Source organism: Sorex araneus, chromosome 1 (assembly GCF_027595985.1).
Source record: "Sorex araneus isolate mSorAra2 chromosome 1, mSorAra2.pri, whole genome shotgun sequence".
Taxonomy (NCBI): Eukaryota; Metazoa; Chordata; class Mammalia; order Eulipotyphla; family Soricidae; genus Sorex; species Sorex araneus.
Window position 1 is genome coordinate 386142383 of NC_073302.1, and position 288358 is coordinate 386430740.

Consider the following 288358-nt stretch of genomic DNA (forward strand, 5'->3'; position numbering starts at 1 on the left):
TTTGGCCATTTGAATTTCTTCTTTGAGAAAGTTTCTGTTTTTTTTCCCCCATATTTTGATGAGGTTGGATATTTTTCTTGAAAAATTCTACCCCCCTTGTGTATCTTTGATATTAATTTCTTGTGAGATGGGTATTGGGTGAATAATTTTTCCTATTAAATGGACTGTCTTTGTTTCTTGGTCACTGTTTCCTTTGAAGTACAGAAGCTTCTCAGATTAATGTAGTCCCATCTATTTATCTTTGTCTCCACTTGCAAGCAAAGTAGTGTTTGATCTTTGAAGATGGTGTTTCCTCTTTGAAGTGGTGTTTCCTCTTTGAAGATGCCTTTAGCTTCAATGTCATTGAGCATTTTGCCTACATTTTCTTCCATGCACCTTATGGATTCAGGTCTGATGTTGAAGACTTTAATCTATTTTAATATGACTTTTGTGCATGGTATTATATAGAGGTCAGAGTTCTTTTTTTTTTTTTGCATGTAACTGTCCAGTTTTCCAGCTCCACTTGTTAAAGAGGCTCTACTTGCCCCATTTTATATTTCTTGCTCCCTTATAGAATTAAGTGGTAATAAATTAGAAGGTCTGTCAGGATATCCAACTCTATTCCATTGGTCTATAGGTCTGTCTTAATTCCAATATCATTTTGTTTTAAATTACTATGGCTTTGTAGTATAGTTTGAAGTTGGGGAAGGTGATGCCTCCCCATCTTCTTTTTCCCAAGGATTGCTTTAGCTTTTAATGGGGGTGGGAGTGGTTACTTTTCCACATGAATTTCAGGAGTATTTGATCTATTTCTTTGAAAAATGTCATGAGTATCCTTATAGGGACTACACTGAATCTATATAATGCTTTGGGGAATATTGCCATTTTGACAATGTTATTTCTTCCAATCCATGAGCAGGGAATGTGTCTTCATTTCTTCCTCATGTTCTCTTTTATTTCTTGAAGTAACGTTCTGTAGTTTTCTTTGTACACGTCCTTTACCTCTCTAGTTAAGATGATTCTGAGATACTTGATTTTCTGAGGCACAATTGTGAAAGGGATTGGATTTTTATTTTATTTTTAATTTTTTTAATTTAATTTTTTAAATAAATTTATTTATTGAATCACCATGAGAGCAGTTACAAAGCTTTCGGGTTTAAGTCTTGGTCATACAATGATGAAACACCAGTCCCTTCACCAGTGCACATTTTCCACCACCAAAAACCCCAGTATGCCCCCCATCCCACACCCTTCCCCTACCTGTGTGGCAGATGGTTTCCACATTACTCTCTATATATTTTGATTACACTCAACATTTTGACACCAGACCCACCATTGATAGTTGAGATTTTACCCCAATACTCAGGTCTGCCGAAAAGGCAATATTAGACAATTTGCTATCTATTGCCAATTATGAATAGTATACGATGTCGTGTGGGCACTACATTCAAAATTTTGGAATTCTGAAATGTTAATAATTAGATCTGGAGGGATTTCTGGCAAAAACCGCAGGGTTCCGAGATTTGTTTCTGAGTCTGGGATCATGGCCAATAAGCAGCCTAATCAAGAGCCAGAGAGGCCATTCATGAGTGGTGGAGACTTGGGATCTCTTTGGGGCGGGGAACAGGATTGGATTTTTAATATCACTTTCCTCTCTTTCATTATTTGCATATAGGAAATAATGAAAACTCATGGACTTTTGGGTATTGATTTTTTAATCTGCCACTCTACTATACAAATCTATTGTTTCTAGTAACTTTTTGGCAGAGACTTTAGGGTTCTCTAAGTATAGTATCATATCATCCGCAAATAGTGAGGGCTAAACTTCTTCTTTTCTGTTTTGGCTGCCCTTAATATCTTTTTCTTCTTTAACTTCTATGGCAAGTACTTCCAGTACTATATTGAATAGAAGTAGTGAGAGTGGGCAACCTTGTCTTGTCCTCAATCTTAGAGGGCAAGCTTTTAGTTTTTCCCCGTTGAGAACAAGGCTGCTGTGGGCTTGTGGTAGGTGGCTTTGACTATACTGAAGAAAGTTCCTCCAACTTCCATTTTGTTGAGAGTCTTTACCACTAAGACACTGTTTTTTTTTCATCCTTTTTTAATTTTATTTTTATAAAGTTGTTCACAATATTTGGTTACATTTAATATTCGAACATCAATCCCACCATCATTATACCTTCCCACTGCCATATTTCCATCCTGAGCCCCCAAACCCTGCCCCCAAGTCAGAACCGAAATAATTTTTGTTTTGCTTGTTATGAATAATCTACTAAAATGAAACAAAAATTATTTCTTAGAGGAAAATGTGTGAAGGTTGTTGTATTTCACCCAGGAGCCTTTAAGTCCTTCTATAAGAGATTAGTAATCTTATTGGGTTTAAAGTAGAAGGCAACCAATTTTAGGGGGAAATGTATTTATACACATATACATATATATATATATATATGCACACAATACAGTGTTTTTAAAATGACCCAAGAGTCATTATCTTTGTGCTATGCTTAAATAGCTGGAGAGACAATATAGCAAGTAGGGCATTTGTCTTGCCTTGCACGTGGCCCACCTGGGTTCTATTCCTGACACTCAATATGGTCCCCCAAGCACAGCCAAGAGTGATTTCTGAGGAAAAAACAGGAATAAGCCCTGTTCACTATCACATGTGGCCTCCAAACAAACATACAGACAAAAACATTAAAAACGGAGAACTGGTTATTAGTAGGAAATTTAGCAAAGAATGCAGTATTGGGGCAGGATAAAAGGGGTCAGGGTGCTTAAAAATCAAATAAAATTAAAAAAAAACAAAAAATACTTTAACTGTTTGGGGACCCACCCTGTGACTCACTAGTAAAGTTAAGGCCTTTTATACATGATACCTCAATTTAATCCTCAACAATTGCAAATGAAAGCCTTCTCAATTTGTAATTACTGCTATTTTTTCATCAATAGGCAAAAGCATTTTTCAGGTTATTACCAAAGAGCTTCCCATAAATTAAAAAAATATGCAAGGGCAGTGAGAGAAATAATTATTTCATGACATAAGGATTAAACACTTTGTTTTGTCATTTTAACATGAAATTTTGATTATTTTTTTGTTCAAGAATCTATTAAAGAGTATAACTTCTGGGTCTGGTAAGAACAGATTTTATGTTACAACTACCAAAGAATAAGAACTGCCTATTTCTGAAATTCTTCACATAAGTGGATCAAACACTCCTGGAATTCATATGGAGAAAAAGAAGATGGGAGGCATCACCTTCCCCAACCTTAAACTCTACTACAAAACGGTAATAATCAAAACAGCATAGCATTGGAACAAAGGCAGAGCCTTAGACCAATGGAACAAGGTTGAATATCCTTACATACACGCTCAAATATGTGATCATCTAATCTTTGATAAGGGAGCAAGAAATGTGAAGTGGAGCAAGGAAAGCCTCTTTAACAAATGGTGCTGGCAAAACTGGACAGCTACATGCAAAAAAAAAAAAATTGGCTCAGACCTCTACCTAACACTATGCACAAAAGTCGGTACTTTGAAGACAAGGTCGGCAAAACCCTCCACAACATTGAAGCTAAAGGTATCTTCAAAGATGACACGACACTGTCCAAGCAAGAGGAAACAGTGGTAAACAAATGGGACTATCTTAAACTAAGAAGCTTCTGTACCTCAAACGAAACAGTGACCAGAATACAAAGACAGTTTACAGAATGGGAAAGAATATTTACCCAATATCCATCTGATAAGGGGTTAATATCAAGAATATACAAAGCACTGGTTGGTCTCTACAAGAAGAAAACAGCCAATTCCATCAGAAAATGGGACGATGAAATGAACAGAAACTTTTTCTAAAAGAAAAAATCCAAATGGCCAAAAAGCACTTGAAAAAATGCTTTTCGTCACTAATCATCAGGGAGATGAAGATCAAAACAACTATGAGATACTACCTCATACCACAGAGACTGGCCCACATCCAAAAGAACAAAAGCAACCGGTGTTGGCATGGATGTGGGGAGAAAGGGACTCTCCTGCACTGCTGGTGGGAATGCCAACTCATTCAGCCCTTTTGGAAAGCAGTATGGACGTTTCTCAAAAAGTTAGAAGTTGATCTCCCATTTGACCCAGTAATGCCACTTCTGGGAATATATCACAGAGATGCAAAAAAGTACAGTAGAAATGACATCTGCACTTGTATGTTCATTGTAGCACTGTTTACAATAGCCAGAATCTGGATAAAAACAGAGTGCCTGAGAACAGATGACTGGTTAAAGAAACTTTAGTACATATATACAATGGAATACTATCAGTTGTTAGAAAAGATGAAGTCATGATATTTGCATATAAGTGGATCAACATGGAGAGTATCTTGCTAAGTGAAATGAGTCAGAAAGAGAGGGACAGACATAGAAATATTGCCCTCATTTGTGGAATATAAAGTAACAGAATGGGAGACTAACACCCAAGGATAGTAGAGATAAGGACCAGGAGGATTGTTCCATGGCTTGGAAGCCGACCTCACATGCTGGGGGAAAAAGCAGCTGAGATAGGTAAGGGACCATCAAGTAAATAATGCTTGGAGGGCCTGCTCAGGATGGGAGATGTGTGCTGAAAATAAACTATAGATCGAACATGATGCCCACTTAATACCTTTATCGCAAACCACAACACCCAAAAGGAGAGAGAGAGTAAAAGAGAATGTGCCTGCCACAGAAGCGGCGGGGGTAAGGATGGGATTGGGGTGGTGGGAAAGATACTGGGAATATTGCTGGTGGTGAATGGGCACTGGTGGAGGGATGGGTGCTCGATCGTTGTATGACTAAAATGTAAGCATGAAAGTTTGTAAGTCTATAACTGTACCTCATGGTGATTCATTAATAAAAATTAAAAAAGAAGTGCCTATTTCATACTATGACTAAGTAGATTAAGTAGAATTTTTTACATTAATAGTATAAGAATTGAGTAGAGCACATTTCACCAGAGCATAAAAATATAATTCTTTCATAATACATTTTTTCCGGGGCTCGAGCGATAGCACAGCAGGTAAGGCGTTTGCCTTGCATGCAGCCGAACTGGGTTCAATTCCCAGCATCCCCTACGGTCCCCTGAGAACCGCCAGGAGTAATTCCTGAGTGCATGAGCCAGGAGTAACCCCTGTGCATCGCTGGGTGTGACTCAAAAGGCAAAAAAAAAAAACCCTAAAAAATAATATAGTTTTTTCTTTTTGGGTCACACCCGGCGATGCAGAGGGGTTACTCCTAGCTCTGCACTCAGGAATTACCCCTAGCGGTGCTCAAGGGACCATATGGGATGCTGGGAATCAAACCCGGGTCGGTCGCATGCAAGGCAAGTGTCCTACCCGCTGTGCTGTTGCTCCAGCCCCTCATACTAATTTTATTAGTATTATTTTCTGGATAATATTATATTATGGACCATTAACAAATCTCTCGAAGCTGCCAACCTATTTTGTACGATATACAAATAAAATTTTACATGAATAACATTTTATGTGTTGAAAATTATCTTTTCATTGGACAATTTCTTTCATGATTTTTTTCTAATAGTAATGAGCTAACTAAACATTACAAAATATATCAAAGCAGCCTAAAATATTTTTAGCACCATTCAAAATTGTTTTTTGCTTACTTAAAAATTCCATTTGTCAATTTAATATAGTACTGGAGCGATAGCACAGTGGGTAGGGTGTTTGCCTTGCATGCAGCTGACCTGGGTTCCATTCCTCTGCCCCTCTCAGAGAGCCTGGCAAGCTACCGAGAGTATCTTGCCCACACAGCAGAGCCTGGCAAGCTACCCGTGGTGTATTCGATATTCAAAAAACAGCAACAAATCTCACAATGGAGACGTTACTGATGCCCCCTAGAGCAAATTATGAGCAATGGGATGATAGTGCTACTATACTCTCAAAAGTTTTTTAGGGTTGAAGAGACAGAACAGCTAGTAAGGTGCTTGTCTAGCAAAGGCCTACTCATATTTGATCCCCAGCACCACATATGATCCCTTGAGTGAGAACAGAGCCAGTGTAAGTCCTGATTACTTATGGGTGTGAACCAAAAAATCAAAACCCTCCAAAAATTATATCTTTTTTAAATAGAGTTTTTGGATCCTTGAGGTAGATGCTAAGGTGGAATTGCTGGGTCAGATGGAAGCTCAAATCTTGTTTTTTGAGAAACATCCATATTCTCCATAAAAGTTCAATCAGCCTACATTTCCACCAAGATGAGGTACCACCAACAGTTTACCCATATCCACACCAAATGCTGGTTATTTTTGTTATTTTTGATGTGTGCCAAACTCACCAGTGTAAGGTGGTATCTCATCGTTATTTTGATTTTAGTTTCCCAATAATATGTGATGCAGATGAAATGTTCACTATTTTAGGCAAAGAGAGGCAGAAAATGAGAAAATATTTAAAAATAATTATAAAATAATTCTTTTTATTATAAAGTCATTCTTTTTGGCTCTTTGGCAGTTTTAACATACTACTCATGTTTGAGTAATTTTTTACCTCATGGCCATTGCCAACACAGAAGTTTTCCCATTATCTTAATGGTAAAATTTAATCTGTTAAAAATAAATAATAGAAGCTTCAGGGAAAATACTCCCAACTTGTGTTTTATTTAAGTTTTTATTTATATATATTTTTATTAAAGTATAGTGATTTACAAAATTATTCAGAGTTGACTTTCAGATATACAATGTTCTAAAACCAATCTCATCACTAGTGTCAACTTCCCTCTGTCAATGTCTCCAAGTTTCCCTCCCAGCATCCAGTCAACCTCTTTAGCAATCACATTTTTAAGTTTGGTTGTTGTAGTTTGTATCTCACACTTTCAGTTTTGTTGGTTTTGTGGTTCCGACATATAGATAAACCATACTCTACATTGCCAATATGTATGATGTCCCTGCCTTTGACCTGTGACTCCCTGTTTGCCTGCCTTTTCTACTCAGCCACACTGTCCGTTCCTTTCCTTTCCTCAATTTCACAATTCTTTAATCTAGGGACCGGGGTAATTTAGGTTACCCTCCTTTGATACCTTTCATTCCCTTATGCTGTTATTCTATATACTAGATTGCAGGGTATCATTGGGTTGTCCTGTCCCCCTTGCCCCAAGGAGCTAAGGTTTATCGGGTCACACCCATCACAGTGCTCCCGAGTCACTCCTATTCCTTTGTTTATCTGTAACCACTTCTCTATGCTCTCTTCCCCAACCAGTTAATAAGCTTGTCTCCCTAATCAGACTCTGTTAATTTGTAAGGTCAGGTCTTTCTAGGACACTGAACTTGTATTGTAAGTTAATATTGCCTTTCTCCTCTCCTTGTGTCTTTTGAATAGTTTACTTTAAAGCAATGTCCTTTTCGTATGGACAAAGGAAGACAGCTGTTAATATGCCTTTGTAACTTGGGATTTAATCGGCTTTGAATATTATTCACTCGGGGCATCTGCTTTCTCGACTTAAGCCTCAGTTGCCCTTAGTTCCTAGCACCCCAAAAGCAGGATCCCAAAGAGGGACTGAAGGGACCCAGGGCAAGCTGTGAGCTAGCTACCCTGGCATCGATATGGGCCAAGCCAAAATGCCATGATTCGTAACTATAAGTTAAGAGCTTGATCATGGACAAATGCTGGCATGATCCAAAAGCAATGATGAGACTAGGACCCTGTTAGGGATAGGAAAGACAAATCTGGTCTGAGCACTGTAGTCTGAGATCAAGATGGCCCCAGGAGAGCAATTCGATAAGCTTAATGCATCTCTTACTGTGTCCATACAAAATGATTAATATTATGAATGCTTATATGTTAGTTGGACAAGGAGAGGAGAAACACACCCATGGGATTCCGCCCTTGGGTGGGTCGTCCTGCTGAAAGAGAATCTGTCCTAAAAGCAGCATCCCCTGAGGGAAAGAACTTTACCCCCATTGATTGTGACCACACCTATGTGTAAGCCCCAACCCCTCATGCTTGGGAATTTAACTAGGCTGTAAGAGTGGACTGGGAGTACCAGACCTGGGAGACCCAGATGCAGAGTGAGAAGGAGAATGAAGTAGCATGGGAGAGGAAGAAACAGGAGGAGAATCAGAGGAGAATGGAGATAGCAATGGAATAAACTGCAACTGAGACCAACAAACCTGGTCCTCGTTCCTTCCTTGGCCTCCCCATCGCCATCAACCTCTCTGGGGTGGGGGAAGCGGCTCGAGACCACCGAACATAGGCTCTACCTAGAGAGATAGAGCCCCGAGGTGCCCCCTTTTTATGTGTTTACACACCAAATAATTGAGTTTATCCGGCATTTGTTTTTCTTTTTCTGATATACTTCAGTTAATGTGATAATCTCCAATTCTACCCAAGTTGCAGAAAATTGCAGACTTCATTCCTACATGCAGTTGTCTGGTATTCCATTGTGCATATATATCACAACCTCATGATACATTCTTCCTTCATTGGACACTTAGGTTGATTAGCTTATGTCATAGCTATTGTCCTAAGTGCTACAATGAATAATGCTCTGAATATGTCTTTTTGAATGAATGATTTTGTATTCTGGGGGTAGACACCAAGAACTAGAATTTCAGGGTCATATGGCAGCTCTATTTTTATTTTTCTGAGAAATCTACATATTGTTGTTAACTTGTATTTTAAACAGAAGCATTACATTTAGCCTCATTTATTTGGTCAATTAATTTATGACCAAAGAGCCAATAATAGATGTGGTGAAAGGAATGTTTTATTAAGGGAATTGGGCAAACTGGACAATGAGTCATATGCAAAAGAATGAAGTATGAAATTAGACCACTATATTACAAAATACACAAAGACAAATTATATTACCCTTAGAAGAAGACATAGTTCCTGATGTCAATAATCACTCTTTGCAATGATTTTTTTACTCCAAAAGCAAAACCAAAAAGTTCATCAAAGGAAAGTCAATAAAAAAAAATGAAAAGGCAACCTACTGAAGGGGAGAAACTATTTGCAAAGCATATACTTGATAAGAGGCTAATATTCAAAAAAATATAAAGAGGTTATATAACTTAATACCCAAAACACTGAAAACCCAAACTACCTGATTTTTAAAATGAGCAGGGACTAGAAATGAGGGATAGGGGATTGGCAGTGAGTGTGGCCAGAAGACATAAACACCCTTGTACTGTCTCTCTAGCTGCATTTTATTTATTTTATGGACTACTTAAGAACAAGTGCCCAGTGATTCAAGGCTACGTAATAATCTTAATTAGGCAGTTTTCTTATGTAAGGACTGTTAAGGTTAGATATTAAACAGTAATGATCCTCCAGAAATTCACTTGCCTTCTCCAGTTATTTCGTTTGGTCAAAAATTATTTTAAACATCCTCAACCCACCCCCGGCACCATCGTGCCACACTCAACAGTGAAGAAACCCGGTGGGCACCACAACACTGGAGAATTCTCTGGCTCCATGCCGAGCGAATATCTCTGGGACCCCCAGATGGAGCAGGTGTAGTCTCCCCACCTTCTCCAGATGGAATCCCAGCGACCATGAGCTTCTACAAGCATGGCTCTAGTATGTGGCCACAGGACTATTTCTCTGAAGCACACAGACTTTATGCGGCTGCGAGACCTTTCCTGATATACAAAGTGAGCAATGGAAAATAAATGATCTAGCGTCTGCCCCTGCCCCAAACTAGAGAGTGGCGACACATAGGGCCTCGCAGGATGGGGGGTAGAACCGGCCCCTCTCCCCACTGGGACAAGGCCCTGAATTGCTGCCTATGAACGGCTCCTGCTCTTGAACGGCCATGATCCCAGAGGCACACAGACCAATCTCAGAACCCAGAGGCTTTTGGCAGAAATGCATCTGGACTGACCATTGAACTATAGCACCGTGCCACCCCAGGTGGGGAAAGATGCTTACTCCTTCTGCCTTTTCTCCCTGGCAGCGCGGTGGCCGCCACCTTTTCAGAGCCTATTGGAAAGCCAGGTATGAGACTGCAGTGACGTGACCCTTAGGTCCTCACGTGATGGGGGTGGAACTGGGCCCTCTCCCCTCCCCAACGAGGCCCGGAGTGGCCACTCATGAATGGCTCCCGGCTCCAGAATGGCTCCCGGCTCCTGAACGGCACACAAAACAACCTTGGAATCCAGCGGCTTTTGGCAGAAATATCTCCAGACTTATTACTAAAATATCAGAAATCCAAAATGCTCTTCATAACAGCAATAGAAAACAAATTACCTAATGATGCCTTTTCGGCAGGTCTGAATGTTGAGGAAAATTCCAAATAATAATGGTGGATCTTTTGTCAAAATATTGATGTGATCAAAGCGGAAAGAGAGTAAGGTGGAAATCATCTGCCACAAAGGCGGGGTAGGGGTGGAATGGGGGGGCATACTGGGGTTCTTGGTGGTGGAGGGTGTGCACTGGTGAGGGGATGGATGTCTGATCATTGTATGACCGAGACTTTGTAACTATTCTCTGAAAGGCTTTGTAACTGCTCTCACGGTGATTCAATTAAAAAAAAATTATTTTATATTGGTCAAAATGAGAGTAATTTTGTAAAATTTGTAAATTCTCTTGAGTTATTATGAGGCATCTATTTAGGTGTGTGTGTGTATGTGTGTGTGTATTTGTGTGTGTGTGTGTGTGTGTGCTTTCTTTAGGGATTAGATGAGAATAGATTAAGAGATTTTGTTCTGTGATAGTTTCCTGGGAGTTAACTTGGGAGAACAAAAAGCCATATTTGTGAACCTTTCTCACTCTGAATTAAACAATACCTACATGAGCATTTAAGAAATTCAGTTTGTTCTAGAAAAAAGCTCAATTATCAAAAACTAAGAGTTAGTTGAATTATATAGTGATTAAACAGTACCTGATCACAAAGGAACTAATTGGGCAATTAAGTTATGACTAGTAGTTTGGAAACCCAGTTGGAGAGTCCCTGGCTACTCTCCCTTCAACCCCCTTACGTCTCTATGTCAATGTTTCAGGGAGAGGTTTCTCCCCAAACCTGTACACCTTCAAAACCTAGTTTACTATCTGGTACATTGAGGAAGGGCTGGGGTGATAGCACAGCGGTAGGGCATTCGCCTTTCACGCAGCCGACCCGTGTTCGATTCCTCCGGCCCTCTCGGAGAGCCCGGCAAGCTTCTGAGAGTATGGCTCCCGCACGGCAGAGCCTGGCAAGCTACGTGTGGCGTACTGGATATGCCAAAAACAGTAACAATAAGTCTCACATTGAGAGAAGTTACTGGTGCCCGCTCGAACAAACCGATGAACAACGGGATGACAGTGACAGTGACATTGAGGAACAGGGAAAGGGATAGTCTCAATATTTCAGATAATAATATAGGTTTTGATAAAACACAATTGCTCAGCGGTAGAGCACTTGCCTTGCATATGTAAAACTCTGGGCTTCATATCCCGTTAAAAAAAAAGAAAAAACAAACTGTTTGGCACATTGAAATAAATAATAAACTGAACGCACACAGATACACCCCAGCACTACCACCATACACTCACTTATTCATTTATCTTCCCATTCATCCAGAAACATTAAAAAAAAGTATATATTTAATACACATACCAACACATGCTTATTTATTCACTCCTTCATCCATCTGCTTAGTCCCTCTTAATAAGTCAATAAATTATTATGAATGCACACGTGGCACCCGTCCTTCCACCCATCCATCCATTCATCCCTCTATCCATTCATTCAGGTTCTTCTCTACATATTCAAAGGAGCCAGAAAAAGTACTAAGGTGGGAATTGGGTAGACACACTTAATTTTTCTAGGAAACTGTTAATGGCCTTGGAAGTAAGTTATTATGTATTTTTAAAAGCATAAATAAAATATTTTCACACTTTCAGGTGTGTATTAATTACCAAAACAACATATCTTCATTTTTTTTTGAAACTAGGGGCTATCTCCTGCAGGGTAGGTGGGCAGTAGGGGCCACTTTTGGTAATTCTTGACTTAGTGATGTGACCCTGGGTTTAGTTCTGGACAGGACATTGGGGTTAAATCCTATTGTTCTTTGGGGGTCAGGAAGCATGAGGATCAAACTCAGGATATCAAACATGTTAGGCATGTGCTCCAGGCTCTCTTTCTAAGCCTTCATCTTAATTTTTAAAATATGTTCAAATGAGTATTTGTGTCTATCTGCCCCTACAGCATTTCCTTCTTTCTTATGTCTTTTGATTGATCTAAAGATCATAGTGTATTTGAGGTATGGATCAAATGTGATTCTTAGGTTGGAAAGACAGTACAGGGGTAGGGGTAGTCTTGCATTCAGAGGACCTCTGAGTAATTGATCTCAGTGCATTGATCTCTGGTACCATATAATTTATCAAGCACCACGAGGAATGATCCTTAAGCACAGTGCCAGGAGTAGCCCTGAGCTCAAATTGACATGGCCCCAACTTCCTCCTCCCCGAAATAAAAATAATTCTTCTTACATAGTAGTTCATTACTTTTATATGTTTTATAAAGTTGTGCATTTTTTTTAATAATTTATTTATTTTTAATTAGAGAATCACCGTGAGGGTACAGTTACAGATTTATACACTTTTGTGCTTATACTTCCCTCATACAAAGTTCGGAAACCCATTCCTTCACCAGTGCCCATTCTCCACCACCCGTAAACCCAGTGTCCCTCCCACCCTCCCCAATCCCATCTCCCCGCCAACCCACCCTGCCACTGTGGCAGGGCATTCCCTTCTGTTCTCTCTCTCTAATTAGCTGTTGTGGTTTGCAATAAAGGTGTTGAGTGGCCGCTGTGCTTAGTCTCTAGCCCTCATTCAGCCCGCAACTCCCTTCCCCCACATGGCCTTCGACTACAATGTAGTTGGTGATCGCTTCTCTGAGTTGCCCTTTCCCCGGAACGTGAGGCCAGCCTCGAAGCCATGGGGTCAACCTCCTGGTACTTATTTCTACAGTTCTTGGGTATTAGTCTCCCACTCTGATATTCTATATACCATAGATGAGTGCAGTCTTTCTATGTCTGTCTCTCTCTTTCTGACTCATTTCAAAAGTTGTGCATTTTTTTATGTAAATTGTGTTGCTGATTAATTCAATAAAGTTTGAACTCTAATCTCTAATTAGTGAAATGCAGGCCTCTGTCAAGACTGTTAATGAATATATATCTCTGTGCCTCATTTTAAATAGTTTTTTTTTTTTTTGGTGTATGTTGGGAGGGTGGGGGGAGTTGTATACCAGGCAATGTTCAGGATTTACTCCTGGTTCTGTAGTCAGGAATTAGTCCTGGCAACACAAGGGACCTAAGAGATGCCAAGAATCAAACCAAGCCCTGGTCAGTGAAATGCAAAACAAGTACCCTACCCTCTGTTCTATTTCTCCAGCCCTTTAAAAAAAAAAGTCATCTTGGTTACTGATTTCAACTACATTAGCCAAGAGGAATTCTTTATATAGTTTCTGCAATCATAATTTTAAAAAGCACTCGTTGATTTCTCTCTGGGAAACCATTTCTTTTGTAGAATTGGTATGGGCTTCAACAAATATTGCTAGTATCATATAAATTAATTTATTATGATCTAGACTTTCTTCTGATCTAGTTGCATAATTTAATATAATCTTGAGATTTACCATCTATTTGTTTGTTTCATCATGCAGTTTACGGGGATATACAGGGGCCAGAATAAGGAGTTGGTATTTAACAAAAGAGATGAATAGAATATTTTATTTTCTTCTCCGTAATTTTGATAGTGATTTGGTTTTCATGCCATATTGTTGAGATTATATGTAACCCCCTGGGTAGGCATATTAGTGGCACTTAATTGTATATCAACTCCCAAGTTCCCCAATACTATCCATTACCTCACAACAGGTGGGCTTCCATCTGAGAAAGAGCCACCATGTAACAGAACAGGGATTAATAGAGTATTTCAATTTCTTTTCATATATATTCGGGCAGTGATTTGATTTATATTATATCATTAAAATTATGTTAAACTCCCTAAGGTAGGCATTTTAAAGACATTTACTTGTGTCCCACCCCCAATTTCCTCAATATCACCACCACCATCTGTACCCTCAAAGTCTGTGAATTCTGGGTTTGAAGGGCCATTATTCAGGGCAACAGGCTTCCAAAGAAATGTGATTCTAGTTAGTGTTTTTATTACTCCCGTTTTGTCATTATCAACATTGTCTCTCAGTAACTACTGTTTATGTCATCACCATGTTACATGAACCCAGCAATCATTGCAAACTGGTAACTAAGAGCCCCCTTTTAGGTTTTCTATATGCCATTTATTCTAGAACTCTAATCATGTCATTGTATTTTGAAATCTGAAAGGATGCGTACCTCATAAATGCCACTTGTTACTTTTCCTTAGATTGTTTTCAAAATTACTATAACTTTAGTCTTAATTGGTGTATAAAAATATGCATCTTTCCACACATTACTACCTTATTTCATTGTCTTCCTGTTCTGTTCTAGTTTTTATAATTTTTCTATAAATTGCAACTAATATTTGTATTTAAGATTTTTAATAGTACAACAGAGGCACTGTTAATTGCTTGTTTTTTTTTCTAGTAGTTGTTAATGTTGTTGACCCCATCTTATTGTTGACCTCAGTTCTGTTGTTCAGGCCAAGATAGCTTTATTTTATTTTAAAGTTTTGCATCTTAAAAGAATTTTTGTGTTACATCATTAGTTATTATGTGACTATATTTTGTATGTTAAAATTCTGCAACTTAAAAATTGTTTCTTGTATAGTATCAATGAAATTTCTTCTATTTGGCTTTATTATTTATGTTCAAGTTTTATTGCTGGAATAATGTAATGTGTCAGAACATTATTTATATATATTTGATAGTTGTGGCAGTTTATACCACACCCACCCAATTCTAAATTCACTCCCCTCCCTACCCTTCCATCTTCCCAACCCCCACCCATTCCATAGTTTCTCACTCCCCCTCTGCCCCACCCCTCAATCCGTCTTCCTCACCTTTCCCCCATTCCTCCAACCTCCCTTTCCCCTTCCCCCTCTTCATAGCTCCACCCTTTTCATTCCCCCCACCCTTTCCCCTTGATGCTGGCAGACGCTGAAATGATCTGGACACAGTTTGCACTTAACCACTAAATCTTTATTAATTGAATTTTTATTATAACATTAGTACAATATTAGTAAATAGAGAGAAATACAGTAAAGAGAATAGGGGAAGGGTCGGGATGTGGGGAAGAAGAGCAAGGGCAAGGGTAAAAGGAGGGCAACTTGCAGGGATCAGCAAGGGTTCTTATTCACCATTTTCCTCTAATTTCCATGAGTATTTACCATCATCTTTGTCAATTTCAATCTAACAACTATTTCTCAAACGTTATCTATCCATCCTACAGCTCTCAAAGGGGCTTTTCTTACCATCTTAATCTTAATCCCAAGAGTTAGTACCCAGGACAAAGGTCCTAAATTTAAATTATTTTTCCAATCACCTTTGAGCTTTTTCCTACTTAGAGTGTTATCCATATCCCAGCTGTCCTAAAAAGGTTGACTTCCCTGCAGTTCCCTCGAGTTTATTTGAAATCCTTAAGGGTGGGTGAGGAATCACAAGTACACATGTTCACTAAGAGAGATATCTAATACATAGTATCATGCTAATTTTTAAACTAATCCCACCCACTTAAAATCTAATAGTCCCTCCCATCCTAAACTACTTATGATTATATATGACCCTTATTACTTAAACTGATTATAAGTGAAAAAAAAAACCCACAAGTTTTCCACAGACCAATTCAATAGCATTATACAATCTTAAACAACAAAGAACATTCAGTTCCCATTGGACTCTGAATCTTGGCAGGTGGTTCAGCAGGTGGTCCTTACTTCTACCCAGGTCTTTATAGTAGAGTGTTCTCTGTTGCCAATCATGGATTCTATCTGATGTTACTTGTCTGTGGTGGATGACAACTGGATCAATTCAGGAGTCCAAGGAGGTACCTGCAAACTCAAACAGAAATCCAAACTGCACAATAAATATGTGCTCTTTCTTATCACTGTGCTATCCCTCATGATCTAATCAGTCTCCATTTTCCAGTACCTTCCACAAATACTTTCTTGCTCAAACTAAACTGACCCTTATATACGTAATCTTCCTCCGTTTCAGTTTTCTAGCATGATGACCATAGCTAGTTCTCACCAGGTGTGTTTTAAAATGGGAGCTTATTTTTCTCCAATTTTTTTTTTACTAACTGAAAATTTGAGCCAAAACTCAATCAGTTTTGTCAATTTCTAAAATAAGATTATTAGTTTTGCTTAAAATTCTGATATTTTGTCTAATTTATAACATTTGTATTTTGTTTTGCTCCCTTTCTTCTAACTTCTTTAGAAATTAAACTTTATCATTTTTTTCTTTGATGTTAATTAAGGCATTTCTGGGAAATGCCGCCCCAATTAAAAGTATCCAATTAGCATAAATTTGGCCGACAAAGAATAAAATTGAAAGGAAACTTAGCAAAATAAGTCAAATGAGTTAAAGGAAACTTAATAAAATTTTATGCTATAGAATTATCCTAACTTCTACATTTATAGATAGCATATATAGCAATAGCGCATAGTACACACTGCCCAAGTCTTTTACAAGCATCACTGAACAGCCAAACTTATGTCAGGGAATTTCTCCAGGAGTTGTTAACTTGCATCATCATTCGTCTTCCTGACAGTGGATGTTGCTCACTAATTCTCCAGGCTTTTGCTTGCAGTGAAGGCAAATGTCCGTGTGCACATGCTCAGGCTGCAGATTAGGCCCATTTGTAGGCCCCCTGCAGCTTGATGATCAATTGACAACTGTAAATTTGACACAAAACAACTTGAATGCAAATGTATGGAGGATGAATTGATACTGAGGTAAACTTAAGTGACGCTTCAAAAAAGTCAGCACAAATGCACCATTTAAAAATAACTCTAAAACACATGAGTGACAAGCTTTCTAATTCCATTGGAAAAAAGGGGGCGGGGCCGGGAGTGCTGGTGGGGACTGGGAAGGGAGTTGGGGTTGGTGAAGGGGGTGGGGCAGGGAGGGAAGCTGGGATAGGTAAAGGGGGTGGGGTGGGGTGGGGAGGGGAGCTGGGGGTGGTAAAGGGGGTGGGGCTGGGTTTAGGAGAGGGAAGGGAAGGGGGGGAGGGGCCAGGACAGGGAAATTATTTCGAATTAAATAGCCAATTAAATATCTTCTTTGAATTTGCACATAATTTGTATGATTTTTAAAGGGCCAATTAATAAAACTGAAGGTATATATACTAAAGCAAAGACTGAAGATGAACAGAAAGAACTATTAAACAAAAACTCCAGTTATGAGGAGTCTCTCATTCACAGTGTTGTAAGTTCACAGTTAAGAATTATTTTCTCTATGTTACCAGTTTTAATTATTTTAACTAACAATAAGGATTGGATAGTACTTTGTAATTCAATGGAAATAATTTTGAAAGCACAGTCACCACTAAAAACACTGTAAAAGGACAGTACTAACCTACAGATAAAAATTTTAAGTATTTTAACATGCAATAATAAGTGGGGATGATAATGAATATGTGAAGATAGTAATGAGATGATGAAACTTCACCATTGTACTCCTCCTCATGATAGGCAATCTGAAATATACACCATGTTGCTTTCTACTGCTCAAACTCTATTTTGGCAATTGAAGACTATGCTGAAACATAGCCTCCATGCAGCCTGCCTCTTCCTTCTCCATGCACAGGCGCAAAACGGAGTCTCAGCCACCAGGCAGGCAGGCAAGATGACACAAATTGTGCAGCAGCATTAGTGGTAGTTGTAAAGAATTAAACAGAAAGAGAGAGGTTAGATAGGCAGTTCAAGGTAGTAGCAAGGGACCAGGCTAAAGAAAGTCAGGCAGTCCCAGGTGAGCACAAAGCCTTCAGCAGACAACTCTTGGGTTGTCCTGGCTTTGAGTCATTTGAATTGATTTCTGAGGCCTTTCATTCAGTGGCAGTTTATTATTGGCTCCATCCCCTAGAGAGTACCTCTTTCCATTATGTGGACTCCAATCCTTTAAAAAGTGGTGACATATCCAGTGCCCCATTTTTAAAAATTCAGACATAGGAGTGTGAGTCTGGGTGCTAAAATCATTTCCCCTCTCTAAGCATCCTAATGCTACAGTCTAGTGAGGGGATTGATGATGGAATGCCTAGATGCACATGGAGGCAGGCAAGGACAGATGCTCCCAGGACTTGATGTAATATTCTTTCATCCAATTAACAATAGTCGTAAGACTTCTTTCTGAAGCAGAACAAAGAGGTATCATTAGTTCAGTCTCTTTTAAGAACTGGGTATGGGATGAGTCCTTTTGATTTGCCAGTCATTAGCCCTCATGCATGAATGATAGGTGGTCACATTTCACAAACATCTATCGAACCTGGAGCTACCAATAGTCTCTGGTTACCAGGCTGAACACTGTGGAAGCCATTACTGGCATGATGATGGTAAGGTGTTGTGATAAAGCCATAGTTCTTGGGTACATGTGATTTGCACCAGGATATGAAGGCACACTCTTAACATGCAAGAGTCTGTCTGAGAGGGCACTTCCTTCTCAGGCCTGAGGTGTTTCTGTTGCAGGGGTTTTGCCTACTCCTGGGTCAGTTGCTGCTCCTTGAGAATTAACGGAACCATGAAAGTGGAGTTTGAAGACGGTGAAGTTTCAATAGGGTGCAGCATAAAGATCACGGAAGCCATTTCACACTGCACCAATAATTTTGGCTTCCTTCATAAGGCGTCGGTCCTCCAGTTATGTAAGAGTACCGAAACTGCAAGAAAAGTCATGTCCTCCTCCTCCTCATCTCTCTCTCCACAAATAAAACAGAATTTCCTGTATTTACATTAGCTTCTTCGTAAGTGCTCATTGAGGAATCTGGCAGCCTATAATTCAGATGTTATTCAGCAGGTAAAACCCATTCTTTCTGGGATTCTCTGCAAAGTAAACGTGAATTTTAGTTAGATTGGCAGTTAAAGTGGAAAACTGAGAGAGAATTTGTTGGTAAATATCCTATTCTCCCAGTAAATGGTGAATGACTTTTGGTTGTAAGATGCATGCCAGTCCACAGTGGTTCTGACCTTCTGCAGCCATTTCAGAGAGGACATGCCTCAGGTTGGCCTAAAGATACAGAAACCAGTTTAGCACAGTCACTGGCTGAGAAGCTGAACAGGAAACAGTTTTGTGGGTAGAGATCCTGAAGGACATGAAAAGTATTTACATAGTGCTGTAGGACGGTGGTGGCGGCGGCGGTGGTGGCGGCGGCGGCGGCTGTGGAGGTGGATACTGGGGCACCGGAGGCTGGCGGTACCAATGAGGATTCCAGGTGATCATCACGGGCACATAGAGTGATCGGCCATGCCCATCTCGTCCCACAGGATACCAGGCGAATCCTACTGGGTAGGTCGGGTATGTAGCATATGCAGGGTATGATTGATATCCAGGTATTTGAGGTACAAATTCAGCATATGTTGCCAGGTGAGCTTGGTCATCCAAATTTGGAATAGAGAGCCGTGGATACTGATTCTGGATTGTGAAATTGTTGGGAGCTCGGCAATCATAAGAAACCTGCAGTTTCCATCCTCTCTTTACCTGGAGAACTTGGGCTCCATTAGGTGCAATTGTTGGAGTAATCAGCCCATCTTTCACATTTCTGGCCACAAAATCTCGCAGCGCTGCCATTTCAGATTCAGACAGTGAGTACACGTGCCCGCTGGGAATACTGTGTGCTCCGGGTATCATTTCTATATTGGGATCAACCAGGCGGTGATCTGGGTAGACGTGTTCATCTACTGGCGTGTACACATTCTGGACATAGTAATATCTCACTGGCTGGTAAACTCTGTATCCGTCTACTGGGTAATAAAATGAAGGTTGCGCTGGTGGTGGGAGCGGTGGTGGTATCGGCGAATACATTCGGCAGTGGTATCGGCAATAATCAGAATCAAAGAAGATGGAGCGGGTGCTCCATGTGATGTTGGGATCATGTGTGCTCAGCCAGCGCACCCCCAGGACAACCGGGAAGAAGGGAGACTGGGTCACATCGAATGACAGCACCTCACGGTGGTCTCCCAGGTCAACTATCAGGTCATGTGTTTCGTGGACAACTGGGCCCGATGCTATGGGACGTCCATCAATTGCTTCTACAAGTATCGGCCAGTCCTTGACTCTCAGAGGAATTCCATTTTGGGCAACATATTCATGATCGATGAAGTTGCCAGAAGCACCAGAATCAATCATGGCTCGGACAAACAGGGTGTGTCTGCCCGGAAGATGAATCTGGAGCATGACTTGCAGATGCGGAGATGAGGCATCATCTTGTGGGGACCTTATTATTTCTGGCCCGGTCGCTGAAGGTCCCTCTACAGCGGGGCCGGGGAGTTTCCCGCCGGTGAAGCCTTTGAGGCCTTGGCAGGACAGTTGTCGGCGTAGTGACCTCCATTCCCACAGTAGAGGCACAGGTTCAGCTTTCTTCGTCTTTCTTTTTCTTCCTGGGTCAGTCGCATGCGGGCACCTCCCACGGGCTCAGTTGGATCGACCTGCTGGTGGCCTGAGACGTGGGGCAACACCAGTGCGCGAGGTGGGGAGCGTGGCTTACGAGCTGCAGCGGCTCTGGCCAGCCTTCTCTCAATGTGGATGCACTGGCCGATCAGCGCAGACAGCGACTTGGCGACTTCAAGGTGAGACAGCTCTGCCTGAATATGGTCGCTGAGGCCCTCATGGTACTGGTCAATCAGAGCGGGTTCGTTCCAATCCAGATCCTGTGCAATCATCTGAAAAGCGTTGGAATAATCGACGACCGAGCCCATGCCTTGGCGCAGACGTCTGATCTTGCGTTTAGCAGCCTCCCGTCTCTGAGGGTCTTCAAAGACATGCTTCATTTCTGTCATGAAGGCTGGGTAGTTGTGCATCAGGTAGTGGGACCGCTCCAGCTTCGCAGAGGCCCAGCGGGCAGCGCGGCCTGTCATCATGCTTGTCACGAAGCAGACACGGACCCGATCAATGGAGAAATCTCTGGTGCTCTTTTCCATGAACAGCTGGCACTGGGACATGAAAGGAACCAGCATGTCTGGGTTGCCATCAAACTTCTCCGGCAGGTCATCTGGGCACTCTTCCTCGAGGGGAATGGGTGGGGGAGCAGCAGCTGCAGCACCACAGAGCTCGATGTCATCTTCCTCTTCTTCCTCAGGGGGAGGCTCCACTTGCTCCCGAAGGGAGGTATTCTCCTCTGTGAGCTTCTGCACCTGGTTCTGCAGGTTGTTGTTCTCCTCAGACTGCTTCATGACCTTCTCTCTTAGGTTGTTGATCTCCTCGGAGAGATCGTCTCGTCTACGATCTAGGTTGGAATATTGGGCCCGTTGCCCACTTTGTGAGGAGGATGATGATGAGGAAGATGAGGACGAGGAACTGCAAGAAGAGGAGGGCTTGTTGGGATCGTTTGGGGGCGGTGGAGGAGGAGGAGGAGGGCAGTCGGGCCCCAGGTTGACGGCTGAGGTGGGAGGAGACCTCCCACGGGTGTGGTCGCTCCTGTGGAGGCCTGGATCCTGGCCTCCTCTTCCACCCCTCCTTCTTTTTGTTTTCAAAAGCTTTTTGTTTCTGTAAATGAGGATAAAACATGCTTAATGAGGATAAGTTCAACATGTACTTTCCAAGAAGCACAACACAAAAGATCTTAGCATCTAAAGAATTTACAAAATACTTTAAATACATGAGTATTTAAAATATCTACTTTAAATACATGAGTATTTAAAGTATCTACTATTGAAGTACTTTAAATACATGAGTTTTAAAGTACTTAAATCTAAAGGCATTGCTTACATTGATAATTAACAGAAATTCTGTAAAGAGAAAAAAAACTAATCAATTAGGACAATAGATAACAAAAAGCACCCTCTTTTTTAATGTCTAAATCACCTTTTCATTTTCATTAGTCACCTGTTCATTAAGGTTCAACATTACATCACTTTATGAACAGCATGGTTACTTTGCTATGAAAGAAAGCTGAAACCCTCCAAACAAGTAGTTTTGAGTCCAGAGAATAGGACAAGAAACTTTGAAGGTATAAGTAGATATTTAAATAAATCACACAACATGGCATCTTGTTATTATAAAGTTACATGAAAAACAGCAAATATTTCAGTCACTAAGGAACAAAAGAGGAAAAAAAAAGTGGAGATGGGAATTAAAATCACAATTCAGTCACGGGGTTGGGGGGAGAGGAGGAAAGGCAAGTATTCTCATCAATTGTCACCACCCAAATCCAGAAAGTAATTGGTTATCACAACAACTACTACAACCACAAAACCACAGTATTGTCTAAATGATTTCTCTGAAAATAATTTGTTTTTCCAAAGAGAATTCTTAAAGGGACAGAAATGGCACTGAGCAATAACATGTGTATCAGTGTCCCTCTACATTATACAGTCAAGTTTTAACTGGTCTTAAAGCAGGAGCTGGTTTACAAAACGGGACATTCAAAGAAGCCCAGTTATAGTATAACTCAAATTTATGAGGATTTAATTAATTCAAGTACAGTGCATGGTTGCAACAATAAATAATAATAAAGTTATTAAAAAGAAAACAGTAATTTTCTAGGCAAATGGGCTGATGTTAATATAAGGAGGGACTACAATTATAGAAACTTGCCTATTTCTCACAATATAAATATATTTGCTTTTAAAACTTTATTAGTAAAACAAATGCAGGCGGGGCTTCATTTGTGTCAGTTTACAATCTTAAACTTTAAACAAGACTTATTATTATGCCACACCTGAAAGTTTAAGATATTAGAACAGAACAGAGTTCAGAGTTGTACCTCTAGGGTGACTGAATAAAGTGGGGGCGTGGGGGTCGAGGGGTAGGGAGTGTGAGAGGAGGGGCAACTTAAATGTTCTTACTGTGATTACACTGACATTATATTAAATCATCAGAACCACAGAGCTCAATGTCATCCTCCTCTTCCTCAGGAATTTATGAATTATGATTGTTAATTTATGATTAATTGTGATTTTAAGTAATAACTTAGAGTAAGTTTAAAGTTATTGAAAGTAACTTTAGAGTTGTGTATTTTAAGTTTTCAACAACTTTTTCATGAGCATCAAACTCTTAAGTGGAAAACTTTGGAAAGGACTCAATTTTAAATACATACTATATAGAGCAGACTGCCTTTTCCTATGTGTTGACTTGGCAGTCCTTGCCACCTATTCTCTGATTTATCAAAGCAAAAATGAACTTGAAATTAATTATGTAAGATAAACCTACAAAATAGACTATGTGTTAGAGAAGTTATGTAAAAACATATTTAAACCAACAGGGTACAAGAGAAAAATGGGGGAGGGGTGTGGTAATCAAACAGGACCCTAAAATTATCAGCCCTGTACTTTAGAGAAATACCACTCCCCCTTATCATTTAGGTACCTCAATTGCTTCAACCCTGCCACCTCCTCATTCCCTGTTGGGATGATCTCTCCAGGGTGTGGCTTTACCATAAGCAGAATCCTTAAGGGACACAATTGCTGTTAATTTTAATAGTTTTAATTTATTATTTATTTTTAATAACTTGGGCTATAAAATAAGTAATTGACACTCAAAATAAAAGGTTCCTGTTTAGGGGGAAAAAACAAGAATGCAATGTATTAACTCATTTCATTTCCAGCTCCTTAAAGATATTATATAGGTGACACAATATAAAGGCACAAAATAATGTAATATTTATTTGTTAGATAATTGAGTTTTAATATTCTATTCAAAACAATAAGCACAGGTCAGGTGACTCAGGTGCCATTTCTGTCATACTTTCAAGAGTTCTGAAAAGGCATTCACAGCGCGGCCTGGCACAATGTGATCCAGGTCAGAAAGGTTAACACCTACGTGTCAATCACAGTCACTGGGGTGGGGCCTTTACTGAGGCCCATGTCTGATGGTTTTAGTATCTGTAAAATGCAATGATAGGACAGAAATTACAATACATTAGCAAATCAGCAAATAATCACTATATTGTTTAGGGAAGCAGAAATATCAATTAAGGGTTTAAAATTCAAATACATTAGGTAGACAGTAAGTAAAACAAAGTAAAGGACACTGGGGAGGTGAAGTTTACATTTAAATAGGGGAAACATACCCCTTCCCAAAGGCATTTATTTATTTTATTTATTTATTTATTTATTTATTTATTTATTTATTTATTTATTTAAAATCCAGCACTGTCAAATTCGTCAAATCCAGGCCCTATAGGCTTATAAAGTCACAGTTTGAAACCCATAAATTTTAGGTCTCAGGCTCCTACTTCTGAGGTTGTAACTTGGGGTAGGACTTTAAGTCCTAAAAGAGGTAAACTTCCCAGAATTATCTAATGGGGGGGGGGGAGGGTGTCTGTAACTTTGGGATGGCACTCTAAGTCTGAAAGATGTAACTGCCCAGATAAAGAAGTTTAACCATTAAGTGATAGATGTAGGCAGTGGCTTATCTGCTTAAACTCATCTAAAGTTTTAAAAAGTTTAAGCAGCAAATGAAGTTCCAAATAAAGTAGTACTAGGAGCTCTGTGACTTGACTTGAATTACAGAACCGTGTTTAGAATCCCATATAAAAGGCTGGATTGGGGAAAAAGGGTTGAGACCCCATTCCTGAAACTTGAAAAGCCAAGTCACTTGGGACTTGATGTCACCTTTACACACAGAAAAGATTTCAGTGCTAGTCTAAAGGATTTTGATTTATCTTCAACTCTTCGTAATGACTTCTATAAATTTTTATTCCCTAAACACACCAAAGTGCAACAGAAGTCAAAACCCACGTCATATTAAGCATCACATTAGAACATGACACTCAATTAAGCAAGAGTGTGTTTTTACATTTTAAATAAGATGCAATTTTATTAAAATACATGTAAACATTATTTTGAATCTCTAAAATATAGAAAATCTAAAGAGGAGGGGGGTCAGGGTAGCAAGGTGGTTAAAAAAAAACTGCATATTTCCCGAAAGCTGTAATTATGCATCTCATAGTTTGTATATTTGATTAGAGGGGTTAAGATTGGTGGGATGTGACAAATATTTGATACATATTTGTCCAAATATTTTGAGCCAAGCCCCTAAATATGCCTTTAAAGTTCTGGCTCATAATTTATAACATATGGAACCGGGTTTCAAAATTTCTGTATTTACTTGTACATGGTACTTATGGCTGGCATTAAGGCATAAATTTGTTTTCTATAAATTTTTAATAATGCCAGCTTAAAGTCTGTACTTTGTAATGTAATTACATTACACACATTTTAAATGGCAAATGTTTACCATTAAATAATCCACTTGACTCAAACTTAAATAATTAGTTTTTGTTTTTATTTTAATGAAGGTAATTATTTCGAGTGTTTTAAAATTAATTTATTTGTTGTATATTATAATTACAGCTTACATTATTGGAGTTTAAAAGGCATACTTTCTTCCTTTCTAAGATGCTGCTACATGAGAGCAGTAAGACAACAAATGCATTGCTAAATAAGATCAATAAAACAATAAATGCATTGGACAATGCAGGTCAGCAAAGCATCATAAAATACAACCAGGATTAAAAAGCCAGAAAACACCTGCAGACACCAAGAAAAACATGAAATAAACTAATTAGCTTGGGTCATTTAACACATATTTAATGAATGCCTACCATGTGCCATGCACAATTAATAAATATGTAAGCGAATTAGTCAAGGCTAATCCCCTAGAGTTTCTAGAAGAAAAAAAAAACCAGCTTCACAGACACGCATTTAAGCACTACGATTCTCACAGAGGGCCATCTACTACAACCTATTCACCACTTAAAACTTCCAACAAACACAATTTAATTTGTTCCATTTTTGCATCAAATTTCAGTAGGTTTCAACGCAAAGGTCCACAAGTGTCAACAAAATCCATAAAATGTGAATCCAAAATATTTTTTTATTTATAGTAAAAATATTTGGCTTGATTATCCTTTAAGGTACCAGCCATGTCAGTTTAGAAGCATCTTTCATAACCCACTATCATTAGTTTATATTAGTGGGATTTATATTATTCAGTATAATAAACACTTCTTTTGAAAGAGCTTTAATATGTCACATTTAATTAGTTGCTTCTAATTGTTCTTATTTGTTATTTTCATATTTATCAGACACTCGTGGATATAAAGCAAAATCAGCGCAGCACCGAAACCGCAGGAGGGCGGGGCTGTACATCCAGGCTTAGACAGCGAAGGCGGGCTGGTGGGGGGGGGCGGAGTGGGAGGGGCAGTGGGGGCTCACAGTGCGCAGGCGCACACAATTTCAGGGAGGCGGGGCTGTGAGCCCGCTCCGAGGAGGCGGGCTTGGGGAGGAGCCAAGCTGCAGAGAAGCGAGGCTGTGGGGTGGGGTCTTGGGGAGCCACCTCACGGGCAAGCTCTAGAGAAAGGGGGGGCTCTTGAGGGGTCCCCTCAGAGGAGGGTCTCAGGGAAAGGGAGGGGGGCCTTGAGGAGCCATCTCCAGAGCGGGGGCTGGGGACTGGAGAAAAGTCGGGGGGAGTCTGAAAGAGCCACCTCAGAGGCGGCGCGCTCCGTGAGAGGGCGGCTTTTGCAGGGTTACGTCAGAAGAAGGGGGGTCGGGGGGTGCCACGTCAGAAGAGGCGGGCTCAGGAGGAGGGGGGCTTCTGGGCCAGGCGCCTCAAAGGAGGCAGGATCTGACGGGAGGGGGGCCAGGAGAGGGGAGAAGGCGCGCTCTGGAGAGGCGCGCGGGGGAGGCGCGCTGCTGAGGAGGCGCGCTCGGAGTAGGCGCTGGGTGGCGCTACGGCGGCTCTCAGCAGATACTGCGGAGAAAGCCCGCTAGAATGGGCGGGGCAAAGTCTAAGACTGGCTGCAAGCCTCTCCCGGGATCCCCCGCCCCACCCCCCCACCCCAGCCACACACACGCCAACAGCCAGATTCATTTCATGCATGAGAGCCATCACCCCCCAAATCCAGTCACCTCCCCCTCCCGTACAAGGCAAACCGACAGCTTCCACAAACTGTTGCTGGATGCCAATTCGCGCCACCACTACAACTACACCGCCACTCAAGCGCAGCTAGGGAGGCAGCCTGCTCTGCCAAGACCCGAAAGATTGCTTTTTGCACTCAAATCAGCGCCCCTTCACTCCGCTGCAATAGCGGGAATGGTGCGGGCAGAATGTTAAGCACTCATTTTTGCCCGGGGCTCCATTTTGTCTAACAGCACCACCATGCAAAGAACCATCCTGCCAAAACAAACAAACAAAAAACCCCCAAAACAAGAATACCCACCCCCCACACAGTGGGAGCCATTCGAAAAGGTGAATCAGAGACAAAAGGTGGGGTCCACCCCTCCCCACTTGCAAGAAGGTAGGCTAGTCTAAGTCTGCGGCTCACGTCTCTGGGCTGGTTATGTTTGTAGCGTAAAAGCAGTGCAGCTCATGTACCTCTGCAGCTGTTTTTACATGATAGGGCATTTTTTGGCATAAATTGGTCTGCAGCTCATGTACCTCTGCAGTTGCCGTGCCTCTAAGCGCAATGAAGCGCTGTTGTAGTGCTAATCCTGGGTTCGTAGCGCTAATCTTTTGCAGCTCCAATTCTGTACTTTATTTCAAGTGCAAATCAGGCTGCTGCTCGTGGGTAGCTGCAATTCGCACAGGTTTGTGGCACCACCGACGCGCCCACCAGTTTGTAGCGCAATGAAGCGCCCATCGGTGTGTAGCGCCATCGAAACGCCTTCCCCTTTCGTAGCGCATCTGAAGCGCTTATTAGTTCGCAGCGCATTAAAGCGCCCCGTCAGGCGTGCAGCGCATTTGAAGCGCTTATCGTTTTTGATGGACGCGCCCGTTAGTTTGCAGCGCTTTGCACTTCATAGCGCATTTATCGAGTCAATTGGAAAATCGGTCTGTAGCTCATGTCCGTCTGCAGCTCATGTCTGTCCGCAGCTCATGTTCGTCTACAGCCAGCGTGGGGGACTTGGAACCTAGAAATCAAAGCCCTGAAGGCTGGGTTTCTCCACTCCGTTCTGGGGGGCACTGCCAGTGAAGGCGTGACAAGATTTTCGTGGAGACGTTCGTGGGTGCTACTCCATCTCCCCGAATCCCGTTAAGACGGGGGAATGAATGTATTCTTAAGAAGAAAAACATCCTCACCGCATACTCACCACGCGAGGACTCCTCTGCGAAGACAGGAAGGACGGGGGGTCCCACACCTGTGCCGGGCGTGGGCACCGCTGGGTGCTCCGCAGCACGGAGGGACTCCGGCCGCGAGCCCGCTCAGCGGAGCTTTCCGCGAGGTTCGGTGGACCCTCTCCGCCGTTCTCCGAGGGCTCTTCGGGTTTCTTCGACACACACCAACCGAAGTTGAAGCGCGTGTACCAGGAGCGCCGATCGGGAGCCTTATATAGGCTGAAGCGAGGAGGGGGCGCCAAATCCCAGCGTGCCTCGCGGGTTAGGGGGGCGGAGGGGGAGGTGGGGCGGGGGGGATGGGGAGGATGGGGGTGGGGGCGCCCGCCGCGCTGCACCAGCCCGCCGCTAGAGGGAGTATGGGATTAAGAAGGGGGTGCAGGATGCTGATGCTGAACTGGCCGAGCTGGAGGAAAGAAGAAAGGGAGGGGAGGGGAGAATCGAGGACGGACGGCCTAGCCAGGCCAAGAATGCAATTGCCCCGGTGGTGGGAGCTGGGAGATCCTTTTGCTTGGACGGGACAGGGTCGGGGGACACGCAGGATGAGCCCCGCGACCACTGGCACCTTCTTGCTGACAGGTTAGTGTCTCTGCGCGCGACGGGAGGTCCTGGTGCCAACAGGCCTCTGCCTTCCCATCCCCCTCGCCCGGGTTTGGGGTACCTCGACACATTTTCTGGGCGTCAGCCTCTCATTGCTGTCGACCCCACTGCTCCCCCGCCTCCAGTACGCCCCGCACCCTACTGCCTGGACCCTGTGCGTCTTTTCTCGGGCTTGACCCCTGGCCTTTTTTCCCTCTGCGCCCCCGCGGGCCCCTCCCTGTCCAGAGCAGGCAGAAATCTCATCTCCAGTTTTCGTTCGCCCCATTCTCTGCCCCCCCCCCCCAACACTTGGGTGCGGTGGTGGACCTTTGCAGTTGCCTTCTGCCAAAAAAAAAAAAAAAAAGACCAAACAAACAAAAGAGCCAAAAACACAAAACTGGGGTGTCGTTGACCATTTCGTGGGGGAGTGTTGCCCCTGAAAATGGGGTTTAAGGCCGACTAGAGCCACAGAGGCCGTGTTCTCCCTGCACAAACACGACCCTTTCCTTGAGAGCGATCGGGGAGAACAGTAAATTGTTCATGGAACACCCAATTCCACCCCCCTCCGAAGGGCCTCTCTGGGTAGCCGAAACCCTGTTTTTCTTACGTTTTATGGAGCTGAGACATGGAATCTTGAAACACTGGGAGCTAAGCCGGGCATTCGGGTTAGGGTTGACCCCGGCTGAGTGCCAGCGACGCTGCAAAAAGCACCGTTTGCCCCACCAAGAGCTGGATTTTTCAGATAGCAGAGACAATCAGAAACAGCTGCGGATGGCGGGCTTCTCCGGCTCCCAGTTAAGGCCTTTTTGGCAGTGATTATGGGGTTTGCGCAGAGACCTCGCTTTCCCCGCAAAACTGCATCTCCCACCCGCCCAGTCCCCAAATCTTGCAGAGTGAATGAGTGCTTTCAGTCCCGGTTAACCGCAAGTTTAATCCTTTCAAGTGTGTTGCCGAGATCCAGCCACAGATATTTGTGTATTTTTTTTGTGTGTGTGTCTTAAACATATATATTTTGCGTTAGAGAAAATTGCAGTGAAAATCTAGACCAAATACTGATGAGGAAGATGAGGAAGGATGCTCAAAAACAAGTAACAAAGAAAACCTTAGCACGAATTTCCGTATTAGCGCCCGAGTGCTAGGTTCTGAGAAAAACGAACAATCTGTTGATAACCGTAGTGAAATAAGTTTAAACGGCAAATCAAATTGCCTACAACTGAGTGTGATTCCTGAAACACGGATGAAACTCATTTGTGTCTGAAGACTAAAACTGAGCATATTTTAGTAACAGTGCTGTAGAGTGTTTTATACTTAATAATAAATAATAATTTGGCTCATTGTGGATGACAAGGAGGCAGGGATCCGACTTAAGTCTTTCTAGGAATAAACAAACTGCCACATTTACTGAGATTTTATTTTTTATCCAAAAAAAAGTTGGCGTCAGAAATATGAAATGCAGATTTCCAACAATGAAAGATACTTTGTTTTCTGGGAAGTTGGGTGAACACAATTATACTTTTTGAGATTATACTTTTTGAGATTATACTTTTTGAGATTATCTTTTAGTTAGATTTCTCATCCTTTTCTGAATAATTTCAGGGTTTCCCATGGTTCTTAACATCTGTTCTGGTAACCCGACAGACTCTGACCGACAGACTCAGATACTTAGCATCTTTTCTTATCCTGGAAATTTACTTTTTTGAGTTGTTAATTGATAGACATTCATTTTTTTTAAAGTTATATTAAAAACCAATGTAGTCGGTAAGGAAAATTCATTGTTAAAATGTGCTCTAAGACTTTTAAGGTTTGATCAAGTTTAAACCAACTTGATTTTTGACAAATTTCAAACTGTTAACTAGGATTCTTTGGGCAAATAAACAGTTTTATTATTGCATTTATCACAATAAAAGTAATTCTGAGTCACTACAAAATTCAGGATGGGGCTAAACTCCAGAAAACTGGGGGGAAAAATAAAGAAAATTACCATGTTCAGCAGTCTATTTGTCTTGAGGTAACTGGTAAACGTTGTGGAATCTACTTTTTCAGAACCTTTCTGTGCATGTAGCAAAGAAATTTATATACTTTTATAAACTTACATGTATATAATTTCTAAAAACTAAATATAGAAACAAATCAAGTTTCTTCTTTTTTTCTTTCCAAGAAACTCATATATGTTTTTTGAGTTTATATGCCACATCACATTAAATTTGCAATATTCTTGTCTCAAATAAAACAATATTGATTACTTTTTCTAATTAAAATTTTAAGTGAAAAGCCTTAAAACCTTAGTGCATAAATATTTAAAACTAGAGGATTGATAATATTTTCTGACTTACTGTTCTAAATGAAATTGTCAATTTTTTGGTGTATTTCCTTTTTGCTTATTATTTTTTTAATAGGGAAAAATTGTTCACTTTTCTTAGAACATAATTTTCTGTGAAAAGTATAGATTAGTACTTAAAACTTTCAAGGATCAAAATAACAAAAATTATATTAAATAAAGCAAAAGTATATTAATATGTTAATGATTAAACCAGAATTTTTATGTTATCTAAACAACAATGTAACATGGTAAACCAACCCTCAGAATTTGAGACAATAATTTTAAATACTTTTTGGCATTTAGTACCTTGAGTGAATTTTGTTTCTTCTCAGTTATTTGTTCCCATTGTTGATTTTTTTTCACCAATTTAGCAAAAGATTAGCTGTAAAGCAAAAGAAGTTACAAATGTACATTATTTATTTTATGATATAATAATTGGGTATTTGGACATGTTCATCATTTTAATGAGAATTTGCTTTGAATCAAAGAAAATGTTGATTTAGCATCTGTTTTTAACTTTTAGAGTGGTAGAAAAAAATACATTTCAAAGCAAAGTGAGATTTTTCACTTGCTAGATAATAATGACTTTCTGCTTAAACCATTTACCTATTTTATGACAGTTTGCCATGAAGATGATGACTTCATGTACTTAGATTAATTTTTAGGATACTGGGAAATTGTTTTTCAGAGCAGTAGAATTTTTGCCTGTCAAATAATAACTGGACTTTCTAGTTGGGCTTCTATTCATTTTTTAAAAACAATTTCCTGAGGATCTATGAACTTTCTGATTTTCCCACATGTGTTTGGCTTAATTTTTAATGTGGTAGGATAAATTTCTTGCAAAGTCAGATTTTCAGTTGTGAAATAATTGAACTTTCTAACTGGAGATTTTATCTCTTTAATGATAACATGTTGTGACTTTATGAGCCTGTTCTGCTGATATACCCGTGCATTTGACTTAACTTCTAGTTAAATTTCTAAAGAAAGTAAAATTTTCTATTGCCAAATATTAATTGGAGTTTGTATTTTATTATGTTATTCACTTAAAAAATAATAGTTTGACATGCATGTAAGTGCTGTTGATTAATATATTTAGTTTGACTACTAGTATGGTTAGAAATTATATTTCTAAGCATAATATAATGGCCACTTTTTTCATAGACATTGAAAATAGCAAGAGCCCGCACCAGAGAAAACTGGTGAAAGAGAACGTTAAAGAGATAAGATTAACATTTATCCAATTTCTAACACTGGCTTTTCCCTGGTGAAAATTCTGCCCTAATCAACATATAGAGAAGAAATTACAATTTGTTAAAAAAAATTCTCAGATAGATTGTCAGAGATTCTAATAAATGCCGCACTTGTGGATCACATTTTCTCCAAAATAACTAGTAATTTCTATGTTTTCTTTCCTTCCTTCCTTCCTTCCTTCCTTCCTTCCTTCCTTCCTTCCTTCCTTCCTTCCTTCCTTCCTTCCTTCCTTCCTTCCTTCCTCTCTTTCTCTTTTTCTTTCTTTCCTTTTTTAAAAAACTAATTGTGCTTACTTTCACTGACCTTTTCTTAGACCTCAGCCTTCATTTTATTCTGAATACTGAACTGAAAATTCTCTTACTCATTTCCTACTTTTAGTGTGAAAAAGAACTCTAGGTGACTAGATGATGTTTATTTATGTCTCTTTTAGACTCTTTGGCTGGAACTTTGATTTTAGTCCACAGTTTTATAGAAATACTCCCATGATAATTTCTACCTCCACCCCCCCCATCCTTTTCAACATCTCCATTATAGACAGATAATCGGACATGACTGACAGATGGGTGGACAAACATATACACTTGCTAAATATCCAGGCTTTTCTTAAATCTGAGTCTACAATCCAGTTTTGACTGCTGTTTCTCTGATTTCCAGAAAAATTAAGACCATACCAGCAATGAAATAGTAAGAAAAGAAAGAATGGGTGTATCTAAGAATCAACAAGTTTTTTCAAATCTTTTACTGATAGGATTTTCAGGTTGGTAGGATTAGAGAAATCTCAATACTGGTAAAGCTGTTTCACATGACTGTCTTCAAACACATTTCTCTCTGAGCAAAATTCCCAGTATATTACATTTACAGAGCAATATCCCTGTAATAAAGATAGTGCTGAATAAAAACACAGTATGCCTAGTGGGGCACTAGAATAAACATTTCTATTGATGCATCTTTGCTTGTCATCTTTGCTTCTAATCTTTGTTGTGTTTTTTTTCATGATTATAATTTAACTGGGTGTAGTTTGTTTGCATTTTCTTTTGAAAGATAAACAAATTCTACTTTCAGCGAAACATTTCTCAAGGCTGCAGGATGTTCTTATGTGTGAGATGATGTGGAGACTAACAGGGTTGTATTGTAAGCGTGAGGCAGGCTGAGCCAGCACTGGTCAGGTGTGGGGTTACTGCGTTTGGGTCCGGGTACAGTCCTTTGTGAGCGATCACAAGCTTTGTCTTGAATTGTTTCTTCTTCAACTTTTTAATGGTTAATTTAGATGGAGATTGTGGACATTTCTTTTTAAAATCCATGGATGACTTGAAGAGGAAAATGGTTACAAATTGATGATAGAATTTAAGCATTAATCTGGTTCAAAAGGCTGCAATGTTATGTTGAAGCCAAAAGATATTTTATAACAGTAAATGCATCATAATTCATTGGTGTGTACTGAAGGAGGTGACTATATGGTGGCAATGTTTTGAGGAAAAAGAAGACTAATATGAACCAGCAGCATGGCGAGGCTGCCAAAGAAATCAAATTTAGCTTCTGGTAACAGTGTAGTGTCCATATGTCACAAAAATTAATAGTACCCTGCTCTAATTAACCACATCTGTAGTATTGTGTCAATTTCTGGCTGTCACATTTAAAGGGGGATGTTGACAAATTAGACAACTTCCAGAACTGTCCATAGGGATAGCACGGAGTCTGGCAATCCTGTCATAGGAGGTATCCTCAGAGGGTCTAGAAATGTTTAGCTTAAAAACTAAAAGTAGACATGCACTTTTCTGTTTGCTTCAAAAGAAGGACCTGGCCTTAGGGGTGAAAAATAGAGGCAGATTTCGACTTGAAGACTTTCTAATAGTTCATTAAGAGAATTAAAACTCTAATATCTTTACTTAGTCTCTTTTTTCAAAATATCAGAAATACCTTCACCACCACCCCCCACAAATATTAATTTGAAGGCCATGATAACATTTTAGGGTAGGGCAGCAAAAATTTGTCATAGAAACATTTTGTTTTTCTTGATAAACATCATGAAGGGATAGTCCTGGGTGCTGAAGACTGTTTTCCCCCTGGAAAATAATTGCTACAGAACAATTTAAGGAAGTCCTTTCTCCACTCATTGCATTTCAAAGAGAGGAGACCTCAAGTTTTTCAAGTTTTATTTTTCCCCCTCTCAAAGTGTTCTGACCTTAACTTGCTTCCTATATTTGTTTCCTTTTCCTGGTAAGTTTCTTGTTCCCAGGGGGTAGCCTCCTAGGGCAGAGTGGCTGTGCTTGGAGGGGGTGTTCAGGGTGAAGTGCGAGCTAGGCCGAGCAAGCGCTGCAGTGCAGCTGGCCTAGGACAGTTCAGCTCCAGTCTGCTGAAGCCCAGCTGCCTTTTATCCAAGGGGAACTAGGAGGCACTTCTCCTTTTTGCACTCCCACCTCCCCCCCCTCAAAAAGCCTCCTGTTGCATACAGTTGCAATCCTGAGCTTTCCACCAGAAAGTAAAACCCCTCCGTCAGAAATAGCTTCTGACCCAGTACTTCTCTCCGTTTCAGCTTAGCCTATTTTCTGATTGCCTCAGGGGCAAATTTGTAAACACAATCTTGTCTCCGGGCAGACTTTTCTTTCCTCTCGGTCTGAACATTGATAGTTTCTTTGGCTCTCACCATGGCTCTAACTTTGAAAAAAAATGTCATTGCTCAGTATTAATTTGTGGAGTAGACACATAGGTGACACTGTTCCTAAGGAATGATAGATAAATCTATAATGCGACAGTATCCACAGAAATTGCTTGTATGATTTGGAGCCTTGCAAAACTAAGGCGATTCTGATGAGAGAAATGTGGAGAAACAAGAAACCTTTTTCAGTCATTTTTTTCTAATCAACTTTTTTCTATTTCTTTCATTCTTGCCTCTTTCCCCATACCCATAACTTTTTCCTCCATTCAAACTGTTAGGTAGAAATCCCCAACTGTATGTAGCATATTTTTAATGCTGAAAAAGCTTTCTGTTTTCTCTTTTATAAAAGTGCCGCATGCTTTTGTGGGATTGTAATATTGTACTGGGCAACTTGTGATGGCCCGCTTCCCGGTCATTGAAGATGCCACAGGCGTTCCTAGGCTGAGCTCACATTTCCGAGAGAAAAGGCTCAGAGATGAGTTTCTGGCTTATCACCGCTCACTCACCTGATCCGAAGGCGGCTACTTGCGATTCCTTGAATGCAATGTTTGCTCCTGCTTCTAGGCTGGAGAAATAAAGGATTCTCAGTGTTTAAATTTTAAAATTTAAAGTTATCTTGTAAAGTAATAGAAAGTCTCAAACAAGAGTTTCTGGCCTGATTATTAATGTTAAATTCTTGAATAAATTAGTGTTTTAGTGCTGTTTGCTTTCTAGGGTCACTTAGGCACACTTTTTGTAACTTCATCAAAGAATCTGTACGTATATTATGCAGTAGCTGTATAAGTGCATTTTATTATTCATCTTTTCTCACAGTCTGACTTTCTACTTAATTGCCTTGGATTAATCAGATTTTTCGAGTAGCTCTTCCGGCATTCTGTACCATGGAAATCACCACGGCATCTGTTGTGACATAAAAAGCAGACTTTGTTTTCTGATAGATAAAGCTGCTGATTTTTAAAATGTTTAGGAATTAGGCAGCTCTGGTGTAAATTCTTACCCATTCTTTAGCTTTTCACTTATCATCTGGGCACCACTTTGGTGGTTATGTAGATTTGAGTTTTACTGTGAATTTGAAAAAGGAGAGCACAGTTAATTTTCCTATAATTTGTTAATTGAATATTTTCATCCCTGTTTTTTTTAGCAATAAGTGTAGAAGTCAAGCTCATCTTTATCTTGGAATGCGAAAGAAAAGGAAAAAATTGGTCCCAAAGTTTTTATTTTTTCTCCCTAGCAAATTGGTGTTTCTTGCTTGCTGTGTGTAAAATGACATTGGTTTTTCTCTCCTATGAAATCGAAGTTAATCAATGTAGCACTTTTAACAGCTTTCATTTTCTGTACTTATAGAATTGATTCTAATCAAAGACCGATACTAGAAGCAGAACAGGTTGTTACATATCCTTATCAAAATTTGTCTGTTTAACTTCTAGGAATTGAACAGGTAGAAATACTAATGAAAATCCTCAAAGATAAAAGTCTCAAACTGTTTTGTATAGTATTAAGAGTAATAGTGAAAAACCAAAAAAAAGTGGTCATATTAACTAATGATTATTTTCTTCTATTTCTGGTTGGGATAAGAGTCCGTGAGCTTTGAGATTCCTTATTAGATGTTTGGGAATACCTGCATCCAGTCATTATGGACTTTTATATTAGTGGGAACTTTCATGCTATTATTTGAATCATCTATTAAATATTTATCAAAGATGATTCAAATAAATGTACATATAAATGTGTCCTTGGAACTATGATGAGTGCTGCAAATACTGTTAGAATTTTTAAGTAGTGGACTTGTTTGGGAAGATTAAAAAAAGCACTCCAAGGTAATACTTAGATCTGAAGGATGAATAAATGCTGAAAGGGTAAAGAAATAAGGTATATTGGAGGTAAACGGAGAGCTTTGTAGAAACCCTAGGGAAGGCAGAGCACGGCAAATAGAAGATGCTGGGGAAAAAATCCAGTGAGGTTGAGCTTAGACGAAGGGGAGGCATGATGAAAGAAAGATGTCAGGGTGCAAATTTTTCCAGACTGGTTAGATTGTCTTAAAGAGTGTAATTTTTACTTTAAAATATATGGGAAGCCTTTCAAAAGGGTTAAACAGGACACGATTGTGTTTGCATTTCAAAAAAAGCACTCTGGCTGCTTTGTGAAGGTAGGGTTGGAGGGTTATTAAATATATGGTCTCTGACAAATTGAGGTTTCTCTTAGTCAGGGCAGAGATGAGTGATCTGGACGAGGGTGGTGATAGGGGAATGCAGTTAAGAAGTAGATTTTGTGGAGTAAAAATCAACGGGAATGAGTAGTGGATTGAATTTGGAGTAGAGTATCAGGAGGCTACATCAAGGATGATTTCTAGTTGTAGCCTGAAGATGAGGAATGCTGAAGAGACCCGGATTTTAAGTGAAAGATTATATATTCTGCTGCTTTGGATAGTGTGAGCTCAAGGTGGTTTTAAATAAGTTTTGATTATACATTTACCAATTATAAAGCTGTGCAACTTTAATTTACAAATTAGTATCACATAAACAAGTTATAGATATATGGGATTTGAAAAAAAGTGTGATCCCATTACATAAAAGTAACATTTTTTTTTTTAATTCTTACAGGTATACAAATTGTTTGCATATGCTTAGAATGTGAAAAAATGAAAAAAGTGGATATTTTAGGCCAAGGTACTGCAAGAATTACCATAGGTACATGAAAGAACTTTTATATTTTATGCTTCCTGGTTAGGCTATTTTACTGTATTAAGATGAGAATGACTTCTGTAATAAATAAGTATAATGACAGTTTAAATTAAATGAGAGCATTTTTATTATTGAGGTTTTCAGTTGAAATGACCTTGTAAACATCATTATATATTTTTGTTTTGAACACATTTTTTTCCTGCAGTTTGAAAAAAGTAGTATCTGCAGGCTCTAAACCTTTGCTTTTTAATCCTTTCCCACTAGATTGCACTATTATACTAGATTTCAGATAGTTTATATATCATTTTGTACTGTACTTTGTATTAATTTCAAAACAGTCCAACAGATGAGAGCATTATATTATAGTGGTTGGTATAGGCGCTGTTGGTATTATCTATATCTTTGTTAAAGGTTTATTGGTACTCTTAATTCATCTAATATTCCTGAGAGATAAGGCAGATACCATTTTTAGAGAGTGGAAGCCCAAATTTATGTTCCCGGTGTATATGCCTTAATTGGACTATTTGCACAAAGGAATAAAAACATGAAAAACATTTCTTATTTGGTTGTATATTTAACTTATCTCCTAATTTTTATTTCATGTGTAATGCAAAATGGAATCTTGTGCCCATATTTTAGTTTTATTATTATCTTGGAATAAAAGCCTAAAAGTCTGAAAGTATGAATAGTAGAGTTTTCTTATTACATCTGCATTTTCTCCGAAGGGCACATCTACATCTTTTTATTCTGCGTGCAGTGCTGGGAAAAAAATTTTTCAAAAATTTCATATTTTAAGTCCTCCAGGAAGTATGTGCTGTTTAGAATAGTTGGAGCCCCTGGGCTCTGCTTAGAGGTAACGTCTACTCTGACTTAGGACAGTTATAATTTTTCACATGATGCTTAATTTTAAAGAAAGAAGAGTGCTGTAATGACAGTTGTAGTAACATTTTAAAATTTGAACATGTTTTAATTACATTTTAAAAACCTATAGTTTATTTATATTAAAGAATCAATATAATAGCATCTCATATTTTATCATGATCATCATAATGTGCTAGGCATTCTTACAGAGATTTTCAATGCATTAGCTCGTTTTATACTTGTAGTGTACTTATTCAATGCCAGTCTCCACTATTCTGATTCTATTAGATGAAGAATTGAGGCACAGAGACATTGAGTAACTTTCCCAATGCACAGAAACCACACTTTAAACCTGGACAGTCTGTCAATGATTCTGTTGTTAAATACCACCTTTCTGTACTCCACAATTCTAATTCATTCTAAATTCTACTGTTACTTAGTGTGTGCCAAAATTATAAAAATCTAATAATTAATTATATTAAATAATTACTATGTTCTGAATGGATAGATCTTTCAGTTTTAACAAAAATTGGAGTCTTTTTTATTTTATGTTCTTTTTTTTTTATTTGTCTTGCTTTCACACTTCTCTTTAATAAGACTTTTTCCTGGTACTATTCAGCTTGGGGTGAACAATCCTCCTTAGCAAAACATTTTCTCCCAAAATTGGTTCCAACTTGCTTTTCCACTTTTGTTTTTATTGAATTATGTGTGTGAAAGTATATGTGCATATAATACATGTGATTAATTTCCATTGCCATTGCCTCAATTTTTACAATCCAGCAGCCTGAAGAAAATTATTTTCTCTAAGATAAAATAAGTTGAATATGATATATCAGTAATAATATCTCAAATTGCATAAAACTGTAGCTTACAAATTGCTCTCCTATTCAACCGTTTAGGCATTATTAATAAATAGATGAGAAAGACTGCAGTTAGCAACTAAATCAATTCAAAATCCAGCTTTTCCAGTTACTAAACATATGACCTGGGGTAAGTTATATCATTCCCTAAGTAAAAAAGAACTAATCATACCTCCATGTGATATAAAATTCAGTTAGTTAATATACTCCGCATCCTCAATGTAGTACCTCACACATTGCATTCAGAATGTTAGCAACTGATAATGCCAGCTAACATGTTTTAGAAAAAAAATATGAAAATAGTGTTTTAATACAAGCATATTTTGTTGTATTTTGTATTTGGGCCACATCTGGTGGTCTTCAGGGCTTATTCCTGGCTCTATTCTCAGGTTTCACTCCTGGGGCCCAGAGGACAATACGGTATGCAAGGGATCAAGCCCAAGTCCTTCGCTGTATGCAAATCAAGTGCTCTATACTCTGTACTATCTCTAGCTCTGGAAGAGGTAATTTTTAAATTATTATGGGTAATTGTCTAAAAGAAGATAACAGAAAATTTTAAGGCACAGTTATGGGAGTGGCAAGTGAAGGGATAAGAAGTTGTAGGGGACACATACTATATATTCAATTTATGGAAACAAAGTTCATGTCTCCTTTTAATAAAATGTGAAAAAGACAGATGACTCTGGACAGAGAAGGACTTAACTTTTGAGTTCGAAGGTGAGTATTAATCAGATTACATTTCATTTGGCATTTCCTACTATTTGCATACTTAGATAGTAGGATGAAGTAACTTATTATTTATTATTTGTATCCCTTGACATTTGATTAGCTCATCAGCAATCAGTCACTATTCAGGACTCTTCAGTTGCCTTTATTAAATAGCGAACCAGCCCTCCCTCAGTCAGCAAATTATTCAAATTTGGAAAGAGTAATATCTCTTCAGAGAGTGTCTGCCCCAGGACAGATGAAATGTAGTCATGCTGCTACAAGACTCAGAATGAATCATGGAATCTTGAGACAAACTTTGTGTTATATGGTTTCTAGGGAATTCAAGCTGAGCCAGCTACTTTTGCATTAATTCAGGACTTAAGAATTTTGGAGTAAGGGGGCCAGAGCGATAGCACAGCTGGTAGGGCGTTTGCCTTGCATGAGGCTGACCTGGGTTCAAATCCCCAGCATCCCATATGGTCCCCTGAGCACTGCCTGGAGTAATTCCTGAGTGCAGAGCCAGCAGTAACTCCCTGAGCATTGCTGGGTGTGACTCATAAAGTCAAAAAATAAAGAAAGAGAATTTTGGAGCTGGAGTGTGGAAGCATTGAGGAATTGGTTAAATTGTATTTCAAAATCAGCTAGATAATTGGATGAATATTTTCTTAATTTAGGCTGTGTGCTTTCAGTATGTATGCTATTGTTTGCTTTTGTGTTTATGAATTTGAGCAAAAGTCATCCAGGTCCAGTTGCAGTATGGATTATCATGAAATCGGTGAGCACGATGGAGTTCTCTCCGGATTACTGAGGATGGTCCATTATCTTTGGAAGGAGTCTATACAGGATAACTTTTTCTTTAAACACTATATTTAATCTTGGGAAAGTTATGTATGGAGGAAGCATTTTAAATTTTCAATCATATTTTTAAAATTCTGTGGAAATATGTTCTCACGGGAAAATGCTTTGGCGCTTTTCTAGTAAAAATCAAACTTTAAAGTATTTGCTTTTGGGTGCCTGGGATATGACTCAGTGCAGGAGATCCAGGTTCTGTTCTAAAATTTAAAACAATGAAACACTAGCTTTATTTTGTGAGTGTAGAAAAGTACAGATTACAGTAATTTTCTATAGAAGTTATTGGAGTGAATTCATGATCTTAGACACACTAGGAGAAAGAAGTGGTTATTTCTGTTATCAAGATTTTCTGCTTTAAAATGTAGCACTTGAATGTTTAAGTGACTTTGGCTTATAGAGACATGAAAAGTTGTCTATTTAGATTTATTAGACTCCAATCTTGGTCAAAGTAGAACACTTGGATGAATTAATATGAACTTTTAAAAAAGTGTTCTCGAAGCTTCTATTTTTTAAACAATTGAGACACCAGTCACTACAAAAAGTGCTGTAAAAGCCATCGAGACTACTTTGATACTTATGGGACCTGGAAAATAAAATCCATGAGTTTTTGGTTTTCTTGGTAAGAATGTGCAGTGGCATATGTCTTAGAACTGACGATAAGACAAACATTCCATAAACCTAAGTACCCATAAAGTACAGTGAATATAGTTTTGTGTTTATAACTTTCAGTAATAATTTTATGTACAATTCCAGTGATAATCACTTGATTAGAATAAAGGGAAGAACATATGGGGTCCTTGAGCACTCAAATAATGCCTTCTTGCTCTAATTTATAGAGGTTTTTGTAACAAAAAATGGAGTAGTGGGATTCAAAGAATGCCTGATGCCTGCTGGATTTACTCCATTCTGCTTTAAGATCATGTCTGTGCAATATTTAATCCATTAATATATTTTTTGGTTTTTGTTGTTTATTTTTGGCTTGGGGACCACATTCAGTGTTCCATGGAAATTGTTTCCTGCTTTGTGATTGAGGGTTGCTGATGTCAGTGGTGGGACCACACCTGGAATTCGTAATTATTATTTCTTTTATTTAATTATTTATTCCTTTTTACTAATTATTATTATTATTATTATTGCTTTTTGGGTCACACTTGGCGATGCACAGGGGTTACTCCTGGCTCTGCACTCAGGAATCACCCCTAGCTGTGCTCAGGAGACCATATGGAATGCTGGGAATCGAACCCGGGTCGGCCATGTTCAAGGCAAATGCCCTACCCGCTGTGCTATCACTCCAGCCCCTCCTTTTTACAAATTATTAAAGGGTTATTTTTGCTACTAAATAATTGTTTGGAATAATTATTTTAGAATAATAATAATTTCTAATATTAACCAAGGCCAGATAGGTATAACAGGTAAGATTTGTGCTTTTCACAGAGCTATCTTGGGTTCAATCCCTGGAACTGCATATGGACCCAAGCACCACCAGGAGCGATCTCTGAGCACAGAGTCAAGAGTAAGCCCTGAGCAAAGCCAGTTATGACCTCCACCCCAAACAAGGAAACAAACAAAAAACCCGATATTATTACTAGACAAAAATACATGAAGGTACCTTGATTTGAATCGGGCAATAAGATGAATTTAAACATCAACGGTGCTTAAGTCCAATTAATATGCATTATCTTTTTGAAAGTTGCAGAGAAAAATTAGGTGACTTGTTTCTTGTCATTGTAGATTGGGTCTTCCCATTATCCAAACTGAGTCCAAATATTCTTGTACATTGGCCTCTTTAGTACTGCAGTTGGAGATGGGAGGTTTTCAGTTCTAAGATATGGCCTAGATTTTGCTAATATAGTACGAGCCAAAAACTCTCTTGGTTTCTGTATGCTTGTTCTTAGTCTTCTACAGTTCATTTTTAGTCATGAGAATGCCCTGATGAATGAGTATAACCCATCTGCTTTGACTCTCCATGGTGGAGTCTTGAATATGTTTTTAAACTGTTTTATTATATACTTTGGTACATGTAAATATACCAAAGTATATTGTTTTAGAGAGCTGCATAGGTGTTTTATATATAACCAGCATGTTGGGGCCCAGCAATTAGGAGAACCCTTAGTAAGTAAGGTATTTGTCACAATAAAATGTTAACATTTCCTTTAGTTTTAGGACCATACCCAAGGATGCTCAGGGCTTACTCCTGGCTCTGTGCTCAGGGATCACTCCTGGGAGAGCCCAGAGGACCATATAGAAAGCCCCAAATATTAACATTTCAGATCCTGTTTTAGTTTCAATTATTTAGGAAAGGACTCTGGATTTTTCATCTAGATATAAAGGAACATAATTTTGGTTTTTAAGTACATCAGCCACTTAATTAGGCAAATCATCCACAAGACTGTTTTAGTGAAATTACTAGACTTAAGTTTAAATATTTGTTTTAATTGCTTAATTATTACAGTGTCCATTCTGGATGCTCCACCAAGAGATGCCAGTTGTGGTTTTGGTGCATGGTCCCAGCAGTGCAGTGCTCGGGATGGTGCTTATTGTGGGGGAACAGTCAGAGCCGATATTGAAGTCCAGGTCCTCAGACATATTAGGCATGTGCTTTTACCACCTGAGCTAGCTCCCCTTTTCAACATCTTCTAAGTTTACATATTATAAAAGTTAGGCTATCAGGCATGCTGTCTACTTGGTAGGACTTTTGATTTCCACTTCCAAGTATCACTAAAAAGGCCAGCCAGTGGTTGTATTGTTATTTTTTGTAATAACTTGGGTTCTGAATTATGTTCTTCTTACATTTTAGAAGAGTAGTTGACTGTTTACCATAATTTAGTTGAAGTTAAGTATTTAATTAAAATGTATTCTGAGAAGAAAATACACATTTCATCTCTGGATTTACTAAAGTAAGGAGTTCTTCCAGCATTAAGTTTCTTGATACCCAAGTAATGTTTCTGCCTTCATTTTATTCATAACTGTTGCTTTCTTGTATATGTATGCTTGGTCATACCCAATTTAATTTTTCTTGTATTAAGACTCATTAGTTACTTTCCTTTTGTGTACTTGTAGTCTTTTTCTCTTTCCTAAATGTCTTTCCCTCAATTTATGAAGAAAATGTTTCCCAACATTAACAAAACAAATACTTCTCTGTTTCATGTTACTTTCCCTTCTCTAACATTATTGTATCTGAGTTTCCCTATCCTGGCCAATGTTCACGAAAGATTAATTGCACTCACTGTATTTATATCTTTTTTTTTTTTTGTAGTTTGGCCTCTTCTCTTTCCACTTTATTGGAACTCTACTTTCTAGGACTCATTCGTAAATTCTCATTTTTCTAGTCAAGCAATCTTTTATGAGCTCTCATCCTCTTGGACCTTTTTGTAATATGTGAGATTGCTGACCGTACTTCTCCACATCTCCATTGATGCATGTGATGCTTCAGGCTCAGTTGTCCAACCTTCGCCTTTTTTTGTGTGCTTGTTTTGGGGGGGACACACCCTGTAGTGCTCGGGTTACTTCTGGCTCTGTGCTCAGGGAGCACTCCTGGTGGGGCTCAGGAGACCATACGGAGTAATGGGGATTGAACCAGGGTCAGCTGTGTGCAGGGCAAGCATCCTAGTGGCTGTACTATCATTCCAGCCCACATCTCCTTTGCTTTGCTGAATCACTCTCTGCTTTTGCAATGGATGTATTAATGTATTCTTTTGTTATCACTGTCCCTTGCACTTTTGTGCATTCTTTCTTGGTACATTTCAGCTCCAAGAACTAAAACAACTTGGGCATACCGTAAGGGATTCTTGGCTTATACCAAGGGAATGTACCTGAGCTGGGTAGAGGAAGGAAGAAGGGAATGGAGAACTAACTTGCAATTAGGAAGATAGTATTCAGATATCAAATCTGAAAGTCAAGGACGAAAAATAAGGAGAGTTAATCCATAAGATTTGTAGTTTGTATGATGAGAAATAAGTTTGACAGATTGGCAAAGAAAGCAAATTTAAGCAGTTCACTTTGAACATAAAGACCTAGTGGGTGTTACCTAGAAGCTTGGTATTTTAAGGAATTGTCTAGGGCAATAATTTCTCTAAGTATGAATTTCAGGTCTGCATTTGAAGCCCCATTAGATTCTCTCATGAACCTGAGCTTTATTCCCATCTCCCATTTGAATGGGTTTTCCTTGAGCACTAACAGTCACCTAAAATTAATATATCCCAAATTAAAAATCATCTTTATTATGAGACATTTTGGGGTGGGAATGAGGTAAGTTCTTAATGTATGGCTTTTGGATAAAAATTTTAAGTCATCTTTGGTTTCTTTCAAACCATCTTTGTTTTTCTTTTTAGTCCACAATTAGAAAATTGAAGAGTATTAGTAGTATTATCTCCGTAATGTCTCATAACTGCTACATCTGCTCTTTCTACCACTGATTTATTGGCTGGCTGTTACCCTGCACTTTAGAAACATCCCCTTATTTAGCACCGTGTAACCCCATCTCTAGTAATTGCTGCCACTGTATTGTTTCTAAAATTCAGCTGTGAATTTAAATGATACTTTAAACTTACAACATCATTTCTAGACAGAGATAGTTGATTCCTCTCTGTGTTCTTGTAGCACTTATTAATATATATGTACATAATTATTTTCTATATATAAACTGCAATTCTGTACATAATTACCAGACCTTATAGCATGTAAGCTCCTTGTAAGGGGCAGGAATTACGTATTGTTTACCTTGAGCGCCATATATTCCTATATTTACATGTAACATATATTTATGGGATGAGATTAAATAGCTAGCCGAGCTAGAAGGAATCTGATTCCAGTTAATACTAGGTGATCTGTGATGGTCATTTTAATTTGACATTAATTTTATTCTTGTGCATTTTTTATTCTGCAAAGCTTTTTTATTAAGCTGTGCTGATGGCATAGATGGAACAGTTAACTGGAAGACCAAGCAGGCCAACAATTTTATTATCAGCAGAAAAATGGCTGCTGGGAAGAAAGATGGTGAGTTTAGGTTGTAAATCTAAACCCCTTTTGGGGAGTCAATTAAGTGTCTGCTTCCAATAATTCATTTGCTTTTTTAGTCATATGTGGACTTTTTTTTAACAATTTGGAAAAAATTATAGATTTTGTTTTCCTAATCTTCTAAAATGTCTTATGCACTTTATGTTTTTAATCCATTATCCCCCAAGTTTTTTCTCTTTGTTGTAGCATCCCCGTCCCTTTATTTTAACTAAAAATAATCCCTGTTTAACCTGTTGTTATCCCTTATCTAGACACTAGCTTGTCACTTATCAATTTTGTCCCAGTGTGGTTATTATTGCTATTTGTAATGTTGAAAATCTTTAAGAAGTTAATTTAACATAAGTAATGTTAAATCAGTGCATATAGCTTTAGCAAAAATCATCAAAAGATAGTTTTACTAATTGTGGATGGTTTAAAAACAATATTTTTATAAGACAAAAATAGATATGTTTTTTACTAAACAATTAAATGGCACTGCATTTTACTGGAATTATGAACCTTGAATGATTGATTATTCACTCTAAATTTTTATACCTCATCTATAAATATGCCCATTAGAAACAGTCCAGAACATTTGAATGTTTTCTTCATTGAAGAAAAAAAAGATTTTTTTTAGTAGTAGTTAAAATATTAGTAGTCAAAATCTACTGTTAGTAGTCAAAATATTCAAAGATTAGTTATCTTAAAAATGCCAATTATTATCATCTCAGCTTTCACTTGATTTTTTTTTGTCTTTTCAGTCCACCTTTCTGATCCTTATATCTTAGCCCCCAGAAATGCAAAACAAAAATTGGTTACATTTTTGTTTTAGCTGAAGAGTAGCCAATTTTTCATAACTTTGGTCTAGCTATAGTGTCTACAATATAGCAGTTGAAAAATATTTTTTAAATAGTTTTATACGATAAAATGCTCTACTGGCAGATAAAATATCCTGGATTTTTATAAGAGTGACACCTCATTTACTTATATGCCTTAAGTAAGAGTCACTAATATTTTTATCATTTGCTACCAAATTTTTCTTCAAGTATAAACTCCTACTTCAGAATCTATTTTACAGGAGGACAAAGACTCCCTATGTCTTCTATCCACCCTGTTTTTGAGATAAACCCATAAATATCTTTGCTTTTCATTAGTAAGAATAAGGGGAAAAACAGAATTTTATCACAGTAACTTTTCCATAACCTCCTTAGAGATTCTCTCTGGTTCCTGTAAGAGAACCGCTCCTGACTACTCTCATCTGTTTGGGTACAGATGTGGGTAATCAAACTCCTTAATCAAACTCAGAGTTTCACCTTCTTTAGCATATCCACTCTCCCTGTTTCTCAATCTTCACAGTGCCTGGGGTCTAGGAGGGCCACTCCTGACAATAACTTGCCAACCTGGCCAGTGGATTAGTGGTACACTGGAGGATGAGTTGTACCTCTGTTGCTTAGGTGATTATTCAGTGCCAGACTGAACTGCATTTTATCCTTAAATTGTTCTATTACCTCCAGGCCTACTGCTCTGATTTCTGATATTCCAAACAAGATCCTGCAAGACTCTTCTAAGCTTATACTATTACAGTTCTCTTTTCCCTATTCTTGGTTTTTTTTTCTCATTAAGATCCCTGGATCTTCTCTGGGGCATGTAACTTCAGTTCTTATTTGATTTCTCAAAAAGATACTTTTTAACCAGTTTTAAAACAGTCATTTTACTGTGATCTACAACACAGATATTTTGCACTCTCCAGGAGCTATATGTTTATATCATCTTATTTTAAATTTCGTGCTCCAATTTAACTTCAAACTGATTTTCTTCGTGGAACCTGAACAATAACTTAAAATAGAAATGATTAATATACCTCAAATCTTCTGAGTTAACTTGCTCATTTTATCACATTTTCTTATTTCATCAGCTTCTCGAATTTATCCATTGAACTTTTAACTCCTGTTTTTTCTAAAACAGTTTAAACTCTATCATAGTTTTGTATAAACAAAATATATAGGTGGTAAGTTTACTTGATTTATGGCTAATTGTTGCTGTAGCTTATGTAACTACAGGTTTTTAATTTTTTAAATGTTTATTAAAGTAACATTACATTATATAAATTTCAGACATGCATTATTATAAACCAACATCTATATGTACTGTATTGTTTGCCAAGAAGAGTCTGATATTCTTCTTCTTGATCATCAATTCCAATCCTTTCTTGATAATTTAAGAGAAGACAACTGACTACAAGGGTATTTCTATTTTATTTGTTTGGGTGTTTCTGTTGATGTTTTGTAGACAATACCTGGGATTTTGATTTTAGACCACACATGGGCATTAATTACTCCTAGCACTGTGCTTGGGGATCACTCCTGGCAGTGCTCAGGGGACCATGTGTGATACTGGGGACTGAATCAGGGTGTTTCATGTGTTTTGCATGTAAGTACCTCTTGTACTGCACTACTAAGGGAATTCCTATAGAGACACAAGTTTAGCGACTTATTTTATGTTTAACTTTTCTTTTAAAATTATATTTAAATTATATTTAATTAATTTTTAGAAATAAAATGGTTTTCTAAGTCTCTAGCAGCATGGTGGTGCCTTCTTTGTAGAGAAAATTTTTAGCAATTTGGGATATATCACATCAATATACTTGGTGTCTTTCTTGTCTTTCTTACCTTAATACACATTAAGGGTTAGAAAAATCATATAGGAGCATTCAAAATCAGGCCTCTTTCTGGGGTGGGTAGAAGAACATAAAATTTACTCAAATTATTTAAAAATAAAATAAGTCTTTGCAGTACTCATTTATATGCTTAACCATCTTCAGGATCTTAAGACAACTTACCTTTTAAAGCAGGTTAGCTTTAGGGTTTTATGAGGGCATGGGGTTGGGTGGACGAATGGGAAGGGAACTTGTCTGTTTAGATTTTGTCTACACATAGCAGTGCCCAGGAGCTTCTCCTGGCTCAGTACTGGGTATTACTGCTCACAGTGCTTAGGGGAGCTCTCTCTCTCTCTCTCTCTCTCTCTCTCTCTCTCTCTCTCTCTCTCTCTCTCTCTCTCTCTCTTTCTAGTTGTAGATTTATTTTATTTTATTTTATTTTTTTTTGCTTTTTGGGTCACACCCGGCGATGCACAGGGGTTACTCCTGGCTCTGCACTCAGGAATTACTCCTAGCGGTGCTCAGGGGACCATATGGGGTGCTGGGAATCGAACCTGGGTTGACCACGTGCAAGGCAGACGCCCTACCCGCTGTGCTATTGCTCCAGCCCCAGTAAACACTTTTTTTTTTTTTTTTTTGCTTTTTGGGTCACACCCAGCGATGCTCAGGGGTTACTCCTGGCTTTGCACTCAGGAACTACTCCTGGCGGTGCTTGGGGGACCATATGGGATGCCGGGGATCGAACCCGGGTCGGCCGCGTGCAAGGCAAACGCCCTACCCGCTGTGCTATCGCTCCAGCCCCTAGTTGTAGATTTATTGATGAAATTTTCTAGAGGAACAAAGAGGAGTCAAAATAATCTTGTCCTGATTTTCTAATTATTTTGAACTTAAATGTTAACTTTTTTCATAGATGCTCATGGGAAAGATGTTAATGTGTACTCTGAATTATTTGGTAGAAATCTCTTCTGCCATCTTAAGAGAAGGTCCTCCTCAACTTACTGACCCCAAAAATAATGCATGACTTGAAAGTAGATGACTCTCTAGATTATGCTCATTTTCTTCATTAGAGAGTAGCAGAAAGTGCCCTAGGGCTGAAAATGTGCATTCTTCTTTTCCCCCTGAAAGTTGGAGAAGTCAGGGGAAAGGATCACAAAGTTCCAGGACTTCAAAATGCCATCTTCCAGATATAAGAGTTTCTCCTTCTGCGGCTATGAGGGTAAAATGGTTCTTCTAAACATCAGGTTTATTTTTTCTTTTAAACATTGGCACTACAACGCGTGCTAATTAAATTACATTCAAGTGTGGGCTGCCAGTGGTCTGCACCAGCAGACTTATTAAGAGAAATCTGAGGAGTTTGTTTTTGAAATATTGATTGTTAACTTCTTCAAATTGTGTGATGTAATTGACATAACCTGAAGAAATGGTAGAATAAACTTATCTGGAGAAAAAAATTTTGGTGTTAATTAAAAAAGTTAAATGTATATAACCTAATTGGATTATTGGAATGAGTTGTAATGATAGAATGTACAACCACCAAACGTATCACCTTATGTTTTCAAATCTGTAAATACATAACTACTGACTGGGGTTCAAGTCTTGTTTATCAAGTCTGTACAAATCCTATAGGTCATGAACCTTTCACTTAATCTCTTTGTATTCAGTTTTATCATCTGTAAAGAAATGAGTTCTCCAAAAGAACAAATGTATTCCAACTCACACAGATGGTATCTATCAAGAATTCTGGGTTAATTAGAATGCTGAATGCATATCTAAATAGGAAGTAATGCTTTGATTTGTGTCTTGGAGGATACTTTGCATACCCAGATAGGACGACATCTAAAGCCCTTTTCAGCTGCAGTGTTCTGTGAGACTAAGTTTATTGATCACCAATTAACAATGGTTTGCAACCACTTTGCAACTGACATTTAAGGGGAAAAAATGATCATTATATGGAAAATCAGAGTATTTAAATCTAGTTTAGAAAAATGGTTTTGGCAAGGGGTTTTAGTGGTGAATTTTACTGTGGGAGGAGGTGATATTCCACAATAAAACCCTTTTGCTTTTTGTGGGGGTGAGGGGGAATGTGTCTTCTGCTCATTTAGAAAAGTGATCCATTTCTACTAAAGGAATAAAGTTTTAAAAGGCAATTCAATGCTTTCTCTGAGAGGAGTTCCATGACCTAGGCAGGAGCTACTGTGACTGAAAGAAAAACAGTAGCTGGCTGCTATTATAAATGAATGACTTTCAGTGCTTTGATTTTTGAATAAACATAAACACAAAGGTAAAGGATAGATTGCTGAGAAAAGCTTTGTAAAGTTGGATTTATAAAAGATAAATCTTAGTAAAAAATTAGTTTTGAAAACTGTTTAGAGGTTGATGTGTTTCAAAATATTTTAGGTAGCAATGACTAGTTTTAATAAATATCAATTTAACAAAAATACTATTTTAAAAGTAAATTAGGGAGAAGACCATAAGTTTGTTCAGACTCTGAAAGCCTTGAAAAGATTTCACTTGATGAAGAAATAGCAGATAGGTTCATCTATAATTAATTCTGATTAGTTGATTAATTGGTTATAGCTTCTTCTGTGTATATACTGGAGCTCTGAACCTCATAGTGAGCTTTTAAGACTACAAAATGAGACAAATTGTATTTTTTTGTCAGTGCTCAGAAATTTTAAATTATTTGGATTGATAATATAATAAAATAAGTTTAACAATTGTGGTTTTGATATAACTTTCTTTAAAAAAAATTCCAGGGGCTGGAGTGATATTACAACAGATAAGGTGCTTGTCTTGCATGTGACTGACCTGGATCTGATCTCTGACATCCCATGTGGTCCCCCATGCCTGCCAGGAGTGATCTCTGAGAGCAGAGCCAGGAGTAAGATCTAAATTCTGTGGGGTATGGTTTAAAAACCAAAAAAAAAAAAAAATTCCGGTTATTAACTGTATTAGAAAATTATGTCTCTTTTGTGAATAGAATTTTGAGGAATTAAAGTGTCCAGTTGCTTATGCAAAAGTTTATTTTATAAGCTATGTCATATACATGACTGCTCTTTATTTCCTGTGTATGTATCTTAAACACATCTGATAATTTTCTTCATCACATCATGTAAACCACATCATCTTTATTTGGTTTCTCCCAGATAATACCATTAAGACAGTAACACATACAGTTGTGCAGTATGCTCTTTTACGTAAATAATTTGTGTTCCATTGAAAGCACTTTTTAATGTTTCCTATGTTATAGCCTATATCTTAAAAAATTCTGAGTATGAGAGGCAAATTAACAAAATTGAAATGCTTTTAGAAATATATTTTTATTTCTTATTAATGTATTCCTTAGTATAGTGTGGTTATTGCTAAGGGTAGCAGATAACTTAATTAATCTTTGTTTTAAATATGAACTATTTTTATGACAGATCAAATATATAATAACTTATTTTATACAACACATTAAATTCATTTTGATTTGACAATCTTGTTGACTTAGTTGGTTGAATTAAGATTTTCTATGGTATTATTCTTGAACACAGTCAGTACATGAAGTTTATGCTGCTATTTCCTCAAATACTGACTTTATCTCAGTTTTAGTAAAAGTATCTATCTAATCAGTAGTGAACTGTTTACTAAGAACCAGAAAATATACCACCAAATAATTTTTGGATGCTGCGAATGCAGCTTCTGTTTTTCATGGTTACCTGTGTTAGATAGAACGAATTTGTATTTACTCTAATATACAGTCTTACACATTTTGTAGTCTGTATCCTGAACCTGCAGCAAATTAATAGCAGCAAATTAGAAGGGATAGTGAAGCTGCTATCAGAAACATACTGATAACAATAGATAATGACAGCTGACAGTTGGTCTACAAATGAGAAAACAGAAAATCTATAAAACACCCAACCTTTAAAAAGCACCAGTGGACCAGAACCCGCCTTCACTATGTATTGGTAACTAACAAGGCAACCAGTTCATAAAGGCTTCACATAATAAAATTGTATAATAATTAATGTGCTAGATGATGACCTTATACCATCATGAAAAAGAACAAGCTGGATTCTTTTAAAATTCCACTTTAGATCTGGGATATTTCTTTTTCATAGAGATTCCAGTATGCTGAGATTTTACTATAATCACCTAAATCTTAAAAAAAAGCATAAAATGATGATATTAATGGGATTTTTGAAGTGGATAAAGCATCTACAATAGACATTTGGCAGGTACCTCAATAAAGGTCATTTAGGTGTAAATACTGACAAAAAGTGTTTTCTCCTCACAGATTTCACAGGGGAGATGGCTTTAAGATTTAAATCTGGCCAGAATGTAAAGGGTCTTGTACTGAGCAGCTTTTTTATCTCTATAGCCGTGTGTTTGTTCTTAGTGACAGTACAAAAAGAACTAGTCAGTGTTCTTACAACTTTTTGTAGAAAAGGGACTACATACGTGCCTGTGCACGGGTACATGCCATTAAAAGTAATCATTGTTATAATTGTGAATTTAATATACTATGAATTCATTAGCATTACACCACCACAATCCTTTCGAAACTTAATGTTTACTAAATGCATCCCAATTTGCTTTTGTTTGAAATAATTATAAATAAGCACACAGATGCACGACCTCTTATTTTCATCAGGATGTTGCTTTCATTGGGAGAAAATTTCAGATGGACTATTAATAAAAGAAGACAGGATACTATTTAGCTATCATGAGACCCCAAATTTAAAGTAAGATAGTCATTAAAATAAAAGAGTCATCACCGTTTGTTACTTGGCTCCTGGCTCTTTGCTGTCACACAATATATAGTTAAAATGGTTTGTAGTTTCTGTACAGTATGATTAAAACATATTGAACACCATTTTATAAAAAAATATTTTGTTAATGTAGTGAAGAGACATTAAAACTAGTTTTAAAGAGGATTATATAATTAACTGGACGCTTCTCCCATATTTGTTTGCTCTACCCAGTTCAGATACATAATTCTCCTTAAAAAAAAATGACCTGCAGTCTTCACATTTTACCAATCTTTGAAAATCTAAAAACCTTTACTATTTGAAGGTGATGTTATTGACACCTTGTGGGTTGTACTTCTGGTTTAATTATTTCCCCCATTAATGATGATGGATTTGAAAAGATTTAACCACAAACTGGTTTCCAGTTCCACTTGTATCTAATGGCATGTGTTTACAGGGGTAATGGATTTGCAGTTGTAGACATTGTAAAGACATGCCATACAAAAGGAGGCCAGACTCTGTGACCTCAGCTTGATTAGCATAGCCCTGTACACGTGTATGTTTCAGATCATTAAATTTTAGAATTATGTATTCTTTGAGAGTTTAAATTTGATTTTCCAGACTTGGACTTAAGGAAAACAGCTTTACTGTTTGTGAGTGCTGCCTAGACATACATATGTGAGTGCAACATGTGTTAAATGTTAGTAACATCCTTTGTGGGTGTTAGTACAGATGCTATCAGCATTATTTATAAAGCTCACGCATAAAACAGGAGCTTATGATTTTTGAGTTTTGTGTCATACGTTGTTCTGGAAAGGAACGAGGCATAAACACTGCCCAAAGAGCCTCTGTTGATAGTATATTTGCTTTGTAAATTAAAAAAAAAAAGTGAAGGCAGGGGGCACTTATCTGAAATATATGGGTGCCCATAACTTAAGCTGGTGCTAGAGAAAGGAAGTATTATTTTCACAAACAAAATATTGTGGCTTAGTCATTTTCCATTTCTAGATGATGAACGTGTGCTACATCTGTATCATGTTTTTCAAAGTGCATGGCATACTATACTTAAAGTGAAGCAGGCTTTACTGTGGAGTTGCCAAGGTAACTGACCAGCAAGTATGCAGTTCAGCAGATTGCAGAAAGGCAATTGAGTACACATGAATAAAGAAATGTGCATGTCATCTTAAAACCCAGGAGGGCTGTGGAACATTGTGGTTTAGCTCTGTAGATTGTAGAGATTTTTTTTTATAAAAGTCGAAATAGAAATGTTTTGTACTAGTCCTTGAAGTGAGGTTATACAGAGTGGCAGGTACCCTTTTACGGTTTTACTTCTGGCCCTGACTGGGGCTACATAGAAAATAGAATCTTTTCAATGGTATTTTATCTAAACAGGCTTCCTCTATTCACTTTAAAAGAAGCTTTTACCACCTTATGGGAGTGAAAATTAAACTGCTATATAAATTAGAATTAATTCAAGTTGAATAATCGAAATTTGAATTTAGGGTATGTTTTTAGTCTACAAACAAGAGATCTGTGTTTCCCTCTATAATGCTTTGTATGAGAATGAATTCATCCATATAGTAGGCACTGATAAAATTATTATGATATGCCAGACTCTCTTCTAGGTGCTGAGAAAGTAACAAAGGTAAATAAAATTCACTGTCAGAGTTCAAGGTGTTTTAATGTTCAAAAGTGTGATTTACAGACTTTTAAAAAGATTCTTTTAGATCTATACTATTCCTGTACTTTGAGTGTCGGGTTGTGGTCAATCTGCAATTATCAACACCTTTTTACATAGAATTAAATAACTTCTCAGTAGGAATACCAAGCCCTATACTTAGACTTCTTTTCGTTCTAGTTTTTCTTCTTCCTACCTGAAATGTAGCCCCATATCTATCATAGCTACCTTAGTTCTCTTTCTTAAAAGGGTTCCACTTCCCCAGGATTGCATTTTGTACCATATTTTTATCACTGAAATACATAATATTTTCATCTCTGAATGTCAGAGATATTTAGTATTTTAATAATCATATTGAGTTCTGTTTTTTTTGTTTTTTTTTTAACATAAATCTTTTTCAGGTTTTTTCCACTCTTCTTTGCTTCTCACTGTCTTTACAGGTATTGCCAGGGCAGTGTAATCCTTTGAGATAATGCCCAGTTAGGTGGGCAGTGGTCTCCAAATTCAGGTGTTGAATTCATGGAAAGCAAAATCTAGGTTTTCTTTATTTTTGTTTCCCCCATAGCACTTAGCATACAGGGAAGGTTGTGAAATACAGCTGGTGGATCCAGTCATCTAGTATTCTATGATTCATTCATTCTCTTTGTTTAATGGAATATTTCCACAGTTTCCACGGGTGAGTATGCAAATTGTTCTTGTGTAGAAGTTGGGTGCCCTAATTGCCTTGGAAAGACTACTTAAGAATATTAGCACAAAATGAAACAGCAAGAAACAAGTCTCTGCAACCAAGTATAAACCTAACTTGCAGCTTAGATAGTGTTTAAATCTGTGCTTTTAGCAGTAAAGCTATGGATATATGAATCTACAAACCAATATTTTAGTGTAGAACTCTATTTGGGGAAGCCACCCACAGAAGAGTATGGACGAGATTTTACAAATAAACATTTTTTGGGACTTCTGATTTTATGCTGAAAAATATATCAGATGTCTTACTGTCCAATACTTTTATTCATTTGTGGCCTGAAATGAATAGTCTTGGGATACTTAAAGTTAATTACTCAATTTTAAAATCTCTCAGTGACTAAGAGAAAGAACCAAACTGATAAGCCTTATTTGTTTAAAAGTTGCAGCCACTAATCAGTCAGGAAGCTATAAATCCGAAGAGTTTGTAGAAGCAACCAGGTTAATAGCAGTAATATATTGGTAGAGATGAGTTCAGAAGAAAAACAGTGGGTAGAGCCAATCAAACAAATTAGACCATTTAAAACATGATCTTAAGTAACCAGCATATGATGAAATCTGTTCCTTTTCACTTGAATTACTTGTACTAAACTTTATTATGTAATTGTTACTACTTAGATAGGCTATATTAGAATATACTGTATATGAATTACTGTCACATAAGGGAAAATGTAACAAGTCATTTCTAGTAGATAAAGAAATTGTAATACTCATAAAATATGCAGTCCATTTAATAAGTTTATCTGAAAGTTATATGGACTTTATTAGTCATGTGTTTTGTCTAGCAAACAAAAACTTTAAAAATTTACTGCATATATTTGAAAGAAGGAAATAAGGGATCTGCAATTATGTAATTAATCAGTTCTCATGATATGTTTCTCTTAAAAGTTATAAAATATTTTATGGTCAGTTTAATATTTAGCAACAATTTAAAATATTGAACATGTCCATTTTTTCTTACATTGCACTAGAAAAATCTTGGAATATAGCAAGTTGAAAAATGTTGCATGTTTTGTTCTAAAATCACTTCCCTTTTAAACAAACTTATTAATAGTATCTTGCATGTTGCTTCAATTTTCCTAGAAATTTCTGAATAGTGATGTCCTCCTTAATAGTGAGTTGAATTATCAAGAACACATCTTATTATTTGTCTATAACATGTTTTTTCTTTGTGCTTTCAGTATACACTATATTCTCAAAGGTGCACTCTGATCGAAACGTATACCCATCTGCAGGTGTCCTATTTGTTCATGTTTTGGAAAGAGAGTATTTTAAGGGGGAATTTCCCCCTTACCCCAAACCTGGTATGTTCGTGGTGGGGAGAAAAGTACTTAATTAAAATTTTTTCCAATAACTATTTTATGTGATATGTATAAAACATGTTATTAACTTTATTTAAAATGGTATAGAAATGTGATCATTTGGTTGTTGTAAGATGCTTCTCATTTAAATATGATAAATTTAATTGCAGAAGGAAATAATTTGCTTTCAAATTTTAAATCAAGCCTATTTCTGGTTCCTTAGTCTTGGGTTTCTGACAAATTATTAATCTGTAGATAATAATTATTATAACCATGCGAATGTGAATTTTCATATTAAACTAGATTTTCATGTAGTATAGTGATTTTGAGGAAACTAAGCTGTAGATAAGAATGGAATGTGGCATTAAATATTCCTTTAAAAAAGTGTTTGAGATAATTTTACATTAGTTCTTAATCAAGATTAACTTTTCCTTCAAAGTAATTCTAATTATAAAATCTTATTTACACTGTTGTTTTAAATATATTGTATTGTCATATTTCTAAAATTTATTACGATTATAATAAACATTTTTATTAAATATATGATTAGTAACTTCTGAAAACATCCAAAGCATTGTGAACTATGCTTTTAATAGCATTTAAAAAAATGGTCTTTTCATCAGTTGTTTTAAAGTGTTCTCTTGCCAGGCATTCTCCTTGCCAAACTGTGTCTGTTTTCAACAGAAACTCCAGCATTTGAGAAGAAAGAACATAGGTTCTGGAGTCAATCAGGATTAGATTCTAGCTTTACCACTTAATATAAGCTTGGAAAACTTACTTAACATAGACAATTACATATTCCATTAATAGAATTTGACTAATAATAGCTCTGCTTTCATAGTATGTCTGAAAATCAGATGAAATGGTGATTTAAAAGTACATAATACAGGGATAGGAAGCTGCTAATAAATGATGCTATCAATATTATTAATAAATGTGATTGCTAACATTAGACTTGTAACATCATTTTAAAGTCATCCTGTAATGCTTTTAAAATTACATCGTTTCATTATAATTTTGAAATATCCCTAAGATTAGTTTAACAGTGTCCAGAATTTTATGAAAAGACTTCTCAAGAGAATACCTTAGAAAATTTTTCTGAAATGTAGAGTTGTCTCATAGCAGAGCATTTCCACTCCTCCCTCCATGACAAAAAAAGATATTATTTCTGTTTTTAAAAAGCTTACTTTCTTGTAATACTAAATATCTATACAAAGTAGAAGAATCTACATGACCAGACTGCTATTTTGGGGGCTGTGTAGTTTGCTACAAGTGTAAAATACTTAGTAATATTTTTATTTGAATTATTAAATCTTTATGTTTGAAAATAATTCCCATAATCTAAATCCTGTGCTTGCTTTCTAGGTGAGATTAGTAATGATCCCATAACATTTAATACAAATTTAATGGGTTATCCTGATCGACCTGGATGGCTTCGATATATCCAAAGGACACCTTATAGTGATGGTGTCTTATACGGATCTCCAACAGCTGAAAATGTGGGAAAACCAACAATCATTGAGGTAACTTTAGAACAAACAAAATTATACTTTTCATTAAAAAAATTTGAGTCTCAAATTTTGAAATTAAAATTACATGGCTCTGGTTTTCAATATTTTGTGCAAGAAAACATTTGAGGTAACGTTTTAAAATGCATTATTCCTTCCTATAAGCTGTTGTTTTTGTTTTTATGTTAGAGCAGCTTATAAATTAATGAAAATACCAAAAGACATTTTAAAATGATAGAGCCTGGCAAGCTACCGAGAGTATCGTACCTGCACGGCAGTCTGGCAAGCTACCCATGGCGTATTGGATATGCCAAAAACAATAACAAAAGTCTCAATGTGAGACGTTACTGGTGCCCACTCGAACAAATCGATGAGCAACAGGATGACAGTGACAGTGACAGTGACTATAATATAAATTTTATTTAAGAAAGAATTGAAAATGTCAGATATGAATTTGCTCCCAATATTAATGCTAAATTAATTTTAGTGAAAGTAAGCATTAAGAAGCATTTTTGAGTCACTATTGTGTTCTAAACATTATGATATAGAAAGATGTGATAGAAAGATGGCTAATAGGTAAGTTCTACTATTATACGTTCAGTAGTTAAAACATTGAAATGGAAACCAAATTTAATCAACACTGTAGTAAACTGTTATAGTAAGGTGTTATTTATTACAGAACATAACGGGATAAATAGGACTTCATAAACTAAAAGGAAACTTGTCTTTGATGGAGGAAACAGTACATAAAAACCTTTGTGGTGTAAATAAAACCACATGGTGTCAGAGAATTTAGAGCTCATAGAGAGTGAGATGGGAATAGCTGTGTTGATGTTGGTAGGGGGAGATCACACAATAAGCCTTGCTAATGTTTGACTTTTAAATTTGGCCACTCTGGTGTTATTAAAATTCTTTATATTTTTACCAGTTCCTCACAAAGTACCCAGAAGATATTAAAATATTTTATAACAAAAACAAAGATAACATTGAACTTTTAGAGAAATTAGAGCCTGGCAAGCTACCTGTGGCACATTCGATATGCCAAAAAAAAAAAGTAACAACAAGTCTCACATGGAGACATTACTGGTGCCCACTCGAGCAAATCATTGAACAACAGGACAGTGATAGTAATTTTTAAAGGTGAATCAATATTAATACTAAAGCATGTCACTATTTGCTCTATTCAAAAATATGAGACTTTGAAAATCCCGGGTTCAATTCCTTTGTCTCTCTCGGAGAGCCCTGCAAGCTACCGAGAGTATCCTGCCCGCAAGGCAGAGCCTGGCAAGCTACCCGTGGTGTATTCAATATGCCAAAAACAGTAACAAGTCTCACAATGGAGATGTTACTGGTGCCCGCTTGAGCAAATCGATGAACAACAGGAGGACAGTGCTACAGTGCTACTGAATGGCATTGCTAGGTGAGTCCAATTGTAGTTTCAGGCTCTCTCTAATCTTAGCTTCTAGTGTAGCTGTTCAATCCCATAAGAATTTACTGGTAGAGACCAGGCAATGGCATCAGAATTCAGGGACTTTTACAGATTTCAGGTGTCAGGTTTCCTCCCAAGCTCTCAATGGATAACATATTTTGGTTTAGTCTCCAAAGTTTTAATCAGCCCTTGACTAAGGATATTAATTTCCTTTTTGGCTAAAAAGGGATAACTTTTTTTATTGGAAGTTTTTAATAATATGACTTTTCAGTGATTTCTATTAGAAAATCTGTTATGGCATTTTGACACAAGTATATGTAGATATGGGAAATAAGGTTATTCTTATTTTCAAATATTTAGTAATTTTCTGAAAGAAAAACATATATATAACTAATTACACTTCTAGATGAATGCAGATAAATAGCATAATCATCTTTATAGGTATAGCAGAACTAATAAAATTTGACTCCTATTCTTGACATAAGAGAAAATAGGTCTTAATAGACTTGAAATCTATGTGATCTGCCTTAATCAAATATATAACTTATTAAACATAATAAATAGCAGCAAACATTCTTTTTTTATAAACAGAAAAAAAAGAGAAGATTATTTGCCAATGAATGATTTTATATGTGAACATACAAAAGTATTCACTAAAGCTCTAAGTCCCAAATGTCTTCATAAGAGTTATAGGAAATAAGATAAATATATAAAAGTTGATTATATTTCTATGAAGTAGCAACATTCTTAATGAAAAAATTTTAGAGGAATTCCAGTTGAATTCAGAAACAAAGAAGAAGAATACTCTCTATCATGGAATATATTGGAAACCTTGGCTATTATAAATAAAACAAAAGAATTAAATCTGTAAGACTTTGAAATAAATTGAAAATTTTATTTGTTCAAAATAGAATTAGAAAAATAAAAAATGACTCTAAGGTACTTGGAATAAATAGAATATAAGCAATATAGGATCTGTGTGAGGAAAATAGAAAAAGCATATTAAGAATACTTATATAAATAATAAGAACATTTGAGGATAGGTAGACACAATTATGTGGAGATCCATGGTTTCCTTGATTGACCTGAAATTTCACTGAAATTTTAATTAAAATTGCAATAATCAGTGTTGAAGCAATAGCACAGAGGGTAGGGCGTTTGCCTTGCACGCGGCCGACCTGGGTTCAATTCCCAGCATCCCATATGGTCCCCTAAGCACTGACGGGTAATTCCTGAGTGCAGAGCCAGGAGTAACCCCTGTGCGTGCCAGGTGTGACTCAAAAAGCCAAAAAAAAGTTGCAATAATCTTTTTCATGTAACTTGGCAAGCCAATTTTAGGTTATATGTTTGCTGCTATTATGTTTAAGCGAATTGTAAAATATATGAAGAAATTATATAATAATACTCCTTGGTATTTGTTGTTTTTTGCTTTGATTTTTTTTATCACACCCAGTGGTCCTGGGATGTCATTCCTGACTGCTCAGGAGTGATCCCTGGCAGTCCTCGGGGGACCAGATGCAGTGTGGGAGAGACTCCATGTGCACTATGCCACATACAAGGCAAGCATCTTAACCCTTGTGCCATCTCTCTGTCCCCTCAGGACACATTTAAAAAAGAAAAAACGAGAAGGTGAAGAATTCATTCCAGATTTGAAGATATATTTATCATATGATTGATACATATTTTTTAAAATTAATGTCTAGAGTAGGCAATCCAGAAACAAATTTATCTATATAGTTAGTAATTATATATGTTTAAAGAAATGGTGTAGAAGTGAATGTTTATTGAATGATGTTCAGAAATCTGGTTAATCATATGGCAAAGATAAAATTCGGTTCTTCACAGCAAAAAATCACAGAACATTATAGGACTTAGCCATAGGCCATCTAAGCACTAAATAAGTAAATAAAATTTGGTTATTTTCACTTAAAAGATTTATAAATTCTATTAAGTTGTGTTTACCAAATGAAATCATTTAAAGAAAAGGCAAACCACTAACTGGAGGAAGATATATTAAATATATACAATTTACTAATAACAGGTATTTAAAATCCCAAACAAATACAGCAGTTCAGTAAGAAAAAGTATTCTACTGAAGAGGAGATATAAATTCCAGTTAAAAGAAACTTGTCATTAATGAAGAATATTTAATGTAATGCCATAGTGAAAATTTTGTGGGTAGATACAGGAATTGGCATAGCACTTTGAAAGACGGTACTGAATATTTCACATAGTATCACTGTATTAGGTCCAACTATTTCACTTCTAGGCATATATCCAAAAATCTCACATGTAAATATTTACCTGGAGGCACTTACAATCATACTCATTGAGCAATATTTGTGTAAAAAAATACTGGAATCCCACAAAGCAGTGGATACCCAGAAATTCATCAAAAGGGGATATAGAAATAAATGGTAGAGTGTTCAGTGACTGTTTATAATAGCAATGAATTTATCTTATTAAATTTTTATTTAAAAATTTGACTGATTGTCTCTATAATTTATACTACCTTTAATGATGGGTTCTCATGCATATAATTCCAACACCACACCCATCACCAGTGTACCTCCTTCCCTCCCCAAGCACCTTAACACCCTTTCCCTTTCAAGCCTCCCCAACTCAGTTGTGTTCTCCCATTGAATTACCTTTGGGCCTTTGAACAACAGTGAATTAAAACTTACCCAACGATATGGATGAATGCTTTGAATGTAATGTTGTGTTTTTAAAAGTCCTAGAAGGCTTTCCTTACCATTTTAAACTTCAGTTTACTACTCTTTTTTTTTTTGCAGGGGGCGGAGGATTGAGGGGTGTTTTGGGCGACACTAGATGGTGTTCAGGGGCCATTCTCAGATCTGTGCTGAGGGGCTGAGGATGACCACTGGCAGTACTCGGGGGACTAAATATGGTGCCAGAAATCCAAACATGGCATGCATGTAAGACGTGCATGTAAGGCCTTATAACCCTGGTATCATTCTCTCTGGACTGTTATAAAGTGTTTTATCATAGCTCAAGTGTCATTTCCTATGCTACCTTTTTGGCCCAACAGTTTACTATTTTTTTATTAGGTGCTATCCCCAGCAGTGCTGGTGGAAATTGTTGGCCATGCCCATTGTGGCTCAGCCCAGCAGTATAGGCCAGATGGCTTAGAGCTTGTGCCCAGGGAACAAACGCAGTGCCTGGCATTTGCTGTACCTCTTGAGCTATCTCTCTGGCCACATAGTTTACCATTTTTATAATATTCAAGACCAGTATATTTTATGTATGTATACATTTATTATTAAACTATTTTTGAAATGAATGGTATGAAAAAGTTAAAAGTGGCAGCTTCTAAGTTGAGAGAAGCAAGGGGCTCAGATAAGAGAGGAACAGTAATAGTGAGCCAGGATTCCCAGTTCTCATGTACTTATACCTTACTACTAAAATAGAACTATTGTGTTAAATAATCTGTTTCTGAGATAATGGTGAGAACTTAGCATATCTTTCTTCTGGCATAGGTAATGATTTCCCTGTGAATAACTTATATTTTCATTTATACAGTAATGTATTTATTTTACTCTAAGTATACTGTTACTAATATTGCTAAAAGACAAAGAAAAGCAATAAAGGAGTTATGCATAGTGTAAACTAATGTTTAGCCATATAAATCCACTGGTTAATTTATTCAGTAGTTATTTATTAAGCTTCTGAATGAGAGTAGCTACTGTTCCTGAAATAAGCCATCAAGAAAGTATGTGTAAACATGCCTGCATACATCTCTGTTATGAAGGGCTTTTACATCATCATGAAAGGTAAAACCTGGCTGAAGTTATTACAGTATTTAAATATCCCGTTATAAGTTATAGAAGAGCTATATTTTGTTTTAACTTAAAATTAACATTGAATTGAATATATTTTAAGGTAAAATTCTCCCTTCTGATTATTCTTCAATCTCTTCTGTCACTTGTGATTTAAAAAAACTTTTTGAATCTGTGAATTTTATAATAAAATGTGTGCTAATTATGGTAATAAAAGCCATAAAAATGTTTGAAAAAAAATAACTTGAAACTATCTAGTCTTTACTACTAACTTTTTACCTTTTGCGTATTATAAGTATAGAGGATTGAAACCTTCCTATTAAATTATAATTAAGATTTTTATATATAGTAAACTTTTTAAACCATGAAGATTCCCAAATAAAACTGTTTTGCTTCTTCTCACTTGCTTTTGGTGAACAGTAGTACACAGATTATTTTAATGAATACATTTAATTTTTATGTTCAACTAAACAGTCTTTTGCAACAGATAGCAATATAAATTAAATCTAATGAAAATTTGATGGCATGAGGAAAATTTTTTTAACTTATGAAATAATATGCCTTTCAGAAAATTACATTTTAAACATTGTTAAAGGTTGCATTATATTTAGTCCAAAATTCTGATGTTTAACATTCTCTCAAGTATTTCACATGATTATAATTTAGTTAATTTAAACTCATAGGTGATGTGATAAAAAATCTGTGGTCTTTGATTTTAAGTGCACAGGAATTTCTTCTTGGTTTGAGTCAGTTTTATCCTACTCTTTGTCTCAGTGCCAGCTAGAACTACAATCACTTCCAGAAGGCTAGTGCTGGGACTCTAGGACTCTTACACAAACACTGGGGCTTTTTCTGAGGTACTTCAGAACTGTCTGAATGATTTAATATCTGCTATAAAGTTAATTATTCCTTAATTTTTGAATCCATATCCGGTTATTGGACTTTGCTTTGTTGTTTGCAGCGGTTGTTTCTGAGTTGACTTTGATGTAGGTTCATTGACTCTGCAAATGTTTACTAATATTTGACTTTGCAAAGCAATTGATTTGTGTTTTTGAGCATGTGCCATAAGCTTTATAGACTATGATCCTTGCTGTTTTACTCGTATAGTAAATGAGATATGATTTCCATAAAGTTATTTATGACATTTTTAATTGGCTGGTGTGCAGTTTAATACTAAATGCAAATAGCACAGTGATATGCTTGTTTTAAATTTTGCTTCCCAGTATAACCCTTAAATTCTATTTATTTAATAGTAAAAATTTATCATTAAAAAATTTTTATAACAGTATTGGTAAGTAATTCATAATATTAATCTACTTATTAATGATGCATCTTCATTGTTACTAGCACTTAATGGTCTTGTAGAAATGGGGTTCTCTGACTTTTGCTTTTTTGTTTTAGCATGTTAAATAGATATGACTATTTTTTCATTGCTAAAGCTCTAAATTCTTATTTTAAGTATATTTGTAAGTAATTAATATGGAAAAGTGACAATTTGGAAAATGTTTTCACTTTGAATTTGTTTTCCATATAGCATTTCACTTTCTTTATAATTTTCTTTTTCTGATAGATAACTGCCTACAACAGGCGTACCTTTGAGACTGCAAGGCATAATTTAATAATTAATATAATGTCAGCAGAAGGTAGGTATGAAAAACATTGCTGATCATCTGAACATTTCATTATTTATGAAAAGTGTTTCATTATATTTTATGACTAAAGTATAGTGAAGAATTTTTAAATACTATGTAATGAATATAACAATGAATTAGGATAATACAGAAATAAAGTTAAGTAATATTTAATTTGTTATAAAAGTAGCATGATATGTTAGAATGCTAAAAAACTGTGAGGTGGGGACTCAAATGAGATCACTATTTCCCCTAAACTTGGATTCCTCACCTGTAAATTGGAACTGAGAATACAGTTTCTTGGGCATAACAGTACTGCATGTAGCATACTTGCCTTGCATATAGGCAACCTGGATTCTATTCTCAGCACCTCCCAGAGCACTGCCAGGAGTTATCCCTGAGCACAGAGTTAAGAATAAACCCTGAGCCCCTCTTGGTGTGTTCCAACAAAAACAAAACAGAATATATATGATTTCATGATGCTCATTTAAGCTGAACGTGGATTCCCGCCCCCCTCTCTCTCTGTTTGCTTTTTTCCACTCTGGAGAAATCCATGTTCTCTCTTGAACTTGTATTCCTTTCTTTTTTTCTCCCCTTATGTCTTTATTTTTCTTTTTGGGTCACACCCAGCAATACTCAGGGGTTACTTCTGACTCTGCACTCAGGAATTACTTCTGGAGGTGTTTGGGGAACCATATGGGATGACAGGGATGAACCTGGGTCGGCCATGTGCAAGGCAAACGCCCTACCCACTATACTATTACTCCGGCCCATCCCTTCAAGTCTTTCGAAATAAATTTTGTGCATTAAAAACTCTCTTGCTTCACTGGGACAATAATATAATTTCTCCCATAAGTTTGGGTTAAGGATTTCATTAATCAAGTACTGAAATGTACTTAACCCAGGGTTAAGTGCCAAGTGCATGATCTAGTAATTATTAGTTTTATTATTTTGTTCTAAAACTTATCATAGCTAGAAGTACAGAATTGTGTGTGAAGTGATAGAGTTCACAGAAGACAGAAATAATTGATAATTTGGGTCACATTATTTCCTAAACAATCATGCATCAATAATTTCTGGAGTCTACAGGCAAGTTAGAGTTATATGCTCGAATTTTAAGTGATTCCCAAGGATTTTGAAGGGTAATACAGAAGATATTTCTGAACATTACACTCAGAAATATTTAACTCTACTTTGGTATTTGACTGGGGAAAATGTATTTTGGTATCTGACTGGGGAATTTTTTAGTTAAAATTTGTAAGTGAAGTCTAATCTTTTTTATAACATCAATTGATGGGTAGTTGATACAGCACTAACTTCTCCTGCAAACATTAAAGCAATTGTGCATCCTGGATGTTGGGGGCTATTACATCTCTTTTCTAGCACAGTTAAAAAACAGGTATGTATATAATGTTTTATCAAAACCTATTAATTTGAAATTAGTGGTAATTCAGTAAAGACAAGGTAAAAATGGTCTTCAAATAGACAAGAGAATGCAATTTTAGTAGAACTGTCAGTATAGTACATAATTGGGAAGATGGTTTGAATTTTTAACACCTTCATGTGAGTTTTTCTAGGTGTTATAGCAGTATCAATTGCAGGCAATAGTATGGTAACTTAAAATGCATGTGAGATCATCTGACACTTGGTCTCCCTTTGACTCCTTTAACTTAACATGATACTATTTCCTTTCGAGTTGTAGCAAAAGACAACATTTCATATTTTCTTGTAGTTGAATAGTATTTCAGTGTGTGTGCGTGTGTGTGTGTGTGTGTGTGTGTGTGTGTGTGTATCCAGCTCACCTGTTGTTGGGAATTTATGTGCTTTACAGATCTTGGCTATTATAAGAAACAAAGCAATGGATAGACATGTTCAATAATAAAATGTTTGAAAACTGATAATGAAACCAAGGTTATCAAGTATGAGTGTAGGGTATGAGTGGGGAGGGAGGGGACAGATTAGAAGGGACCTAAGGACAGTGGTGAAGGCTTTGCACGTTTTGTAGAAGTGGTAGCAATAGAACAATACCTTTGTATATAAAAATATAAACGTTCTATTGTAATCCATATTGTATAAAAAATAACTCAAATTTAAAGTTCATTATAAAAAGTAAGTTTAAGTGCTGATTCTATGGTCCTGGATATTGTTTCTCTAATTTTTATGATCCCAAGGGCTTTTGGTCAGGATTCATTTTTGCTTTGAGACCAGTTATAATTCTCTGTCTTTCCTATAGAATTGTAGTACCTTTAATGAGCAGAAAAATTACAAAGTGGGGGCTGGAATGATAGTAGAGCGGGTAGGGCATTTGCCCTGTAAGTGACCAACCCAGGTTCCTTCCCCAGCATCCCATGTGGACTCCATAGCACCGCCAGGAGTAATTCCTGAGAGCAGAGACTGAGCATCAATGGGTGTGACCCCAAAAAGTCAACAAAAAATTTACAAAGTTCTTATTTTTCTTCGAATCCATCAATAATAGTTATATAGTGACAATATAATGGGCTTAAACCAGTAATCTCACCATTATGCTCCCAGAGGAACGCAAATAAAACTCTGTCAAGGACAGGTGTTCTTATAAATGTAAAGGCAGCCTTGTCTATAGGGCTGAACATTCTAATTTTCAAGTCCTGTCTCAGTTTTATGATTCAGTGTACTTAAGACATCTGTATAGATGTTGCTGATGTGCAGGGATCTCTTTGAAGCAGGTGCTGATGGGAAGCTGGAGGGACTATTTAAAATCAGGACTCGAGAAAGAATGAGAGAAAGAGAGAGAGGATAGGCTTTGGGATTTCAGGAAAAGATGCTTTAATGAATTTTATGTAAGGTTACAGTGGTACAAAACTATTAAAACCATTGAATTCAATGGATATATTTGCCATTGCAGGTCTATATGCAGTGTGTATAGGAACTAGAATGTACATCTTTGAGTATGCCCTACACATATCATGTCTTCCAGATAATACTAGGAAAAGAAATAAGAGTTGAGTACCAGGATGGTCATCTTCAGTTTGTCTCCCTAACCAGCTGTCTTCTGCTCTTGGAGACCTTATGGGAAATTAATCGTGTAGGATCACACAGCATGGAGCTCATGCAGTGTACATAGAATGATTTTCTAAATTAAATTTAGTGCTTCAGAGGCTTGCCACCAGTCTGTTGGCCTACTGTTCCCTTGGCTTCTGTGATGTCCAAATATAGCAGGCATGGGATTTCCCCAAAGTTAGAAAGCTGCTGTGACTCATCTTGGGAGACCTGGCAGAGTAGTTGGCTGGGTAGAGAGCAGACAGCTGCAGGCCCAGAGCCTCCATTGGGTGTGGCAGCTTGGCAGCAGCAGATCTAAAAAAAAAAAAAGGAAAAAAAAGACCCTTGCAACAGGTCTCAAGGATCAGAAGAAGGCAAATGAGAGTTTTTCCAGAAGTAGCATGGATTCTTTAGAAAAGTGGGTATTGAATGGTGAATGCAGTTAATAGATTATAAATTTCTAGGACCCTAAAAATCTATATTTATTATTTAAAAATAGTATTTACTGCCAAGAAACTTAATTATATATTTATTATATTATTTATTGGGCTGGAACAGTAGCACAGCGGGTAGAGTGTTTGCCTTGCATGTAGCCGACCCGGATTTTATTCCTCTCTCCCTCTCGGGGAGAGCCTGGCAAGCTACTGAGAGTATCCCGCCCTCACAGTAGAGCCAGGCAAGCTGTGGCATAGTCAATATGCCAAAAACAGTAACAACAAGTCTCACAATGGAGACATTACTTGTGCCCACTCGAGCAAATGAATGACCAATGGGATGACAGTGCTACAGTGCTATATTATTTATTATATATTTCTTTATTATATAATTCTTTATGATTATTTTTTAGTTTAAGAGGGAAATGTGGCATGATTGAGTTACTGTTTATCTGTATAAGAACTCTACCTGTAAAATTAAAGATATCTATGTCTGGGGCTGGAGTGATAGCACAGCGTGTAGGGCATTTGCCTTGCATGCGGCTGACCTGGGTTCGATTCCCAGCATCCCATATGGTCCCCTGAGCATCGCCAGGAGTAATTCCTGAGTGAATGAGCCAGGAATAACCCCTGTGCATTGCCCGGTGTGACGCAAAAAGCAAAAAAAAAAATCTATGTCAAAAAGAATAAATATGTCATAGAAGTGTGCATATAAGGGCATTCATCAAGTAGATTTGCTCAAACTATAAACAGAATGAATAACAGTGTAGGAAACAAGTAAAGAAACTTCTGTGGGGGCCAGGGAAATATCTAAAAAGGCTGAAGCACATGCTTTGCATATGGAACTCCCAGATACAACCCCTGGTGCAACATGGCATCCTGAGTCTTGCCTAGAGTGTCTCCCCTCCCATGTCACTTTACACACACAAGAGACTTCTGTGACTAGGGTCTTGAAATACTCAAAAATTACTGACGAAAATTCTAAAGCCAGAGAATGTATCATCCCTGTCTTTACCTGTGTATCAAATGTCCTTTAATACGAAAGAAGAAGCTTCATTATAAATGAAATCTTTAATATTTCATCTATTTATAATGTAATTTTTATCTTTTATTTACCAAAGAAGAGTATATTTTATAAATGTTCAAGTTTACATTAATCAGATGATATCATTATTAATAGTAATAATCACTACTGGGACCTGAAATCTGCATATAGTCTAGAACTATTTCCTTTTCCTTATAAGGGAAGAATTGGGGTTATCCATATTATCAGATCATTGTAATAATAGCTAATTTTTCAGTATCTTATAAGTTATTCTATGCTACATCGTCCATTGAGCACTTTACATACACAGTTTCCCTTCGCTTAGATAACAATACTATAAGGTAAATTCAAGTTATGGCAAATTTCTGTACCTCTTTCATGGTCAGCCTGCTCATCTAAAAGTCATCTCTCTGTATGGGTGTGGAGAAAAGGCAGGGAAAAAAGTACAAGCACATACTTGCCATTGTGAGGATGAAATATTATAATTCACCTCAGCCTTTAACCTGCCTTGTAGTATTTTTTAAAAACTGCCTTAAATGATTAAACAAAAAGAAATGTTATATACACATGTGTAAATATTTTATATAGGGCTCTCACTTTAGGCAGCCATGTGGTACTAGGAATTGAATTCAGAACCTCACACACTCTAGGCATGTACTTTACCACTAGAGCTGTCTATCCAGCCCCAATAAAAACATTCTTATATTAATAAAATAGTCAGATTATTGGAAATAATACTTTGAAATTCAAAAGTAGCATTTTATAAAGTGAAGTAAATTTTTACTATGAAAATATGTAATTTTAATACATTATGAGTCTGATTTTGACATTGTGTTGCTTAAAATTAACCTGGGCGGTGGGGGTGGGGATGGTTGTGGGGGCACTACCTGGCTGTGCTCAGAGCTTACTCCTGGTGGGGCTTAGGGAGGCCCATATGGGGATCTAACTTGAGTTGGCCATGTCCAAGACAGGTGCCCTATCCACTGTGCTATCTCTCTGGCCCATCGAGTCTGAATTTGACACTGAATTGGTTTAAAATATTTTAAACCAGCCAGGAATGTAAATTTGTAGTAAAGGGCATGGCTCACATGCATGAAACACTGACTTTGATCCAGGATACTACAGGATTATGATATTTAAAGAAACTTTATTGAATCACGTTACCTTATTACAGTACATAAGTTTCAAGTGCAGTCACTGAAAGTTGTGTTCCTACCACATTAACTTAACTACTGAAAATCTGGTTTCATTCATCTCCATACATTTTTCCAGAGGAATTTAAAAATTTTACTTGTTATTTTGGGATGGTTTGGGCCAACTTCCAGAGGTCATAGGGCTGAGTCTCAGCTCTGTGTTTGGGGGATGCTCCTCATGATCCTCAAGGAGCCAGGTAGTACCAGGGACATACCTGGGGTCAGTTGCAGGCAAGGTAAACACTTTAACCCCTTTACTATTTCTCTGGACCCAGAGGGATATTTTAATGATATACTGGAGGGGGGAAAAGTTCATCTTTACTAATGTGAGACATGAAGTTCATGAGATACTTACATTTTATCTAGATAATTATAGAGTTATCCAAAGAATAAAATTGATTTGAGAATTATTTTAAAATATAACATTTACTTTAGTAAAAAAGTAATGTTTAGTATGTTCCAATAATTTTGAAAAAAATGTTTCTGAGCATGTAAAGAGCCAGAAATTCATCAGATCAGCTGCAATACCATCTCTGTTTGGAAAGGGTGTTGTTCTACAGCAGTTGCCGTGCTTGGTTCAATGGGAAATTGTACTCTCTAAGGTGGTCATGACAAATTTTAAGATATTTTGAAAAAATGGTCAGTTTTAGAACACTGCAAATATGAAATATTATTCCATGTAGAGATCTGGGTACTCTTTTACCCAGATACATTGTCAGGTAAGGAGGGCAGGCCACTGATGACTTCTTTTTACTCCTTTGCACAAATCATGTAAATTATCCTGCTGCCAGTTGGATTTGATTATATTGTAACCAAATTCCGTATCAGGTGTATATTATACCTTGAAAGCATTTATCATTAGTGTTAACATCCTTCCCAATATTCATATTGTGATAGAAATCAACAAATTGCACATTATTCTTCTGTTTTGCTTTTTAAAACACTGCTTTGTTAAAGACCACATATCTTTTGTTTTCACCAAAATTAGAGTTCCCTTTACCATATCAAGCAGAATTCTTCATTAAAAATATGAATGTAGAAGAAATGCTGGCCAGCGAGGTTCTTGGAGACTTCCTTGGGGCAGTGAAAAATGTGTGGCAGCCAGAGCGCCTGAATGCGATCAACATCACATCAGCCCTGGACAGGGGCGGCAGGGTCCCGCTTCCCATTAATGACATGAAGGAGGGGTAAGCAAACCATTATCTCACTGCCTTAAATATAGATTTTTAAACACGGTGATCTTATCAAACCCCATTAGAGATAGAAGATGACCTGCTGCATTTTTCTTTTTAATAAGAAATAGGTGTTGTAAAGATACAAAATTACTAGCAATTTTCTATATTGACAAAGAAGTTAAATTAATCGTTCTTTCTATCTGATGTTCCATGTTCTGTGAAATCTAATTGTAGATCAGGATCAGCATCATAAATTACAGCACTGTCTTTTGTTCCTTCCATATAAGAAGCTGATTATTTAGAGTCCTGAATTTCAAAGGAAATTGATGCCCTAGTTATCAGCTGCAGAAGGACATGCAGACTGCTGTAACTTTATTCTCGGAAACTATTTCTTTGCCTTTAACATTCTTTCCACCATGTGTCTTTGACTGATGGCTGGGTGGATTTGAAACCCATTCCTAGCGCCTGGCCTTGTCACTCACAAGTTGCATGCATGACACTGGGCAAAATGCTGTAGTCTTTGGTGCCTCAACTTCCTCATCTGCCCAGGATTTGTACTTCCTTTTTACTTGCAGTTTTTTGTAATGATTAAAGGAGATAGTGCATTTTAAACAATGCATTTGAAAGGGATTTATCTATTCTTGAATTTCACAAAGTACGACTTAGACCCTGTAACAGTTAAGAAACATCTCTTCTGCCTGAAGAAATTGAAAGGCTTGAATATCAATGTTGAGTCAAGCTTAATCTTTAATTTCTAATCTATAGGTTGAGGCAAATCTGCTTTCTACTGCTTCTACCCCGTCAATCTATAAACCTGTGAAATGTGGAATAAATCACATTTTCTGCAACATATCCCTTTCCAACTCCTTCTTTATCCATATTCCTGGCAACAGTTTTTCCAAAGATGACAATCTGGAATTAACTAGAATGTCTGGATTAATTTAAGGATTTAAGGGCTTTAAAGGAGAACTTCATCAGAAATAGGGGGAAAGATCATAAATGGACATAGATGAAGTGTGAGAGAGTAGGCAGCAGGAGGAAAAGGGATAAGCAGTGAGCTGTAAAGACTAACTTACAAATTTCTGAATTAAATTCTACCTTGTGTGGTTAGAGTAATGGATTTTGAAGTCATTCAAGCACATAGAGAAGTGCTTTGAGGAAAATTGTTGCTTTATCTCTTTTCTATCTGATGGTCAACTTTCTTTATGAAAATATAATTCTGAATTACACTTCACAGTTACAGCAGAGTTCAGTTTTCCATTGCATAATTAAAGTAGACTTGTGGAAAGAGATTAATAGGGGTATTTCCCCTGCAAGCATTCTTCAGACATGGAGTCTTTTAAATAATGCGTTCTACCATAACTGTTAAAACAGTGACCTCAAGCTATTAGGGGAAGCAGTTTGAACACCCAGTTTCCCATAGTTGTGTCTTCTCTGGTTTCACCCCTTCTCTAATGAAATTTCAGGCTGCATCCATAGAAGCACTTTCAGAGGTGGAACTAAGCAAAATTTAACTGAACAAATGCAGTAAAGCAAATTCTGACCTAAAATGTTTCCCAATGATGTCTAACCTGAGAGTTACTAACAGAGCTTAATGGAAAAATATAGCTGGATATCTGGCTTCCTGTCTTGTTAGAAATTCTGAATCTTTCAGCCTGAGACTGGTCCTCAGCCTGAGACTCTAAATAAGGAACAGATTTTGTTTTTTGTCCTACAAGTACTTGTTAGAGCATTCAGCCACTAGTTGAGTGACCCCCTGACACCTGCTAGAATGTGACAAGTACTGTCAGATATCTGAGAGGGTCAGTCCCATGACATTTCTTTGGACTCTGTTGTCTCAGATCCCTTCCCAACTTGAAATGCTTTCCATGAGTTTTAATTTAATGTTAAGCCTAACCTTTACAAAGTATTCATATGAGAAGTCTTTTAAAATAGCATTTCTATAAATTGTTCCCAGTGCTCATTCTTATTATCCCTGTGCACAAATGAAATAAGATCCTGATTTAATATAGAATGATTTTGTGTCTTTAGTTATTATAGTATGTCATGGTATTAAAAATAATTTTAGCTGTATTGCCTAATGAATGTGTTTTCTGGATACTTAGCGTGACTTTCAACCACTGTTTTAAAAGGAAAACTCCATAATTTTCTGATTCTTCATTGTAACCATCTCTACTAACTACAGATATTTTAATCTCTGATTTACAGGTATTATTCATGCAAATATGTTTGATAAATTTTATATTCTTACTACAATAAGCGACAAATGACTAATAGGCTTCTGAAGTAAATTTATGCCCTTCCCCAGCCTGAACCTACTCTTTGGCATCATAGCTCCTCATCCTATTTGATCTGATTTTTTTTCATCTTTGAATATCTGTGAAGCTCCCCTGCTTCTAAACCTAACAGAAAACAGTTTAAATGATTTACTTTCAAGTGTCTAAGCTCTTCCAAAGGACAGCTGAGCCTCTTGAAGATTCCCTTTCACTTGCAAGGCTCATAACTAGAGGACATCTCTGGATGTATTCCTGGTGCTGCTTGGGTCACTGAGCCAGAGCCTAAGGACTGGTGTTGTGTCCAGCCAGGGACAGTAAAAGGAGCAGATTCGTATTTCATTCCAGGCATGGCAGACCGGCCAACCCAGGATGAGTGATGCAGTGTAAATGGTGACTATGAAGGGAATGATGGGGTGTGAGGATTAAAGAATATGCTCACTTTTCAGAAGTGATTGTTATACTTACCATGATTTTTTCTGGTTATCAAAGTGTGTGGATCTAGCTTCACTCAGTAACAGAGAATCCTAGCTTATTCTCGAAATCAGCATTTATCAGCCCTTTTCCAGTTATGGCCCATTTTGGACCTTACTTTCTTTCTGTGGTTTTTTTTTTTGTTCTACTGGTTGGCCTCTTGAAATATCCTGAAAGTCTAGAGGGGCCTATGACTCCCTGTTGAGACATCCCATCCTAGAAAATCTCATAAGATACTATCTCCCTAATGCATTGCCCTTTTTTGCCCTACTAATGCCTCAGCTTATAAGAAAGAGAATGTTAAGTCAATGGCTATCAAATTTTTTTCTAAGCAAGTTTGTGGTTCTGGGCCAGTCTTGAGCATTCAACTGAAATTCTCTCATTTTTGGTGATTTTTTTTTCTTTTTGATTCACACACAGCTATGCTCAGGGGTTACTCCTGACTCAGGAATTACTTCTGGTGGTGCTTGGGGGACCATATGGGATGCTGGGAATCGAGTTGGCCTCATGCAAGGCAAATGCCTTATCCATAGTGCTGTCGCTCCAGCCCCTTGGGGATAAATTTGTTTGTCCTTTGTTCCTAAATTGTGCACTTCCTATAGTTCTTAGTGGAAATATCCTTTTTCATCATGGGTATTTGGTATGATGGTATGATGGCAATAAAAATAACAAAAATGATGGTATGGTAATAAGGTAATAAAAATTAGAAATCTTTATCTCTACTTTTATAAGCATAAAAGTAAATGATATTAGTGCAACTTTTGTCTAATACTTACTTTCCTAAGTTCTATGCATAACTCATTTTTTCATAGTTTAGCATTAATTATTTTTATGGGAAATAACATATTAGCCTGTGGAGCACAGTAATTTTAAAAATACAATCTATACTCATAATCACCAGGGGCTAGGCAAGCAATCAAATAATTATAAAACAGTATGTGCCGACAAGTAAGCTATTTATAGAGAAGGTTTCTTCTCTACTCCAGGTGTATGCTTGGAATGAGTTCGTAGAGGAGGTGAAGCCTGATTAGAATTTAAAATATGAGCACAAGTTAGCCTGATCAGAAAAAGAGAAATGGGGATTCACGCAGAGGGAATAGTTTGGGAAGAAATTCTGAGATATGAAAAGATCCTGGTGGATTTGGAAATCTATTTAGCTTAGAAATGTAGGAAAAGGATCCATAAAGAATAATCAAGCAAGGAAAAGACCAGACCATGTAAGATCTTGCACAATAAGAAGAAATATTCGGGGGCACTAGTGAACTTTGCAGAAAAAGTTTAACATTAAAATTTTCATTTTAGATAAATAATTCTTGTTGCATAATAAAGGAAGGACTGGTAAGAGGAAATGCTGAATGGAAGTAGAAAGTGAAGTTTTAAGGGATCCAGTAGCATCCATGTTGCCTTCCAGAGGAAAATGAACCACTTGAGAGAAACCAGATAGGTGTTATCAAAGAGATGGCTGTCAAAATGTCTGATTTTTTCTGATAAACCCAACTGGAGAAGACAGCCTGGCTCAGCTGAATTCGTCTTAAACTTCTGGCTTCCTGTGTTGAAGAACATGACCAAGACATGGGGTGGAAGTGTCTTTGCTCCACCTATCATATCTTTCAAAAGTATTGTTCTGATTCCTCTTTCTGAAAGCAGGAAAATTTTCTCTCACCACTTTCAAACTGAAAAAAAAAAATAAGAAGAAAAGAAAAAAATTCAGAGGGGTCTGAGATGTACCAATTTCCTCTTCAGATAATTCATTCCTCTTCAAGGAAAAGGAGTAAGCAAGTATTAATACTGAAGTCTAGTGCTGTTCTTCACTTAAAATTCTGTATCAGACACTTTATTTGATTTTGTGTTTTCTTTAATCTTGTTTTTTGCTTTCTGACATGCACAGAATAAAAAAGTAGAGTGAAAATGCAGGCAGGTAACATGGGGCATTTCTTTTAAAAGCCAAGAATTCCCAGCTAACATGCAACATGTGGGCACATTCATCCCTAACCATTCATTACTGTAACACTAAAGAATAAAATATTTAGCTACCTATTTATCTGACTGTTGCTGAACAAGGTGTAGTTTTGATTTAAGCATTTTACCTGTTTCTTGGTTCTCCACAGCTTATGTGTGAAGACCTTGGTAAATATAGTACATCTCAAGGGAGACTAAGCTGTTTAAACTGGAAGAAACAAGATACTTTATTGTGAACAGATTCTATCTGGTGTACATATTTTGAGGCCCCATGTTTTGTTAGCATTGCTGGAGGAACTTATACTTGATAGGCTCACATATCATCTGTTTTACACACATATAAATGTTAGAAAATGTGCAAAGTTTATAAAAGAAATCAGTCTCATTTTACTTCGTAACAGCTTTAAATTATTGTATATAAAAAATTAAAAGAACTCAAAATTATAAAAAATATAATTTTAACCTGTAAAACATAGAATTATTATTGCTATACATGATCTGGTTGGAGCAATAGCACAGCAGTAAGGCGTTTGCCTTGCACATGGCCAACCTGGGTTTGATTCCTCCGTCCCTCTTAGAGAGCCTGGCAAGCTACCGAGAGTATCTCCCCTGCAGGGCAGAACCTGGCAAGCTACCCTTGGTGTATTCCATATGACAAAAACAGTAACAACAAGTCTCAAGATGGAGACGTTACTGGTGCCCACTGGAGCAAATCTATGAGCAACAGGATGACAATGACAGTGACAGATACATGATCTCATACAAAATTATTTTTAAAAAGTGAATATGTAAGACCAGGCTGATAGCTCAAGTGGTACAATGCCTGGCATGTGCTAGTTCCTGGGTTTAATCCTCAACACTGGATACCCCCTGAGCACCACATTGTTGGGCTCAAGCATCTAACCACCAGACTTACTTCAGGCGAAGAATTGCCAGGTGGGGCTCCTCAGCACTGCTGAGTGTAGCACCTTAAAACACACACACACACACACACACACACACACATTGGAAACATTTAAATTTTTTTAAAAAATTTTTGATTAATTGAATTACCATGAGATACAGTTACAAGGCTGTTCATGATCAGGTTTCAGTATTATAATTTTCTACCCATTCCTCCACCAGTGTCCCATTTCCCACAACCAATGTCCCCCATTTCCCTCCTGTCACCCCACAGTCTGTCTCTGTGGCAGACATTTTCCGCTCACTCACTCGCTCTCTTTCTCTCCTCGCCCCCTTTCTCTTCTCTTTTGGGCATTATGATTTGCAACAGATATGGAGAAGATATTATGTTTGTCTCTTTTTTATCCAAAGTGATCATTTCCAACTGTCTTTGTCAGAGTGGTCCCTTCTCTATCCCAACTGCCTTTTCCCCAAGCACTTGAAGAGGCTTCCAACTGTGGACCAGTCTGCATGGCCAGTGTTTCTACTGTCCTTGGGTATTAGTCTCATGTTTTTATAGCATTCTGTTGTTTAGATGTACCTTTTTTTTTTTTAACTAGTCATCTGGTTAAACACTCAGGGTGTTTCCAGATTCTGGCTATTGTGAATAGTGCTGCAATAAACGTAGGAGTGCAAATGGCATTCTGCTGTCTGTTTTTGTGCCCTTTGGGCATATTCCCAGAAGTGGTATTTCTAGGTTGTATTAACTGGCCAGGCTCTGCCGTGAGGGTGTGATACTCTCGGTAGCATGCCAGGCTCTTCGAGAGGGGCGGAGGAATCGAACCCGGGTTGGCCACGTGCAAGGCAAATGCCCTACCCACTGTGCTATCACTCCAGCCCCTCTGGGTCATATGGAAGCTCAGTTTCTAGCTTTTTGAGGAATGCCCATATTGTTCTCCAAAAAGGCTGAACTGATCAGCATTCCCACCAACAATGAAGGAGAATCCCTTTATTCCCGCATCTACACCAGCACTGGTTGTTCTTGTTCTTTTTGATGTGTGCCAATTTCTGTGGTGTGAGATGATATCTCACTGTTGTTTTGATTTGCATCTCCCTGATGATTAGCAAGGTAGGACAATTTTTTATGTGTCTGGCCATTTGTATTTCTTCTTTGAGGGAGTTTCTCTTCCTTTCTTCTCCCCATATTTTGATGGTTGGATTTTTTTTCTTGTACAGTTCTCCCAGCGCCTTATATATCTTGGATATTAACCCCTTATCAGATGGGCATTGGGTGAATATTTTTTTCCTAGTATATGAGCTGTTTTTGTACCTTGGTCATGTTTATTTTGAAGTGCAAAAGCTTCTTTATTTAATGTAGTCCCATTTATTTATCTTTGCTTCCTCTTACTTGGTCAGTGGTATTTCACCTTTGAAGATGCCTTTAGTTTCAGTTTCATGGAAAGTTCATTTTCTTCCATGTACCTTACAGATTCAGATATGATACTGAGGTTTTTATTTTACTTTGATCTGACCTTTGTGCCTGGCGTTAGAAAAATGGTTTGGTTTTTTTTTAGCATCACTTGTTGAAGAGGCTTTCCTTGGCTCCACTTCGTATTTCTTGCTTCTTTATCAAATATATCAAATATATGTGAAATATATATCAAATATATATAAAATATAAAATAACTTCATATATCTGAGGGTCAGTGTCAGGATATTTGACTCTGTTCATCGATTGATGGGTTTGTTTTTATTCCAATACTATATCATTTTATTTATTACCGCTTGCAGTACAGTTTGAAGTTGTGGAAGGTGATGCCTCCCATCTTCTTTTTCCTAAGGATTGTTTTAGCTATTCGTGGGGGGTTGCTATTCCATATGAATTTCATGACTATTTGATCTATTTGAAAAGTGTCATGGGTATCCTTAAAAGGACTTCACTGAATCTGTATAATGCTTTGGGAAGTATTGCTATTTTGACAATATTAATCCTCCGAATCCACGAGCAGGGGATGTTTCCATTTCCTTGTGTCCTCTTTTATTTCTTGAAGTAGTTTTCTTTGAATAGGTCCTTCACCTTTTTAGTTAAGCTTATTCCAAGGTACTCGATTTTCTGAGGCATGATTGTGAATAGGATTGTATTTCTGATCTCTCTTCTCTTTCATTATTTGTATATAGGAAAGTCATGGACTTTTGGGTGTTGACTTTCTAAGCTGCCGGTTTATTACGCAAATCCATTGTTTCTAGATGCTTTTTTTAGTAGATTCTTTGGGATTTGTAAGTATAGTGTCATGTCATCTGTAAATCATGAAAACTTGACTTCTTCCTTTCCTATCTGAATGCCCTTGACATCTGTATTTTTGCCTAACTGCTGTAGCAAGTATTTCCAGTACTATATTGAATAGGATTGCTGAGAGTGGGCAAACTTGTCTTGTACCTGATTTTAGGGGGAAAGCCTTTAATTTTTCCCCATTGAGAACATGCTTTCTATGGGCTTAGGATAGATGGCTTTGACTATATTGAAGAAGGTTCCTTCAATTCCCATTTTGGTGGGAGTTTTTTATCGTGAATGGGTGCTGGATCATGTCAAAAGCTTTTTCTGCGTCTATTTATGTGATCATATGGTTTTATCTTTTTTTATTGATATGGTGTATTATGTTGATTGAGTTTTCAATGTTAAACATTCCTTGACTCTCTGGAATGAATCCTACTTGGTCATGTTGTATAATCTTTTTTAAAGAGTTAATGTATTTGTTGGTATTTTGTTGAGGATCTTTGCATCTGTGTTCATCAGGGATATTGGTGTAATTTTATTTTTTTGTGATGTGTCTGTCAGTTTTGTGTGTCAGGATCATATTTGCCTCATTGAAATTGTTTGGGAGTGTTTCTATTTCTTATTGTTTGCTGAAAACGCTTAAAAAGGATTGGCAGTAGTTTCTATTTAAATGTTTGAAATAATTTACTGGTGAATCTATCTGGGCCTGGGCTTTTGTTTTGGGGGACTCAGTTTTCTCAATGGTGATAAGTCTGTTCAGGTGTTCCAAAAGGTTTTGGGTCAGCCTTAGGAATCTATCCATTCTTTCGAAGTTTTTCGTGTTTTGTGATGTAATTTTCAAAGTAATCTCTGATGGATTTCTGTAGTTTAGATTGTGATGTTCCCTTTTAATTTCTATTTCGGTTTATTAGTGTTCTCTCTCCTATGTTTCTTTGTGAGTCTTGCTAGTGGTTTGTCGATCTTATTTTCTCAGAGATCCAGTTCATGATTTCATGGATCTTTTGGGTTATTTATTGGGATTCCAGATCATTGATTTCTGCTCTAAGTTTTATTATTTCCTTTCTTTGCCTGGTTTGGACTCTTTTTGTTGGTCATTTTTCAAAATCTTAAATTATATGTGTGAACTCTTTCTTCCTTCCTCATGAATACTGTAGAGATACAAACTTGCCTCTTAATACTGCTTTTTCTGTGTCCCACAAGTTCCTATAGCTCATGTCCTCATTCTCATTTGTTTCCACGAATCTTTAAATTTTCTCTTGGATTTCCTCTCTAACCTACTAGTCGTTTAGTAGAGAGCTATTTATTTTCCAGGTGTTTGATTTGGCTCTCCTTTCTTGTGTGTGATTCACTTCTATTTTCAGTGCCTCATGACCTGAAAAGATAGTTGATACGATTTCTAACCTCTTATTTTTATAGAGGTATGTTTTGTGAACTACATGTGGTCTGTCTTGGAGAATGTCCTAGGTGCACTAAAGAATGTGTATTTAGCTTTTGGGGGATGAAAGTCATATGTGTGTATTATATATATATATATATATATATATATATATATTAAGTACCATCTCTTCCATTTCTTCCCTCAAATAATTTCCTTGCTGAGATTTAGTTTGGTTGATCTATTGAGAGGTGACAAAGCAGTGTTGAAGTCTCTATTATTATGTTGCTATCAATGCCTTTCTCCAAATCTATTAGCAATTGTTTTTAAGTATTTTTCTGGTCCCTCATTAGGTGCATTTATTTATATTTTAGACTGTGAGTTCTTCCTGATGTACAGATCCTTGATCATTGAGAAATGACCTTCATTGTCTCTCTCTCTTTTTTTTTCTTTTTTTTGCTTTTTGAGTCACACCCAGCAATGCACAGGGGTTACTCCTGGCTCTGCACTCAGGAATTACTTCTGGCGGTGCTCAGGGGACCATATGGGATGCTGGGAATCGAACCTGGGTCGGCTGTGTGCAAGGCAAATGCCCTACCCGCTGTGCTATTGCTCCAGCCCCGACCTTCGTTGTCTCTTATGACCTTCTTCAGCTTGAAGTCTATGTGGTCTGATACTAGTATGGCCACCCCGCTTTTTTGAGGGGTTTGTTTGCTTGTAGAATTTTTTTCCAGCCTTTGAGTTTGTGTTTGTTCTGACTGTTCAGATGCATTTCTTGCTGACAGCATAGTGTTGGGTTCAATTTTCTAATCCATACTGCATGTCTGTGTCTCTTAATTGGTGTGTTTAGCCCACTGACATTGAAAGAGATTATTATTATGGGAATTTGTCTCATCTTTCTGTAGAAGTTGGATGCGTTTGGAGGGTGTTGTCTTTTTGCCGATTTAGTCCTTCTTGTTAACAATGATTTTGAGTCTTAACAAGTTCCTGAGTTGTTTATCTGTGACGCTGTTTATGATTCCTTCAAATATGAATGAAATCTTGCTGGGTAAAGTATTCTTGGTAAGGCATTCATTTAATTGAGTTTTTTTTTTCTAGTATATCCCACCACTGTCTTAGAGCCCAGAGGGTTTTGTCTGGTAAGTCTGCTGTAAATCTTATGGATGCTCCTTTGTAAGCAATTTCCTTCTTCTGTCTAGCTGCTTTCAGTATTCTATCTCTATCTCTGGTTTTTATCATTCTGATTTAGATGTGTCTTGGAGTATTTTTATTTGAATTTCTTTTAGCTGGTACTCTTCAGTTCTCCTGGATCTAGGTGCATATACTCATCAGCTTTGGGAACTTTTCAGCAATGATGGCCTTAACAGTTGCTTCTTCATCAGGGTTTTCCTCCTGCCCCTTTGGTACCCAAATGATTCTTATGTTATTCTTCTTAAATACATCCAATTGTTCTCTTGTAATCTGTTGGTTTATTTTGAGACTCTTTTCCATCTTTGCTGTTGTCTAAATATTCTCTGCACTTCATCATGGAGCTCACTGATTCTGTCCTCAGTCGCTGTTACTCTGTTGCTGATGCCTTCCGGTGAGTTTTTCATTTTACCTACCAGGTTTTTCCGATCTGCCATTTCTGTTTGATTTTCATTTTTCCTCATATCCTCTTACATTTTACTGGCAGTATGTTTCATTGTTTCTGTGAGATCCTTGTGCATCTTTAATAGCTCCATTCTAAATTCCTTGTGAGAGGGTTTATATAGCTCATCATTACTGGTTGGGTTATCTGGGCTAGCCTCTTTGCTCACAAACCTGGTGGGTTTCTGTGTTGCTTTAGCACTGTGACCTTTGCAGTTTGGATTCTTAGGCTTTTTTTTTTTTTTTGGAAGGGGGAGGCTGATTGGAGTAGGGGCTAATAGATTATTGATATAGTATGGTTGGCATGGTCAAGCTGTCTTCATGAGTTCCAGATAAGAGGCTAGTTAGTGGTTCTAATGGTATATGATGAGGGAGATTAACTGGGGTTAATTGCTCAGTCCCCTGGCCTCCTAACCTGAAATGTCCAGAAGTTACAGCCTTGCAGATTGCATCAGAGTCCAGTGCTGCTGCCTGCTTGGGGCCCATGCCTACGCACAGTCCTCAGCGCCAGGTTGAAAACGTCTGCAGAGAAAGTGCTGGTGAGAAAAGTGCTAACTTTACAGACAACCATTTCTGGTTTGATCCCCAGCACTGCATATGGTTTCCTACACACCACCAGTAGTAATACCTGAGCACACAACCAGGAATAAGACCTGATAATGCAACAACAACAAAAAAGTGAATACATTTAAAAAATATAACTACAAGGGAAATTCATTGTCTTCAACATAGCATTTAATCTTGATTTTCTTATTTTTTCAACTTTTTGGAGATATGATTGACAGAAGGTTATGTAAATTTAAGATGTATAACATAGTGATTTGTATATATATATATATATATAGATTAGTTTCCCAGACTTATTTCAATCTTCTGCTCCTATTCAAATCCTCCCTGGAAATGTACCTTCTTTAAGCAAACAACACTACCCCAAGTTGCACCCTAGCCTACTACTGCTCCCTTGATTATTCCAGCATCCCCAGGGGAACAGTGTTACCCCTTTTGGGAAACACTGGTATAGGTTGTAAAATGACCCCCCTAATGTTTATTTCATATCCATCGACTCATATTTATTTTTTTATTGTGACAACATTTAAGATCTACTCTCTCAACAGCTTTAAGAATAAACATTTGTTGGACTTGTTGGGGCCAGAGTAACAGTACAGCAACTAGGGCATTTGTCTTTCAGGCAGCTGAGGTGGGTTTGATCTTCAAAACCACATATAGTCCCCCAAGAACTGCTAAGAGTGATCCCTGAGTGCAGAGCAGGGAGTAAATACTGAGGACAGCTGTGTGTGGCCCCCAAATAATATAGACCTTTTGTGTGTTTTAACATGCTAGCATAAAGATGTTCATTTTCAATTTATTCAACAATTTGGCACCCTGTGAATAGTGAGAAAAACTGGGTTCGAGGAGAATCATTGAAGCACTCTGGCATCTCTCACTGTGGAAAATGTTGACTATAATTAGAGTTGTTACAAGTTGTAGGGGATGAAGTGGACAGGAATATAAAAGAGTATTCTCAGGAAAAAATGTCAAAGACTGGTGATGTATTATGGATATTCCGTATATTCTATATTTGAAAGACAAGAGTCAAAGACAGTGATGCCTAAGTTTCTGGCTTGAACATCAGGCCATGTCAATCATGGAAAGAGAAATTAGAAGGAGCAACAAGTGGAGGTGGAGTGAGGTGATGATGAGCTCAGTTTGGAACATATTAAGTTTGTGAAGTTTATGATTCATCCAAATAGAGATTAAAGTAATTTGGCAGTATATGTCAAGTATCAAGAAATGTTTCCACTTGTGGGCATCTTTTTTAAGATAGTGACATTAAGAATAATCAGAGAGATAGTCTTCGTGATGTTATTTGTAACAGAAAATTGAAAGCAACTTATATTTTCAACTCTGGGATAATTGCTGAATAAATCATTTGCACTTAAGTTATATTGCCATAAAACTATAATTACAAAGGCTATACAGTATGGAAAATTCTTATCACACATTCAGTGAAAAAGCAGGATACAAAATTATATTTTAGAGATGATTGCAATTAGGTTAAAATATATGGATTTGAGAAACGTTCTGCAAGGTGAACTGGAAAATGAAAAGTTATCTTGCTAATGTAAACTAATTGTTTTTATAGTGTAAGTTTTATATAACATTTTAATATTGATTTTATAATTTGAGTAAAATTAAGTATTCTGAGGTTCCAAGAACTCTTATGCTTATTTTTGTCCTCTTGAAGTGAATTAAAAATCTTACTAATTATCAATGGAAATCAACATCATCTACAGCAGAGGACTGTTAACAGTAACAAATTTACATGTATGTATATATGTATACGTATATATATATATATATATATATAGTTTGCAGTTATCAAGCACAAATTTGGGATAGAAATTAGATACATGTGTTGTTAAAAATAAAGACATTTTATTTTATTTGAAGGAGTGCCAGGGATCCAGGTCACATCCCATTCATAAGTACCACATATGAATGAAATCATGTAGTGTTTGTTTTTTCCTAACTTATTTAGACTACTAAATACTATATCCTCCAGGTCTGTGCATGTAGTTGTAAATGGCAAGATTTCATCTCTTTATTGCTGAGTAGTGTTCCATTGTATAACATACCACATATTTATCAAAAAATTCTTTGAAGGACAATTATATTGTATCCAAATCTTGCCTTCTGTAAATAAAATTGCAACAAAGACAGGAGTATACACATCAAATTATTTATTTTAAAATTTTATTATTGTTGGTGCCAGTAAATCTCAGGAGCCATTCCTGCTTCTATATTCTGGTGGCATTCCTCCTGCCAATGTTTGAGAATCATATAATACCAGGGATTGAACCTATACCTCTTAATACAAAGTCTGTGCTCAGTCCTTTGAGCCCTCTATTTGGCACCAAGTATGTGGTATTATTTCAGGTCAATAGCTAAAATGTGGGCTGGAGCGATAGCACAGTGGGTAGGGCATTTGCTTTGCATGCAGCCGACCTGGGTTTGATTCTTCTGCCCCTCTCAGAGAGCCTGGCAAGCTACCTGTGGCATATTTGATATACCAAAAACAGTAACAACAAATCTCACAATGGAGACATTACTGGTGCCCGCTCTGGCAAATCGATGAACAACAGGACGACAGTGCTATAGTGCCACCTAAACAGTACAATGGAATCATATATAATACGTTTTCAGTCTGGGGACAGGCCTCGCCAGCAGTATTGTCATACTTGACCTGGTGGTAGAAGTCTGATGATTCAGTGCCCAGGCCCAGTACTACAGTGCCGCTTGGGCCTGGCAATGCCGAGAGCCGTGAGAACTGCTTTGGTGTTTTGATGATAGAGACTAAGCACAGGGCCTTGTGCATATAAGATATGTGCCACACACCCCTTTGAACTATCTTGCAGGTTCTGTATTTTTATTCCCATAATGGTCTACCAGTTATGTTCCTGCCAGCAGTGTATAGGTTCTTTGGCTCCTCATCCTCACGAATGTTTATTGTACCTATCAGCCTTTCTCATAAGTATGAAAGTATTGTTTTGGCTTGAATTTTTATAAAATTTTTGTTGGGGAAAGAGGCTTACCAAGCACTCCTCAGGGAGCCTCAGGGGCCACTTGTACTGATGGTTGACCAACAGGGCTGTTCAGTGGTCTGGTGAAACAGTGCTGCTCAGGCCCTGTGGTACCAGATACCAACAGGGCTACTCTGGCCGTGGTAGGGGCCACCAGTGCAACATTTGGCAGTTACTTGGGGCCTCTAAGGTTGAAACTGGCAGTGTAGGGGAATATGTAGTGCCAGGGATCAAAATAGAATTGAGCATGTATAAAGTATATGCCTCTGGTCTCTTTAACATATAATGCGCATTTATTTTCTCCCATTTAATAGGATTTCTTTGCATTTTGATAACAGTTTCTTACACTGTGCAAAAGCTTTTTACTTTCATGCAGTCCCGTTTATTCATTTTTGCTACTATTTCCCTTGCCACTGGAATCAGGATCCCATCTCTTGGGGTCAATTCATGGAGCATATCAAATATGTTTTCTTACGTGCATTTAATGATTTCAGTTTTAGCATCTAATCTTTAATCTACCTTGATTATATGTGTGTGGGGTATATAGCTAATGCAGACCACTCACTGTTAGAGTGGTCTAGTTTCATTTTTTTGCATTTGACTGTTCAGTATTCAGAATACCGTTTACAGAAGAGATGTCCTTGTTTCATTGTGTGCTGTCAGATCCTTTGTAATAAATTTTCTGTCCATATATCATTGAGATTATTTCTGGGCTCTCAATTCTATTCCATTGATTTATTTTTTATTTCTTTCCATGCTTTTAAAAAATTATTACTACTATGATGTCTCCATTTTTCTTCTTTTTTTCAAAGATTGGCTTTGCTATTAAGGGACTCTTGTAATGCCAAATGAATTTTATAAATTTGTGTCTATTTTCTGTAAGAAGGCTGTTGGGATGTTGATGTGGGTTGCTGTGAATCTACAGATTCATTCCAGGAATACAACTGTTTAAGTGCTGTTCATTTTTTAATTTTGAAAGCATGGAATATCTATATATCTTCTCATGTATTTTGTTGTTTTTTACAAAATATTATTGTTTTCAGTGTATAGGTTTTTACCTTTTTAGTTAAATGTATTCTTAGGCATTTAATTCTTTCTGATGTGGTTGGAAATAGCATTATTTTCCTCACTTAACTTTCTGCTAGTTGACTCTTCATGCAATTTGTGCACAGAAATGCAGGAGCATTTTACTTACTAATTATATAACCTGAACTTCACTATATTACTTCAAATAATTTCTGACTTTATTTGAAACATCTGGGATGTTTCATATAAATTACTATGTTATTTGCAAATAGTAATGGTTTTATTTCTTTCTTTCTAATTTGGATACTTCTCATTTTCTTTTTTATCTAATTACTCTTGCTAAGACTTCCAATTCTGTATTAAATAGTAGTACAAAAGTGGGCATCCTTGTCTTATTTTCTATGTTTAATCTCACCACTGTGAATGTGGATTGACTGTGAGTTTGACATATGGCCATTATTATATTGAACTATATCTCTTCTATACTCATATTATTGAGGTTTTATTTTTTTAATAATTAAAGGATCTTGTCAAATGTTTTTCCTGAATCATACATATTTGTTTACTTGGTAATGATGGTATATTGAACCATTGTTACATCTCTGGAATGAGTCCCACTCATTGATCATGTTATATGATTCTTTAATTGTATTGTTGAATTCACTTTGCTACTACCATGTGGAGAATTTTTGCTTAGATTTCATAAGGTAATGGTTGTGTGTGTGTTTGTGTATGAGAGAAATAGAGATAAAAAGACATGCTTTCTGGTTTCAGAATTGGGGTAATGTTTGGGGCTGGAGCAATCCTACAGCGGGTGGAGTTTTTGAATTGCATGCAACCAACCAAGTTTGATCCCCAGTATCCCATATGGTCCCATGAACACTGTCAGAAGTAATTCCTGAGTGTATAACCAGGAGTAACTCCTGAGCATTGCCAGGTGTGGGCCAATACAAAAAATAATAATGATAACTAGAGTAATTTGGCATCATAAAACGTGAATGGATTTGGAAGGTTTTCTCCCTCAATTTCTTGGGAAGAGAACTGTATGTATATGTATATATGTATATATATATGTACACATATACATATATATTGATTTTTCTTTGAAGCTTTGTTTTAATTCATCTGTGAAGCTGTCAGGTGCTAGGATTTTGGGTTTAGGGAGGTTTTGACATTTGTTTTTAAATTTTAGGTTGTTACATTAGTGTTAAAGTTTATGGTATCAGTATACACAATTACTGTGCCCACCCCACCACTAATATGCCTATGAACTTCCACCAGTGTCCCTATGTAGCCTCCTGTGCAATTTTCTTAACCCATAGTTCTTCACACTTTTTTGACAGTTTGTAATATAAAGCAAAGAGTTTTAGGAAGACTTTTGTTTACTATTTCATTATTCAGATTTGTCAGTTTATCTTCTAAATTTATTCCTAATACAGTTTTAGAATATCTGTTTTGTTTCTAAAAAGAGAAAAGTACACTACTTTGAGATTTATTCGTTGTTATGTAATTGATAACATTCTCTTAACAATCTTTTAATTTCTATAAAATACGATATTCGCAAAATCTGTTTTAACATCTCTTTCACCTCTACTCTTCAGTTTTCTTTCTCTTCTTTGTTATTCTGATTCAGTGTTGAGTTAAAACATATCTAGGCTTCCCACTTGGTGCTGAGGAGGTCCAAAGTGCCCTTTCTTGAGAACCAAGGTCACTCTAAGATTCTCAGGCAGTCAGACCAGTAGTTTAATGAAAGAGCCTGAGAATATGGTAATGCCTGGGGGGACCATGTGGTATTAGGAATAACTTGGGCTGGTGCACGTGCACACTAACTGCAGTACTCGCTTCCTGACCCATTTTAAAGAACTAATTCTTGATTTCATTGATCTTTTTTAATTATGTTTTTCATTTCTCTTTTATTTCTGCTCTGACTTTCTTTAGTTTCTTCATTATACTGACTTTCTGTTTCCTTCTCTTTCTAATTATATTAGGTGTATGCTTAGATTTTTTTATTTATGGTTTTTCGTTTTTCCTGAGGCAGCTTCTGTTGCTGTAACTGCTCCTCTTAATACCACTCTTGCAGTGTCTCCAGTTCTCTTAAGCCGTGTGATTTTTCATTTGCTACAGGTACTTTTATAACAAAATTTTAATTGATTTATCATTGGTCTATAATAATACGTTTTAGAAGTACAGCTTCCATCTCCATCGGGATATATCCCACAATACGCCTGCCCTCATATTTCAAGTGCCAATCATTTATATCAGATTAAGCCCCTCTGTATCCATTCACTACCCACCGTCTTTCCCTCTGGTAATGACCAAATTGTTCTAGGTCTAAGAGTTGTTTTGTTAGCTTGCTTTATTTCTTTGTGTACTTAATATGACAGAAAATTTTCAACATTTGTCTTTCTCTTTCCCAGAATTATTTCCCTTTGCATAGCCTCTCAAGATCTTCTGTGCTGTAAGAACAACAACAAAAAAATCAAAAAGGAAGATTTCATCCTTTTTTTTAAGAGTTGAGAATTCTATTAAGTATATGTACAGAAATGTCTTTGGTTATTTGCCAGTGGGCATTTAAGGTTGTTTCCATGTCTGGCTATTGTGAATTTTGCTAAATAGAAATATGTATGCTTTTCAAATTAGTTTTTCCTTATTCTTTAAATAAATACCCAGAAATGGAGTTTTCAGATCATGTAATAGTTCTCTATTTTTGGTTTTCAGGAAGTCTCCATATCATTTCCCACAGAATTTGCACTAATTTGCATTCCAACTATCAATGTCTGAACTCAGAGAATCACACATGTGAAAATAAGTGGTCTCCCCATCCCTTCAAAATTGTTCTTTTGTCTGTAAATTTTGTGTATTCAAACTGTGCTCACAGTTGTGAGGTGATATTGTTATGGGTAAGACTTTTATTTTCCAAAAAACAATTTATATTGAAATCATTTTCTATGTCTTTTAGCCATCTGTATGTTTTCTTTGGAGAAGCTTCTATTTGGATCTGCCTGTTGTTTCCGCCCACCCCCATTGGTTTGCTTTTTAATTTTCCCCCTTATTTTCCTTCGTTGTTACAATGACTTAGATTACACACTTTATTGTAGTGCTGGTCGGAGATTGCAGACTTGTTATGACAGTGATTCCAAACAGCCATGTTGCCAGGGTCATTGTTGGCATCTATGTTGATGCTGAGTATATGCTCTACCACTGAGCTCTCTGTGGGCCTGCAATTTGGATATTTTACATTTGGGGGGTGGGGGTGAGATACAGTCAAGTGTATACAGAGTTTAATCTTAACTCTGTGTTCTGGAGTCCCCTGGCAGTGTTTGGGGAACCAATCATATGTGGTGCCCAGAATCAGACCGGGGTAGCTGTGTAAAAGGCAGTTACTGTAACCCTGCACTATCTCTCTGGCTCCCTATTTTGATTCCTTATATGTCTTTTTTGTTGTTTATGTTGTTTCAGAAGCTATAATCTTTTGTGCTCAGGGTCCAGGACTGTTCCAAATAATGTCCCAGAACCAGTAAGTGGCCACACCAGACAGTGCTCGAAACCAAAGCTGCTCCCAGCAGTGCATTAGGGGCCATGCAGTGCCAGGATCCAACTCAACGTGTAAATAATCCAAACCTCAACGACTTTGAGCCACTCTGCCAGTTTTTGCATCTTTTCTTGCCTTTGTTTGTTCTAGATTTTTCAAAATATACTGAGTAGCAGTGGTGATTGTAGACATCTTACTACATTACTACACAAGTGTGTAGTAAGCTGTGGCTTCGTCATATAAGGCCTTTCTTACTTCAAAGCTTGTTTTCTTTCTTTCTACCTGGCCCACTGGACCTATTATCACTGGGAATAGCTCCCAGAGTATGAAGTATATAACACAATGGATTTTAATCAATTCATAAAGTTTTATATTCATTACCATAGTGAATTTTATAACATTTTCATCATCTATTACCTCCCTTTTATATCCATTAACACAAACACTACTCTTAGCTCTGAGCAGATATTAATTACTTACTGTCCATATTTGCTTGTTCAGGACTTTTATATTAATGGGATCATATGATATGTAGTCTTTTGTGATTGGTCTCTTTCATTTGACATGATGTCTTTATGGATCATTCATGTTGTGGCATTTATAAGTACTTCATTCCCTTTTTATGACTATTTTTCTAAGTATGAATTTTCCAGCTGTCAACCATTTGTCATTTGATAAGAATTTGGATAATTTCCACTTTTTGACTGTTACATAATAAATAACTTGTTGCTATGAATATTGAAATATTTTTGTGTACTTTAATTTCTCTTAGGGCATATACCATGGAGTAGGATTGGTAGGTAGTTGAGATGATTTAACCTTTGAGAAATGGCCAAACTCTTTCCTTGATGATAGCAAATTATTTATTTATTATTTATTTATTTATTTATTTATTTCCATTTGCTCTTAATACACTTTTAGTTCTAAGTTCTTTATAGCAAATGATTTTTAATATCATTAATGCATGTAACAAACATTTGTGTACTTTTTGAGGGGAGAACTATTCCGATTCTTTGCCTTTTTGATGGTGAAGTTGGGGGACACTCCCAGGCTATCCTGGGTGGGAACTGCTTGGTAGGGATCTCTCCTGACAATGCTTAGCTAACCAGGCTTAGTGGTTCCAATTCTGGTCTTACGGTGATGGTGTATTTGGTGTTTGAGGACCTCAAGGGGTAACCTGGTCGTACTCATGGTGCCTTGTGTTGCTGCAGTTTAGACTAAAGTCCTGCTCATGCAAAGCTTGTGTCTCTGATAACTGGGCTATCTCCCCAATAGTTATTTAAAAGTTGAATTATTTGCTACTTAAAAATGGAATTATTTGTCTCTCTGTTACTGAGCTATAAAATTCTTTTATATATTGTGGACATATGTCTTTAGGAAGATATATAATTTGCAGATATTTTTTCCCGTTTTGTAAGCTTGCCAATTTATTTTGCTTGTTGTTGTTCATTGAAGCTAATGTTTTTTGTTTTTATTTTGTTTTGTTTTAGTAAAGTGCAACTTTTTTTTGTTCTTTTCCTTTTTCTTTTTCTTTTTTTTTTAATTAATAGTTTATTTTTAATTAGTGAGTCAACGTGAGGGTACAGTTACAGATTTATACATTTTTGTGCTCATGTTTCTCCCTTACAAAGTTTGATAACCCATCCCTTCACCAGTGCCCATTCTCCACCACCAGTAAACCCAACATCCCTCCCCCCCTCCCCAGTCCCGTCTCCCCCCACCCCACACTGCCACTATGGCAGGGTATTCCCTTTTGTTCTCTCTCTCTGATTAGGTGTTGTGGTTTGCAATAAAGGTGTTGAGTGGCCATTGTGTTCAGTCTCTAGTCTATATTCGGCCCGCATCATCTTTCCCCCACATGACCTCCAACCACATTTTACTTGGTGTTCCCTTCTCTGAGTTGCCCAGAATGAGAGAACAGCCTCCAAGCCATGGTGACAACCTCCTGGTACTTATTTCTACTATTCTTGGGTGTTAGTCTTATAGTCTATTATTCTATATTCCACAGATAAGTGCAATCTTTCTATGTCTGTCTCTCTCTTTCTGACTCATTTCACTTAGCATGATAGTAAAGTGCAACTTGAGTACTTCTCAGTTATTGCTAGAATTTTGGGTTTAATATATAAGAAGTCACAACGTAATCCAAGATCACAAAAGTTTATGCCTTCTCAGTTTAATAGTTTTTAATATTGTACTAAATCTTTTATCTATTTTTATTTTATTTTTGTATTATTAAATATTTGATCTATTTTTTATTTTTGTATTGTATGTGAGACAAATGTTATTTGTCTCATTTTGTTTGCCAAGAAATGGTTTTATCTTAATTTAGTTCCTTTGATGGAAGATTGAGAGACTTTAAGAGTTCAAACAGTGATAGTCTGTACAGTTGGGTGGCATAACTGTTGGATAGAATAATAAGGCCTTCCTAAAGTTCTTTATTTCCAGGAATGTAATTTCACAGTATCATTAAAATAAAATCAGGTGAAGTCATTAATAATAAAATTAGTTATTATTTTAGTGAGTATTATTTTCTAATTTACTATAAAAATAATTTAAAACGCAAGTACTTTTATTTACCAAATATATCACCAGAGTGTGATTAATGATTTAATGATTATTTTGAAATGGTGAAACAATTTCAGAAATTAGCATAAAATCAAGAGCATGCTTGTTCTCCAATGTACTTAGCAGATATTAGTTGAATAAAGAAAAGAGTGAAAGAAAGTCCCTACATGAATCACTTCTTATAAAGCTCAGGTCTGTACCTTAGGGATGATTCTAGATAATCCTTCAATTCAAAAGGGTAAATCCTGCTTTCAGGGTAGATTGTTTTTCAGTGTTTCCAATTTTCTTAAAGGATAACCTGAGAGTTTCACATTTCTACAGCGTTTATGTCATGGTTGGTGCAGATGTCCCGTTTTCTTCTTGTTTACGAGAAGTTGAAAACCCACAAAATCAATTGAGATGCAGTCAAGAAATGGAGCCTGTGATAACATGTGATAAAAAATTTCGTACTCAGTTTTATATCGACTGGTGCAAAATTTCATTGGTGAGTTTTTACTTTTCTTTGGTTTTTTTGCAGATATATGAAGAGTGATGTGACTTGAGTTCAGATAACATTTGACTAAAATTTCAATTACTTTTAGAAACAAATCCTAGGGTTATGTTTTATTAACAGCTATTTACTTCCCTTGATTTTAAACATTTGGCAAGCTCTGTGACAGTGTACCCGTTTATAAAAATCTATTTCTGTTTTGTACTCAATCTATCCTTTATTACTTGCTGGGGTTGGATTAGCATGTCAGGTGGTTCATATGATCCCCCTGGACATCCAGGTGGTTGCTAAATCAAGATATATTATGGCGTTAGTGCGATATGTACAAAAGGTCTCAACTGTACTGTCACAGCCCAGTGATGGAAGGAGAAACCAGATTACAAAAATGAATCTAAAAATAAAGCAACATGGTGTTGCAAATTCCCTGAAAACTCAAATTGTAGGGAAAGTTCAAGGGATTAAAAAACAATTCTAAATTGAAAAAGTTAGACTGCTGCCCATGGCCCCATAAAGTAGCCTGACACTCCATTTTAATTAGCACTACCTAAGAAAATATGGGTAAGATTTCATATGTGTATTATATATATGTGTATACTTAACATTTTACAAAACATTTTTAATATATGAATCTCTGGGGAGCATAAGAGTTGATTCACTTCTTTAGTGACATTGAGACTTAAGGCTGTCAATGATGAATGATTAATGGTGAGTGAATTAGGTCTAAGTTTAAAGCTGACATTTGAACAAAGTTATTGACACATAAACACAACTGTCACTTCCTGATTAAGAGAAACAACTGCAGGCAACTTTCCTGGATCCCGGACCACGAGAACAGGTTCCTCACATTGCAGTGCTTAGCACTTGTGTTCCTTGGCCCTGGACTTCTCTTTCCAAGTAGTTTGTGTCTTAGCTTTGCCTTCTGAAATCAAGTCAAATTATTGACATCCGTGGCTTATTTGTATTATGGGTAAATACTGAATTTTCAAAGCTTAGTGTTTCACTCCTTGTGTTAATTGTACAAACATGTGAAAGACTTATCAGCTGCATTCGTAGAAGTAGGGACTTCTTGCCAGTTGGTAGCAGGCTCAAACAACACCATTTTATTGTGTTGTGCTGTGACATGTTTATGTTGGTAAATATTATCTAATTTCTAAAGAATTTAATTTAAAGATAACATGCTTTGAAATTTTTGTTGATGTTCTGTAAGACCTTCTCAATAGAAAGGTGGGAAATATTTTTACTTTTTCTCGTATGTATTTGCTGTTATATCACATTTTACCCCAGAAGATTTAAGAAAATGTAAAAAAGAGTGAAAATAATACATATAACAAAATGGAAAAATTATAGAATTTAAAATTCTATAATTCTTCAGAAAAAGAAGATGAGGGTAAGTTGAACAGCAAGCTTTCTGTATCCAGGATTAAAAATGGAAAATCATCAGTTTCTTAATTTCCACTTTCAGAGAACGCAGATCATTATTTCTTGACAGAGAAATGAATTTTGGGGCATTATATTTTTAAAAGAATTCTTCAATAGATTTTTTTGGTGGGAGACCATGTTGAAAAATGGAAATAACTCTCCCTAACTTTATGGTAGAAAGAAAATATAATAACAAATTTCATATGGATAGCTTTTTAGTGTACTTTAATAAAATACTTTAATATAATTTAATTGAACTCAGTGAAAGCAGTTCAACTAATATGGATGTAAATTAATGTAGTGTAAATATTGTATGGTTTTTTTAATTCTTTTTAATTCTTGAGTTAGAATTTAGTAAAACTAGCATAGGTGGTTGCAGGCTTCTTAACTTGATTTTCTAGAAACTATTTTGGTCTGATAAATGACAGAAAATTCGAAGTTTAATCATTTAGAAATTGTCTTATTTTTCTTTTCGCTTTCATTCACCATAGAAACAGAATTACATTCCTGGCTGTTGGCCAGTTCATGGTATGTTAAAATCTATACTAGTGATTAGTCACTAGGAAGAACACACACTTTGTGGTGTGAGGGCTTCTACTTTGGAGGAAGAAAACTGAAAAGGAAAAAAAAACTACACACACTTATAGATGTATATAATTGCACAAATATATATGTGTATGTTGTGAGTAGGATATAGGAAGTGGGCATATAAGATAAAATTCCCTTTAATTTATTGTTTTTACTCATTACTTCTCTCTTGCTTCCATAAACACAAGGTTAAGGTCATAAAGCATTTGGTAAAGGGGGCTTCTTAGAAATTTGGAACGTTTTGGTCTGTCTGATTCTTAAAATCTCATAATGTTTGCATCTGTTAATTTTATATGCAATTTTTTTTTCTGTATCAGGTTGATAAAACAAAGCAAGTGTCCACCTATCAGGAAGTGGTTCGTGGAGAGGGGATTTTACCTGATGGTGGAGAGTACAAACCCCCTTCTGATTCTTTGAAAAGCAGAGACTATTACACGGATTTCCTAATTACACTGGCTGTGCCCTCGGCAGTAGCATTGGTCCTTTTTCTAATACTTGCTTATATCATGTGCTGCCGACGGGAAGGAGTGTGAGTACTTTAAAACACTAATAAAAAATTATAGAAACTACTAAGATAACAACAAATAAGATTCCATTAAAAGCCAAGTTTCATTTAGCTCATAAAATACTTTATAAATGAATTGAGATTGTTTATCTTCATGTCAAACTATAGTACTTTATTTCCCTTAAATGAATAGTTTTGAATATAGTAAATCAAATTAGGGAATATAGTCACTTTATTAAAAAGTTATTAAGACTAGTTTTAAATTCATGCTGGCAAAACAGTCCCAAGAATAGCGGGCTAGATAGTTATGCAAGTCCATTCTGTTTCAGCTGAGTCCGCAGAATCTATTGATATGGTAATTGCACTGTAAATTAAAAAACAAAACTCTTTACTTTGATCAGAAATGAGGGAAAGAATATATTTTTTAATTCTGCTGCCACACCACGTGATACAATTTAAATATACATACAAATATAGGAGAATCTTAAAAGTAAATTAAATGAAAATAAAGGTTTCATCTCAGTAATAAAGTCTTCCTTTAATAGTACTTTCAGGTCATCTATGTCAATTAAAATAATCTCCCAAAATTATCTGGAAGTCAGGGTAATAAAGGATAAAAAATTTAATAAAGCAGCAAGTAACAAATTATTCCATTTTTACATGTAGCTCAATTTCATTATGTCATAGAGTTTATTTCTAAGAGCTTGATTCTTAATCTCCACCTTTTTTATTTTTCTGTATGTTTCTCATCAGTATTCCATCTCCGTATGTGTATTCATCCAAGTAATGTCATAAACCTGGTGGCAAATGCTGCCTGGTTGCATTTAATAGTAACAAAGTCAGCATTTCCACATCATACAATATTCCATGAGCATAAAGTTTTAATGTTCCAAATATCAATGCTATTATTTAATTCACAAATTTTGTTTTGTTTCTAGGGAAAAGAGAAACATGCAAACACCAGAGTAAGTGTCTTCTTTCCTGTTATTTTCTTTATCATTTTTTTCACTTCTCATTTGCTCATCATGCTCCATCCATGTGCATCATGCTTTTATTTTTTAATTTTATCATCTTTCATAGTTTATTTCATAAACGTGAAAGCTGCTTTCTAAATAGAGTTATTAAGGAGGGCTAGAAATTAAAATTAAAAAGTTTGAAAACTAAGGTTCTGTAGATAAAAATTAAACCTAAAATATTTCAGACTCAGAATATTAACTTGCCACTTATATTATGATTTCCCAATCTACATTTCTGTAAACCAGAGAACAGCTGAAAAGACCTTTCATACAAGTTTTCCTGAATCTACAGTAATAACCTACCATAAAATGAACCTTCTGTGAGTATTTATAAATGCCCCACCAGAAGCAACAGTATAAAAGCTATGGTAGTTTTATCTTAATCATACAAATTAAATAGAATATTATTTTTTACATAGAGCTATAATATTAACACAGTTCCTTATAGCTTAGTTTAATGAGAACTTCATCTCTATCAAAACTTATAATATCAGTTTAGTTTTACTCTCAAATAAAGTATGTAACATGTGCCTCTTTCTGAGATTGTAGAATACCCAAAGCATAATAATACTTTATTTTAAAAAATTAAAATATTTTGCAACTTTTCAGGTAGATCATTCATCAGACTAATATATGATTTTAAATATATGTTGTTTTCTTTTTGATATAGCATCCAACTGGTACACCACAGTGCTATTCAGAAATCTACCAAAGAGCTTCGTGACATGTCCAAGAACAGAGAGATAGCCTGGCCCCTGTCAACACTCCCTGTGTTTCACCCTGTAACTGGGGAAATAATACCTCCTCTACACACAGACAATTATGAAAGCACTAATATGCCATTGATGCAAACACAGCAGTAAGTATCCACTTGAACCATAATTATAAATATGCGTGATATACATACTTAGTGACTATAAAGATCAGAGCTGTCATTTCTGTTGTTTGTTTATGAAAAGAAAGAAAATACCAAAAGGCCACAGATTGTATAGCTTCCAGCCCCACTGGGTTGACCCAAATACATAGAATTATTTTCAGGAAGTGCTTTTGTTTTTCCTCACTTATCCAAATGCAGTGACATTTCCATTAATATTTAAGAAACTGAAACTGCTAGTAAACTAATATATGTTTCCTCAAAATGAGTTAATTGTGAAAAGACATGCATATTCTACCTAAAGCATGACAAATTTGAGGACAGAGTGATAATACAGTGGGTGGAGCGTTTGCATTGCATGCAGCTGATCAGAGTTCGATCCCCAGCATCCCTTACAGTCTCCCTAGGACACCAGGAATAATTCAGAGTCACCCCTCAGAGTAACCCAGAGTAATATCACGGCTCTGTGTAAAAAAACAATATTCTATTTTCAGGTGTGGCCCAAGAACAAACAAAAAAGCAAACTGATTTTATAACTATTGTTGAAGTGACCTGCTGCTGATAACCTATATTATAGAATTTTAAAACAGAAACATCTATTTAAAAATTTTATCTTAGGAAAAAAGGTTTTTAGGGGTTTGTGTGTGTGTTTGTGTGTGTGTGTGTGTGTGTGTGAGAGAGAGAGAGAGAGAGAGAGAGAGATGCTTATGTATCAAAAAGAGTAGTTAATAATTTGGGTTATAAATTAATATTTATCCACTTATTTGTAGTCTCAGCATTTATGTTTATTTAATCAATTGTTTTCTCTATATACCACATATTAGTAGAATCATGTGGAATTTGTCTTTATCTGATCTAAGTATTATACTAAGCATAATACCCACTAGGTTCTTCCGTGTCATTAAAAATGTAGAATTTTATCTTTACAGTCTATATAGTGCTATTTCAAGTGCTTATTTTGTAACCTAGTAATATAAAGGTGATAATTTTAAGATTAAACACTAATTCTTTAATGAGTATATTCTAGATAGACTTGACAAATTTGTATAAGATCTTAGGAAATACAAATGCATAATATTTTCTCCAAAGTCCTCTAATATAATCATGTATTTTGTATTGAATTGGCTAAGATATGTGTTTGTGTGTATGTGAGTAATTGATTCAGGTAATATTAATGAGGAAAATTGCATTTAAAAATTTGCATTTGAGAAACATTAATATTCTGTTCAGGACATACATAATAAGTTTCACAAAATTTAGTTGTATTGAATGGAAGGGATTGATTTCTCTGGCCTTTAATATTAGTGGGTCATCATAAAACCCACTTTACTACGATTAGATAAATTAGTCAAATTTCAAGTATTGTAATTGCACACAATTTAGCAATCTCTCCTGCATATTTTAGGTAAAAATTATGAATAGCCTTATAATTTATATTCATAATGTAAAGAATTCTTTAATATTATTATTTCTTTTATCCCTTGTACAAGAGTGCTAAGAGAATGCTGATAGTTTCAAGAAAAAAAATGGTAAATTAGTCTTAAAGAATTTTGTTTGCTTAAACCACAAGAGTTCTCAGCTTTTTGTATGTTGACATGCGTTGTAAATCCCTGGGAAATGATCAGAAGTAATTCTTAAATATTTTTAATTTAAATGATATTTCATTTTAAAAATTATAGTGGTTTTAGTTAATTTTTATTATAAATTAACAGCTATGTCTGTCTAATGGACTGTAGTGGAGAAATATTGCTAGTTTGGTGGCGAATGTGATACACTAGCATACATATTTGAAGAGCTGTGAAGCTATTCTAAAACTCTGTTGTAAAGTATTACCTTAATAAAAGAAATCAACTTTTGAATATGCCACATTATAGTGAACACTAGAATTTGTATTTTCAGAGATAAGTCTTTAAAGAACACTGGAAAATGCTTCTATTGGCAAAATAGCAATGTTACCAATTATATTTAATTTCATTTTTTCCAAAAGTTTTATTTTGTTAAAAAAAAAACCATTATTTACAGTTATAAAAAGTCAAGTTTCAGGCATATAACACTCTAGCACCAATTCCACCACGAATGTCAATTTCTCTCCACCAGTGTTCCCAAGTTCCTATCCCATACCCCAGAATGCTATCAATTTTATAATAGAGAAATACTTGTTATAATGTCTTGAGGACATGAATAGTTTGTAAATCAGCAAAATTCTATTATTTCTAGTGAACTTTCATGGAGAGGGAAAAGGTGTGGTAATTTTAAAATGTGCTTTCTACTATACATCAAGAATAAGAACACTTATTTTTTTTAATAAGTAAAGAGCTACCTGTAGAGGGAAAAATTCTGAGTGGTTAAGATTTTGCAGTGTTTCCACATACATACAAGCAAAATAAAATTTCATACCTGGTTTATGGGCTGGAGCAATAGCTCAACTGGTAGGGCTTTTGCCTTGCAAGTGGCTGACCTGGGTTCGATTCCTCTGCCCCTCTCAGAGAGCCCAGTAAGCTACCAAGAATATCCCATCCGCATGGCAGAGCCTGGTAAGCTACTCACGGCATATTCAATATGCCAAAACCAGTAACAACAAGTCTGACAATGGAGACGTTACTTGTGCCCGCTCGAGCAAATCGATGAGCAACGGGGTTGACAGTGACAGTGACCTGGTTTATAACAAATTGCATCTCCCTTATCCTTCCATAACTCAAGACTGTCATTGTTATTGATTAGCTGTCGTAGCCGCTATGTTGATCAGATACAGGTTATTTTTTTAAACTTGCAATGATTTGACTATGTATTTTTAAGTCCAGAAAGCCTCCATATTATTCAGATTTCTGCTAATGGAAAAACTCCATTAACTAGCACTTCTATATAAATAGGGTACATAGATAATTGATGATGCTCACAGTGATTATTCTGAGGCACTGGAAGATCATCAAGTGCGTCTGACTCATCAGAGGGAAATTAAATTACATTCAGTGTAGTTCTGTGTTGAGTGTGCATTATCTTTCTTTTATTCTTGGAAATGGATAATATGTGCATGGTCTCTATGGTAACTCTCTATAAGCCAGAATATGTGATTAACCTCATTTTCCAACCATGTCAGATAATAGGGAATTTATTGTATCAGGTTTGTCACAGTTGTCCTTTATACAAATCTGGTTTTTGCTTCTTACCTTTAAAGCAGAGCAGTATTTTTGAAATTTCATTTCAGCACCAAGTATACATAAATATTTTTGGCATTTGAATTGAACTGAATTCTCAACATTAAAATGAGGTATTCTATTTGATGAAGTATTATATTCCTTAATAAGCAGCTACATACTTAAATGTTGCTCCCTGGTATTTATTAATTAACCCTTACTAAAAGGGCATGCATTTTATCCCTGCTTATTTACTTATCGTACTAGTGCTGAACTTATGATTCATAAACAATTTGGGTAGCTTTACATTCATTCATATTTATTTGTCAAATTTAAGCACCAGAAATTTTCAGATAAGTTAAATGGCTGGACGTTTGGCTTCTGAGTTAAGACTCAAGAACATTCAACACTTTCCACCAAAATTGCATGGAAACCAGTTCCAGTCATTTGAGTAACTTGATCCATCTCAGAAACAAAGAAAACTTATAGCAGTTATGTAATGGAGGACTTCCCTGATTGTTTTTCACTGATATAACTGTATTTTATTTTTGGAATAAAATTTCATAGGGTTTGAGATGGGTACCAAAATTAGATATTAAAGGCATACTTTATCATTTACAGATGATAAAATTGAGGTAAAGTTAAATTAAGTCTAATAACTGAAACCAGATTACTGCATTATCTATCCAAGTCTGTGGTAATGGACCTCAGAAAGATATCTGATCTAGGTGACAGGCAAGATGATTGAGCAGATAGTGCAAATGATAACCAGTTCCTGATGAGGAAATACAACACAAGCTCAGAAAGGAAGGATTTCATGTGTACAATATTCCTTATACTTTTCAGATTACAGGGACTAAAAACTGACTACTGAAATAACCACATAGCACGAAAATGTAAATTAAATGAAACTTTTGCGTATATTTTGTGGTTTTATAAACTGTAGTTTCAAGATTATGGAGGTACAGAGAAGTTGCAAATATAACACAGAGGTCCCAGGTATCTCTAAGCCAGAATCTCCATTGTTAATGTCTTAAAACACTGTTATATATGTGTCACAACCTGGAAATGAACATTAGTATTGATGATTATCCAGATTGCAGGCACTTTTGCTTTTTGTTCTTTTTAGATAGTTAACTAATTAAAAAGTTTAGATTCTTTTAGATTTAACATAACTTATTATGCCCACTGATGTCATTTTCCTTTTCCAGGACTATGACCAGGACAAAAATAATCAACAAATCTCTTAAATCTCTTCTAGTCTGGGGTGGTTACTTTCTGTTAAAAGAGTTTAAAAATCTTCATTGAGTTACTGTGATTAACAGTACAGTTAATGGGATTTTTTTTTTGGGCTCTTTGGGTCACACCTGCTGATTCTCAGGGGTTACTCTTGGCCCTGCACTCAGGAATTACTCCTGGCACTGCTCCTGGGGACCAGTGGAATGCCAGGGACCAAGCCTGGGTCAGCTCTGTGCAAGACAAAGTCCCTACCCGCTGTACTATCACTCCAGCCCCTGGGATTTTTTTCTTAGACCATTCTATCACCTTGACAGTCACGAGAGCACTGGCTAGGTGTGCTGAAGAATATCTCATCCTGCTCCCATTTTCTTTTCCATAGTTGTGTTTTTGCAGATAATAAGGAGAGTTTTTTTTCTTTGTAGTAAGTTCCTGATTACATGTGGAAGTTATACTCTAAAGTAATTCCTCAAAGTACAGTTGCTTTGCTTAAACAATCGCTGTCATGATTAGGTATTAGTTTCTATCCAAAGACTTACAAATAGAATACAGATTTGACAGATAGTTTTCAAAAATAAACCTCAGTGTGATAGCACAGTGGGGTAGGGCATTTGCCTTGCATGCAGCTGACCCGGGTTCGATTCCTCCATCCCTCTCGGAGAGCCCAGCAAGCTACCTAGAGTATCCCGCCTGCATGGTAGAGCCTGACAAACTACCCATGGCGTATTCTATATGCCAAAACAGTGACAACAAGTCTCACAATGGAGAGATTACTGGTGCCCGCTCAAGCAAATCGATGAACAATAGGATGACAGTGCTATAGTGCTGCAATTTCTTTTAAAAAATAAATTTCAAGTCAGAATTTTACATCCAAAAAGTAGTATTGAGCAATAATCTGGTCTAGATGATCCCAGACGAAGTGTCAGGCTACACACACTAGTTCCACTTATATATCACAAATCTTAAGGTCCTACTTCTAGGAATATGGATGGAGGTGTTATACTGACGTAGGCAAAAAGAATGATAGTACCTGATTCAAAAACTTGAAGGACTTAGGTTTTAGGATTCTGGGGAAGTTAAATTGAAATTTCTAATATTTCTGTTGAGGATGATAAGGTAAAGGAGGAGGAGTTACTCATAATCATCCCTATAGCATTTTTCAAATTCTAATTTTCATAAAGCTGTTCACAATAATTAATTACATTCAACATTTCAACACCGATCCCACCACCATTATACCTTCCCAGCATTATTTTGAATTTTTCCACCACCACTCAAGCCTGCCCCACAGGCTGAAGTTAGATAATATGTTTTGTATTGTGTGTTATGAGATGTTGCATGGCTGCTTTTGTGGCCTGGAATTCTAAATTTTTAAATAATTGTGGTGCAGAGACATCTCTGCAGAGAGATGCTCAGTTCTGAGGTTCATTTGTGAGTCTCTGGATCTTGGATCTCAATACTGCTTTTTGGATGTAGTGCACTTAAATGGAGGCAGTTCGTGGGTGAGACAGCCAGGACCCTAAAGGGCAGGGAGATGGGAAGGAGTGGCCCGTCTCAATCCCTTGAGCTCTGGGGTTTGCAGTCACTGGTCCCATATACAGGGGTTTTTCATTGGGTTCTGGAGATATGCGGCCACCAGGTTGACACCTGCTCCTGTCTGAGGCAGCCTGGTGAAATCAGCCTGGCGCAAGGCCTGGAACCTATAGAATTTTAAAAAATATATTTCTAATTCCTTTTGAAATATATGTTAAAGAAAGTGTAAAAGGAGTGTTTATGAACATTAGAGTGTGAAAAAGGAAGGTGCCTGTCATAAAAGTAGGGGGTAAGGTGGGGTGGAGGTGTTGGGAGGGATACTTGGAACATTGGTGGTAGAAAATGTGTACTGGTGGAGGGAGGGGTGCTCAATCATTGTATGACTAAAACTTGATCATGAAAGTTTGTAACTATCTCATGGTGATTCAATATTTTTTTTAAAAGTTAATCCTTCTTGTTGTGTGTCTCCAGTTGACACAACCATTGACAAAAAGTGTTACTTTGCAAAAGATATTTCTGAGGCATTGACTTTTTAAAAGAATTTAGTAAGTGTACATAAAAATTATAGATGCAACTTTTCATTGATAAAATTGGTTCCATAGTTTTGTCCTGCTTCAGTTTAAAACTGTGTTTCTATTTAAAGTCTTGCATTTTGGCTTTGCTCAAGCAGGGAAAAATAAAGAAAGTGAATTTTAGAAATAGTACATCAGCTAAGTACTTGCCTCGTACACATCTGACCTGGGTTCAATCCTTGGCACCCAGTATGGTCCCCTGAGCCCTTCTAGGATTGATTTCTAAGTAGAGCCATGACTAAGCCCTGAGTACTCCAGATGTGGTCCAAAAATTGAAATAAAATAAGCATTTTAAAAATAACATAGGCTTTAAAAATTTAAATCATAGTGATTTTCTGTTTTTCTTCTTTTATGCAAATCATTCTCTAATAAAAGTGGGGGTGGCATCTATATATAAAAAATAGAAAACTCAAGGTTTGAAAATTATGAATTTTGTTGAAATGTTTGGATATTATGCAGGTGGGGCGTTTGCCTTGTACGCGGCTGACCCGGGTTCAATTCCTCCTTATCTCTCGGAGAGCCCAGCAGGCTACCGAGAGTATCTCACCTGCATGGCAGAGCCTGGCAAGCTACCCGTGGCATATTCAATATGCCAAAAACAGTAACAATAAGTCTCACAATGGAGATGTTACTGATGCCCACTTGAGCAAGTCGATGAACAATGGGATGACAGTGACAGTCACAGTGACTTTATTATTATAAAATTATACTATTTCAGAAGAGGAGTTTTTTTGGATTTCATTAATTAACCAATATCATTTATGTTAAATTAAGGTACATAGATTTTGTGGAGTTTTGCAAAGCACTTTAGGAATATAATGGATTGATAATCATCAACCTTACTGATGGAATTACTCTGTAGGATAACCAAAGATGTCAAATTGCCTTAAAATTATTGTGCAAATAAAAACAGTGTTCTCTCTCCAAACCACTTATTAATTTGCAGGTTATTACTTTTGTTTTCTTAAAGAATGAAGTTTGTGAAATTTGCATAATTTTCTATTTAAATGCATGTAATTAATGTTAGTAAAGTAGAAAATAATTAATGCTGATTATTTAGAGAATTACGGTTTTCTTAAACCTTTTTCTGAATAATATAGTTTACATATAATCTTTCAGCTAGTTCATTAATAACTTAATTATTCTAAGTAGTTTAACGAGTTTATAAAGATCTCTGCTCTGAAGATTATAGGACTCTATTGGAGTCAGCTCCCACCCTCCTCTGTGGTTTTGTCTTTAACATCCTCTTTTCACTAACCATGGACGTGCTTGCATTTTCTTTTACTCCACCTCTACTCTATGTTGGTGGCAGGGAACTCCCAGTCATTTCTCAGAAGTTTCATATGCCACAGCAGTACTGCTGACCAACTCTGCTGGCAGTTTAGTTCTAGAGCCAGGAATGTGGTGCTACTCTCTAATTTTGGGGGACCCACTATAGCCTCCCTAGTGATGCTTGGTAGACTACAGAGCTATATTAGCAACATTCAGGATACCATTTGGTGCAAGGGATGGAACCTGAGTTAGGTGTACGCAAATCCCTATTCTCTGCTTTGTAATAATAGTAGACTTAGTAGTATGCCCAGAGCAGCGCACTTAGGAGGTACCTTCTTTCAATTCTTAAATGAAATATACTTCAATGGATGGGTGCTAATATATTTATATACCCATAATAGATATATTATTAGCACTCACATGCTTACATGTAGTTACAACTTTATGTAACCACAAAAATAGCTCTATGTATAAATTTGAATTTTCTAAGGAAATTGACTCTCCATATAGTTTTAGTTGGGCATTTTTGTGCACACATAAGCACTCTTATATACCTCATGTAACTTTCATTTGAAGTTGCGAGACGTGCATGTAGAGCATTCAAATTTACTCATTTAATCATATTTCTCCAAATTTGTTCTAGTTTGTGCATGACACTTTCTCCACCAACTATATCTCTTCCAACCTTGCCAATTATAGCCACTTCTATTTAAAAAATGTAGCAGTCTGGCGAAATAGGATAAAACAAACTACAGAAGAAAGGACAAATAGTGGGTTTACTGAAAACAGTAGTTTCAAACTGTGTTGCATGAAAGGCTAAGTTGGGCTAGCCAAACAAAAGAAAGAGGTGCAAACCATCTCATAAGATATGGATTTTCAGTCTATGGTATCCTTGATGTAGGATACATTTGGTATTTTAATTTTGTCAATATGTGTAGATGTATGGAGCAAGTGTTTGTGTGTAGTACATCAGATTTGCTATACTAGGTACTAATGTAGAACAGAAATAAATTAGTTATACCTGAATAATTAAAACTCATACCTATACCTATGAAACTGCATTTTCTTTGGGTGGTTTATAAATCAGTCTTTTTAATTTAAAGACCAAAACCATTAAAATGTGTTATGTGACATACTGAGAGAATAAACAAACAAAAAGAAATGAGTCCTGAAACCACACAAGGAAAAGTGAAACTATCCTTATTCTTAAGTGGAGCGAGAGTAGACTAGCAAAAAAATAAATGTAATTATTGAGATGAATTATTAAGTATCTTCCCCAGATTGAATTAGAATTGATTTTATTTCTTGAAATAGTGTATTTTATATAGGACTGAGACTCTTTTAAAAACTCACTTAAACCAGTAATACTACTATAGATTAAATTTAAGCAGTATTTAACAAGCATATACTTGTTTTCCACACTGGAAATTGTATTTGAAACATATTATTTGCCTGAATGAAATGATTTCAACCAATATGTTTCTTGGGTGTTTCTTAGAAATTCCTTAGGGGCCCCAGCAGTGTGTGGGGCAAAGAAAACAAAGCAGTTAAAATTCCTGGCTCTCCTGTTTCAGCGGGGGCAACCTTGCATTTATCTCTTTTGTAGCTCAAATAATTCTGCTTAGGATTTCAATTAACCGAATTCCATTGCTGAAAAGAAACAAAACAACCTAAAAAATTCCACACTTGGATCAAGTCTTATTCGGTAGCAAAGGCTGCTGTTTCCTAAAATTTCTTTCAGAGGGTCTGAGTTGTACATTTTGTAAACTAATTTTCTTATCAAAATTTTGAAGCTACATGATTTTAGAATTCATAGACATGTGAATCTTTCTTAGTATCTTTACTCTTTACATGTGCTCATTCAAAAATTATTTGTTGCAAGATTATGCTGGGAATATGGTTCTATGTTCTTATTGTTAAAGCACTTTTGAAAACTTAAAAGTTATACGAATAATAATCTCACAAGGGCATATATATGAAAAATTTACATTAAAAATAACCTAATTGTGTGTGTGTTATTTCATTATTTAAAGAGTGGGAGGAATAGAATAATTGGTATTGAGATTTTTTTTAACTAAATATTTTTAAATTTACTTCTTGTGGGATTTTTTTAAATCCACAAGACTTATTGCCGCTGGGCAATAAGTGTCCACTGTAGCAGACTTTGGGTTCTTAGAAAGAACTTAAGAGAGCTGGATGCATGCAGTAGATGACCATAGCCATGATGGTTAATTGCTGTTTGAAGCAGCCAGGAAGACTTCAGAAATCAGGTGTGTGGATGGATTTCTGTGCCAGCTTTCTGAAACTTTTCTCACTCTTCATCCATTTTCACCTGAGATATTTTTATGTGACACATATATATATGTAGGTATATAAAATAGGTGTATAAATAAAAATTATTTATAATAAATTATACATTTACTTTAAAATCATTTTCTAAAGTCAGTTGCAGAAGCTACAGTCTAGGCCACACTGAGAAACCTGAACTTAATTTGCAGGTAGGTATAAGCAAATATCAAAGTGATGGTTATTTGCCCAACATAATCAGATGTATATTTTACAAGACCATCTAACAGCAATGTTTAGAATGTTTAGAATGTATTATTCTGGAGCAAAAGAAGGGGATAAAAGATTAATTCAGATTAATTGAAAAGATCCAGTAAAAAAATGGTGATGGCATCAGCAATGGGGGGTTAGTAATGCTGATGGGGATGAAGAGACAAATTCAAAGGAACTGAATCATCAAAAGTTCTCAAGTATTGGATACAGAAACTAAAGGAGAGGGAAGCCCCAAGCTCACGTATTTTTTATCACCTCTAGCTGTGTGACCTAATGTATGCCTGTCCCACCCCCACCCAACGCCCCTGTTGGTGAGGGGGTATTTTTCTTTTAATTCTATGTCCTAGGATTTTTGTGAGGTTTTTTAGCACAGTGTTTTGTTTTTTCCTTCCTTCCTTCCTTCCTTCCTTCCTTCCTTCCTTCCTTCCTTCCTTCCTTCCTTCCTTCCTTCCTTCCTTCCTTCCTTCCTTCCTTCCTTCCTTCCTCGTGTGTTTGCTGCATCACTCCCTGCAGTGCTCAAAACTTTATTTGGTACTAGGAATTGAACCCGGGACTTCTGCATGGAAACCATGCACTCCAAACCAGTGACTCTCATCGGACTGAAAGAAGTGTTTTTCAACTTGTTTACAATTGCAGGTGTCAGTTCGTGAACTGACAGTTGGAGAATGCTGATGTACAATTATTGTATGAAGTAGAAATTCTATGAGGTTTTCATTATTGCTGTTATTTATATACTTAGACCTCAGTTCCCCATTCATAAATTCATGAGGATTGTGGAGTAACTGTGCCAGATTAGATGATTTCTGGGGACATTTCTAGTCAGAAATGTGTCATTGCAGTATGTCTGCATTCTGCATTCCGTTTACATGTATGTTAAAAAACAGAATGTTAATCCTTTCTAGGAACTTGCCACATCAGACTCAGATTCCCCAACAGCAGACTACAGGTGAGTACTAAAAGTAAATTGATACTTATGGATGACTCTAAAAAACTAGAATGATAGTTTTAGTTTCATATTATTTATGAAATTTTATCTCGACCAAGAAAGGGAAGACAGTTGTCCTATTCCTAATTCACAGAATTTAAGAATAATAGCTTATTATTGCATAGATTGGCATCAGAGTCATAAACAAAGGTAAAAGATCTTAGAGCAAAAGCACCCCTGGAGGTCCTGTCTAATTAAGGGAGTCTGAATAAAATCCCCTTACTTCAACCTTCGTTCCTCCTATTCTTCCTCTTGGTATGAAAGATTCTTAGCTTGGATGCATCCAGGATTTGTCTCAGTAAGTAAGCAGCTTGAAACTGACTCTTACAAAAGTAAACCATTGTGACTAATCACTGAGGCTTCAGGGAGGTAAATGAGAAATGGTTGGCCTGGTTTAATGTTGCTTTCAATAGCTGTTATGACCAGTGACAACAAGATGGCTGATAATTCTTCCCATGTATTATTGTATTTCCCTAATTCTTTCTTTAAGTTTATTTATTCCAGGTGTTCCTAACAAACTTCCACAGCTAATTACTTCATTCATCTTGATACTGAGTAATAACTTACTCATAATTGTTTTCTAATTAGTGGCTGATTCCTAGTTCTAATTGCCAGGCAACCAGTAATGCCTTTGTAGTTCTTCTAGAAACTCAGTTTAAAAACTGTAAGTTGTAGGTGGAATTCTAAGTATGAATAGTAGCATTGTTGTAGGGAAGCTATTTAGTAAGTCTCTGAAAAACTTCAGGCACATACAGAAATGTATTAGATGTTCTCATTGAAAAATTATTTTCTCTTAATGCTTTCGGGAATATAAGGAGATTTTCGTTTGACAACTTTTCAAAGATTTGAGGCAAGTATAATGAAGTTGTTTATCAGATTTTAATTATGAGATAACATTTATCAGAATTTTCTGCCACAATTTTGATTGCTCGTTTTAATTAAATGCTAACGTGTTTCAACAAGACTGTTCAATATATTGATGTGGTGGTGCTACTGTGTAAGCATTCAGGAGATTGATGAAGGAACAAACTTTGTTATAAGTATGTGTTACTTATAAAGGGCAAAGAGATAGATAGAGCCCTTCTACAACTAATGTCATGAATTTTCGTTTAAAAAATTGTAAGTGTTTCTGCAGTGGAAATGCTGGAATCTTTTCTTCATTAATTCCATAGACTTTCATCTCTCTTAAGTTGACCTTCAGTAGTTATTTCTGGCATGAAGACAATTTTTAGAAAAGTAGTAAACATTTTTTGCATGTTTTAAGAATACAGATATCTCCCACTAGGGGAATTAAGGAAATCTAAGTGGATATTAAGGAGATTTATTTGATAGTTGTATATGTTTTAGCAATAAGACTTATTAGCATACTACAGTTTTGCATTAGGCAGCACTTTCAGATATAGGACAGACAATTTATGCTTTAGCAATTGTGATAAGAGCCAAAAAGTATCCTTAGAGGAGTTTTAGGTTCTTCAATCTAATTTTCTAAATTATTTTACTAACACAGTTTTTGGGGAACTAATATTTTGAGTCAAGGAAGCTTTGATCTTTTTTTCATTTAACTCTGTAGCTCATTATCTTCCTGTTTTCTTTCTCTCTTTCTCTCTTTCTCTTGTAATCTGAAGTATATTGGTGAAAGTACACTATCACCTCTCCTTTGTTTTCTTGTTGTGCTAATTTTGGTGTATCCCCAAAGTCTCAAAGCGCTAAAGGGAAAGAAAGTGACCACCCCACCGTAGCATTTTTATAACCTTAATAGATTATTATGATTCTGAATCTGAGAAATGTGAAAGTAAATATAGTTTTAGCTCCTGGAGGGAAATGTTAAATGGGCTCTTTACTCTCCTTATTCCCGTTCTGTTCATTTGAATGAAAATTTTTTCCTCAGTTTCAAAATTATTTTTATATCTTCACAATAATGGAGTCAGTGCTATCTATGTAGTTTCATGGATTAACAAGAACTTTTCTGTTCCTTCATCCTAATTACTGCCACAAGGAGGCAACATTATGTATGCATGATTATCATGAAATAATTTGCCTTTTCCAAGTATTTAAAAACACAGCTTTTTTAGGAATGTAATTTAGTCAGACTTTGTCAAAGGAACCTATATTTTTAAATTTAATTTCGTTGTTTTCTTTGAAATATTCATAAGAAATTTAAGAAATGAACTAGCTGCTGGCATTGTAATCCTGGATTTAAGCACTTGCAGGGTAATAAAGCAGTTAAAGGTTGATAATAGCACTAACTTTTGGACTAGGCCCAAGCTATTAGGTTAGATGCCCTTTCAGGTTCTCTCATTTTCTTTGCCCTTCTAATCCAAATGGTATTTTCTTAAAAACCATGATTAAAAGATATAGTCGTATATCCTGCAGTCAATTTCATTCATTTTGTTTATTGTGGGAGGAATTTGCAGGTCATGTCTTTTGAGAAATATGAAACTTCATAGTTCTGGTACAAGAAGGAAAGTACTACATTAGAATTTTCTGTTTTTTAAAAAACCGCAACAAAAACAAATACATAAAAATAATGCATCATAATTACTTTAAATTATTTAAACTAACACATGCCCATATTCATTCTTACATATTATAGGTAAATGGTATTCCTGAAGAAAGAAAGCTTACCGAAGCAATGAATTTATAATCAATTAAAACAGCAGTTGTACCTTATTTCTTCTCTCTTCCAATAATGCATGAGCTTTTCTGGTATCTATTGTGCATGTTGACAGTATTAAGTATGTACCAAATAATATGACATGATTTTCATTTTACTAATGCATTATTTTGTACTCAAAGCATTTTTGACAATTTGTAAAACATTGAGGAATTTATATTTGTTACAATAAAAAGTGATCTTTAAAATAAATATTATTAATGAAGCCTAGTGTCTACTGAAATTTATTTTAGAAATGTTTTACCTTTCTAATGGGAAAATTTTATTTTAGGAACAGGTTAGTGAGTTCATTCTTCACTGAACAAGATTATATTAAGCATATCCATAAATATATAACATTTCTGTGCTTTGTGTTCTTGGTGACCAATTTATTTAGATAATGCTTTATTTCTGTGGCCTATAAAGCCTATGAATCTCTGCTTGAAGTGTTTCAGGTTTCACGAATTATATAGCTAAAGATTCCTAGTTCAAAAATGACTCAATAATCAGATATTTTGTTTTAGAAGCAAATCAGGAGCCATTATACAGAAAGGAAAATTATCTACTCATTGTGATATGAATTAGATCAAAAATCCCAAGGTTCCTTAAAACACTATTTTGAAGGCTTTACAAAATTTCCTTATTCAGTATTGGTTGAATTCATACACCTTGGATCATTCATAAACGATTAGATCAGTGTGGTCATCAGACAAACTAATAGGGTATTTTTGTTGCTTTCTAAGTCTTCTAGAAAACTTTCTCCCACCTTTGGAAGATTTTTGTGTAACGTATAAATTTATCATTGGACACAGAAGTTCAAATCTGATGTCTTATTAATAGATTTCTGCTACAATGGAGTTCAACAATTAATCTTTCAATTATAGGGAACAATCTACTATATTCTTGACACTGGAGTCTCCTTCCCCCATTTTTCTCCTTAAATTAAACAGAAATTGTAGGTTTTATATTTTCCTAATATTTATGTTATGTTCTCATTTATTTCCAGAATAGTTAACAGTATTGTTTCTCTTTGTAGAATAACAGAGCATTAAAAACAAACAAAACACCTTGTATATGAAAAGTGAAATTAAAATGTTCCCTAAACATGGAGTCAGGAGTAAGTCTTGAGCATCTCGGGGTGTTTCTTTCCCCAACAAATGGGGATTCTACTACATTCTGAAGATTAAATTTCAAGAACACACGCTGGATGTGGGAAAATGATGGTCTACTAAGTTTTGGTTTCCAAACATTAATTCTAATTAGGATGCCTCCTTTCCAGCTGATTATAGTAAGTCATCCAAAACAAACAACTGCAATTTTATATATGTGTGTGTGTGTGTGTTAGGAATTTAAGAAAAATCAAATATAAATTCCAAATATCCCTTTTAACCAGGGATATTTGGACAAGGGAGATGTTTCAAATGTCTGGGGGACATACTTTGTATTCAAGAGGCCTGGGTTTGACTCCTGGTACTACCGGGTGATTCCATAAGCATCACTGAAAGCGACCCCAGGAACTGAGCTGAGAGTAAACTGTCCGCATTGCTAGGTATGTGTGTCTTTTTACAAAAAGTTTTTGACTTTTTGTTTTCCTCCAAAATAGAGTCACCCAGTGAATTACAACTTCCTCTTGCAGAATTTCACATCTGGTAAATCTGCTCTGATAGAACACCAAGTTAAAAAAAAAGTGAATGCTAAATTATAAGCTAAGAATTACTTAGAAAACAAATAAAATCCATTATGCTTAGAACCTCCCAATACTTAGCAAGTAATTGGTGTGTGGATACTCTGGGATTCGGTGGTCCAAGATTTAAGTTGGACTGCAACTCTCAGACTCCTAGAAAATAAATGATTGATAGAGATATGGATGTATTTATAGAGTGAAATGAAGCAAGTGTGATAAAATAGCAACACAGTAAATTTGAGAATATGGGAATAATTGAACTATATTTAAAACTTTTTGAAAATCTTAAAATGACCTCAGGATGGAAATTTTTATATGTAGTACATTAACCAAAATATGGTGAATGGATAAAATGACAAGAACCTAATGCATTGAAGAAATTAAGAACTTAAATTAAGAAATTAAACAGGAAAGAGCACTGTTCGGGTGTAGGATATAGAATAACTGAAGTGTTTTGTCTTTGAAAAATAATTTGTATAATTGTTATATATAATTGATAGAACATGCTGATGAGTTAGAAATGCAGGTGAGGAGAAATCAACCTGCTTAATTCCTGACTGTAATTTGGATCCATTTTCTGAGTTTGAGATTTTTTGGGGGGAAACATATGAAGTATAAAATCAAGAGTTTTTAATATTTTTACTAATTACAAAGGCCAATTCTGAGTAGGGGAAAGAGCCATCTCAGGAATTTTTTAATGTCATTTACCAAATTTTTGTGTATATAAGCTTGTTGTAAAAGCCTCTGAAACAAATTTTACTGGCTACAACAGATAGTATTAATAAAACATTAGCTAACCATGTATACTAATGCTTGGTAATGGCTATATTAGTGCAAAGTGTTCAAAGGTTCTGTCATAGATAAAGATCTTGCAGTTCAGAGGTGTGTTTTTCAGGTGAATGTGTAACACAGGGCTATCTTAGACAAACCCTAAAAGGTACAAATGTGTTTCAAAAGTAAATAGAGTTATGGCTTAACTTAACTATGTTATTGAGTCCTCATCCATAAATATAATTGGAAAATTGAAAATAATCATTAAAATCGTTTTCTCTTTGCATTTGGTATTTTAAAGATTGAGATCATGAGCTCCCAGATCAAACCACATAGTTAGTCATTAATATAAAGGAGTTATTTGTTGACTATCCATAGAATTCTCAGAGTCAGAGGAATGCATATTGATGCCGTGTCTTGATTAATGGTCATGATAAGTTAGACATGTAAGGATTTTCTTCAAAGAATTCATATACTATGATTTCTATAAACTTTGTATGACTTACAATTGAATAAAGTTTGTTTTGATAGAAATTTCAGGTGTCTAACAAAATAGGGAATGGAAGATGTATCCTTCAAACTGATTATGCCAAATATTTTAATAACCTATTTTGGGGTATGCATTTATCTGCTGCTACAGTTCTGCTATATAACAAACTTCCTCCCAAATAAAGAAGAATCTTCTGGATCAGTGTGGGTCAACTAATTAGACAGCATTTGGTTAAAATTTTCTCACTTGGATTTCTGTATGTGTCCTGAAGTTAGCTGATTATTAGCTAATCTGGAATGACCTTAGCTGGGATGCTGGGAAAACTTGTTTTTTTTCTACTTAATGTCAATACTTTCAGTAGTTGTAAATAAATAGTATTTTATAGTGTGTTGTTATTATTTTAAATTATTAATTATAAAAGTCCTTTATAATTAAAATTGTGTAGGACTGTTGCATGAATACCTAACGGTAAAATTTTAAAAAGCACACAAATTGTTGCATATACATTTATCAATGTAGCAACTTGTATGTAGCAGCTAAAGTTTGTGATAAACTGTTTATAAAATATTGTTAAGTCACCTGAAGTAAAATTAAGTTAGATTCCACACCAAAGACTAAAAAAAAAAAAAAACAACAATCCAAGTGGTGTCCTTTATCACTTTGGAGTGGAGAAATACTCTTTAATTTTTGAAATAGAACTCAAAAGATTGACAAGGTTTTCATTTTTTAAACTACAAACCAAAAAATACTATAAACATAAGATCACTGTATCACTGTCATACTGTTGTTCATCAATTTGCTGGAGCAGGCGCCAGTAATGCCTCCATTCGTCCTAGCCCTGAGATTTTAGCAGCCTCTCTTTACTTGTCCTTCCCAATGGTGCCGCATTGGAGGCTCTTTCAGGGTCAGGGGAATGAGACTCATCATTGTTACTGTTGTTGGCATATATCAAATACAGCATGGGGAGCTTGCCCAGCTCTGCCGTGTGGGCAGGATACTCTCAGTAGCTTGCCAGGTTCTCTGAGAGGGAGTAATAAATGTAAATTCACTACAAAAATAAAAAATTTCCAAACCCTCTTCAAATTTTGTTAATAATTTATTACCTATTGCTTTCAGAAAAAAATATTGCACCTTATATTTTAATCAAAGGATTAATCTCCAAAACATATAATTTCTTAAAGGTTTGTTTTTCTTTTATGTTTAGCCAACATGAAATTACAACGTTGTTCATGATTGGGTTTCAGGCATACTATATTTCAACACCAATACCTTCACCAGTGTCCACTTCCCTCTAGCGGTGTCCACACCCCCATTGGCTTTTTCCCCACTAGTCTGTTTCTACAAGAGGCTTTTCCAGTATTGTTGCTGATACGTAACACTGTACCACCTTTCAGCACCAATTCGTCCCAATGTCTGTGCTTCCCTTGACCAGAGACATTGCCCACTCCCTGTCCGATCTCCCTACCCATAAAATGGCATGTTTCTTATTGGGTGCCAGTTATCATGTTCTTTGTTGGAAAGAAAATCTTTGATGTTAAATGAAAAATGTTTATACTCTATGACCTAGAAACCTCACCAAGCCTGAAAATCTATCTCACACACATACTGTTAGAAAGGCTGTTTGCTCTAATGTTACTTGTAATAATAATTCATTAAAGCTAATTATTAAAGGAATTATAAATAAGAGAATCAATGAAAGAATGGATTGAGGATATTATATTCATATCCTATAACATTAGGCAGTGTTAACTAAGTTGACTACATACAGGCAGGGGAAGGTTTCCAAATATGTTGCCAAGTGAAAAAAATACAGAAATCTGAGCCATACAGAGAGCCCAACAAATTGAGTGCAGGCTTTGCATGCAGGAAACCTGGGTTCAGTCTCAGCAAAATTATAGTTCCCTGAGCAAAGGTTGAACAACTCTAGAGCACCAAGCAGGAATAGACCAGACCATATAAGATCTTGCACATCATCATCATCATCATCATCATCATCATCATCATCATCATCATCATCATCATCATCATCATCATCATCCCATTGATTGTTGAATTTCTTCAGTGGTCTCAGTATTGTCTCCATTTGTCCTAGCCCTGACATTTTAGAAGCCTCTCTTTACTTGTCCTTCCCAGTGGTGCCACATTGGAGTCTCTTTCAGAGTCAGGGGAATGAGACCCATCATTGTTACTCTTTTTGGCATATGAATACGCCATGGGGAGTTTGCAAGGCTCTCCCATGTGGGCAGGAAACTCTCGTTAGCTTGCCAGGTACTCCCAGAGAGAGAACTAGGTGATAAGATGTTGCGCGGCCACAAAGCTTTCAGGAACTTGGTTTTATAGTCTCTGGATGTTGACCGTTGGTGGGATTACATGGCGCCAGAGGCAGTCCCTGGGTGTGATCACCTAGCTACTGGAAAATGGGGAATCTGGGCAGATGAGGCCCAGTCCCGATCAGAGCAGATTTGGAGATCTCGGCCCGGGTCCCACACACCTGGGTTCCTCTGCCAGTTCCTTCATGCATGAGGCTCATCTGAACGTGTGGAGAGGGGCCTTGAGCATGGCTATGACTAGGCTCCGGAGGTCTTCAGCTGCGTGAGCTCTGCTTGGGGCGGGGAGGGAAACTGGAGCCCACCCCCTCCGAAGGTCCCCCGGGAAGACAGCCAGGCACAGGGGCAAGAGACTCTCTGCCAGCCCCAAATATTAAAAAAAAAAAGGAAAATAATAGATATGGATTTAGGGAGGACAGTGGAGAGAATATTAATATATTTAAATTTAGTTGTAAAGTACTTAATTACATTCCCTATTGAATAAATACATAAAAAATAGTGACTCTCCTAAAGTAGGAAGCTTAAGGACAGGACTGGTCAAGTATATATCCCTATTTCTGTTACCTACTCATATTCTCCCTGGTATTTTAAAGATGGCTAGAATGCTGAAAGAGGCTTACTAATCCTCTGGTGTCTTCTTTCTGTTCTCCCCTTATAACTCCATTGGTATTCTCAAGACTTGCACCTTGCCAAAAATGAGGCAGACGCATGTTTTGTCATAGAAGTGATGGGTAATTTTAATTTTTGATCTAATAATACCCCATCCCTTTTGCATGTCCCAACTCAGATGAAATTTGAATTCTGAGCAAAGATTTAAAGTCAAGGTTACAATGACTGGTGTGGTATATGCAGGATATAAGTTAAAATCATTAGAAAATTTTACATGACCTTTGCTGACATATTGGGAAAAAAATCTAAGCAACAATAATGAAAAGTAATAAAGTAATATAAAATAGGATGAAAATAATATATTTTTGAAGCAGAATTCATGTGTATGTGTAAACCCTAGTGACAACATCTGATTGTATCTATTCTATTGAGTTTATTGAAAGTGTAAGTCTAAATATTAACTGTCAGGGAATCTAAGGTGAAGGGAGACATTATCTCTGCAATTTAAAAACCTAAACCATTAGATCGCCACAACTTGACAAACTACATGAATACTTAAGATCTGGTCATGGTACTCCATAGGAAAATAATCTGGTTACTTTTAATCAGATGAGTATTGAGAGCACAAATTTTTGCTCATAGCACAGACTCAAATTTTATTGTGTAAAATGATTAAGGAAGATACATCCAAAGTCCACTTATTTTTAAAAATAGAAAGCAAAAACTAATAAAATTTCTCCAGAATGATGAGCTTTGAACAATGTTATTCCCTGATGTTTTTTCCAAGTTAAACTATTTATGCAATATACTGGAATTAAATGGGACTATATGAGCACATGATTTCCTTGCAAGAGGCCTGAGTTCAATTCCTGGCACCATGTGGTCCCCAGAGCACTGCCAGGAGTGATCCTCAGCACAGAGCCAACAGTAGCCCTGAGCACTCCTTAATGTGGCCTCCAAACAAAAGCAAACATAACAAACTAAAGCAATGAACTATGTAGAATCATAAACAATGAACCAGCCACGTGTTTGATAAGGTATTTACTGTATATATAATTCTTAATATAATTAAGAATTCTTTATTATATTAAATGCAAGCGTCACTGTCACTGTCACAATAGATGTCACTGCTCATCGATTTGTTCGAACGGGCACCAGTAACATCTCTCATTGAGAGACTTATTGTTACTGTTTTTGGCATATCCAATATGTACGGGTAGCTTGCCAGGCTCTGCCGCATGGGCTGGATACTCTCGGTAGCTTGCCGGGCTCTCTGAGAGGGGCGGAGGAATCGAACTCGGGTTGGCCTCTTGAAAGGCGAATGCCCAACCGCTGTGCTATCGCTCCAGCCCAAATGCAAGCGTCACTTAAAAAAATTGGTTTTTTCAATTGGAAAATAAATTTAGTTGGTTTTTATAAATAGCATCTCTGTACCTCTAAACCAATAGAGTCAATTCTACTGTGAGTATGAGACCCAAACTAAAATTATTAACATTAAAAATGTGTCTGCCAAGGAAGCAGCTGGAAGGGTAGAAGGGAACCTGGGAACACTGATGAAAGGCTGCTGACACCAGTGTTGAGACTGAAGTTGTAGCATTGCATGCCTGAAACTCTATTAACAGCATTGTAAATCACAGTTCCTTTTAAAAAGAAAAAGTGATGGCTTTGCTCTCCTGTTGACTCAACCACACACACATACACACACACACACACAGACACACACACACACACACACACACACAATTTGCCTCCCTTCAGAATTCCTTAGCAGTGCCTGAGAACTTCCAGAATTTAAATATGGTCCCCTTAGAGATGCTTGTTTATTTAAAATTAATGTTTTGAGTAACCACAATTAACAATGCTGTTAATGATAGTTTCATGCATCATCGTTTCAACACTGCATCCATCACCAGAGTGCCTACTTCCCTCCATAAAGGTCCAACATGTCAACCTCTCCCTTCACTCCACCCCCACCCCCTCCACACTTAGCTCTGTGGATCAACTTTCCAGTTTTGTTGTCTGTAGCATTTTGTTGCTTCCTTACTTTAAATCCCACATATGAAGAGAGAGATCCTGTATCTATCCCTTTCCCTCTGACTAACTTCATTCAGCATGATATCCATCCATGTCAGTCATGTTTAAGAAGTTGCAGTATATAATAAATACAATAGAATATTGTACAGCTACAAAAAAGCTGATTCTGATATTTGCTTGAAGACAATCTCTTTAACACCTTTAAGTTCCGTGTTGTTTCTTGTTGCTCTTTCACTGCTCAGGATGAGTTTATCATGCATCGTGGATCATGAATACATGGGTCAGAGTGCCTGACAGAGACCAGTTATTTACTAGATTGCTGTGTGTAGGGTCCTAGTTGAATATGTAGCATACCTTACTCTCCTCCAAGTACCTTTATATCAGGTTGTTAATGTGCCTCATTATTTTACTGCAGGGCAGGATAAACTAAAGTCCCAAGAAACAGGAAGTTTCGTTGGCAGCTGCCAGAATACAGGAGACAGTTTACACTATTTATTCTATTCTGTTCTATTCCATTCCCACATCCAGCAGTGTTCAGGCACCTTCCTGGGTCTGTGCTCAGGACTGACTCCTGGCAGTATTCTGGGAACCCAGTCAGCGTGTGCAAGGCTAGCACCTTAAGTGTGTACTATTTCCCCAACTCCAGACTGTATTTTAGAAAGGTGATGTACCTAATTTAAGGTCTAAAGTGAAACTCCTGTCCAGGGCTGGACACTACCAAAGTAATCACATGGTGATATATAATGGTAAAGTATCCACAAAGGAGGACAGTGCCGTGTCCCAAGAGCTAAGTAAGGTATAACAACATCATGATGCTCGGTTCCTCAGAGCAAGGCAAATTTGAACCATTTTGAAAAAGAGAAACAATTTTCTAAAAGGACCAAGGAAAGATGTCACAAAAATTGTTGGTAATTTTAACTGAAAAATAAAGAGGGAGAATCAGCATTAGCTGAGAAAAAAATGTGGGGAGGGAATTCTCAGCTTTAATTTTATGAAGAGTTTCATGAACTGTTGGCATTTACTATTGGGACATTTTATAAACTATTTTGTCAGTGTCTCTATTGCCCATCCCTGCTGGTATGGGCTTAAGAAACACATGTCCATCACACCATTTTGTTCCTCAAAAATGGTACAAGTCACTTTCAAGAGCAAGGCAAAATATAAGGCAAGTTCAGTCATTTGAAATAGAGGAGAAGGAAAGCAGGTCGGAAATCAGCTAAATTTAAATTGCAATGACCAAAGTGCCACTTTCTCTGAGATGGAGCAAAAATTTAATTCTAGGTTTCCTTGAAGAATGTGAAAAAGTAATGCATGGTGTATGCAAGCTAGTAGTAAGTGAACTATTCAGAAGAAGCATAAATATTCACTAAGGCCAGGATGAAATGACTCATGACAATCCACATAAAGTGTAACATAATCAACATGCTTACAGTTAGCATAATAATGAATTTCATATAAATGCCTCAGAGAGTGGCCCGTAAGAATGAGCAATAAGGGGCCGGAGCGATAGCACAGCGGGTAGGGCATTTGCCTTGCACTCGACTGACCCGGGTTTGATTCCCAGCATCCTATATGGTCCCCTGGATACCACCAGGAGTAATTCCTGAGTGTGAACCAGGAGTAACCACTGTGCATTGCTGGTGTGACCCCAAAGAGCAAAAAAAAAAAAAGTGAGTAATGACTTTGATCCAAAGAGGAATCCCAGAATTAGATGTACAGGGTTTTTGCTGAGTGTTCACTTAATTCTGAGATACATTTCATTGTATTTTTTGGCTTATGGGCCACACCCAGTGACGCTCAGCGGTTACTTGTTCTCAGGAAAATTGGGGTGCAGGACATCAAATTGCTTCTTACTTGCAATGCATATTCATTCACTAGCCCTGGCTCCTCTGAGGTACATTTTAAAGCATCTAGGGAAGTGATAAAAAGCAAACACTCAAAATTCCTTTGCAAATACTGTTTGCTGCAGCCAAGATCAAAGTGTTAAACTGAATATCTTACACTGGAGTTCCAGTGTTCAGGAAAACAAGCGCCTTTAATGGAATATTAAGCAAATATAAGCCAATGATACTTTGGAGTGGGAAGAGGGTAGAATAAGAGTCTAATAATAAGCAATTTCTGAGAATACTCTAGAATGGCTAAGAGTTTCTTTGGGAGAAAATTGAATTTGCACTTAAAGAAAGGTGGGTGAAATTCCTACTCAATGTAACAAAAATTACTATTAGTCTCACAATGGAGACATTACTGGTGCCCACTCAAGCAAATCGATGAACAACGGGATGACAGTGCTACAGTGTGGAAAATGCAGAAGGAAAGAATAACTGATAGAGTGCCATAAGCCAAGCCTCTGCCCCAGACCATCCAATAGGAAGTTTGGCTTTTTATACTTTAACTTACTAATGGTCTTTTAACTTAAGTGATCTGTGTAATGCACATCAAAGGTATCTGAATCAAGTGACCTTCTGTAGAGAATTAATCAAGAATCAGCTAAACTCTGGTGGGCCCCAGCACCGCTGGCCCAAGCACTATACCATCTGGTTTTCACAGCAGGTCTTAGTGTGCTGGAATTGACACTCTGCCCCTTGGCACCGCTTGAGAGGCTCCTACATCCTTTATCAAAAAAGAACCAAATAAAATTTGGAAAATATCTTCCGTTTTCAAAATGTTTAAGTGCTATATATACTCAGGATATTAAATTTGTGTTTAATATTCATGTTCTGAATCTTTTATTTATGTCTTTTGGTATATAAGAAGGTAACAATTCTGTTTTTGTTTTGTTTTGTTTTGTATTTTGGGTCACACCCGGCGATGCACAGGGGTTACTCCTGGCTCTGCACTCAGGAATTACTCCTGGCGATGCTCAGGGGACCATATGGGATGCTGGGATTCGAACCTGGGTCGGTCGCGTGCAAGGCAAACGCCCTACCCGCTGTGCTATCGTTCCAGCCCCCAATTCTGGTTTTATATTTAAAACATTTTTATATTTATTTTTTGAATAACGGTGAGATATACAGTTGTTCATGATTGGGTTTTAGTCATATAATGTTGTAACACCCGTTGCTTCACCAATGTACATTTCCCAGCACCAATGTCCCCATTTCCATTTTCCCTCCAGGTTCCTCACCCCCGCCCTCTATGGTAGGTTCTTTTTCCTCTCTCCTCCTTCCTCTCCCCCCCCCCTTCTTTTGGGCATTATGATTTGTAATACAGATCTGTATTTGTAATACAGATATCCCTTTACCTACTCTCAACATTCAGTTCCTGTCCCTCTAATTATTCCCAACTTTTTTTTTCTTTTTGGGTCACACCCGGTGATGCACAGTGATTACTCCTGGCTCTGCACTCAGGAATTACTCCTGGCGGTGCTCAGGGGACCATATGGGATGCTGGGAATCAAACCTAGGTCGTCAGCATGCAACGCAAAAGCCCAACTCACTCTGCTATTGCTCCAGCCCCTCCAACTATTATTTTCATACTGATTCCTTCTCTATCCTAACTATGCTTCACCCCCACACACTTGTGGCAAGCTTTTACTAGTTTTACATTTTGGGTGAGTTGGGAGTTAAGTCATACTTGGCTGTGCTCAAGACTTATTTGGCAGTGCTCAGGGGATTGAAAAGAGGTTGGCTGCATGTAAGGCAAGTGCTTTACTCCCTTACTATCTCCCTGGCTCTGGTTTTACATTTTACTTCGTCTATAATCTTTTTCATATTGAGATAAAAAATTCATCATATTATTTTGTGTATCTGTAAGCCCAGGAATTGTTTAAAGTATCTTTTGGTACAGAGGAAAAGGGGAATTTACTGCCCCAACCCCGTAATTAGCTAAAGGATAAAATATTTCTATCTTTCCCTGGTAATATGATATCAAATTATTACTTTATTCTAACATACATTTATTTCTAATACTGCTTAAATACTGTACTTATAGTTTCTATTCTGTCCACTAACTTATATATTCCTGCACTTTTATACGTATATAATTATAGCTTAATAATGTTAAATTAATAATGTGTCTAAGTATTCAATTGTACATGCCTTTTCATTAGTTTTTTTTCTTGGATATTCTTTACCACATATTAATTTTATATAGTTTCAATGTTTAATTTTTTAGATTCTGAAAAAAATGCTCCAACTCCAGATCTCATTTGTGTATGTGTTTCAAAAATGCTAGAGGACTGGAGCAATAGCACAGCGGGTAGGGCATTTGCCTTGCAGGTGTCCGACTTGGGTTCAATTCCCAGCATCCATATGGTCCCCTGAGCACCGCCAGGGGTAATTCCTGAGTGCAGAGCCAGGAGTAACCCCTGTGCATCACCAAGTGTGACCCAACAAGCAAAAAAAAAAAAGTACTAGAGTTCTCTTTTTTTTGTTCATCATATTTTCCCCTACTGGTTCTTAGTATTTTGAGATGGGGATGAGATGAAAGGAATCACTGTCACTGTCACTGTCATCCCATTGCTCATCCATTTGCTTGAACGGGCACCAGTAACGTCTCCATTGTGAGACTTGATATTCTTTTTGGCATATCGAATACACACGGGTAGCTTGCCAGGCTCTGCCATGCAGGCGGGATACTCTCGGTAGCTTGCCAGGCTCTCCGAGAGGGACGGAGAATCAAATCTGCGTTGGCCACGTGCAAGGCAAATGCCCTACATGCTGTGCTATTGCTCCAGTACAGAATAAGTATTATGTGATATAATTTTTTTAGCATTATATTGTAGTTTAGGTTAGGTATTGACATTGCAGTCTGATGTAGTTACCTCACCACACTGCCACCAAAGTGCCCATGACCCATTGGGCACATAAGGAATTGTCTGTATGTTCACCTCCATACCCTGGTGCTCTGTACTCCAGTGCCGAGGGCTTATTATCAGTTGAGATTGTCTATACCTTTGTTTTGTTTCCCTACACAGGACAAATAAGTGAAATCATCTGGGGTTTGGGGCATGCAATTTCTGCTACATTCAGTGAATTTAATTCTGATACTTGCCCTTTGTTAAGTTTAATATTCGCTCAATATATATCTGATTTTCACAGCATTATTATCTTAAAATTTTTTAATTTAAAATTAAGTCTTATTGGGACTGGGATGTAGCTTAGCAGTAGAATACTTGCCTCAGATGTATGAGGCCCTGGGTTTGATTCCTAACATCACAAAAAAAAGTAAATAAAAATTAAATTTTGTTGAAATTTCAGGCTTCATTTTCATTTTTATGATTTTAGTTATATTGGTTTCTCATTTTATATATATTATTTATGTTGTCAGTGGTTTTAAGAATAATTTATTGCATAATAGCTTTTTTTTTGTTTTCACTTGAGGGGCCTCCCAAGTAGTGCCGGGGTAACTAGGGCTTGGCCTCTTCTGGTGCTACTCGGCCTCTCTGCAAAGGCCAGACAGGTCAGCTTGGCCTGTAACATGGGGCTCCTAAATATAATCAAGTATCTTTTTCTGAAGAACAGTATGACTGAGTAATGTAATGGGTTATACTCGAGTAACTAGATGTTGTTGATACCTGAGTCGACAACAACAAAAATTAAAGTCTATGCCATAAACTACCATTGTGGCAATTTTCAACATAATAATCTTCTCCATAAAGACTCATGAAAATCAGTTTCAAAACCCCCCAAAAAAATTCAAAACCAGAAGCAGCAGACCTTCCACATGTTCCCCCTACCACTGAGTGAACCCCAATGTGCAGCTGGACGTGTCCTACAAGCAGTTAATACAGCTGACCGGCACTCGTCAGCACAGTGGTGGCTGGACCCAGTCTATGGACTGCCAAACTACGTCTTAGAAAACCCCGAGGCACTGAAAACATGCCTGCAAGACACGACCATTCTGCCTAAATGATGGGCAACACAGGTGCATCTACTACGTAAGACTAATCAGGTGAAAATCAAGGAGACTGGCCAATTACCCTCGTGAATTTTCTATCACCTACAACCTGTAAAGTACACCCAATTTCTCATACTTCATCCCTCTCAAGTAGCCTTTTTGGTCTACAAAGACAGAGCAAACTTATATTTTGGAGAAATAATTATTAAAAAATAAGATATCTTATAACCTACTTATCCCTCTGGGAGAAACTAGCAAGCTACTGAGAGTTTCCTGCCCACATGGGAGAGCCTCACAAGCTTCCCATGGTGTATTTATATGTCAAAGCCAGTAAGAAGCTGGGTCTCATTCCCCTGATCCTGAAAGAGCCTCCAATGCGGCATCGTTGGGAAGGCCAAGTAGAGAGAGGCTTCTAAAATCTCAGGGATAGGACGAATGGAAAGGTTACTGAGACCGCTCGAGAAATTCGACGATCAACAGCATTTTGTGATTTTTGATTGAAAAATAAAGCACTGTAGCACTGTCGTCCCGTTGTTCATGGATTTGTTCGAGGGGGCACCAGTAACATCTCCATTGTGAGACTTGTTACTGTTTTTGGCATACTGAATACTCCACGGGTAGCTTGCCAGGATCTGCAATGTGGGTGGGATACTCTCGGTAGCATGCCGGGCTCTCCGAGAGGGATGGAGGAATCGAACCTGGGTCAGCCACATGCAAGGCAAATGCCCTACCCGCTGTGCTGTCACTCCAGTCCATTAAAATATAAAAGAAAACACAAATGGAATGTGTTTTCTTTACAAATGTATTTTTATATTTTAATTACATCACTAGTTATATATATTTAAGTAATACAAAATGGTACTACATATTAAATGTGTGATAACAGGGCATATCAATTAATTTTCAGGATTGAGTTCAAATAGGAGAAAAAACTGACTATTCACTGTTTATCACTACTGAAAGACGTGAGTGCTTCCAAAACACAGAAATGCTGGTCATCTTTCTTTTTCAATTGTTTCATTGGGAAGAATCTTTTCAGGTGATAAAACTTACAAGTTAAATTAAAATGCACTTTACTCATTGCCAAGTCACACCAGCAAGAATAATGTGATCACAGTACTTGGAAGTTTTTGATTTATAACTATACTCTTTGCTACTTATAAGTCTAGGAGGCAGAGCAATGAATCACTGCAATTGTCTATCAGAGAAATGTCGAAAGATTAAGTAAGGGCAGAAAAGAAGAAAGGAAGAAACACACATTTCTAATAAATATTTATCAATTAATGAGGAAATATCACCAGCAAATAAATCTAGTGCTAAAGAAATAATATTAAATTTTTTTAAATAGTAGAACTTAAATGATCAAATTTCTTGGGTGAAAAAAAAGCAGTTAGCCCCAGAAGCTATGGTAGCTTTATCTTTTCTTAGCTATTACAGAGGATGTACTTCTACATACCAAGGGACTGAAAAAGCAAATTTGGTCTGAGTTAATTAGAAATCTAAACCAATCATTAAATGGATCAAGCTTTCCTTTAAAAAAATGAACACATAAAGTTTAATTGATACTTTGCCAATACAAAAATAATCATCCACAAAATGTTTATTTACTGTTTAAATTACTCCATAATCTCATGTACCATGAACAGAAAATATATTTGACCCCACACACAGTAAGAGCAAACAAGTGCAATCTTTCAAACATTAAAAGTCATAAACAAATCTGTACAACAGATAAATAAACTTATACCTCTAACTGCTTGCAACAAAAGAAAACAAAACCAAATATATATATTGCCCCAAATCACTAGTTTACCTAAAATTCTACTATGGTCAACATCCCAATTATAACAACTTGAATCTTTGTTACACTGCACAAGTTTAGACTGATAAATATTTTTTTAAAAAATAGAACGGAGTAATAAGAAATACCAAAATGGTTATAAAGAGCTTTCCAAACATTGGAAATAATATAAAAATTAATTAGGGGAAAGCATATTAAGTGGATCTATAGGGTAACTGATATTTTACTAGTAAAGCTTAAGAAAAGGAAACAAATGAATGTTTAGAAAGAAAATTTGGCCTTTTTGAAAAAAAGAAACAATGACAAAACCCTGTCATGAAGTGTAGAATAATTCCATGAGAAAAAGTGTACAAGGCAGGCTTGTATACATTAAAACCATAATTGGAAGAAAATCAAGTCAGGAAAAATATAACATCAGAACATGAACACATATAAATTAAAGGCATATGGCATACTGTGTATCATTCCACATCATTGCACATGATAAGAAAACAATACTGTAATCGTAATTGAGTAAGAACATTTTCAATGAAGTAACAAATTTCATGATGAACACAATTGTAGACAATCTTATGACCACAAATTTAGTAAATATCAAAACACTCAGTGGTACCACTAAATTATTAGACACATTTTACTGGGAAGGTAATTATTTTCCTGCCATCTTATGTTAACTCAAAAGCATTTGTAAATAGAAATACAGGTCGGTAAAAAAAGACTTCACATGCAATCCTATGCAATGTATTCTGCTTCATCAAAAGTTTTTAGTATGTCACATTGGATATTACATTTCTACTATATACAACCACACATATTAAACATGTCACTGAGCTGTCCTCTTGCCACATAAATTTTTATTTACATATGCATTTATGTCTTCAGATAGATGCTTTCTCCTCTAAGCACACACAAAGCCTGAAGAGTTTGTTTTTAATGAATGCTGGGAACCTAATGTCTTGATTTGTCTTGAATAGACGACAAGATGAGGAGTCCACAAAAAAATAGAGCTATACATGCTAACCTTTTCAAAAGAGATGAGTTATCTTTAGGAATAATGATCTGAGCAAGATCATTCGTGATCTGAGAAATTTCGTGTGCCACGCAAACAAATATGAAAGTGCTGACAATGATGTTGAGCATTGGATTTCCGGGGATGAGTACCAGAATACCCCTTGTGTCTGCTGCCAGCCATATGTGATATTGGCAAATAAATAACTAGGAGAAAAAAATACTTAAAGTTAGATTATCAAAAAATACATCAGTTTTTACTGACTTAAACATTTACTAGCATAACTACATTAGAAGACTTTTCCAAAACCATTTTATTCTATTTCACCATTAGTCCTGATATGTCTACTGCTGTTTACTTTACAAAACTTCTAAGTTCTGAAATACTGCCCCAAATTCCTCAGAAAGTACAGGAACCTTTTAGATTCATAAGTAATTCCTTGCATGCAGATGAAAGAGTAGAATCTAGGGGCTGGATTCAGTGGCTAGGGCATGTGTCTTGCACATGACTGATGTAGGCCTGCTCTCCGGCATGGTCTCCCAGATGGTCGCCTGAGCCCTCCATAAGTGATCCCTAAGTCCAGAGTCAGGAAAAAGCCCTCAGCACTGCTGGACATGGCCCCCAAACAAAACAAAACAGTAGTACCTAGACTGTGGTATCAGAGCCCAAATAATGACCTGTGTCTAATTATATGGGTGTATTAATACATGTGTATACAGAAGTAGAAAAGAGCATGGTTTTTAGGTCACTCTCATGTATGCTCCAGACCCTGGCCAGGCATTAATGTACTGAACTGCATTACCATGTTATGAAAGTATACTTCACTATTCTGCAAACATATATATTAAATGACAACACTAATTCGTCTGACTGTGCTAGTAAATGAGATTCTTCATCATAGAATTTAAAAATATCAAAGAGTAAGAGAATGCATAACCTATCTCAATAAGTACAAGGACAATGAAATTTATCTTTCTTTTTGAGTCAACCCAAAAGTGCTCAAGGCTTACTCCTGGTGTGTTCAAGGATCACTCCTAGTTGACTCAAGGGAATAAATGAGGTGCAGGGGATTGAACCTGGGCAAGCACCTTATCTGCTGTACTATCTCTCTAGCTCCAAGGAAAAATGTAATTTGCATATTTTATACAGAAATGTCAAATAGTAAATCAATACGATTAAATTTGATTAAATATCATATTCCATGTATTAAGGGGCTAGCAAAATAGCCATTATTGTGATTACTAAAATTATTTACTAAAATTAAAATAAAATTATTACTAAAATTATTATCATTGGGCTATACTAGCACACGACAGGGACAAATGGAGACATTACTGACGCCCGCTCGAGCAAATCGAAGATCAACAGGATAACAAGTGATACAAGTGATATTAAAATTATTGTTTAATCATTCTCAAGAACTTTTACTTTAATAAACCACTCTGATAAATATTTTTAAAGGGAATAATGCAATACTTATTAAGAACTCCATTTTATTTATTACTATTTGGTTTTGGTTCTTGGCTGACACACAGCAGTGCTCAGGACTTACTCCTGACTCTGTACTCTGGGATCATTCCTGGAGAAACCTGGGGGATCTACAAGTGAACCCAAAGGAGGTGCATGCAAGGCAAGAGTCTAACACTGCACTACTTGGCCTAAGAACTCAAGACAATATGCTCTAAAATTCTACTGTTTTAAGTCTTTTCATTTCAAAAATAGAGCTCATATACATAGAATATATTTCAAAGCCTTCTTCAAACTGATTTTGTAGATTATTTATAGTAGGTGTACATGCAGTATATATAATGAGTTTTAATTTTCCCCCTAAGTTTCTACTCATAAGAGTGAATTTTATTATCAGCATCAATAAGCATCAATGAATTCCATTAGTACATTTAATTATGAAGATGAATGACAAATTAAAATACCCTGTTTGATTTTATTTAGATCTATTTATAAATCATATTTGTATCTTTTTTATTTTTTGTATCCTGATCTAAACATCTTGGTTATACTTGAAAGCTTAAGATAACATAAAAACATTTTAAAAGTTACCTATATCTAGTTATTTAAAGAAGACACTTGAAATCATTTTATGTATTTAAAATGACTTAAAATTCTTGTTGGAAATTCTAAAGCTTTCAACATATAATTCTATAAATAACACAGCTTTAATCTAAATGTGTGTCAGATTTACACACATACAAACATACTATATACACTTTGTTATCTAACATAGGGTAAAATATCAATGTACCAACCTCTAATGAAATTTTTCCAAACCAAGCGAAAAATGAGCTGTAAACTGAGCGGGCATATCCAGGAATATTCCTTATTAGGATGAAGGCTAAAATCTAAAGAAAATGGCAAAAACAGAGGTAAAGGGAACAATATTCAGGAATGCTTATATTAGTGCTATTTTATAAATAGTCACACTCATTTTTTCTTAGCTCCCCTTATATTGTTTGTATTGATGCATCAAGATGTTAATTAACATCACGTACTCCTATTCATAAATATGTAGCGATTATATGGTTACTACATCTAGTAGAAAAATGAAGTCTCTAAGATGGTAATGTAGTTACTAAAATACTAAAATACAGAAATCCAAAACTATGCTGCTGCTAGTGCGGCCTCCTGACCTCGTATTTCTTCATTCTCAGCAATGGAAAACAAATTACCAAATGCTTTCTTTTCAGCAGATCAACTTTAGGGGGGAGAAACTCCAAATCAATAATAGTGAATTTTTTTTGTTTAAATATTGAATGTAATCAAAGTAAAGTGAAAGTAAAGTGAAATTTACCAGTTACACATGCGGGGTGGGGGGCTGGAGAGGTGGGGGGAAGGGGGGAGGTATATCGTGATTCTTGGTGGTGGAATATGTGCACTGGTGAAGGGATGGGTGTTTGAGCATTGTATAACTGAGACTTTAACCTGAAAGCTTTGTAACTTTCCACATGGTGAATCAATAAAAGAATTTAAAAAAAAAGATGGTAATGTTTATGCCTCATTTGATTAATATTTTATTAACCAGCATATTATCCAGCACATAGTTATTATCAAATACTTTGACTGAATAAAAAAAGTGCTAATTAAATGAAAGTTTCCTGATCGATATGTTTATTGGACTGCAAGTTCCACGAAGACAGGAATTAAATTTTGTTTAATGCCAAATTTCTTAATGGAGCATAGTACTAAAATACATAGTAGATATTTACATTTGATTAAATAAAGAAAAACTAACACTTTTAAGTGCTAATCAAGTGACACATGTTGGAATTTCCAAAAGTTTGATACAACATTCTTTTAAAAGAGATTTTAACTATCCCCATAATAATGTTTAGAAAGTCAGGAAAATGCCTTTTCCTGACATTTGATCTTGATCTTTCGGCCTCAAAAAAGTGTATTGTTTTATCAAAAATCAAGGAGACCATTTCTTTAAGTGAAGTTAATTACCTGTACCACAGAAACAGATGGGTGAAGCTCATTGCACTCTGCTTTGTTTTTACAACTACTAGCCCAGATGGAGTAAGTCTGAAACAAAACCAAAAAAAAAAACCCATAAATGAATTGCCATAAGCACTTATTTCTTAAAGCAGAAATTCTCAGAATTTTAAAGTTTTAAATTTAAAAGGAAGAAGGGAGGGGAGGAACATAGGACTGTTTTTCAAGAAATAATAATCAAGTAATGGTTCTTCCCATCATTATATTTTTCTCTCAAGTTACAAACTTTAAAATTCCTGCTTGCTGAGGCTCCAGTTTTTCTTCAAATTTAACTTATTCTCTCCAAAATTTATTTTAATTAGAAAAATAAAGATTATATTCCTAGCTCAACATAAATTTTCTAAGATACATAAAATCCTGGAACATTAGAAGACTGAATTTTGAAACTTACCAAGAAAGAAACTACTGAAATAAACAGCAAAAAATTTGAAATTTTGTTTGAAAAAAGAGGTTCTCCCTTTCCTTCAGAAAGCACTTGACGCTTTTGTAAAGACAGATAAATAAAAGCAAACAACATTCCATAAAAGACTACCTGAAAGATAAGAAAAAAAAATTATCTTAAACAGCTGATTTTTAGTAAAGTGCAAAAATGGTTGGTAAACTTGTAAATAAAACTAAAGAAGGTTAAAAGTTTAAAGAATTACATGTTCTAAGGACTTAAACTTCAAAAATAAACTTCAAGCAATGAAACAAATCTAATTATTGGCTGAAATAATCAACAATAGATAAGCAACATCCCTAGGAACAAAATGAGGTAAGATGAGTTTTAGCAGTTTCAACTACAGGAAATAGAGCAAGCAAGTCATTTAAAAAATAATGATAAACTATAATGGGACATGGTAAAATTTAAATAAACTCAACCAAAATAAAACATTTTGCATTGATACTTACAAATAATGTAAACAACCACCACCAAGAGCATACTTTTGATATATGCTCTTATACAGATTATCATACACCAAAAAAGTAGGATCAGCAACATAAGTTCACTTTCTCCTATCTCCCATTCTCTCTTTTGCACCCTCATCCTCCTCTCCCGTCTCCTCTCTTTTCTGTGAAGCTTGGAATTGAACCGAGGTATATAAGCCTTTTATAAACAAAGACTTAATCTAAAGTATTAAGTGTTCTAGCAGATATTCTAACGGGGAAGTTGAGGATTTAAAATTATTTGAAGACGGCCATGGATGTAGCTGAGTGGTTGAGTACATCCTTTTGCATGCTGTGAGGACCTAGGTTTCATCTAGGAATTCCCCCCTCCCCCCAGCCTTTCTCAACCCCCAACAAACACATAATTATTTCTTAAAATTTTAGTAAAACTCATTTGTATGTGGTTTTGATGTGCATAGGTATTGGAAAGCAGAAATAGCATGAAACTGACACTAAAAACAAAATTTGTGGAATTAAAAATGAGTAAAAGAAGTCCTTTCGCCGGAACCACCAGCGCCCAGTAAATTGCCAAAATGACCAACACTAAGGGAAAGCGGAGGAGGACTCGCTATATGTTCTCTAGACCTTTCAGAAAACATGGAGTTGTTCCTTTGGTCACATACATGCATATATACAAGAAAGGTGATATCGTAGACAAAAAGGGAATGGGCACAGTCCAAAATGAAATGCCCCACAAATGTTATTGCAAAACTGGAAAAGTCTACAATGTTACCCAGCATGCTGTTGGTATTGTCCTTAACAAACAAGTCAAGGGCAAGATTCTTGCTTAATATGCTCAATTACTGTCCGCATTGAGCATATTAAGCACTCTAAAAGTCGAGACAGCTTCCTGAAACGGGTGAAGGAAAATGATCAAAAAAAGAAGGAAGCCAAAGAGAAAGGGACTTGGGTTCAACTGAAGCGCCAGCCTGCTCCACCCAGAGAAGCCCACTTTGTAAGAACCAACGAAAGGAACCTGAGCTGCTGGAGCCCATCCCCTATGAATTCATGGCATGAGAAGTGTTTGTTTAAAAATAAAGAGACTCCTGGACTATAAAAAAAAAAATGAGTAAAAGATGGGGGAAAAAAAGAGCAATTAATATTTATTCAATGTCTATTATCTTCTAAATGTAAGTAGATGTCATACAGTTCTTCCGCTAAATGAATATTAACCACCTTTTTAAGACTAATTTACCTATGAATTAGTAAAAACTCACCTGACTTTGCTCTTTGCAAATTTCTGTAATAAAATTCATATTGCATAACATAGTGTCCATTACAAATAATAATATTAGGCTTAAAAGTAAGTTGGAAGGGGCTGGAGCGATAGCACAGCGGGTAAGGCGTTTGCCTTGCACGCGGCTGACCCGGGTTAGATTCCCAGCATCCCATATGGTCCCCTGAGCACCACCAGGGGTGATTCCTGAGTGCAGAGCCAGGAGTAACCCCTGTGCATTGCCGGGTGTGACCCAAAAAGCAAAATAAATAAATAAAGAAAAAATAAAGAAAAAAAATAAGTTGGAAGGTTGAGAAATGTAATGTTGTGTCTTTCTCTAACACATTTCTCACAACAGTAACATCAAGAGTACAAAATTGTATTGAACGACTGAAGCATATTTCAGGAACCACTAATAAAGTATATATTATGACTCTAAAAGGTGACTTTATAGAAATTTCACAGTATTTCCCTACTGAAAAACATTTAAATGCATATCTTTTCTCTATTAAGAGATTTTTTGATATCAAAAACTGTCAACAAACTGTTTTGACCAACTAGATAAAAATAATTTAAACTGGGGCTGGAGCAATAGCACAGCGGAATGGGCATTTGCCTTATATGTGGCTGACCCAGGTTCAATTCCCAGCATCCCATATGATCCCCTGAGCACCGCCAGGGGTAATTCCTGAGTGTAGAGCCAGCAGTAGCCCCTGTGCATCTCTAGGTGTGACCCAAAAAGCAAAAAAGAAAAAAAATTAAATTTACCAAACAATATTTAAAGTATACTTGAAATATCAAGAGCACAAGGTAAATACATACATAACGGTCTAACCTCCATCGGAACCACCATTCATATACATTTCCTTTCATTTCAAAACACTTGGACAATGGCCAAAGAGAAAATATCTTCTCAAATGCACCCTGAGAAAAGAAATCCAGAAAATAAATTAAGGCAATATAAGTCAATACTGGATTTGCAATGCTATAAACTATAGTACTCTAATTTTATTTGAAATTTTATTTAAAAATTACTTGGAAATAAATTACAAATGGCTAATAAAGATGACATAAAACTTTTAACTTTACTGTACATGAAATGCTATTAAGACCGAACATTTAAATAAAACCTTAATAGAAAATTATACCATGTAAGATTTTTAATCTAGTAAACAAGTTAATATTTACTGATCAAAACACAAAATGAAAAACAAGTCAGTATAATGCCAATAACTTAAAACATAGCTTTCTTCCCCCCAACTGTCCTTAGCAATTTATAAATAAACATCTAAGATTTAAAAAAAAAGACACCTAATGAGTCAATTATTTGTTTGATTATCACATTCAAATGATACTACCATACTTTGCAATACAGTTAATAATTTTACTCTAGTCAAGTTAGTGCATAGTATCCTTTTATTAATCTGACAGTATGGAAAATCTGGGCATTAAAAGGTAGAAATCTTGGGTACATTCCTGTATCTTAATAAAATCTTTCATAGGAAAGAACAAAACTTCAATATCCAGACTAAAGTATAACAACAAATTCTATTGAGAAAAGATCTATTAAAAGTCCAGAGAAAGAGAGAGTACAGGATATTGGACACTTGCTTTGCATAAATCGACCTGGATTCAATCCTGGCAACCTATATGAGCCCCTAAACCCACCAAGAGTGATTCCCTAAGCATAGAGGCAGGAGTAATCCCTGAGCTTGGCAAATATGGTCCAAAAACAAAATCAAATGAGTGAAAAATAAATCTATTATTAGAGCCAATACTTTTTAAAAAGCTAATAAAAATCAAAGAAAAAATGAAAATAAAATAATATTACATTTTAGGTAATATAGAATTCTTATGTCAGAAGTCTGTTTTAACAAAATGTGACATTCTCTATTTAATCACAATGTTTAAAATTCTCATAGCTTATTAAATATAGATTCTATCAAAATCAATGCAACTTTTTGACAAAATTTGTAACAAAGTACTCATATATAACATATAAACTATATCTCTCTATATCCCTGGTGGAGATAAATTTCCTATGTTTCATACATGATAGATAATATAGAAATATGACATAGGATGTGTCAGATAAGTATGTTTAAAAAATTACTTAAGGAAAAATTAATTTTGTTTTTATATGGGGCTACACACGACTGTACTCAATGCTTACTCCTGGATCTCTGTCCAGGGAGCACTCCTGGTAGATTTAGGAATATAATAGGTGCTGGAGATCAAACCCTGGTCATCTGTGTTAAAGGCAAGAACCCTACCTGCAGTACTATCTCTCCAGCTCCCAAATTAATTTTCTATGGGATCAATAAACAAATGTTTATTGATGACCCATCTGTGAAAAATATTTTACTATATTGATTATACATTTTTTTCTTGTTCAGTGATCAACACTAGAACAAAACTGGGAAAAAAGACTTAGATTCTCTACGAAATTCTGGTCTGCCTTCCTTTCTCTCCCTCAGATGATCAAAGTATTAGGAATTTAACTTTCCAACAGTTGTTGCAGTTACCTTGCTATTTCTTCATACATTTGCCAATTATTTGTTATTTTATCTATTTTCTTTTAAAAAAACACTTGGAGGTCAAGCAGAAATATAAATGCTTTATATAATTTCTAAGTACGAAATTAGTATAAATACTTACAAACAGCTTTATAGGATTATACACATAGACACAGATACACACATACACACAGAAAATACTAATATGGCATCTGACAATCAGCTAGAAGACTGTTTTAGAAATGAAAGTAAACTGCAGAATACAGTGACAACTATAGGCATTAAAATTAAAATATTTGTTATAAGTAGCATGCTGCCCAAATAATGTCTGCCTGACAGATTTGATCAGCAGGTAATGTTACAACCTTGCTAAAATAACTGAGAAAATCTCAAACATCCTAACATGGGATAAAAGGTTAGCGAAAGAATAATGGCCAAAAAGTTTATTAAATTAAACACACTACATGATATATACAAACCCATTTGCTCCTAAGTTTGTCTTACTAACTGACAAATTTTACTCTATGCAGTAATGGAAAAATCAAGTAACACATTTGATGCCAATGAATAATGCACAAACCGAGTCACAAATTCTGTCAAGAGAATTTTGATCTCCACTTAGAAAAGTGTCTTCTAAGAGGCATTCAAATAAACGTTTGATTGATCAAAGTCAAGTAAAATGGATTTTGAACAATTGCCAGAGGAAGAGCTTTAAGTTGCTCTTACAACAAAAACAGTGGTAACAAAAGTAGATAGGTCTCAAAAGAACTACACTGAATAGTCAACTGCAGAGTGACACTTTTATTACAGTCATTAAAAAATGAAGTTAAAAAAAAAAAGCTCTGACTCTTCTCACATACTTTAATAGACTTGAACTTTAAAATAAAATAGAACAAAATATAAACCAAAAAGACTGTACAAACCTGAGAATATGCCAAAAAACATATACATAACAGCAAGAAGGCTAGTTTCAACAGTAAGCCAAAATGCCAGAAACAATTTCCTATGAGAGAAAATATTTAATTTACTAAGAAATGTAAATTTACAGTAGTAAACATATCAAATATTCTAATGCATTTCTATCCAGCATAGTTCTTATAATAATTTCACTGTTTTCTTGATATATAATATGTAACTAAGTAATATAAATGACAAAGAAAACAAAAGAATATAAAGGTGGAAGACTCTTGCTAGGATGACGCTAAAACATATATCTGACAATCAATCATTGTATTACAGATCAATCACTGTAAATAAGTTCAAATTACTTCTTGGATTCAGTTATACTTATTCATTGCTGTATGTTATAAAGGAATTTGTAACAGTATGGTCTCTGTAAATTAAACAAACATTGATATATATAATTCATGTAAAACTGCTTAAACATTAAATTCTAAGGAGAAAACTGTATTTCCCCAGTGAAATAGTGGTTTAGCCTCAATTGTAAGTTGTCATGTAGCTAACATATTTTAAATTATGTGTTTAAAGTTTACACATATAAACTGCTCATTTGATTAATATGCTGGGTATATATAAAGAAATGAAAGAGAGACCATTCAGTGACACTAACGGACTTTATTACAGGCTAGAGCTCAACTCCTCCTTGAAATATTATTTGCTATTATAATAGAAGTCAATAGAAAATACTTTTTAATCTAGACTATTTGGCTTAATAAAGTTAAATACATTAAAAATATTTCTCATTTGGGGGCTGGAGCAATAGCACAGCGGGTAGGGCGTTTGCCTTGCACGCAGCCAACCCAGGTTCGATTCCCAGCATTGCATACGGTCCCCTGAGCACCGCCGGGAGTAATTCCTGAGTGTAATGCCAGGAGTAACCCCTGTGCATTGCCGGGTGTGACTCAAAAAGCAAAAAAAAAAATTCTCATTTGTATTTCAATATGATCTTGAGGAGGAAGCACTAATATATAAATGTAGTTATCAGTAACTCAATATAGGCAATTATGAAATTTGAAAATGACAACCTTTTGGTACTTAGTTTTCTTTATGTAGAAGAACAAGTTGACAACAGTTTGAAGAACTGTGTACAAAGTAAATTATATAAAAACTTTTTAAGTTCTTTGATGTAAAAAGTTTTTGGCAAATACATATTTACTCAAAATCTCAATATAAAAAATAAAGCAAAGTTGCCAATATTAAAGCAGGACGCAGGAGCCAGAGCCCTGTCCTTTCCTTCACTCATGTACTCTTACAGTTGGGTTCTGTACAAGACAGTTCAGGAAGACTTCATTAGTTAGTATGTAAGACAGATTTGAAATCAAATTTTTTTAAAGGCAAAATGCACATGAGATAATGTAAATTTTTATTTTGCACTGTTAAATTGAACTACTTAGCTGCAACTTTCTAGAAATGTTTAAGGAAAAAATGTCAAATCTGGACATAAAATTATGCTATATATCACAATAATAGCTTTAGCAGCAAGAGAAATTTAGCATATAGAAAGAATGTATTTATTAACATTAGTATGAGAGTATATTTACCATTAGCTTTTTTTTGTATTATTTGGGGCCAGAGTGCCAAAGTAACATATATGACCATGAACCATACAGTGACCAATGGCACAAAGTAATAGAATTGATAGGGCCGATCCATCACTATACATAATACCACTACCAGGAAATTGAGACGAAACAAGACCTATGAAAAAGGAGAAAATAGTTTTCAATGCAGTTATGCATGAAGAGTGACAGCTTCTTTCTAACAATGTATAAAAACTTAAGACATAAAAAAACAAAAACTACACAATTATATTTTACTAACTCCTGAAATTACATTTGTTCCACAATCCCTGTGAAGAATTAAATATAAAATATGTATGCATTACTATGTTAACAAAATCTCCTCACAACCAGCCTGGGCTGTCCTCTGACTACAAATGTCTTCTTGTGATATGTGAGAAAGAATCAGAACGCTCTTTCCTTGGTTGAAGATACAGTTTATAAGCAGAGATTAGATTACCTCCACAAAAGTTATCCATTTCATCTCTGTTTGATGTTGATTTACCCCATTTGGGATTAAACTGAGAGTTGTCATAGATACAAAATAGCATTTCTCAAATTAGAAAGTATCTTTGAGAATACCGTAACAGTTTTCATACATCAGTATGATGTCATTCAAAAAACAAAGAATTTGAGATGATTGGGTTTAGAGCTATGCTACTTACTATATGTATCCATGGGCAAATTATTTAACCACTCTCAGCCTGTTTCTTTGTAAACATGAAGACTGTGATCTTCAGGGCTGCATCTGAGTGGCATGTAAAATAATGTCCAGAAATTGCCTGGCTTACAGTACAAATTTAGTATTAACCTTTTTATAAAAAGAAAACACACCATATACATAAGCCTGCATAACTTTATATTTCTGTAAAACTAAAGTGAATTCTCAATGTACTCACTTGTGTATAAATGTTTTTATTATATATTTATCTAAATTATATTTTCTCTTCCATGAGTAATAAATTATTTATCTCAAATTATTAAACACAGAGTATAGAAATAAAACAACTATAAAGTGCTACTTCATAAATTCAAATTATTCATGGTCTTATAATTATATTTACTCAATAGTTAAGCACCAAAGTATGCTGAAAGAAAAAGAAAATAAGGACAGAAAAAGTATAGCAGAAAGGGCACTTGCCTTGCATGCACCTGACCCAGGTTCAGTTCCTGGCACTGCATATGGTCCTTTGAGCCCCACCAGGAAGGATTCCTAAGTGCAGAGCCCAGGAGCAAGCTACAGGGTGTGCCCTCCCCCCCAAAAAAAAAACAAAAAAAAGAAAGGAAATGAAAAATTGCATTCCTACCTGACATACTCTGTGGATTCCAAAGTCTCCTTTGATCCAAAAGTATGAGAAATGCCCATACCCAGTCTGAAATAAATATGCAGCAACCAGAACCCGAACGTGCATATACACAGGCAAAAACTGTTGACAAAAATAAATAGCTAAAACAAATGTAACTGAATATATGTCAGAGTTTTTACTAATTGCTCTTGAATGATACTTTTTTAAAATGTCTTATTTCATCATAAGAAAATTTTGATAAATGAGTTGAAATAGTAAAACCACAATAATGAAGGTCGGAAAATGCTGAAATAAACTCAGGATTCATCTCCTCTAAACCTATGTCCCCAATTTGTAAATGTATTCTAAAACATTCCCTTAGGTATTTGTCTTAGCACCTTCTAAGAACAGAAAACAAATTCTCTAAAATAATATATCCCATTCTCAGATTAACTATTCTAAAATTTATCTTAATAAAAGTTGAAATTTAGGGGTCAAACAGACAGTACAGCAAGTAGAGCATTTGCCTGTATGTGGCTGACCAGGGTTCAATCCCTGGCATCCCATATGGTCTCCAGAGTCCAATCAGGAGTGATCCCGAAGTGCAGCCAACCAAAAATAAGCCTGGAACACTGCTAGATGGGACCCCCTTACACCCCTCCCCCCTAAAGGGGAAAAATAATAAAATCTAACTCTTATTATATAAGTCTTTTAGATCAGTGAAGTGGAAATAAAATATAATTCACACAGAAGATTGATTGATTGTGGTACTAGAATCAACTCCTTGGTCTCACAGATGCAAGGCATGCACCAAGACTGGAAGCCACATGCCTGGCCTCAGAGTCATGTTTTTATAGGGTCACCCTGAGCAGACTGTTGTGAACCTGATGGTCTGGTGCCTGGGGATGCATGCTGCTTGATCCTTTGGACTCAGGGAACATGTAGCACTTGTGGGGTGGGGATGGCAACTGAGTGATGAAAATTGATCATGGGCTCCCACACATAGCGGGATGTGTGTGCTTTACCACTAGAGCTATGTCCTTGTTCTTGCATGGTCATTTTAAAATATGGCTGCTAATTGTGCTAGAGAGATAGTATAGAGTTCAGGTGCTTGTCTTACACGCTGACGTAGGTTCAGTCCTCAGTACTACCAGGAGTGACCCCTGAGCAAAAAACCCAGGAGTAAACCCTGAGTATTGCTGGGTGTGACCCCAAAAAGTACAACCAAGCAATCAAAAAAATTAAATATGGCATTGGAACATCTAAAAAGTTAAGACAAGAGGTGAATTAAAAAATATATTTTTATTTAACAAAATGCATCCTAAATATCATTCCAACATGTAATAAAATATATTTTATGCTAAGTATTTGAACTTAGAAATCATTTCTAATAAGTTATCATGCTTAATCTGGTATGTACTTCACAGTTGGAACATCTCAATTGGAACATCTCAATTCCAACTATCACAATTTGCCAAGTTCCAGTCAATGTAAAAGTATCATAAAGTTCACATAATACATCTCCCAAAGTTGTAAAGATATTTTAAATTAACAGAGAAGTGGCAAGTATAATATAAAAGACAGCTATATGCTATGTACCATCATTTAAAAGTATATCAGAGGACCAGAGATCTAGTACAAGGTAAGACACATAGCTTGCATGTGGTCAGTCCTGACACGTTCAATTCCCAGCACCAAATCGAGTCCTTTGAGCAGTCACCTGGGGTCACTCCTGGCAAAGAGCTAGTAGAAGACCCTGAGCACTGCCAGCTATGACCCAGAAACAAAATCACAATAAAATAGTATGATATAGAACTCATACCACCACACTCTAAATATTTTACAAAGTACCTCTGATGTAGGATAACACGGGTTTGTCCTTCTGCCTTGCCACAAAGAGCTTAGGTTTACTGGGTTACTCCCATCACAATGTCCCATTTCTCAGTGTTTATTTGTAAACTCTTTCTTTGTGCTCTGCTTCCCCAACTGGTCAATCACCTTTATCTCCTAATCAGACTCTGTTAACTTGCAAATACTGCTTTTCTCTTCTTAAGTCCTTTGCATAGTTAATTCAGAGCACTGTCCTTTTTGTATAGACATAGGAAGACAGATAATGCTATGCTTTTGTAACTGGGGAGTTAATTGACTCTGAATAACATTCACTCCATGGGCATCTGCCCATGCTTATAATGCTTTGCTGATGTAGAAACAGGTAAATTTTTTTTATTAGTGAATCACCCTGAAGTATAACTACAGGCTTACAAACTTTCATGCTTGTGTTTCAGTCATACAATAATCAAGTACACATCCCTCCACCAGAGCCCATTTTCCACCACCAATAGTCCCAGCATCCCTCCCACCACCCCCAGATACAGGTAATTTTTAATCATAAACACCCAATTACATCAGCAATTAATAAAATAACCCCCCTTTCCCCAATTAAATCAACTTTTATTCATTTTCAGAGATGTTAAGATTCAATATTGATCTCCACTTACTTTTTAAGAGAATGTGCCAAATTCATCCTACAAATTATAAACTGGACTCAGAAACTAAGTCTTATTATGTCCATCTCTCTTTGCCTCAGATCTCTTTTACTATCTTGGCTCTTCCAAAACTGTTTGAATTCTCTATGTTCCTTCAGCTTTATTGTCACAGGAATTTTATTACTGCTATATGTACACATTATGACAGTCATATAATTTCAGTAAAAAATTATATTTTATTCCTGTATCTTCTGCCCTTCAAACAAGTCATTCATAAAATAAGTCAAAATTTTAATAAAAAAATAATGAGAAAAAGGATTATTTTAAAATTATAAGCAATATCTGAAAAAAACCGTTATTATTTACCTTCTTAACTACTATTATGGAAATTTCAAAATAATCCTTTCTGAGCAATACTCCTTTCTCATCTCAACTGGTCAATGATTCAAATGCTGTTTACAGAAATAAGCTATACGTTAGCAAATATAGCAGTCAAGTAGTTCCCAATATATAAATTTAATATTTTAGAATGTATTTTATAGAAATAAGTTTGCATTCTCAGTATAAAAAGGTATGCAAATGTAGTTATTAGATACTACCTAAATTCAACCTAGAAATCTTTGTTTAACTATAATGTAGCTAAAATGTTTCAAGTCTGAATATATTCTATTATCCCCATCAAATCCAAAATGTTCCCCCGATGGGAATACTGTCTTTTAAGACACCTCAGGAAAAAGAAAAAATGATTTTATTTTGGCACGGAGGAAGTGCCTTCCTTCCAATGGAGAAAATATTTATTAAAAGCTACATAACTTTCACAGTTCAAATGGTAGTTCACAAGTATCAGTTCTCTCAAAAGTGGGGGAAGAAGGATCTAAGTTCTTTTTAAACTTTAAGGTGCAAATAAAAAGAGTTGGTAAAATTTCCTAAAATATATCAAGGGTCAAAATATAAAATGTACTGATTTAATTTTATTTCTTTTGATGATAACTAGTCTTCTAGTTATTTTTTTGCAGTTAAATCATCTATAAAATGTCTTGATAATATTAAAATAGTTGACCAACAAGATGACATGAAATACATATATTATCAGCCTTTTTTATTATATTAAAATTGAGGCCAGTAAATAAAAAGTATTGTCTTATGTGTTTTTAAAAATTATTTTGCTTTAAAAATTCTCAAAGAGTCTAGTGGTGAAAGGATAGAAACACAAAGATTGCACAAGAAACAGGTTTTCTAAATGGCAGAGAACACAAGAGTTGATGCCCACACAGAAATCATGAAGTGTCACTGTTTCATATATTTTCTGAACTTAAATTCAAAATACTTACAGTACTTGCTCCAGAGATATGATAAATCAAAATTACAAGTTGCATCCAGCCTTTCCACTCATCTGTCTGTTCTCTATTTAATACTTTAGTCTGTGTAAAGAACCAAAATCTATTTTGAAATTCATCATAAAGCTATTATTTGGACAGTCTAGTACATTCACATTTTTCTAATATGATAAAAAGTTAATGCTTCTGTCAAAAGAACCTTGGGAGGAAAAGCAGTGAAAGACTGAACAACTGTCATTTTATTTACTGATCAAGGATAAAATAAGACTCTTTAAAATACAGTATAAATTTTAAAAACTATTATGAACAATTTTTTAAATACAATATACCTTTTTGTTAAGATTATATTACTACACGCATTAAGATTATATTACTACACTATATTAAGTACTAATAAATCTAAAAATTGTAAATTTATAGTTTTTGAAAGAAAAAAAATCTTAGAATTTCAGTTAGAAAGATTTTTTTAAATTTTATTACAGAGGAAAAAACTTATTAGATTTATTTTTCCTAGCATATTCTCCCTCATTGGAGAAAAAGAACTTGTTAATATCCTCATACAAAATTTTATTTCTTGAATAGAATTAAAACAAAGCACACCACTGAGTTACACAAATATTGTAATTACAGCAATGCTAAAAATAGGAAATTTAAATTATGAGCAATATCCACATTATATAAGTTCTGACATATAGTTGTATGTCTAGGTAATAATACATAAATACAGTTGTGTAGGCAGTAATATATTTTTTACCTTACAAAAGATCACATTTGAAGTCCATAAAATAAATTTTCTCCACTCCAAAACAGGCAAAATAATACCAAGTCATTACATCTTTTTCATACATAATTATTTACCAACTTTTCAATTGCCTTCTTAAAATTTTTAAGAAGTTAAATTAATTTCCTTCAAACTGTTTTAAACAGTTAATAAGAATTCAAATTCCAGTAAGTATAACTGTAATATTCCTTTGTCCCCTTCTATATGAATGTTTGCATATTCTGGCATTATAAATATTCTTTAATGTGGAGTCTGCAATGGAATAAAAAGCATGGCATAAGCTAAAACAAAAATGGCTCTTACCTCCTTAGTATTTTCATTGTAAAAAACTCCCAAAACCAAGATGTAGATAATTGGAATAAAGAAAGTTGAATGTGTGTAAAATTTGTTTTCCTTCATAAATAGATTTGCACGGTCACACATGTAGAAATAAGCCATAATCAGGCCAAGTTTGCAGAAAGACTGTAACAGTATTTCTAGTGGAGACATGGGAGTATTTAAAATATTTTTCTTTTCCTCTCCACTTTCTAAATCGGTGCAAGGTTTATTCTTCCGATGAGCATTACGATGTATTATATAAAAAATTAAATACCCAATAATAGATAAAATGAAAAAACAAGCAGCTAGCTTCTGTATGAGAGTAAGAGGAGGTCGAGGTTGACAACAGGAACCATCTACAGGCTTCAAAATCTTATTGCAATACACGTTCATGAGAATCATTGCACTCTGTGAACAAATCAAGTTATTTGGTTATTATCTTGTCAGTAAAGTGTTCTGCATCAGATTTTTCTCCTGTGAATACTACTGACTTTTCAGAACTGTAACCAAAATGCTTCTGTACTCTTTCTACCATTTTTGTAACACTCATACAAATACAAACATTACTTCAATGTATAATAGCTTGTTCAGGATTTTTAAAAGTTCTTAAACTATACACCAAATAAAAATATCATGCATACTGTGAGCCAGAACACACACAGGAAACAATTAGAATGCATTGTGGCATAATTCTATTCTAAAATTTTTTTTAAAAAAATGTACTAATTTTATAGGCTGGAGCGATAGCACAGCGGTAGGGCATTTGCCTAGCACATGGCCAAACCGAATTCGATTACTCTGCCCCTCCCAGAAACCCTGACAAGCTACCGAGAGTATCTCGCCCACACGGCAGAGCCTGGCAAGCTACCCATGGAGTATTCGATATGCCAAAAACAGTAACAGCAAGTCTCAAAATGGAGATGTTACTGGTGCCCGCTCAAGCAAATTGATGAGCAACGGGATGACAGTGACAGTGACAGTGACTGGTTTTATAGTTCTTAATGGATTGTGATCTTTGGTTTAAAAAAGTTCTGACCAGGACCAGTGGATAAGGTGCTTGCCTTGCATGTAGCCAATCCTGGTTCAATCCTTGACACCGCATATGGTATCTGGAATCCAGGAATGTTTCCCAAGCACGAAGTCAGAAGTAAGCACTAAGGACAGCAAGGTATGCCCCACCTCTAAACATCCCCCCATTTCCCAATAAAAGTACTGATAAATGCCAAAGGTGGTTTTACTTGTTTCTTTCCGGGCCATATGTGGATGTGCTCATGGCTTACTCCTGGTACTACGTGGCTGCTGGGGATCAAGCTAGGTCAGCCATGTGCAAGACAAATGCCCTACCCAATGCACTATCTCTCTGGCCCCAAAGGTTAAAGAATTTTAACTAGCAAACTCAATACTAACAATAAAACAACTTGTAAGATTCAGTTCCAGTCTTTAGGTATGAAAAACAGTGCAAAATAACTTGCTAAAAATAAATCTTAGCTAACTATTTATGTCTTTCATTTGGTTTTATGTTAACCATTTAGGACGCTACAAATTTAAGGTTTCTAATGTAAAATACAGAATCCCAAACATGATTTCATCATAATAATATCCAGGCAAGTAGTCAAGATTCTGCTACCTGAAGGTTAAATTAAATCTGCTTTTATAAAAGCTTCAAGGTATAGGTATCACTGAATTGTCAAAATATTTGTATTATTTAAGTCTAAGCATTTAATATACTTAACTAATTGGAAAGTTTCATATTTTAGCCCAAAAATTCAAGGAGGATCTGTGTCCAGAAAACTTACTATAAACTCTAACCCAATATTCTTAACCTGCCCATGGGGTCCACCAGATGCCTTAAACAAAACCCCTCATATTAAGAATTATATAAGTATGCAAACATATAACTTTTTTGCATAACAGGAATGGAACTATTCTTCCTGGGTACCCAAAGGGAAAGGGATAATATGTGCCTAAAAAAAAAGAAATTACACTCACATCTTTTTAACAGGATAATTATCTGTTGGAAGTTCCACATGAAAATTTATGTATGAAAATATAGTTATGTAGTACAAGTTGATACTTTAACCTAAAGGCCTTTTCAACTATCAGTCTGAATTTATTCAGTGTCTACTGAACAAATATCTGAATAATAAATGCTTGGGTGTAAGAAGTATAAAGAAACAACAATTCTACTATTAAAATAATGTTCTCTTCAAAGAAAGCTTATCTTGTCAATTTAAGATTTAAGGCAACAGAAACGTAATAGAGCAGTTTTCAAATATGAACGTGCTGAGAACTTATAAGCTTCTTATAAGATATGTTAAGAATAGTGAGGATTTAGTAAATCAATACATTTCTCCACTTCTAGATTTTAAAATCGATACTGTTTTGAGTGGGAGACTAATACCCAAGAACCGTAGAAATAAGTACCAGGAGGTGGACCCCATGGCTTCGCGGCTGGCCTCACGTTCCGGGGAAAGGGCAACTCAGAGAAGCGATCACCAACTACATTGTAGTTGAAGGCCATGTGGGGGAAGGGAGTTGCGGGCTGAATGAGGGCTAGAGACTGAGCACAGCGGCCACTCAACACCTTTATTGCAAACCACAACAGCTAATTAGAGAGAGAGAACAGAAGGGAATGCCCTGCCACAGTGGCAGGGTGGGGTGGGGGGGAGATGGGAGTGGGGAGGGTGGGAGGGACGCCGGGTTTACGGGTGGTGGAGAATGGGCACTGGTGAAGGGATGGGTTCTCGAACTTTGTATGAGGGAAGTATAAGCACAAAAGTGTATAAATCTATAACTGTACCCTCACGGTGATTCTCTAATTAAAAATAAATAAATTATTAAAAAAAAAATAAAAAAAAATAAAATCGATACTGTTTTTTGGTATTTACTATAACTTTAAGAAAAATTTCTTCTTGATATCCAAATAGAATAAGTAATTAAGACCACAATTAAATTGGGGCTGGAGCGATAGCATAGCAGATAGGGCGTTGCCTTGCACGCGGTCAACCTGGGTTTGATTCCTCCATCCCTCTAGGAGAGCCCGGCAAGCTACCGAGAGTATCCCACCCTCATGCAGAGACTGGAAAGCTACCTGTGGCGTATTGGATATGCCAAACACAGTAACAAGTCTCACAATGGAGACATTACTGGTGCCCGCTCAAGCAAATTGATATACAATGGGAGGACAGTGCAACAGTGCAATTACCATGTTATATGATAAAATTATAAGCAATTAGAAATTAATAGTCTATCAACTAACATAAAAAAGAAAACTTACAGTTTCTCTGCTTGATTCAGGAAGATGTAAACCATCCAAAGATTCCATGATAGTTTCTTGAGCAATTAATTTGGAAACACTGAACATTTTCACATTTGATTTAGAGTTTCTGGTACTACTATTTAAAATACTGACTGCAGCTTCATTGTAGGCATCTATCTTTTCATTGGTAATCATTTTCCTATTTTCACTTAAAAGATCTTCATAAACTGGATCTGTACATAAAACACATAAATAAAAACATTAAAAACTAGTCAAAATTGTGATACTGCAAGTTAATTGAAGATATTTCATATTCCCTTATTAAAATTCAGATGATTTTAGTCCAGAGCAATAATACAATGAGTAGGGTGCTTTCCTTGCACATGGCCAACCCTGGTTCAAACCCCAGCATCCCAAATGGCACCGTCATTCCTAAGTAGAGAGCCCAGAGTAACCCCTAAGCACAACAAGGTGATTTTAAATAAAAATCAATTTTTAAATAAACATTTTAAGTTTGAGTGCTAGACAGTGCGGCAGCTAAGGTGCTTTACACACAGGTGACCTGGTTTTATCCCTAGGACCCTACATGTACCCTTAAGTCAGACTATGTGAGACTGTCTAAGAATACCAATCCTTTTTATCTCTTATTATTGCTTAATTTGCAAACTTTGTTCATATAATTGCGGGATAATATTACTTAGGGGTGAGATCTATTATCATGCTAAATAAATGAAATTGAATGTTTTCCCATCTTACTAACTAAACAATCAGTCTGTAAATAAACTAAGAATTGTGGAACAAATTATAAGTACCTTTGTTACTTTTCTTCGATTGACATTCAACTTGGAAAAATATATTAACAGTTTCTGACAAATAACTTGAATTACTGAAATACCCAAGGCATTTCATATTGTGTTAAGCACTCAATAATGGACACTCAATAGACTTCTGAAGTGAGCTGACCTAGTGTTACATTTATCTCAAAAGAATTTTATTACAAGTATAAACTAGATGGTATGAATTTAAATATGCTGATTGTAAATATATTTATTCTCAAAGAGTCTAGTATGAAATATTTTCTATATTTCCCAGTCACAATAAATATACTTCATAAGAAATTTAAAAGTCAAAGGTATACATATCATTCATCTTATTTGCTTTCATAATTATTTTTGCTATGCAAAAATTAATAATATGGGGCTGGAACGATAGTACTGCGGGCAGGGTATGGCCAACCCGGGTTCGATTCCCAGCATCCCATATGATCCCCCGAGCACCAAGAGTGATCTCTGAGTGCAAAGCTAGGAGTAACCTCTGTGTATCACTGGGTGTGACCCAAAAAGCAATATATATACATATCAATAATATATTTATCTGAAGCCAAACTTCATTTGCCTGCAAAACCTACCCTTTTTATATTTTGCACAGGCAGCCAGTTGGGGCTCTTCAGAGGATATTTTAATTTTTTCTTATTTTTATAGCTTTAATGAGCTCTTTCAAAACAGGAAAGCAAGCAGCTCAAATTTATTCTAATTTTGCAAATAATTTAAGATTTCATCTCCTAAAGCAGTGATCTTACTTCTTGAAACAAGAGATAGTAATAACTACTGCTCCAAAAGATACACAAAATGACAGTTTTTTTATTGCTCATTCCTTACCTTGTAGGACCCAATAAACATCACTAGTCTTAGCCAATTTTTCTAAAAGTGGTGCTATAGAGGTAATGTTCATTTTATATTGGGAAAGCGCTTCATTGCTACCATTGTGAATCTTGATAGACCACTAAGAGAAAATAAAAATTAACAATTAACTTAGCATTTATCACCAAAGAACTAGAAATATTTAATTTATTAAAACAGGCTTCATTCTATGATAACTGATTTTTGCTGAAACAGAATAAAAGTTGAACAAATCCAAAAGTTATATGAATGTGGTCAGGAAAAGCTGATATGAAGTTAGGTCTTCAATGTATAGCATTCAATAAGAAATAATGCAATTATATATATAAAACAGAATTGGCATTGTAATTCAAATTTCCTAAGTTTATTCAGCACTGCAGCACTGTAGAACTGTCAACCCGTTGTTCATTGATTTGCTCAAGCGGGCACCAGTAACATCTCCATTGTGAGACTTGTTGTTACTGTTTTTGGCATATCAAACATGACACAGCGAAGCTTGCCAGGCTTTGCTGTGCAGGCAGGATACTCTCAGTAGCTTGCCGGGTTCTCCGAGAGGACAGCGGAATCGAACCCAGGTTGGCCACGTGCAAGGCAAATGCCCTACCTAGATATTACATAAATTGATTAGTTTCATTATTTTATAAATACAAATTAAAATATAAGTACAATCAAGAATTCTACAGGCTGGAGTGATAATACAGTAGGTATGGCATTTGCACTGTATGAGGCCAACTAGCACTTGATCCTCAGTATCCTATAGGGTCCCCTGGCCTGCCAGAAAGGATTTTTGAGCACAAAGACAGAAGTCACAGCTGAGCACTGCTGGGTGTGACTCAAAAACAAAACAAAAAGAATTCTATATAGGGAGAAGGGAGATAGTGAAAAAGTCTGGGGCACATGCTTGCAATGTAGAATACCTGGGTTCAATGCCAAGCATTGTCTCCTAGAATGTTCAGGAGAGACCCCAAGCATAAAGTCAGGACTAGTCCTTGAGCACTGAGTTGTGACCCCCAAACCAAAATAATATTGAAAAAATCAAACAAAGAATGCAATTTAGCTCCAGTTAATTTTTTCCAAGCATGTTCTTAAGTATGAAACAAAAATGTTTTTTTTAAAGAATATAAGTAACTTACTGTGGCAGCTCCTGCTACAACCACATGAGGCCTTGCAACAGAATCCTAAAGAAAGGAAAGTATTTGTAATAGTATCAGCAATTCAAGGAATTAACATCATCATCTAACTTTTTCCTTAAATTCAACTTATCTTTTCTATACTAAGTTCTCTGCATCACTCTCGATTGGCATTGTAATTCAAATTTCCTAAGTTTATTCAGAGAGTGATGCAGAGTCTCTTGCCCGCATGCCTGGCTGTCTTCCCCGGGGCCCCTTGGAGGGGATGGGCTCCAGCTTCCCTCCCTACCCCGAGCAGAGCTCCCGGCAGCTGAAGACCACTGGAACCTAGCTACAGCCATGCTCGAGGCCCCTCTCCACACATTTGGACAGCCCTCATGCATGAAGGTACCAGCAGAGGAATCCAGGTGTGTGTAATCCCATCAACGGCAAACATCCAGAGACTTAAAAGCAAGCTCTCTGAAGAGAGTGATGCAGAGAGTCTTGCCCGCACGCCTGGCTGTCTTCCCCAGGGACCCTTGGAGGGGATGGGCTCCAGCTTCCCTCCCCACCCCGAGCAGAGCTCCCGGTGGCCAAAGACCACTGGAACCTAGCTACAGCTGTGCTCGAGGCCCCTCTCCACACGTTCGGACAGGCCTCATGAATGAAGGTACTGGCAGAGGAACCCAGGTGTGTGTAATCCCATTAACGGCCAACATCCAGAGACTTAAAAGCGAGCTCTCAGAAGTGGGTGGCTGCAAAGCGACCATGCAGTATCTTGTAGCCTACTTCTCCCTCTGGGAGAAACTGGCAAGCTTCTGAGAGTTTCCTGCCCACATGGGACATCCTTGCAAGCTTCCCATGGTGTATTCATATGCTAAATCCAGTAACAAGCTGGATTTCATTCCCCTGACCCTGACAAAGCCCCCATTGCGACATCGTTGGGAGGGCTGAGTTGAGATAGACTTCTAAGATCTCAGGGAAAGGACGAAATGAGAGGTTACTGAACCCGCCCTAGAAATCGGTGATTAACGGAATTTCGTTATCGTAATCGTGATCGTGATACTAAGTTCATTTTAATTTTCTAAAGTTCCTTATTGGCTTTTTGGTGTAAGATAGGCCAACGAGAAAGCCCCAAGTCCAAGCACATTCTTTATTTGCATGAAATCCAACCTTTATCCCATTACTGCATGATCCCCAAAGCACCCCTGGGTATAGCCCTGATGGCTCCAAATACTGCTAGGAAGGCTTTAGTACCCCCCAACACCACCAGTGACTGTGGTGAAGCCTCACAGTGGACCTAAAAAACATTGCATCTCCAAGTTCAAGCATCAGACCAGGCCAGTATCACCGGCTGAAACTATCACCAGGAGTAGCCATGGTGGGGCAAGAATGAGGACGGGGTACCCCAAACAAGATGCCGATCTAATTTCTAAAACCCTTGATGATTATATTATGATCACTAAGGCTTATATAGTGAATTTATTAGTGTTCTTTAAAAACAAAATGCAAATACTATTGAAATCTGGCAATATGCAATATACTCTGAACACTGAGTATATTGTTTAGAATAAAACTCCAGTCCATTATGACACCTACTTAAAAAGCATCTATGGAAGTCTACAGAGTACAAGTCTATAAATATTCTAAAATGAAAGTATTCCGAGATCAGAAGCATGCTTGACTTTCATCTCATTTACTTGAACAGTATGAGTGAAAAGATATTAGGACTCAACTTTTAGGTGACAAAAGCAGTGTCACCTTTAAGGTGACAACTTTTAGGTCAGCAAGCTACTGAGAGTACTGATAAAGGAAAAGTTTCTTGAAGGATTTGAGCATGAGATTGGAAGACAAAGCAGAGTAATATTCAAGAAAATAGTTTTTTTTACACTACAAAGATTATCTGCATTTTAATTATACTGAGTTAGAGCAAAACCAAAAAAATTTGATTCTGAGAAGTATGGCATAAGCATAGTCACCTTAAGACTGATATAGTGACAGCATTGTGCCATGATCAATAATTCTCATTCCACAGTATTGGTATAATTTGGCCTACTTGTTATCAAGAAACAGCAGGTCAGGCACTTGCCTTGTATGTGGCTAACACACGTTCAATCCAAGGTACCACATATAGTTCCCCAAGCCCTGCAAGGAGTGCAGAGCCAGGAATAAGTCCCGACTGAGCATTTCCAGGTATGGCCCCCCAAATTAATAAATAAAGTACAAGAAAACTAGAGGTTGAGCTCCCATTTGACCCAGCAATACCACTGCTGGGAATATATCCCAGAGAGGCAAAAAAGTACAATCGAAACAACATCTGCACATGTATGTTCATCGCAGCACTGTTTACAATAGCCAGAATCTGGAAAAAACCCGAATGCCCCAATACGGATGACTGGTTGAGGAAACTTTGGTACATCTATACAATGGAATACTATGCAGCTGTTAGAAAAAAGGAAGTCAAGAATTTTGTAGTTAAGTGGATGGGCATGAAAAGTTTCATGCTGAGTGAAATGAGTCAGAAAGAGAGAGACAGACATAGAAAGACTGCACTCATCTATGGTATATAGAATATCAGAGTGGGAGACTAATACCCAAGAACCGTAGAAATAAGTACCAGGAGGTTGACCCCATGGCTTCTCGGCTGGCCTCACGTTCCGGGGAAAGGTCAACTCAGAGAAGCGATCACCAACTACATTGTAGTCGAAGGCCATGTGGGGGAAGGGAGTTGCGGGCTGAATGAGGGCTAGAGACTGAGCACAGCGGCCACTCAACACCTTTATTGCAAACCACAACAGCTAATTAGAGAGAGAGAACAGAAGGGAATGCCCTGCCACAGTGGCAGGGTGGGGTGGGGGGGAGATGGGAGTGGGGAGGGTGGGAGGGACGCCGGGTTTACGGGTGGTGGAGAATGGGCACTGGTGAAGGGATGGGTTCTCGAACTTTGTATGAGGGAAGTATAAGCACAAAAGTGTATAAATCTGTAACTGTACCCTCACGGTGATTCTCTAATTAAAAATAAATAAATTATAAAAAAAAAAAATATACAAGAATGGGAAAAGGAGTAAAGGGGAGAGAAATATTCTAAGGCGCCCTTGAATGTGTGTTGCTTGTGTGTGCTCCACACCAGAAAGGACTACATTTCAAATACAGACCTCTGTCCACACTTTAATACACTGTTTCATAGAACCATTCACCTCTGGGTGCCAAAGAAAATCCTAAAACAGAAGTATAAGAAAAGAAAAAGTTAAAGGCATCAGTAATACTTATCATTCATAATACATTGACATATATCACACTAAGAAAAGAAAACACCTTCAGGATGGAAAGCTAGTGTGAGTTACCTGAGGCACACCTCCCGTGGAGGAGCCAGTACACACACGGCTGTAGTTATAAAGGCCCCCAGAAAAACCCTGGAGTGGTCAGGTAATCCACAGGGCCTGAGCAGTACCACAGAGTTGGAGTAGCACTGCATCCTTGAGACCTCAAATTGAACTGCTGGCCCGGATGGCTAAGAATTGCTTGAGCATGGATTGGGAGCTCCCCAGACCCCTCCACCGGAAAAAAAAAAAAAAAAAAAAAGGAAAAAGCAAAACAAAAACCGCTACCCATACCATCTTTTTCCAGTATCACTATGGGAATCAAAATAGTCGTCCCTACATTCACTTTTGCTTTCTATTAAACTAACTCTCCACATTTTAGCTAGAATAAATTAAACATTTAAAGCTCATCTCATTCCTGCTTTAAATATTCAAGAATTTTCAACGGATCTCGAAGTTCTAAAATTCTTAAAATTACTAAGAAGGTGTAGGATTTTACTTCTGCCTAAGCATTCTACCACAGCCCCCCACACACACCCCTACACCTTTCTCCTTGCTTTCTCTAGCTACTGTTTCCGGCTCTCAACTCCTAGAATGCCCAATATACTCCTTTTTCTCCAGAACTTTGCATAAGTGTTCCTCCTATAATACCAGGAAACTCTTCCACCAAGTCTGACTAGCTCCTACTTATCCCTGAGGCTTAAGTCAAAATATCACTTCCTCAATAGCACAGCACAGCAGACTGGAGCAATAGCACAGCAGGTAGGGTGTTTGCCTTGCACGTGGCTAACTCGGGTTCGATTCCTCCGTCCCTTTCAGAGAGTTCAGCAAGCTACTGAGAGTATATTGCCTGCATGGCAGAGTCTGGCAAGCTACCCACGGCGTATTCGATATGCCAAAAACAGTAACAGTAAGTCTCACAATGGAGATGTTACTGGTGCCCGCTTGAGCAAATTGATGAACAATGGGACAATGAGGAGGACAGTGCTAACAATAGCACAGCAGGTAAGGCATTTGTCTTCCAAGCATCGAACACAGGTTCAATTCCTCCGTCCCTCTCATAGAGCCCAGCAAGCTACCGAGAGTATCCCACCCAAGCTCCCCATGGCACATTTGATATGGCAAAAGCAGTTAACAAGTCTCACAATGGAGAATAATGGTGCCCGCTCGAGCTAATCAATGAACAATGGGATGACAGTGCTACAGTACAGTGCTATAAAATTTCTATTTTACTACAGAAAATAATGCACACATTTAGTAAATACTTTACTATTTTTGTCTACTCACAAGACTACACTGAAACATATTTATTACCTATAAGGCATTAGCTGATGTGCAAATGAATGAGCCACTAAATATGGTTAAAACATTATGTAACATTAGCTTATGAACATACCACTTTGACTGATGCAATCTTGTCTTCAAAAGGAATATTTTCATGCTGTCATAAAAAATAGACAACAGTGAAATATGAATGCATGGATTAATTATATGCAAATAATTCCCCTTTTAGCTGCTTCTATTGATTAATCTAAGTGTCACATCTCAATTAGCTACATTTAATCCAAAGGGTAAAATACCTGGATAAAATTTTTTTATGACACTAGTTAAATAGTTTACATGTCATTTTCAACATGTTAGAATTCAAAGATAAAATCTCAAATACAGGTAACTAAACATGCTATATGAATTTATTTTGCCACAATTGAAAATTAATCCTAGGATAATTATATGACAGAGATTTATTGTTCTCTTAATTTCCTGAGTGCTTTCCACTTTGATAGGGTCACATAACTAATTCTGGTCACTACAGTGTGACTAAATGTAATATGAGTGACTTCAGGTTGAAGTTCTTAGGGTAGTTCACTAGTTTCTTCCATAACCTGATGCAGAGACTGAGGCAGCTGGATGTTCCAAATAGTATAATTATAAAATAGTAAAAATTCAAATACCTGGAATCTCTAAATAACTACATATATTAAAATCTTTTTTACCTGATGAGGAAATGCAGTAATCAATGTCTAATCTATTAAGACTGCTAGACAGTGTGGTATTTGTAGATATAAGGAAGGAAACACAGAAGTGTAAATAGGCACTGGTATACATAAAGGTTTTATAAGGAACAGATGAATCATTGAAAGAAAGGGAAGTCTGAGGCCAGTGAGATTGTACAGCGGGTAGAATGCTTGCCTCACATGCAGTTGACCTGGGTTCAAACTCTGACATCCCATATGGTGCCCCAAGCACAGACAGGAGTAATTCCTGAGTGAAACATCTGAAGTAAAGTTGAGCATCGCTAGGTGTGGCCCAAAAGGCAAAAAAAGGGGAGAAGTCTATTCTGTTAATGATGTTTAAAGAATCATTATGCTTTGAGATAAAGTGAAACTGGATCCCTGTCTCACACCGTCAATTAAAATCACTTCTACACGGATTTAGATTTACAGATACAGTCAAAACTTTGAAACCTTTAAAAATACAGAGAGAATATCATTAACTCAATTAATAAAGGTTTCTTACATAACAAACAAAAATGCCCCAGTGTAAATCTGAAAGATGTTTAGCCTCATCAGTATTCAGGGAGATGCAAATTAGTAGGTACCAAAATACTTAAATTTAACAACAAAACTTAAATTTCACAATGGCAAAAATAGATTTTTTTTTTTTGCTAACAAAATATAGTAGAGAGACTGTCCCATAAAATGCTGTTGAGTGGATAAATTGTTATAAATCCCTCAAAAAAACTGTGTTATCATGTGAGGGTAAACATTTGCTCAGCCTATAAACCTTTAAATCTACTAAGGAAACTCTTGCACATATGTTGAGACATGTAGGATGATGGCCCTGACTTTATGACATCAGCTAACCCTAAATGATATCAAAGGCCCTACCTCTGATAGAACACCACCACACTGGGAGTTCTGAGAGAGCTTCAACATGATACTTGAAGAGACACAAACAGTCAGTTCATAACAAGAATAGGATGCAACCCAAAGCAACAAGTCATGAAAACTAGTATGAAATCAGCAAGAGAAGAATCCAGACTGGATCAGAGCAAAACAGGTTTTTTTTTATTCAGTATTTGGCAAGGAGAACTTGGAAGTTAAGAGCAGGACCATTGTATGTACTTTTGAGACAGGATCAACAATGAACCTTATTATACTTACTTCAGCTTTAGACAAAACCATTTTAAATATTTTCAACTGTTGCCAAATTCATTATTCAAATTTTTAGTAAGTCACACTATTCTAAACTTGTAATATTAAAACCATTCCTTGGAAATCAGAAACATTTTTACTTATTTTTAAATTTCATAAACTTTTAAAATGTTTACTGTTAGTATGATAACTTATGTAATCAAGTAGTTCTAACTCTTTTCTGAAGAAATTACCAATAAATACTGATGAAGTATATATCTGAAGATATCAAAAACAATGAAAAATGGACTATTTCCATTATTAACTTTAAAAAGTATAACAATCTTTCCTAGTGGACAAAATCTTTCCTAGTGAACACTGTAGACACCTCTACTAAGAAATAGATTGAAACAATTTACACTGTACCACTAAATGGGAAGCTTCTTTGCCATGAATTTCCTAACTTTTCATCTGATTATCATAGGGTAAACCTATGTGTACAGTTAAATTTTTATCATCAATTACTGAGCTATACTCTGTACTCTGAATTTTCTTGTACTCTAATTTTCTATTTTTTTCTAATTTTCTAACTTTCTCTTATTGCCATTCCCACTCCCAATCATACACAGGTAAAGATAGGAATTAGAACCATAGGTCATATAAGGCTATTATAAGATATTCTCAAAAAAGTTTAACTCAATAGTTTTAACAAGTTGATTAACAAATGTAAAGGAAGATTTCATTCTGATTATTTTTCAAAGATATAATGGGGCGGAGGGGTCACACCCAGAGATGCTCAGGGGTTGCATCTGGTTCTGAACATAGGAATTACTTCTGACTCTGCACTCAGTGCTCAGGGAACCATATGGGATGCCAGGGATTGAATCCTGGTTGGCTGTACACAACACAAGTGGCATACCCACTGTGTTATCTCTTCAGCCTCTCAAAGATACAAATTTAAACTATGAAATTTTCTAATGCTTGTGAATAGATCATCAGAAAAAGTGAAATCTCCAGTATACAGCCAAGAGTTTGTACAGCCATCAAAACTAAACATGTGCAAACACTGTGGCTAGGAGTGTGACTTACCTAAAGTGCATTTACAAGCGCCTAGTGAGCGACTGTCAGGGAGCTCTACAGCCACAGTATACTCAAATGTGTGCCAAGTACTCACAATTGAATGTATTCAAATGTGTGACTTCTAGTTGACGTAACAACCACAAAAATGGGAAGGTGGGGGCATTTTCTTTCTTCTTCTTCTTCTTTTTTTTTTTTTTTTTCTTTTTTGGTCACACCTGGTGATGCACAGGGGTTACTCCTGGTTTTGCATTCAGGAATTACCCCTGGCAGTGCTCAGGGGACCATATGGGATGCTGGGAATCGAACCCAGATCGGCAGCATGCAAGGCAAACGCCCTACCCACTGTGCTACTGCTCCAGCCCCAGTGGGGGCATTTTCCATAAAAAGTGTAGAAATTTATTACACTGTTAGAATTGCATAGCATGACTGACCAATGACATCATGGCAGCAAAGTATCAGACTTCGATATATATTGCTAATGATAATATATTAACATTCTTAAAAACATAGGGCATTCTAAGAAAATAATAAAGCTAAGTTTTCAAAGATATAATGGAAACTGGCCTTATATTTTGTTTCTTGGGAGGGGTCCACGCACAGCACTACTCAGGGCCTACTTCTGGCTCTGAGCACAGGGCTTACTCTTGGCAGTACTCAAGAAACCATATGAACTGCTGGGGATCAAACCCCAGTAATCTGTGTGCAAGGCAAGCACCCTCCCCTGTAAACTATCTCTCTGGCTCTAAAACCATACTTTTTTTAAAGACAAGATTTTTAAAAAATAGAAAACTATAAAAAGTGAAGACAGCTGTGTTATATTTATTCAATTATATGTCTCATTATGTCAATACATTGATTATACAATATAGTAAATAGTAAATGATGGGGGAAAATATATAAAACTGCACATGGTGAAAGATTATAAAATACTTTTCTTTAAAAGAGTTAGTAGAAGCTAGGATAAAAAGCACAGCAGGTAGGGGTAAGGTGCTTGCCATGCCCACATCTGACCTGGATTCAATTCCTGGCAAAACATATGGTCCCTTGAGCACCACTAAAAATGATCTCTGATCTCTGAGCACAGAGCTAGGAATAAGTCTTAAGCACAGGAACCAAAAAAAAAAGAAGAAAAAGAAAAAAGTGAGACTGTAGGGTCCTAGAGATAGTACAGTGGTTAAGAAAGAAAGGCATTTTGTTTCACATGCGTTCAATACCTGGCACCAAATAGTCCCTGAGCCCACAGACTGACCCTGGAGGTCCCCAGCAGTGTTGAAGTGACTGATCCATCCCCAGCAAGGCACCAGAGGGTCCTACCGGCAAAGCACCCTCAATCATTATACTGAACCACCAGCCTAACCCGCTATGAATCAAAACCGGGGATCCCAGACCTTCTAAGCAGCACTGGAGAGTCTACTCCCCCAAAAGACCGTCAAATAAGTAGAGTATTAAAAGAAAAATCAGAAATATTTTCTGTTTTCTCAGTACTTTTTTAACTCTTTATAAGATTTTCTTATCAATTTTTCATGGTAGGAATTATTTCTGAAAATGAAATGTTTAGGTTAATAAAAGGTATGCTAGTACCTTACCCATGACTTCTGCTTATGTTTCTCATTAAGACAATTCATCCTCTTTTTCCCCTGCCTCTTTCCCTAAACCAGAGTTTAAAAAATAATAATAAAAAAAAATAAAACCTACAGAGCTCTTTTTTGTTACTGAGAAGAAGCATTACTTATAACTATTCAGTTAAGTAACTTTTAAAACAATACTTAATGAGTGGAATAAGAACAGTTACCTTATTTCCTTCTTCTTTGAATTGGGGATTAATTATTTTTACAAAAGAGTAAAACAATTGACGGATTCTGGAATCACCAATAAATGCAATACGTTTATCTACAAGGCAGTTTTTTGCTTCACTGAAATTAACAAAGAAACATGAATTAAAACAAGTGAAATCAGCATAATGGAATTTTTAAAAAATGTAGTTTGTGAGAGCTGGGAGGAAGTACTACAGAATTGTTATGCATACAATTAAGTTGCTTCAGAAACAGATGGCTAGATTAATTTAATCTGTAAGTATATACATGATTAGCTAACTCTCAATATTAAATAGCTTCCATTTATGAAATGTTTTAAGATAGACTTTAGCAATATCATGCACTTTATCCAATATTTCAGAATAATTATGTCACTATCAAAGTCCAAAAGTAAGAGTTCTTCACTCAAGGGTTATTGTCTTGGGTCTGGTTATCTCTCTTCTGAAAAGTAGTTGGGTAAATAAGTAAAATTGTTTTTCACTATATATTATAACCTGGTCTAAAAAAATAAAGCAAACAACAACAGCAACAACAAAAACACCTTACCTGATTTTGTATTTATGCATCATACAACTATGAGGTTGCCAAACTTTCTCTCCCAGAAATCTGCCACTTGAGAGAAGGTATTCACAGGAATCATTGCCTGTAATAAACACAATGATGCTATAAACAGCAGTTATATTTGTTTGTTGGCTATTTGACTTTCCATTAAAGCTCTGGTGTGGGAGAATGCAAAGTTTTCTATGGTTAAGTTACTTTCCAGCTGCATATTATTCAAGTGTGTGAAGCAGTGAAAACATCAATACATTGATATATAGGAAGATCAGGATCACCAGCTACATATTTCATCTTAGAAGGGACACCTAATTAATAAGTACCATACACTCACTGCCTTGATAGTTCTTGCTCCATCAGATTTTCTTTCTGGTGATTATCTTCTCAGCATCAAACAAACCTTTATTTCTATTTATCACTTCTATTTTTAGCTGGGAAAGAAAAGTTTAAAGGCAAAGACTGAGAAATGTGTCATATCTAGCTATTATAATACCTAGTCCATACCTGGAAAGAAAACTAGTAAATATTGAAATTATTTATAAAGCTACTCCCTGATTTTCACAGCTTCCCTTTGAGAAAGTATGCTACCTTTATTCTGTAAATGTGCAGAGAAAAATGAGTTGATTCAATACACTCTTTAAAAACCAATTTTGGGCCAGAGCGATAGTACAGCAGGTAAGGCATTTGCCTTGCACAGGAACTACCCACGTTCAATCCCCAGTACACCATATGGTTGCCAGAGCCTGACAGGAGTGATCCCTGAGCACAAAACCCAGAGGAGTAAGCCCTGAGCACCACCAGGTGTTCCACCCACAACCTGCCCCCGCAAGAATAAAGAAATGCTTAATACTTTTACAGTATTACAAAAACTATTAGCAACAAGGTGGGTGAAGAAATACATGACCACTAATGATTATAAATGTGTATTACACAGTTATTAAACATTCATCTGCCCTACTTCTCTCGGTCTCTATCCTATGAGATGGTAAGCAATTTATAGGAACTGTCACAATTTTAAACAGAAGTTCACATTTGGAAAACTCCTCAGTCCTGTGTAAACATGGACCACAACTCTAATGCCATTTTACAGTACATTAGCTTACTTTACAAGTCCAAAGGGCTTCAAAAGAGGGCTAAATGCAATTTTAAAAAAACTAAGATGTGGTAAATGGATAAAGGGTACCGCTATGTTGAATTACCCACAGAAGTATGATAAAATATGCCATTACTTAACCTAATCTCTAGTTATTTATTAACAATCAACAGTAAGTTCTTGTTTCACCACTAGTTAAGGCCAACAAGATACGAAACAAAGAATGGGGAAAACTACAAAACAAAAAAGAATGGTATTGAAGTATCTGGAGTGCGGACAGGGAAAATACACAGGCATTGAATCCATCTCTTCTCTCAATCCATTATCTCTTTAAATTACAGGGAGTTGGTGACATAAATGCAAGATAGGTATACATACTTAAAGCTGTTGTTTCAGTGTAATAAATTTTAAAATGGAAGAGGAAGAAAAAGTGAAAACATTGCATTACTGTGTTCTTGGAAAACCAGATAAGGGGAGCAGTATATCAATTATTAAATTTTTGCAAGTTCATATGTAGCCTAAGCAGGTTTTTTTTTTCATATTTCAAGAAAGCTTTAATAACATTTCTCTATGGAAACTATAAATAATCAGTATTTAATACTTTCATATTAAAAACCAATTCTAATTCTAAAAAACAAAATTAAGCTATATAATCAAGGAGAAATGAAAAAAGAACTCTAGGAAAACATAATAACCTTTTTTTCCCCCTGAAATCAGCATTACTACTGCATTCTTATAATGGTGGTATAGTAAAATCCTATTAAGTATCTAGCAAATATTTAAAACTAGGATGAAACTTACATATTTATAAGCATCGTTACCTCTAAGTACATCTATTAAACCAAGAAAAAAGTTAGCAACACATCTATTTTCTAAAATGAGAAGTTGCAAATAACTCAGTATTCATACTAGGGAGTTTTTCTTCCTTTGCTTTCTTCTTACTCCCTTCCTCCTTTTGGTTGTTATTTGAGTTCTTGATTAAACAGAGCCTAAAGAGAAACACACCCTTATGAGTCTTCAGTGTGTGGGATTAGTTAGGGTTATCAACACAATTTTGTGAAGATGGAAGTACTATATAAATAGCGTAAAATAATTATTCTTTTCTCTAGCAGAAAATGTATTTTAAAGTGCAGTTTCTCTTTTCCTCCTTGATACTACTATTCCAACATTGCTTTTGAGTAGATCGGCTAGTGGAAAACAACTGATCTAATCTGATAAACTCTTATTAGAAAAATCCCATAAAACCAGATTTGAAGTAGTCACTAACCAAAGGCAATACAAACAGATATTTTAAAGACTGCTAGTATTTCCAGAGAACAAATTTTTAATTTGCCAATAAATGCTGCTTGATGATAATTCTTCCTAATGTGTTTGAGATGCAAACTTTATTTTAAAAAATAATCCTTGTATCTGAAATTAAGACCCTACCAGTTAAGTTTCAGACAGAAGACCTAAATGATATTTGCTGTTTATCAGGGAGAATATAACATGAAGAATTATTGTAAAATTAAAGAACTGCTAATCAAACAACTGAATAGGCAAGAGATTTTTTAATTGTGTTAAATAATAAAAATACTATTGCAATCTCATTAACAATAATTAAACGTGATCTAAAATGTCACCAAATTCCATATTCTCAAATAAATAAATAATTTTCCTGAAAATGAACTATTTTAAATCAAATCATTAAATGCAAATCTAGATATTAAAATAATTTAATGTGCCACTTTAGTATACATAATAAAAATATTTTTTATGTATACTATACATAAAAATTATGCTGGCTCATAAATTCCTTTCTAAAATTATTCAGAAAAACCCTAACCAAAAGAGAAAACCAGAAAGTTGTTATTTCCTTTTTTGCTTGTAATTCTTTGGGAGCCATACTCAGCAATGCAAGGCTTACTCCTGACTCTGTGCTCAGAGATCACTTCTGACACGACTCAGAGACCATGTGTGATGCTGAGGACCGAATCAAGGTTCAGCACCTGTAAGGCATGTTATCTTTCTGGCCCAAAGCACAGCAGGTAGGGCGTTTGCCTTGCACGAGGCCAACCCGGGTTCGATTCCTCTGTCCCTCTCGGAGAGCCTGGCAAGCTAGCGAAAGTATCCTGCCCACACGGCAGAGCCTGGCAAGCTCCCCTTGGAGTATTCCATATGCCAAAAACAGTAACAACAAATCTCACAATGGAGACGTTACTGGTGCCCGCTTGAGCAAATGGATGAACAATGGTATGACAGTGCTACAGTGCTACAGTGCAACTGCAAATATCTTGAGACTAAAGTTGCTAAGTATTCATGTAAGTCAAAATAGGATCACACCTCTTTAAGAAAGGCAAATTAAAGGAATAGAATTCTCTAGTACAGCTATTTCCAATTCAAAGATCAATTAACAGAAGTTTCCAAACTTATTTCACCTACTGTTTCCTTTTCGGGGGGAAAAAAAATCACTCAGTGTTCCCCATAGAAATCTACCTTTTCTAATCAAATAGAAAGTGCCCCACCCAAGGTTAGCACCATGTGTGTCCTCAGCCCTAGTATTACTACCCACTTTGGAAAATTCTAGATGAATAACTGTCTTCATCTCATTATCTTAAGCATACACTTTCTGGTAGTCAAACTAAAATTTCAGGGTTTTATGCATACTTTTTCTATAACGGAATGATACTTTAAAAACAAAGTAAAAAATGACAGAAAGGTATGTTTTGAGCAGAAAAAAAAAAGAACTAAAGGAAATACCTGATGCACTAAATAAACAGTTCTCTTTTCTTTGAATAAAATTCCTCTGGCACTCTTCTTTGCATTGACACATCCTACCAAAGTTGTCTGTTTTCTACTACCATTACAAAATACCAGATCATAAGCTTTATTATATGATCTGAAGAATATTTTACTGGCTAAAATTCAGCAATTTATATTTTAATCTGTGCTGAAAATCCGCATTTATATTTTTCTCTAGCCAAGCTAAGAGTACCTCATTACAAATGCTATTCCAAATTGGATTCATCTAGTTTCTTTAGAAAATGCTTTTCCACTCTTTTTTTTTTATAGCTAACCAATGTCTGAACTCTGAGAAAGCAGTAAATCGAAGAACTGTCCAAAGTCCTAGCTTAGCCACTAATTGTGTATCCTTAGGTAACTTAACCTCCTATGCCTCCCCTTTAAAATGTAAGTAATACTGTTCTAAGGTTAGTGATTATAAGACACATCATTATTTTATGTAACAGTGAAAAAAAAATGTTGTTAAAACTTCGGCATGCAATCAAAGTAAAAAAAATCAACCTGATAAGATATGTAAAAATTGAACTGGGAAGAAAATTAAATATAACAATATTCACCCAACAGAAATATAAAGATAAAATGAATTAATAACATGAAAAGTTTAGTGTAATAGCACCTAGAATATAAACGCTCAAGATTAATACGCAGTATTTACCAAATTTTAATTTCTAGTATGTAATTCCTTCTAGTTTCTGTGATTTGTAACACAAGAGATACTGGATGTGTGTTAACTGTATTCTCTCAACTTTGCTTGAGGCACACTCATATCCACATACTGGAGATTTAATATTCAGCTAAAACCTCTACTTCTAATGTAAGATTTTTCCTTACTTTAAAGATTTAAATGCTATCATGATTCAAGCATGTGGCTTTGTGTAAAGAGTGGTTTTAAACGGAGAAAGCACAGGATGGCTAAAAAGTTTCTGTTAATCATTACTGTTCCCACTCAGCTCTGGCTCCGGTTAATGCCATTCAGTCTAGGGAAGTACACACACCAGGTGGGCAGTTTCACACTCCAGGCAATGAAGCACCTACAGAATCTGCTGACTACAGCTTCAGGAGACAGCCCCAGATTGCTACAATGACTCATTTTCCCTAATGGTCAAAGTCCTTGAAAGGCTGAAATATGGAAACCAAACATAAAGCTTAGTATCGATGTTTTTCTAAAGACAAAAGCACAATTTAAAAAAGAAAGGGGTGGAGGGAAAGATTAGATGTTTAATTTAGAACTATAGCAAGCGTGACAGAATTAATCTCCATAACCATCACATGAACCATCACACTGAGTTAGATTTCTGTCACTTTATACAAAGTAGCATAAAGTAACTAGTACTGATTTAAGGACTCCCCTCAAAGTTCCCAGAAATCACTGCATCAACTCGACTGGCTCTATTTTGAAGACTGTGGTGGACTTCGGTTGTAGCCACTGCAGAGGAACCTATGCTCTGTCAGAGCACACATGACCTGCAGAGCCTAAATGGGTATAAAGAACCTCTTGAAACTGCTTTAATGTATTTGTATGAACTACCAATCTAGTAGGACACAAGAGAATGTTTAAGCTTCCAGGCGCCAGAGAAAACAAAGCAGCAAAACTGACCAAAAGGTGCCACATCTGGAAAGATTTCCTGGGATGAAAAAGTTGAGATTCCAGTCCCCCTCTTCCAAGCTATGTTACCACAGTGAGTGTGAAGTTAGCTGCAACAGCGTTGGACGTGCACCTGCCTACCCCATGCTACATCTTGAAATCTCACAGTCACAAGAACTGTCCCAAGATAACGACTTGGATAATACATACAAAGAGCCCCAAATAAAAGAACCTATCAGTATTAATCTCCCTCCATCTACCAGCCTCTTCGAGGCATTTTTACAGGGGAAAATAAAAAGAGAAAAGAAAGAAAAACCAATCAACAAGGACAAATCAATATCCCTTGATGTCTGCAAGGAGATTTCATTCTGGAGTAAGGTCAAATTCCCGTTTCTCCTTGATACCACTTCCAAGCCCCACAACCGAGGCCCCTTCCAAACTGCTTCCAACTGGATTTTATTGCCCTCCTCGACTCAGATATCGGACCCAGTGCCTGTACTCAGTTAAGATTTTTATTTTTTAAGTGCATGCCCTGAACCCTAACTGCGCCTCTCAGTCCCAAAGAGACCGGGCATTGGGTGACATCTCCTGCACTGGGCCAAGGGCGATTTTTGCCAGCTGTCGCCCCTGCGGCAGAGAAATATGGGGCGGCCCCTGCCGCTGTCCAACAAGCAGTGCGGCCCGGTGGGTGTCGGGGCAGAGGCCAGCCGGGGACAGCCAGCGTGACACGAGCCCCCTTCCGTGCGGGGCTGGCCCCTGGGCGAGCGCGCCGCGTGGGTGCCCCCGGGCCGACGTCCTGCACGCGGGGTCCCGGGCCTGGCGCAGCCCCGGGCGGCTCACGGGGCGCCCCAGACGCCGGGCCCACGTCCAGGGGCGGCCCGCCCCGGGGGCCCCGGGGGGCACGTGGGGGCAGCGCCGCCCCCGCGGGCGGGCGGGCAGGCGGGCGGGCGGCCGCGCGGGCGTGGGCGTGGGTTGGGCGAGGGGGGCGGCCTCCCGCCGCCGCCGCGTCGCCGCCTCCCCCCGGCCGGCCGGGGCAGGGGGAGGGCCCGCTCACCTCGGTAGCGGCGGGAGGCGAGGTGGCACGCCGCGAGCAGCAGCACGGCCACCAGCGCCAGCACCTTGGCGCTCCTCACGCTGAAGTAGTGGTTGATCTCCCGCTTGCCCAGGTTGTAGGCCAGAGCCGCCATCTTGGTTCCTCCATGACAACAGTGCGCGGCGGAGCGGGGAAGGGGCGCCGCACAGGGGCAGCACTGCGGCCGCCGCCCGCGCAGCCAGGCCACGAGCCGCCGCCAGTCCCCGCGGCCGCCACTCGCGCCCGCGGCCGGGGCGTCCCGGGCCTGCACCTGCCCCTCGGCCGCCTCGGCGGCCTCCCCGGAGCCCCGCCGCCGCGGCTCCGCCGTCCCGGTTCCCCAGGCGCCCTGGACGCCTGTCTCCTCCCCTTCCTCCTCCTCCCCTCTAGCCTCCAGCCTTAATAGCGGCTGCGCCCGCGAGGGGGGTCCGGATGCCCGGGGCTCCGGGGTCACGGGCCCCAGACGGCCCGTCGGGGTCACCGGGTCACCGGCGGCGGCGGCGGGCGGCGGTCGCGGCGTCACAGACATAGGAATGTGCGGGGAGAAGTGACCGAGGGTTCAACCTGGCCTGAAAGCGAGCTCTGGCTCCCGGGCCACTACCTGCCCCGCTTGGGACACTAAATTATCTCCAGTTCCGGAAGAAAAGCACACAACTTTCTGTTCCCCCCCCCCCACGCCCTTTCAAGGGAGTTTTATGACTCCCTGAACCTGCCCGGCAGGATGCAAAGGTTAATGCACCAGAGCGTAGCCTGGTGGCCCTGGTCGGCCAGCTGTTGGCAGCGTGGCGCCCCGGGAGCTGCAGCCCCTGGTGAAACCTCCCTGCAGTGGCCCAGTTCCCCATCCGTCTCTCTTTTTGCCCCCCTTTTTAATGCCATTTGTCCATTTCCAGTGGGCACAGAAAGGTACACCAAAGTACAGGCAGAAGGTACAGATGGAACGAGTGTAGCTTTATGTATGTGTTGGTGAGAACAGAATCGAGCTCATTTGTATTAAAAGAAGAGTCTTAGAGAGATGCTCTCAAAAGAAAGACGTGGGTTCACGACGATCATTCCCGTTTCTGGAGTTGGTTAATGGTTATCAATAAAGTGAGCACTCTGCCTTGTTTGTTATCTCCCGGACCCCATTACCCCCCCCCCCCGCCCGCCACTTAGCCTCTCTCTCTTTTTTTTTTTACCCCTTGTGTATTTATTGCTTCTGCTGGGCTGCCAGCCAAATGGGAATGGTTATTTACATTGCTTTTCGTTCCATTTGCCTTGTTTTGAGTGAACTAGTTGAGGGGGGTTTCCAAATATTCTTTACAACTTTCCACTTTATCCACTCCTGAACTTGTTTCTAGGCCCCTCTTAAAATTACAGAATGTCAGATATGAAAGCATTATACAGATCTTGTCTCGCCATCCGTATTCTTTTCATCCAAATACCCTTTTTATTATGTTTTCATCCACGGACCCCGTATCTTTAAAGATTTTTGTCACTTAAATGAAATCACATACATCACTGTCATGGGTATAATGGTAATAAGCAATAAAGTTCAATAAATGTACAAACACTTGGCACTATTCCCTGCAAAGGGGGGCTTAATTTTGGCTGTCACTCTTTTGATACAAGGTTGATCACCTGCTGGAAGAATTAAATCAGATATTGTAAAAACCAGATAAACTCTGCTAACAGTATAGGATACACCAACACACCCTAAACATTTCTATGATGTCATCGACAGCAAATTAGAATTTCTGATCAGCATGTGATAACCAGTGTTAGTCCAAGGAATCGATTTAATAACGTTTGCCAGTAGTAGAGAAGCATGACTCCTTATTTCATTGCAGTTTTCAGAGGCTTTCTTAAATATTTTAAATAGATTTGTACTTTTCTGCCTTTACAGTACAGCTAATCCCACTGTTCTACTCTAGATTTCTTTCTCTCTTCCTATCTCGGAAGTGTTCATGACTCCACCAATTACCCTCTATCAATAATCCTTTGTCTTCTTGAATTCAATGGATGTTTTCCTTCCTTAAGTTAAGTTTGTTTTCACTGAAACAGAACATCCGTGAAATCTGTTTCTATATGCATATATCCTCATTGCTCTTTGCTTCTCTGACAAATATTAAAGAGTTGTGTTGGCTCTTGTTCACTCTCCTGCTTCTTTCCAATTAACTGTTGCCTTTAACTTTTCATCTCTTTGTTGTTGTTGCTTTAGTTAAGGCAAGATTCTTGCCTGAAATTTTTAGCCTTTTAATTTGTTATATTCAAGTTTGACTCTATAATAAATAATCTCACTGCCTTTCCACTTTTTTTTTTTTTTTTGCTTTTTGGGTCACATCCAGCAATGTTCAGGCCTCTGCTTCAGGAAGTACTCCTGTGGGGACCATTTGGGATGCTGGGAATCGAACCTGGGTCGGCCATGTGCAAGGCAAATGCCCTACCTGCTGTGCTATGGCCCCAGCCTCAGCCTTTCCACTTTTACCTCTAAACTGACTAGAATTATTTTTAATTCAAAAACCACATATGGTCAGTGGTCAGTCCCCCTCCCCCTGCACCCATCCCACCTCCATCGCTGCTGGGAGTGATCCCTGAAAGAAGCACCAGGAGTAAGCCTGTGCAACCCAGGGTGTGGCCCCCAACCCCCTCCCCCACCATCAGATAATGCCCAAAATGGGTAACTCCATGTTAATTTACCTATAGTGAAATAACCCAGGATGTTTTATTAATGCTCAATGGACAAGAGGAAGGAAGGAAGGAAGGAAGGAAGGAAGGAAGGAAGGAAGGAAGGAAGGAAGGAAGGAAGGAAGGAAGGAAGGAAGGAAGGAAGGGAGGGAGGGAGGGAGGGAGGGAGGGAGGGAGGGAGGGAGGAGGGAGGGAGGAGAAAGAAAAAAAGGAGAAGGGAAGGAGAGCAGCAAAATAGGACTGCTAGATCCTTTTTCAACCACACATAACTAAAAGTATTCCTTTCCCCTTCCTCTAGTTTTCCTAAAGCATAATTATCAAATAAAACTGCTTATGTCTATAGTGCACAGTGCAATTATTTTATATCTGAGTGCTTTATGAAATGACTACCCCAATCAAAACAAAACTTTCTTCTTTAGGACCTACTCCATTTGGGGGCATGGTGGGAGTGCGGGGGTAGGGATGAAACAAGAAAGATTTTACTAAAACTCATTTAGAAAGATGTGAGTGGAGAGAATGAAAAAGTGTTTGTTCAAGAGAGAACATAGATTTCTCCAGAGTGGAAATAGACAAGCAAAGAAACATAGAGACAAGCAAGCGAGATTTGTGTTGAAGGGTGATCACAGGTTTGAAGTGCAAGCGAGGACCTACTCCATAATTTATCTTTCATGAAGTAAGCTCCATGACACTTTGTGAAAATATAACACATCTGTCCCCAAATTTCTCATAGCACTTTTGTTCCTGTCTTTGCTTAAGCATGTATGTAACATAGGAAGCATCCTAGTAAAACAGGCATCTTGTGCTTTGTATGTATTCGAAATGTTTAGTTTTGTCTTTTGGTACATAATGCACAAATTATTCATTCAGTTATTATATAATATTATATAATTATATAATGCAAAATAATTCATTCAGTTATTGTGTTTACTTTCTTCACTGTTCTGCCTATAGTTTTTACACATTTGAGGCGCTGGCAGTTACCCCTATTTATAATACTTGAAAGGAAAACTTGCAGAAGACTTAGTAAAGAACTAAATATAATAGGTGTTTTAAATGGAAAAATGGAATTGCCCAGATTATCTGATTTTATCCTGTCTCTATCTTCTATTGTCTTTGAATTATTTTACTTTGCTGTAATTTGTAGTTTTAGTAATGCAAATGATACTTGTTCATAGAAATGCAAATTATATCACTTTGAGATTCAGTTTCTTATTGTCCTATGGACATGTAGAAGTTTTACATTTGTTAGGCAAATTTATTTTGACATTTCAAATAGCTGAATCTGCATGGTCCTTTGAATTCTCCTTTGAATCAGTTGTAATATTGTAGTGGCTTTTTCATCAATAAATGAGTTACATAAAGGCTTTGCCACATGTTTGTTTTATATTGTGTAGAAGTCATACTGTGTTTTCTTCTAAAATTTCTTTTAATACACGAGTATGCTGTGAACTTAGTAAATAATAATATTTCTTAAACTCATTAAAATTTCTTAAATTAAGAGAATGGGGTAGAGAATATTTTTAAAACTAAATTTTGAGGGGCTGGAGTGATAGCACAGCGGGTAGGGCGTTTGCCTTACACGCGGTCGACCCGGGTTCAATCCCAGCATCCCATATGGTCCCCTGAGCACCACCAGGGGTAAATCCTGAATGACGAGCCAGGAGTAACCCCTGTGCATCGCCGGTTGTGACCCAAAAACCAAAAAAAAAAAAAAACCTAAATTTTGGGTTCTCTAAACAAGTAAGCAATTTACTAGAGATTGAAAAATTTGATTTTATCACAATTACTTAATTAATTTATTTATTGTTTATTTTGGTTTTAGAGACTCATCCAATAATGCTTAGAGTTACTTCTGGCTCTGCACTCAGGTATCACACTCCTAGCGGTGCTGCAGGGCCATGTGGGATGCAGGGTGAGGAAACTGGGTTGCACACATGCAAGGCAAATCTCCTACCTGTTGTACTCTCTTGGCCTCTATCACAATATTTTAAACATTGGTGTTTTGATTCTTTGATCAAATCAAGCATACCCCAAACAAGCAACCCCTCATCCCAAATCTAATTGCCATATTAGGTTTATATCTGACACCCATGGAGTAGAGCGGTATTACTTACCACTCAAATCATATAACCAGAGTATAATTTTATTGGAATTAACACACATCATAATAATTTAGGTATACTGGAGCAATAGCACAGCAGGTAGGGTATTTGCCTTGCACACAACCGACCCAGGTTTGATTCCTCCATCCCTCTTGGAGAGCCTGGCAAGCTATGGAGAGTATCCGGCCCACACAGCAGAGCCTGGCAAGCTACCCCTGACATATTCGATATGCCAAAAACAGTAACAATAGGTCTCATTCCCCTGACCCTGAAAGAGCCTCTAATTGTTGGGAAAGACAAGTAAGGAGAGGCTGCTAAAATCTCAGGGCTGAGTGTAATAGAGACGTTACTGGTGCCCAATCAAGTAAATCGAAGAACAACAGGATGACAGTGATACGGTGATACAGTGATTTCCCCCTACCCCTCTATAATCAGGATTAGAACAATGTCAGTATATCTAACAACTTAATTTTTTTATTATAATAACAACAACACATATAACCATGTAAATGCCAGTTTGTATTTACTCAACTATCTTAAAACATACAAAACAAAAAGAAATTATAAACTATATATTAGTTATTTGATTATGGATATTATGGATTAAATATGGGAAGATTTCATCTTAAAAGGGATCATAGAGACTTTGCCTTTTGTAATTTGTATAAAGAAAAATGTAACATATAATACCCCCTCCCTCCCTCTCTCTCTGTGTGTTATTGGGCCACATATAGCGATGATCAGAAGTTACTCCTGACTCGGCACTCAGGAATTACTCCTGACCATGCTTGAGGGACTATATAGTATGCTATGGATTTTGGTCAGCAGCTTGTGGGGCAAAGCATCCTACCCACAGAATTGTCTCGCTACCTCTCCAGCTCCAGCTCTCTTTTTATTTATTTATTTTTAAATTTCAATTTATTTATTTTTTCTTTTTTAAATAAATTTATTTTTTATTAGATCACAATGATATACACAAGTACAAAGTTGTTCATGACTGGATTTCAGTCATATAATATTCCAATACCCATACCTTCACCAGTGTACATTTCCTACCACCATTGCCCCAGTTTCCCTTCCCTGTCCCCCATCTTTATGGCAGGGACTTTTCCTCTCTCTCTTTCTCTTTCTCTCTCTCTCTCTCTTTCTCACTCTCTCTCTCCCTCTCTCTCTCCTTCTCCTTTTGGGCATTGTGTTTTGAAATACAGATACTGAAAAGATTATCATGTTTATCTCATTACCTACATTCAACACTCAGTTCTTGGCCAGTGATCATTTCCAACTATTATTGTCATTCCAACTATTACTGGTCCCTTCTCTATCCTAACTGCCTTCTGAGCCTGTCCCTCCACCCCTCCCCCGACATACACACACTTGTAGCAAGCATTCCAACCATTGACCAGTCCTCCTCGCCCCTGTTTTCCCTGGCTTGGATATTAGTCTCAAACTATTTTTTTCATATCCCACAAATTAATGCAATCATTCTATATCTGTCTCTTTTCTGACACATTTCACTCGGCAGGATTAGCAAATTTTAGGACTTCTTTTTTTTTTTTACAGACTAATGACTTTTATTTGTTTCTTACAAATTCTGATCAGTTAAAAATATACCCGTCATCCACACTTTCTTGTTCCCTAGAAATTTGCATTGCAAAAAATGACTGGGACGTAATTGGGTACCAAGGACCAGGAGCAAGCAAATGAGAGGACCGGCCCCGCTGGTGTCTTTTATTCGAGAATCAAGTGCGAGTTGATGGCTTTGCTCCGCAGATTCTTCATCTCCTCTAGCACCTTCTCTCCCACTTTAAGAGGCAGCGCTTGGTCTTTCACCTCCTTCTCCTTCTTGGAGTCCTTGTCATCCAGCACAGGGAATTCCAATTCTATCATTCCTGGTGTTAATGTAACTTCCATATTCTGTTCACAAAGTTCTCGTTCTAAGGTTTCTAGTCTGTCTTCTTCTGGCAAGGCGTCCAGGATGGCAGGGCCATCTTCAGGAAGCATAGCTAAACTGAAGGAATCACAGCTCTGCGTCGTCTCCACCTTATAGTTGTCAAAAAATGGGGAGAGAACCAAGGGCTGGAACTTTTTCCAGTTCATCACTCCAGGAATAATGTCCGTGTGATGGAGAAACTGCTTCTGGGTGAACAGAATGCTGGAGTTGGGGTGGCACTCTTTGGTGAACTTGTACTTGGGGTGAGGACACAGATGATAATCTATGGAGGTTTCTACATAGGTCAGAGGACTTCATTTTTAACGGGTGCATAGTATTCCAGTATTCATTGTCTAGAGGTACCATAGTTTCTTTAGTCAGTCATCTGTTCTTGGGAACTCAGGTTGTTTCCAGATTTTGGCTATTGTGAATAGTGCTGCAATGAACATAGAAGTGCAGATGTCATTTCAGCTGTGTGTTTTTGGGTGCCCAAACTATATTCCCAGAAATGGCATTGCTGGGTCAAATGGGAGCTCAATTTCTAATTTTTTTGAGGAATGCCCATATTGTTTTCCATAAATTTAGCTGGACCAGTTGGCATTCCCGAAAACAATGAATGAAAGTTCCTTTCTCCCTGGATCCGAGCCAGCACTGGTTGTTCTTGTTCTTTTTGTGATGTGTGCCAGTTTCTGTGGCATGAGATGATATCTCATTTGATTTGTATTTGTATCTCCCTGATGATTAGTAATGTAGTGCATTTTTTTCATGTGCCTTTTGGCCATTTGAATTCCTTCTTTGAGGAAGTTTCTGTCCATTTTTTTCTCCCCATTTTTTGATGGGGTTGGATTTTTTTCTTGTAAAGTTTTACCAATGTCTTATATATCTTTGTTCTTAACCGCTTATGAGATGGGTATTGGGTGAATAATTTTTGCCGTTCCATGGGATGTCTTTGCGTCGTGGTCACCATTTCTTTTGAGTCCAGCTTTCTTTTTAAATCATATCTTGGTTCGTATTACATCTGAAATTCATCACCAGAGATCCCTTATATTCCAACCTTTTTTCCTCATAGTATCCCACTAGAAATTTATACCCTTAAATCTTTAAGGGTTATATGATTGGAAGTCCGTCTTCTGGAGCTACTTCTTGCTAGCAAAGGAGTCTACTGTGGGAGTAATGCTCTCCTGATCCCTGGAGGGCACAACATTTAATGAAGCGAACTTTGCAGTAGGAGCTTTGATCCCTTTCTTTTGTTTGCAGTGGAAATGTGTTGACCTCTTTTTTTGTTGTCGTTGCTATCTGTAAATTACTATTACTAGGAATAGTGTCAGGTAAAAAGCATCTTACTTAGCTTTCCTAAGAAAAATGAAGTGTCTAATTTTTAATTATTTTTTGTTTCAGTTTCTCACTGGGTACACAGGAGTATGATAACTAATTTTCTGGCAGAGCCTTGTCATTGGTTGATGTAGAAGGAAACAGTATCTCCCTAGTTTAATTTAGTCACTGTGCTTTATAGTACTGTTAATTGCTAGTTTTATCCTGGAAAGATGATTTAACTAGTTATTCTGTTAAGTTTGATGGCAGTAGGAGTGGTCAGGTTTACTTGGTAAACTTTCTTCCACTTAGGAAATAATAGCAGTTGATCTAAAGAGGATCCAGCTTTCCCAATTTTTACTAAAACCTAGTTACCAGACTGAATTTGTGTTGGAAGTAGGGTGAATGGAAATCTCTATTTGGGTGAGACAAAATAGTATTCCTATATTATTGAGTTAGCTGTAGTACTTGTCTAAAATAATAACATATTTAGTTAATTTTAAACTTTCTGAGTCTAATAAGAAATATGCTGAAAGGTCAAAATGGGCTTCCTATAAATAGATCAGAGGGATTACTGTCACTGTCACTGTCATCCTGTTGCTCATCGATTTGTTCGAGCGGGCACCAGCAATGTCTCTCATTGTGAGACTTATTGTTACTGTTTTTGGCATATCCAATACGCCACGGGTAGCTTGCCAGGGTCTGCCGTGCGGGCGCAATATTCTCGGTAGCTTGCCGGGCTCTCTGAGAAGGGTAGAGGAATCAAACACGGGTTGGCCTCATGAAAGGCAAACGCTCTACCACTGTGCTATTGCTCCAGCCCAGAGGGATTACATTGATGATTTTTCTTAAGAGTTACACTGTTTTTGAGAATAAGTGAGAGCTACAACTCAGAAGTTACTTGAAGTTATATCTCTAATATTCTTTATAGAGTGTAATTGAATTTTTCTACCTTTCTAGATGATTGGGGTTCCAGGCTATGTGGAGTTAATCTTTAAAACAGAGTCTAAATATTCCTTGGCTTTAGAAGTGAAAGAAATTCCACTGTCACTCTAAAATGACCGGGGTGACAGTATTTGATACTGCCCAAATTGTTTATTGTGGCCATTCTGATTGGAGAGTGGTGATTAGTCATTGTGGTTTTAATTAGCATTTCCGTAATCGTTAGTAATATACATCTTTTTGTGGGATTAACTCCCATTCTATATAAACTCTATGATGTAGTATCTTCTGTTCTCTTCCCATGTTAAGTTGGATGGTTTTCTCACTATTAAGTGTTGCAAATTCTTTCCGTGCTGTGAATACATGCCCTTTGTCAGACATGGATTTATAAAAAACTAAAATAAATTGACCTGGGTAAGCCAAATCTAGGAAATGTTTCCTTAAGCAATGTTTTAGAAATTTCTTTGACTTTCTCAGTATGAACATGAAGACCTTTACCCACTAAGGATAGGTGTCAACAAATACCAGTAAGTACTTGAATTCTGAGACTTGGGGGTATTTAAGTGAAGTCAAGTTACCAGTCTTCTCTTGGATAACTTCCTCTATGCTGAATAGATTGTTTCAAGAGAGGAAGTCTCATATTTCCAGCAGGTTCATTAAGAGTACATAAAACTCATCTCGGAGTTACCTCGCTCACTGTCCTCTTTAGACTTTTCCTGAGGAAGTCAATACAAGTGCTGTTAAAGTCTCTCTTCTCAAGTGGGAAGGCTCATGAAATCTTTTAATAATTTTGAACTGTGCTGAACCAGGAAGCAGTTTCCCTTTTCTAATAAACTAACCATTTGTTTCCTTTTTTAAACAGTGCAATAATGTCCATTGTTCTTTCCAGTATTCTAGCTCAGTAGAAATATTTCCTGGAAGAAACATAAGTTCTACGATTGAACAAGAGTTAAGATCTATCTTTTTAAACTATAACATCTGATTGACAATTTCTCCTGAGTTATTTTAGTATCACCTTTTTGATGGTTTGTTTAGTTGTCAGGAGTCTCTTCTTTTAGAGAGCTACATGTGCTAGCTAGGGGAGCATACTTAAAATCATAAAATTAAAATTGAGCTCCCATACAACCCAGCAATTCCACTTTGGAGTGTGTATCCTTAGGAACAAAAACATACATTCAAAAGGATATATGCACACTATTATTCGTTTCAGCACTTAGTATAATAACTAGAATATGGGATCAATCTCATCATCATCATCATCATCATCATCATCATCATCATCATCATCATCATCCCGTTGATTGTCGATTTTCTCAAGCAGTCTCAGTAACATCTCCATTCGTCCTGGCCCTGAGATTTTAGAAGGCTCTCTTTACTCATCCTTCCCAACAGTGCCGCATTGAGGCTCTTTCAGGGTCAGGGGAATGAGACCCATCATTGTTACTGGTTTTGGCATATGAATACGCCACAGGGAGCTTGCCAGGCTCTCCCATGCAGGCAGGAAACTCTTGGTAGCTTGCCAGGTTATCCAAAGGGGAGAATAAGGCTATAAGATCAACCCACCTCCTCCTAGGGGCCCCGGTGAAGACAGCCAGGTGTAGGGGCAAGAGAATCTGCGTCGCTCTCTTCGGGGAGCTTGGTTTTATAGTCTCTGGATGTTGGCCATTGATGGGATTACATGGCTTGGGGCAGTTTCTGGGTGTGACTGCCTAGCTACTGGAAAATGGGGGGTCTGGGCAGAAGAGGCCCATCCCAATCCAAGAAGGCTGGGAGATCTCAGCCCCATGTCCCACACACCTGGGTTCCTCTGCTGGTTCCTTCATTCATGAGGCTCATCTGAACATGTGGAGAGAGGCCTTGAGCATGGCTGTGGCTGGGTTCCGGAGGTCTTCGCCTGCTGGCGCTCTGCTCAGGGCAGGGAGGGAAACTCAACCTACCCTCTCCCCTCTACGAGGGGCCCTGGTGAAGATAGCTAGGCATGGGGGCAAGAGACTCTGCGGGATCAACCTAAGTGTCCAAAAAACAGATTAACGGATTTTGAAGATGTGGGAAATACACACAATGGAATACTATGCAACTCCAAGAAACATCATGCAAAATCATGCGACGTATACTGGTAATGTGGAGTGCAGTACAGTTATATAACCAAAAACACAGACTCCACAACACTGAAAACATGAGATCCAAAATACAACCACCAACATTTTACTAGGGGCTGGTGGAGAAGGAGACATGGAAACACTGGTGGAGGGAAGTTGACACTAGTGATGGGATTTAGACATTATATGTCTAAAACTCAACTATCAATAACCTTGTAAATCATGAATTTTTAATTAAAAAATAAAATAAATCAACATAGATGTTTAGATGTTTACTCTAAGTCCCTCAGCTTATAGGTTTGGGTAAGCACATTTAGATATTTCTTTTCTTTTCTTTTTGTTTGGGGGGGGGAGGGCGGACACTTGGCTGTAGTCAAGGCTCATTCTTGACTCTGCTCAGAAGTCACTCTGGAAGTGTTTCAGGGGACAATATATGGTGCCAATTTTGAAGCCAGACTGGTCACATGCAATATAACCATACCTGCTGTATTATCTCTAATACTATTTCTGTCTTCCTAGTCAAAGTCTCCCCTGGCAAAGAGTTTGCTTCCGCTTTCCTGATTAGATATAACAGAATAATGCATCATTTCAAGTCTCTTTGTGAAGTAGGCTGCTACCCTCAACTAAGCTTCTTCTGGAATATCCAGTGTCATCTCTTAAATCATGCTTACTAGAATTGACTTGTTCAATAACTTCTGTACATATGCAGACAATATTTTTACAGGTTTCCTTGGGGGAGATATTAGGTGTTGTTGGATCAAAAGTATGAGAAGTCTTGAGAGTCACTTCTGGGGAGTTTAAGATTAAGACCTGGTCTTTTGTTAGTTGCCCATCTGCCAGTCATTAATGGTCTTTACTACTAGCATACTCTGACCCTATCGGGAAGCTTAGAGTTCTAGTGGATGTTCTAAAGTAAGTTTTGTGTATTTTTTTTTACCATAAGGATAGTTGTTTCCACTATTCAGAGTTATCCTTGCCTATACTCTCAAATGCTTTCAAACTGCTTAGATAATTTCCTCTAACATTCCGATTAGCAGCCCTAGTTCTTCCCCTTGTTTCTCAGCTACATAATAGATATACTTTTTTAGTTTAAGTATCTTAAACTAGAGCTGAAATGAACTAGTTTTCAATGTTTTGAAAGCCATTTGACATGCTGTTTTCTTTTTAAATTGAAATTTGTTTACAAAAAGTAAAACTTTAAAGACATGATAGAAAGAACTGGAATCTTAGCTCCACAAAAGCACATGTTCTGAAATACATTTTTCTACCTTCACCCCAAATTTACAAAATGGTTTGCCATTTAATAAATTTGGCTAGTTATTTTGTATAACTATAATATTAACAAAGTTATATATCCTTTTTATTTGCCTGCTATTTTTCCATTTTTCCATTCTAGCTTAAGCTCCTAATATTAATTTCGGTATTGGGGTCCAGCACCTAAATTTAACCTTGCAGTAATCAGTCTTCACTGATCACCACTGTCCACACAGGACAGTGAATATAAGAGAATATACCTGTTATCCTGTAATATTTACAGATGTGCGATATTCATAATAATGAATGAAATTTTGAACAATTTTAAAATTGTTTTAAAAGGTGACTTTTAAAACAATTTTAAAACAATGTTTTAAAAGGTGACTTTTGGGGAATAGCTTGTAAAAACATCCAAACTAGGGCCTCAGATAAGTCTGTCTGAGTTTTCTTAACTCCAGGAAGAAAATGCTCCCAGAGAGGAAACAAGTATCTAATAACATATTCCCTTTCTTGTTAGAACCTGTTTCATATGACATTGCCCTTCTATAAACTCTAATTTTTTTAGTACTCTTCTTTTCCTATGTTATAATTGGAGTGGTGTAGAACCTGCTTCAGATTCCAAGACTGGGAAATCTTTTTCTCCGGGTCCATATGTATATTTATAGTATAATTTGTGGACCCTCCAGTACAGGCAGATAGGCCGTAGGCAGTTAATAAGAAGTATATATACTGTATCCATCATGTACAGGAACCACACTATATGATTTTAGGGACCTTATATAGCCCATGGGCTGTGCATTCTCCACCCCAATCTAGGTCCATCGTGGGACTCACATCTAAGTATTTAAGAAAATAGAATATTGAGCCGCTGAGGTTTATGTAAAACTTATATGACAAGGATTCAGGGATTTATAAGATGTTTCATTTATCATCAGCATCTGTCTTTACCACCCTGTACTTTTGGCATTAATTGATGTCTTCAAATTGCACTGAGATTCTTGGCCCCTCCAAGGGGTGTTTGTTGGTAGATGGGAAGCTTTTAAACAAGGCATTAAGTCATTTCTCTTTGTAGAGGTTAGTTTTAATTTCTAAAGTAGTATTGTCTTCGAGATCCTAGACAAAGCTTTAGCAATATAAAAATTTCCCAAATTATCTACTACAAAGGAAAAGATTCCTTCCTAGATTTATGCAAATAAACACATTGCCATAAAGGATAAAGATATTTACTGAGTACAGAGCCAGTACTAAGACCTGAGCATAGTCAGGGTTGGCCTAAAACCAAAATAACTAACTAAATTAAAAATATATATATTTCTTTTTTTGTTGTTGTTCCCTGCAGAAAGACCTTACTACAAGATGGTATTATTGTTTAAATTGCTGTTAATAGACTATCTTTCCTGTAGTGTTCTCCAGCTTGTATTGGGACCAGGTGGTGCTGTAAAGTAAGGTAAGTTGCTTCTTTGCTTCATTTTTAGCCCATCTAAAGCTCTTCCAGTGTTCTAATAACCTCCCTAATGGAGTGTCTGGGGGAGCAGAAGTTGGATTTCCTGTGCTTTGTCTCCTCAGGAGCAACAGCAATCTATGAAAAGAAAAAACTAAAACACAGTCCTGGTGTTTCCCTTCTCAGGGTAGTTTTTTTTTTTTAAATTTCTCTCCTGTGGGGAATTTGGTCCTTCAAGTTTCATGAAAAGAACTTTTCTACCAAGATGAACTTTAACTCTGTCTTTTTGAGTTGTAGTAGACCTGATGCTTGCATTCTCAATGAAGGCCAAATTAGGGCAAAATTAGTCACTTCCTCACCCCACACTACAAGGAGACTTTAACTCCTACATTTGCAGGGAGGGTGGCCTTGAACGCTCTCTCCCAAGGAGATTTTTTTTTTCTGTTCTTCCTGGTTCTTGTTCAGGCTTACTCCTGGCTCTGTGCTCAAGGATCAATCCTGACAGGGCTGGGGGAACCATCTGTGGTGGCAGGGGTAGAACCAGGGTAGGATAGGCAGCATGCAAGGCAAGCATCCTATCCACTGAACTACTTTAACCTAAAAAAGAAAAAAAAAAGCTCAATTAGAAAGTCACCTGACTAACTGCTCACCAAGGACACCTTACACTTGGGTGTGAAAAGCCTGGGGCACAACTGTAGTTTCTTGCTGAGCCTAATCTAGTTTTGAAAGAAGTCATGGGGCCATATGGCGGAAGTGTGGGGGGAAGGGAGAGAGGGAGAGAGAGAGAGAGAGAGAGAGAGAGAGAGAGAGAGAGAGAGAGAGAGAGAGAGAGAGAGAGAATACCCCAAACAAACCCAAGCACATCTGCTAAGATGCAGCATCTTCAATAGTCTCTGACCTATACTCGCTTTACCTAGGGTTAAATTTCTTCACCCTAGTTTAGGTGACAATCCTACTTCTTTTTAGTTTATATTTATTTGTTGCTTTATTATGTTAGGCAGCATGATATATAACGCTACTTATGATATATAACGCTGTTTATTATAGGGTTTCCCACATACTACTCCACACCCACCACCACTGCCACCATCTTCTACCCTGGAAATTGTTCTGTAGTTCAATGATCAAACTCCATTGTCTTTGGTCACTTGTAATTTCCCTCTTCTCTGCGAATTCTAAATTCCCTCTCTTGAACCAGGGGAGAAAGTGGAAGAAATAACACAAGAGACAAAATCTCTCTCCAGTACTTGTATTTCATCACATAATCTCCAAATTTTATGCCCCTCCTTTAAAGGCAAAAAAAAAAAAAAGAGTACATTCATATGCCACTACTCTGCTTACGTTTTAAGGGGCTGGAGGAACAGAATCCTACCACGCAATGATTACATGATGAGAGGTTATGAACCGATTTTTAGAGGGAAAAATAAGGTGTGATGATTATGTCTTGAGATGCGATATGGATCTAGGAAAGACATTTTCCACAGATTCAAGTTTGCATTGTGACCAAGTAATGCTAGAAGGGGTACTGTAGATAAGTTCACCAAGTAACTGAGGACAATATACCTGCAGTTCCTGATAAAGTTAACTCTTCCTGGACATTTTGCTGAAATGATTTTTCTCTTCAGTGACTGACTATTGGCTGCCTGGGGAAGACGGGGAGGGGTCGGGGTGCAGAGTGGGCAGTGTGCTTGAGGAGATCAGTGAATTGGTCAAGGCCCCAATTTACACACATAATTTGATTCAGACCCTGTGAAAGGTTCCTAATTTCAACAAAGATAAAATTGTTTCAGACCTTCAGCTTAGCTGTTCCGAGAAAGACTAAAATTAACTTGGCACAAGTTCCCCTTCAATTAGCTGACAGTGGCTGAATCCCTTGCACCAACGACCCCAAGCAGATTCCCCATTTAGGTACTAGTCACTTGTGAAACTCTTAACATGAAACCCCAAACTCATGACATTCCCAAAATAATACTTCTCCAAAAAGCATAATAAAGAGATGACCTCCCACCCCCTCCCCTGCCCTCATACCACCACCAGACTGTACTAGACAGAGAATCCCTCCCTGGAGTCTCTGAGCTTCAGCCCAGTCCCTCTCTGAACACTAGATACTTGAATAAACTTATTTTTGCTCTGGCCTAAATGTCTAACTAACAGGTAAATTATTTTACCAACCTTGCACTCTTTCCCCTCAGGGTCTGCATTTGAAGGCAGTCTTTATTGTGTCAAACTGGAAAAACTCTGTTCAATTTCTGCCTAGGTTGAGGGTCTTGTCTTTACACAGCAGAAAAGGATTTCTGCTGAAGACAGATAGTGAGGCAAAATAAGTTTTTTAATTAATTAATTTAATTATTGAGAAACCATTGGGAGTAAAAGAAAAAAATTTTATACACCCAAGTTGGAATATATGCAGCTTGCTTTTACAAAATTGGGAATTTTTTTTTCAAACTGCCTTACCGTGGGGCTCCCTGTATGGATAAGAGTCCTTCTATAGGACAATGCCTAGGGGAAAGGGCTTTGAACTTTGGGTGGTCTTCTTTCAGTCTCATTATGGACTTTTGTTCTTGCTTAAATTTCCTCTCTCTTGAGGGTGTCCAGCCTTGACTTGACAAGTACTGGGGCCATTCATGGCTCAATTCCTGCATCTCCAAAGGGGATTCAGCCTTAATACTTTGGGGTTGACAAAGGACTGGTGGGAGAATAGCTTTTGTTTTTAGATCGAATCTTTGTTTTATTATTCCCTGACACTCATTACTGAGAATCCCCTACCTGACAACCTGTCTCACTTACTGACTTATACACAAGAGGCCTTGTCACTGGTTTGGATAAACAGTAAAACAGAAAAATAAACAGAATGAAAACAAAATTTTAATTTTTTAATTAGTTCTGTCTCATTTTTTAAAGTTTATTTTGTACAGTTAGGTAACAGGGTTATATCAGTGTTAATGCTTAGGGTTTTGATGGAAAAAGTTACTGGACCCCATTACCACCGAATTGTCCCAAACCCTCCACGTCTGTCCCTTAAGTTGCTTTAAGTCTACCACTTCATTCACCCCCCCAGCCCCCCCACAGCAACCCCCTGGGTCTCCCCACTGCTTGGAAATCTGAGTTTCGTAGTCCAAGGCAAAGGGTTTATCATGCTTCAATACTATGAAGACAGACTTTGGAAGTGGAATCAATAGGGTGTATTGAAAGATTGATAAAGTGGAGGATTAGGAAGAGGTAGAGTCAGGAGCCACATCCTATAACGGCTTGGATACCTGGTGACTTCAGGGCCTTTTACCGACTGCAGTGAGAATAAGCTTAAGAAAGATGACGACAACATATCTTCAGTTTATCTTCAATTTTTTTCTGATGTTTATAAATGATAACCAAGAAAATAAAACACACTACATTTTCATGCCTGAAATTTTGTCCCATTTCACTACTCGCAATACGTAAAATTCATCTACCACTTCACTCCTGAATCAATCCCCCCTTCCCCCCCTCCCAGTGAAATGGACACTTTTTTAGTAGCGTCAAAAAAAAGGGGGGCTGGGGTGGGGGAGGTGTGATAGATCAACATTATTATTTTTTTTTTTTTGCTTTTTGGGTCACACCTGGCAATACTCAGGGGTTACTCCTGGCTCTGCACTCAGGAATCACTCCTGGAGGTGCTCAGGGGACCATAGGGGATTCTGGAAATTGAACCCGGGTCGGCCACGTGCAAGGTAAACACCCTACCTGCTGTGCTATTGCTCCAGCCCCAAGCAACAGTATTTTGGCAGTCTTCCTCAAAGACTAAGCCAGAATCACCTTTCTGTAGTTGTTTGAAATTAGCTGGAAATTGACAGTTCACTGTTTTGAAAAAGTCACCCTGTCCCTTAGGGAAGTTGAATATGAATATCTCCCAAGGTTTCTAGGGTGAAAGATGAAGGTTTGATCAGATCAGAGTGCAAGCAACTTACTTGAAGGGAAAAAACAAATTCCCAATGCCTTGCCTTATTTCAAAGCCTCAAAGCTCAAATGATACTGACATTTTCATTAGGCTGCTTAAGAAAAACAATAGAGGTTAATTAGTGGTATTTTAGCTCAAATGGCCAATGCTGCCCTAGGCCTTAGGTAAATCTAATATTGATAACAGCATTTTGGCCTTCCAGTTTACAGGATATCACCTTTTGATGTCTGTAAACAAATTAAGAACACTTTTTGTATAAGATGATGCAGCTCACTGGGATGTGTGAAAATGTATTCGGTAAAGCACTTTAGGTGATTTATTCTTTCTCCAATTTTTCTTAAAGGATACTTCATCTCACATGCTTCTAATTGTCATCTAGCTAGATGAAAAAGAACAATCTTCAACTAAACACTTGGTGGTTTGCAAAATATGACTCATAGCTCTTTACTCTATGTACGGAGATCATATACTTACATGATGGGAACATTGTGAAATTGTCTTTCTAACTACCATATTTTTTGGTGACATTTAGATATCATTTCCAATTTACAAGAGTGGCAGATAAAACTTTGTGATCGTTAGAAAAAGTTTTTACTACGGGGGTAGAATAATGTGGGAAAAAGAGTGTAGGTTTTGAAAGAACATTTAGGGGTTGACACCTGATTCAACCATTTACTAGCTAAATAATCTAGCAAATAATTTTACCTGTTGAACTTCAACTTTCTAAATTCTAAAAGGAAGATAATACCTATCACTCAAAGTTGTTTTTAATGACTAAATGAGTAATGTATAGTTCTTGACACTTAGATGATGCACAATGAAAGATTCTTTCATTTTTTAAAGTTCATTGTCAGTGGTAAGTTCACCAGCAGTTATTCTTAAATCTGATTTCTACCAGTTGATGTATACCAGTTGATAAATATATTAGAGCTGGATGTTTAATTAGTAGGAAACAGTGAAGTCAAACAGATTCATTTGCATAATTAAATAACTCTTGCTCTAGCCTATTCAATAATACTGTATCACTGTATCACTGTCAACCCATTATTCATTGATTTGTTCGAGCGGGCCCCAGTAATGTCTCCATTCGTCCCTGTCGCATGCTAGTGTAGCCCAATGGTATCTGCTCGCTCCAGGATGAAGAGCCTCAAACCGTTTATTCAGAGTCTTGGTGAAGAAATTTGATCATCTTGTAGGTGGGTAGCCATATGGTCTTTTGACCTCCCATGGAATCCAGTCGGTAATAGCTCTATTCCAGCAGCCGTCTTTGAATCTCATTACGTGTCCGGCCATTCTGATTTTTGATGTCTTGGCAAACAAAACAGCGTCCCTGATTCTTGGTCAATGGAGGTGAAATGTGGTACTCCAAGCATAGCTCTTTCGATTCCTCTTTGGGATACCCGAATAGCATTCTTATCCTGTTTGGGTAGGACCCAGGTCTCTGAGGCATATGTTAGTGAAGGGAGAACAGTGGGGTCGAAAAGATGTGCCCGGAGTTGGAATTTCTTTTTCCTATTAACAACTTCTTTGACGTTCTTGAAGGCGTACCACACTGCTCTCTTCCTCCTGGGCAGTTCTGGAGCCAAGTCATTCCTCATGTTGAGTTCTTGACCCAGGTACACATAGCTGTTTTGGTTGGAGATGTTCATTCCGTTGAGAGTAAATGGAACGTCAGAGACTAGTTCCTTTTTCATAAACATTCTTTTGTTGAGATTCAACTGCAGTCCGACCTTTCCACACTCTCGGTCGAAGTAGGCCAGAATTTGTGCCGCTTGATTAATGTTTGGTGTCATTAGAACAATGTCATCAGCAAAGCGGAGGTGGTGTAGTTGCTGACCGTCTATCTTCACTCCCATTCCTTCCCACTCTAGTCATTGCATGACGTTCTTGAGGGTGGCACTGAAATGTTTCGGTGAAATGATGTCGCCCTGTCAAACCGCTCTCTTTATGTTGATAAATATTCTTTGTAGAATGGTGAGATCCTCGTGGTGAATCCGTAATTCAATAATACATGATCATAAATATATTAAAAGATCATGGCATCTCATTTAGTATTATTTTGAAGTTTTAGATAATTTTGCTTAGGAGTCCACTCTGCTGACCATAAATAGCTTCTAGGGATTTTTTTTAAATCTGTCTCTGTCTGGATCTCTCTCTCTCTCTCTCTCTCTCTCTCTCTCTCTCTCTCTCTCTCTCATACACACACACACATACACATACATACACAAACACACAAACACATATGAATATTTTCATTGTTTTGACCTGATTACTTACACTTCAATAAGAAAAGTTAACTAAATATATACACCCTTTTGAGCACTCAGTATTAAGTAACTGTAGAGACTAAACATTCAGTTCTGCTGAGTAATTTTATTAAGGACTGTGGGATTAATAATTTCAAACCTCCTATATTTTTTTTCCTTTTGTGTAACAATTGGAAAAACTGCCTGAGAAAAATCTATCAAAACAAAAATTTACCTTCATTATTTAGAGATTTTAATTAATTTCTCTCTACCCAAAGTCTCAAATATTCCATCTTTTGGCCAGCCCATTAGTGATTTCTTTAGTGGGAATTATATACATTACTTTTAGACATAAAATGTGATTTGCCCTATAGTGATGGGATTTCCATATTTTAAGAGATATATGACTCTCAGGTGTGACATTGTATGTCACTGGATACTTGAAAACAGAGAAGTTTCCTCTTGGGCTGAATACACTTTTTTTTTTAAAAAAAAAAATTGATACATGGTACAAGAAAAATGACTCTTGCTGACCCTCTGCAAATAGCTTTATTTGCATGATATGGATAATACTCAGTAAAGGTGTTTGTTCCTAAATTTCTGAAGGAGACATTGGCAGTTTGAATTTTTTGTTTTTGTTTTTGCGTCACACCCAGCAATGCACAGGGGTTACTCCTGGCTCATGCACTCAGGAATGAACCTATGTCGGCCGAGTGCAAGGCAAACGCCCTACCTGCTGTGCTATCACTCCAGCCCTGGCATTGGCAATTTGAATCCATTTTCTTTTTTTATGTTTCTTGGGGGGAGGAAAGTGCACAAAGCAGTGCTCAGAAATTACTCTTGGTTCTGAATTCTGGAATCTCTCCTGGTGGGGCTTAGGGGACCATATGTGGTGTTAGGAATCTAACTTGGTTGGCCACATGTAAGGCTAGTGTCCAACCTGCTATACTATTGCTCCAGTCCTTAGAATCCATTTTCTTAAAATTCCATTAGAAAAGTTATATTTAATATTGAAAATATAAAATTGGAGAAAAATTGCCACTGAAAAGAACTTCATAAACACATCAGAAAACAATTGAAAGTAACAAAGAAATGCCATCAGTATTAAAAAATAACTATAAAAATTAATTTTATCAGGTTCATTTACTTTTATTTTTTTTTTTGTGCTGTATTTTGGGTCATCAGGCTGTTCTCATGAAATCTGCTTCTGAACTAAAAAGAGTCCTGGAAATCCCAATCCGGTTCTCACTTATATCTGACAAGCTGGCAATGTTATCATCTGACAATGTTATCCTTATGCTGCAAAGCTGTTACAAGCCTGTTTATTAAAATATCAACAATTTAACAAGGATCGCATAGTTATTCTCATTAAATTCTGAGATTGTTGTTATTTACTGAAGACAAAAATTTTAACCTGTCTTCTTTTGGTAAGCATCAGATGATTGCAAATTTTCTTAATTTATTGTGACAACTGAGAGTTACACAACTAAGGACAGTAAAATTTATTTCTAAGGGATTTTTGTAAGTTGTGTTTTTTTTTTCCTTTAGTTTTGAGGCCATACGCAGTGGTGCTCAGGGGTTACTCCTGACTTTGCACTCAGGGCTCACTCCTGGTGGGGATCAGGGAACCATATGGGATGCCTGAGATTGAACCCAGCTTGGCTGTTTGCAAAGCAAATACCCTACTTGCTGTACTACCTCTCTGGCCTGAAGTTTCATAAGTTTTTGTAGGAATATGATCAGCATATTTCCTGAGATTAAGAAAGAATGAATTATGGCCGGTCAGAGCACTGGTGATTCTTGGGGATTTTCCTGTTAATTCTGTAATACGTATGCTCTCAGAAACATATATATGAGTAATATTTTTTCTATAATATTTATTCCTTGATTTGGATACTCTGTACATATAAAAGAGTTGAACCAATTGAAAAATGTAGAGCATGTCAAGGAAACAACTATTTTGGCATCATGATTCACGAAAACCTAAAGAACATATTATCATGATTTTCCAGGGACCTACTGGGAAATACCAAAAAAAATATTTATGTGTAAAGAAAATCCTGAAATGTTACTGGTCCATGAGGTAAAGTCATATACATGGTGACCTTGTGTTGCAAACCACAGTGTCTAACAGAAGGGAAGGAGGGAGGGAGGGAGGATGGGAAGTAAGGAGAGAGAGAGAGAGAGAGAGAGAGAGAGAGAGAGAGAGAGAGACAGACAGACAGACAGACAGACAGACAGACAGAGACAGACACAGAGAGAGAGAGAAAGAGAGAGAGAGAGAGAGAGAGAGAGAGAAAGAGAGAGGAGTTTACCATACAGGCAAGAGAAAGTGGGAACATAACATTAGTGGTAGATGTACATTGATACATCGGTGAAGGGATGGGTGGTTGTAATATTATATGACTTAAACCTAATCACAACAATGTTATAACTATTTCACAGTGATTCAATTAACAGGGTTGGGGGGTAGAAAATACTGAAATATTTTATCTAGGATATGATGAAAAAGATACATGAAAGCAAATTCAAAGTTTTTTTTTTTTTCAGAGTATGTTATTTATCAGAACGATAGCACATCAGGTAGGGCGTTTGCCTTGTGTGGGGCCGATCCAGGTTTGATTTCTCCATCCCTTTTGGAGAGGCTGGCAAGCTACCAAGAGTACCCTGCCCGCATGGCAGAGCCTGGCAAGCTACCTGTGCCATATTTGACATGCCAAAAACAGTAACAAGTCTTACAATGGAGACATTACTGGTGCCTGCTTGAGAAAATTGATGAATAGAATGACAGTGCTATACAGTACATTGCTATGTTAATTATCAATTTGGACCGGATTTGATGTAGCAGAGAGACAGTAAGTTAGCTTCCACTTTACAAAACTGATAATACAATAGTCTAACAAACAAGAAGTCTGTATCACAGGTGGAAGGAAACATAGTCATTTTGAAAATGAGGAAGTTTGTACTTTTGTTTATTAATAAGCAAGAACTTGATACAATTCTTTTTCAGTTTCTGGAAGAGCCAGACTTTTTTTTCATTTTAAGAAAAATTACTATCCTGGCTTATACCTGTTCAGGTATCTGTTCTCCCTTGAGCATGTACCTAAATTGCTTGTCTCTTTGCTTGTACATCAAGTCCATGTCGTCTCTTGAACACATATTTCTTTCCTTTTCACCCCTCAACCCTGATTCCACAAATCTTTTTAACTGTCCCCACTAAAAATTACTTTGCTTTACCAAAGGAGAGTGAGAGAGGGAAGGAAAGAAAGAAAGAGGAAGGAAAGAAAGAAAGAAAGAAAGAAAGAAAGAAAGAAAGAAAGAAAGAAAGAAAGAAAGAAAGAAGGAAGAGAGAATAAAAATTACTATCCCTTCCTTGAAAACAAAAACATATTCCATTATAGTGCATTTACAGTTGTATTTTTGTGCTACTATTATTTTAATGAAGACTTAGAGCTTTTGCTCAAATTAAACTCTATTTACTGATAAAAGTGGAATGGGATATAGATGTATTTGTCATACATGGCTTAGCAATTATGCAAAGTTCATGTATACATAAAGCCTCTAGAGTCACACATATGTATGTTCCACTTATTCATTTTTATTTATTTACAGTGCTGAGGATCAAACCTAGCATCAGGCATTCAAGTGCTGGACCACTGAACTACAGCCCTGACTCCATTTTTCACCTGTTGAAATCAATAAAATAAACACAATAATTAAGACAAGCAACACATGAATCCACAAGAAACTAAACTACATTAAGGCATTGAGTAACTGCATTTCTTTCATGTTTGTTCGTTTGTTTTTGTTTTGGGGGAGAGCCACGCCTGGAAGTGTTCAGGGATTACTCCTGGCTCAAGTATCACTCCTGGCTTTCTCTGGGCACTATAAATAGTGCCAGGGATTGAACCTGTGTCAGCCCAGGAAAGCAAGTACCCCACGCTCTTTACTATCACTCTAGGACTCAAGAATCACATTTCAAGAACTAAATTTTGTTTAGATTAAATTAGCTAGGTGTCTAATGATACACACTTAATAACTTGGTTTAAGAATATCCCAAGGTTTTAAAGGTTGAATAAGGGGTTAGAAAGATCGTATAGGAGGTAAGCCACTTTCCTTGTATGTGCTTCCGTGGCTGTGATCATTGTTTAAGCTCCTGGCACTGATATCCTCTTGTAAACACCACCAGAGGTCACTCCTGAGCTCAGGACGAGGAATAGCCCCTGATTCTTTAGGATGAGGTAAACCCTTTCTCACCCAATCTCTTTGTCTTTGTCTTTCTCTATCTATCTCTATCTCTCTCTCTCTCTCTCACTCTCTCTCTCTATCTCTATCTCTATCTCTATCTCTATCTCTATCTCTATCTCTATCTCTATCTCTATCTCTATCTATCCAACTATCCTCAGAGCTGGAGAGATGGTTTGCTTTACACTCTGCCAAACCTGGTTTGATCCCCACAATACCTATGGTTCCTAGAGCATGGACAGGATTGATTCCTGAGCCAGAAGAAAGTCTGGCACACCATTGAGTACGAACCAAGCAATACCCCAATCCCACCACCTCACTGCCCACAAACACACAGCAAAATAATAATAATAATAATAATAATAATAATAATAATAATAATAATAATGATGATGATGATGATGATGATGATGATGATTTTGGTTAAATAAATGTATTGTACCCCAGAAAACTACCTATTAGAATTATAAGGTAAGAATTTAGATCATATGGCACATGATTTGCATGTGGTGTCCCTGGGTTTGTTTTTCTGTGTTTAATGGTCTCCTGAGCACCTCCAGGAGTAGCCCCAAGGCTCTGTTACATGTGGCCCTCAAACATAATATAATAAAATATAAGAAGAATTTAGATCACCTGTATTTTAATAACTTGATGATTAGTATTGAGATATAAGATTCCCTGTATCATTTTTTTACTAGAAAATTCTTGCTCAGAATGAAAACATTTTAAATCAGTACAGTTTCACTATTTGCTTCAGGAAATTTCTAAAAATCAATATATCCATATAGTTTGTTTATCTAGCCAAGAAGATCCCCTATCAGTATAATAGATTGCTCACCTTGCCAAATAGTTAGCTTATAAAAAAAATTTACTTATCAGGACTCATGTCAAGAAGCTGGCTTTGCTATATCCCTCAATTCTAAACTATTATGTCACAAGCTGTTCCCCATCTCAATTAGTTTTCTGTCTTGACAAACCTGCCTTCAACCACTTAAACCCAGATTGTCAAGCTTTGTAATTACCCTCTTCCATTTTGAGATGCTACTAGGGTCTCTCAAGGTTGTGTTCTCCCTTATTGCAGCAGCCTAATAAACTTGGTTTTGATTGATCAACAGAAACTGTGAGTTAATAATGGCGTATTACTTTAACAGAAGGAATTTGTGTTAATATTGGCACACAGCAATAACAAGCAAACACAACTACATCGCGAAAACCAAAGAAGTCACACAGTTGTTGTTTTCAAACCATAGGTTAGCAAAACAGCTTAATTTGTATCAACTTTATTATATGAACTTGTCTTTTTATACAAAACTGTTTCTAATCTTGAGGTTTCTGTAAGAAGTTTTAGACCTAATTTTTATGTCCTAACTTTGTTTATGTACCGAGAAATTGACAAGATGAGTTGTGTACTTATTTCCTCTTCTGAATGAATTATAGTGGATAAAAGATTTTATAATTTCATTTATTTGCATAATCCATAGGTAGGAAAATACAAAAACACAATAAGAGGTACAGGTTTGTTTGTTTTCAAATAGATATGCATACTTTGTGTGCATTTTTCTCAAATAGATATGCAGCTTAGTTCCAAAACCTCACAGTAAAATCAAATATATAAAAACTCACTAGAGCAGATCTCAAAGGAACACTCTACTTTTAGAGAACACAAAATTATTTCTTGACTGAGTTGAATTCATAGTTAAAATACAAATAAAAAGGGCTACTTATAACCTCTCACCCAACATTTCTGTAGTTGTAGCACTGTAGCACTGTTGTCTTGTTGTTCATTGATTTCCTCAAGCGGGCACCAGTAATGTCTCTATTGTGAGACTTGTTACTGTTTTTGGCATATGAAATACGCCACGGGTAGCTTGCCAGGCTCTGCTGTGCGGGCAGGATACTCTCGGTAGCTTGCTGGGCTCTCTGAGAGGGATGGAGGAATAGAACCCTGGTCGGTCGTGTGCAAGACAAATGTCCTACCCGCTGTGCAATCGCTCCAGCCCCATATCTGTAATATCTTCTTGAAAAGATCACTCAAAAATTAAATTATTTAAGCAACTTTCCATATATTGCTGTTACAAGTGAAGAGTGACTTGTATATTGTGCATAATCAGGACTACATATAATCAGATAACAAACATATTTTTATTATTGGATTTTTAAAATTGAATCACAGTAGCAAAAATAATTACAAAGTTTTTTATGATTGGGTTTTAGTCATATAATGTTCCAGCACCCATCCCTTCATCAGTGTACACTTCCCACCATCAATGATCAGGTGACTTTTTGACAATGAAATCAAGACTGCCTGTGTGGTGGTACTACCGGTTCCTAGGTCTAGCTGTGAAGTTAGACAAAATGCATACAGATGAATAGTTTTAACTAGAAACCATAAAATTAAATGATGCTCTTCTGGTATGCCCAACAAGCAATGATTTAGTTAGTTTTAGATCAAGGAGTTCACATGGAAAAATAAAAGTAGGCAAATGAAACAATATTACTGATGAACTTGAATGTTAATAAGTGATAGTGTGTCATGGTTGACTATGTTAAATACACAGTTTTAAAAGGTTGAATCATGACTTTCAAATGATACAAAATTTCAGGTGTTCAGGATTTCACTTATTAAGTGAGAAAGCTGGTTAGTTCAAGGAAAGCTTTTATAAAAGCACATTTCAAGTCAAGTTTATTGAAATAGATATGTAAGGGACGTAAAATAGGTCTTATGAGAGCATTTGGGAAGGGAAAGAAGGCCAATTGCCTCTTCAACAAAATTTGCATGTAGAGCTTATTATACATTGTTACCAGTTATCTACATACTTAGAGTTGAAAGATATCTCAAGTGCAATGAAAGACCAGGATCAGAAGTAGAACCTGGATGGATATGTTCTAAATAATTTGCTTTTACTGTATCACTGTATCACTGTCATCCAGTTGTTCATCAATTTGCTCGAGCAGGCACCAGTAACTTCTCCATTGTGAGACTTGTTGTTACTGCTTTCAGCATATCAAATATGCCACAGGTAGCTTGCCAGGCTCTGGCCTGCAGGCAGGATACTCTCGGTAGCTTGCTGGGCTCTCCGAGAGGGATAGAGGAATTGAACACGGGTCGGCCATATGTGCAAGGCAAACGCCCTACTTGCTGTGCTACCGATACAGTCCATTTGCTTTCACATTGAAGCATAATATTTTTTTTTCTAAAATGAACTTGACTGGTTTGATGAAAAGAAGTGGTGGAACATTTTTGAGAAATGCTGTTGGGGTAGAAACCATACAATTTGATGGAGTTTGCTTAGTGAGGTAGATAGTAAGAGGAGATACCTTTGGTAAAGTGGAAAGAAATCAGTAGCATAATAAAAAGCCTTTTAGGCTATAGTAAAATAATTTAAGGGCAACCTTTTCATTCTCAAAAAACTTTTAAGGATTTTCTTGAGTGTACCTCTTTATAGGAGATTGGATTTTAACCTAATTTTATTAATGAATAACATATCATATAATTTAAAAATCCTGATTTGGCGATAGAAAACTACTCAGACAGCCTACTTTGGTGGTCTTGTGATATCAATGTTACATAAATATAGCTATAGAAAATGTATTTGTGTAATTTATCATTTGAAATTCACTCAATCTTTGATACCTGAGGACTAAACGATGGGTTCAAGTGTTGTTATAAATAGATCCTATTAACGATTCCAGAAAAAAGAACAAGCCATTCATTTGCTAGCATATCAAAAATGTGCTGATAACAATCAAAGCATGGCAGGTAAAAGCTCTGCCTTTGGGTATTTATTATTTAAACATCAGAACAAGAATCTTTCTTCTTGAATTTAGCTTTAAAGTCCAGAGATGGAAATTTCTGGCAGGAGCAGTATGTGTTGTCTCTCATTAGAGAGCAGTTCTTCCATAACTACGCTAAAGAATGCACAGGCTGAGAAGGACGTGTGCTCAGCTCTCTGGCAGCAATGTTCCTGATTTCTTCTCTAATATGAATTACGGACCTCTCAGCACAATCCTTAAACTTCACCCTGCTACTCTTATGCAAATAATCACTCCGAATCCAACATGGTACCTTTTAGTTAATCCTGGAACATTAAGTGTTGCCACTATCTCAGGGAAGATACCAAGAAAAATTTCTGTTCAGTATGGAAATAACTCTATAAACTCATGATAAATGAAGGCTTATGAGTAGTATATCAGTTATTGCAGTCATCATTATAGCTGTATATTTTCTTGGGTTCTTATGGGAAATTACTTTCTTTGGTACATTCTTGGGAATTATTTCCTGTGTTCCATTAGCTCTGTGGGATGACATTCTAAAATGACTGATGCAGTTCTATTGTTTTGTTAGAATGCTCTATAACTGCTCTTAGGATTTCTTGTTTGAATGCATATTATATTCTCTTTGAATATTATCTGATAATATGATTCACTGTTTAGTCTTAATGTTTTCTAAAAAAATCACTTAATAAACAAGAAAGAAACAGTTCTCGTAGAAAGTAATAAACAACAGAGCAGATAATCCTTGTTCTACTCCCAACTCCACTGTTAAATATGTGAGCAGAAGCAAGTTACCTTAGCTACAGTTCCATTTCTTCAGCTATAACTTTTTAAAAATATACTTTTAGTTGTGTTTCTATTATCCTAAGATTTTCAGCATTTAGTTAATGTTAACTATGGCTTAAAATCTTGTTGGGGAGAAAAGCTTGAAGGACAAAACTGATGAAAAATAAATAATAAAGTGTCAATTTAGATTGTATGATTGAATAATTGGTTACAAGTAAAATCTGAACTTGTTTCAAAAGTATCAGTCATCTACATCAGTTGGAGTCTAGATAGGGTTTTCATTTTGCAAATAGGAAATATTGTAGAGAGCTGTATATGAAATATTGTAGAAGAGAAGTCAGGGAACACAACTACCATAGCATGACTGGAATAGTCTGACCAGAATTATGCTTTTATTTGACATGCTATCTATGTCTGTCAAAAATGTATCTTTCCCTTTCTCCTCTTTGGCCTCTTGCTCAGATTCATTGTGTAATATGAAAATATTCAATGGACTGGTAACATGTCATGTGAATAACACACCAACCCACTGTGTCGCTCACCCCATGTTTTCCTTAGAGATGGAAACTTGGAAAGTAGACAGAATTACTCTTTCTTTAAAGAGGGGAAATCATCCCATAAAAGGAAATTTAGAGTGCTGTTAATGTGCAAACTGGCTAATGAAAAACGTCCACTACATATTAAATCATAGGAACAAAGAAGAAAATTTAGTCTATGAATTTATTGAAAGGTTTTATGAAAATCTGTGAAAAATCATTAAAAGATTGGGTAAACAGAAGCTGAGATAGGACTAATGAAGGGAGATTTATAATGCAATACTATAAAGATAAGTAAAAACATAAAGAAAAATACATCTAAACCACACAAAAAAATAAACAATCTGTATGATAGGTACATGAGGTCCATTGCATATTTTTAATTTTCAGAGGAAGCTTATGGTCATTAGTGGGAAAGAGAACATTGTAACTGTTGCCACTGTATACTTTCTGAATCTATTAGAATTGTACTTTCTCATCAGAGATCCTCCATTGCCAAAGTATCCTGAAATGTATAATTGTATTACTCTGGAGTTGATTGCTTCTCAGTCTTGCCACTTATTTAGAAGATATATCATTCCCTTCATTATAGAAATAGTAAGCACAACCATATTTAAGAGTTATTATGAAATATTAAAAATTGTATCCTTCTGTATCATTTGTCATTGATAACATTTATTTTTATTCTTTCCTTCCTCAAGATCTTATTCCTCAAGAATTGGAATAGGATAGCTTAATGGGTGATATTACTTTAAAAAACTTTTAATGATAAAAGCATACTCATTTTGTTAAGGCTCCAAGCCTCTGCAAAGAGCAGTTATTTCTTGAATAACTTGTTTCAAAGGTGACTAATGACCAGTAAGACTTAATAAAAGGTATTTGAGTTAAATTTTGATTCTCTTTTCTGCACAATATACTTAAAACTGAAACTTAAGATAATATTTTATTGTCACGCACACAAAAACCATTTATGCTAGCAATCTGAGAGCAAATGAGGACCCCCATGTCTCTATGTCAGTGCAATTTCAAGTAAACATATAAAACCGACTTGAAATATAATGCTTTCATGAATATAAACTTGGGGATTTCTATGTGCTGAGCATGCATATTAGGGACTCAATAAATATCAGTTGATTTCATTCAAAATGCACCTAGAAACTGATAGAGTAGTGCCTCTTCATGTTGACTGTCATGAAATTGCATTACTATTGTTTGTGGTGGTCCTGTAAAGCGGAGCTCTCACTTTTCCCCAGAAACAGGAGGAAAAGCAAACAACTCTCTAGATAACATGGGTAAACATGAGTTATATGTATTTGCAGTATCCTACCTGAAGATGGATTTGAAAATCTGTCTACTCACAGATGTTCAAGACTGAGGAAAAATTGAACTGGAAAAAATTGCATTTCCTTATCAAAACTGCTGAAAGTAAACAAAGTAAATTGAACAGTCTGAAAATCTGGAAGGAAAAAAAACCTTAAAACACTGTGTATTCTGCATTAGCTTTGCATTTTTTACTCATGAGGGGTCATGGCAGTCATAGTCTGTTCTTTCTGTAATTTCATTTTTTCTTGCCCAAATTGGCAAATTAACAATTGATATATGTGGAATGAGAAAAATAACAAAAATATTTCTCCCCACAATTGATATAATCTATGAAGATAAAACTGTGAAGAATATAATCTGTTTGTGGTAGATTCCTACTTATAATATTGATTAAAATTCCAACAACTAATAGACTTCTATAGTTAACATGGGGTATTGAAGTAATAAAAATATGAAGACATACTCAATTTTTGAGGGATTTCACATTAGGGAGAAGCCAGCAGCTGTTTTTCTATACGGAGGAGCTAGTAAGGGATGTATTTTGGTGAATTTATCACAGTAAATGATCTATCCCTGAGCTTGTCTAGGTTAGAAGTCCTGAAATTTTGGCTAACTCATCAGAATGGATGCATTTCTCAGTGGCATTTTCATGTAAACAAAAATCACATGGTTGATATTTAAAACTGAGTGCCAAATAATTTTTAATGGAAGATAGTTGTCACATTAGCTACAAAACAGTAGTCTACGTATGACCAGTCCATTTCCCTTCTGTAGATAATTAAACATGAAATGTCAAATTATAACCTGAAGCTTTACTTAATGAACATGAAATCAGAACAAAGGGAACTGGTTAAGTAAACAACCTTTAACTATTCATGCATTTAGGACACAGTCAACTTTATTGCTCGAAGAGCTTTTCTTTTCTCTTTTATATCTCTTTTTATTAGTCATTGAGTACTAAGTTCTATCTTCCCTCATTTACCAGTTTAAGGGAAAATTGTAATCCTTCATGTATTAACTTCAGAGAAATTTAAACTTTTACTCTAATATCACTTATATGATAAAGTAAAATAAATATTACATTTTATAAAGCGTACAAATAAGCAACATATAGATTCACAAGTATTCTCAAAAGCCTCCGATTTCAACAAAATTTAATAATATGGATTTGTGAAAAATTATGTTGACTTATCCACTGCGACGAAAAAGTGGCAGGGATTGATTAATTGTAGATCAGCAAACAGTCACCTAATATGAAGGGCAGAACAATTATGGAGTCTAAAATAAAAATCTGCAGTGAGAATTCTCCATCATGCCTCTTTATGATATAATATTTACAAACACTATCTATGTGATTGTCTTTATAGTCATTCCCAGCCTTAGTAGCAACTGGGAACTGGGGAGTATTCCTGAATTGTGGAACTACTGTATCAATGGAGTTAAATTCTTCTGTTGGTTATGTCTGGACCTTAGAGGTCATATTTTTTACGATGCAGGTTGAGATTTCTTGTCCTATACTCTATCCATAAATGTTCAGTAAATTCTGGTATATGATGTGAAGGCAGATGAAATCAAGGAAGCTAGTGGAGAATGCTTTTGTGTCCATTGCCACAATAACAATCCCTGGATGCAGAATTTTGTGTGGAGCAGTACTTATTCAAGAAAATATAGGCATTCTAGGCTATCATTTGCATACAAGGGAACCATTTTGAGGGTTAATATAGAATAAAGCTAAACCCAAACATCTAGAATTCACTTGTACAAAAAAAGAGTCATTTCTTCTGTTTCCTAAAGTGTATTTTGGGAGAATTTTATCCTCTTGTTTTTATTTTGCTGGTTCCCATTGTTTTTGTAGATAAGATTTTTGGAGATGTTCAAATGAAAACAGTTGACTAATAGCAGTCTCTGTCTGAGGTAAAATAAAAAGGATGTTCTAAAGGAGAATTCCTACTCCAACTAAGGAAGAGGGGAATGAGTTTGTATGAAATGAGAGAGGAGAGTATTTGCATCGCAGAGGGAAAAGCACATGCTCTGAAGTTACACTGACCTATTTCAGTTCCATTTTATCATTTACTAATAAATTGTTAGTGGACAAGTATTTTCTGCTTTAAGTCTCGCTCGTATAATAAGGGAAGAAGACATTGAAGACATGGGACTCACCGCATTTATTATACCATCAGTTGAGGTAACATGAACAGAATAGTCATCACAGGGCCCAGACCTCTTTGATATGCAGATACTCGTTTCCTTCTTAAAGATGTTTGAGGTGTAGTGATAATCATGTTAGGGGTGGGGGCTCAGGAAAGAAGACTTCTGAAAACACACACACACACATACACACACACACACACAACCCCTTTCTTCGTACTTGATTGAAAGTTTCTCTTTCTTTAATACGATTGCCCTGGTAAGACCCAAAGAAGAGCTCTTTCACGCCTTGTCTGCAGACATCCCCACGGGCAATCTCTTTCCCTGATTCACTTAGTGTACTTACCCTTGCTGTGATCACCCATAAGAAAGGAGATTGGTTCAATTCGACAATGAGGAGAATATGTCACTGTCCCACAGAGGCAATAATAGTCCTTCTGCCCCTGGGGAGAGAGATAATAGGAGTTGCTGATTATTTGGAATTATATATAGTCTTTTTCTGATTTTTGCCCATTTGCTCGTGTATGTGTTCTTATATATATATAAACTTATATATAAAAACATATACACATATATATATAGGGAGAGAGAATTCTTTTCTGACTTTGCCTGTTTGATCGTGTGTGTGTGTGTGTGTGTGTGTGTATGTGTGTCTTTTTAATACTCCTTAATAGTATCTAAGACTGAGGTCTAGATTTTGTTCATTTATTGTAAAATTTTTACCATTGTCAGGTCTTTTAAGATAAGTCCTGCAAACTTAGCTTTATCGCTTTTTAAAGAATTAACTTCTTGGACCCTTTGATTCGTAGATTTCTTTACTTCCTGTATATACTTCAAATACTATTAATATAATATTATAATAAACCAACATTTTCACCAAAAGAGAATCAAATCTAATCCTACTGAACTTGTTTTTCTAATGTAAGAGCCAAAGCTGTGATTACCTTGGGACCTAGGACATAAAATGAGAAAAGAAAATCAAGAGTATATAATAAAACAAATTGTTTTCCAACAGGAATATACACATATAATTAAAATGATTTTCAGCCTACATTCAGAACCTAGATTTAACTATACCTGGAATAGTAAGGGATGAAAATCTTGTTTCCTTGACTAAAATATATATTTTTCAATAGCAATGTCCTTGACCACAATTCAGTCTTCTAAACAGTGTGTATTCAGAGTATAGTTATTCTACACACACACACTCACACACTCACACACACACACACACACACACAAACCCCCTCACCCCAAATAAACAACCCAACAAAAACCAAAGCACAATTTGAAAAAGGCTGATCACTTGATTTTTTTAAAGAAAAGCTAATGATTTGCTATAGTTATTGTAGAGAACTTTAAGTTTGTGATTAAATGTAAGTTTTGCAAATTCTGGTAAAGCTTATTTATTTGTTGTTAATATATTGAATGAGTCAGAGGCAAGAACTGTTCTAAATCAATAACCAGCATTAAATTGTGACCTTTATCTAAATCTTCATAAAAGGAGAGCTAAGAGACCCAATGTAAAGTGACTTCTAGTCAAGCCCAGACAACTTGCCACCCTGTTTTTTCAAAAGAAAGTATGAACACATGGAAATGATAAAAGGCTACCCACTTGGGATTCTATTGATTTTCACATATTATTTTCCCTTCTGCTTGCTTCCCCCACCAATTTCTCACTTCCTGCTATTTCTTTCACTGCCAGCATGGCAGAGAAAAAAATTGTGGCTATTGGTACATACTGGTTGATGTGCTACATATTGGAACTTTGAGAAAGATTTTCTATTTCTGTACACAGTTCGAAAGTGCACACAGAGTAGGAGAGTTTTCTACAGTTCTAATAGTCCTTTTGGCCAGAAACTGATTGATATCTAGCTGAGTTTAGGAACTGTTATTTAGGTTGATCTTTAAACATGTTGCTTTACAGGTAATAAGGACTTAAGTTTGAAGTTTGGAGAGCTGATATAAGATGGTTGAGGAGTAAGTTTTGGGAACTGGAGTGATAGCACAGTGGGTAGGGCATTTGCCTTGCACGCGGCTGACCGGGGTTCCATTCTCAGCATCCCATATGGTCCCCTGAGCACCACCAGGAGTAATTTCTGAGTGCATGAGCCAGGAGTAAGCCCTGAGCATCACCAGGTATGACACAATCCCCCTAATAATAATAACTAAATATGTAATTTTAGATGATGACTTATTTAACCTGTTTGGGCCTCACTTTCCTCAAATACAAAATGTTATTGCAATAGTGCTACTGGCTAGGTTGTTGGGGGGGTCAAATATGTTGATAATGTAAAATATTAAGAACATTCCTGAGGTTGTTTGCTAGCCCTGGTTTTACAGATCTACAGTCCCTTGTTTGCAATTCCAAAATTGAAAAATTCCGAGAAATGGTGCATACTGTAGCAATCTCATTAAGAGGTGAGATCTGACTTGAACTGATCTGTGGCAATTTATACACATTATTTATTCCACTTTGTGTGAGTTTTCATCTCTGAGTAAAGAATTATTAATGTGTTTGATTAAGAGCTACTGCCAAACCCCTCTGGGATTGTTATATAAAGATCCACATGTCTCCAGTTCTACCCATGTGAAAATCTTTCTTTAGCTCTCTAGCACATAGCTACATTTTCCTGGGTTACTTTGTAGATGTGCAGTTTGGGAGTTGGCTAACTCTTTCCAAGGAAACTGCATGCATAATTTCAGGCTGACTTTTATGTGCTTCATCTCTTTAAATTGTCACTGTCACTGTCATCCTGTTGCTCATCAATTTGCTCAAGCGGGCACCAGTAACGTCTCTATTGTGACACTTGTTGTTACTGTTTTTGGCATATTGAATACACCATGCCGGCGAGATACTCTCGGTAGCTTGCTGGGCTCTCTGAGGGGGCGGAGGAATAGAACCTGGGTGGGCCACGTGCAAGGCAAATGCCCTACCACTGTGCTATCACTCCACCCCATCAATTGCCTGCCCTTAATCCAAATTCTGTGTTTTCAGTTTAGTGTGTAAGCTCTGCAAACCAGATTTGCCTTCCTGCTTAACTTTTCTCTTTACTGCAAATCTTAAGAATGACTTGAGGGAAACAGTGCTCAGGCTCACCTTACTGTGCTTACTTTTTACTCTCTGGGACTGCTGCCCCACAAATCCTGCAGACCTTGGGGCTCAGTGATGTTTTCAAGCCGCTGTTTCGTGCATCCTTTTTACTATGATCTTAATTTTTTTAATTAAGTCTAAAAAAATTGAGTCACTGTGAGATACACAGTTACAAAATTATCCCTGATGGGTTTTAATCCCTTCACCAGTGATGTTTCCTGCCATCGATGTCCCCATTTTCCCTCCTGCATCCCTCCCCCCCGACACACACATATACTTGCTTCTACAGCAGAGGCACTTCTCTCTCCCATCTCCCTCCTTTCAGCACTCAATTTTTGTCCAGTGATCAGTTGCGACTATTATTGTCATAGTGGTCTCTGTCCTAAATGCACTCCCTCTTGCACACTGAACGTGTGGCACGCTTCCTACCAGGCACCAGTCCTCCTGGCCCTCATTTCTACTGTCTTTAGGTTTTATTCTCATACTATGTGTTTTTATTTTTAATCCTGCAAGTGAGTGTGATCATTCTGTCACTCTCTGTTTCATGCATCTTATACTTGATTTTGGCAAGAGGATATTTTGATATAAGCTTTTCTGTAATAACTCAGTTTCCTCTGATTTCTTTGGGGAAATATATATAAGGAAATCCCTCCTCATTCATTTTTACTTTTTTGACTGAAATATATAAGCTGGTTGTGTCAGAAAGTAATATTCTTTTTTAATTTAATTTAATTTTTATTTTTTTTAATTCTTTTATTAATTCACCTGTGGAAAGTTATAAAGCTAGAAAGTAATATTCTTAAAAAAATAAGATACTTGACACATGCATGTACATGTGTGGACACACACACAAACTTTCCTTATAATGTGATTTAGAGTTTTGTTTGAGACCATAGATTGGTATCAAATGGATCTTTAAGTGAATTCCGTGTACTTACATATAATGCTACAATATTTACACATATGCCATAATATTTACATAAATATGTGATAATTTATAATGATGACTGTTCAATTGCGCTCTTTTTTGCTTTACATAGAAAATATTGGCATATTATGCAGAGTACATTTAAGGAATATCTTGCTGAACCAATGTATTAGTTAGCATTGGCGTTTATTCAATGAAGTTTTAGTTATTCAAGAATGTTTAAAAAAATGATATTTTTTTGTGTTCCAGTTCTCCTTAAAAGTATATATTTTAAGGTTGAACTACTGCTATATATTCTCTAAGTAATATATATATTATTTTATTGAATCGCCATGTGGAAAATAGCAATGCTTTCAGGCTTAAGTCTCAGTTATACAATGCTGAAACAACCATCCCTTCACCAGTGCACATATTCCACCACCAAAAAAACCCTAGTATACCTCCTATTCCCTCCCATTCCCCCACCCCAGCCTGCGTAACTGATAAATTTCACTTTACTTTCTCTTTGCTTTGGTTACATTCAATGTTTCACAAAAAACTCACTATTATTGTTAGGAGTTCCCCACTAGAGTCAGACCTGCTGTGAAGAGAAGTGAGGCTATCGCGGCTGTGCGGTTTTGGATTTCTATATTTTAGCAACTAAGTCCAGGGAAATTTCTTCCAGAAATTGGGTCACTGCAAGCTTGTAACTCTCATCTGTGGTCCTCATAATGCAGTCGCCATGCCCTTCCCGTGAGCTCCCCCTACCCGGCAAGGAAAAGGCGAGAGAGAAAAACCTTTCCCCTTGTGGGCACGCATGGGGCCGCGGCTTAGTTCTCAGTCTGGAGACATTTTGCAAGGAGCTGCCAGTATCAAAAGTAGTTTAGCTGGCCTCTGGAATCATTCTCGTGCAGCTGCGGTGAGGCCGCACGTGTGCGGCCCCCGGGTTCAAATCTCCTCTAAGTAATATTTCTTGAGAAATAATGGATTCCTTTTATTCACCTCAGTTTCATCCAGAAATATTACAACACATATAAAAATATTTATTGACATTGCTTCTATTAAGATTGTTCTACTGAACACAATTTAAAGTAATTATTGACAAGGAATCTTTTTCTCTCTCCTTGTCTAAGTTTTTATGAATAGAATCTCTCCTCAGTATTAAAGCAGGAAATCACCATTTCTACCTGCATACTGTCATTGATACTTTGACAATTTTCAAAAACTTTGACATTTTACTGTAATCAGCATGAATAATGAGCATTTCCTTTAAAAACAGAAATGCAGTTTTACTTATAGAATAGCTGTGACAGTTTAAATTATATTCAAATAATATTTGTAAAGAAAAATGTAAGACATTGGAATAAGCAAAGAAGATTATTATGTATACATTCAACTCAATGCTAGAACTTTTGAGGATGTTCTGAATCTACAGAGATATGCAATTATGTTTCTAACTAAGTACTTTTACAACTGTACACAGAGATGTAAACTCTGTTGTAAACAGAGTTAAGTTGCAGAAAATGGACACTAATGCATATAATTCTTGTCTGTAGAAAAACAAGGAAATTCTGTCTAAATAGAAGAAAATTTCTTTCTCCCTGTGAATCAGCTAGTTTTGCAAATTTATCTTAATATTCTAAATTCATAAATGCATCTTTTTTGCTTTTTTTGGGGGGGGGCGATCACACTCGGCAATGCTCAGGGTTTACTCCTGGCTCTGCACTCAGGAATTAATCCTGGCAGTGCTTGGGGGTTGGGGGACCATATGGGATGCTGGGAATTGAACCCCGGTTGGCCGGCTGCTTGCAAGACAAAAGCTCTGCCTGCTGTGCTATCACTGTAGCCCCATCTTTTTTGCTTTGATTGGTGTCCACACAAGGCAATGCTAAGTAGCTACTCATGGCTCTGCACTCAGGAATTGATCCTGGTAGTGTTTGGGGCACCATATTGGGTCCCAGGGATTGAACCCAGGTTTGCCAAATACAAGGCAAGCCCCCCTACTTGCTGTACTATTTATTCCCCCAAAATGTAATTTATTGAGGACGACTTTTAACATATTGTAATGGTCCTCTCATTTAACTAATGAATTAGCTAACATATTTGGCATGTGGTACATTTATTTTTGTATAATAGACATGATTTTAAGAATTTTTGATATTGTTGAGATAGTTTGGTCTGCAACAGTGTATTTATACTTGATGCATACTTTATTACTACGTCACATTCCACTATGTCTCTAAGTCTCTTCTCATTGGTGCCTCATGGAACTCGATACTTACAGTTCTCTTGTGAGAGTCTAGGAGTTTCCATTAGACACTGTGATTGCCTTGATTTGCTTCACTAATGCCATGTCATAGTGAGATCACCCAGTGTTTTTCTTTCTCATTCTGGATAGTCATGATACTATTTTCTTCAAAAATTATCTTCTAATATAATTGGTTATTTGTGAAAATTCTTTCCAAAAGGAGATAAAAATCAGTTATAGATGTAGTATATGTAGATTTAAATGGAATGATGAGGATGCCAGGAATTGAAATCATGTTGGGCATGTGCAAGGTAAGAGCTTGATCTATTGTACTAACCTCTAGGTAGTTATTTTTTGGGGTGGTCACAACCAGCATTGCACAGGGGTTACTCCTGGCTCTGCACTCAGGAATTACTCCCGGCGGTGCTCAGGGGACCATATGGGATGCTGGGAATTGAACCCAGGTCGGCTGCGTGCAAGGCAAATGCCTACCCGCTGTACTATCACTCCAGCCCCAAAGTAAGTATTTTTAAGCAAATTTACTAAAGCAGCAAGTTTTCTTATTGGTCTGGAGTTTCTTTTGGTAACCCCCTCCATTTATTCATTGTTTGCAAATACTTTAGCTAGGATTTGGAGGAAGTTCCTTTACTCAAACTTCCCTCACAGTCATGTAATCTATATTCAAATGCATTTCTTCTTCTTTTTCTATTTTTCTGTACTAAATTTTGATGGCTCATTACCCTTAAAGACTGAATCATTAACAATGAAAATATTAGTTTTTTCTTAATATTCAAATTTTGCCTCTAGGCAAGGGAAAATATTTGCATTCTATCATTCACTGCATGAAAGAAAAAATTAAACAATTTAAGCCTGTGTATTATAATAAACACATAATGGGCTCAACAGGACTTGGGAGCAGATATCGTCTACCTGCTTTCCTCAGTTTCCAGTGACACTTATAAGCCACTTCCTGCTGGCGCCAGATAGTCTCCTCACTGGCCACCGTCCAGAACTCATGGCTGCTTCTCCTGGAAGGGAGCATAAAATGAGGGCCCCATACCCATGCCACCGGACTCTGTGGCCAGGTTGTTTTCATTCGGGGATCCCCCGAGGGAGATGGGTGAGAGCCCTCCCCACCACAAGGGACCCAGCCCCAGCAGCCGACCTCCACAACCCAATTGCCGCCATGCTCCGGGCCACTTTCTGCATGCTCAGGCCAAGCCTCACCCATGAGTGAACATATTCCTAAACTGCACAGCACATCATAAGACAGTCCCTACTCATTTTCCATAGTTACCACACCATATTTGATTGGAAGCAAAATGGTGCCAACGCTGCCTGAATCCCTCCCGAACTTGGCTCACCATCTCACCCTAGACAATGTGCAGCTTAGTACGCCAGGCATGGAACTCAATGCATGATCCTTGCTGGAACTCTACATGTGATTCCTAATGGACATCGCCGGCTGTTTTGCAAGATTAAGACAGCAGGACACGGAGAAACTGTGGTGGCAGTTGCAGTGTTGCCACCTTCCCCAGCTGGGCCAAGTCACAGCTCTGTCAGACATAGAGTCATGGTGGCAGTGTATGCAGTGGCTCATCCACTGTGGGGTGCTGTCAGTCAACCACTGGGTGACCTGGGACTCGGCGCATGTGTTTGACCTGGCACAGACCCTCTGGGATAGGGTCCTGCTCTGCCAGCTGCTCAACAACCTCTGGGCGCACTCCATCAACTTCAAGGAGATCAACCTGAGGCCACAGATGTCCCAGGTGCTGCCCAGATATGCAGGCAGTTGCGTGTTTTTCAATGTGCAGATCGTTACAACATGCCAGTTGACCAAACGCTTACATTCAGTAGACTGGGAACACCTGTAAAGGTGATAAGAGGCCAACCTAAAAGTCTCCATCCCTCTCAGAGAGCCCAGCAAGCTACTGAGATTATCCTGCCCACACAGCAGAGTCTGGCAAGTTACCTGTGGTGTGCTTGATATGTCAAAAATAGTAACAATTAAGGTCTTAATTCCCTTGACCCGGAAAGAGCCCCCAGTATGCCATTAGGCTACAGTAGCATGTGGCAGGGACGAATGGAGACGTTACTGGCACCCGCTCGAGCAAATCAATGAACAACAGGATGACAGTGATACAGTGATTATAACAAATATTAAATTAGAGTCTTGTTACAGAAAATATTTGATTTGGAATCTTGAGGAGGTAGACAATAGATATTGAAGCTGAAAGGTCCTCCTTAATGCTTTATATTTTTAATTTTTGAATGCAAGAGAAATACTGTACTGCTCTATAATTCCCATAGAAATCATTTGAGGTCTAATGTGGGTTTCAGAGTTCTGGAACTCTTAGATTTTTAGAATGGCAACATACATTATTATACTATGTATTCAATTATTATGCAACATCTTTCTGAGGGACCCTGGAAGCACTGCTTATTCTAAAATATTAATATTTGGGCTTTGGGATGTTATTAAAAAGCATATATTCTACATGTATGATTATCCAGAGTTCAGTCTCTGCACCTCATGGGTTCTTAAGAACTGCCAAGAATGTCCCCTGAAAAAAACAATTATTTTTGCCACCTACATATAAATACAATCTGTTTAATAATAAGTTTTTAAATATATTCTAGTTACTTCAAATCAGTTTCTAATTCTAGGCGATTTCAGAACATAATATATTCTTGTAGTCAAATGAGTTTAAAAATTATTTTAATTTTCAGAGCTTCCTGCTTTTGCCATTTTGCATGAGATTTAGGTTTACATTTCTGCAATTCAAAGGTGTTTTTAGCTGTAAAGTGCACAATCTACATAATTGTAGCTTTGAAAGCCAAAAACCAGCTGCTCTAGTTACCATTATTTTATGTTTAACTTTTTTTCATTATTTAGTTCTATATTTCAAATTGTACTGCATTGTGGTCGGTGAATAGGATGTCCATATTATCTTTTATGTTTCTTTAAAAACATTGTTGAGGCTTCTTTTGTGGGTAGACAGTTATTTATTATAATTTTGACATTTGTAAAAAGAAATAAACGTTTTATCACTAAATGAGTGTATGTACTCATATTTATGTGTACATTTATACATGTACTAACATATCTTTGTGTGCTCACGTACCTCGATAAAGATGTATGTTTATGCATTTGTGTGTGTTAGCAAATGCTAAATTATATTAGTCAGCTATTGTCCTTTATTTTTTTGAATATGCACAAGCCATTGCCAATCTTTAACTTGAACCAGTCATATTAAAGATTACTACCGTACTTGTGAAATTAGCTTCCTTTTTGTATTATGAGAGTTTTTCCCCTTTTAGACAAATCTTATATTTATTGGTGAGCAATTTTACCTTATGCGCCAATGAAATTTTTCTCAATTAATATTTTTGCTGAAAATTCTTTTTTATCTGAACTTCACAAGTTTGTTTATTGGAACTTGTTTAGTATACTTTTTCTTATATTTTACAAACATATTTAAAAATATTTTAAAAATTATTTTAGTTGGTTATTTCAGGGGCCACCTCTTGGTGTTTGGGGCCAGAGCCTCTTCAAATGGCATCGGGAGACACCTGAGCTACTTGTATACTCCCAGGATCTGAAAGCTGTGTTGAAGAAGCATGTTGTGCCTGAGATCCAACCAAATATTTACACATGCAAGGAATGTGCTCTGTCAAGTTGAGTCACATTCTCAGTCTGTGTTTTCCTACTTTTAAAAATCTTCCTGGATTGGGATGGAACTGTGAGTAGGGCATTCACCTTGCATGCAACCGACTTGGCACCCCTTAAGGTTCCCTGCACCCTGCCAGGAGTGATCTCTTAGCAGAGAGTCAATAGTAAGCCCTGAATCCTGCCACGTCTGGCCCCAAAAGCCAAGTATATCCCCAAAACCTCCCCAGATTTTGTTTAAAATAAGGCTTATGTTTGCAACACTCAACGTTTTGTTGGTAGAGATTGATTAAATCTAATTTTGAGAACTTAGTTTACTAATATTTACTGTAATGACTGATATGTTCAGTATTATATTTATATCACATTTGAAGTTTTGATTTATTGTGATACCTATTATTTAGTTTTTTTGTTTTTTCTTATCTTACATTAAATATGTAATTTTCTGTTTTGTCTTCCTGTTACTTTCCAAAACAGAAATAAGAGGGAACTGAAGCATATTCTTTCATGTCAATTTAGGGGATATATTAGAACCACCCATTGATTACTTAATAATGAAGAAAAATATGAATCATGAATTTTTTTTCTTATCTGAGTACGGTTTAGATCCTTTGAAGATATATCTTAATCTATAGACTTATGTCTATTAGAATATAACTATTTTCATAATTTGGGAGAGTTTACAGGACACTTTATATTGCTAAAGTATGCTTTTCAAATGGGTAGGTAAAAACAAGACTAATTTTAAAAAAGGGACAAATCACTTCTATCACTTGTCATCCCGTTGATCCTCAATTTGCTCGAGCAGGTGCCAGCAACGTCTTCATTTGTCCCTGTCACGTGCTAGTGTAGCCCAATAATATATGCTCGCTCCAAGAACAGGAAGAGCCTCAAATTGTTCATTCAGGGTTTTGACAAAGAAGTCTTATCATCTCGTTGGTGGGCAGCCACATGGTCTTTTGACATCCTGCGGAATCCAGTTGGTAACAGCTCTAATACAGCGGTCATCTCTGAATCACATAATGTGTCTGGTCCATCTAATTTTTGATGCCTTGGCAAACGAGACAGCGTCCCTGATTCTTGACCATTGACTGAGGTCAGAACTCTGGATTCCTTCTCTCACTTGAGTGAAACTGATATTTCTAGCATAACTCTTTCGATTCCTTTTTGGGATACCCAAATAGCATCCTCATCCTCTTTGTGAAGGGCCCAGGTCTCTGAGGCATATGTTAGTGCAAGAAGAACGGTGGAGTTGAAAAGATGTACCCGGAGCCAGAGGTTCTTCATCCTCTTAATCACTTCTTTGACGGTCTTGAAGGTGTTCCACGCTGCTGTCTTCCTCCTGCGCAGTTCTGGTGCCAAGTCGTTCCTCATGTTGTGTTCTTGACCCAGGTACACATAGCTGCTACATTTGGAGATGTTCGTTCCATTGAGAGCAAATGGAATGTCAGGGACTAGTTTATTTTTCATGAACATTTTCTTCCTGAGATTCAGCTGCAGTCCGACCCTTCTACACTCTTGGTCGAAATCGGCCAGCATTTGTGCTGCTTGGCTAATGTTTGATTATATGAGGATGATGTCATCATCGAAGTGGAGGTGGTGTAGTTGCTGACCATCAATCTTCACTCCCATTCCTTCCCATTCCAGTCATTGCATGATGTTCTCGATGATGGCACTGAAGAGTTTCGGTGAAATGGTATCACGTTGCTGAACCCTTCTCTTTAAGTCAATGATCACTTCCTTGTAGAATGGTGAGATCCTGGTGGTGAATCCGTAATACAGCTCACAGAGAATCTTGATGTACTGAATTTGAATGCCCTGTTTGGCTAGGGCTTCGATGACTGTTTCAGTCTCAACAGAATTGAAGGCCTTCTTTAAATTGATGAACATTGGACAGTGGCATCTTGAACTCTCATGATGTAGATATGGTCGATCATGCTGAATCCTTTTCGGAACCTGGCTTGCTCGCATGGTTGTCCTTCATCTAGTGTTCTGCCTATTCTATTCAGGATGACTTGAGTGAACAACTTGTAGATGACAGATAACAGGCAGATTGGGCGATAGTTGCCGATGCCATGGATGTCTCCCTTCTTGTACAACAGAACAGTCCTGCTGATTTTCCACTGGGACGGAATCTTGCATTCAGACAGGTAGCGAGTGAAGAGAGCTGAGCCAGTCTATTGACGAGTACTGGTGGCAGATTCTTCAGGTGTTCGGGTCTGATCTTGTCTGGACTGGGTGCTGTACCAGTCTTTACCAATGAAATGCTGTGTCAGATTTCAGAAGGGAGGATGTTGGGAACATATCCATTTTGCGGAATTTGGTATGTGGGCAGGTGGACATGGCTGTTGAAGAGATCCGAGTAGAAGTCGTGAATAATCCTCTCTATTGCCTTTCTGGAAGATGTGATAGATCCATCAGGACATCAGAGGGCAGTCATCTTGGTCTAGTAGTTGGCAAAGTACAGGCAAGCATTGCGAATACTTTTCCTTGCTTGTGCCATATCAACCAACACTGCTGCTCTTCTCTCTTTGAAGTCTTCCTTTATGGCTTCTCTGCACAGCTTTGCGAGCTCAGACATTAGTTTGTGGTTGGCTGAGGCTCGTGTGGTTGGCAAATGAGCTTGAGAGTTTCAGAAGACAAGCGTCTCTTTGTAGCTTTCCCACTCTTGGCATTCTTCACGCAATCATGGAGGTATTCCTCACTGATGTTGTCAACGATGGCATTTTCCCACATTGCTGCAATAATGCCAAAGAGCCCTCAGTTGGTGGTCATTCGGGAGTTTTCTTCTTAAACTTAAACTTTGCAGTCCTTTCTTCCTGCTCTGTGAGGTAGAATTTTGCACGCAGGAGACGGTGGTCTGATCTCATTTGGAATTTTGGGACAACAGCGACATAGGTCAGGCAAAACCTTCAATTGAATTTTATGTGGTCAGTTTCATTGTAGAACTGTCCACCGAGAGACTCCCATATCCAACATTTAGATTCTGCCTTCTGCAACTGTGAGTTACCATGGATGGTCTTGGACGACATGATAAACTCAGAGTCTCTCTCCCTGTTCGTTCCATTCTAGTCCCTAGGACCCAATGTGGAGTTCTTTAGGCAACCTTCTCTGTCCTATCTTGGCATTAAAATCACCAACAATGATCTTGTAGAAGCTGTGGTCTTTCTTTATAGAACTTCTCCAGCTCCACATAGAACTTTTCAATTTCTTCTTCATGTAGTTGGATGTTGGTGTCAGGATGATGAAGATAGAAACTGCTGGCAGTGAGCAACATCTATTCAAGCGTAATCATCCGATTTGGATTGTTGGGCATTCGAATGAATCAATGCTCATGGCCAAGTTTGCATTAACAAGGACACCGATGCCTCTGTTTTCGCACGTTCTGAGGAACAGTTCTTCTCCAGTGTAGAAAATGGCATGATGTGATTGATGCCTTCTCATTTCGATCAGACCAATGATGTTGTACTTGATCTTCTGTGCTTGCACCATCAGGTCCTTGTTGGATGCTTCTGATGCCAGAGTATGTGCATTGAAAGTACAGACAGTCATTTTAGTCTTTCTTCATTTTGGCAGTCTAGTTCGTCCCTGAGATTTTATCAGCCTCTCCTTGGTTATCCTTCTGAATGCTGCCATATTGGGGGCTCTTTCGGTGTCAGGCAAATGAGGCCCATTGTTGTTGTTACTGTTTTTGGTATATTGAATATGCCATGGGTAGCTTGCCAGGCTCTGCTGTGCGGGCGGGGCACTCTTGGTTGCCTGCTGGGCTCTCTGAGAGGGATGGAGGCTTTTAGGTTGGCCTCCAATCGCCCTTACTCATGTTCCCATGGTTCAGACTGTATTTGAAGCCCATTGAATATGGTGCAAAAATTATGGAAAATGAGTATCAAGCGTTCTATGCTGTGTCGTGTGGCTGCTTCGCAGCCGCACAGTCCAGAAAGCGTCCTGGAGCGTGGTGGTGGCTGGGTAGTGGAGGTAGTGGAGGTCTGCTGGTGAGGAATTTATCTGGCTCTGGTAGGGTGGGTCATCTGGGTTTGATCCCTGGGGCTTGGCACTGGAGATTGTAGGAGTTTCCCCATCCCATTGAGCCTGGAGTACAAGGTCGCAAAGTTCTGCTTTACCTGGTTCTGTGGGCTCCACTCATGCATGAGGTTTGGCCATGCAGTCTGGAAAGCGTCTTGGAGTGTGACTAATTTTAAAAAAAGGACAAATACTAAAATTTTATTTTATTAATTTTTTTAAAAATAAGAGAACCAGTCAGCTACTTAGAGACTATTAAAAAACATGAGAAGTGATTTATTTAAAAGTTGGTCCTATACTAAGTTCTTTCCCACATGGTCAGTTTTTTTTCTTTTCTTTTCTCTTCCTTTCCTTTCTTTTCTCTTCTTTTCTCTTCTCTTCTCTTCTTTTCTTTTCTTTTCTTTTCTACTTTCTAATAAACTTTTCTACTTTTGAGAAAATAAAAGATAAAAAATAAAGAAGTATTTGTTTGTACTTATTTCATTAAATATTAGAATAGAATTTAAGGGTTAAATATAAGAATGGGTTGATAAACTAGAGAGCAACAAAGCATAACTATTGAAACTGTTTTCTACAAAAGTTTTTTTCTTTACATCTCCACTTGGGAAAAATGTACAAGGTAATAGGTAAATTAACAAAACTCAGAAGCTTTAATTAATAATAAACCCTGGGTCAAACAAAATACATTTCTGTACATGAAGGTGACATTACAGTCTGTAGGATGAATATGGTCCATTAAGGACACAATTTATCCATGAACAACTTGTACTTTTCTTTTCCTCACTGTAGAATCTTTTATTTCCCCAAGGATTTTTAGGTCCTATTAGTAGAAGATGCAGTTTTGAAACTATACTACCAACTTAATGCTAGTTGCTAGACTATAATTAATAATTACTGTGTCATTGCTTTCAGATTTAAGTAAAAGATATATAGATATACCTCTATGTTTCTGTTTATTTTTATATATAATAAATATTTTTGTATCTATATATGTAAATTTATGTAGAATATAGATATATAAACAAATATATTTCTGTATCAACATCCATATATATTTGTGTATGCATATATATTAATATAAATCTGTAATACAGGTATGAGTTCATATTGATTCCTATAATTCCAATTTAATGGCTCAGTATTCTTTCCCCTTTTTATATCAATAAATAACTTCTAAACCTTGAGGAATTTCTCTCCCATTATCCTTAGTTTACTTTATTCAATGCACTTAGTCTCCTGAATACAGTAGCTGCATCTTTGGCATTGGCATTTGGCATCATCCCCCTTCTTTTTCCATACTTATTTGCATCTAGTTTTCACTCGTATTTGTTGCTCGCTTTGTGACCCAGCCATCCCTTCAAACTCAGGCCCGATACTGCCTCTCATTCCTTTGGACTTTGCTGACACTCTCAAAGTAAGAGAAGTGAAAGAAAGGAAACCAATGAGAAAGAGCAACAGAAGAGAATTGTAAGAAGTATAAGCTTTTCTTGTAATCCTTCATGCTCTGAAATTTTATTATCATGTTTCCAGATTCATACTTTTTCTTACTGGGCTATCTTTCTGGTACCATTTTGTCAAATTTTGATGAAGAATTGTTGTTACTCTTCAGTTTTAGAAATTATTTTATTTGGACTATATGTGTTTCTATTTTACCCCCAGAGAGATTTCTCAGGGTTTCTGGCAGACCACTCCTTGTCTGATCTGCCTTGCAGATCTTGCCTGGCACCTGGAAGGCTCAGTGTTTGGGGACAAGGGCACAGTGCTGCTTGAGCCCAGTGGTTCTGAAATTCAGCAGGATGTTCCATTTTATCTTTCTTTTTCCCTTACAAATATTGTTTTAAGTCAGATACTAGAACTTAAAACTATATTTGATGTGTCTCTTAAATTTTTTTCAGAGTTTACATCTCATAACCTCTACTTTATGATCTTGAAGAATTCCTCAGCAGTGTATTCCAGGGTCACCAATTTATACTCTAGTAGATCTAATATGTTACTAAATACTTCTAAAACCTTTAATGAGTAATTTCATTGCTACTCATACTGCTGTGTAATTACTTGTTTTTAATGTGCTTGATTACTCCTATGCTTTACTTCTAATATAGTATTATATAGACTTTACTTATTTATTTAATTGAATCACCATGAGATAGAGCATTACAAAATTGTTGATGACTGCATTTCAGACATACAATGCTCCAACATTCATCCCTTCACCAGGGTAATTTTATGTATTTTTTTATTTATTTTAATTGGAATTGTTAGATACACTTTGAAATCTTTTCCATGAACTGACTTTCTTAGTTTGAAGTTGTTTCTCAAGTGTCAAGAGCCTAAGTTGGTTGACAATTATTCATGTTATTACTATCAGATTAGTAAAACTTATTTGAACATTTATCATCTATGGTAGAATCCCTCTGTGTATATGTTAGATGTGACAACATCCTATATAGGATCAAATTAACTCTCACTGGGGATGATGTTGTTCTCTTAATATACCGTGATATGGTTATAGCAATTGTATATTTTTCTTTCTGGTTGACTGTCTTCACTTCTTAACATTGCAGCTGTGACATTCTCCAGATGTACAAGCCCCAGTTACTTTCCTGCCTTTAATGAGTTCCGGGGGATACGGTTCTGCCAACAGGTCAACCTGTACCTTTGGGACGAGTGCATCGCCATCCTGATGGTGCCTTTAGGCTTCCTGATACCCCAAAATTGCCACTGTGCCTTTGGCCAGACCCCAACAATTTGGAACCAAGTTTACCAAGAAATTAAACGGCCAAAAGCTAGGTATGTGGGAGCCATACCCACAAACCACTTCTGACTCAGCTATATAAGCTCATTTATTGGCCTTATTTTGAGACCAATTGATATATCTCAAAAGAGATCAAAAGCCACAGTTAAGCTTGGACTCACACATGGCTGAACAGACTGGGGTAAATTGCAGGGGGGCAGGCTGGCCTGTGCCTACCCAAGCAGAGCCCCCAGCAGCTACTTGCTTTCACAATCCAAAATCTCCGGCATACCCCGAGCCTGACTCCACCGTCTCAGGATGGTCCTCACCAAGATATAATCTGATGAAAATTTTGTAATGTGGATTTTAGTACACCAACAGCTCTTGCCCAGAGACAGTGGCAATTCCTGGGACACCACAGCACCAGAGATCTCTCTGGGCCCCATACCCAGCCAATTTCACTAGGGCACCTCCAGGCGCCACTTAGCACACCAACAGCCTTGGCCCAGAGACTCCCAATTGAATCCCCAAATGGATTGTTGCCATACAGTGATTTCTCTGGAACTCAACCACTTACAATCTAGAATTTTACATTTACAATCATGGCAGTGCGAGTTCTCATGATATTCAAAACGAGCAATGGAAAATAAACTATCTAGTGACTGCCCATGGCAGGTGGGCTTGAACGGTGGTGGGAAAATTTGAGCAAAACATAATGCTTCAAATTAGAGAGAGAGAGTATTGGGGAAATTGTCTGCCATAGAGGCAGGGTGAGGATTGGGATATGTGTGTGTGTGTGTGTGTGTGTGTGTGTGTGTGTGTGTGTGTGTATGATACTGGAGACATTGGTAATGGAAAGTGTGCATTGGTGGAGGGAAGGGTGGTCCATCATTATATGGCTTAATCTCAAACATCAAAACTTTGTAACTCTATCTCTTCGTGATACAAAAAAAATGTAATGTGGAGTTCATGCCCAATTCAATCAGTTTAATCAATGGCTGAACAAATAGCAGCACTTCTACATTATTAAAAAAATGAGTTACAATTATGATGGCTTCTTACAAAATGGGTACCTCTTAAGCTCATGGCGGTGATTTAGCTTACTGCTATGGCTGCCGGTTCTGTGCATTCACAAAGTTTCATAGATATCAAGATTCCTTTTTTTATTGAGACACTATTTCTTTTCTTCTTCCTCTCTTTCCCTCTCTCTATTTCTCTCTCTTTTCATCTGATGTGGGAGGAAGAGATATCCACATGCTTTAGTATGCATCTTAGAACAATCTGTAATTAAAAGTTAGTATCCACAGATTAGTGAGTTTATGTAAACAGTTGCATTTTTATGCTCTTAGCTTCAAACCATTGATCATATTTTTCTGTATATGGAGTTCAAACACTATTCTGAGTAATTTTTAAAAATGGGCAGTCATATATAGCACCCATTGAAAACACACTTTGAGGAGACTAAACTCTTTAATATATTGAGGACTGACATTCATATGATGACATAGCAGAGTACTGGAATCATTGTATCTCCTACTTGATTAAACTCATAGTTTCTTTTTATCTTTCATTTAATTAGCTGTTTAGGAAGTTAAATGGATTCTCTTGAAAATCAGCCAAAGGGTTTTTTTGAAAGATAGCCGTTAGGGTTTAACCATGGATTTTAATGAGCATGCATTATTTGTGCCAGTGTTTCCTAGATTTGAAAATGTGATCATCCAATGAAAAGATTTATCCAACTTGTATTGTTTTTCATTACATTTCCTGAAAACTTCCAGATAATCTTTATTTCTGAAGTCACAATAATTATTTTTTAAAAATTATTGAATCACCATAAGATACAGTTACAAAGCTTTCATGATTGAGCTTTACTTGTACAATGATCAAACACCCATCCCTCCATTCCATCACCAATGTTTCCAGTATCCCTCTCACCAGTCCTACCCCTTCCCACCCACTGCCTCTGTGGCAGGCATCTTCCTCCTTACTTTGTCTCTACTTTTGGGCATTATGGTTTGTAGTACAGATACTGAGAGGCCATCATGTTTCGTCCTTAGTCTAATTTCAGCACACATCTCTCATCCCGAGTGATCCCTCCAACCATCTTTTTACTTAGTGGTCCCTTCTCCATCCCAACTGCCTTTTCCCCCAGAACATAAGGCAGACTTCCAAGCCACAAAGCCATCTTCCTGGCCCTTGCCTTTACTATCCTTAGGTGTTAGTCTCATATTATGTTATTTGATATTCCACAAGTGAGTGCAGTCATTCTGTGTCTGTCCCTCTTGTTCTAATTTCACTTAGCATGACACTCTTCATGTCTATCCACTTATAAGCAAATTCCATAGCTTCATCTTTTCTAACTGCTGCATAGTATTCCATTGGGAAAATGTACCAAAGTTTCTTTAACTAGTTGTCTCTTCTCTAGCACGCGGGTTGTTTTCCAGATTCTGATTATTGTGAAAAGTGCTACCATAAACATACAAGTGAAGATGTTATTTCTACCATGCTTTATTGCATCCCTGGGATATATTCTCAGAATTGGTATTGAAATCACAATAATTCTTATGAAGAGTATTCTTAGGAAGAAATTCTTAGGAAGAAATTCACAGTATTTCTTATTGTGAATTCTTATTCACAAAATGTTATAAAGAATTGCATTTCTTTATAATGCAATTGCTTTGAAAACATTTTATGTAAAAATTGGGACCCGAATCTAAGTCATTGTGTATGATTTAATATATATAACTAGCATCAAAACTTGATGACAAAAGTCTTCCATTTCCTGTATAACTTTGTTTAAGGGCAATGGCAGTTAAATTAACATTTCACTTATTGAAGTTTCTTCAGACACACAGTATGAAAAAGTGTGTTTTAGTTAACAAAATGCACCATTTGTTTTTGTTAAGCATTTTGTTATTCACTAGACTAATGAATAGAGGGGAAAAAACATAGAGTAAAAAGAAGCAATCAAATTGGCGCGCGCGCGCGCGTGTGTGTGTGTGTGTGTGTGTGTGTATGGTGGGGGAGGGGGATCAGGATGGGGACAGTGTCACATGTGACTGCTCAAGGCTTTCTCCTGGCTCTGTCTCAGGGATCACTACTGGTGAAATTCTAAGAACCATAGTGCTTTGAGCAATAGAACCTGGATCAGCCATATGCAAGACAAAACACCCTACTCACTGCACTATTTCTCAGGTCCTTCAACTGTTATTTCAATTCTCTAATTGCAGCAAAAAGGAAGTTAATTTCAATTGGCTAAAAAAATAATGTATTAATTTATTTTAAAGAAAATTCTAGGGAATCAGAGTGATAGTACCATGGGTAGGGTGTTTTTTGCCTTGCTTGTGGCTGACCCACGTTCAGTTCCCAGAATCCCACATGGCCTCCTGAGCACCTCCAAGAATAATTTCTAAGTGAAAATCCAGGAGTAACCCCTAAGCATTGCCATGTGTACCCTCATGCCCCCAAAGCAAATAATAGGATTTTGGTAAAGGCCTCAATAACATGAGTATCTAGTTTTGCCTATCTCTCTATCCTGTCATTCTCAGTTGTATTTATTTCACAACTAGCTGTAGGTCTAAGTTCTCCAAGATTCAAGGCAAATACAAGAGTAAAAATTATTTATTTTTTGTAGTTTCCATATACATTGTAGGAATCATTATAATGAGAATTACTTGCAATAAGTGATCCTTAATTAGTCACTTAGGGGATTTCTTGCATCAGTGACCAGGATGATCCACCCAAAAAACTTGAAATGTGAGGTGTGGGGTATGGATGATTAATTGATCAAGAAAATTTGTTCAATTTAACTTAGGAAAAGAAATGAATATTGAACAACAAAATATGGAAATATGGATGTGGAACACAGAAAGAATATTCTAAAACTCCTAATTATACAAAATGTAAAAGTAGCTATCATTTCTATCTGATTATTGAACATAACAAGTTACAAATATTGAAAACACTCTCTAATATTCTTTTATTAATAGTATATTTATATTATTATAATTATACTAAAGAAAATTTATTTAGTATTAAATGAAAAAGAAAGAAAATGAATATATAGGAGTTAAGTAGAAACATAAATGTTTTCTTAACAGATGCAAGTGAAATTAAAACTTTCTTCATATTATCATGCCCTAGAAAGCTTTAGTTACATTGCTCCATTTAGCTTAGGAAATTAAGTAAATGTAGTAAAAATTTTGTTTACTAGCAAACTAGAAGTAAACCATATTATTTTAAGTAAGCCACTATATTGTCAGTTGTTCCAATAATTCCCAGATATAGTGAATAACTTCTGATTAAAATTCAATGATTCCTGTTTACCATTCTATTTAGCATCACATATATATGTACTACATAATTATAGTAACACTGCACTTTGTCCCATTGATCATTGATTTGCTCTAGCAGGCACTTTGTCCCATTGATCATTGATTTGCTCTAGCGGGCACCAGTAACATCTCCATTTGAGACTTGTTGTTACTGTTTTTGGCATATTGAATACACCATGGGAGCTTTCCAGGCCCTGCTATGCAGGCAGGATACTCTTGGTAGCTTGCTGGGCTCTCCGAGAGGGATGGAGGAATCGGACCTGGGTTGGCCGCATGCAAGGCAAATGCCCTACCTCCTGTGCTATCTCTCCAGTCATATTAATCTCGAAGTTGATCTTTAACAATTTCCTTTGAAATCCTAACAGATAAAAATTGAAGAGCAAAAGAAAAAATACGAACCGCTATATTTCTTTAGCAGAGTTACTCTACCTTTCCTTGTGTCCCACCCTGCCCCCCACAGCCACCAGACCAGAATGATATGAATAACTGAATTATTCTCCACTTAGATCATTAGATCCTTATAATTTCCTGCACTTCACTGTTTTTCTCAATAATAAATGTCATATGTGCCTCAATTAGAGTATGATATGCAATGAAAAGAAATTTGGGGAGATTGAAAAGAAGCCTTAGGAACAGTAACTGGGATTGTGGGAAGAGATTTTCTTTTGGGGCCATTGTGGGTGTTCTAGCTCTACACTTTTGGTGGGATGGCCCACATAAACCAGGTGTTTTTCACAGCATTTCTGTTGACAGATTCTGTCTAACTGACTCAAAGTGAATTCACTTCTGGGCATGTGTGTGTGAGTGACCTAAAGATACTAGAATCTTTCCGTCTTCCAATTCGTGAGAGAGTGAATAAATAAAGACTTGGCAACTATCTCACAGAGGCTGCTGACACCTGCTCCGGACAAATCCCAGGGTAATGTGCTTTCTGTCTTTGTTGCATGTTCTGCACGAAGAACTAAATTTTGTTTATCTTCCATCCAGCTAAAAAGATTATATTTCATGGCCAGCTGGTTCCCTCTGAGGCAAAATTTGGCTCCTTAAACATAGTGCTTGTTGAGTAAATGTTTAAGTTGTTTAACAAATGACTTAAATTTACTTTTTCTTGAATGTTTTTTTCATTTTCATTAGTCTAATGTAGGTTATTTGAATGTATGTTGACAAAATGATTTTTTTACCTCCCTACTCAAGAACAGTACTAAAAACCCTAAATGTTTTATTTTTGGGGAAGGAATTCTTTTGACTCTATAATTATTCTAGCACCATTTACTTGTGACTATTAAGTATAATCAGAATAGGTCTGAAATTGTCAGTTAATTATTTTAAATATTCACAATAAATTTGATGGGAAGGACTTGTTTCTGTTTGGTGTACTTCCCTTTAGTTGTATGTGGTACTTTTCATGCTCACTTCTCTTACTAACAGTCTTGTGTCCCACAGTCCTTAAGGATTACTCACAGTATCATGGCAGAATCTTGTACACAATATGTATTCTGTCTCAGCTGTTACTTGAGTGAAAGATATGTTAATAGGTTTTGACTGATCAGTGTTAGTAACTCCAAATTTAAAAAGCTAAAATCATGGTATCAACTCTTTCAAGAATCTTCCATTTTGGGTTATTTCGTTGTTTATACTGCTTATTTTCACGGAGTACTAAACTGCCAACATGACTGGATTCTCATGAATGCAGTGGACTCAGATGTGACAAAGCTTCTGACTGTTTCATTACAGCCAGTTTGCCTGGTTCACAGTAAAAAGGGAACCTGGTAGCGCTAGTCCCTGCAGATAAGAAAGCAGCCACCATGAACTAAGCTAAATGAGACACCTCTGATTTTTCGGGCATGACTGAGAAAGTAATGGTGCCACAGCTGTGTCGTTGGGAGAATGCATAGCAGAGAGGAGCCAGGCTGTTTAGGTTCAAAAACTAGGTTTTTACAATTACAGTTGTGTACTTTTGGATAAATTATTTAATAGTTCTAAGTCTCAGTTTCCATGTTTGTAAAATGGAGATAATAATAGTATCTAACTCACAGGGTTGATGTGAGGATTAAATGAGATCATGCTACAAAGAGGACATGGGACAGAGTCTGGCACCAAATAAACACTCAGCGAATGTTAGCTGTTAAGTCCTATCTACTATAACCACTCCTTGACTCTGAACTACTAAAGCTCTTGGAATTTGCAATGCTCTTTTTGGCACTTGACCATGCAATAATTCATCCATCATCATCTACTGAGGCGAATTTAATCCCCCTTAGATAACTGAGTATGTCTCACATACTATTTAAAATAGCATATTACCTATTTTAGTGCTGTTCTCATTAAATTGACCTCTGATAAGTATTTATTTAGAGTTCTAAGTCAATACTTAAGAAGAGCAACAAAAAAAAGGGCTAAGGAATATTATCTTCAATTAATGGAGAAAAGGTATTGAATACCAGCTTAATTGACATTGCTAGAAATTGGGATTAATTATGAGACTCTACACCTTGAGAAATATACCGTAATAATAAGCAAGTAGAAAGGGGTAATTATTGATGTCTAGAAACCGTATTATGAGGTCTAGGAACCATGTTATATGAGACGAATGAGAAAAGGTTGAAAGTACTGGGTAGTGCTGTGGGTGAGAATGTCTCTTTCGTTAGCGTTAGGTTTTTGCTATTGGAAAGGTTTGCACTCTTTTGATTTCCATTTACAGTCAAGTTTTCCTGTGAATCCCTGAGGCTAGATTGGAAAATAGCTACCACGAAGAGTCATGATACTTTAGGATCCCTTACTCTTGATACTACTGTGGCTTTGTTTCTGGGTCAGCTTTATTTATTTATTTATTTATTTATTTATTTATTTATTTATTTATTTATTAAATAATCAGTCTCCCAAGAGGTGCATCAATAATCACTCAAATGCTTTCTCAGGTAGTGATTCTTATTTTGCAAGAGAGTTAAGGCATTGTTAACCGGGAGTTAATTTTAGACAGTACCTGCTTCCCCCAGTCTCAGTAGGAAAGCAATGGAACAGATAAGGTGGGAAATGGAACTAGCAAAGGCCTCCTGCGGAGTCATGGGCTGTAAGAGAAAATTGAATTGAAGAGGGTGGATTCCAAGTTCTAGCTGCCTCTTCTCTTGAATCCTCTTCTCTTGAAGACAAACTCTGCAGCTTGTTCGTTTGTTGAAGTTTGTCTTCTACAAACTCTGCCAGAGCTCTCTTAATTTTAGATTGCTTTACACTTGGTCATTCACTTTATCTCTTTCTCACGTGATTTTTTAATAAAATCAAAACAGAGTACAAAACAGAGTATGGTTTATCCAAAAAATTTTAAAATGCTGTTATATATACTACATTTGGCTTGGAGACTGAGTAGAAAAACATGTAGATTAAAACTCTTGGTAAAGTCACCAGGAACTCCTTTCCTTCAAGATTTGATGTATGGGATTATTGGATTTCACACATAAGAATGGCAATTACTATGATTTTATGTTCACTTTTGTTATTAAACTCGATAAAAACTACAATTTCAGTCTTATTTGGAAGTATTTCTTCATGTGGACTGTTCTGCTCTTGCAAGTCTCCTACCATCTTGACTGCCTTTAACTATAATGGCGGCTTAGCTCTGGGGTTTGGATGTTTTGCTAACAATTCAAATTTGCCATTTTCCCATTACAATTATATTCTCTATTACTTTTCATTTTGTTTTTAAGCAATAGTTGTAATTCATGTAATTGTAGGATGTTTGATGCAAACCCTTAGCCCTATCTAGAAATATTAAAACACAGTGTTCTTTAGGAACACGAGGAGTAATATTTTAACACGTAGCTTTTTATTTTCACTGAGCTTGCATTAAGCCAAGGTAATTTAGTTTCATGTTGTGTAATGTTCTCACTTGTGATTATTTCTGTAGGTTTCCCATTTGCTTTTTTTAATCACAACAACTGCAGGCAAACAACAGCTGCTGGAGTTATGGTTGTCAGACATTTTAGTTAGTTTTTCCCTTTGCATGAAGCAGTACTGTTGAAAATATCAAGCTCAGTATATGTTGATATTGCCACCCGCTGGTGAAATGGAGTATTTTCATTTTAATGAGTCATTTAAAAAAGCCCATTTGTTTTCTGGTTTCAGAGTATAAATTTATATATACATTTAAGCTCTTTTAAAAATATATTTCAAACTTTTTTAGAAGAATTAAAAAATCATTATTAGGAAAATTCAAGTGCTAACGGAAGAATTAAAAATCATATGAAGCCATGTAGCAAGCTTTATTTTTACTTTTCTAGGCTCTTCAAAGGGACAAAGAGAAAAAGTTCTCTATATCAAATTTGCCAAAGTATTATCATGGTTGCAGTTGTATACTGAGATTTAAAGGCATTGAAATAATTTTTGTTGCTTCTTAACACTTTCATTTAATTTTTTTCCACAGAGAGCTTGCATTGCTTTAAAGATAATGTAAATCTGAAGAGAAAAAATATATGTGTGTGTACATAAATTGAAATGTAAGTCTTCAAATAAAATCCCTTTATGGAGTGTTAAAAAGAAATCACCATTCTAAATCAATGCCACATTTAACTAAACAGATACAAAAGGAACAAAAGCCTGAAGCCTGAACGGTAGTTTTCATCACTCCACCAGCACAAATTTTAAATTCAAATGCATACATAAGAATTTATTGTGTGATAAAGATGCCATCTCAAATTTGTGTCGTAGGATACTTAGTTACCTCATTTCATTTACCAAATAAATTCCAGATGTGAAAAATTAAAATAGAAATAAAATAAAATTTAAAATATACAAATATTTAGCCTAAGCAGAAATGCAAGGGAACACTATAGAGAAAATCTTGAAAATTTATACGCATGAATACCACTATAAAAGCAATGATAAGCTGAGAAAAAAAACACAGAGAATGGAAAAAAAGGATTTTGTTTTCTGAACGGTGTTTGAGCATGTGAGAAAACAGTTTTCCTTATTACTAAGAAAAAGATTGCACAGTTTTTAAAAGTGAAAAATTTGACAAAAATGTCCATATTGTATGATTGGTCTATGTAAAATAATTGCTTAAAATTTGAAATAGTATAGGAAAGTGCTCATAAAATTTATTTAGCAAGAGGGATTTCAATAATAATGTGGTTTTACCTTTCTCTCTCTCTTTCTCCTGGAGGATGGTGCTTCAGTTTTAAAAGCAATTATGCATATTACTAGAGTTACTGGTGATAATTTCATTAATTTATTTCTATATTTTTAATTTTATGAAAACTTCAAATTAAAATGTATGAGTCTCATTCAAATTTTTTATTATCATAACACAGAAAGTACATATAGTTTGATAATCATTTTAATGAAAATAAAAGTACACTAGATAAAACTATGTGCAATTCATATTTATAGATTGAAATTATTTTAGACTTAAAAAATTATCATTAATATAATTATTTCAGTGATTATATTTTGATAATTATAGAATATTGATAATTTATTTTGCAATAATTTTACTATTGGCAAACAAAAATATACATTATATATATAAATAAGTTTTAGAATGGTATCTAATGACAGAATGATGTTCCTGAAACTTTAATTATGTGCATAGTTTATAGTTTTCCTCTTTATCGATATTAAATTTTTAATTTTTTTTTTCTTTTTGGGTCACACCCAGCGGTGCTCAGGGGGTTACTCCTGGCTTTGCACTCAGGAATTACTCCTGGCGGTGCTTGGGGGACCATATGGGATGCCGGGGATCGAACCCGGTCAGCCGCATGCAAGGCAAATGCCCTACCCGCTGTGCTATCGCTCCGGCCCCCGATATTAAATTTTTAACTAGAAACATAAAGCTTATACCTATTATGAAATATATACTTTGAATTGGAGACTTAAAGTGTCATTTATTCTATATTAACCACAATTCAATTATGCTATTACAAGAATATAGTATTAAACCATGTTACAGAAATAAGCCCTCATCTTTCTTCTTAAAAAGTAAGATGAATATTTAAAAAATATTCAGTGCTCACTTTTTACTAACTCAATGTTAGCATCATCTCTCTTTTTTTCTTTTGCTTTTTGGGTCACACCAGGCAATGCACAGGGTTACTCCTGGCTCTGCACTCAGGAATTACTCCTGGAGGTGCTCAGGGGACCATATGGGATGCTGGGATTCGAACCCGGGTCGGCCACATTCAAGGCAAATGCTCCACCCATTGTGCTATTGCTCCAGCCCCAGCAGCATCTCTTTTATAAATCTATAGAGTGCCCAAGATATTTAAAAAATTTCCTCTCTGCATTGTCATGATACTGAATCCACATTTTAATTTTCTTTACACAAATTTTTATCTGTGCATTCTTTCCTGGAAATGGGAGCAAGATAGGATACTTTCATTTACCAAGATATGCAAGTTCCTAGTGTAATGGGGCTGGACTTTGATGGTGGTTGTGGTGAATTAAATACAATCTTGTAAAGTAAGTATAATAAATAGAGGGAAAAAAATCTAAACCCCTAAAAAGAAATTAGTCTCATGTACAAGAAGATGAATATCTTATAGAAATATTCAGATGTTTTTTCATCAAAAGGGTAATTTCTTATGTTTAACAAATAGAAGCAAGCAAGTAAACATATTTTAACTTTTCATAAGTAAATCACTTGCTCAGATATTAGATTCTCTCATTAACACATCCCATGCTTCAGCAGTAATTTTATTGATTATGTGAACTGTTAAATAGTCCATCAGCAATGCAAATGTGAATTTAAATTAAAAAAAAAAACCCTGACATCAATTTCTTTTCCTTAAGAAATTTAAAAATAAAATAAAGTCCTTGATTTTGGGGCAGCCAGCTTTTTTCTGATAAAGCTTTCAAATATCCGGCATGTGAAAAGTGTGTGGCTAGGTACGTGAAAGATGATACTAGACAAAAAATGACACTGTCTCAATCATTTTTTAATAAAGGAAAATATTCCATCTTCTGTGTAGCTGCACACTGCCTGACAAGCAGCGGGCAATACTAATATGTGTCCAGAGATACAATGATGTATCTGCTAGTCTCGCTGAGCTGTATGGAGACCTCTTGTGCAGAGGTTTCCTGTGTGACAGCTAGCTGTTCAACCTGTCCAGCCATACTCTCAAGATTCATACTCTAAAATCCAAGCAGTATTTTTGAAATACTGAATCTTGGCACAGTTCTAAAGAATGAATGAAAATACTCATCCCTGAGGCATACAGAGTTGATTATAATAAAAATTGCTTAATTATTTATTAGTAGTTGCTTTATAAATTACTCACTGTGGTTTTGCCGAAGGATATAAACTGTGAGATGAAAAAGAAGAACTAGAGAGGTGAAATTGTCAGGGGACACCATGGTTAAGGGTTTCATATAGCAAATAGAAGCCTTTGGACTTTATCCTGTAAGTGATGTGAAAACAGAAATCTCTTAACAGGGGATTGAACAGACAGATTTGTGTTTTCTCTGTAGAAGATAGATTTTAGGAGCATGAGAAGAGAGGTGGGTGATAAAATGCGTAAGATGAAAAAGTTGCCGTCTAGGTGAAAAAGAGTGAAAGAAACACCAAAATACTTAATGGATATGTAGGAACATGGTTTAGAAAAATTTGAAAGTGAAGTGAGTATAGACAGAGAAGTAGAAGAAAAAGATAGTTTTCTTCTTCGTGTAACTGGGAGGCTATAAACATCCTTAGGTGACACTGAAATCACAGGTGCTGATGCTGATCAGAAGGAAATCTCTCAGAAATTTTAGAAGAGCAAATTGTATAAACAGACATACAGTAAATAATAACAGTAAAATTATAGACAAAGTTGTATTTTAAAAAGGTGAGGCAAACATTGAACCTTTTAATAATGCTGATATCAGGGATGTGGACAAAGATGAAACATGTAGATTGCATTAATTTTATTTATTGTGCTGCAATGATCATGATTTTACTTGCTAAACAATGAATTCTGTTATAATGGCCTTGTATCTCACCTATTCATTAAAATGAGGTTTCATTATTTTTTCCTTTTAGCAAAGTAAATACACAATAAGATCAAATAAATTTTGATGATTGCCAACAGATGGTGAGGGGCTCAACCTCAGACAATCTGATCTTTTGCTTTTCAGTTCTTTCCGGCTGCTCTTTCTACTTAATTACCTTCCCGTCAATTCCTAATCCCTTCCATGTAATTCTACACCAAGATTGGGTCTAGCACTCTCTATTAATTTTCCACAGCCTACACTGCTTTCTGATAAGTTATTCTTTCTTTCTGGTAGTGTTGCTAATGGATCTAAGCAGTCTGGTTTTAGCAGAACCTTTCAATCCTGCCTAAACCATGTGTTTGCTCAATTTATTTTTCAGTTTAATGCTGAGAATTTAAAAATTACTCTTACAGTTTAATTTAAATTCACATTTCCCACCAAGAATCAACCATTAGTGATTTTACATAACCAAAGAACTTTTTAAACTATCTTTTAAATCCTTTCCATAGGAGACTTTTTTTTTAGTTCACTAAACCTGATTTACTAGAGTGATATGTGTTTCTGTGAAAAATTTCCTTTATTGCATTAATGCATCTATGCATATTTTATGAATAAATCAGAGAAAGAATTTCTACAATAGGTCTCTTAATGATATTTTGGGGAAAGCACATAAGAGGTTGGAATTCATGGAAGCTAAGGAGGCACCTCCTAAGGTAATTTACTATAGACTCTGTATATTCATATAATCCACATCTAGATAGAACCTTTTCTTTTTCTTTTGAAAAGTATTTTAACATCCAATTAAATAGAAGGAGGTTGTTTTTCCCTGTACCATTCAATTGTCTCCAATAGTCCTGCTTTACTGGGAAGGATAAATAGAATTCTGTTGATGGAAACTTCCTGCATTATAGATGTGTTCTCATGTTTCTGTCGTGTTTCTCAGTGGTTTGTTTAAACAAGTATCCAATCTCTGGATACAGAAATTGTATACTGAACACTATATACTCTTAAGCATTTTTAATAAAATAAGGTTTAATTTTAAAACATCTGTTTTATATGTGCCATTTAAAATTAATAACTTGTCTGATAAAATAACAAATGTTCACTTAAAATTTTAAAAAAGCAGAAAGAAGATAAAAGAAATGTCCTATAATCTGATTAGATAAATGACTATTAACATTTTAAAAACAAATTTCTTCTGAATATTTTTCTGCTATTTGTGTAAAATGAAGAAAAAATAAAACTAACCACAATGACTCATAAATCATTAATGTATATTTTATATGATTTTACTTATTCATGAGACAGTGATTTGCATATATTTATAAAATTTTCCTTTTAGGAATGGGAAACATAGCTTAATGAGTTGGAGCAAATGCCTATCATGCATAGGGTCCTGGGTTAGATCCCTGGCATTGCATCGCTTTTACAGCACTGCTGGTTGTATCTGTGAGGATTATTAAATACTTTGGGCTCTTACCTCCTACATGTGCCCTTCATGTCAAGTGTGCCCTGGGTTAATGAGATAGAGTATAGAAATGTGCTATTCCTCTTCCGTCACAGTTTGTATGTCTCTAACAGTATGTGTCTTTTGTTGTTTTAACTATCATTCTAATGATAAAAATACTATTTTCCCTACAACATGATCTAGACCCAAGCCAATTGCTTTGATATTCAATCACTGAATGTTATGTACTTCAATATAAAAGAAAAACTGGGTTGAAGGCATAATATTTGGAACCAACCTGGAAATGAATAAGGGTAAGTTTTTAATTGTATGTAGATATTGAAACATATCTCAAAATACAATTGAACCCGTTATTCTGGTATGTGTTATTTAGGTTTTTCTGATTTTATTATGAAATTTTGACATTTTAACTCATTGTTTTGCAGTTCTTCATCTGAATAAGCCATATCACTTTAAATAATCTCATAAAACATTTGGTTAATTTCCAATATTATTCTATAAATGAGACGATGACTTATGCTGTACCTGAAATATACTGCAAGGTTTAGCCTTTGTTTTTACAAATATACTTGCTAATTTGTATTGTCTTTCCTTTAGACATTTTTACCATTTTAATGCAAATAAGGTATGGGAAGGAGATTAATGTGATTTAAGGCTTACTAGTTGGAATTGCTTTCAATGTAAGAAGAGGCAATAAAAAATATTTTTAATGCAATCTTTTCAGAGTATTTTGCAGACAGCTTGCCACAACATCTCTTGCTCAGAGGGTCGGATTGACACTTGTCATGCAGGTCAGCCATTGAATATGCACTGTGACTTTTTTGAGAGCTGCGGTGTTCAGGTTCTTTCTTTGTCTTCATGCTGCAAATAACCATAGAATTTATCAGAGTTAGATTCCTGTGACTCATGGTTTTGTCCTTCAGGTTGGTGCAGCTACTCTTTGTTTCCGGTTGTGTTTTCCGTGACTTTGGTTGCTCTGGATACAAGAGAAGAGCTATGTGTGTATGACTTAGGCAGTGGAAGGAAAACCAGTATCTCAAATTTATGGGAAACTCTTTGTTTTCTCTCTCTTTGTTCACAATTCTTTGGGAAAATCAAATATTACTTTCTAGGGTATATTTCTTGATATAGAATAGTAGTAAAATATAATTTTTAAGACTTTGATAAATACTGATGAATTGTTCCCAGATACTTATTACAAATGCCATATCAATTGTGTAGAAGAGTGATCTTTTAGAGAAAATACAATTATTTCTAAAAGACACACAGTCATAGACCAGAGGATGGTTTACTTCATAGTAATAGTTATTTAGTAATAGTAGGAGTTGACTATTGGTTATGCATGTCTAACAATATTTAAAACTTCATTTTCTTTAGCACCACCTTTTAAGATGTTTTTGCTAAAAAAACAACTAAAAAATTTTAAAAAATGCTTAAGAGACTTTTGTAGCTGATAATCTTATCCAAAGATAAAATACCCAAACCAAGTGAAAGATTTTTATAAGTTTTCAGGAAAAAATATGATTGGAAAACATGAGAAATATAGATTAGCAGTAGACATTCAAATAGAGATGTTAGAGCTTTTCATGACTTTGCCTCCTTTAAAAATTGTCCCACCTATGGCATCTGATGCTTAAGCGGCCACGTGTTGCACCACATGACTTTAATGATCACAGTTGATGGGATGTCTACTCAAAGGTCACCGGTTAATAGGCTGCCAAGGGATTTATGTACTGCACCAGAATTTCTCCCAAATGAATTAGAATAGTGAGAAAAAAAACAGAAAAGGAAAAGAAAAAGATTGCCAATTAGTAGCATATCTGAAAGGACAAACATGTAGAACAGGAATGAGCCAGATTCGTGGTAGACCGGTAGAGAACAGAGTCACATGTACCTTCACGTGTGTTTGCCAAAGTCACCTTTCATAAAGTGTTCCATTCCAGCTCCAGTTCAGCAAGGCTCTTTACTTTTCTCTTATTCTGTGTATGCCCATACCAAATGTGCTTCCTTGAAGAAATCCCTACTATTTGCAGTTAAGTGAATCTAGAGAAACAGAATGATGCTGAAAAAAAAAAGAAGCTATGATACAGATTTAGAAGTGAGCATAGTTATTATAATTTTATACATATTCCAATAGTCATTTTTATGGTTAATTTGTTGCTTTAGCAGTTTGCTTAACATAAAATCATTGGGTGCACCGTCTGTATTAGTACTGGGCTAGCGGTAAGGAGACACAAAGATGAATCACACAGTCCCTGTCATCTGGAAGAAAATAGTTCAATCACACTTTTCTGCATAGCATGATGGTCTTTCATTACCGTAGATTGTCAGATCAATGGTGACCAAATAGTTGCTAGGCAACTTAAAGACTGGAACATAGAACTGATGCAGCTTCATTCTGATATGAATTCTTGGAAATGTTTGTCAAGAACTGTGAAAGGTTTGAAATTTTCTCTTCTAAAGCAAAGATGTTAACCTGCCACAGTTTAATAGATGCTGGCAGAAGACAGGGCTTCCAGGCTTCCAGGTAAGAGACAAAGGGCTTGATTACTTACAGCAAGGCAAGCAAAAGAAGCCTTATATTTGCTTCACGTCTCCAACCCTTCCCCCACTCCCAATTCCCCTGAGGGTAGTGCAGAATGACCCTGGTGGATGTGTCACAAGTGAGGAATGGTCAAGTATGGGGAACCCTAATCTTTTAAGGTGGGCTGCAGAGTAAATCTGCCTGACATTTTGCACTGTCGGGGGGGGGGGGGAGAAACATTTTCTATTATATTGGACCATAACTGGTTCCTCATTCTGGAGGGAGAAATATATTTTCTAAAACTGTTCACAATCACTATAGAAACATCCTCGAAAAGAGTCCAGAATAAAGAATAAAGGTTATCTGTATCTTTGCTTGCAAGACGTTTTCAGAAACATCAAAGACCCATAGATAATTATCTCCCAACAGTGTTGTTTTTCTGCATTCTAAACAAACAAACAAAAAACAAAACAAAAAAAAAACCCCACTCATCTTGATCTCATATTTCTACTTACTCTAACTTGTTTTAAGATTTTTAGGTATTCCCCCTCCCCCATAAAATCTCTTTACTAGGTGTATGATTTAAAACCTTAAAAAAATCTAATGGGAGCAAACCTTTTCCAACATATGCCAAAAAAAAATTTAGTGAAAAGATATTGGATCATTTCATAATTCAAGGGGAAAATCACAGATGGAGGGCATCATCAACAGGATTCTGTCTCTAGACTGTTGTCATTAAGAAGCCTCAACTTCAGTAACAATCATCTTTTTCAAGCTTCAAGTTCTCAGAAAAGTCAATGATCCACCTCACCTAAGATTTTGCCACTGTACTTTCACTTATTCCCAGGAGGGAAGGGCCATAAAAGTACAAATTTAGTAAATTGTGGCCATTTCTAAAGAAGACTATTTCTCTAAAGAAGGAGAGAGAATTTGGGATGGTACTAACTTCAGCAGCACATATACTAATACTGGAATGAGAATTTGGGGAAAGCTTTGGAGGTCCTTCCAATTTCTTCTTTTTAATCTGGATATTTTAATTCATATTATTCATAAGGAAATTCAGTAATTTTTTAGTGTTATTTAATTTTTTGTCAATTTAATACTAGTTTGCTTTGTATAGAATTTATTTGGCCAAGTTTTGTCGTTTCCTGATTTTCTGAGTCATTTTGTCAATGATCAAAGTCAATATTTAGAGATTTAGGAGAGTTTGAAGTTTGGGATGCAAACATAATGGCTAAAAGTAGATGGGACTAAAATATTTTCACTCTTGCTACATAACAAGTAAGCTTATGTTAAAATTTGCTGATGCAAATATTTATTGGCTACTTTTATAACAATTATTTAAAAAAAATGAAAGCTTATTTCTAACAGCCATTAATATACCCTCTGGTTTGGATTACACTAACACTATTTGAAATACCAGAGTAGACACATCTAAAGTTGTGGGTTTTACTAATTAGGGTATTTCCAAGGTTACTTAATCATCCCTGGAGAGTGGACTAATGTAGCTTTATTTCCCTCATGCACATATATACATGAGATCTTCTGTGGAAGTACTTTTAAAGTAAATTACCAGTTAGATATTATAATAGGTCAGAATTTAAGCATTTAGTCATGCACTCATGCTAATTTCCACTCTCTTTGTAATTAACATTCCTTCTGACTGGATTAATTGAGTTTGCAATAAGAAATCATATTTATAATACTGCAACTGTTCCCAAATTAATTGCTCACGTGTTCAATGAGCCATTACATGTTCTCATTTAAATCAGGTTAGAGAGCCCATAATTTTGGAGTTGTGGTCTTAGCCATTTTGAGAAAAGGGCCACAGGATCATCCAAGAATCTGTCAACAATATGAGGACAACATGATACTGTAGCACTGTCGTCCCATTGCTCAAGCAGGCACCAATAACGTCTCCACTGTGAGATTTGTTGTTACTGTTTTTGGCATATCAAATACACCATGGGTAGCTTGCTGGGCTCTCCAAGAGGGACGGAGGAATCAAATCTGGGTCAGTCGCATGCAAAGCAAATGCTCTACCCACTGTCCTATCGCTCCGACTCCTGAGGACAGCATAAACCAGTGATTCCCAAACTTTGAGTGTACTTGATAATAACATAAATTTTCAATAAGTGTACTCATTGAAACAGGTACATTGGCTTCATCTTGGCAATTGGATACTTTGGCAATTCTGACTAATTAGATATGGAAAATCTTTGAGAAGTATTGCACACTTGAAGAAAAAGACTGCGTTTATGCTGTTGCTTCCAACTTTAAAAATGATTTTAAAGGGAGAGTTTTGGAACCCAGTGTCTTTAGTGTAGTACATTTTTCCCATGGTAGTTTTAAGACAATATTTCAAACAAATCATATCATGAGTGGCTTATGGTGACCAAATGGTCTTCATGTTTTTTCCCCTAGCTTAGAATGGAGGCTAGGGATTTTACTCAAGTATCAATCTATTTTATTGAATTAGATGTACTTGACAGATACCTAGCCAAGGTGATAGCAAAAAAGAATCCAAGAGACCCTATAAATCTTACAAAATACGTGGTTTAATTTGTGTATTGGCGAGAAGACACATCACTTTTGGCATGGATTTGTCTTTTTCTCTTCACAGGTTCAAAGGACTTAGTGGGCCTTATTTCTATTTGATAGATAGTGATAGATAGCTTTCCCAAGTTAGGGGAAAAAACAATTTAAAAAAATATATATATATTTTTTAATTTATGATGGCTAGGTGAGTATTTATTATATTTTAAAGAAATCTAAGAAAATGTGTTGAGATTTCAATTGACCACGAGTTCACTACATTTTAACATAAGCCCAAATAATAATTGAAAGTGAATAATTTTTATGAATTACCCAAAAATGCTTGCTTAAATGTGAAATTTTCTAGATGTTATCTGAGGAAGGTTAATTTTTTCAATTAGAAACAGATCTTAAGAATAAATGTCGGGGCTGGAGAGATAGCACAGCGGGTAGGGCGTTTGCCTTGCACGCGGCCGACCCGGGTTCAAATCCCAGCATCCCATATGGTCCCCTGAGCACGGCCAGGGGTAATTCCTGAGTGCAGAGCCAGGAGTAACCACTGTGCATCGCCAGGTGTGACCCAAAAAGCAAAAAAAAAAAAAAAAAAAAAAAAAAAAAAAAAAAAGAATAAATGTCAAAGTAATAAATGGATAGTTACATAATAAAGTTCTTGAAATTATATTAGATTTCTATATTATAAAGAAAAGAAGTCCTGTAATCATGATTTTAAGAATGGGTGTTGAAAATAAGTAATCAAAAATACTTTTGTATGTCTTGTAATATTCATACCGATATTCAGAATATTGGAGATAATGGGTAATTTAACAATGTTTTAAACCATTAGTAAGTGTATATCACTGTCACTGTCACTGTCACTGTCACTGTTATCCCGTTGTTCATCAATTTGTTCGAGTGGGCACCAGTAACATCTCTCATTGTGAGACTTATTGTTACTGTTTTTGGCATATCCAATACGCCACAGGTAGCTTGCCAGGCTCTGCCGTGTGGGCGCAATACTCTCGGTAGCTTGCTGGGCTCTCCGAGAGGGGCAGAGGAATCGAACACGGGTTGACTGCGTGAAAGGCAAATGTCCTACCGCTGTACTATCGCTCCAGCCCAAGAAATTTCCTGAGGACATGACTTTAATAATTATGATTTTTTTGGTGTGTGTTGATAACTGTCAAGTTAAAATGACCCTGCCAAAGACAAAATTTTGAAAATCAAATTGTAAAAATTATATATCAGAAGTTTGACTAATTCAGCATGCATGAGTATAGTCCACTTGTGAAGAACTGGCTCACAAGGAAGCAAAAGAGACATTCCAAAATTCAGAAAGTATTCTCTCTAAAATTATATAAACCTAATGGCATAGGGTAGATACCAGTTGCATGTAAATTTGTTTTTTTATATCAGAAAAAAATGTTAAAGGTGAAATTATTGTCATCCTTTTATGAAAACTTAGAATAACCTGCAAGCTAAATTGTGAGAGCTTGGAGATTTGCTTATGAGAGGAAATCTATTTGTGATAGGAGAGTTTGGAACATAATTAAATTATAGTTGTGCTATAATTTTAGTCACTGAGGTCAGAGAAAATAGAAACCTGTGGAAAGGTGGTAACTTTTTCTGGTGGTGGAGTTGAAAGCTGGTAGGGTAGTTCCAGACCTTTGGAAATGCTAACAATGGGAGCACTTGTAATAATAATCACAATTTCCTCCAAGCCTCTAACTAGCTATACCTTTTTTGTAATTCTAACAATCTGATGATTTCTAAGATCTCAGGAAAAAATGAGATGAAATGAGATGTTGCTGAGCGCGCCCGAGAAATCGGTGATTAATGGGATTTCGTGATTCGTGATGAACAATCTGACAAGTAGTGTTACCAGTCCCCCATTTTACAGGTGAGGAAGTGGAGACAGGATTAAAATTCTTGTCTTCCCAAATTCCAGTCCTTTTGTCACATCCTCTTGTCTCTGCTGCTGCATAAAATCTCCAAGACTTCTGGCCTAAATCCTAATGAAGAGCTTTTATTGCATTTTAAGCAACATACATAACACTGGGCAGCTCTGGTACCTAAAATGATCTAAGCTTCTTTTGAGGTTTCCTTTGGTTCCTTTTGCCTGGCATTCACTACCTTCTTGTGAAAAGGAATATTGAAACCATGAAGATTGACTCCTTTGGAAGTGGGAGAGAAGGCTATAATCTTGGGCATACAGGAAGTAAGTATAGGATGCAGTTCTATTATCTCCTCCAAAATTTGAGTTTTCATTCTCTGATGGTGCACATGTGTCAGTGTTACAAAACTGGGGTATTTTATTATCCAGTCAGCAGGGGGAGTAGTGAACTTGAAGTGACATCAAGTAGGGAGAGAAAGGCCATTCATTCAGCACAGGGATTTAAGAGTAGATGTTTTTCTTCTGTCTAGTATTAATAGATTCCATTTGAAAAATGGTTCCTGTTTTTCCTTTTCATCGTATTTATGATTAAGTCTTTAGATACTAAGAGCAGTGCTGCACCAGAAAAATATGCACCTTAATGGTAAAGTGCATTTTGTGTTCATGAGTTTTAAAAAATATGTAGTGAATTGCTATTGTAAGGCTACCTTTCTAGAAACCATTAACATTGTTAATCCTGAGCAAATTAATTTTGTACCTTGGGCTGGAATAATAGCTCTGCTTGGAAGCAACCAGATGAAGAGGAGACATTTTGGTTCTATGAAATGATTTGAGGGTGCCTGAAAAACATGTTCTAATAATTGCCCTTAAAACCTTTTATGGTGCCTGGAAGTGAAAACCTCTTAAGCTAAATTCTCTCTCCCTTTCTCTTGCTCATCTCCCTTTCTTTCTCTCCTTCTTTCAAATCTACAATAGATGCCTATTTTACCTTTTTGAGTAGCTAAATAATTGATTCCTGATCTTGAGTTTGTTTGTTTGTTTTATTTCAAAAGCTTCCATGGTCAGGTGCATTTAGAAACTGCAAAGTAGATGGCAGGGCATTAAGTTATTTCCTAGCCGTGATTAAGTATAAATGGAGAGTTCAGAAAATGGATGTGGAAGAGCAAAAGGCTGCTATTTTAATTTGCACTGGGTAATGGTTACTTCTGCCAGTTCTTAAGATAAGAAAAGCATTATATTCTGATTAAGAAAGCCTAGTAATAAAAGTTTGGGGTTTAATAAAGTCATAGTCAATGAAGCCTGGGGTTTAATGAGTACTTTTTTGGGTGCAGTGTTTCATAAACATCACTTTTTGTTATAATTCCTTGTAACATATGAAAATGTTGTGAATCCCATTGAACAAACATATGCGTAAACGCAAATTACTTGCTGTATCAGAAGTTCATTATTGTTACTTACACCCCAAAACGTACCATGAGTCCTTGTTTAGGGCAGTATTTGTAGAACAGAGAGGTCAGAGGGCAGTCATGTGTGCCCCAGAGGATGTGCCAAACAACCCACAGGAGTTTAGTATTTTATATTTGTATGTATTTTCTGTCTTTTAAATATTTTTGTTGCAGATTTTAAATTGCATACAATATGTTAGTATTACACTGCACACATTTGTGATATCTTAATATAACTAGTTGTAGAACCCACAGTTTTATGGGTAGCATAACTCAAAATTGAAAGATTACCAATTTAAAGAGTGAAATGATCATAATTAAACTTAAATTCTAGACTTTGGTATTCTTAAATTAGAAAAACAATGATAGATAAAATCAAGAGGTCACTATCAGTGATGGGAAAATTTGAGCTTAATATTTGCAAGTAACATTTGCTCACAAACATCATCTGCCCAAATTTCACCAAGTGCATTCATACAGACCCCTTTCATCCTCTACAAGGTTCTGTTCTAAGAGATAGGTAGAATAGCTATGCTAATGATATACTAACCAAATTCTTAGACAACCTAAGAGACCTTCCCAATTTTGATCAGGTTATTTGTGTCTTGTTTTTGTTTGCATAATTATATACATTCTTTGTATATCTTAGATAAATCCTTGTCAGATGTTGTTGTGCAAATATCTTCTCCTAACCAGTTTACTGCCTTCATGTATATCATTGTATATTATATTTAAATCCACAAACTATTTGAAATTCATTTTTATGGTATTAAAAATAATCTGGTTGGGTTGTATAGCGTGCATAAAATATCTGAATAGGCAAATATGACATGCAGATGGCAACTAAGAAAATGTTCACCATCACTTAATAGAAAAATGCAAAACAAACTACAAAGACATAGTTCACACTATGAGAAAGGTCTATAGTAGAGGCTGAAAACAAGTGTTGGAGAAGATAGATGAGAAGGAATCCTTGTACACTTTGATAATATGAATTCCTGTAGCCCTTATGGGAAATGCTATCAAGGGTCTTTTAAAAATCCAAAAGTAAAAATTCCATAGGACCCAGAAATTTCACTCGAGTATTTACACATATATCTTGAAAATACTCATTTAAAAAGATATTTGTGCCCCTATTTATAGCACTATTTAAAAAATTATTAGTGAATTACCATGAGATAGTTACAGACTTACAAACTTTCATGCTTGTGTTTCAGTCATACAATGATCGAGTACCCATCCCTCCATCGGTGCCCATTTCCCACCACCAATGGTCCCAGCATCCTTCCCACCACCCCCACCCATCCCCTCCACCCCACCCTGCCTCTGTGGCAGAGCATTCCCTTTTGCTTGCTCTCTCCTTTTGGGTGTTGTAGTTTGCTATAGAGGTATTAAGTAGGCATCATGTTCAGCCTATAGTCTATTTTCAGCCCGCATCTTCCATCCTGAATGGGCCCCTTTGCTTGGTGGTCCCTTCTCTACTTGAGCTGCTTTCCCCCAGCATGTGAGGCCGGCTTCCAAGCTATGGAGGAATTCTCCTATTTACAGCATTATTAACATAACATCTAAACCATTAAGACAAAAACACTATAAAACCACTGCAGAAATAAGTGGTAGAATACTGTTCAGATTTTAAAAGCAGAGAAATCTTGCGTCCTAGATGACATGAATGGAACTTGAATTGATTATGCTAAGTATAATAATTTAGAAAAATAAACATATATACGATGTGGTTTCACTCATATGGAATATTAAATATAGTAAACAGAATTAAAAATACAACAAAAATGATAGATTTTGAGAAGAATATCGTAATTACCAGAGAGAAAGAGGGAATGTGAGGAATGGGTAAAGAGGGTCAACTGAATTTGGTGAATGTCACTAGAACTGTGATGGTGAGTGTAAGTGTAGTATATACACATATAGAGGGATAACGATATACTTCTAATACTGTATAATACTGTAGCTCAATAAACATTTTGTTTTTAAAGTAATAAGATATTTAAAATAATAATTTAGAAGCCAGGAGATAGTTCAGCTGTTAGGATGCTTTCATCACATGTGACCAACTCTAATCCTTAGCATCACATGCTACCTTACTAGTGCCAGGTGAAGTCCCGGAGGCCTCCAGCATCACTGGATGTGACCTGGGTGATCTCAGACCCTGCAGGGCCTGAGAAGCATTACATCCTCAGGTACTTTAATTGAGCTTCTGCTCCCATTGGCTGAGAATTGCCAGGAATGGCCCCAGAGCCTCCTGAGCACTTCTACCTGAGCACTTAGGAGCACTTCTACCACCAAATAACAATAATGAAACAAAATAGGTTTTCCCAAGGGCCTTTGATTCATGGTAGAACTGTTATTCATAACCTTGGCTGCTGACCATGAATTACGAGTTTGTTGCACTGAACCACAGGGATAAGTCAATCATTAAGAGATGTCTATGGTCCCCTAGCTGCAGTTTCTGGTGTTCCCTCGGGTCACTGAGTTGTTGAATCCCTGGCTGATCAAGGCACAAGAATAGAAAACATATTTTAACTTCTTGATCAGAGAGTCAGAAAGCTGAGCTAACAATTCAGCATTAGCTCTCTCCTGTTGGTGCTGTAATACCAACATATTTCAAAACAGATAGAGGATTCTGGAAGGGTTTAGATGCATCTGTGTACAAAAAAGATTTACAATGGGTTATTAAATGGGAGTTTTGTGGCTGGTTTCACGGAAAGTGCCAACCACTCTTTCTCCCAAATTTCCCCTGGTGCCACTGTCAACGGCAAAGTACTCATCTAGATGGATCATTGTTCTGACCTGAAATGACATTTTCAACTTTTCTTATATATAATCCAATTTCTGAACTTCCTTTTCAGTGCTATTAAGTGGAATAGCATTAAAAAAAAGTCTTCGCATTAAAGATAATAAATGTGTTCAGCATTGCTCAGGTGTCTCTGCTCTTTGCCAGTGAATTAGCTATATTGATTCTAGAATTTTAAGTGACCCTTCCTTTTACCAGATTTGATTAATATCTTCTATTCCATCTTGGCTACCTGCTTCTTCCCTTACTCATATGCAGTTTACTTCCCTCTCCGTCATACCAGTACAAAGTAGAAGTGCTGACTTTCTAAGGTTTAGGAAATATTATGAGGAGGAAGGTCACTTGGGCCTAGTAATTTGCTCCGTGGGAGGGATCCTAGAGGTACAAGGTTAAGCCTTCAGTACATTGTCTAGGTCCCGAGAGCATTCAGTGGACCTTCTGATTTGATAAGTAAAATACTATTCTCCTATGTCGTTTCAGAGAAGTCTTTAGTTAGAGAGTTTAAATATGAAATGAGATCTTTGGCAAGAGCTGTCTAGTTGAATCCAAATATCACTTTTAACTGCATCAGGAGGCTAAGGTTAATTTCCAGGATTCCGTCTCATTAGTTAGTAGTGCCTCTGATAATATTCTTGGAGGACACTTCATTTAGAGCTATGTTTACTCATTATTATATTCTTTTCTACAACTGAACTGCAAGCTCCCTGAGAATGCTGCTGCTTGCTTCTTTGAAGAAGTCCCATTGCCGTCCCCAGTCTGTGGAGTCGCTGGGACACAGTGGGTGATAAATCTTGAATTTGGCCTCTCCTTCATTTTCAGAGATAGGTGGATGGAGGCTGACTCCCCTATTCCTGGAGATGCCACTCTTTCAGCAGAATAGCCTCTGCTGATTGACAGAGAATTTTCATAATATTCTAAGAGTAGACCTGTAAGTCTACTTGTAATTCTACCTGTAAGTCAATACAATATTATAAATTTACACATAAAAATTATTCGTATCCATTGTATATAAATTTAGCTACTATTATCTTTAGATTCATGTTTTAATTTCTAATGACCATGTAAATGGGTTTATACTTGAAATATTGCAAACATTTTATGTTAAGTATTTTCTTCTGCTTCACCAATGTTACTGGGATACAAAAATTTGTCATAGATTTTCTGTTTCAGATACATAATTATTTCTTGTTATATTTTGGCCCCGCACCAGGCTGGCCCCAGAGGGGGGGCAGGTGAAAGCCCTCCCCACCCCAAGGGACCCAGCCCTGGCAGTGGACCTCCACTACCCCACCGCCACCACACTCCAGGCCGCTTTCTACATGCTCGAGCCAAGCCTCACTTATGAGTGAACATGTTCCTGGACTGTCACCATAAAGGGACATATAAATAAATATATATATATACATATATATGCGTGTGTGTATATGCACATATATATATACATATATATATGCTTCTTGGAGAGTCTGGCAAGCTACTGAGAGTATCCCGCTTGCACAGAAGAGCCTGGCAATCTCCCCATGATGTATTCAATATGCCAAATACAGTAACAATAATAGGTCTCATTCCCCTGACCCTGAAAAGAGCCTCCAATCATTGGGAAAACTGAGTAAGGAGAGACTGCTAAAATCTCAGGGCTGGGACGAATGGAGACGTTACTGGCGCCAGCTCAAGTAAATTGATGAACAACGGGATGACAGTGATATAGTGACATATATGTCCATATAATTTGGCCATATAATAATAAATTTCCTCATTGTTCTCAAAAAGATGTATCATAATTAAAGCTATATTATTATAGTCTCACACTTATAATTAAATGACTTATTAATAAATGTCAACTAAAGAAATTTCCCAATTTATATTGTTTGTTTGCTTTTATTTTATGCTTATAGTTGATGCTTAATAAATGTAGATTTTCTTCCTTTTTCTTCTCTTTATGCCTTCTTTATACTAACCTTATGGTTGTTTCTTGTAATATAAGGAAGGTCATAAATTATGTTTAATCCAGAGATTTCTATCTGGTTGCCATGTTCATTTTTCATGGCCATTTCAAGGACTAATTTGTAAGATTCTGATCACCAGGGTCTCTCTATATATCTTTATATCATTTGGCAAAGTTTATTGGTTAATTTATGTCAGATGTAGAGTGTTAATATTACAAAGAGTTGCTGAAATAACTTTACCCAATAGATCCCCAATTAGTGAACATCATAATTTTGCAGGATGCTGAGCGTTTTGATTTCTTGCTAAGTCTTATTTGTAGATGAGTATTGGTGATGTCCTAATTTAGGGGATGAAAGGACCATAATTGGAAGTTATATTTGGTAAGTAGTCCTTGCTAACTTTATTTGGAGTCTAAGATTTTTGTCATATTCAGTCTTTTTCTTTTTAAAACTAATCGAATCTTGAGATGACATAACTGGAGGCAAATATTACAATCACAATTATGTTCTGCAACAGGAAATAAGCTCTAAATGAATCTTAACATTTTACTTGACACATTACTATGTTTAAGTGTATTAAAGATGTCATTGAAAAGTGCAGAGGAGGAAAAATCAACGTGATTTGGCAGGTAGGTGTTCGTGGTACTATTATCCACAACTGTCTCTGCTGATTGACAGCACACACATTACCGCTTAACATTGTACTCAGTTGCATCAGATTAAAGTGTATGCCATTTTTTACTGAATATTTGAAACTGTTTTAGTTAATAGTGTTAATTGTTCATAGACCAACTTTCAGCCACTGTTTTAAAGTAGTTAATAGGTAATAAATCAAAAGACTTTTTGCTTAGAGTAAACTTAGGTCAACAATGTCAGGTTACTTAGGTCTTATGCATTTTGATTGGGAGAAATGTTTAATAGTCTGGAGAAGAAATCATTCACATATTAAGATATATAAAAACTGAAATTCAGGAAGATGAAATGTCAAGGTCAGATAAGAAGCACAGCCAAAACTGGAGCTCAGATCTCCTGAATCCTTGTTCTTTGCTCTAACATAGAAAGTTTCATTTATTTTTAACAAAGTAACTATCAGAAAAACGTGGTCTAATAATAGAGATGCTATAACTCATGTGTATATTGCAATGAGCATCAAAGCAAAGAACTCTACTCAATATTTTCTTTTGGAAAACAGAACATGCTTTATTTAATTTTTTTTACAAGTTAAACATCTCACATATACAAAATACAATTTAATTTTTATGCTTGTCCAATAACAAGGCTTCTTGGGAAGCATGGGAGAGAATGAAAATGAAACTAGCAAAGAACATGTGCTGAATTTAAAGAAGAGGCAGTATTGGGCAAATGATAATCCGCACACTTTTGATTGGGGATAAAGATGTAAAGAATTGATGCTAGATCAAATTAAAAAATACACAGCACAACTCAATACAGAGAAGTATTTATTTTTAAATTCTTCTAGCACCATAAAATTCTTCAAGTATTTAAAATATAATTAATTAGCACCTCTGTATTTTGAAAAAAAATAAGTACCTCAGGTCATCTCTGTCTAGGTTAGCACCTAATGTATACATAACACCCACAGGAAAGTGTTTTGAGGTAGTTAAACCTTTGGAAGTTTGGGTCTTAAACTTCTTTCTGTGGAAGATAGTCAAAAGCCACAAGTGGTGCAAATGTTCATGGTTTTTATTTTATTTTTCAATTTTTATTTATTCATTTTTTAAGACAAAGGTTGACATTTCCCACAACAGTTGTAAGAGTGCTGAAAAAAATCCAAATCGTTTGGGGAGGGAAGAATGGGATGGGAAGTTAATAAAATCATATTGCACAATGCTCTGATCAATCCTTCTCCTCTTTTACCCACAATTTAAGCAAACAGATGTGCAGAAGAAATGGAAGGATTTAGCTTTCAGTTAAAAAAGAAAAAAAGAAATGACGAGGAGAGAAACTTTGTATCAGATTTCCTTCTTTTTTAATTTAGGTTGAGTTCATTTATTTGAAACAGACTGGGCCAATGTCCAAAATGACTTCTTGGTCAGTGCCACCGATGTCCAAAGGTGCAATATCAAGGATAGGCAGGCGGGATGGCTTATTTGTCTTGTATTCAAAGATGGTCTTACTCCATTCGTTTGTCTTTCTCTGTTTAACAAAGAATAGTACATTATAAATTAAACTTATTTATTAATATAGTATCATCTGATCTCTAGATATTATCATCTGAACTCTAGATGCTATAGAGCTCTTGTGTCATTCTGAATACACATCTGGATCAACAAGTTCATCTTTGAAGCAGTAACATTAGATTGTTTCTTTGAATGAAGCTTCTTGGAGCTTATTTTAAAAAACTCAATACCCATTCCAAGTGATTTTCTTTAATTATAATTTTCAGGATGTGTGTGTGTAGTGACAGTGGGAATGATTAGGTGGATATGCAGTACTATTAGTGAATTTTAGTTATTTCCTAATTTATAGCATTATGGAAAAAATCAGGAAAATTAAATATAGGCCAAACTGGTAAGTACAATCAAATACATATAAGTTAAAAATAAGACTCAAGACTTTAATCCCTAAGAAATTTAAACTATATGCATATCATCATCATTTAAGAAATTCACATTAAAAGAAAGCTAGCTAATATGTGAACACAAGCATATATTTCTAATATTCAGAGAACCTCAGAAGGCAAAATTTGGTAATATTTTGGATTTACCATCTGAATTTAAACAAATTCACTTATGAAAAGGACCAAATAAGTTAGGTCCTTTGATCTATTCATTTAATGGTTTAATCTAGCATTTTCTCTAAACCATTACCTCCAAATAAACATTATTCCCATATTTTACTGTTACTTACAGAGCATCCATCTTCAAGAACATTGTAAGTGAACCTGCTGTTGCCCTCAGCAACAAGTTCAACATCATTGGAGCCTTGCAGAATGACAGCCTTTTTCAGGTTGCCAGTCTCATCATCCATATATGCAATGCTGTTCTTGCAGTGGTAAGTGATATTTTGAGAGGCATGGTTGGCTAGTAGGCGCATAAAGGCAAATTGGGTAGCCATTTCCTTAGTAGTAACTCCTTCAACATTGTATTCAAACTACGGGGAATAAAATGGGAGTTATCAGTAAGTGGAGAAGAACTAAGATAGTAAACATCCAACTTAAAAAATATGCTATTGGGGGGCTGGAGTGATAGCACAGTGGATAGGGTGTTTGCCTTGCACAAGACCAACCTGGGTTCAGTTCCCATCATCCCATGTGGTCCTCCAAGCACTGCCAGGAGTTATTCCTGAGTGCATGAGCCAGGAGTAACCCCTGTGCATCATGGGGTGTGGTCCAAAAAGCAAAAAAAAAAGTATGCTATTGGGAGGAATCATGATTTCAAAATTGAATCTTAGAAAATAATTTTTTTTTTAAGGAAACTGGATTCACTTGTTTTTGAAGCATGGGTTCTTTAGAAGGGTTGAAAGAACTACTTGGTTGAGTCGAGGTAATTTCAAAAAGATGTTTGCTGTCTCAGACAAACCTTTATTTTTGTTTTCCTGTTTTGGAGTCTGGGGGAATTTTGGGCCAAACTGGAGGTGTTCAGAGCTTACTCTTGGCTTTATGCTCAGGGATCAATTCAAGCAGTGCTCTTGGGACTACACAAAGTGTTAAGAATGGAACCAGAGTATTCATATGCAAAGCAAGTGCCTTACCCTTGTACTATTTATACAGCCATATAATGTTTCATTTTTTAAAATAGGAGAATAAGGGAATAGTAATTTAGACCTCTAAGTTTTCCCTTTTTTGCAATTTCTGTCAGGAGGCATTCGATCAAGTTGGCTGAAAGGTTAAAAAAAATTAAGAAAAGTGCATGTCCTGAAAATAGTATAAGTATTGGTTCAGGGTTCTATCTTGTTAGTACTCCTTCACATTAAATGATTCCACTTTTCCAGTGATTATCAGTTAAGTAAAATTTAAATAATTCTGAGTTGTGCATTTCTGTGCCTAATCAGTACATCTTTAATATTTAATTGAAGATATAATATGTGCAAGTAGCAAGTTCTTTAAAAAGTCCATTTTGGTAAAGGATTAAAATGAAGATAATTAAGACACAAACTATTATAACAATATTTTTATGAAGAGAATAATTATTTTCAGGATTCCTCACCTGAGTCCCACCATTGATTGTTTCTCCAAACCAGATATGCTTCTGGGCCTTAGAATTTTTGTACCAGTTCTTGATTGGGATGTTCTCAGGTTGAGCCTTGATGCAAGTTTCACCAGTAGAGAAATCACAGTATACTTTGATAGCATCCATAGTGCAGCCTTGGTTAGGATCAATCCAATAGTAACCTTAAAAAAAACATTACTTAGATCATTAAAGCTTTCACTGGATGGAGCATAGGTTCTAAAAACTATTAATTAAAGATTTAGATTCTCACAAGTGTTTTAACTGTACTATTTTGTCATTGCCACCTTAACGAGAAGGCAGAGGCTATTTTTAAGATTAGATACTTTTTGCTTTTCTTTCACAAAAAATGAAATCAGGATACACTCATTGCCATGAAAAAAAGCAAAAAAATATGTATCTGAAGAGAAGTCTGAAAATGGATACTGGGGTAGGGAAGGGAGAAAATGATGCCTCATCAAATGAGTATGATTTCACCAACTGCAATTGGGATTTAAATACATTTTCGTTTTAAGGGGTGGTAGGGACTCATTTGAAAACTTGTGAGACATATATGCCTGGCTTGGACACCTACCGCTGCTCCACTCTGGGTGGCTAAGTCTCAAGTCACGGCACATGCGAGCTGGGTTCTTCTTAGATCCTTCAGGAGTAAGAAGAGTTTCAATCTGATTGTTGAGAGATTTCAGAGTAGCATCAACTTCATAATCCTTGGGTCTGAGAGAAGGCGGTGAACGAGGCTGGTCAGCTCTGTAGAAGTCTCCATCGTAACCAAAGTCATAACCACCACCACTTGGACCAGGAGGTCCAGGAGGACCGGGAGGACCAGGAGGGCCCTGCAAAGCGAATGTGTGTATAATTACAGGATGACATATCATTGACAGCAGATTTTCAATTGAGTGGATTGCAAAACATGTTTTTATGAAGCTAAAAAAAAGAATCAAGTTCATGTAAATAAACAAGGTCTTTCCTCACACTTGCAAAAACAGATTGAAACATCACTGCATACACTCTTTACATATTTTTAGAAAACAAAATTTTATATGCCTAAAACTTAACTATCAATAACTGTGTGGATCATGGCTCTTTAAGGGAAATGAAAGAAAACATAAAGCAGAGGGGATAAGTTTAATATCTTGTTATAATTGTCTTGGTTTAAATGGGAAAAGGTAGGTTTTAGCTCATTGATGTCTTCTATTAGTTTCCAAATGATACTTACAGCAGGACCTTGATTGCCCTGGGAACCACGAATGCCAGCAGGTCCAACTGTGCCAGGATGTCCACTACGACCATCTTTGCCAGCAGGGCCAGAAGGACCAGCAGGCCCCTAAGAAAGGAGGATACCAAATCTGTGAGCCAGTAAAAACACTGAAAGGGAGCAGAGGTCTGAGATTCATATCTACAGACTCGATTTCAGAGATACATGTCTCTTAAATCAACCTACCCTAGGACCAGCAGGACCCACAGAGCCAGGAGCACCTTGATCACCATGGTGACCCTGTACAAAAGAAAGAAAAAAAAACACACTTTTAGAACATCTGTCAATAGATAGATTTGAAGACACTGAATGGGAAACTTCTGTTTTAATGGGCTGTATTGAGAAAGCTGAAAATGTAAAGTGGAGCTCTTTTCGCTCATGATGTCTTTTATAATTATTTTTTTCCTCACTAGCTATTTTAACAGTGTAATATTAGTCATTCCTCTAATTATATTATTTTAACTGGGGTTGAAGGACATTGCTGCTAGGAGATATTAATATATGAATATTTCTGTCTCTCTTAACCCTCCCGTTTTGGGGTTGGAATGAAATAGATTTGTTTCTGGAGGCATGGACTTAGAGAATAGGAAGAGAATATGATGTAGGGTGTTTTGGAACATGGAAATCTGTGGAAAATCATTTGAATTATGGGCCTGTAAAGTCTGCACATAAGCCGGAGGTCTATATTGTACTTACAGCAAGACCAGGAAGACCTTGCAATCCATTGTGTCCCTTTAAGCCAGGAAGACCTCTGGCCCCCTTGTCACCAGGCTCTCCCTTATCACCTCGAATACCTTGTGGTCCCTGTAAAGAAAGAAGACAGTAGAACCTTTACATCCTATAAAAAAGGACATAAAGTGTCAACAGTTTAATCTGTTTAATTAAGACATGCAAAGATCTAAAATTCATGTAGGCAATAGTCCCATCTCTTAATTTAATTCACTTGAATTGTCTTTAAAGTGGTTGGTTATAGCTTCATGATCATTTAATAGATACGGACTAAAATTTTAAAAAAATGTGACATCTGGCCTATATATTCTTAGTTCTCTCATTAGGTTATCTGAAGGGATCCTTCTTAAATAGTAATTTGTAAAGAAGTCTTCCCCGTGAACTTACACTAGGGCCTCTTGGACCAAAGGCACCAGCGGGACCAACAGCTCCAGCAGGACCCTGTGAATTAGAAAAGAAACAAGTAACTTATTAGCAAGTACTCATTAGTACTCATTAGTACTCATTAGTTAAACCTAGGTACTCCTCCCAGTGAACCCCACAGTTCCCAAGTGTGGAGACTTTCAGTAGTGAAACGTAATGATGACAGCCTGGAGGGACATACTTACAGGTTCACCACGGTTTCCATGCTTGCCAGTGGGGCCCACAGGGCCATGAGGACCAGGTGCCCCTACAGCACCAACAGGGCCAGCATTGCCAGGATACCCACGTTCTCCCTGAAGAAGGCAAAATAACAATAAACATTAGTGTGGCCCATGCTTCAGTTATTTTTAAATTGAAGAAAGTTGGGATACCCTTACCTTGTGTCCAGGCTGACCATCGCGGCCGGGGGGACCATCGCTCCCAGGATTGCCCTGTGAAGAGCAAATCACATCAGTCAAGACTCAGAGTGGAGCTCTGAGGCCTGGCAGCCCCTCTACATCAGCTACTTCTCTTCATTTCACACAGATACCTCACATCGCAGTGCACAAGTACGAATCCCCATTAAAAATTAAGAACAAGAACACACATGCCTAGATTTTTCTTTAGATTTGAAATATTTTAACTTGGCTTTTCAAAGGTAGTAAACCCAAGTAATATTTGCATCTTCAATACTCAATCTGTGTGAATAGTATGGAGGAGTAAATGGTCTTGTTTAGAATCTTAAGACAAAGCCACCTCAGCTCAAACATAAAGTTAAATGCAATGTAATGCCTCTAAGTTTGAGTCTACAAACTTGAGGCAGGACTCACATCGCGACCAGCTTCACCAGGAGCACCGTTGACACCAGGATTTCCCACAGCACCAGGGGGACCACGGGCACCAGGAGGGCCAGAAATACCAAGGGGACCAGGTTCACCCTAAAGAAGCAGAGAAAACAACAAAAAGTTTTCCCTTATTGGATTGGGTGTTAATATCTCCTCCAAAAAAACCCCTCATTCTAATCTGGTGAGAAAGGCTATATTGGTGTGAGTCACAAAAGGAAAAGAAGTGTCTTTAGCATCATTGTCACTCTCCTTTTACACACCTAGATAGTCAGTTTTACATACAAAATGAGCTGATTTTTATCTGTAGCATCTGCATCTCGCAAAACCAGTATTCACAAACTTAGAGTTTATGGAGATGAGATCGTTTCTAGTTTCTAGTTGCTGTCATCTATAAGGTTAAATGGGATGATTCAGAACTTTCAGAATTTCATTCTTCCTACAGGATAAAGGATGCCAGCACTTCATGTTGCAGAGGAGTAAATGCAATTAGAACTTATATCGTTCTTACGCATGTTAAAAGAACAAAAAATCATTCTGCATAATGTTAAGCTGTGTCTTTATAGCATGTGTCTAAGTAAGGTGGTATTAAAGCTTCTTAGACAAAGACATGTGATCTGTATAAAGAAAATGCCATGAATTAAAAAAAAACACCTTAAGTGGAGTTATTCAGTGATCAATTTGTCACATTTGAAGTGGCAGCTTTTAAAATCTTTTATTATGTTAATGAGAATCAGAATGGTGTCAAATACTTACCACAGATCCCGCAATACCTGGCAGACCACGTTCACCTCTGGAGCCAGGAAGACCCAGAATACCAGGGGCACCAAGAAGACCCTGAGGACCTGGGGTGCCAGGAGGTCCCTGAGCAAGAGGAAAAATACTGAATATTACTGGTAAGATCTGGAGCAATAACAGGCTGACTTATGGACTTTGAGTATGAGCTCCCTTGTCTGGGTAAAAGCTAGTGACTTCCTATTGGTTGGACAGATCATAGATCATCATTGTCATCATAATGATGACAATAAGATTCTATCTTTACACAATTTCTTGAACCCAATTCCTCCTTCAGACCAGTGGAACAACATTTAAAAATATATTTGTGAGTTAATAAAGACACCTGAGGTAGTAGAACCGAGGTTTATTTTTATTTATTTTTTGCTTTTTGGGTAACACCCCATGATGCATAGGGGATACTCATGGCTCTGCACTCAGGAATCACTCCTGGCAGTGCTCGGGGAACACATGGGACGCTGGGAATCTAACCCAGTTAGCCCCATGCAAGGCAAACGCCCTACCCACTGTGCAATTGCTCCAATCCCCACCATGAGTTTTTATAGAATTTCTCCAGGGAAGCAAATTTTGACCTTGGCCATTTACTGATCCATGTGTAGTAAAAGCACATATCAGAATAGCAATAATTTAGGACAATGTATACTTGGGGAACTAGTTTAAAATGAGATGAAATAAACATTTTATAAACAAAATAAAAGTTTACTGATATCAACTAATGGATAATAGAACGACAATAGCACTGATTTTGATCCAATGCTTATACTAGTAAGGTATCCTAGTAGCTTGAGCAATAGCACAACAGGTAGGGCATTTGTTTTGCACACGGCGACTCGTGTTCGATTCCTCAGTCCCTTTTGGAGAGCCCGGCAAGCTACCGAGAGTATCCTGCCCACACGGCAGAGCCTGGCGAGTCACCTGTGGTGTGTTCAATATGCCCAAAACAGTAACAACAAGTCTCACAATGGAGATATTACTGGTGCCCACTAGAGCAAATTGATAATAATGGGATGACAGTGCTACAGTGCTACATTTATTGTCACCCTAGCCCAGTGCCTTCTGAGCAGTTGCTGGAGCTATAACACTTTAATGGCTGCTGGACAAATTTACTCCCTTGACGGAGTTCTACCTGAGAACTTACAATACTCATCAAAAAATACAAACTATCGGAATAGTGATGTAAGGGTTTTAATTCTAGATAGTTATTAAGAAAGAGAAATCTGAAACCACTTACAGCAGTACCAGGTTCTCCATTTGGACCCTTCTCGCCAGCAAAGCCTGGAAGGCCAGAAGCACCTGTTTCTCCGGTTCGACCAACTGGGCCCTGGTCACCACGAGGACCACGAAGGCCTTCTTTACCAGCAGCACCAGGGGGGCCAGGGGGCCCAGTGATACCCTGTAAGCAAATTCACAAGGTCATTTGTTTCTGTTAATGATCACTGTGTACTTGAAAGAGCAGCAAAGTCTCTAGATACTAAGATGCCATCAGTGGAAAGCAAGAATATAATATCTGACCATCTTTGGGAAATGTTGAGACTTTCAAAAGTTTCTTGTAAAAAGAAACAAGTCTCATTCCTCTTCTTCTGAGGCTGTAATAAACAACTGAGACAGAGGTGATGGCAAATGTTGATTGTGGATAAGAAATTCTGTGCTCCCCATTACCTGGCATATTGGAATAGGAACTCAGGAGAGTTATGACTTAGTTGTAAATGAATGGGACTTTGGGTTTTGGAGGACGCTGCTTATTTCTTTTTGAAGAAAGTCAATACTGGCATTTTGTTCATAATTGAGGAATCACATATTCCCTCAACTAGGTTTAATTAAATACCTATAGGGAATGAAGATTTTTCTCTTATGAACTTGTAAAAGGATTCCAAGAAATCAACATCTTTGCTATTTTTTCCCTGAAACTTTAACCAGGAGACTTAATCCTTGGTAATTAATTAAATTCTCTTGAGCCCTGACAGGCGAGTCTGAATCAGAATTAAATTAGAAGCCAAACCACCTTTAAATTCAGGAACAATTATACCTTAACAACGAAGGCAGAATGTTGGCCGTAAAGGGTAATTAGATATAAAAATATCTGATATGTGACTTAAAACTGTTCTGGTTTTTTATTTTTAACAGAGACCGTACCCCTAAAAGGGGACTTGTGATCACAAGAATAAAAGCCTTTTAAACTGATATTATAAAATATAATTTATGATGGTTTTGCCTTAATGGGTCAAAAAAATTGATTTTGGCCTAGGAAAGTAATAGCAAGATATTATTAGCATGTTTTCATAGAGATTTTGTTACTAGTTTCCTCCTCATGTTCAAGACTTTTTGCTAGAGAAATGAGACATACGTTTGATGTGATTTACTTACAGAGGGCCCAGGAGGCCCAGTCCGTCCTGCAGCACCAGGGAAACCAGTTGCACCCTAAAAGCCAAGCACATTCCACAGTTAACATCAATTCCAGTGTTTTGAGTACGAGAAATTTTTCCCTTGGAAAATTCTCAATTCATGTGTTCAAACATGGACCAAGGATTAAACAGTGTGGGTACTAGTGAATCTGAAGCCTAAAGACCCTCTTTTCCTGCACATCTTTTTGTCTAGCCTGCTTCCACTTGCAAATTTCCATATGTTACATTAAGGGTCTTATGGTCCTTTTGAAATGTCTGTTGGTTATAAGAAGAAGAAGGACATTATGCCCTTAATACGTGTTAATGTGTAATCATTAGTTAATTACCTAACTGACTGCCAAGGAAGTGGACACTAAGCACTTTTGTTTATAGAGGAAGTATAAGACCTAGACCATTAACTGCTGTGAGAGAAAGTAGTAGTCAGTGGAAGGAAGCCTAGGTCTCTAGAGATTTCCCTAGATGCCAACGGGGGAAACACTTGGACAGGCAGAAGAATGAGGCATCAAAAGAATAAAGAGTAACAAAGACCTACTTTATCATTTCACAATCAAACTATCAAGGGTTCAATTTGTTATTAAGTCAAGCAAGATGGTATTAATATATACTACACTAGTTCCAACTGGAATTAATATTAATGTCATGACTGTCAATAAGTGAATGTCTTTAGCTTCAGCAACAGAGTTCTTATGATGAGGGTTAACTTGAATTTCAAGCATCATTATTATAACCCAAATTTCTCCCAAATTTCAAATTATCTCTCATAGGTTTCCTGAATAAAAATTACAAGTTCACACTAAATACTCACAGGGGGACCACCATCACCTCGGCTCCCAGCAGGACCAGGGGGACCATTTGGACCCTAAATGGAAACAAGGAAAAAAAGGGACAATCACAGAACAATTATTACAAATACTACTTCCTCTTTCTAGCCCCCCTCCCCAAAGGAACTGTTTTCCTGGTAATTAATTATCAGCATCATATCAATTCTATATCTGTGCTTCAAAATCACAACTGGATTATTGAAGAAGATAAAGCAATCTTTATTAAATGTTTATGTAAAGCAGTAGGCAAAGTCACCTTCTATTCTCTCATACCTTTCCTGATGTACAGTAGGTACTTGATCAATATATTACATTAGGTTACATCGATTAATCAAAGCAGATTTTCAAGATTTAACTACATGAGCTGTGATTGACAAGAATCTGACTTACAGATGGGCCAGCTGCTCCAACTGGGCCCGTGGGACCAACGACACCATTTTCACCCTTAGGCCCTTTGGTTCCTCTCTCTCCCTTAGCACCAGGTTGACCAGCAGCACCCTATTGGAAAAAAGCAGTTCCAGTTTAGATATTCTAACTCATGAGACTTGCCAGTTAGGGATGTTTTCCGATTAACCTTCATCGTATAATACTCACAGCAGGGCCAGCAAATCCGTTGGGGCCAGCAGGACCAACTTCACCACGTTCACCCTAGGAAGAGAAAAAGATTCCAAAATGTCTTAGCAATCTTATATTTATTAATGACTGAAAAACGTCAGGTATTCAATATAAACCAGGTTTCTACTTACAGGACTACCACGAGGGCCAGCAGGACCAGCAGGGCCAGCGGCACCGGCTTCACCCTATAACAAGACAAACAACGTTTATTAATATGCTTCACACAGGTGCATTATGAGGTAGAAGAGAGAGAAAGCAATAGAAGACTATGGGCTCTTGTAGAGTTTGAAACTTGTATTGGAAGAGGTAACAAATGCGCATTTCACAAAGTAAAATAAAGTGTACTTTTACACTGTGTAATGTAGTATTCATTTAAGGGGTTGAAGAGGTATTGGTTATACATTTACAAAATACTATAAATCAGTACCCACAATAGCAGGAGGAAGACATTTTAATTTTTAGATGGACACAAGGCTGATCTATCTGCTGCAATCTGTGCAATACAATAAATAAGTTCTATTTTAAGTAGAATGTTCACTGTGAAATAGGTACACTATGTATTCTATTGATTTTTATTTATTTATTTATTTTACAATTGAAGGCTCTAAGGAAACTCAGTGCATTAAGATATTGTTAATGGGGAAGAAGGAAAGCCTTCAAAACAAATGATAGGGATTAAAGCATAGATCAGATAGCTGGCACATCTATAGAAAAGGAAAAAAGAACTTTAAATACACAGCATTTGTTTTCCACTGCCTCTATACAACAGATAGGTTTTAAAATAAGTGGACTTTAAACCAAGCCATAAAAATGAATTGCTAGGTTTTTTTGGGAGCTAGAGCAAGCAGGACATTTTAGACACTGCTATGGGCTTAGAGAGTGGTAACTCTGTGAAAATGCTTGCTTACTTACCCGGTCACCAGCAGCTCCAGAAGGACCTGGGGCACCTACAGCACCAGGAGCACCCTAATCAAAAAAAAAAAAAAAGGAAGCAAGTTTTAGCAATAGTAACATGTCTTTACCATCAAAAGTGAACCTTGACATTGCCCCTTGTTGTGCTCAAACAGCAACTGGACACTTTTACTACACACTCGGGAAGATATCAAGAAGGCCTCAGATGCATTTCAGTTCTAATTATGAAACAGATAAAAAACCACTGGCAGGTGGGGAGTACCCCAGTGATAAACGTTATGAAGTGTATGAGTTAAGGGCAGGTTAGAAACTGGGGAGATCTGAACCCTCTGCTTTTACAACATTCCCCGGAGAGCAGTGAATGCGTAGCCTTCTTTGAAACTGTTAGGGCTGTGATTCAGAGGGAACAACTATTATGAAAATGCCACAGGGAGTTATTAGCTCTGAGGAAGAAGTGGGACAAAAAGGTAGATTTTGCCTAGAGGAGCCACGAGGCCAATATTCTCAGTAAGATTATTAGGCCTTTTGGGGCCTAATGATTCAACTGATCATTGGGATGGTTCTTTTATTGCTGCATTCTTAGGACTTACATTTGAATAAGCAGGACTTTATTGGACATTCTGGCTCCTTAGAATGTAAAAGTATTACTGTTTTTCCTAAAGCAGCATAATAAGCAATCATTTAAAGTTCCAATAAATCTATTCTGTGATTTCTCTTTTAGAAACTTCTCAAGTCAAAACCAAACAGAGAAACACACTCACACGAGCACCATCTCTGCCTGGGTTACCGATTTCACCTCTGAGACCAGTTTCACCCTGGAAAAAAAGCAAGAACAACTTTTGGTTTTCCAACCAAACTTTTTAATTAAAATTAATCTGAACTATTTTCACATAACATACTACAAATCCGTCAGTCATTAATATCTTGAGTAATAGATATGCTACCATTCTACAATGTAGAATAAGGTAAAAATAATAATTCAAGATTCTTCCCAGATCATTGTTAAATGTTCTCTTCTAGTTTCCATATACCCTCCTGGAGCATAATCAAGCAAGGTACAAATTCATGTGGACAGAATTATAAGGCAACATCACAATAGGCTGCAGTGCCTGATCACTTTTATGGCATAACTAATGCAGCAGCACGGTTGACAGCTGTTCAATATAGTTTCTTCCCATTAATTAGGGCAGGATGAGGCATTATTGTTAGTGGCATTAAAATGAGCCTCATGTATTACTCAACACCATCTGTTTGCATGAAATTCCATGGTAGCAAGGAATTTTGCCAGATTAGTGAGTTTAAAAATGCTTAGGTGCTAGGTGGTGAGGAAAACGTATAGATAGCAAAATGCTCCTGGACCACTTGCCAAGCACTAGAAAAACTTGAGTGTCCTCGTATGGCCTTCTTTACTAGAGTTTCTCAACATTAGAACAATAATAACCCCCAACAATAAGAGGGTACCTTTTCGCCCTTGCCTCCAGGTATGCCTGCAGCACCCCTCTCTCCTGGAAGTCCACCAGGGCCAGACGGACCAGCATTGCCAGGAGCACCAACCACACCGGGTTCACCCTTAAATCAAACATATGTGAAATCAATTATTTCAAAGTAGGAAAGAAGGAAATGAAGACTCAAACCCTTAAAGGATTTCAATTTAAACATTTAATAGATAGCATTATTGCCTGCTTAGAGACAGGGAGGAAAGCTATTGAAAGAAAGGAGAATACATAGAAAAAGATGCTATTCATGACATGTTGACTAAAGAAGAGAGGGGAGTGGGAGTGGGTGGTTGTGATTTTTTTTTTGTGAGCTGTTTCCAATTTTCTTAAAGATGACAGGCATGAAAAAGAAGATAGGACAATGAGAGTCAGAGATTGGAAAATTTTGCCACAAACATTTTTCAAGGATAAATCTCTTAACCCTGACAGGAAATCTGGAGTCTTCATCAGCTGGAGAGATGGTAACATTTTAATCTGTTTAAGAGTGGGGACTATTGCTTCAATTTTTATATAGATTCCTACAATCTCACATACTTAAAATCTATTGACTAGCTTCTGAAATAAACCCTTTGAAAGTCCTATCTTACCGAACGCTATTTTTTTTCTTATTTCCTCTCTCCTCTTTACCTGGTCTTTATGATGTGTTTTTTTTTTTCAGTATTCTTTCAGATACCAAAATACCTTTTAACAGCTAGTCTTTACTCTTTTTTTCTAAAAGTAAGAGAAGTAATGTCAGTTGCTTGTCATCATTGTGGTTAAATGTTTTCCAGAAATGTTTAATTCCCTTTATTCTAAAGATTCAGTTTTGAAGCAAGTTTCAAACATATATTCTGGGATGAAGGTACTGTTCCATTAAATTTTTTTTGTTTTTGCTTTTTGGGTCACACCTGGCAATGCACAAGGGTTACCTCCTGGCTTTGCACTCAGGAGTCACTCCTGGCAGTGTTCAGGGGACCATATGGGATGCTGGGAATCGAACCCAGGTTGGCCGCGTGCAAGGCAAACACCCTACCCCCTGTGCTATTGCTCCAGCCCCTGTTCCATTAAATTTTATCATCATAATTATTCCAATTAAAATGTAGATTAGTTCTTCAATATTCTATTTTTGCTGGGGTAGGGCATTATCTATATCTGGACATGCTTGGTTGCACTCAAGATATACTCCTTGCTTTGTGCTCAAGGATCACTTGTGGCAGGGCTCTGGGGACTGTACGTAGATCTGGGGATAGAATCCGGGTGGGCTACATGTAAAGTAAGTGTCCTACCTGCTGTACAATAGCACCAGCTCCTAATTTCTGAAAATGTACCCTTTGCATCCTGAAAATTTTGCACCAAACTTTACTGCAGGAGAAGGTTAGAAAGTTTGTTCCTTAGGAATAGTGTCCAAATGTATATAATGTTTCTATTCGAGCAAAAGTAGTAGCAAAAAAGAACAGGGTGAAACATATATATGTGTGTGCATGTGTAGCACACTGAGGTTTCCTACTTTTTATAGCAGTCAGGTTTTCTGGAATAAGATTATTATTTTCTGAGATGAAAAAACCATCACAGAACTGTAAATAAGTAAAAATAATATAAAACATATGTAGTCTCATATCTGTCGTCCCCTTTTGTAATTATATGCAATAGTAATACAACCGTTACAATATTCAGAGGCAATATGTGTGTGTATTATGTGTAGGTTTTATGTGTGTCTGTGTATGCCTTTCACTGCATTAAAGGATTTATTTATTATAGAGTACAATGAACCAAACCAGTCATATAAAACATGATACCTTGTTTCCATCAGGCCCGGGGGGTCCAGAAGGACCTCGGCTTCCAAGAGGACCAGCAGGACCAGCAGCACCACTTTCACCTGGGGGACCACGTTCCCCCTGGAAAAATAAAGAAATAGAGATGTTGCATTGTTCCCCTCTTCAGAGATACCATTTTGCACATCCGTGATCATACTTAATTAGATTTAAAATTTTATTTTTGTCACTTATTAGCAAATTATTACTTTGGGGGGATCCACACCCACTAGTGCCCAGGGATCACTCCTGGTTATGATCAGAGGACTATATGGGATGTTGGGGACTGAACCTGGGTTGGCCACATGCAAGGCCCCACCTGCTGCTGTATCTCTCTGGCAGTACAGTTATTAGAAAATCAAAAATTTATCCCTTTAATTTCTCTACTTGTAAAAGGAAAAGTTGGGATAAAATAATCTCTAAAGTCTCACTGAACTCTAATTTTTAGTGGCTCCACCTCCAAAGTTTGTTGCTTCCATTAAAGTATACTATTCAACCTTTGGCCTTCAGTTGCTTTTTCTCTCCCCCTTAATTGTGGTAGATACATAGGTAAAGAAAGATGTTAGTAGTATTTAAGGGGATGCCAAGTAACATATATAGTCTCATCTATTTTTCGTTTTATAATTATGTGCAATAATAACACAACAGTTATAATACTCATAGGATATATGTGCATATTACGTGTTTTTGCCTATTTATCAAAATACCTTTGATTTACATGAAAATATTACAGTGAGCTAGAATTCCATGGCCCATATCATTAACACATAAGTTCACACTGTACTTCAAAGGTCCTTATTATCATTTGTTTCTATGGTACTATGGTTTCTATGGTGCTAAATATGTTTGGACATTTGAGATACAGGGTAACTAGACACATAATAGGATACATTAGGGGCAAACTAACCATCTAATTATTCTAATGACCTTCTACACACAGACTATATTTATTTTTATTATTTGCTGTTCTTTTATTTTCTTTTAAAAAGCGGAATTGTGAATTTTTCTATAAGCTTTGATCATCAACATACACTATAAAAATTGACTTTAAATATTAGTAAGATAATAGTTTCCCTTGGCTTACACTGAGACACTGATATAAATTTATTATTCACATCTGTATAACTCACTGGATAGAACATACACATTCGTTCATTTGTTTTTCTTACAACTGGTGAGCTTTAAATAGAAATATGAGAAATGAAATAAAGCAACTATCAATTTGGACAGCACATGCTTTTTACAGAGTATGTTTGGCCACTATAGTGAGTCAGAAATTTGTTACAAGGCTAATGGTTTTAAGAAGAAAGCACTACTAGCTTTAAAACTCATTGCAAAAAAAATTTATGAAAATTAAGTAACACTTACTCTTGGACCAGCAGGACCAGGGAGACCAAATTCACCAGGGAGGCCCTAGGCAAAACATGAGAATAAATAAAGCATGAAATTTATGGACATCTAAATCCACTTTGGATTATAATATTTAGAAAGGTTTTGAAAGAGTGGGGTGAAGCTGAACAGGCTGTACCTTCATAAGCATATTAGTGCATGGGCTTTTATGAACAAGAGAACTTACAGTTGTGGATAGAATAATACAAACAAAAAGTAGCAATTTCAGTGATACTAAGACATATTTAGGCTATAACCTGGCATTAGAAAATTTAAAATTTTTGCTTTGAAAAGCTTGATGAAATAGACCCCTTCTTTGATAATATAATAAATAATGATTAACGATATCAGACATTACCTATTTTTAGTTATAAAACAAACTGCTTTCTTAATAAAAATGATTATATTCTGCACATTACCTAGTTAATTGTATACCCAAGTGTATCTCCTTTATTACTGACCAGCTGTCTCCTTCATGTGCCTCACTGTTGACAAAGGAGACCAGGCCACAGAATGTAACTGAATTGAGGCACATTCATCACAATTACAGAGAAAATGACTCAGAACTCATGCCCTGATTGTAGATAGCAGTGTCATGTCTGAATGCCAAGAAAAACATTAAGAGCAATTTTTCAGGGTCTAGTTTGATGAAAAAATCAGTGAATTTATGTTTTCCTACAAGGAAGGAAAGAATCTGTATTATAACATTAGCAGAATAATACAAATAAGATGATAAAATGGAATGTTAATTGATATATTTGCTTCTGTAATGTGATGCTTCATTGAATTCCCAAAACAAAGTCATTTGAATACAAGTCACTAACTTAGCTTATTCTATCACTACAAACGTAAATAGGACACTATCATTAATGTTTGAAATTTAAAATTTGCTGTTGCCTCTCATAATTGTACTGCAGCAGAATAATAAACAGTGGTAAAATCTCAAATTGAAGGTGAATTAAACATCATGTGGTTTACTTACCCTTTCTCCTGGTTTGCCAACTTCACCAGTTGTTCCTGCAGGGCCTGGCAGACCCTACATGAAAGAAACACAAATCTCAATCTCATGGCTATATCCAGAGGATTTTTCTAATAAGTGGGATTTTGGAGACCATTCAATTTTAAAGATTATTAACTACTGTGTGATAATAAATCATCACTTGAACTTTTTCCTTAAAAAAGGACACCTTTACTTCAGTTCTGGGCTGGAGCAATAGCACAGCCCGTAGAGCGTTTGCCTTGCACATGGCCGACCAGGTTCAATTCGTCTGCCCCTCTGGGAAAGCCTGGCAAGCTACTGAGAGTATCTCGCCCAGCCTGGCAAGAGTCTGACAAGCTACCTACCTGTGGCATATTCGATATGCCAAAAGCAGTAACAACGAGTCTCCCAATGGAGAAGTTACTGGTGCCCACTCGAGCAAATCGATGAGCAAGCAACGGGAGGACAGTGACAGTGACAGTTACTTCAGTTTTGAGATAATTTTGTGTGTGGTTGGAGAGAAAGAGGATGAATTAAAAAATGAATAGTCTGACCAAAGACAGTGTGCTCTCTCTGTGTGTGCGTGTGCGTGCATGTGTGCATGTGCGTGTGCGTATGCGTGTGTGTGTATGTGTGTGTGTGTATAAGGAGTTTCCAAAGTGGTTCTCGGGATGCCGAGACCCCATCAACTCTTCTCAGCCCACCAGGTTGGAAGGTGGGTGCAAGGGCTTGATGCAGTGCTGCTCTGCCCTGGGGTGCTGGAGTTACCGTGGCCATTCTGGCAGTGTTGGGGAACGCCAGTGCACTATATTGCAGTGCTTGGGGAAATGTGCAGAGAGAAAAAACATAGTCTGCCTTCTAAACACCAGGCTATCTCCAGGCCCCCAAAGAAAGTTTTTGTAAACTTTGTGGACTTACCTGGAAACCTGGAGGACCAGCGGGTCCCTGTTCACCTTTTCCACCTTGGACACCCTACAAGTGACAGAAAAGAGCACACAAATAGATGCATCATTGTGGTCCAGCTATGTAACTTTCATTTATTTTATTTACCCCTGACCCCCTTCTGCCAGGGACCCCAAATGTGGGGTGCTAAGCATTACACAGTGCATGCACCAAGGCTGGATCTCCTGGTTGCTCTGGGCGCTTTCTGTATGATGAGCCTTCCTCAAGGCCCCTTTACACTGGGGTCCTAACAGGAAGGCTCAGGAATCACCTCCACATGAATGGGTGGCATGGGGTTTAAATTCATGGCCGGAGCTGTCTTCCATGCCTCCTGCATAAGTTTTGCATTGGCAACGAGGATGGTAATTTATGTAAAGGTGATAATTTGGGGGTAGAAGAGAATAAGAGTGGTGAAATACTCACTTGTGGTCCAGGAGGTCCCTGAGCACCGTTGTTCCCATCAGGTCCTGGAGCACCCTACATTTTAAAAGAAGGGCTCAATTAGCCCTGGATCAAGAAGTGTGGCATCTCAAAGTCTTGCATGCTATTTCCTCAAAACAAGCTTGCCTTTTAAATTGAATTCAAACTCATTGCTGGTTCTTGGCTAAGAACCCAAATCAACTTTTTATATGATTCACAGGGAATCTATTGAGGGGAGGGGGTTCCCCGATTTATGAAGCATAGAGAATGCTACCAGCATAATCATCTTTTAAACACAAAATTAATTAAAAACTAAATACACACAAATATTTTTGACTTAACATACATTCTGATTTGTTACTGTTCACTGCCTTACAAGGGTGGATATGTTTTTTTTTTTTTAAGACATTTTGTAGTGTCTGAAGGATCCTTGGACTTACTGTTTTGTAAAGAAAGCAATAAAATAGTTTGAAGATTGTGTTTCCTCAGTGAAAACTAGGGGATAGGCCAGCACAAAAGTTAGCACTTACCCGAGCACCAGCAAGACCAGGATGACCTTTATCACCACTTTTGCCGGGCTCACCCTATATTAAAGATTAAAAACAAAACAAAATCAACCTGACACATTTAATGTCAAAGTGACCATGACAGTTTTAAATGTTTCTTTCTTTCTTCTTTTTTTTTTTTGCCCCGGCTTTTTGCAGAGCTGCTGGTTGGGGAGATGGTGTTGATGTTGGAGAGGGTGGGAAATTCTTAATTCTTTAATCCTGTGATCTAAGGTAATGATGGACCATTATACATATATGAAACTCCATATAGGAGGGAAATTTGTTTCTGCTAATGTGTATGATTCAGAAAATGGATTTTCAGCAAAGGGCAGAATGGCTGTCAAGTTTTAATGTGGTAAACGACTAGCAGTTACCTGTGTTAAGAGGAACCCTCATGAAGAAGACTAGACTGAGACAAAACAATACTAGAATTTTGGTGAATATGTCCAAAATGTTTCAAGGGAAATGAGGTTACAGCAATTCTTACATTGGGGCCTTTGGGTCCAGGGAATCCGATGTTACCAGGCTCTCCTCTTGCTCCAGCTGGGCCGATAGCTCCAGGCCTGCCCTCAATACCGGGGAGACCCTGAAACCAGAGTTTATTTACAGTTTACATATCCACAGGGTCTCAGAACCTGAAGCCTGTGATCATGTCATGAAATGAAACAGAATTGCTTTCTGAAAGCATAGACGTTCCTGTATAAAGTGTCAATAAATCATGAATCCATTTTTTTCTTTGCTAAATAGGATATTGGTCCACAAACAGCTGATTTAATCTCATGTGTGCACAATTTCCCTCTTTCCCTTCTCTTTCTATACCCTCTTAGCCCTGCAATTTTACCTACTATATTTTTTCTTTTACCTTCTCTCCTTTCAGTCCTGCATTCATTTGACTTCGCAATTACAACCCACACTTTACATTCCCAGGTGATATATGTGTCTGATATTTGTTTTCAATGCATTCATGTATAAGTAAGCTACAGAATAGACTTGATAAGGGTGCAATTGGTGTCCTTGAAAATATAATGGAGAATGAGCAATGCTTACCACAGGACCTTCTTTACCAGCTGGGCCAACACTTCCAGGAGAACCAGGGAAACCCTGTAAAACAAATGAGGATGTTTTTATTTTGTCACTTGAAGGCATTTACATAAGGTTCCAATTAATTGAAATCTAAGCAAGCACATTTTATCCACTTTCTGTTTGTTGTTTAGGAAAAAATATTAGGGTTATTAGCCACTACATGTGATATATGGAAAGAGCTTTTAAGTCTTCTATTTTTCAGTCTTTTCTTTCTCTGAATTTTAGTGAAACCAAAAGATCCATTTACATACAGATATATCAAGAAACTGTTAAGTAACACATTTCATGGGCAAAATGTATCACCTATTTGCTTCATAACAGAAAAACAAATACTTTTAGTAAGCAATTTTCAAAGTAGATTTTTTGATTGCTATATTTGGTGTTTCTATTACTTGTTTATGGCACAATTACAGTTGATATTCATCCATTAGAGATAATGGAGGCAAAAAAATTACTCTATTGCTATGGATTAGAGTGTCTACAAATCTAAAGGTCATTTCTCCATAGCTAGTGTGCTCTTGAATACATTATTGCACTTTGTGATTGCTGGAAAAAATGATTTCACTTATGAATCTAATAAACTGATAATGTATAGTCCTAATATGTTTCATGAACACCTAATATAAAACTTACAAATTAAGATAAAAATTTCATGCTGATAGGAGGATGCACCTAATTTGAATATATTAAAATAAATCCATTCTTTCCAAAATCCTCATAGTCATTGTATCCAGTAATAAATAGGAAATTTATATACTAACCAAATTTATAAAAAATATCAACTAAGCTTCGAGAAGTTAAATGAAAAAGGCAACCAGCATTGTCTACTAATATAGGTATATTTGATATTTCTTTATTGTTGTTTCCCATTATTCATTAGCCCTTAAAAAAGGGAAAACAGTGCCAGATGTAACTTATCCAGAATCAATCTAAAAACTTACCCGTGGTCCCACAAGGCCAGGCTCTCCAGGGCGACCAGAATCTCCATTGGGACCTCGGGCACCAGCTGGGCCACTTGCTCCACGGCTACCAGGAGGACCCTGTTAAAGAGGGTGAGAGGAATGCTGACATGGGTGACACACTCGTCACCACAAGTATCATCTCCCAGGTAAGCACTGATAGACAACTTACCATGACACCAGGTCTGCCATCTGCTCCAGGAAGACCACGAGAACCAGGAGTTCCCTATTAGGAAGAATAAGAAGCAGGAGAGAGTTGAAGAAAATCAAATCAGATAGGACAGTTTGCTGAAACAGAGCATGCAATCAAGAAATCTCAACTCCGTGAGGAGGAGATGGGACCACGAGACAAGTCGAAATACTTCTCCCAAACCCTACAGGAATGTGTGGAGGAGGCATTCTGGAAAAGTAGGTCAACATTGTTTCCAGATCAATTTTAAAATATACCAAATTGAGTCAGAGATTTCATAAAACAGATGGGAAGCAGATGCCTCCTGCATCCAGAAAATGTGTTCAAAGATTCCAACAAACTCCCGATGAAGCCATGTCATCATCTGCCTCAATGTCTGGGAATCAGGAGCACTTGGAACCTACTCTCAGTCCAGGAGGTCCAGTGGGGCCAGCGGAACCAGGTTCACCATTTTGGCCTCTCTTCCCTTCTTCACCACTGGGACCAGGAGGACCTTGGGGTCCAGCAGAGCCCTAGTTAACCAAAAAAAAGAAGGGAAATAGGTTAAAAACAATATTTTTCTTAAATGCAGCTAGAAAACCTGTATAAAATAGTATTAACTATATTCAGATTATAATTATGGATCTACTTACAGGCTCACCCTTGTTACCACCTTCTCCTTTGGAACCAGCTGGACCAGGCTCACCCTGGAACCATAAACAAAGCAGTGGTTAAATGACAAACATTGGCCACTTTTGATAACATCTCAAAATGTCTGTATCAAAGTACATACAACCTCAAGTTCTCTATATAATGTTCATATTTAAACAGCTTCTAGAGGAACGATCCTGGTCGAAAGGACCAATCTGATAATCTGAAATGTGCCTCACTGGATTTGGACCAAAATTTCAAAAAAGCCTGGGAGTGGCTCTGTATGTTTCAGTGTATGTATATGTGAGAGAAGGAATATATGTACATATGGGGATGACAGTGATACAGTGATACAGTGGTGGGTATAAGGGTGTGTGTAGAAAAAATACAAAATAAAAATATCAAGACAGAAGAATATAAAAGAATAGCACTATAAAAAGACTGGCTGATGGCAAAATTATGGTAGAGTTGGTATTTTTAGACGTTGAAAGATGCAGTAATCACCACTTACAATAAGTCCTCTGGGACCACTAGCACCAGCGGCACCAACAGGGCCGGGAATACCACGGGGCCCTGGGAGACCAGGAGCCCCAGCAACACCGGGCAGGCCCTGTGAGGGAAAATAGTGAATGGTTATCCTGTGAAGACAGCAGAGGGAGCACTCATTCAAATTCCTTTGAAGCCGCAGCATCTGCTTCAGCCATCCTCATATACTCACAGCAGCGCCCTTAGCACCAGTGAGGCCGTTGGCGCCAGGATTCCCCTACGAGGAAAGGAGAGAAAGAAAGTTGCCAGTTAACTTGAGTATTTCTGCTCTTCTTTGACCCCACTCTTATGCTTTTGTTTTTTTCCCTTTCTCCCACTTGGTGAGGATAGTAGCTGTGGCTACTTACAGCAGGTCCAACAGGTCCAGAAACACCTGGAAGACCCACTTCACCACGTGCACCCGCAGGACCAGCGGGACCAGGGTTACCAACAGCTCCAAGTTCACCCTAGAAGAGAGAATGGTCTTGAGGGACTAGCCAGCAAATCATGAAACAGCCTATGCTTTATTTGTGTATGTTTTGTTTGTGTACGTATGGGTGTGTTGTGTGTGTGTATGTGTGTGTGTGTATGTGTGTGTGCAGTATAGGAGAGTCAGTGTACGTACATTGAGCCCCCCCTGGCTGTGCTCAGGGCTTAATCCTGGTTTTTGTTCAAGGATCACTCCTAGCAGTGCTTGGGGGACCATATGCAGTTCTGGGATTGAACTACAGTTGGCCTTGTGAAGACCCAGTGCCTTAATTCTCAACTATCTTTCTGGCCCTCTATCTCTGTATTTTGGGCATCAAGTTCCATGAGCTTTCTACAGAATGGCAGTAGCCTCTTACGTAGCTGTTCTGGGACCACGTGACTGAAATTTAAGTTTCTTTTTGCCTGGCCTGGGTCTCCCCTCTAGACGATAACTTTTGCTATTTTCACTTGCTTCTGTCTCTGATACTAGAGACTCTGATTTTCAGTTAGTCCTATTTTATTCAGAAGGATATCTCAGAGGGAGAGACATACTAATTACTTTTTTGCATCACCATCTATGTCTATGTGTGTGCACCCACGTGAAGAACAAATATGTACTTTAAGCTAAAAGTGCGAGACTACTCTTCCTATAGCTATAATGTAGGAGGGATTGTTTAGATATTTGTTCTGTTATTATCTCTCTATCTGCATACAGTGACTATCTTTCACATCAAAATGAAGAATGTATCAAGACAATTCCAGTGGTCATCAGTATTTTTTTACCTTGGGGCCAGGGGCACCAGGGAAGCCTGGAGGGCCAGCAGATCCAAGGGCACCCTAAAATCAAAGCAAAAGATGATTTGTTTGATTTTTCTCCCCAGAAGGAGAAGAATAACAACAGAAGTCTGAAGTCATTTTGCATAGCTTGATATTACTTAATATTGACAATAAAAAAGGTAGGTAATCTGTTGTTCTCAGTAACATATCAAAGTGAAGATGTTCAAATACCCAAAGTATCACAGATTTTACTTAATATAGTATTATTAAGAAATATAGTATTTTTATTTTTTATTTTTATTTATTTTTTTTTAAGCCTGTCACTTTATTTTTTTTTTATTTTTTTTGCTTTTTTTGGGTCACACCCAGCGATGCTCAGGGGCTACTCCTGGCTTTGCACTCAGGAATTACTCCTGGCGGTGCTTGGGGGACCATATGGGATGCCGGGGATCGAACCCGGGTCGGCCGCATGCAAGGCAAACGCCCTACCCGCTGTGCTATCACTCCGGCCCAAGAAATATAGTATTTTTAAAAATAAAACTTCCAAAATTCCTCATAGAAGATTATCCAAAATGGTGTCTAAAATCTTGGTATGGAATTAATAAAGAAGATAGTCCTATCCTATACCCCTACCCCTTCCAAACTCTTCAAGGTCAAAACTTACAGCAGGACCCACGGGCCCCACACTCCCATCACTTCCACGGGCACCCTACAGAGAAAACAAAGACAAAAAGTCAAGGGGAAAGTTAAGTGCATTTACGACAAGATGATTTCAAAAGACTGAAAATGAACAGAAAAATGGAAGCACTCACAGCTGGACCAGGGGCACCAACGCGTCCTCGCTCACCAGGAAGCCCACGAGCTCCCTAAAAAGAGAAGTTTTTCCAATGAAATCCAGAATGTTAATTCAGAAAAAGTCACAGATGTGATTTATTTTTTCCAATATCCAGCAAGTGCAAGAATCGACTAGACATAAGTAGACTTGCACTAATTCCAAAGAAAAGGTGATAGATTTCAATTAAGTACCCAAGAAGGCTATTAGAGAATATTAAAGAATATGATGCTAGGGAAGATGATAACTAGCAAAAGATAAAGAAGTTCCAGATCACAGAGTTCACACTTTAGTTTACAATAAAGTAACCAATACTTACTGCTTGACCTGGAGTTCCATTCTCACCCGGGGCACCAGGTTCACCCTATACATGAAAGGATTGAATTTTTTCATTACACGTGATTAATGATTTTTTGTTGTTAACCTATTTTATAAAACTTAGTTGCTCATATGTTTTGTATAATTTCTTACACATACAGACTGTTTTCTCAGGCATGCCAATGTTGTACACTAAAAATTCTTAAATGTGAATTTTAACTAATTCCTCTAAAGATCACTACTGCAGAGATATGGTTATTTGAGTGTATTTATCTTTTTATCAAGTTTTGCTTAGATTTTGGATATTCTTTAGATGAGGCTTATGTATTAGCAATCACAGCATTAAACAAATTGGCAAAGGATAAACTTGATTTCAGTATAACCATATTTACCCTCGTTTAAATATTTTTGAACAATATTTTAATATTTTTATTTCTGTAAAATATGCATTAAAAATTGAACTTTATGATATTTTTCAGGGGTCTTGGATTTATTTCCAATCTATATTCTCATTGAGTAAAAAAACAAGCAAACATGGTGGCCTTATCATTTAATACAATAGCGCATACAAAAGAATTTTTCATCATGTACTCACTCTGACTTCAATGTAGAAGAAATATGACCTTCGTGACCATCTATGGATGCTTCATTTCTAGTATTCTATGATCAGCTTTTACTTTGGGAATATGCACTAAGCTAGAGTCAGGAATTCTAGCCTAGACCACCTTTTATGTGTGACTAGATGTGTGACTTTGGGTAAGTCAATTCTCTCTCTAAGCCTCAGTTTCCCTCATCTGCAAATTGAGAGCATCTCCAAAGTTCTTTGCAGGCTCCAGCATTTTATGATGCTGTGATTAGTAGTCTGAACTATTATATTAGCCTCTTGGGAGAATGAGTTTGACCTTATCCATTTGTGTGGCAGCTGGAAAGTTAGAACAGATCCTCCATATTCATGTTCATTTCTAGTCCCCCTAGTATTCGATACTCATTAATTTGTAATTACGTTGGTATTCACTTTAATATCACATTATCTCCTTAATAGGAGAGAGAACATTTTATAGTTGAAAACGCTGTCAGAGAAGAGCCTAGCCAAGAGATAACACACTTCTGAGACTTTAATTACCTAATTAAAATTTTTTTGAGTGTGAACAGATAAATCACAGGAAAGAGGTTGAAAAGTATATTGTGACATGAATGTACCTACCTAATTAGTGCATGGCAAAGGAGAATTCACACCCTAAAATAATATACCATGTCCTAAACTTAGATTATATGTTTATTTACTTTTATTTGGGCTGCTGAAGTCAGCTGAAATTATAAGAGGAAAGAAAATGGACTACTGACAAATCTTTTATTGAATTTGCTGAATTAATAATAAACTAAATATAGCATTAATAATTGGCCTTCCATCACAGAACTCCATATTATCCACAATTGAGGAATTTGAAGTATAGAAGAAAAAATAAAATATCCTTTAGTGTATGATTAAGTTTGAGTCATGGGACTAATAGTTCATATTTTTGGAAACAGTGCTTCTTGGTTTTTTACCTTCACACCTGGAGCACCAGGTTGTCCCTTTAATCCATCCAGACCATTGTGTCCCTGAAAGGAAACTTTTTGTTACTAAAATTATTTTATCATCATATTATTTTCATATAGTTTACTAATAAAATTATTATTAAAACCTTATTTAGGTTGGTCTAATACATATCTTAAGTCTTTATAGTTCATATCTTCTGGTGAATCTTTTGACTGTTTTATGGCACAAAGTCCCAATGTGCCAACTCCATGCAAACTCCCTCTATTGCCCAAATTAGTCATGAATCTTCCCTGCACTTAGAAGGGAAGGATATGGAAACAGACGTTCTCTCACATCCTTCTCATCTTTAATAACTTGGCAATTTTCAGATGGCTGCAAATATCATTAAATCATATGCATTGTATAGGACTTCCTCTGTTTGGATCCTAGTTTCTTTGAACACGAAAATAGAAAAACTTTACCTCTTTAAAAAGACCCTAAAGCCAAACAATACTCTTTAACTCTCTTACCTCTCTGGCAAAACTCTAGGAATTCAGAAGCAAGTATATGTCACCCTGGAGTCTAAATTGCTTTGAGATTTCTCTTTAACCAATCAACATTTTCTCTCATTTGGGTAAAGAATATGCTCACCCTAATTCCCTTGAAGCCAGGAAGTCCAGGAGTTCCAGGGAAACCGCGAGCACCCTTAAAAAGAAAGAGCAAACAAATGGTCAAAACCAGTAGGAGCTGAGAAACGGTCACAGAACTGAGAGGTGGAGGAAAGGTGACCCTGGTGGAGGGTGTACTGTTAGAATATTGTATGCATAAAGCCCTAGTCACTAACACTATTTTAAATCATGGGGGTTCAAATAAAAATAGAAAATTTTTAGATAAAAATGAAGAAAATTAATAATGTTTTTATTCTAAATAAGAAGGCAATGTGTCCTTCTCTCCAAAGTCTATTTCTCCTCATTAAGTTCAGGTCTGGAAGCAAATACTACAATAACTTGCCTTAATTTAAGTAACTAATACTATGATATTTGTTGAAACATGATTTGTCTGTTTGCAGTATGTTTGTTATCATTAGTACTACATTATTTGCATTAATAAAAACTATGCATTCTAATTGGGCTCTTTCATTTGCCAATTACTGCTATTAGTACTGATGTTTCTATTTAGATTGATTCTAATTTTAGCAACTCTCTTCCTGGAGAAGTCTCTGATGTTTAGATCATATACTGTTGTTTAAAAAATAGATATCTCACCTGTGGTCCAACAACTCCTCTCTCACCAGGCCGTCCAGCCTTTCCAGGGTGACCCTAAAACGTAAAGGCATCAGAAGGTAAACTTTTCTTGGTAAACTCTCAGATAGATGACAATGGGGATAGTTTGATTTTTGCAGCAGGGAAAATGGCATTACATATAAATGTAGTCCCAGTTACTAATGAACAATTTTGTTTCCTTATATGCAACCAAATTCATTAATATTTCATTAGCATGTTTTCCATATGGAGAGAGTTCTATCCGGAAAACTCAGCTCTTGGCAGAATATTTGAATCAAGATTGAGGCAGGAGCACTTAGACGCCATTTGAAAATGTTTAAGAGTAAATACTTACATCCTCACCAGCTTTGCCAGGAGGTCCAGGGGGACCACGAGCACCAGCAGGCCCCTAATAAAATGGGGAGACCCGACATTTTGTTAACATATATTTATAAATGTTTGGAAAAAATGAATTTATCACCAGGAGGACAATATACTCACAGTTTGACCAGGCTCACCAGGCTCACCAGCAGGTCCTTGGAAACCTTGGGGGCCCTAAAGTAAACAGTATGTCACTCTCCAACGCCTTTATTTAATTCTCTGTCTTTTTACATAAGAGAGATTACAAGCTTTCAGTACTTACAGGGGCTCCAGATGCACCAGGAGGGCCTCTGGGTCCCATCAAACCCTGTCAAGAGGACAGATATAGTTAGCACTGATAAATTGCCATGACTTTGGTTTAGGTTAGACACAATCAGCTCCGTAGTACTAGACATTTTTGAAGGACAGATGAATAAAATTTCAGTTTTTGTCCTTCCCACAGAAGCATTTAAGGACCCCATGTGTCTTCCACTATATTCTGCCATTTCTTTCACCTTTTCTTTTTACCCACATTAGCAGAACTTAATGAGAAATGGATGGGGTGGCCACAACATTCCTCATAGATGAGCCCAATCGTGCATATTGAGTTGCTCTAATACTATGAAGTGAATCAGTCTGCTTAGCACAGAATACAAATGGCCTTCCATGCAGTGGTTAAAGCACTTCCATTTGGGTTACCTTGATCATATGTCATCAATGCACGTCAGACTTGGCTAAGAAACTGATGTTTTTATTGCTCTACAAGAGGCATAATTTGAAAGGAATCAAAACTTCTTAATGATTAGAGGAGCAATGGCTGTAGTTCTATGGTTCCTTTCAGAGCCATAAGTGACTGATGAAAATGCCAAATAAAAGTGAATGTATCCCCTCTTCAAACAGAAACTAGGGGATGAAAGAAAAATAAAGTATATTTGAAACAGACTACTGGAAGAGTCTTTTACATGGCATAATTATTGAAAATATGGCCCAGATGACAGAATGTTATTCTCCTCTTTGTTCTTCATGGAAAACAGAGTGCTCCTAGTTTGTGAGCTAAATATGTATTCTTAGTCTCCTTTACAATAATCAATGTCTGTGAAGCTCTTATATAAAAAAAATGACCCATTCTTCCAATCTTAAATTTTCACACTGCACAAGTAAGTCTTAGATATTTTCATAACATTAATCACAGGGATGCTGCCGTCAAGTCTGTTTACTGTATTAATGCCTGGAGTAAAATAATATAAATTTTATTTAAAATAAATCATGCTAATTATAAGAATTATGTATTTAGTTTTAGAAATTGCTTCAGCATTAAAAGAAACTCATTTTTAAGTCAAAAATAGTTTTTAGGTTTACATTAAAGCAATCTGACACCACAAATTCCTAATTATATTTATTTTTCCATGAATTTGCAACAATTTCATTTACATGAAAGACAATTTATTTTGTGGAGGCTGTGAGATGTACCATGATTACTCATTAATTCAGAAAAGAATCCTGTGGGGTTCATAGTTATTGATTTTTCAACACAGAAAATTATTTTAATACTTTATTTATGCCCATCTTTTTAATTTGGAAACATATCTGTTGGTTACATATGTTTGAGAATGTGTGTGGAAGTACAAGCATAAATTATATTTTACTGATATTTGAAAGTAAAATTCTGTTTTGTGCCCCCTAGAGAGATATGCTGAAATCAAAGGAATCTAAAATCCGTATTAATTTTCCAGGCTTATGTAAGCATTTTCATTAGTTGTTTTAGTCCTCTGCCCATGTTGGCTTTTCTTTTTTGAGATATAGGTACTGCTTTAAAATTGACTAATGCCCAGAATTAGCTAAAATGGGTAATTTCAAATATCCAATATAAACAAAGCCAAAAGAAAATCTCTACTTCTTCATTTCAGAAAGGAATGTTTTAAATTACCAGATTAAAAAAAATCAGGAAATTGAAAATCATCAATTAAAGGTACATTACTTCTCAAGTGAGAGTTTTAATTTACAGAAAATGCTATCTTACCCTTATAAGTATATTAGTTTACTGCGGACCATTAACTCTTGTAGGACGTGTTCTTTTGAAGATAGGGCACTGAATGCATTTTCCAGGCAAATTTTATATTTTAAGGTCCAAGCTAATTTTAGATAGATAAATACCTTGCTCAGAAATAAGTAATTAAAACCTCTTAATTGTGTATGGAATATATATGTACTAAACTCTGTAGTGCTTATCAAAGTTAATGTTTTTCTTTTTAATGATTTCCCTCCTATTTTATACACATTGTATATATTCATTTAAGTTTTTTTCCCCTAGCACATCTCACAATGCTTGTCAGAAGATTCACTTGTTAAAGATAGGCCATCATTATCATGATCATACAGGAAATATTTCTAACTGCTACCCAAATTATAAGTTGTTGAATATTTGGACTGAGGACATAAATGCTAGATGTTACTTCTGTTCTATATTGATTTATAGTTAACGGACTAAAAAAGAATTTTTATAAAAATAGTTAAGAAACATCTCCTTGGTTGTTAATTCTGATCCTTCTCTGATAAAGGGTAAGAATCTGCCATATACATTGTTACATACCCAGTGCATAATATAGTTTGGGACTCGTTGAATACACCTGATATTTGTTGAATTAATTGATGTTTTATTCAAGGACCAGAGACAAGAGTCATTATGTCAAATATCAGACATCTTGCCTGGCAATTAGTCCTAGTGCTGCCATTAACGACCTCTGGAAAGGGCTTAAATGCTCTCCTTATAAAATGAACAGGCTGGAACAGAACTTGTCGATTCTTTCCAACAAGTTCATAGGGTTTGATCATTCTGTGTCTCTAAACCGTGCTTAAAATTCTAAGCAATGTAAAAGGATGTAAAAAGTATTCTTCACAATGGTTATTCTTTTGAATTAAATTTTTTACCCAAAAGTGGTTACTATGTCCAGTAATTATTTCTTAGGTGTAAATACCTGATGCATTATAAGAAGACAAGTTTGTAAAAATAATAAAACCCCAGAAATTAAGCTTAGATTTTAATTCTATTAAATACAAAAATAATTTCTTCTGATGAATTGATTATTAAACTAGGGAAGCTGTATTGTAATGTGAAATTGGAATGTGTATCTTTAAATAGATTTTGCTTTCAGTATCTGCTTTTACTGATATAAAAAGAAATAAAATTACCATTGGTCCAGGACCAAGTCCAACTCCTTTTCCATCATACTGAGCAGCAAAGTTCTAGAAGAAGAAAACATGTGTTTTATTATTAGATAGTAATTATCAGCATTTTTTCATTACACATATAAGTATTGTTCTGCTGTTTAAAAGGGAGCAATATTTTAAATATAATTATTAGTTTAGAAATCTATACTGAATTTGATTTCCAAAAGTCAGAAAAAAATGTCAGTTTAAAATTCAATCCATGACAAATTTGAAGTGAAATGTTCTTACCTTATTACTTAAAAATGTTATTCTCTTTTTTTATTTCTCTCTCTCATTTTTTCCTTTTTGAATAGGGCATCGAACCTCATGCATGCAAGGACAGTGCTCTGTCCAGGAGCACTACATACAGATCTATTTTAGATTATTTTTTCCAACTTTTTCCTGCTCCATTAACTCTTTCTTCCTTTCCTACCCACACCTCCATACCAAGGAAGAAAATTGATTCTAAACTTTAAAAAGTAAGGAGACAGGTCCTGAGGACAATTTTACATTTCCACCTGTTGCCACTCTCCTCTGGAACTATACAAAATGACTTGAGACCTTTTTCTTGCTAGAGTTTGAAGAAGAGTATAAAGAGTTTTCAAGTTTAGAGGAAAATTAAATTAAAATGCCCCTTGGAAGATTAAACTTTTTAAAAATAGTCCACAGTAATAACTTTACTGTTAAAGATCTCTCTTATAGTGGTGGCTCTATTAAAGAAGGTGCTTTTTAATGCACTCAGTAGATAAGCAATCATAATAAGATCTTTGGGGGAGAAAGGTCTTATTTTACTGGCATACAGTTGGATATTAGAATCAGGCTGCTGAATCATAGTGCTAACCAATTAAGCAAATATGTTTTCTTTCCTGCAGTGAGGCCATTTGGCACTCATATCATTGTTAAAGACATAAAGCTAAAAGAAGATATTAATGAAAAAGGGAAATGTACTTTCCTCAAATTAGTTTCAAGCAAATTAAACCTAAAACTGCTTTGTATGTTGGTTCAGCAGACTTCAAACCAAGGAGAATATAAAGAGTTGGATGCTTGTAAAATTGCTTAAGATCGGGGATTTCACTTATAATTCAATCTAATCAAACTCTTTAATAATGCAACACCTCTTATTTGTGCCCTACTGATAAAAGATATTAAATCCCCAAATTAAATAATGGTCGTGAGAGCTACTGCTGCCTTCAATGAGCAGAAAGACCCCTTCTGCAACTGACAAGCCCTCACAAAGGGAATAGATAAAGCAGGGTCTTGAATAAAGAAATCAAATAAAAATCCTAATTTTTCAAATGGCATTCTCTCCCATATCTGCTAAAAATAAACTTGACAGTGAGACCTTTTCTCATAAAGGAATCAAAATTTGTAAAATGTTGCAACACTGAGACATCTTACCCCGCCGAGACCCGGGGGTCCTGGGGGACCAGGAGGACCAGGAGGGCCTGGAATACCATCATCACCATCTTTGCCTGGTGGGCCTGGTAGTCCCTGTTGGGTAAAAAGTGAATCAGGTCAGGGTTAGACATTACAAATAGAAACACATATGGGCAAAAGGAGACTTAGTAAAACAGATGGCATGGTCTGTTTGGTGTTCAGATCTTTCAATATGCAACCGATATGGAAATCTAATATGCCATTGTATAGCACCTGGTTGAATTTGACAGGTCTGTTGAGAAGGAGGTTCAGTAATTGATGTAAAAAGATATAGGACAGGGCATTTTTTTCTAGATGAATATCTTGAGCATTGAGTATTAATTCCTAATAGAGTGCTATTATTCAACCAAGAAAATTATAGTTAAAATTTATGATTCCATAAATTTCATGTGGCCAATAGTGTACAACCATGTACTATGTATATTGATTAAGTTTCTGACTCTGATGAGGATAGCATAGCACAATAATTGATAAATTAAATTATTTTATTATGCTATGTATGAATAGTAGGTGGTATGATGATTAATTGATAATGCATTAACTTATGCTAGTGATTTTATCATAGCCCAGAAAGTTCTGCAAATTTTCTATCTCTATACTGTCAAGGTAATTTATAGATTACTATAACATATTATTAGCTCTAATTGAGTGAAATATATTTTTAAGTTTACATTTTCTGATTACAGATACAGATTTCCTAAGATACAGATTTCCTAAGATACAGGTACTTATATATTAGCAAAATGTCTTTAAGACAAAACCAGATATTTGCAAATGCCAAATAAGAGCTGAAGCTCTAAGAATATATGAATGAAATAAAAGCCTAACTTGCACATCTATGTATTTAGACAGAAATGTGTTGTTGACTGCTACTTCATCATTATTCCCAGGCTGCATAAGAAATCTTACTTGAAAAGCAAACAAATGTGTTGAAAAGAAAGAAAAAGAAACCATGCTCTGAGGTAGTGCATTTCCATTATGTATGTTTTGGGCAGGTCAACTAAAAACAAAGGAAGATAGACTATGCAAAGACTATGCCTGCCTATAATAGTTTTGCTTTTTTAAAAGGGTAATCTTGACCTAAAAAAGAATATTGATTATATATAATAATACTCATCTGCCTCTTCAGTAGGGCATTATCTACTTAAAAGAGGGTACAATTATCTGGTTACATAATATGCTTATGAATTGTAAGTGTTGTGTGGCTTCTAATATGTGATTATTCAAATATGGGCTAAAACTCTTTAATAGTTCAAAAATTACACACCTTTTCTCCACGAGGTCCTCTATCTCCAGTTGGACCCTACAAGAAAGATACAAATAACACCTTTATAAATGTCTAGCTAATTTTCAGTGAATGAGCAAAGCAGTCTTGATAATAATTAGTTCGTAAGACTGATCTAGCCACAGTTATTAGATAGTAGTTCTAAAAATGGCATAATACAATAGATCAAAGCATATTTTAATTACATGTAATTTTTAAAGTTGGGAGATTGGAGGATACTATTTCCAAACATTAGGACAATATTGTAAGTACCGTTTTTAGTAATTATTATTACTAATATTCTGTAGAAAAAATGACCATCTTACATAGTTAATAGCATATTTATATTAGCAAATTCTTTTAAAATAAACTTTCATTTACTGCATTTCATTTACTAATTAACATAACATTCATTCCTTCTTCAAGTATGCAAATCACTACTTTGTTGTAATATAATTATAATTGGAGATGATTCTAAGGATATTAAAGCTTTGTAATCTTAATCATCAAAGTAATTTTATTTTATGGATTAGTTTATGCATATTCATATGAACAAAATCTTGACAAAGTATTTCCTTATATAGTCAACTATACATAGGGTTAAATTATAAATTATCTATGACCATTTGCTATTTATGAGAAGACTCTTACCTTTCTTGCATTTCTCTAGAGAAAAGAAAGAAAAGATTATTATAAGGAAAATGGGTGTATCTATAATATAGTATATTTGTATTTATTTAAATTCCTCCTATTTTGATATAGTACCTTCAGAGTATATTCTATTGTGAATTATTATTTAATATTTAAAATACAGTAAAAATTTGCTGTATTTTACAAATATTTACAAAATATAGTAGCACAGCAGCTAATACTAAAACCACACTTCCACTGGATTATTTACTCTACTTCTTCTGGGTGACTTTACCAGGGTGGTCTTTATTAAGTAAGCCCTCCCCTTTTGGAGACAGAAGTGGGTACTTTCTTTGGCAGCCAGAAAGGCTGGGACTGCCATAACTCTTAATTTTCTTGACAATTCAGATTGGTCAGTACAAATGTAATATCTCCTTTCTTTCCCAGAGAAAGTTTTAGTGTGATCAAGGAAATCAATAGCAAAAAAATAAAAATTCTAAGATTAATTTTACTCACCTCTTGTAATGCTGTAGAGCGGAAAAAAAGTAGAAAATAATTTTTAGTATAATTTCATCAATCAATAGCAATGATTAACAAATTTTAACATTCCTTAAAAGTGTTGGCTTACTTACCTAATTAAAGAATCTATTATATTCTTATTAAGAATATTATAATGACTTGGAAATTATGCATGTCAAAATATGGCAGGGATCAGAAGGATGACTGGTTTGCAGTATTAATATGTAAATATGTTTCAAATTAAATTGTTAATTATTTACTATTTTATAAATTCTGTGAAATATTAATATGTCTGAAGGATAAAGCTAACGCCTAGTAATTTAGCTGGTTAATTACACAGGTAGATTGCTGAATGTGAGCAAGACCAGCAGACTGATGAGGAAATAATTTATAATTTAGATAATTTCTGATACTTAGAAATCTAAAAGGGTAAAATTTAGAAAATTACATGACCTAAAATAGACTTTGTTTTTCATAAAGCATTAAAATAACTTAGCATTTCACTGAGTTTGTATCATTCTTAATGTCTTTTTTTTAAAAAAAAAGAATGTATTTCAAAAGGACATAATTTGCAAATTAGTCACCATGAAATGGTTTCATTTGGACATTTGAAATTTTGCTTTAAATTGGTTCACTTAAATTCAGTAAGGTCATTTTACCGATACATATCACTTTTGTCCTTACGAAGGAATTACTCTTTGTAACTAGGAAAACTGTGAATCATAGATCTTGAAAAATAATGGGAAAAATACAGTAAAGTAATATCCCTCACTTTGCCATAATTGCTGCAAGTCCTTAAAGACTGAATTCCTCTCCTAAGGTATAAAAATTATATGTTAACACAGGATTTAAATGTGGCCAAGCAGGCAACGAGATGAATCATCCTCCAAAATTGCTTTAATTAGGTGGTCAAGAAGGGTGCCCTTTGGAGGGAGAACATCTGTTCCCACAGTCACAATTTAGGAGAGTGGACCACATCTAGCACTGACATTTAAAGGTAATTTATAAGAATTACATTTAAATTAGGAAAATGATATGTTTACTCCATTGTGCCTATCAGTAGGAAGAATAATTATGCCTGAATTTGATTAACAGAAGTCCTTTTGATTTTGGATATTTTCCTTTTAATTACACTGATTTGGTCCATTTTGAAGAATGTGTACTTGGTAACTTTTATTCCAACTGTAGTTCGCTATTGATTAGGAGCTGAGTTTCCTTTTGTATCAGCAAACTTCCTTAAGTCCGTTTTCCTGTGTTTCTCTAAAAGCCAACTTCTTAATCCCACCCTCAGATTTTATAAGAAACAAACGTTGTCATGTGAGTTTATCAATCATTCCTTAGTACGCACAGTGTGCATACTGTAAGAGAATAAAGGGAAAGAAACACAAAATGCATCGGTAGTGATGTAATCGGTAGACACGTGGTATGTGGGTGGAGCAAATATTCTGGAACTGTCGGGTGTGGCCAAATATCCCATGTATTTCATCAAATGTGTATCTTTATCTGTAATCAAGTGGCTAATTTCAAAGACAAAAGTAAAAAAGACATCAGTTTTTGTTCATTCTTGAGGGGAAAGTCTGGTATAAAAAAATCTACAACTTGAAGGTAGGCTAGTTTATCAAATCTGCCTCTCACATTTTAGAAAAGGCACAGTTTGACTTGCCCCCTCCCCCTCAATGAGGGAAACTTTCTTGAGTCTCACATCAGTGTTGCTGTCTCCCAATTTTCTGTGTTCAGAATGTCTGATTGTCACTGGAAATATGTTGAAGAGGAAACCCTAAAGCTTAAAATAAAGGAGATCAAAGTTTAGTATAAATAATGTTACCATTTTCGTGAATCAGTAATGGACTTCGAAGTTAATTTCTCTTTCCAGAATGATTTTATTCAACATAGAATCCATTTTCCTTCCCAGAATGAGCCTTTGGGAATGGTTTCAATCAGAAAAGCTACCCATGTCTTTGGTATAAACCTGTAGAACCTTCAATGGACTTCCATTAGCCCTGATCTGGCCCTCTGTACTTCCATCGCCATCCCTCGAGAGGGCGCGTCAGAGTCACTATCATCCAGATCAGTCTAACAACGCCCAGAAGAGGAAAGTCCTTGGGGGGTGTTTTGCATTGCTAACTTTAAGGGTTTTCAAAAGCAGCCCTCACGTTTTACAAACCATGCGCGGGCAGAGCAGTTTAGGGGTCTCTTAGGTGGAGACCTTGCCTTACTTCATCACAACAGTTGCTAACATCACCTCTGACAGACTCCTAGGAGCTTCACTAACCCCAGCATCTGGAGGAAGCAATCAGTGTCACTTTTGAGTTAAGAAAAAAGTTTTGGCGAGAGTCTAACCTTCAATATTTCCCTTTCTAAACCAATTACTGGGTGTCTTATCAACACCAGCTTTTCTTGATATGCCCAGGGAGCCTTCCCTCAAGTTGGAGCTAGAATTTAAGGTTTTCCTTTTTGTTTGCAGACCAGGGTTAACCACCCAGCTAATCTCTCTCCCCGCCTGCCCCAAACAAACTGAAGACACTTACATTGGCATGTTGCTAGGCACGAAGTTACTGCAAGCAGCAACAAAGTCCGCGTATCCACAAAGCTGAGCATGTCTACCACTTAGACATGCAGACTCCTTGTGTCGCAGGGCCCCTGGGTAACCGGCAGAGCTATCACCTGGCGGGCGCAGGCATGCAGTCGTGGCCAGCACCTCCAACTCTGCCGAAACCTCCTGCCGTCCTGGTGCTAAAATAATAAAGCCCGGATCTGCCCTATTTATATGGCCAAAGTTTCCCTGTTCTGAGGGTGCTTCCAAAAGCGCCTCCACCAATGGGAGGGCTGGGCCTCGGGGCCCCCGGCAGCCACAGCTGGGAGGAGACTGTGGGGGCACAGAGGAGGGAGCAAAAGGGGGGTTGGGAGGGAGGGACGTGGCCACGAAGCTGGCTCCTTAAATTGGTTCCATTCTTTTTGAGGACGTGGACACTTTTGAGGCGTTCAAAGGGGGAAACTCTGACTCGCCGTCTGCATACCTCCGCCCTCCCCCTCCCCCGCCCTCTCCAAGTTTGGAAACAGTCTTGGACACGTCGGAGAGAGAGCTCTGCGCCCACGACGTGGGGGCAGAGTTTGCAACTGTCCGGGCAGTCGGTCAGCTGGAGAGGGGACTGGAACCCGGAGATCAAAGCAGGAGCTGTCCAGCCCGGCCTCACCTTGTGCCTCCCAGGCCCCGGCCGGCTGGAGGGCACCCGGTGGGGGCGATGGGGGAAGGGGACTGTGGGGACCGAGGATCTGACAGCGTGGCGCTGCCGGAGGCGGACCACCCCGCCCCTTACAACAGGCCTCCCGCCCCCGCCCAGCTTTTTCTCCAGCTTCTGGGGACGGGGCGGGGGGAGGGGGGAGAATGGGGGGTGGAGGGCGGGGCGGGGTGAGCCCACTTTTTTCTGCTGCAGGGCTCGCTCTCTTTCCCAGCTCCGGGAGTGGAGAAGAGGTTTCTGCCTGCGGAGGGTGGGTTCAGTTGGTGTCCCCAGACGGCAACTGTTGGGGAAGGGGCCGGGTGGGACGCTACATGGGGACGGTGTGACACCTCGTTGCAGAGAGAGTTGGCTTGGTTTTGTGAAGACCAGTCTAGACCTGGGGAAGTCCTTACACGTCTCTCTCCCCCCTGCGGAGGCTGATTTTTAAAAGCAAGGCTCAGGCAATTCACTGGGCCTGGGAGAAGACCACGATGCCCCCGGACTCCTAGGCAGTCTCTCTATGCTGAGGGTCGCATTGAACACTGTCCTCCCTTCTCTTGTGGCTTCAGGAGCCCCCACTCGCTCCCTCCCACCTATTTATTTCCACTGACCACTTGTTTGTTGTACCAGCCTGGACTCAGGAAATTCCCAGAGCCCCCAAAACACACACACACACACACACACACACACACACACACACACACACACACACACGCACACACCACTCCCTCATTATCTCACTGTTCATTTACAGACCCTACTTCCCTCTTAGTCAGTGCTCACGCGGATCCCAGCAGAGCTCCTGTCTCCAAATCGTGGGGAGAACATCCAGTTCCTCTAGGGGGGCTTTTGATTCGGGCTTGGAGGACCCTTTTGTCTGGTACCACTCCATCCATTGTGGTCCCATCCCAGTCCCTGCTTCCCGTTAGGGAGAGGAGGGCTGGGACACCCTTCCCCAGCCCCTATGCCCCCTCCCATGCATTGGGGATGAGAAGTCCCCGAGAGATTTGGGAAAGCCTCAAAACAGTTAACTGCGATGGCTGACTCATTCTGAAAGCCTCTTGAAATGTCATTTTTTTAGGTTCTGAGGCAAAAACCATCGGGCTCGGCAGGGCTTCTGCTTGAGGCAGCTCTCTGGCCAATGCTCCCAGTCAGGACTAATGAGAATGCCAACTCCTCCCAGAAGTTAATGGCTAGGGTGTAGGTCTATGCCGTCCGTCCTCTCTATGAAAGAGATGAGTGGGTTGCAGTTCCTTGTTCATCTTTCTTTCACCCCAACTGCCCAACTTCCGTACTTTAAAGAGGAATTTCTGACAAACTCCATTGGCAATTGCAGTTAACCAAAGGAGTTAAATATTCTTCAACTGGTTGCTATCTAAAGTTAAAAACAAGCAAAAAAAAAAAAAAAAGAAATAAAAGAGAACAAAAAGTATTCTAAACAACAAGGACACTTACTTGGGAGGTAACTTTGGAGAGATTTTTTTTTTTTTGGAAGTAATCCGGAGTGAAAGAATTTGAAGGGTGTTTGGTCCTTCCAAGAAGGAATTCCACAAATTTGCTGGCTTACATTTTACAACTTTTAAAAATTTTAAGTCTGATTTTTAATTTTTCCTTTTTCTACTAAAAAAACCCTTAGTTTTTAGGAATTAACTCAAAGCTTACACTTATAAACTAAGAAGAAAAAAGAAATCTCTGCAGAGTGAACTGAGTGAACTGATAACTTGAAAACCATTCCTAGAAACTGATGTAAATACCAAATGTAGCCTGGACGCTCTCACTGCTGATGTGGCAGGCTTTGAGGCAGACAGTCGGCAGCGTGTGGGAGGCCTGAAGCTAGTGGAAACAAAGAAAACGGAGAAAACTGAAGGGGATTATTTTCCCCCTTTTTAAATGAAGGCAGATTTCTGTTTCAGCACTTTTATAAGTTATTTTGACCAACTCTTTCTCCTACTCCTAACTCATTGAGAAGGAGAGAAAATTAGATGTGCTCTACGAAGAATTCTTTAATGTTTAACTTAGGTCTGTTCAATATTTTGTTTTTCAGTCCATCAGCTTTTTGTGTTTAGTTGCGGGATTGGGAGCTGAGAAGTCTGTCTCAAATTTCCAGTTTAAGTGTCCTGATAGTGGTTGTGTCTGTTCTCATGTATATGTCTGTGGGGGGGGGAGGGCGGTTGGTGGGTGTAAAAATAGGGCATGTGAGGAAAGGGTGGGAGGGTAGAGATCTCAGACTGGGTAATAGGAGAAAGGAGTATGAGTGGCACAAAGGTTTAGACAAAGGAGTGATGGGAGGAGAGATGACAAAAGTCCATCATTTTGCTGCTACAGAGTTAGCATTAGACTTCCCATTCCAAAATCATTATTTGTGGGAGAAAAGCCATCTCTTCAGTTCCCTATAAGTCACAAATTAAAGTGCAGAATGAGAATAGCTGAGGGTTTGACTGATAAAGGAATACAGAACCACTTGAGGACAGTTTACCTTGTACTTTGATTTCTCTCTCTCTTTCTTTCTCTCTCTTTCTCATTAAAATAAGCATTTGACTGAGTTTTCCTTTCAAATATTTATTGAGGATCCATGTTATCGAAAGCACCAATACAACCCTGTCTCATTCTAGTTCCAATTCTAACCGAATTGATTGTCAAACAATTGCTCAGAGGGTATTAACTGATGATTAAGGTGGTTGTTGAAAATGTTTTAAGGAAGAATTCTCTCTGGTTTTGCTTGGAAAGAATGGAGATTCCTACCGACACTCTCTTAGTTGTATCATTCAGTTCCCATTGACTATTTAAAGGAGACCAGTTACATACTCACACAAAGTAGTATTTACTGCTGTCCCACGCACTGCATCAGTTAGTATAACGGCAGAAAAGAATGACAGGATTTTGAGAGATGATGGTGGATTTAAAGGAACCAAATTGACAAAGACCTGTTAAATTATTTTCTGCTTTCTGTGTTTTCTTTACTGTGCTATGGGAAGTGTTTGGATGACTTTAAGTAGGGAAGTATACAATGAGTGAGAGTTTTTAAAAAGACTGACTTCAGTGCACAGAAATAATTAGAAAGGGAGTGTAGTGGAGACTGAAAGCAGTTACAAGACTACAATAGGAATTCTGAAGGGGAACTTATGGTTTGGGCGGGGGCAGTTAGGCCACATTGAAGAAAAGTTGGTGGAATTGAGATGTATTTTGAAGGATCTTTCTCACTTGCCACAACTCATATTTGTTTGTGGGAGTGAAAAGAAGAGAGAGAGGGTCTGAGGAACATTACCACGTTTTCAGTCTTAGTAACTGGCTACCTAGACAATCATCCATTGACTTTGGACATTTGACGAGGGGAAGACTTATGAAGGAATGAGAATAAAGAGATCAAATTTATATATGTGCAGTTTAGGTGATTGTGAACTATCTGCATGTCTCGGTCTCCAAAATAACCATATTTAGACCCTAACTCCAAAACTTATACCCAGCCTAGATTTGTGGGTAGAGAAATTTTTACGGTAGTGGGTGACATTTCTTCACTGTTTTATGCATTTGTGGAAATAGACTGTAATAATGCCTAAGCCAAAACTCTGGAAAGCTTTAGCATGAAAGAAATGGATAGAAGAAGAAAAAGAAAAAACCATTAAGGTACAAGAGAAATCAAATGGGATTTGGAGAAATTATAGTATCTTTATCATAGAAGGTAAGGTTGTACAACATAGAAGATTGTAAAGGGAGTGGGGGTGGGGGTTGGAAGACAACGT

General features: G+C 36.9%; 4 protein-coding genes across 10 annotated transcripts; 1 reads left to right on the top strand and 3 right to left on the bottom strand.

The window, feature by feature from the left end:
- Positions 1-17113: 17113 nt before the first annotated feature.
- Positions 17114-28321, bottom strand: PEG10 (paternally expressed 10). Of its 2 annotated transcripts, none has more exon segments than NM_001291139.1 (2): positions 17114-21561; positions 28099-28321. In NM_001291139.1, coding segments are annotated over 2 exon segments (2385 nt in total). In that variant the 5' UTR covers positions 28104-28321; the 3' UTR covers positions 17114-19182.
- Positions 28322-28519: 198 nt separating this feature from the next.
- On the top strand, positions 28520-112866 carry SGCE (sarcoglycan epsilon). Of its 6 annotated transcripts, none has more exons than XM_055118631.1 (13): positions 28520-28710; positions 45787-45894; positions 56887-57009; positions 58372-58529; positions 65311-65383; positions 72047-72245; positions 94126-94288; positions 96619-96830; positions 97745-97771; positions 98493-98681; positions 109905-109948; positions 110803-110837; positions 112581-112866. In XM_055118631.1, the coding sequence occupies exons 1-13, from the start codon at positions 28521-28523 to the stop codon at positions 112629-112631; spliced, it is 1572 nt and encodes a 523-aa protein (XP_054974606.1). In that variant the 5' UTR covers position 28520; the 3' UTR covers positions 112632-112866. The 6 variants fall into 6 exon arrangements, with proteins under 6 accessions (XP_054974606.1, XP_012791049.2, XP_054974624.1 ...); XM_055118649.1 differs by lacking the exon at positions 45787-45894 and adding an exon at positions 51307-51431 and having other exon boundaries at positions 28524-28710; XM_012935595.2 differs by lacking the exon at positions 110803-110837.
- Positions 112867-127975: 15109 nt separating this feature from the next.
- CASD1 (CAS1 domain containing 1) lies at positions 127976-168915 on the bottom strand. The gene is made up of 18 exons (XM_055118652.1): positions 168560-168915; positions 162038-162134; positions 161470-161590; positions 156860-156904; positions 155299-155361; positions 152168-152212; positions 151014-151137; positions 149374-149588; positions 146082-146504; positions 144992-145081; positions 141196-141315; positions 139871-140027; positions 138293-138372; positions 135676-135777; positions 133102-133242; positions 132663-132740; positions 131468-131560; positions 127976-129409 (listed from the first exon to the last, which is right to left on the bottom strand). Exons 1-18 carry the CDS (start codon positions 168690-168692, stop codon positions 129143-129145), a joined length of 2394 nt encoding a protein of 797 aa, XP_054974627.1. The 5' UTR covers positions 168693-168915; the 3' UTR covers positions 127976-129142.
- Positions 168916-246340: 77425 nt separating this feature from the next.
- On the bottom strand, positions 246341-284100 carry COL1A2 (collagen type I alpha 2 chain). The gene is made up of 51 exons (XM_055134077.1): positions 283912-284100; positions 280903-280917; positions 280255-280290; positions 278949-279041; positions 277533-277586; positions 274627-274671; positions 274485-274538; positions 274339-274392; positions 273987-274040; positions 273373-273426; positions 272751-272804; positions 271204-271248; positions 270865-270918; positions 270717-270761; positions 270059-270112; positions 269176-269274; positions 269001-269045; positions 268794-268892; positions 268285-268338; positions 268057-268164; positions 267635-267688; positions 267445-267543; positions 266468-266521; positions 265908-266006; positions 265403-265456; positions 264876-264929; positions 264429-264482; positions 263514-263567; positions 262511-262555; positions 261128-261226; positions 259318-259425; positions 258618-258671; positions 257857-257910; positions 257076-257129; positions 256924-256977; positions 256720-256827; positions 256314-256367; positions 255471-255524; positions 254338-254499; positions 253068-253175; positions 252300-252407; positions 251868-251921; positions 251676-251783; positions 251455-251508; positions 251035-251142; positions 250525-250578; positions 250300-250407; positions 249658-249916; positions 249063-249247; positions 247765-248007; positions 246341-247050 (listed from the first exon to the last, which is right to left on the bottom strand). Exons 1-51 carry the CDS (start codon positions 283996-283998, stop codon positions 246904-246906), a joined length of 4107 nt encoding a protein of 1368 aa, XP_054990052.1. The 5' UTR covers positions 283999-284100; the 3' UTR covers positions 246341-246903.
- Positions 284101-288358: the final 4258 nt, after the last annotated feature.

What these genes read in the sequence shown, in the direction of transcription:
- SGCE (XM_055118631.1), top strand. Translation starts at nt 28,521, where the DNA reads ATGCTGAACTGGCCGAGCTGGAGGAAAGAAGAAAGGGAGGGGAGGGGA. An exon ending in GGCTGCTGGGAAGAAAGATG is followed by an intron (nt 45,895 to 56,886) that starts GTGAGTTTAGGT and finishes TTGTGCTTTCAG; the next exon opens with TATACACTATATTCTCAAAG. An exon ending in CAACTTTTCAAAGATTTGAG is followed by an intron (nt 110,838 to 112,580) that starts GCAAGTATAATG and finishes TACATATTATAG; the next exon opens with GTAAATGGTATTCCTGAAGA.
- CASD1 (XM_055118652.1), bottom strand. Translation starts at nt 168,692, where the DNA reads ATGGCGGCTCTGGCCTACAACCTGGGCAAGCGGGAGATCAACCACTAC. An exon ending in TCAAAGAAGAAGGAAATAAG is followed by an intron (nt 156,905 to 161,469) that starts GTAACTGTTCTT and finishes TTTTTATGACAG; the next exon opens with CATGAAAATATTCCTTTTGA. An exon ending in AATACAAAAAAAAGCTAATG is followed by an intron (nt 138,373 to 139,870) that starts GTAAATATACTC and finishes TTTCTCTCATAG; the next exon opens with GAAATTGTTTCTGGCATTTT.
- COL1A2 (XM_055134077.1), bottom strand. Translation starts at nt 283,998, where the DNA reads ATGCTCAGCTTTGTGGATACGCGGACTTTGTTGCTGCTTGCAGTAACT. An exon ending in CTGGGCCTCCTGGGCCCTCT is followed by an intron (nt 254,500 to 255,470) that starts GTAAGTAAATCA and finishes ATTTGCTTACAG; the next exon opens with GGTATCACTGGGCCCCCTGG. An exon ending in TGGGTCCTGCTGGTCCTAGG is followed by an intron (nt 250,408 to 250,524) that starts GTAGGTTGATTT and finishes CTCCTTTCTTAG; the next exon opens with GGGCCTGCTGGTCCTTCTGG.